The sequence below is a fragment of the Solanum lycopersicum genome, chromosome 6, assembly GCF_036512215.1.
Source record: "Solanum lycopersicum chromosome 6, SLM_r2.1".
In the NCBI taxonomy this organism is placed as follows: domain Eukaryota; kingdom Viridiplantae; phylum Streptophyta; class Magnoliopsida; order Solanales; family Solanaceae; genus Solanum; species Solanum lycopersicum.
Window position 1 is genome coordinate 45,996,218 of NC_090805.1, and position 230,767 is coordinate 46,226,984.

A 230,767-nucleotide genomic window follows, 5' to 3' on the forward strand; every position below is an offset into this window, starting at 1 on the left:
ACTTTTTTTTAAATAATTTTTTTCAAGAACACAGCAGTCTTTATTTATACATGTCAGATTTTTTTCCGATTACTTTTAGAGAGTTTTTTATATAAAAAACTTAAGATATGACTCATCATAAGAGTTATGCGTTTTTATGAATAAATAATTTTTCATAATAGTTATATTCATTCACGAACATATATATTTATTTGATAAATTACAAAATATTCCATAATTTAAACTTGAAAGCGTAAGATGAATTGAGCCCCTAAACCACCGAGTAAACCTTTAATCATTCCCTTCACAAAAAAATATTGATCCTATTTACGGTTTTTTACAAACGTACAAGTTCCCAACCATGTAAATTACAATCTCGAGACAATTACAAACGTACAACCATGTCATTTTTGAAATTGTAGACTAAGATAGTGTCATATCATTGCTGTCACATTTTCATTTTATTTTTTATAACTACATTAATAAGAAAATTCGTTTTGAATTTGTGATATTATTCATAATAATTTAATGAAGCTAAGATAAGACATACTTTTTGATTTTACTGTTTTACATTATTATATAATTAAAAGTGAAATTTCAATATAACCACTTGGAAGTGTTCTGTATATGTAGGGTTACAAATTCCCCAACTTTGTGATATTTGTGAAATAAGTCCCACAAAGCAATTGACACCAATGCCCTTCCAAAATATCAGGATGGGAACTGGGAAGCAATTATACGTAGGTGGATTCAAAGTAGACATAGTTAGGTTGAAATGTACAACATTAATTAAGACCTTTTATATGTGAATAAATGGTAAAAAGTTGGTGCAATGATGTATATCAAATGATTTCAACCAGTTAATTTTAGAGATAGACTTGTTAGGACCGAAAATAAGTAGGTGTAAACGCGAAAGCTAGCAAAGCAAATTTCAAAGATTACGAGTAAGAAGACAACGAGAAATATATATCAAAAGATACAAAGATTCAACGTGGTTCGATCAATCGACCTACGTCCACAAAGAAAATGAGCAATTCACTAAAAATATGAGAGTACAAAATACAGAGAGAAACAACCTCAAGCAATTCACTCGTAATACATGGAAGGTTCAGCTTGTGACCCATAAATTCTCCCCCTAACCAAAACTCTCAAATCCTTTAAGACTACATTGTGAATGTTGATTAAGTCAGAAGGAATATGCCTCTATGCATAGAGTCCTAAAATCTTTTCCTACCAGAAAAAGATTAGTCAATCAAAAATCTTTTCTTAAAAGAAAAATCTATTCATGGTAAGAAATTTAGGGCAAATAAAACCCAATAAGACTCATCAGTCATCACTAATGATCCTGCATATCGATACTAGAAAAAAGAGATACATGAACTAACAATCTAGGAGAAGTCATATTTGAGCCATAACTCAAATGTTGGATCAGGCTAATAGCAAAACCATACATTGGTATCGCGATCAAGGAAATTAACATAGGTTATTGTGATCAAGGAAATTAATTATTACAGCAATGAATGATGAACAAATGTAGGTAGCAGCATGCATTGTGTATGAGTTGTAGGAAGAAAAATAAAAGGTAGAAATAGTAGTTAAATTATGGTGACAGTAGATCATATAGATAATTGAGAAAAGCAAAAATGGTTTGTGGTCTGAAAAAGGGCAACACTGCCAAACAGGTCCACATTCTCATCACGTGGTGACATGGTTCTAACTACAGCTACCTGTCTCTCTCGCTCTCTATGCATTATATTTTGTGGACCTTTAAATTTACATATTCACTCCCTTAACCTTATAATAATATATTACATACCTAATTAAATTTGCATGTTGTAATGTTGTTGCATGCAAACGCACCCTTCCATGTGCTCTCTAAGATATATGTTATCGGTTAGAATACACCGTGAGAAAATAAGAAATTAGTAACAGATAAAATTTTATATCTAACAATAAAATGACATCTCCCATTTAGCTACAGATTAGAAAAAATCCAATCAGCCAATAATCCCATGTGTGACACTACTCTGGTAGGTAATGGAAAGTAAAGAATAACATTGATGAAAGATCAGATGAACATACCTATTACTCTAAAATTTGCTTTAGGAATTTACTAGTACATAGTTTTTATTTTTTTAAAAAAAATTATACGTTGGATTTTCACAATCATGACAATAAAATAAAGAGAGAAGATGATAATGATAAAATAAAATGAACCTGATCAACAAGGGTTTGTAAAAACTAATAAAAAGTCTTTCTATCCAGGTTAGTATCTTTCTAATGAAGTATTTCCTTCTTTTCATTTTATCTATATGTCATATTTTGCTACGCACAATATTTAAAAATTTTCAAAATTTTTTGAAAAACATTTTAAATCTTATAATAGAAATTAAAAATGTGTGTAGACAAACATACAAAATTTCGATGGAGATATTTGGTCAAGAATGAGTCATTTTAGCGTATATTGTTTGACTATGAGCATTTTTAATTTGATAAGGAGTATAATTTTAGTCAAAGCTTTGACTCCTTAATATTACCAATAATCAGTATTGGCTCGCTATTAATTGAAAGGTTTACCAGAGTCAAATTTTGACTTGTGACTTTGACTTTTTCATGAAATGTTCATATTAAATTTGTAGTACAAATTTTCTTTGCACCTAGACTCTTCAAAGTATTTCCATGAATCAATTTATCGAATTTATTTCAGACTTTGCATAAATAAAGTACACAGTAGATTTAATTTGTAATTAGGACTTCTTGATGATAATCTTTTCAATCAATGGATAGGGTGACTAGGCGTTAGCATAATAATTTATTAGTCTCTTGAAGACTCGAAAGTATTAATTATCATGAATTTATTTTAGGTTTGAAGATAAAATCATAACTGTCGTTTGACAAGGCACCAATTACGACCCTATTAAACTATAGTCTATATTTAGTATATATATAATTGCATGAAGTCCCATTGATGGTGATTTCAGAATTAACTTAGAATGGTGTTTCATAAATACAGGGCAAAGAAATACTCCCCATTAGTCCATATTAAGGTAATTATTGGGGTATTACATATTCCTTTAAAAAAAATTTAACGATAAAAATTGAAGGCTACTTTCTACTACTCTATAATAAAAACACCTTTTATCGAGAATAAATATACAGAATACTAAAAAAAACATTAATTAATTGTCATTGGATCGAATTGCAACTAAAAATCATTTTTGAATAGTGTTATTATCTTTTTGATTATTCCTAAACTATGTTCTATAAAATGCAAAGTAATTACTAACCTCATAAATAAAAGGATAAATATGACAAAAAGTCTCAATATTCTCTTGAACTTTGAAAAATTAACCTTTTAAAATAATTTTAATAATTCTCTTAATATGGATTAGATCGGAGTGCTTCCTATAGATTAACAAGAATAGCTGCTTGAGGCATTTTTATTATTTGATCATGAACTTTTTCCCTCCTAAAAGAAAATAAATTTAAATAACAATTACTCAATTTATCTTGTATCTTAATTGGAAAAATAATTCATATATATCAATGATATAAAAAAATTAAATATAAAAAGAAGGAAAAAAAAAAAACAGCAGTAAAACAGAAAGCAAAGAAAAGAAGAATCTTAAATAATAGCATCCAGTCTGTATCAATCAACGCTATAGTATGCCAATATTTATTTGTCATTTGATAAACATTTTCGGTAGATTTTGATATTAATATAAATTCACTTCTTTTTCCTCGTGCCCATTGCGATGCCATGACAAATATGGGGCTTATTTTTTATTTTATTCTTTTTAGTTCCTTCATGATTATAGGTAAGAAGTGACAGAATGTCAGTAGATATATTTTACTTTGTGTGTCAATCTAAGCATTTTTTAATTATGTTTTATAAAAAGAAAGGGAAAGAGTATCTCTATATTACGATTAAAATTTCAGTGATATATTTTAATTAAATTAAGATTTCATATTTTTTGAGTTCTTATTTTTTTAATTTTATGTATTTTTTTAATTTACGTGATATTCAAATATCTCGTATGCATTTTAATTGCGTGAAGTTATGAAGTGTATCACGTAAAATAAAAGATATATAAAATTATAAAAAAACAAGTTCAGAAGGATAAGAAAACTTTATTTTAGTTAAGATGTGTATCTGATATTTCGATTATAGTCTAGAGAGATACTTATACCTCCTCTGAAAAAAAATTCAATTACAATATTTAATATTCTATTGGATAAAATTTAAAATCATAAAATTTAAAGAATAACACATACGTCGTATTGAGTCAAACCAAAACATTTAAATCAAAATGAAAGGAGTATAATATTTGTGACAGAAGATGTTGATGTAAAGGGCGTTACCTGGGCACATACTTAAATAACTACTTTTAAATCCTATAGCTGCCAGTCTTGCAGTCATGCCATTTCTTATCTTATGCTCACCCCAAAAGGTGTGTACACGAAAATATAATATACTACTACTCTATTTAGTCCTTTTTTAAATGTATACGGTCGTTCGTTACAGTTAAATATTATTTACTTTTAAATATTTAGATGATAGAAATGACGATATAACAAGATGACCCTCTTATTATAATTTATTAATAAATGTGTTAAGTCAAATATGAATAAGTAAAGGTAGATAGCGGAAGCATTATATATACGTTTGATATAACAAAAAAATAATAATTAGAGTATATACATGAACTAGGGTGACAATGCTAAAGTAACTTCCATTCAAATGACCAAGATACACCCACCTTTAGTTATCATTCCTTTTCTAAATTAAATATATTTGGCAAATTAATAAAAGAGCTTCTTGTTCATTGATTTAAGTAGTTCATATTTTATCCCTGTATTACTTAAAGATAACACATCTAGCCAGAATTAGATCTGAATGACTTCTAGTTAGGCTAATTAAATTAGCTTAATAGGTACCAACTCTTAATATTACGTACTACTGTATGTTTAGGGCCAAACCTACACGATTTTTGGGTTATTATAACGACAATTAAAATGATGTAATATTGACCAATTCAAAAATAGATAATATCACACCATTCCTTTTAAGTTTTATCAATTAAGTCTTAAACATAGTGTGGTATTATTTATTTTAAATTAAACCACATGATTTTTCCAAAAGGGCCTCATAACATTAATAATGACAATGTCTCTCTATATACATTTTTATGTATACAACGTTTATTAATTCACCAACTTTCAATGTGGAACATCTTTATCCACACATCCAACTTATAAAAGGAGGAGGTTAAGGGTAGCTATATATATAAGTACACATCAAGAGAAGGGGGTAGCCTATAGTAAATATCATCATCAAATTCACCATTTTTCCACATGATAGTACAATATGGTGGACCTTGATTGTCTATTACTAGTTACTACTACATACTTCATCTCATAAAATAATATACAATTGTCATTTGACCCCCCCCCCCCCTAGCTATTTTTGGCCCACCTATTAGACTAAACCTAAGATAGAAAATTCAACGGATCCTAGCTATCAATATTGGAGAATGAAACAAATAAAACTTACTCATCTGTTCTAATTTAAGCGTCTTTATTTGACTAAACACAAAATTTTAGAAATAATGAAAGACTTTTGAACTTAACTTGACAACTTTAATGACGTTAATATATACAGAGTAAAAAGAAAAGTAAGATACATGAATTGAGACGGAGAAAATACTATATATTAGTGATGAGATTAGAGCACAATCATAAGATATGAGGAAGGAATCCCAAAGCAAGCAAAGTTGGGCAACAAAGGCAAAGGGGGTAAAGGCAAAGGGGGAAATGATTACATGAATGAAAAAGGGGACCTACTCACCATTTGATAAATCTTTCCTATCTCAGTCTCTCAATTTTTTGACTTAGAAATTATATATAGTATGACCCACTATGGCCACCATTGTCTTTATGGATTGAATGATAAAAAGAGCACCTCACGTGGAGTCTGAACCAAAGGCTCTGTCATAGCCACAATAAAAAGAATTGCACGACAAACACCCCTTCCTTCAACAATTTTATTTCATTTAAATCATATTCCAACTAATATTTGTCAAAAAGACATTAAAAAAGGACCCCCAACAAAAGCAAATATTTTCTTTTCCCCTTTGTTTCAATTTCTTTTCTTTTTTTTTGCTTTTTAAAGCTTACCCCTTATAATTCCCACTCATTATCTTTGTTGCTTTAAGTTTTCCTCTTCACACATCTCTCTCTCCCCCCATTAACCCAAACAAACACATCAATGCCCAAGCAATTCCCAATCAAACACACACACACACTAAGTTAGCAAAACAAAAAGAAACACACTATAGTTATTGATTCATTACATTCATTCTACCTAGACTATTTTTTTTAGAAATTTAGGTTAGTCAACTCAATTTCTCATAGAAAAAGTTTGTTTTTTTTTGTGAAAATTTAGTTATTAAGAGTGATCATGGAAGGAGGAGGAGGTGACGATCATCTCCACCATCACCATCACAATCACCAGCACCACCAACATCACCAGCAATATCGTCCTAACAACTTCCCTTTCCAATTACTCGAAAAAAAAGAAGACGAACCTTGCTCCAGCTCCTCCGCAGCTAATAATATTAATTATCCTTCGCTAGCCATTTCCCCATCCGATACAAATACGAATATAAACCCTAATAGTAACGACCTTCAAATTACAGTTGCCTCTACTGAGACTGCTAAAAAGCCAGCTCCCAAGAGAACTTCCACTAAAGACCGCCACACTAAGGTTGATGGCCGTGGCAGACGTATACGTATGCCGGCCCTTTGTGCTGCTAGGGTTTTTCAGCTCACTCGAGAACTCGGTCACAAATCCGATGGTGAAACCATCGAATGGCTTCTTCAACAAGCTGAACCTGCAGTTATAGCTGCTACGGGAACAGGTAATGCTGAAAAAGTCATTCAAAACTAATAGTTATTATCTCAGAAAGTCATTATTTTCCTCATTCCAACTTATTGTCTGAAATAGTAATAACTATTAGTTGAGAAACCAATCAAACTCAGAATAATTCTAAAGTTTTCCTATTTTTCACAATTTGCTTAATTATCATTTGTTACTATGGTTCAAATCTTACAGGTACAATTCCGGCGAATTTCACGTCACTCAACATTTCATTACGTAGTTCAGGATCCAGCATGTCCGTACCATCTCAACTTCGATCTTCGTATTTCAATCCGAATTTTTCACTGTCCCAAAGGCGCAGTTTGTTTCAGGGTATCGGTTTATCATCAGACAGATCTGCAACTACAACGTTGCTGAATTTTCAGACGGGTAATTCGAACCTCCATCAATTCCAAGCTAAACAAGAAATGCGAGACAATTCGTTAGATTTAACAGAAACAAGTATAGAAGAGAGTCTATCGCGAAAAAGGCGACAAGACCTCGATTTACAACAAGAACAACAACAAAATCAGCAGCAGCAAAACGAGCAACAAATGGGAAGTTATTTGTTACAATCATCAAGTAGTGGGACTATGCCAACTAGTCATTCTTCAATTCCAGCTAACTTTTGGATGTTGACGAATAATAATACCCAAGTATTGGGAGGCGATCCAGTGTGGACGTTTCCATCGGTTAACAACTCTGGTGCTGCAGCTGCTGCTTTGTATAGAAGTACAATGTCAAGTGGATTACATTTCATGAATTTTCCTACTCCTGTAGCACTATTGCCAACTCAGCAATTTGGCGCTGGTAGTAATGGCAGTACACTAGCCGGAGAAGGCCAATTAGGCATGGTCACCGGATTAAATCCGTATAGACCATGTTCCGGTGTATCGGAATCTCAGGCTAGTGGATCACATTCACATCACGGTGGTGGTGGAGGTGGTGATGATCGTCATGATTCAACAAGCCATCATAATTCCTAAAAAGAAGTTGAGTTTTTGTGTGATAAATTAAAAAGTTTGGGATGGTTAATTAAACACACAATACGTGAGGTTTGATTATATGCTTGCTCTATAATTTTGAATTTGCTTCTATTATTATTATTTTCACCTCTTCTTTTTTTGTGTGATTAATATTTGCCTGCCGGTTTTTTTAGGGTTTGAAGAGGGAAATATATTTTTTATTTTATTACAAAGGGAGTACTATTACTATATTATATTTGGTTGGTAACGGTAGAGATTGTTATTGATCATCTTCATTATTGTTTTTACCCCTTTTATTCGTTTCACCTAGAGCGAGGTACATGTCAAAAAGTTACTATATATGTATTGGCTGTGCATGGGTGTATATCCTAAAGAATAATTTTTACTGACTTGCAAAGTAAGTTTTTTTTTCCACTTTATTTATTGTGTAAATGTCTGAACATTTGGCCGTGTGTTGGACAATATTTGTCTTATGAAATAGTTTTTGAGATTGAGCTAAGATTAGAATTAGATATATTCATTAATTCCAATCCTGGTTATGTTTTGCCCCCATGTTACGTTGGTTCACACTTAAATTGGTAAATCTAAGAGTGTATGGGTGTCAAAGTTGTCCCACAGCGGCTGTTGCTTTAGATGACTCGATCTTGCTCATTCTTTACCTCACAAGTTAATTTTTGTGATCAAGTTAGATCGAGAATTCAATTTTTTAAAATCATGTATAACTACTGCCCTAGCCCCTATACCCACTCTTTTCCTTTCTCTACAGTAAAACCTGAAGATTTCACTCAAACAACAAGACATAGCACCCTATTATATATATATAATGTAGGAAATGGAACAGTTATACTAGCCCTATAAAAAAGAATTTGTGTTCTGATCATGATTGCTATGTTAACCATATTATTGATGAGGATTTTCTTTCATAAGTACAAAATAAATGGGAAATAAAGGCTGTTAACATTCACTTATAAGTTATAACCAGACCTTATAGTTAAACAAAGACCGGTTACGTTTTTATTTGTACGTCTTACTTTCTTTTTTATTCAGTTTCCTAATAGATATTTTCTTTTAATGAAATAACTCTTTAATTTCAACTTTCTACGCTACATATTTAAGATCCCAAAATTGAAGGTTTATTTGGTATATATATATATATTTTTAATCACAAAATTCATGTTATTGTAAAAATAAGACAAACAAATTGAATCGGAAGAAAATAATACGAATAAAATAGTATAACGAGAGATGGGATTGAGTAATTGGAGTTAGTGGGGGCCCATACCTTATCAGTTTTAGATGTTGGGTCAGGTGGTGAGGGCCCATTAGGGCTAAAACTCGTTTGTACAATAGGTATCACTGACAAGCAGGTGTATCATTCTTCCCCTTTATATACAAAGAGACCGCACTCTGCTCCCACTTTAAAGATCCCTGCTGGGTTTTAATGACCCTACGTACTGGGCTATGGCCCACTAACTACTAATCTGGACCGTTCATTTTCTTTTATGGGCCCTCTTTTAACGGGCTTACTGAATCATTAGTTTGACAGCAAAAATATGTGTACTAGTACAAGTAAAGTAGTTCATCACATATTCTATAAATTGACCCCCTCCCCAATATATAGCTTATTGATTTTCATACTTCTTCTACAAATTTATGTACCATAGATGAATGTGTAAGGCGAATAGTTTAATTTTAATCGTGAATTTGAATATAGAATGTCTTATTCTTTTAAAATATGTATAATATACATATATATATGAAATTTTATGGTCAAAAATAGATTTTTTTGAATCTGAAAATCTGAAAGATGCAACATAAATTAGAATGGAGAGAGTAGTATCACTTTATAATAACATTATTTACCATAAAAAAATTGCATAGTTTATTATTACCGGAGCCTGAAGGTAAGTTATAATGATTGTTATAGAGAAGTTTAACTGTACTTTATATTGATAAAAACATGTAACTTCTCAAAGAAAAATTGATATAATGAAAATGGATCAATTAAACTTGATAGTACAAAAAAGTTTAACATTCATTCTTTATGTAATATAACTCAAATCTACATGCATGCAATATTTATAGGGCAACTTTCACATATAGCAAACAAAAAAATCATATTTGTATGCTATAGTAAACTTTGCATAATTGCGCTCCATAGCAAACATAAAACTGTATAATTTGTTATACATATACAATTGTATAATTCGTTGGCCTAAATTGTATAATTCGCTGGCCTATTTCGTTGCAATTGTATAATTTGTTTTGCATACAGTTGAATCGAATTAAAATATATGTATATTGCATAATTATAAGTGTATAGCAAGAAGATATATGTTTTTCTCGCTTTATACAAAAACAGAAACACAATATATACACTTCTGTTGTATAAAGCTAGAGAAAATTGTATTTCACAGCAATTGTATAATTCGTTGGCCTTTTTCTCTGTAATATTTGAAGTAAAATGTTTGTAAATTGTATAATTAAGTGTATAACACGAAGATATACATTTTTGCATGTGTATATACAATTTTCTCTCGCTTTATACAAAACAGAAACAGAATTATACACTTCTGTGTATAAAGCGAGAGAGGCGAGCGAGAATGGAGAGAGGCGAGCGAGATTTTTGGGAGAGAGACACTGGCAAATTTTAGCTAACGTTTGTTATGGAGCACAATTAAATCAAACCCTAGCTATTCCATTTAATTTAGGTTATTAGTTTGCTATTATATACAATTTTTCCATATTTATATTCAGATAAAATGACATGAAAGAGGTCCAAGGAAAAGTGTATATTAGGTTACTCAATCCATCGAAAGAAAGTTTAGCAAGTAGTAACTTAGCTTATTAAAAAGATGTCTAGAAAAGAAAATTAGATATTTTCTCTAAGATAATTCAACATTACAATCACATTCACATCATACATGAGGGTCATCATCAATGTCTTTTTAGTATTTCTACATTAACTTAAAGGCTATAAAGCAATAGACGGTCCTCTAAAATTATTCACATTTACTTAACATCGTAACAAACCCTTTTTTTCTAGTAGACACTTCATATTTTTCCTATAGTTGAATGAATCCAAAAAGTATATGTGGTGTAACTTGGAGTTTATGTGAACTGGTAACAGTTGGCATATTCAATGCATGGGTTGTAATTTTAAAACTTTAGCTAAGATGAATATTTGTATATTGTGATTGGTTGTCACACAACATTTTTTTTTTTTTTTTTATATTCATAATATTGTAGAAAAAAAAGAAGCACATGGGTTGAAAGCATAAGGTACAAGAGAGTGGTCCCTTTGTAGAAAATCTTGTAAGATTAAAATTACTATACCATGATTTGACACTCCAAAATATTGCCATTCTTTTTGGAAGATAATCTAATAAGTCGGCATCCAATTTGGGAGCAAAATCTCATCCTAATACACATAAAATCAATATTTCCTAATTTTGACTTTATGAAACACATACCCTCCTTAATTCCCACTTCCCAATTATTAATGACATTGATAGTCACCTAATTATTTTGCTTTTTCATGATTTCATAATTTCCTTATCTACAATAATAAATAAATGTCGAATCTATAATTTAAGCTTAATAATCACTTTGATAGTATTTTTTTTTTTAAGAAATTGAACTCTTTTCTTTTAAAATCACAAGTTTATATCTACTATTGCATTATACAATTTTCAGATTACTATAACAAGTTTGACATTAAGAGTCTCTGGTCAAATTGTATAGTAACATTAACTTGACATGTGAAAAATAGTTATAGTCCCCTTCTTATGTTTTAATTTGTTTTTATCATATTTTGATTTTACAATTAACTTCAAAAAGTAGAAGAAACTTTTTGAATCTTTTAGTTTTGTATTAAATATTTGTCAAATATATCGAATTGTTTTTTTAATCTTAGTCTTAAATATTTCATGTTTCAAAAAAAAATTAAAATTAAAGAATTGTATAGTTATAAAGAAAAAGACATTCTTTATAAAATAGACTAAAGAGACAAATAGATCAAACAAATTAAAACGAAACAAACAAAGTATTGTTAGTACAGACACTTCAACAAAAATAACTTTTAGCGGCATTAAATATTGACACTAATAAAGAGTGTTAACGTCTTTATCGGTATTAATTAAGTGTCATTAGAACCAATGTCGCTAAAGGCTTCAGTGACATATATAAAGAGTGATAGCTGGCGCTAAAAATACATATTCATCGACAATTAAGAATAAAATACCGCTAATAATCATTTTTGTTTCAGTGAGAAAACATAACGGATTAATTAAGAAAAGAAATTGTCCCCTCTCTTTGATGTTAAAGAGTGTGAAAGGTAGCAATTAAGCTGGAAGTAATTAAAAGGTGTGAGAATGATTGTAAAGGCACCATCCATCCAGACAATAGAAGATGCCTTACAAGCTAACAACCAGCAATACCCACACAACTCTTCCTATTTCTGTTTCACATAAGGTCAGATACTGTACAACTCTTTTCTTTTTGTCCTAGACTACCCCTCTTCACTCTGCATTACTGTAGTATGACATCTTAATAGTAGAACTACTTTCGTACTATTAAACAAGGAAATTAACTTTTTTTTAAAATTTTTTTTACACGAATAGATATTTATACTTATATAAAGTTGAATAAGTATGCATACATGTATCATCTGAGTTTCCATATAGGAAGCCACGCATGACGTATGTGGCTATTTGCTTAATTCTATACAAGTTTAAATATCTACTCGTAGACATTTAAACTTGAAGGGTATAGATATCGATTGAAGCTAAGTTAAATGGTAGGTTTAGGTATTATGACTTAACCAATTATATCTTTCCATTATTAAAGAGACAAAAAAAAGGACAATTCTTTCCTCGTGAATTAACTTTTGAGGTTGATATTATACAGGCAAATCTATCCCCGTTTGATCCATCGGTCCACACCCTACTTGGTTCTGGCCTTCTGGGCGTGAAAGGTGGGGTTTGGGTATTAGAGTAGTTAGAGTCTCGAATTGATTAAGCTAGCGTTTGACCATAGATTTCCAAATATTCTTGGCAAATATTATTTGAGTGAAAATTTGGGTGAAATTTCACCATGTGTTTGGCCATAAAATTTGGGAAATATATTTCACCTTTTTAGAAAAATATGATTTATACACACAATTTTAAAAACTATCAAAACTAACTAAAAGTTTGTATTACAAGTCAATTGAATGTTAGTTACAACAATAACAAATATGTCCATGACACTGAAGCAATGTGGTAATTTGGACTGAGTGCAACAAGAATTATTCCATACATCGTGAAGTAGATAAAGTACATGACTTTGTTACCTAAAGCCAATTTTTAATAATTTTCTTCAACAATCATATCATTATTTAATATTCACTAAATATTTCATCACTATTTTGGTGTTCACATACAAAATGATGTAATACAGCGCAAGCAACTACTAGAAAGGATGTTTTTGTAAAAAATAAAAGATTGGGATATTTGCCAAAAATATTTGCCAAATAATGACAAATTGTATGAACAAACATTATTTGCCAAATTTTTCCCAAATATTATTTGGAAAATTTATAGCCAAACGGGCCCTAAGAAGTGGGCCAGTAGTTTGATGATAAAATTTGAATAATTTTAACCATGTAAGCTAGTATTTGAGGCTAAGCTATACTCGATCAGAATTCCAAGATACTCTAAAGTCTAAACTAAACATGCAAACTCATCAACAATATTTTGTCGCTTAGCATAATTTAGTTTCTATTAAGGACTAAAAAGATGGCATTAAATAAAAAAGCAACAAGCTGTTGGAAGTGATATAGATTGATCTCCTACACCCAAATTGAAGTGTATTATTAGCTATGCTAGAAGGATAGGTAGTGGAGTACAATAATTATTTACAAACCATAAAATCATATCAAGTCTTGTCACTTGTCATTTTCTTTTTTTCATCCTCTTAATTCTAACAGACATGCATCGAGCTATAGAGTTATTCGCCTATATATATGACATGCTAGCTTACCATGTCTAGTGGTTCAAAAGCAATCCTAGACATATTAATTTGGATAGGAAATGGCATCGATGAGAAATTCAGTGACATTTATTGTGTATTTGGTAGGAAGGAAGATACACTTTTCACGAAAACTGTTTTTTTCCTACTTTTTTTTTTATATTTATTAAGTACGAAATCATTTTTATAGGAATGAATAATTTAGAGGAACACTATGGGTGGGGGGGGGGGGGGGGGTCAAGTCGTTGAAGTTGGGGGAGGGCGGCTGAAGGTGAAGATAGATTTTTGGTAGAGTGTATTAGAGGAAATAATACTTGTAATAGCTTTGTGGTATTATTCGTATCTTATTTGATGGACTTTTTGTTAGCTAATATATAACTAATACTTATGCGTATTATTAATACCATCGATTTCCATGAATTAATTATGAAAAAGGTTTGAGCACAAGCATTAGACTGATTAATGACATAATTAACCTTCAAATCCCTGCCAAGACTATTTCCATTTCTCAAAGCTTAAGAGTGTTGGATTTTATTTTTTCTACACAAAATCAAATATTGAATAAAAAATAATCTCATCATAACTAATGCAAATATCATTAATATACTCTACTCAGTATTATTCTTATACATCTTACCAACGAATATGGAGCAAGTGAATGGAAACGAAACTTTAAAATTGGGCTCAACTACTCTTTGAAAGTTGGGAAACTTTCACATATAGCCATTAATAAATAATTAATTACTCTCCATAGATATAGTTTGATAATTACAATTTGTAGCTGAATGTGAGGAGAGAGGAGAGCGAGACTGGGAGAGAGGGGGGAAAAGTGAATGTATATGTATATTGGTTAGATAATTGTATATTATACATGTGTATTTGCATATATGGAAAGAGAGATTGGGAGAGGGAGGAGAGAGGCGAGCGAGACAGGGAGAGGGAGGAGAGAGGTGAGAGAGACTGGGAGAGGGAGGAGAGACATGAGAGAGATTGAGAGAGGGAGGAGAGATGCGAGCGAGAGAGGGTAGAGAATGGGAGAGAGGTGAATTACATATGCATATAATTGTATATTATGCATATACAATTGTATATAGGGGCAAGAGAGATTGAGATAGGGAGGAGAGAGGCGAGCGAGAGAGGGTAGAGAGTGGGAGAGAGGTGAATTGTATATGTATATAATTGTATATTATACATATACATTTGTATATAGGGAAAGCGAAATTGGGAGAGAGAGAGGAGAGAGGAGAGCAAGATTGGGATAGGGAGGAGAGAGGCGAGCAATAGAGGGTAGAGAATGGGAGAGAGGTGAATTGTATATGTATATAAGTTAAATAATTGTATATTATACGTATGTAATTGTATATTCTGGCGAATTATACATATACAAACATGACTAATTATACAAATTCGAAGTCAGCTTACGTAATTAATGTATAATGTTAGTTGTGAGTGGTAATTATAGCAAACTATAACTATGATGAAAAATTCAATAGTATAAGTTTGCTTTGTCGCGTAATTTTCCCTTGAAAGTTTTAGGAAAAATTTAAGGCCCAAACAACTAGGAGGTTGTTTATTTAAAGGGAAAGAAAAGGCCCAACCCAATCTTCTCGAGTAGAAAGTGTTACCTTGAGCAAATTTTTCTATGGTTGCTAAGTTGATTTACAGCCACATATTGAACTAATACCGCCTGCTTATATATATATATATATATATATGCATTTTGAAGACATGATTGGTAAATTAATTTAATTTGCTTGGATATGTAATTGGAGAAAAGACATAGAAAGTTAGAAACCAAATGACATGGTATTGCTAAAACATGTACAAATATATTGTTATAAGAACCTCGATTTCAGAAACAGTCTCTCTATTTCTATTAGGCATACGTTGTTCTCATCAACCTTATATCAGATCAGATTGCAAAAAGTACCCAAAAAATTGAAAAAGAAAAAACAATAAATGGGGCATTCCGAGAATTGAACTCGGGACCTCTCGCACCCTAAGCGAGAATCATACCACTAGACCAAATGCCCAGTCGATGGCCAAGTATGTCATTTTAAAAATATTTTTATTTTAAATTTTGTTTTTAGGTACATTAATTATCTCCAGTGAAGGTTATTTTAATCACTTTCAGTTATAAAAATATATCCAATATGTGCTAATTATGTCTACCGAAAAATTGTGTCATAAGAAACTTTTCAAACTTAGTGAAGTGGATATCTAGCTCCATTGGTTTGTACTATTCAAATGGTTCATTTAGATAGAGAAAGACAAGAAGAAATATCTCTTATTTACAAACTAATTAAGGAGAAAAACAAAATGAGAAAGGAAAAAATGGAATTTAAGAATTGTTTTGTTTATAATTTAAGAGAAGAGGAACTAATATTATGAAATGTTGGTGTAATCCAACTAAAAATAAAATGATAAAAAAAATGATCATAATTCATAACTTACTCTCGCAAAAAAACTTAATAGCTTAATTGATTAATACTTCAACTTTATCAAATTCAATTATCCACCTTTTAATCCCCTCTCTGCTTCTCGTCTTGTTAATTTTTTTCAAATGAGAAAAGCTCACTCTCATAAGCCCAACTTGTCCTTAAAATTTTCGAACTGATTAATATATTATTTGAACCTAGCCTTTTGAGTTCTCAAAAAAGAGGGCATAGAAGAAGCTAATTAATTAAATTATTAAGGGATGGACAGGATGCCGCTTCCCTTTTAATCTTCTCCGTACAAATTAACAAAGATTAAATTCATGTGTATATATTCCATCTCTACTTAATTTAAGTATTAATCTGAGTATAATAATAAACAACAATTAAAGTAAAAATAACTTCAGCTGATCTACTATGCAGAACTCATAATATATATACTTCTATAAATTCTCGAGAGTCAAAATTTTCAATTAGAAAAATAAAATATAATTTTTTTAAAAAAATAATATTAAAGAAATTCAACGTATAATATACACCGTGCAAATAAAAGGCATAGTAAATGTAGTATCAAGTAGCACCAAATTGTACAAATAAACTATTTTAATAATCAAGTTGTATAGCAAGTGCATAGTTACATAATTTAGAATTAGTAAGTTCTTGTCAGTTTTAATCTGTTAATTAGGTCCAACTTGACCAAATGAATTTGCTTAAAATGGCTCTGACATAATATTAACTTCATGAAAGTTCTCCATTCATCATTATATTTCTAATAAGAGTAACTTTATTCACCTTCCAAATATTATAAACTTCAGAAATCCAAGCACTTCAAAAGATGCTCTACATTTTTATTTTTTTTACCTCAACTTGCTTGTTGTTTATGCAGTAATAAAAATGGGGGGAAATAATCATAATTTGGAGATCAAGTTAAGGCAAAAGACATATATATATATATATAGTTTTTATTGTTTATTTATGTGGTGTCAATCCCTGTTAAGGATGAAGACCATGTAAGTGTCTCCATGTAGGAGGCATGAAATGCATTGACTTCTTTATCGTGTCAGTTTATGTGTATCTTAATTATAATTTTATTAACAGTTAGCTAGTATATATATTTTTAAATATTCAACATCGAGTGAGAAATAAAAAAAAACACGATCATTTTTCACAATAGTTATTTGAGGTAATAGTTTGGAGGGTTTTTATTAAAATGAAGTAAGTCTGCATTTGAGATTTGGGAGATCCAATATAAATGGCGTAGTGTCACATTGTCAGGCATAAAATCATCATCATTCAATTTGGGATTAAGGAAACTGCAACTTGCTAATTAAATTTTAGACGAGGTAATTAAGGGGTTATTTAATAAACATGAGTGTTAATCATTGTTTAGCCTTTAATTTATTACACTTAGATGCCAAATTAAACTAGAACGTGCATGTGTACCTACTCCATGAACACACTCCTAGTTTATTTTTAGATCACAAATTAGAATGTGACACCCTCTAGATCTCTTTCCCCATTTCCTATCTTTTTCAAATGACAGAATTAAAGCTTTAATCAAACTTTGGAGTAACATTTTACTAATTGAGAGATTAGTTTTTATCCCAAATGTTGAACATTGTATTCCTTCAAAAATTTGTTTAAGTGTTTGTCTAACATGCAAACGACTTTGATGCTCATCCTTTGGTAGACAAAATTATCATAGCCGAACTCAAAATTTATGTTGTATGAGATTCAATCTGAAGTTTATATAAGTTTATATCTATTAGTTATTATAGTTTTTGTAAATAAATTACACGTAAATTTATATCCCGCTTTGAAAGTGTAGAATTCAAATGAACTCAATACTTTAAAATTAGATTTATCTGTCCTTAAAAACAAACAATGAAAAATAAAATCTAGTAGAATTAATTTGTAATAGCTTAATTAGTTGATTAGATATATCTAAATCTTCACCTTGTTGATGAAAAGTTCATTCTTCACTCTATAATTTTCAATCCTGTTTATTCAAGAAAATAATATAAATAACCTTCTATGTTTGTGGATGGGTTCAAACTAGCAAGTATAACAATAATTTCAGCCAACATAAAAGTATTTTTTAGACCCTTTTCTATAAAATCTCTAAAGTTTATTGAATATTTAACATAAAGCATTAAATGCTCGCTTTGGAGTTTGGATAGGTTTGAAAGACATTAACACATTTAAGTTATCATTTTAAATCATTATCGACCATAAGATTGAACAATTTTATCATTTTTTTCTATTTATTTTTTCTCCAATATCAATCTTTTTAAATGGGAGCGGAAAAATAAAAGTGGAACTTTTTGTACCAAATTTTAAAGGTGATAAAAAATAAATCGCAATCACAGATAAAATATGAAAAAGTATAATTTTATTCATTAAGATTGTGAGTATCAATCTGTTGCTCCCTTAATTCCTCACTCATAAAATTTTTCCATGATTCGAACGTCATTAATGACGTATTTTCCAAATTAGAATAATTAATTTTCATCTGACTGAAATATTTCATGAATTTGTGTAGAGTCCTATGAATTTCAATAGAGCACTTATTTTCTCGAAGTAATTTTCTTTTCTTGTTTCAGTTTAGCTATATATTATCCATAATCTAGACCCCTAACTAGTTTGTCTCTTATTATAAATCATCATCAGTACAAGGTAGCCAAATTAATTAATTCACTCTCCTCTAATTTACCCTGTCGTTTTAACTTTTACGCAAAATATCCTTTTCCTTTCATTTTCATTTTCATTTTTACCCTTATCCTTAATTTCAAGATGACAGTATATAGAAAGGTACAAAGGCATATCTCGAAACTTGTCAAAATTATCTCTTACATAGTAAAACATTTTTGCACTTGGATTCATGAATATAATGAATATTGTCCCCCCATCGATACTTTTTTTTAATTATAATTTCTGGTTAAGTTGTGGTCCTAGACAGTTAATACAACTCTCTATAGCAATATGGTAGTATAAAAAATATGCTCTTCTGTCGATGCATGGAGTGAAGAGAAGATGCTGCAAATTAGAGACTAGAGTCAGAATTAGAAAATTGGCAATTTTACTAAGTAATCAATAAAGGAATTTACACGTTAATATATATATATATAATTAGTTATAAATCCAAGTTATTTAATATAAATATAAAATTTATAAAAATATTTTTGAATCATTTAAACATACGAATTTCATAGACTCCGTCGGTTATGCAAATTGAAATTTGAAATAGTACTACGTACACGTGCACAGCTTATTTAATTTACTACTTTTCAACTGCCAACCTAGCTACTCTCTTTGGATTCCTACTCTCTTTAATTAAAATGAAAAATAATTTTTTAAAAATTTATAATTTAAAATAAGTTAATAATATTTACGTATAAATCATCTTAATTAATACCTATTTGGGAAGGAGACAATTTTTCCAATTTTCCATGTCTTATTAATTAAAAAAATTGGAAAAGTATTCTCTAGTAAAGCAACTCTAGGAGAAAAATAAATTTTACAAATAACATTTTATATTGAATTAATTGTATATACGTCCCTTGCATCCATAAATGCATTTCATCTTCATATTATGAAATATGAAAATCGATATAAGATTTATGCACATACCAAAAAAAAGTATTATATTAAATTATAGTAATTAAGAAAAACTAGCAAAATAATATTAATAAGTAGTAACAGATTAACATCGAGTTTAGATTAACTAAATTAAACGATTTAATTCCTTTGGTCGGTATTCAAAGACGGTTCAAACTTTGTCTAAAAGTGTGTTCAATTAATTACTAAAAATTAGGAGTAAAGATAATTATTTATAGGAGGCAGATCTTACTATTCACCGACTAAAAGCGTTTATATTAATTAATAATAATTATTATTGGACATATATAGCCTCACAGGCTCAAATATCAATATCTGTAGAATTAGACAAATCATTATTGTACTATATATAAAAAATAATTAAACAAAATATGCTGAGAAGATCATGTTATATCTTTCTTGGGGTGTCAAAGATTTTTATAAAACAAATTGATTTCTTCTAACAATAAGCTCTTTATTAAATTTTTGAAAAGGAAAAAAAACCAGCCCACTGGATTTGAAAGTAAATCAACAAAAGTTTTATTTGTGTGCTATATATTTTTTAGTAGACGAAAAAGATCTATCATATAGTTTAATTAGTCTCGTTAGATAATAATAAAAATAATTTGTTACTTCGTATAACGATAGAATGAGTTTGAATTTTAATAAAAAATTAAAAATTTATATAATCAACTTTGATTTATTGTTTTATAGAGGCAATAGAGTATATAATTTTAAATTATTTTCTTAATAGGATCATACTAACAAGTGATTATCTACAATAACAAGTGATTGTTATATTCTATAACAATCTTAATTTGATAATATAAATAATAATTAAAATACATATGGTATTATAAATTAATAAAAAAATAAAGAGGCTCGTGACTTCGAGCTCAGTCCTTGCTGTCTATTGGATCAACTTCATGTGCTCCGAAAAGCTCGCTGAGCATTACTATTTCTATGAATTTAATTAAATAAATTATCCCTCACCACCACTCGCTTTAATTGTTCTTTTTGTCCCTCTCTTTTGCCTTCTCCAATTTTCACTTTTTTTTTTTATTTTTTGCTCAAAAATTAATAATTAGATATTTTTCATTTTACTAAGACCGATTCATTTGACACATTTCTTAATTAAAAAAAGTAGTTATTAGAAGTGTACTTAATTTTATTAATTACTCCCTAGAATTTTTTTAAAAAATTGACTTCTATAAGTTATCGTAGTTATTAATATAATTTCAAAAATAAAATTTTGAGAGGGTGAGATGAAAGGAACCTTACTTCTACTTTCATAGAATGAACAAATAATTTTTTTTTTTTTAACATAAATGCCAAGTTAAATGGAAGGAGGAGAATGGTAATTTGAATTGCATTAGACAAAGAGTAAATTTTAGGTGTAGGAAATATAAAAATTATACTTGTATGTTGTATTTATAGTTTGCATAATTGCACTATATAGTTATATTTATTATGGAGCATCAGATTGTATAAGTTGTAGGTAGCATCTCGATTGTATAAATCGCATGCAATATCTCGTTTTGTATAAAAGTGCAGCGATTGTATATGTAAATCAATCACATAACTACTATGTATATTTATTAATGACTGTGTTTGTATATCTACATAAAATTTGAATTTGTATAATCGAAATAAAATATTTTTATATCAAATGTCTCTCTCGCATTGTACAACACAAATTATACATTGTAATTTGTATTTGTATAAAGCGTGTGAAATTAGGTCTTAGGCCTAACTCACACCCCAAAAGCTAGCTCAAAGGATGGAGGATTGCCCAAGCCTTATAAAGAGTCCACCCATCTCATTAATCACCGATGTGGGACTTTTGTCATTCTTTAACAAAGCGAGAAAGAGAGAAGACAAAAGAGAATTAGTAGGGATTAGTAGGGGAAATCTGTATCTGTATAATTATAGTGTAAAAGACAAAATTACTAGCATATATAGTTTCCCTCGCTTTATGAAAAAAGAACGCAATTTATAAATTTGTATTTGTATAAAGTGAGAGAGGCGAGGGAGAGTGGCGAACGAAATTTTTGGGTGACAGGTGAACAAAGCTATATGTATACGTACAACTTTCTCTCGATGTATACAAAAACAAATGTGCAAAGTGAGGCGAGAGAGATGAACGAGTGAGAAATCTGAGGAGAGAGGCGAATGACAAAGCATCTGCTATGAATAAAAATTATATAAAACAATGACCATAAAATTTAATTTTAATTAATAATTTGCTTTTACAATTTCTCCGGCCCTTAAAAGAAAGAAGGGGGTGGGGGGTGGGAGAGTAGTATCAGTATTTTTTTAAAAATATTTTACTGCGTATAAGTATATTTTATAAAAAATTTATAAATTATTTATTTTAATAAAAAATTAAACACCAAACATGTACAAGGAGGTGGATAGTCTTTGCCTTCGAAATCATAAGCTGCAAAATGGAATTGAACCTAAACTTACGTTCCAACAAAGACATCCAACAGCTAGTTTTACAAGGATTTTAGACAACAAAAGTAAGCTTCACCTATTTTTAGGTCAATTTTTTTTAAGCAAGTCAAAATTCACTTACTTTTAATTTTTAACTTATGAGTCATTTTTTATAAATTCATTCAAATAAATTTGAATTTTGACTCGAAATTAGTAAAGATATATTTACTTGTAGTTCCGTTGAGAATCAGAGAGATTCCGCTTGAATATCCATGCAAATAATTAATCATTTGGCACAAAAAGTACCTAAATATAATATAATTATGAAGAAAAAAAGACAATATACATTATTTTCATGGTCCATGGAATCTCATACTGTCCAACCATTGGATGCTCTGCAACCATGTGTTCATGGAAAATCATGTCAACCATTTTTCTTAATTTTGTAATTATAAATCTCACCAGAAAAATAGGAAAAATGATACTATCAGAAAGAATTAAACGTATAATACAAAAAATAACTAGTAATACTCCTTTCATTTTAATTTCTATGACACATTTTAAACTAACTTGAGGTTTGAAAAAGTTTATCCTTGATGGTAAATATTTTAAATATTATCGTCAAATATTGTGATTTATTGTATATTTTAAGTAGTTAACAAATATATGACATATTAAAAAATTGAAAATTTCATACGAAAGTTATCCGTTAAACTAAAATTATTTGTCTCTTAAAAAGCAAAATATGTTACATAAATTAAAATAGAAAGAGTATTATTTAACATATTATAACAATTGTCTCCCTTATCTTTCTGGATTTCACTCATTCGGGCTAATTGCCTTGTAATAACCTTATTGATTTCGACATGGTAAATTTTTTTAGGCATGAAGATAAGTTATGTTGAAATTAATAATATTGAGTTCAATTATCTTGATATTATTCCTAATTGATAGTTTAGTTAATTGTATAAAAATAACATATATTTTAATAATTTCAAAGATTTTTTTATATACAAAAATGCCCACAATACAAAAAGGATTTGAAGTGAGAGGAACCCCAAGGGTAAGTTTTACCATTTTATTATTTTATCGTGATACTATTAATTAATCTGCTGATATAATTTCTCTTAGGATCAACAAGTAAATAATATCAATTTTTTTAATTTTAAACTATTTATATTTATCCCGCGTATCAAATGATCCAATGCAAGCCTAGCTAGGGAGATTGTAATAAGTTAAGCAAACACGTAGACCATATGACAATTAGTTGTCAACTTAAACTTCATTATGAATCTGTACTGAATCAAAATAGATTCCAGGTAGGCTACGTATCAAGACAACATATATTTAAAACATGAAATTAATTAAGACCTCATTTCACAAGATTCCTTTAGTCTTTCGTTGAGTAAAATCAGTTTTCTAATGATTAGAAGAAACAATTAAGGGCTTTATTCTCTTTAACACCAATGAAAATTTCATAGGTCTCCTAATACTTGTGACCTTAAACGAGTGGTCCCTTCAAATTCTCCCATAATTTCTTATTTTTTTAAAAATCTTTAGCTATTCGAAGAACATTATATGATTAATTAAAGTCTGCATGGTATATATAGGTTAATTAAACTCTGCTAATCATAAGTATTAACGTAGCCTAGAAAAAAAAAGAAACGTGTAGAATCAAATTAGTTTGAATACACTTGAACGTAGTTAATTACATACTCAATATCATCAATGCTATTAGTCAGTTTTAAAAAAAAATAACATATTTTAATCATTGCAACAGTTAACCTTATAAATGATTTATAGTCAAACGGACTATGACTTATTTTAGACTATAGATTTCAAAAGTATTTATTTAAACTTTGTGTCAGGTCATACTAACTCAGATTAATTTAGACGTAGAAAATAATAATTTTCTATATAAGTACGATTGTCAAAAATAATGAGTGGTTGAGCACCTAGTAACGTCTACATATTCTAACAACAGTGGATCACGAATCAACTCGATTAATATTCTAGTAACATTAATTGACACTAGTAAGTTCAATTCGACGTGAACATTACAAAAATAAATAGATGAACATTGAGCTACATTTATAAAGGCACAACATGACTAATCAACGAGGGTTGTGATGAAGTGATAAATAGTTCTTCATTTTTAAGTAACAGGTCTCGAGTTCAAGTCCCGTAGGATACAAGCACTTGTAGGACTTGTCAGCATACATTTAGATTTAGTCAGATTCTAATGTAGATACTGAACATCAACTAAAAAACTAAAAATAAAAATAAATAGACACAACATTACAAGTACAGTTAACAGTTGCCAAAACAATTGAAAAATGCAAGAAGATATTGAAAAAGGATTTTAATGGGGCATATGAGAATCTGTAAAGTGCATTTGGTCAGTTTATAGGAAAAATTAAAGAGCTAGCTTTTGATCATCACTGATATATATATATATATATATACTATAGTAAATTTGATCTGTCAAAGTAGATCATACATAATATACTGATATTGAAGATATATGAGATATGGATTGATTCATCTAGCTAGCTAGCCTCATGAGTGACCTCACTATGCTAATATTATAAAAAAAATAAACCATGTAAAAACAACCATAAGATAAACAAAATAAATCCTCTTAATAGGGTCGGTCATGTGTAACTCTTATTTTTGCCTTCTACGTGTCGCCTCATGTGTACTTTCTATTTGATAGAAAAAAAAACATGTTTGCATGAAATATAAATCTTGACCAGTCAACCCTGTCCTCTTCTTGTGATAAACGTATGTTTGAATTGATTTATTTATACGTAAACTTTTAGATACTTTTGTAACATTTGAAACCTTTTATCTTATGACTTAATATTTATAAGTTGTAAGTCATAAATTATACATCTAAATAAACATAGGCAGATCTATTATTTTAGATGGGATGTATTTGCATTAATTAACTTTGAAAATAAATTATGTGCGTATACATATATACATACATACACACACGCATATATATATATATATATTTGTTTTGAGAAATTGATAGAAATTAGGATACAATTAATAATGCACCATAAAAAGCAAAAAAACGTTATTGTGCTACTGATATAAGTTAGAGAAACTACTTGCGAAACCTAAATTTGAATCCAGCCACGGTGTTTATTTCTTTTAAGTTTATCTTTGAACTTATATTTAAGTTAAGATTATATTGTTACGTCCATAGTCTTCAAATCTCAAATTCGTCGGAATAAACAAATTATAATCTATAAAGCTGAGGTGAAAAATGCAGTAATTATTCACCCCCTCTCCTCACGATACTATTTCATTGTCGGTCATCCAAGAATACTATTTAGTCTTGCGAAATGGTATTTGACGATTTACACAAGATTTTATATATTCAATTATTCATAATACTCAAATCGTTCAGAGCATGTGTTATGTTTTTTTTCCACATAATATTCGATACATAAAATTAAGTCGATACTTTTACGTATATATGTATAAAATATATATTGTGTATAAATCATTATTCATTCACCTATTCGTAGGATTAATTTGGAAAACTAGAAACGGATTTGCAACACATGTAGAGTTGCATGCATATAATGTTGATTCGATTGATATAAATATCTGTGTAAAATAAGTTTTTTCTTGGAAAAGACATACCATATGTCATGAAGTTATTTTTTCAGTTCTAGAGAAGATATGATGAATTAACATCATATATGCATTTCTAAAATACTACTAGATAGTACTACGTAGATGTATAAATAAAATAACATGGTATTACGTGTATTCTCTGACACACTCACACACATTAAGAGAGAACACATGCATAGAAATTGCTAAATTTCTTAGTTCAAACCTAAAATAAAAATAATAATAATAAAAAAAATTACACAATAAGAAGGGAATATAACATAGAAAGGCAAATTAATTAATTAATTAACTTGTTTCTTCTCTATCCCAAAACCCTATTTAAAGACAAGCTAAACACATTCCTTTCTTCCATGCAATTGTCTTCTCTTCACCACTACTTGTGTTTTTGTGCACTTACTATTACTTTTCTTCTCTCTCTTTCACACTCTCCATAGCAACACATACACTTCTAGCTAGATTTGTCCATTATATATAATTTTGTCTCTAATTAGTTCATCTACAATTAATATAATAGTAAAAATATTTGAAAATATGTCTAGTAGAAGGTCAAGATCATCAAGACATTCAGGAGGATCAAGGATAAGTGAGGACCAAATCAATGATCTTGTTAACAAATTGCAACAACTTCTTCCAGAGCTAAGGAATAGATCCTCTGACAAGGTAATTCATTTCATTTCTCCTCGCCGCATCAGAGCCGGAGTCAAGATTAGAAGTTTCGGGGTTCTAACTCAATTTTGTTTGAGGGTTCGCATGTTAATAATATACATATATTTATTTAATGTTCTAATACAAATATGGGATTTACGAAGAAAAATTAGTGAATTCGTCCGGATCCATGAACCTCCATCTAGCTCCACCTCTGACCGGGTCTACTAAAATTGAATCCCATAAAATTTTCACTAAGAAAGTTCAAAAAAATCAGTTGTAGTCATCCTGAACCTCAACACAACACCTTATATAAAATCTTGAAATCTTTAAGAGACATATTAGGGTTCTTCTATAATGTGTATGTAATGTATCCATCATATTATTTCCTATTTAACCCCCTAACAATGTAGGTAAAAATTTACCTGCTTCGAATGTTTATACCCACCTCCCACCTACTTTTTTTTTTTTTTGTCATTTTTAAGGTAAAGATATGCTTTGTGGAAGAACCCTAAAATGTGTGGAAGCATCTTTTTGTAATTATTATTCTAGCAAGAAAAAAAAGAGAGAAGTAAAAATACATTTAATATAGTACTATTTGAACAATGTAATCTTAATTTCTTATTATTTCCTCTTTAAATTAGTAAAATTCACTGAACATCTAATGCATCGTTAGATTTTATTGGTCTAGTTAAGTTATTGGTATTTGAAAAATTGGAACCCAAGTACTAATAATTTAACAGAAATTCCTACATTGGATTCTTTTTAATTTGTCTCTTGATTTGTGAACTTACTAAAGTTAATTGTCTGATATGAGTAATATTTTTATTTGCTTAAAATTAAATATATTATTTCAATATGAAATCGGTTAAAAAAAGTAAACACTAAATCTGTCCAGCTATTTATGTGAAGATCCCATTAATTAATATATTAGCGTGATAACTATTGATCAAGGATGACACGTACAAATCGAGAAATGGTTCGATTATCTGAACTACTCCTAATAATTTATTTGTGTTTTATATGGAGCAGGTTTCAGCAAGTAGGGTGTTGCAAGATACATGCAATTATATAAAAAGTTTGCATAGAGAAGTTGATGATCTGAGTGACAGATTATCAGAGTTATTGGAATCATCAGACACTACTCAAGCAGCTCTAATTAGAAGCCTACTTATGCAATAGTCTTTAATTTTGTACCTTTTTTTTTGTTTCAATTTCTTTCCTACTTTATTCAGCAGTTACCATTTTGTTTTTTCCTTATAATTTAGACTTTCTATTTAATTATTGACTGCTAGAAAAGAGAGTTTTGATGTTTATGAGTTGAACGTACCTTTAATTTAAAGCCTTTTGGGCTCTATCCACATTAATGGCCTATTCAATATTTCCATCCATAGATAATATATTTTGAACTCTTTTAGCAGAATTTGTCGTCTGAATATTGGAATATTAACTAGAAAAATGCACCAACGCAAGTTGTTTTGATAGATTCTTGACTCAAGGAAAAGTGAATAAAAGTAGATCGAAATAAATAAATAATGGAAGTGAAAATTAGATCATGTCAAAATATTATAGAAAACATGACAAAACATTCTGAAAAAAAGATGTGCAATAATAGAAGTACTAGAGACACCGTAGAAATTGAAGCCTACGTAATAAGACTGCGGACTACTAGTATAGAAAGATAATTAACACAATGCTTTAGCTTTACTGCCTACTAATTTTCTATCCTAATTTGTGTTTTTCACAACCTTGTATTTAAGGTCACGTCCTCAATAAGCTGAAAATACGTCATGTCATATCTAATCGCTAGTCCAAGGCTCCCAGCTTACCAATCATGTAATAAAAAGAGAGCATTCTATCTAAGATTATGTCCTCAATTAACTGAAAATGCTTCCGCTGAAAGAGACAATGTTTACCATCTCTGACTATGCTCATGAAATTCCTTTTAAAATATACTAAAATTTAGTAGACATTGCAGAATTCTGGCCCCGTGAAGAATAAAATATAGAAACAGTTATCTGCAATTTATAAATTTTTACCCTTGATTTGCCTTGCTATGTATAGGAGATAGTTGATTTTGTTTGATTGGGGTAAAATGAGGGTTGTAGCTCAAGGAGTTTTGTACTGAATTGTTTACTTGGTAAACATTAGTTACGTTTACTGGTTATTTTGTAAAACTAAATCTCTCAACGGCAATGGAGGTTTCAATTAAATACGTTGATACAACAAACTCTTTCTATTCCACGAACAAAACGCCAGAGATTGGCATCATTGTACACAATTTACATGACAAAATAGGAGTCACATATGCTCTGTACTTGATATATCTACATGAACCTAAATATTTCCTAATTAAGGCAAAAAAAAAACATTATGCACATATGATCCTTCTTTTTTTTTTTCCCTTCTAATTTGTGGTTGAATGTTATGATCATGCTTCATTAAAGGATTGAGCACAAGAAGCAACCTTGATAAAAACATCCTCTAAAGTTGTATCAGCCATACCCCAAGCATAAATTGGAAATCTACTCTTTGCATTCTCAACTAGTTGAAATACATCTGCAATTTTCGATTCATGTTTTGGCAACTCGAACTTCTGTGTACCTGATAAATGATACACTTTGTTGGCATTTGGGCATATCTGTCGCACCATTTTCTCCACTTCCACCTCATTATCAGCTGATGTAGTTATCGCGAGCACATAAGACCCTCCATATCTTGTCTTCAACTGTGGATAATACAGAGCAGAAAATAACTCTCATAACAATCCCTGAGTTCAAAATTGGAATTATCATTGTTTGTGTAAAAGCTTGAAATTACCTCTGATGAATTCGCTATGCATTGCAAGCTTCCATCAACGAAGATTCCTAAGCGATCACATAAATAATCCGCTTCTTCCATTGAATGGGCTGAAATTAAATTAGTATCTTTGTTAGTAAGCATACAACAACAACATACCCAAATAATTATACCATTTCCTTAATTACATTCAAGATTATGCATTTCGATGAGTAAGTCGATGCAGTAGTGTTTATTCATGTCGAAATGGAAAAACAATGGAACTAGAGATGGAAAGTAGATTTACTAGTGAGAATTATCGCTCTGCCTTTCCGTGCATTCTTCACAACAGTCCATAAGGTATCTCTTGAAGCTGGATCAAGTCCAGTACTCGGCTCATCCAGGTAGACAACCTGGTAAATTTGCATATATAGTTCAATTTTTTTCGTCATTTAGGAGGAGAAAATGAAAACGACATATTAGGAAGAACGTACCTTGGGATTTCCAATGAGTGAAATAGCAACACTTAGCCTTCTCTTCATTCCACCACTATATCTCCCAGATTGCTTGTCAGCAACGCCTCCGTTAAACAAGTTGAGACTCTTAAGAGAGTCTTCAACTGCCTGTAGGTAGTAACAACTTTCGGATGTAAGTAAGATCCATTGAAAAGCAAGAGGGGGAAGCAAATTTAGGAACGGGACCATAACTTACTCGATGTAAAACTTCTCCTTTAAGATTTTTAAGCCTTCCATAGAAAAGTAGATGCTCCCTTCCTGTTAATGTATCCCAAAGCAAGCTGTATACGATTTTCATTAATTAATATTTGTAGATCATTGAGTAGGAATTATGAATTGTCAACTTGACTTTGTTTTTTCATACTCATGCTGAGGGCATACACCCATGACGGTGTATACTTTGTCCATCTCTGTATTTATATTCAGGCCGTCAACAAATGCAGAACCGGAGCTTGGCTTTGTCAGCCCAATCATCTGTTAGCAACACTTTGTTACTCGATGTAACTAAGTAAACAAAAAACTAATGTCTTAAAGGATATTGCGGAACTTACCATACTAATAAATGATGTTTTTCCAGCACCATTGGGGCCAAGCATACCAAGGCATTCTCCTTCAGGGACAGCAAGTGACAGTCCTCTAACTGCATATTTATCGGGGTTTCCATCTATCCCTGGATAAACCTTTTTCAGGTTGTCAACAACGATGGGATAACCTGATGTCGATCCAGCTAGCATCTGTTCAACCTTTTCCCTCTGTTCAATATATGGGAGGAAATGTTGAATTGAAACAACAAAAAGACTACTAGTATAAATCTATATCAGTTTTGTTCTGATGTCCACAATTTTCAGATGCAAAACATTATTTTGACTACGTATATGTTGATGTTAAAAAGAGAGGTGAAACATGTTTCAATGAATGGCAAAAGTATCAAGTGTTACCTCTTGTGCAACATCTTCTTTCTCCATTTCAAGACAAACTCCAGAATCCTTCTTTTCTAATAAGTTCATAGTGGATAGCGTCTTCTTCTTCCGCGAGTTCTCCAAGAAAAATAGGGGACTTTCCCCTGATGAATTGATCTGGTCCAAGTAAAAAGCAACAAGGAGAACTACTATCCACTCCACTAACATTATAATCATAACCTCTTTCATCCCATTACCAGGATCACTCAAATTTGCCCATTTCATACCACCACTTTCACCCGTATAAAGACCACTCTTACTGTATTCCCCAAACTCAAATAATCCGCGATAAAGAGCAAATCCAGGGTATAGCTCCATCACTATAATCCACACTTCTACAATATCATTCACAATGATGCAATGTCAGTGCAGTATGCAGAAACATAAAGCAAAACGCAAAAGGAATTACAGCTAGATCATCAACTTACCTGATACTGAAGCACCAGACAGAAAGTTTGCGAAAAAGAATGATCCTAAGAGACCACTTGCAAACACCACCAAGTAGCCCATGACTGATACAACGAAAGTGGATGCATGAATTAGTTAAATATCACATTTATTGATTGTAATTAAAACAATTCATCCTTCTCGTGATTGATATATATATACTTTTAACATAAGACTCCTAATTCTCACAATAGTTAAGATATCACACCTGTGGCTGTCTTAACATCTTTGAAAAATCCAGCCAGCAGAAATGCACATGCGATTTGCAAGTTTACGTAGATGAAGTAGAACACAAACTGGATGCCGAAAGAATTCTCTAGAAAGATACTTAATCCTGCAAATGGAGGAGAAGAAGAAAAAGGATAAATTATTGAGCCACTAAATACGAGTTTAGTGAAGGAATCAATTTAAAAGCTGTGTTACTACCTAAGATTGAGCCAAACGCCACAAAGCCAAACATGTAGAGAGATGATATGAGAAGAAAATAAGCATAAGTAATAGTCCAATAGGGACCGTCCTTAAGTCCGTGCATTTTCATCATGATTCGTAGATTCTGCTGCTTTTCATAAACCAGAGCTACAAAAGCAACCTGCAAATAGTTAACCAGAGCACGAACATGAGGAACACGAAAAGGCAGGATAGCAGTTGCCAATATAACAAATCATATATATGAAACTTATTCCATCATGCAATTATTATACGAATGACAGAGGGAAACTTATAAGACGGAAAAAACAATCCAACTTATTCACTTACTGGGAAAAGTTGTAAAATCACCCATGAAAATAAAATTGGTCCCATCTGAGAAGAAATCTCCGACATCCTAAAACTTCCGTGCTTGGGCATTTCTTTGATATTATCAAACAGAATATTGAAGGAAGGTCCAAGCAAATTTTGAAGGAAGGTATTTGATGCCTGTACAAGCACTTAGTTTCATTAAGCCTTGAATGAATTAGATTAACTTTATAAGATTCTCCGCGACAGCAATGATTACTATGATCATGTTGATAACATTTTGACAATTGTTGATAAGGAGAGGAATAACATATCGGAGAAGAGTAAATGATTTACCAGGTTCACCATAGGAGGCACCCGTACCAATTGTTCACTTTGACCGTCATACTTATAGGTTCCATTATACCAAACACTCACATTGAACTATTTGCATTTGTATTTAACCAATCATATGCTGCAAAAAGAAGAAGATCATACAACTTTGTTAAGAAAAGAGATTGATATTAATTACATGAACCACGGAGTACTAAAATAGCATAGACAACCTGCTGCTATCTCGCCTGTCTTTTTCTCCGTATTCCCCATTATGTAACCTTTAAACAGCTCATCATTGATCTCAGAGGGACTATTACGCCACAAAGATAAACCTGTACGACATTGTAACACTGCAGTAGGAAATTAAGGTCAGAGCTATGAATATGCTAAATGTAACATCAACACGATCAAGCTATTAATCCAGTTAGAAATAACAAGCATTAATCGTACTATAGCTTCCGTAATTATCATAGATGTCTAGACCCTTGAAATCCGCTGGACACCCAGCTTGAATAATATAGAGTGTAGCCTTTGGTGAGTAGAAAGCAGGGTTTTGAAAACTCGTACGCGCAGCTGGAATCTCTGTACCCTGAAAGATATTATAGCTAGTTCACAAGGTCCATGATATATAGCAATTAATCCAAGGGGAAAAATATGAAAATGGAAGGGACTTACAATGATCCGGTTGGTGATAAAAGTAGGCTCTACGGTTGTGTCGTTTTTGACCATGTTCCCACTCAGACCTATGAAGTTCCATACAATCGAAAATTCATTAGAAACCTTGTTTTTTTTTGTAGTAAAAAAAAAAAAACTAGTCGTAGTTGCATTCGGAAAAAGCATACTTTGTCCAAAAGTTTGATTAGATCCAGTAACTAGTATAATAGCTGGACAAGAATTAGAGTCTCTGCATGACTCATTAGGCAAGTCTGGATATGTAATAACATCAGATTTTACAGCACTAAATTGAGGTTCCGGTAACTGGAAAACAGGATGCCATTCATATGGTTCTTTAACTTCACAACTTGCTGCTTGTAACGGATTTGAGTATTGCAGACCACATTCTTTTACACATTTTCCTGTACCATTTTTTTCAACACATTGGCAGCCACATTTAGTGTCTTTGGCCGTCATCACAGTACTCGAGAATTCAATGGCCCTTATTAAAAGGAGGAGTGAAATAGGGACTAAGATGAGGCGAACATTTGTCTTGACATTTCGTTTCTGCATCAAAAAAATTTGACAACAAACCACTACAGTTTAGAAGCAAAAAAAATGATACTACATGTAAATTATCACAATCTGGTATTCAACACATAAAAGAAATGCATAATACATAAACATATGATCATTAACTTGGCCTTAACTAACAACTATGACTTTTAACTTTGAATGTGCACAAGTAAACACTTAAACTTGTACAAAATTGAACAAATAAACACATTCGTCCTATATGACACCCTACCTGACAATTTTATGTCCAACGTCGCATCTTATTTGTATTGTGCCATGTACAAATTTATCTACTTGTTCAATTTTCTATAAACTTAAATGTCTACTTGTGCACACTCGCTATGATGATACATGCATTGTTTTGTATAATGATCCTGAGTTCATTCACTTATTATCAAAGCTGTATCTGATTAGATTCTTTAATCCTGAGTTTCTCCTATCAAATAACAAAGAAAAGGCAAACAAAAACATGTAATGATTTTTTTACTTTTCTATTGATTCCTGCGGTTCCAATCAAAAACATTTCATAAATTTCGAGTCACACACCAGCTACCGGGATGGTTCCGGCGAAGGACGGGCCGGGTTGAACTGCGGGATCAGGGGCAGGTTGCCTGTTGAGCGAAAACAAATTTAGAAAACTCCCTCTAAAATAACGTTATTGGATTTCTATATGATTTAAAATATTACGTCTACCTCTTTAAAAAATTAATATTAAATTAATTATACTTAGAATATATATCCTTTTAAAATTTCACCATTTCTAATGTCACACATCCGAAATTGGAAGAACAAAAAACAAAAATTAGTGCGAGGCAGTGCAAATTTAAGCGAGACAAGTTTAAAAAACAACAAATTATGTAATGTTGGCTGGGGCGAATTGAAATTCTTTATTCAGATTTATGTAGTTTTATCATGCAAAATAAGAAACATTTCACGTTTAATATTTGTATAACTTTGCACATACAAAGCCAAAAAAATATTTAAAAAATGGATTAACGGCAGAAACAAAATTTTCATATATATACTATATATCCATCGAAAATATTTTTAACATATTCCAACTTAATTCATTGTTAACTTACACTCGCATATTTTAGAAATTCTAGATTCGGAAAAAGGCGTACCTGAAACGCCAGATTCTTCCTAAGCAAAGCATCAGCTTGAGTCCCGTAAGTCGCTGGAGCTGTCACGGAGTCTGCCATTGAATGACCTCCGTTTCAGCCCCAGTAACTAAAGTAGAAAAAACAATCCTCTCTTTTTAATTCTTACTTTAAAAAGTTAGTTCAAATGAGTTCGTTAATGAAAAATAAATATCTCTTAAATAAGAGTTGTTTCAGGGTAACAGTGAACTGCCCTTTCTTTCGCCTTTAAACCTGGTGGTAAATTAATGTCTTAAAATTGACTAACAAGTTAATTAACCACTAAATTATTAGCTTATTTGTTTGCACATAAATCGGTTGTCACTAGTTGAGATCAGTAGTTTTATTTATATTTAATTAAATGAGACGTTGCAAGTTTAAGAAATAAGTTTTTTTTTTTTTTTAAAAAAAAAGTAGAAGAATTTGAATTGAAGATAAAAGAAGAAGAAGATAGAAGGGCAATGGAATTGCAGGGGGGAATCCCTCTGCTAATGCAGCAATACAAAGCATTATTTAAGAAAAATTTGTTGCTTGCATTGCGTAACAAGCCCGCAACGTTCCTACAGCTCTTCTCATCTTTCTTCTTCATTTTCCTTCTATTCTGCATCAAATTATCTGATGAATCGCGCAATGCAGATAACACCTTTGCTAAAGAATTGCGCGATCCTAAGCCTCTTATGGCGCCATCTATCCCACCTTGTGAGGACAAGTTTTATATTAAGACTCCATGCTATGATTTCATTTGGAGTGGAAAACATAGTAAAACTATTGGGGATGTTGTTAAGGGAATTATGGCAAATAATCCTGGTAGGCCTATTCCTGCCAACAAGGTAACTATGCTGGATCAATTACGCATATGTTAAAATTCATATATCGTATTTTTGATTTGATGAATTGACAGTTAAAATTTTGTTGTTCCAGGTTCTAGCATTTAACACAGCACAGGATGTGGATAAATGGCTTTTCGATAATCCTGTGCGTTGTCCTGCAGCTGTGCACTTCACAATAGTGAAGGGGAATAAAATTAGTTATGGTATTCAGACAAACTCCACGGATGTAGTGAAACGAGGAGTAACTGAGGATCCAACTTTTAAGTTCCAAATCCCACTTCAAATAGCAGTAGAACGTGAAATCGCGAGGAATCTGATTGGAGGTACATATACTTTTTCTTAAGCACATCACACCTTTGTTTGTGCTGTGTTTTAATTTACTAACTTTTTATAATACATTTTCAGATCCAAAATTCCCCTGGGATGTCAGTTTTAAGGAATTTCCACATCCTCCTGGTGACGTATATAATGAAGTGACATTATCAGCAATGGTATTTTTCATGGCAGTTGCTATATTTGGTTTTGTTTTCCAAGTCAGTGCTTTGATCACTGAAAAGGAACTCAAGCTTCGACAGGTAATCCCCATTTCGATAAGAATCCAGAATGTAAACTTTAAGATTGAACTCTTGAATTTTTATTTTTTTTATAAGGTAAATAGTTTTATTAATGTTGCGGAAATAAGTAGAAAATCATGAAGATAACATCATTTTCTAAGTGTCATATTTGGCGCCCTTGCAGGCAATGACTATGATGGGCCTTTTTGATACAGCCTATTGGTTATCATGGATCACTTGGGAAGGACTCCTCATATTTATCTCTTCTACGCTTACTGTGATCTTTGGAATGATGTTTCAATTTGAATTTTTCTTGCGCAATAACGTGTTGGTTGTGTTCCTTCTGTTTTTCCTCTTCCAACTTACTATGGTACGCCTCAATCATCCCTCTGAACCTTTTTAAGTTTTACTGAATACAGAGTTTTGGTAATGCTAAACTTGTTTGATAAATGTTTATGTTCCTTTTGCAAGGTAACCTTTGGATATTGGCTGTCTACTTTCCTTACCAAAGCAGCTTCAGCGACAAATGTTGCTTTTGTCATCTTTATTGTTGGTTTCATCACTATGGTAAGTCCTTCCTTAACATGAAAAGTAGTTTTATTGTTTAGTACTGATCATCTGTGGACTAACATGTTCGTCATGTTCCATTTTTTAGATTGGTTCACAGCTGGCTAATTATCCCTACTCCGCAGCATATTCCAATAAACACAGGATTTATTGGTCATTGTTCCCACCAAATCTTCTTACTATAGGTCTTCAGTTACTTGCTAAAGCAACTGAAAGTCCTAAAGATCCAGGTATTAGCTGGAGTACTAGGGCAAAATGTTTACCTAAAGAACCAGACTGTGTAACTACCATGGTACGTCTAGCGCCACCTGTGGTCTTTGCCTCATCTGTTTTCTTCTTGCAACTAATATATTTCCCCTTATGTTAACAGCATGATGTGTATATACTACTTGTGAAAACATTTTTTTTCTGGCTCGTTCTGGCTATATACTTCGACAACATAATTCCAAATATATCTGGTGTGAGAAAGTCAAAATTATACTTCCTATATCCTGGCTACTGGACTGGAAATGGTGGAAGTAGTGTGAAAGGTAAACTCTACGTACACTCCCACTTTACTGTACTATCTATTCGTTCTGTAAGCTGTAAAAATCTGATTATTCTGTTCCTTCTAATGTTAGAGGGAGGAAACTGTAGCATCTGTTCAGGCTCATTGCCACGGCTGGATCCTATTACACCAGATGACGAAGACGTTCTTACAGAAGAAAACACTGTTAAAAAGCAAGCTATGGAAGGTGACAATTCCAACAATGCAGTTCAAATACGCGGTCTTATTAAGACATATCCTGGAAAGAAAACAGGTGGCTGCTGCTGCTGCTGCTGTAGAAAAACGAGTCCTCCTTTCCATAGTGTCAAGGTACTTTATCTATGGTCCATATGAAGATAATAGTAGTAGCAGCTATGTTGATGATGCAATTCTAATACATCATGAACCCGATAATTTTTATTTAAGAAATCTACAAAATATCTATAAATATTAATGTGAACCCAATTATTGTTTGTGAATATTTACTTGAGGTTGTTACAGAAACTCCTAAACTTAAAATTCTGGTTCCACCTCTAAATTTTCGCAAACAAGTGTTAAAACAGGAACTTGTTTACTCTTTGTTTAGCCATCCAAACTTCCAACCAATTTGCATCTGCATCTTGCTGTTTAGAGTCCTTTTCTTTCTAACGACTATTATTTCAGCACTAGCCAGCTGAGAATAATGGCCTCACATTTCTAAAATCATGACCGCAGGGCTTATGGTTGAACGTCGAAAAGGATCAACTACTTTGTATGCTTGGGCCCAATGGTGCTGGAAAAACTACTACTATAAGTTGTTTGACTGGGATTAATCCTGTTACAGCAGGAGATGGTAATAGCTTTGATCTCAACTTTTTATCATATTTTATGTTCATTAAAGTTGCTGTTGAATGCCTTGAATCGGACCCGCTACAAACAGAAAGGACGGTATACAATGTTGTTGTATTGGGCCCTTAATTTTCTATTGATTCTGTATGTTGGGCCCAAGCCTGTTAGGGCGTAGCTTAGCACTATATATAGACGCTATGGGAAACCCTATTCTGTAATTCTGTTTTTGCCTCTCCATAATAAAACTGCTCCCTCTCTTCCCGTGGACGTAGCCAATTTATTAGTGAACCACGTAAATCTATTGTCTTGTTTTTCGCGTTTATATTTTCTCGTATTATCTCAAATTCCGCACAACAGTTGCATATGTGTAACATGAAGCATTTTTCAACAGCGTTGGTATATGATCAGTCCATACGAAGCTCTATGGGCATGACAAACGTCGAAGGATGATGGGAGTTTGCCCCCAGGTAACGTATCTATTCTTTTCATTTTTTCTTCTTGTTATTTTCTGTTTTCAAGTCTTCAATGGAACCAGCTGATAGCATACTGCCTTTTATATTGTAGAAATTGATTCATTTTTTCATTTTATAGTTTGATATTCTTTGGGATGCATTATCCGGACAAGAGAACCTTCAGATTTTTGCCAACATTAAAGGTCTACCGCCTGCTTCAATAGACACGGTATTGCAAATAAGCCTAAACTATATCGATCCTTCTATATCTTTATAAAGATTCTATGAACTAGCTGTTTAACTCTTATCAAACTGAACTCTTCAATCGAAAACAGGTGGTAGCTCAACTATTATCCCAGTCGAAAATCACCAAGGTGTCAGCCAAGATGAGATCTTGTAGTTACAGTGGAGGAATGAAACGACGTCTTAGTGTTGCTATAGCCCTTATTGGAGATCCAAAGTTGGTTATTTTGGATGAACCGGTAGGTACTGGGAGTTTAAAATTCTTTTCGTATGATGTTTTATCAGCTTTTATGCTTCTGTTTTAACAGTTCCTTTCCCTGATATCTTTATAGACTACTGGTATGGATCCAATTACTCGAAGGCACGTTTGGGACATTATAGAGAAAGCCAAAAAAGGACGTGTCATTATCTTGACAACCCATTCAATGGAAGAAGCTGATGTCTTAAGTGATCGTATTGGTATCATGGCAAAGGGAAGGCTTCGTTGCATTGGAACTTCCATAAGGTTGAAAGCAAAATTTGGTACTGGTTTCATTGCTAATGTGGGCTTAGTTAGTGAATCAACATCTCCTGATGCTGTGAAACACTTCTTCAAAAGTGTATGTCAAAAGCTACTTCCTCTTACCTTTTGTTTTCTTTTCAATCTTCTCTCTTAAGTACTGTTTAAAGCTAACATATAACTCTGTTGACAGCAATTGGATGTGGTGCCTAAAGATGAAAATAAGTGCTTCCTTACCTATGTTATTCCTCATGAAAGGGAAAAGATGTTGACGGTAATATCTACAATAACTCAAGGATTTAACTTATAATACACTTCACGATGTTTAGCTTCTCACATTCCAATATTGGCTTTTACATCTATCAGGAATTCTTTGCTGAGCTTCAAGCTAGACAAAGTGAGTTCGGTGTAAAAGACATCCAGCTAGGTCTTACTACTCTTGAAGAAGTTTTCATGAACATAGCTAAACAGGCAGATGTGGAAACTGCAATAGCTGAAGGAAGATTTAAAACTCTTACATTGAACTCAGGGGACTCTGTTGAAGTAAGTCAATCTTTGTTTACATAATAAGTACTAGTCTAGTACAAGATTAACTTCAGTCTATTAATACATAACTATATATGTCAATAGGTACCTGTGGGAGCACAATTCATTGGAATTCCAGGAACAAAATCTCCACAGAATCCCGGAGGTGTTATGGTGGAAGTATATTGGGAGCCAGATGAAACAGGTAGTCCTTGCATATATGGCATCTCAGAAGAAATGCCAATACCACCTCATATTCAACTAAGAGATCCTCCAACAAACAACTCACCTACAAACCAAGGAATTGTAATCGACCCTTCACAACTCAAAATGCACTTGTCATGACAATATTATTAGGAAATATAGGGACAGAGGTATGTAAACTCAGATACAGTAAGAGATCGTAAGGTGAATAGTAGTCTGATACTATCAGTCTGAGTTTACCATAAGCCACTAGCGCTTCAAAAGGTGAAATTCTAGGGTATTAGTTAATTTGATGAAACATTTTCAATAGGAGCTTTTTAGTCCTTTTGATCGGATTCAAAAGCTTTGCATATTGATAACATTTTTTGTGTATAGAGAGTACAATGTGTAATTAGCATGTAAATGCTGAGATTGTCTTATATCACAAGTATTTCTCCTTTGTTACTTCATTTTTGTCCAAGGAATCAGTATATGCAATATCCTTATGAATATAGCACCTTGAGAACTCGTTACGAGTCTGAATTGCTTTCTGTAGCTCAGTTATGGCGCGGACCAAAGTGTATTAATATGTTCTTTTGGGAAGTCTAATCGACTTCTCTAAACTCATCTATATATGTTAGCTTGTAACCAATTCTAAGTCCAGAGAAAGGATTAGAATCAAAATTACCAGATGTCATGCAGAAGCTAACAAAATGAACCTTGGGGAGTGATATACCATAAGAGACATATAATTGAACAGTGTGTGGAGCAATTCACTGAGATAAATCAACAATCCTTCTTGTCTACAAAATGACATCTTACAAGCAAGAGAATGAAGAATTCAACAACCAGATGAAACCCAGCTACTGTAGTCTCAAGTCTGTATAACAGCATACACTCAGAGATATTTAGTGAAATTCACTGTGCTCAGTTGCAACCTTGATGAAGACGTCCTCCAGTGTTGTGTCAGCCAAACCCCAAGACTGAACTGGAAATCTCTCCTTTGCTTGTCTAACCGTTAGGAACACATCTGAAAGTTTCACCTCATATTTTGGAAGCTCAAATTTCTGAGTGCCATATAAATGGTACGTTTTCTTCGCAGTTGGAGAGAGGCGTTTCACCAAGTCTTCCACTTTACTCCCATTTTCTGGTGATGTAGTCATGGTGAACATGTAGCATCCCCCGTACCTAGCTTTTAACTGTCATTTACAGTTAACATATGATCAGAAATATGTTCCAGCATACACACTATTGCTTTACCAGTAAATAAAACTTGCCATATTCAGAGTTTCTGCTAATTATACAGTTAAGTATTAGCAAGATTAGATACCATGATTGCAGAATGAAGTATTAGTACGATAATCATACAGACCAAAGAAGTGGCATCACACTAGGACGAGAATCAACAGAATCTCATCACACAAGATAAGAATCTTTAATGAGATTGATTTAGTAACCATATACTAGTTTAGATAATGGTTTAATGGTTGACCAATAAACAAGAAATTTTAAAATCCAAGCTCCCATTGTCACTCTCCAAACCTTAAGCACGATCACTCCTTCGAGAGGTTATCCTAGCTAATTGAGTAGGAAATCACTAGAATATTAACTTTCTCAACAATTCACAGTAACAGATGCAAGCTTCAGTGTGTTAGTTAAGTTCCGAAATTTTAGTTGTAAACTAGTTGGTAAGGTCATAGAAGTTACCTCATCTGAGGTTCCCAAGCACTGGAAATTTCCGTCCACAAAGATACCTATCCTATCGCAAAGATATTCTGCCTCATCCATCGAGTGTGCTGAGAGGAAGAGAAAGAACAACATCAATGATGTCATCCCGAATGAGAGAAGCAAACATAGAGCCTATGTTTGAGATTGCATGGTAATAGCAGGATAAACTTCAAGATTACTACAAAATAACAACCCAAAACAGAAATGTTTGTACATAAAAACTAAGTGTAGAGCAGATTACTAGTGAGAATGATTGCTCTATCTTTCTTTGCATGTTTCACGACATCCCACAACATTTTCCGTGAAGCAGGATCAAGTCCAGTGCTTGGCTCATCCATATAGACAACCTTAAAAATTTTGAGTTCTGTTAGTATTAGCTCATTGGAACCCAGAACTTTAGCACAATTTCAAGTCATAATATAAGAGGAGTACGTACTTTCGGGTCCCCAATCAATGAAATGGCTACACTGAGTCTTCTCCTCATACCTCCACTATATTTTTTTGCTAATTTGTCAGCAACTCCTCCTTGGAAAAGATTGAAACTTTTTAGAGAGTTCTCCACTGCCTGTTGCAATAGAATAGGATCAAAGAGAGAAAATATATGCATTAAACAATTCTCCGTCATGATAAAGGGCTTTCTCAGAATAAAAATAGAAGTGTATGTCAATCTTAGCGATTTGCTCTAGAGCTTGTAAAGATACTTGTAGTTAACAGAATCCCAAAGGAAATTAAAGACCACAATGACTAATTATCTTCACGGAATGCGACATTGCAAGGATATAAAGGTGGCCCGTTTCCAATTTTTTGGATTCGCTAATGATCAGATGTACGAATTCTTTCACAGCAGCATTGACTTGTTAGGAACATTTTATTCACTATGCAACAGCAAGAGACTGGGCTAATTTTCTTTCAAAACATAACATGTCTAAGCAAATAAATATAAGAAAGCCGTCATAACCATTCTTTAAATTTGGCTTCATTTAAGTAGATGTTGAAATGAAGTTGATGGTTATATTTACGTACTTCGCTTAAAGCAGCACCCTTGAGATTTTTCAGTCTTCCATAAAAGAGTAAGTGTTCCCTTCCTGTTAGTGTATCCCAGAGCAAGCTAACAAATTGGAAGAAAGGAGGAAGTTTAATAAGTCAACACTTTGAAATGCAAAACGAAGAACAAAAATGATACCCGCAAGTGTTCATAGGTATGATGAAAACAGATAAACTTACTCATGTTGTGGACATACACCCATGCTACCATATATTTCGTTCATTTGAGTCCGCAAATTTAGACCATCAACATACGCACTCCCAGAGCTTGGCTTCAAGAGCCCAGTCATCTGTCATTTAGTACCATAGTTTAATAAGTTCCGACACTGTGAAAATGCTAGGGAAAAGTGCAATGTACATAACTCACGCAGATCTTCATTTAACCCAAGAAAACATGGTCTATGTGGTAACTAAAATTCATTCCCAGTTACTTTAGAAAACTTTCACTAACCATGCTAATAAAAGTAGTTTTTCCTGCACCATTTGGACCAAGCATGCCAAAGCATTCCCCACGCGGTAAGGCGAGAGTTACTCCTTTAACTGCAAGTTTATCGGGGTTCCCGTCCTTTCCGGGATACATCTTTTTGAGGTTGTAGCAAATGGCAGAATAATTAGAATGTGGCTTTTCTAGCAACTGTTCAACCTTCTCTCTCTGTAAAAGAAAGCCAAAAGACCACAATGAGATGACTCAACTATAGGCATACTGCAGGACGATTCAAGTGACTGAAACTAGAACATGGAACATCCAAATGACCATAAAAGACACTAGAATATACTTAATGAGAATTCTGAAAAGAATTTGACACTGGGTTTAACTAAACCCCAAAAGGTATCTCATGAAATTAGGATTATCCATGACCATATATGGAAGCAACAGCTGATTCCATAACCAATATGAGACACTTTAACACCCATGCACGCCTAGGACTAGACATTTGGAGCGTCGATAATATAATATGGAGTGCAATATTATAAGCAAAGAATTAGGACAGGTTTGGCTATGATACCGCGAAAGAAGCTAGATTTAACTCAACTCCAAAAGCTAGCTCATAAGGCGAGGATTGTCCAAACCATATAAGGAGATAAAAACTCATTCCCTCAACCAATGTTGGACTCCAACACCCTCTTCCCCACTCTCCCACGCTCCATACGCCCAAGGACTTGAAAATTGGACTGAACATTGCTATGAAAATAGACCTTATGTCTTACTCAACCCCATAAAGTTAGCTCTCGAGGTGAGGATCAATCAAAACCATAAAAAAAAGAGTATGGGTGTGTTAGGTATGGAGGAAAACCTTTGGAGAACTTTTTTCCATTTTTTTTTTTGAGAAATTTTCTCAAGGAAAACAAGCTCCTTAAAAATGAGGAAAATGATTTCCCCAATGGAAGTAGGGAAAACAAATTTCATAAGTAACTTCCAAGTTCATTGTCTCCTCGCCACCCACCCAACGTCCCCAAGCCCTATCTGTTGACCATTCCACCTCCTCCACCCCCAAACAAGTTTAAAATATTCTGCTTGAATTTATGGTCCATCAGTTCATGAACCTCTTCAAAGCAAGTTCATGAAAATCTAAAATTAGCAAGATTAATTACCTCTTCGGAAACATCATTGTTTTCAATCTGAACTCTCGATTCTGCGCTATGAAAAGAAGATTTCTCCAGTGACATTAAATGCTTCCTTTTAGAATTTCGCAAGAAGAACAAAAGACTCCTACGGTTTCCACTTCCAGATGATATAACTTGATCCAAGTAATAGGCAACAATCAGAAATACCACCCATTCAATTGACATGATAATCAGAACCTCTCTCATGCCATTATTGCTGTAACTAAGATACTCCCAGAACATCCCAGAAGTCCCTACCAAATATCCCCCTTGTGCGTACTGGGACAACTCATATAACCCACGATATAGAGAGAAGCCAGGGTATAATTCCATGAAAATTACCCAACCACCTATTCCAAAAAAAAAAAACATGTTAGATTTGGTGAGCACGAGAGATACATGTAGAATCCAAATAGTGTGACTTCAAAAACAATTACGCCTCAATCTTAAAAAAGGGTCGGCTCCACAGATCCTCAACCAGGTTTCCTCATTTAAGCTCAACTCATGTGATCAACATACCAAATATAATTAATCAATGAAAAAACAATTATCCTGAAAAGAAAATTGCTTGAAGTGATCCACCAGGAATATCTCATTCTACTGAAACACAATTTGGAACAGAAAAACAGCCAGAATTGTCCAAATCACCAAACCAGTTGCGGAATCAAACCACATTGGTTGTCCAAATTAAATGATGGTGACAGGCTATGACGGATCAGAATTATGCCCTTCTTTTTTAAGGTATTTGTAAGAAATGTCTTTGGAAGTGAATAGGGAACATTAAGTACATATTTTCTGATTTTCTGGGCATTTTACCCCTATAAACATAATCTATTAAAGATAGCCTGAAAAATATGAAAGGATAGCCGTGCTTCATTGGTCATAGTACAAAGAGCCAAATGATCTCAAAGAGAAGCAAACTGGTCGCATGCCTAATTTGTAGAGCTAATTTTAGGCCTTCAACGCGTGGACATGCGCTGTTTCCTTCACCTTGAGCTTTTGCTCACATGTACAGTATTCTCAGCATTTGTCATGCTGTTCTATTAGTAAAATCCTTACCTTTTCAAATAGAAAAAGTGTAAGATAAAGTAATTGACATAACATACTTACGAGGAAATGATGCATCATTAACTAGGGACTGGAACAGGAGAAAACCCAGGATACCCGTCCCAAAGACAATTGTATAGGCAAGAACTGCAATATCCAAATGTTACAAAAATTATTATTCATGAAAATCAGTTTCCTTTTGAATTCATTACTCATGTGCTATGAAGGACTTGTACAGAGTTCTACACAGACACCAACCTGCGGCAGTCTTCAGATTTGAAAATACTGCAGCTAATAGAAAGGCCATAGATATTTGCAAGTTTGTGAAGACAAAGTAAAAGATGCACTGGACACTGTATGAATTCAGCTTGAAAATTGTTAACCCTGTAATACAAGAAAAAATATGAACCAGCTCATGTAAACGTAAAAAGAAGCAGCTGAACTGTAGACTGCAGTACCTGTCAATACACCAAATCCAAAGTAACAGGACATGTAGATCAAAGAAATGACAAGAAAATACACATAAGTGATCATCCAATAAGGAAGATCCCCAAGGCCATGCATCTTCATCATGATCCTTAGCTTCCTTTGCTTTTCATAAACCAGAGATGATAATATAACCTACATCAAAATCACTTTTGTCATATATCGAAACCGAAAAAAAGATTTTAGCAGCTCTGTGGTCACGTAAGTCTTTAACTCTTAGAAAGGAAGTAACTAATATTCTTTTCTTAAATACAAAGAGTAGATTTGAAATCCTGGATTAGAACTCTGATGCCACAAATGAAAAGAATAATAGCAAAACCTAAATCTATGGACCACTAAAATGACTTCAACTGGAAAGAAAGTAAATGATTGAGACACCAGAAACTTCTAATAAATGATAAATACAAAAAAAATCCTCTAGAAAAGCATCTTTGCCACAACCATGCAACTTTTCACAAACTAAACAAATATTTACCGGAAACACTTGTAGAATGACCCATGTATAGAAGACAATGTTGAAAAAGGTAGATATATCGTCTGGCCTTTTGTAGCCGCCAGGAACTGGCATCTCAGCTACAAAATCTAGAACCATCTTTGTAGAGGAACCAAGTAAAAATTGGAGATAAGCATTTGTTACCTACATAGAAAAGCATAAAACATCATATTTCTTATATGCTGTGAACAGTATTTGAAGATTAACTTATTTTATATTACGAGATTTTTAAACAATAAAAGGTGCAATGCATTACATCAGGCAGAAGGCCTTTAAATTCTAGCACCAAGCATTAGTACTTAAATCAAGTTAGTATTGGCCAGCACTTGTTTACTTAGAGACCAAGATGTGTGCTTCATCTTTAATTTATTCGCTACAGAGTCGAGTCATCTAACAATTATTACTAGTAAATTTCAAACATTTGGGTACACATGATTCCTCATAATCCCTAATTTTCCTTGTGATTCAAATTCATATTACTACTTCCCTTTAAATATATGCTCTCTCACCATAGTGAGTGGAAGGCTTTTTACCAAAGCTAGTGGTAAGGAATAACATAACTTTGATGCTGAAGATGAAGATAAAGGTTCATTTGTAAGCAGCAAGCTACACCTGCTAAGTACAATCTAACAATGGACTAAAAAGAAATTAATAACATCTAAGCTATGTAGAACCTTTTTTTTATTATAAAGCTTCTACTCGCTGCATAAAAAAGGATACAAGGATATACCATGTTCTCAGAACGTGGTATTCTCAACAATTCAGGTTCATCATTGTAAAAATTGGACTGATAAGTAGAATTGAATTGAACGTTGACATTGAAATTCTCTCCACTTGTATCCAAGAAATCATAAGCTGTGGGAGACAAGAAAAGTATTAATAGGAGGAATATAAAGATATCAATCTATAAAGTCCAGACATCTAAGAGAATAACCTGCCAAAATTTCGTTTAGCATCCCCTGTGTATTTCCTTCTCTGTATCCTTTGAATAGCTCATCGTTAATCTCAGCAGAGCTGTTGCGCCACAAATTTAAACCTTCCACGCATATGATGTCTAAAGTTGGCATAGAAGTGAAATCAGTGCATTTTACATACTTCTGCTGTTTGAAAAATCTCACACAGAGAAAAAATACTCTACACAATAGCAAATAGAAGGCCTGGCAGACAGAGAATGAGCATATAAAACTCAAATAAAAGTTTTGCGGAGTAAGCATGAAAAAGAATTGGACTTCACTGGCTTCATATTGAAATTGTTTTTAAATGCACAAAATTTTGATGGCATTGCAAAATATGAAAATGAAACAGAGAAATTGGTAGACATCATGCTCTAAAGAAATTAGCACCAATAGATAGTACTAAAGGACATTACCAGTTTCTGATGTGGAGTTTCTGAAGGGCGAAGCAGAACATTGAGGCCGAACATGATAGAGTAAGTTGCTATCCACCCTCACACCACCGCCGTCTGTCCCCTGCAATATTTCCAAAACACATAATGCAAGGGGTAATAAGAAAACATAATAAGTAGAACAAAACTTCAAATTGCTACAAAACCAAGACCAAGATACAACGATAAGAAACAAAAAAAAACAAGAAAGAAAATGAGGCAACAATCAGAATCAAAAGGAAAGAGAACTCACGAAAATGCCATCAGCAATAGTCTGGTAATCACTTCTTGAAGTTGGTTCTGGAGAATCTACGAACATCTTCCCAGCCACACCTACCAAAATTCACAAATTAAATTCAGAAAAAGAGAAGTCCCAGTCCTATCTTCCTATACTTTTTAAACAATCGTAATGTCCTGACCAGCTTGGGCACGACTAGACTTGCACTAATTCCAGGGGGCACCTACTAACTAGTAACCTTAGATATCTTCCTTAACTCCTGTTTGGCCATAAATTTTTAAGTTCAAACTTGAAATTGAAGTTTTACTAATCGAAGTCCCAAAAAAAAACAAATTTGGAGATGAATGTTCAAAACTCAATCAAATTTAACGGCCAAACTCATATAAATGAAAGTAAAGTTACAAAATCTACCATAAAACACTAGCTAAACGTACTAAAAGTAGCAAAAAACGTATACTTTCTCCAATGGTTCTGTTGTTCCCTGTGATAAGTACAGTTGCTGGGCATGAACCAGTTCCTCTGCAAGATGCATCAGGCAGCCCAGTAAACGGCATTGAATCAGTCATCACCGCACGAAATGGAGGAGAAGGAATTTGCAATAAAGGAGGAAATTCAGTTCCAACGCGGGGCTTTACTTTATCTCCCCTATCTGCCTTGTTGGAGTAGCTTTGTAAAGCCCCTAGAAGTATAAACAGAATTGCTGGAAACAAAATCACCTTCAAGTGTGATCTCGCATGCCGTCTCTGCAAAACTCAAAAATTCAAAATCAAATCCATGAAATTTAACAAAAATAAAATCAAAATTGAAAACAGAAACAGAATTTTTTGAACTAACGTGATACACGAGATTCTTCCGGAACAGAGCATTAGTTTGGTTCCAAAAATGAGCCATTGATGAAACAACTTTTACGTTTTTTTTTTCTTCTTCAGGAAGATGAAAAATAGAAAAAAATTATCGCTACTTAAAAACAAGAAGAAACAACTGTTCATAGATGTAACTAATAAGTACATTTTTGTGTTTCGTCTTTACCGATGACTGAAGCCATTTGCAAGGTTCTTTTACAGGTTTTCTTAATACCAAAAATACCCTTGCTTGAAAGTCTAAAATGCCCCTGACCACGATTTCTTGTCTTTTGCTTTTGTTGTCTTAGCATCATCAGTTTTGGATTAAATTTTAAAAATTTGTCTTTAAAAAGTCTGTTTGACTAATTCATTAGACTTTAATCTTTTTTCCTAATAAAGTATATGTCCAAGTATAGTTTTAAAAACTTATATTTTTATATTTTAAATTTGTTTGAAGGTCTAAAATTTCTTTAGCGTAATTTCTGTCTTAGAGAAGTTTTAGGTAATTTAAGCTTTCTTTAAAAAAATCGTTAGCATCCATCAGTGATGATAGCAGCAATTACCAACTTTGAGTTGTATAATTTAGGTGTTTAATTAGTTGATATTAATGTTGATTTCAATTTTTATTTTTTTTATTATGAACAATATTATATTAATAATAATAATAATATTATTGAGGTCTACCAACATGTCTCATGATAATTTTAATACGTAAAAAATAATCACCTAACATTCTAATTTAAACTTGATTCTCCTCTTCTGTTATTTGAAAAGGAGAAGTAATTAATCAAGGAAGAACAATTTTTTGATATTTGCCTTTCAAATTCCCATTTAAAGAGCAATCTTCTTCTTGCAAGTTTCCCATAAAGAGAGCAATTCCTTCTTCTTTTTTGAAATATTGATAAGGATTACATTATACGCATTTTAGTTATTTTTATTTGTTTTATAATAAGATTTCTATAATTATAACAATTGATAGTGACATTTAATTCAATTTTCTCCTTTTCTTATACTAAATGTATGTATAATTCAATGATGCATTAATATTTCTTAAAATCCTTATAAATTCTAACTTGAAGAAAAAATAAAAGTTTCCGTCCAAATTAAGTTAGGTGGTAGAGTCAATCACTAATGGAAATTTAATTTTTGACACATTGGGTCACAACGTCAATGTCACAAGTAAAACATTATTTCGTGGAAACTAACGAATGGACAAGTGTTAAATAGTCAGAAAATTTAGTTAGAATTTGATTAGAAAATTTAAAAAATTATAATATTTTTTAATTTTAAAATAAACTATTTTTTTATTTTTTAGTAAAAGATATTAAAGCTAAAAGGGTAAAAATATTTATAAAATTAAATTATATAGAAAGAATGATCAAATTTTCTGGCCAAAAAGATTTTTCCCTAACAAATGTTCACCATCAATTACAATTTACTTTTTGTCCGAATAAATAGCTTGTTTTAGCTAAATTTTATCCTCTCGTTAAAAATTATACAATCTATCAAATTTAAAATTTGTACTAATATATTAATTTTTCTTGACTTCTTTTGTGAATTTACTTTTTCGTATTTTACACGTATCTTCATAAAAAAAATTGTACTAATATATTAATTACTTTGTCTATTTTACTTGTTCATTACACTAAAATATATAGTCACTTTTACTTATTTAATTTAAAAAATTAAATAGATAATTTATTATTTAATTTCTAAATTTACCATTATTTTTAACTATAATAATCATTTTTCAAAATATTAAACTTATTATATTTATAGGTAACACATATAAAAAAATTTATTAGTTATATTAATGATACGCCAAATGGAGAAATAAAAATGAATTAAAGGGTGACATATATAGAAAAATTTTTATCAAATTAATTACTTATTAATGCTGTGCCAAAATCAAATATGGAAGAAACAAAAAAATTGGATAGAAATGTATTTTACTAGCATTGGAGAAGGACAAACTATTATGGCTGAAAGGGCAGAATAGTCTTTCCCAATGTGAAAATGGCGGAAGTATTTAAACGGTTATGCAAGAAAGGACTTTGGCTTCCCCGTGTAAAAAACAATATGAACAAAACAATCGCCATTTGCCTTCCTTATTAGCTTCATCAACTTGCTCCATTTTTTAACCCTAAAAAAAACTGATAATTCCTTTGAAAAAGCTTGAAAAAACAGAGTGATTTATGGCAATGGAGTTGCAGCAAAGAGGATTTTCTCTGTTTTGGCAACAAACAATTGCTTTACTGAAGAAGAATTTTTTGCTATCAATGAGAAGCAAAAGAGCCACATTTCTTCAGTTGTTTTCATCGTTGTTCTTCTTGGGTCTTTTATTTGGAATCCAAAAAGGTATGGATTTTCGCTCTAAACATCCTTCCACCATCCGTGCAGTCAATGATCCTCAGCCTCTTACGAATCCTCCGATACCGCCGTGTGAACACAAGTTCTTTATTAAACATCCGTGTTATGACTTTGTGTGGAGTGGAAGTGGCAACAAAAGAATTGAATCCATTGTTTCTGGAATTTTAGCTAATAATCCAGGTCGACCTATTCCTTCTACCAAGGTATAATTTTTAATTTACTCTCTGTGTCGATGTTTTTTCCGTTTACAGCAGCTCCTGCGCCTGTTGATTTTGCACCTTCTAACATCTCGAGTTTAAAATACATGATTTTCTCTTTGAGAACACTCGCCTCTCTTAAAGACCTTTAATGATTTGTAGTCAGAAATAGAGTTAGTTGTGGCTTGAATATGGATGTAATTCCTTGCTTTTATGCTGATGATCATTTTATCCATTAATAAATTACACTCAAATTTGATATAAACGGTAAATAATTTAATTTACACTATACATGAAGTGTGTTTGAGTTTGCCTCACATCATTGTGAAATGGGAATTGAGACTCGGTATATGATCTTGGACAATCCTCACTTTACGGGCTAGTTCTTTGGGACTATGTTAGTAGGGTCAAGGTTCATTTTTTTTTATAGAAGTATCAAAGCCAGGGTTGTCCTAATTCTCAGTTGGTCGGATTTTAGTCTCCATATGTTATTGTCCCACGGTCCAGTTGGTTGGCTTAGGTATGCCGGAAGGGGCAGGTCTTGGAATGAATAAAGCCAAATCACTGTTCTTCTGCTTTATCTATTTAAGAATGAGATACAAATTGGTAGCTCTTTGATCTTCAAAGTGTTCATTAGGTATGTGGCTGCCACTAATGTTTTTATTTTTCAGGTCAAGTCATTTGGCACAAAAGATGATTTGAACAATTGGCTTCTCAGTGATCCAATGCGTACCCCGGGAGCTTTGCATTTTGTGGAACGAAATGCCACAGTTATAAGTTATGGTGTAGTAACAAATTCTTCTACGTACATTAAAGTTCCAAGGGCATCTGAAGATCCAACATTCAAATTCCAACTTCCCCTTCAACTAGCTGCATCAAGAGAAATTGCGAGGTCATTGCTTGGAGGTACTATAAGATAGCAGTTTTCCTTTACAATGATTATTAATAAATTCCGGAGACATTTTTATCAAAATAAAACATTGCATCCTGCCTTCACAGATTCAAAGTTCAGCTGGAATGTTGGTCTCAAGGAATTTGCGCGTCCTGCAATAGAAGATCCTGAAGCTGGAGACTCATTTCAAGATTCTTCATTTGGTAATATTTTCAGTCAAATATTCTTCTATGCAGTATCTATGTTCGGCTTCGTATTCCAGATTAGCACAATGGTTCTCGAGAAGGAGCTCAAACTTCGCCAGGTAATAACCCATATTTTTGAGAGACTTGGATTTTTATATTCAACCTATTCCTGATTTTCAATTTGATACACAGGCAATGACTGTGATGGGACTTTTTGATTCTGCTTATTGGTGTTCGTGGCTTCTATGGGAGGGAATTATGACATTCCTTTCATCACTCCTCATAGTTCTTTTTGGAATGATGTTTCAGCTTCACCTTTTCTTGAAAAACAGCTTTTTGATTGTTCTACTTCTGTTCTTTCTTTTCCAATTGAACATGGTGAGTTCCTTCTGATTAAAGCGATACCATATAAGACTAGTTTAGCCATCATTGCAGTATAACAGGACTGAGACCCTTTTGCATCTTGATGTGCTAGGTTGGTTTTGCCTTCTTAATATCAAACTTCATCCGTAAGTCCGCTTCAACTACCTCCGCTAGCTTTGCCATATTTGTAATTGGTTGTGGGACTCAGGCAAGTCAATTCTCAGATCTAAACTGCCAAAACTTATAAATGGATCTTATAACACATTTTTTATTCTCTTGCAGGCATTTGCAGGGATGCTCTATGGTAGCACAGATCATAAAACCAGATATAGAAGAATACTTTGGTCCTTCTTTCCGCCCAATCCCTTTTCAGGAGGTCTGGTTACTTTATTATATGGAGTGGAACATGGTGGGATCAGCTGGAGTAAGCCATCTCCGGGTGATGATTCATCCTGTTATTCTATGGTACGGTAGAGTTTTAATTTTAATTTCTCTTTTATAGTTTTTAGGAAAATAATCTTTCAAATTTTGATCTTTTTTGAAGTCTAATTCACCATGTATCCAAGATGATAAGAGATCCTAAACATTTGTTTCTGTGTTTTATCTCTTGTGTATGCATGTTAAAACTTATCACCCTCTTTCTTCTTTCTATAATCAAGTTGTTTGACCATTTCCTGAACTATTTTGTCTTGCTAGCTCCATTTCTATCGATGGCTCATCGCGACGTTCTTCCTGTGGCTTGTTTTGGCTATCTACCTTGACAATATCCTACCGAACTCAGCAGGTGTACGGAAACCCTTTTATTATTTTCTGAAACCTGGATATTGGACAGGAAGAGGTGAAGAAAAGTTTAAAGGTACTACATAATTTTTGACTTGTTAGTCTATTTTCCTCAGTATTTTTGTTGACATCCTTTGGTAACCAGGCTTCATATTCTTTTAAAATTCAGAAAATACCCTATGTTGTGGTTCTGGTTCTTCGCCTCCAAATGACAGTTTTTCGCAAGATGATGAAGATGTTCTTGATGAGGAAAACAGGGTGAAACAACAAGTGAAGGAAGGCAATGTTGATCCAAATGTTGCTGTTCAACTACAAGACCTTTATAAGATGTATTCTCGGACAATAAACTTTAGTTGCCATTCTTGTTGCCTTCTCTGTTGCTATTGTAGATGCAAGATTAAGAAACCCTTTAAGGCTGTCCAGGTGAATATTCCAACACTCCTTTGCTTGTTAGTAGTATTTGGCTGAATTGAATGAGTAACCTAGTGTTTCTTTATCCTAGCAATAAATCATCTGATATTGAACTTCCACAGTTGACTTAGTTGACTGATAGTTGATTTTTGTGCATCTCTTTCTAGTAAGATGGAGTGACCCTTGACGTGATATAAAATGATCATTTTTTCGAGTTTTATCATTTAGCATCTGCACTTGAAATAAGTGAAGGCATCATCCACATGGTTTTCATCTAGCATATCTGCAGTCTGCTTCCCTGCAGGCTACAATATTAAGACAGCAAAAACATTGGCAAATTTCTCAATTTTCATCATAGCATTCATTGAAAATTTTTGGAATATGCGTTGCAATGAAAGTGGCATTTTTTATTCAGGGACTGTGGTTAAATCTTGAGAAGGATCAATTGTTCTGTCTCCTCGGACCAAATGGAGCTGGAAAAACAACTGTAATTAGTTGCTTGACTGGTATAATTTCAGTCACTCGGGGAAATGGTAATAGCTTTTCTTTTAGAAGTTCCAAGTAAGACCATGTTCTCTTTTGATTGAGCATGAATTGCTTAACTTATATATGTTGATTTCTGACAGCACTAATCTATGGAAACTCTGTTCGAAGTTCGGTTGGTATCTCCAACATAAGAAAGCTGATTGGAGTCTGCTCACAGGTAGCGATTTGAGTCTTCTAACAAGTTCTGCACTCTTTCTTGGCTTGGTTTTTTCTTCCATTGACTTTGTGTGGCCATACTTCAGTTTGACACACTTTGGGATGCATTATCTGGACAAGAGCACCTTGAACTTTTTGCCACCATCAAAGGCTTATCCCGAACATCAAAAAGATCAGTAAGTATCCGAAACCATCCCTACTCCTTCTCGGAGTAAAAGAATGCGAAATGATTAAATATATCTAAATATTTGTGACCTCACTGGCCTATATTCATAAGTCATATATGTTTGCATCCTAAATAAATTGCCACAATTTTTCATTGACTCTTTGATTGAACAACTGGCTATTGCATATGACTTCTCACTAAAAACTTCGATCTACTTGAATGGCAGGAAGCTAAAAAATTGTTGGCTGATGTGAAGCTCGATGATGTCGCCGAAGTGAGAGCAGGAAGCTACAGTGGTGGAATGAAACGTCGCCTCAGTTTAGGAATAGCATTGATTGGAGATCCAAAAGTTCTCTTTTTAGATGAACCAGTATGCAATTTTTAGAAGCTTTGATCTAGTATAATCAATGTTCAAATTTGTTTCTTCAATCCTGAGGTAAGTTCATGCAAATTGTAGACAACAGGTATGGATCCTATAACTCGGAGGCATATCTGGAGTGTAATTGAGGCTGCAAAGCAAGGGCGTTCTATTATTCTGACGACACATTCTATGGAGGAAGCTGATATTTTATCAGATCGCATTGGAATTATGGCAAGGGGTAGACTTCGTTGCATTGGAACATCAACCTTGCTGAAGTCTCGATTTGGTGCTGGATTTATAGCTAAGATTAGCTTCAGTAAAGTTGCTAATGATGTAAATGTCATGGAAAATACAATAGACAGCAAGTATCATGAGGCTGTCAAAGAGTTCTTCAGACAGGTGCTTTCTAGTAATGAAGCTTTTAAAAATTATATTCAATATATAAACAAGTGTTCTTGACTGAATTATTTGGTTTTACAGCGTATAGATGTCACACCAAAAGATGAAGATAAATCCTTCTTGACTTTCATCATCCCTCATGAGAAAGAGAGGCTACTCGAAGTAAGTACCTCGACAAGATTGCTTCAAGAAAATGTAACATGTATTTCAATCACTCAATACTATGTGTCCTGATATTATTTGCACATTTGTATCAGAATTTCTTTGCAGAGCTAGACAACAGAAAAACGGAGCTTGGCATATTAAATATCCAAATCGGTCTCTCAACGCTTGAAGAAGTGTTCTTGAGTATTGCAAAGAAGGCAGAGCTAGAAGGGGCTGCATCAGAGGGAACTATCAAGCCATTGATTTTACCATCAGGAACTACACTTCAAGTAGGTGCACCACTTTGGAATTATATTTATGTTACGGGTTTAACTCATATACACTGACTGACCGTATAAATTTCTTTTTACACTATCTGAAGTTTTAACTTATTTAGTAAACATGAAAGATGAAAAACGAACTCTATTGATTTGCGTTACAATTGCAATATAGGTACCTGTAGGATCAAAATATGTGGAGATCCCAGGCACAATTTCCGCGGAGAATCCTCGAGGACTTATGGTTGAAGTTTATTGGGAGCAGGATGATCATGGCAATCTCTGCATTTCAGGCCATTCAGATGAAACTCCAGTTCCACCTAATCTTCAAATATCAACTTCCCGTTTAGTTACTGCCAAGCCAAGAGCATAAGATTGAGAACAGTGACCAGTTCTTAAAGCATTTATTTCTGTTTTTCTCAAGAACATATGTTGTAGATGAAAGATTTTAAATGTACTTTTAAAATCTTACATAGTAACTGCCAACTTTTTTTTTGTTTTCTTTCTATGGTCTTGTGCATTGTGTTAAATCATCGTGTCTAAAACAGTAGAAGAGTTTTGATCAGTTTATTTATAATGGTATTCATAATTCTGTGATCGATATCATAGGGAGAAATTTGTTTTTAAGTCTTACCATCAACGATTACAACGTAGAGCAAGTAAGCTTAGATACGTACTTACAACTTCGGCAAAATTCAGTCGTTTTGACTCAAATCTTTGTATTATGTACTGGTAAAATGTTATAGATCATTGTTCTAAATTCTAATCACTAGTACAAGGTGTGTTTTGAACTTCTTCTGTACTCAGGTCATGGCATGTTGGTTTACTTTTACTTCTCACATTGAGCATTTCAATGTCAAACAATATTTTCTTTCGACCATTTAATGTTTTGAAAGAAAATATTTGTGTATGACCAATTTAATTTTCATTTTTACTGTCTAAAGAAAATCTAACAACAAAATGTAAATATAGTTTGGTAATGAATGAATAGTACAATACACATTCAAATGGCAACTCCTGCTTGAAATTAAAGTTCTAGTTGTGTTTTCAGTTCCACAAACAGACCCCCGGATTAGCAAGTTGAAACACCATTATTTGCAAATCAAGTCAAACGAATATGCTCAAAATTCAAACACAAGAAGAAAGAAAAAATACACGAATAAACATCTAACAATATGTCAGGATCATGATAAGTTAATATGATAGTATACTTCAAATAATCATGGATAATGTCTCCTTCCTATCGATCGACATTTTAATTTTTTACTTAATATGTTTAAGATCATAAGACACATATTGATACATGTCACATATCTAGTTTAAAATCGCAAGATTCAAAATGATGATCAAATCAAAATCAAAATAAAGCTAAGGAAGTATTACTTTTGTGAATTTTAACCAAAAGAGCGTCGAATTTGCCAACTCAGCCCGTCAGCAATGTACATCAACGGTAAGGAATTGTTCAAAATTTGAAAACCCAAATTGAAAGCCTATTATTGGACCCACAAAATGGGCCCAACCCAAAGAGCCGTTCCAATATTCTCAGCTTTTCTTTTTTTCATTATTCCCCACTTTTTAATTTAATTTTGAAGCAATTCTTACATTTCCCGCTCAGACGCTGAATATAAAGCAACAATTTCCTCATCATCCATCTTCACTTACCAAATTCTCTCGTCAATTGAAACCCTAGAATTCACCATGGACGATTCCGCTAAAGATCAATCCTCCTCTGTTTCTGGTATTCGCTCTGTTAATTTCTCTGTGCTTTTTATGGCAAAATCTATGGTTGATTATATATATATGTGTATGTATATGTGTTTGAATGAATTTTTCATTTGCAGCAAAGGCTAAGCAATCATCATCATCAAAGCTTCTGCGGTATCCGTTGCGATCGACCTCTAAATCGAAGGAAGAGAAGTTGCCTCTGACTGATTCCTCCAACTCTTCTGCTTCTGCGAGGTTTCTAATCTCTGTAAATCTGCAATTTCTTCATTTAGATATCTGGTATATGTATGTGCTGATTAGATTATACGTAAGATGAATTTTGGATTGAAATTGCGTTGTATGCAGATATATAATTCAGTGGAATTTTTTTTCCTGGTATTTTACTGTTTTGTTCGGGTGCAACAATTAGGATATCTTGTAGTGACTGGAAATAGAAAAAACTCAATGAAGTAGCAGACAGAACCTTCTTCCATATGAAATAAGGTGAAATCTTATTGATCCAATAATCATTGTTGGATTTGTTGGCTATTTGACATATTATATTATTCAGTGAAGAGTTTCAAGCTTAATCACCTGCTTTTGTGAAGCTTTTCATATTTATGGCGCTGAAGAAATTTTTCTAACCTGTATGTGGCTTCCAGAATCAGTAGATGCTTGATGCTTCATCTCTGAGCGAAATTTGAATCACAATCCATGGTGAAACTTTTAGTTTTCTGTTTATATTGATACGTGCTACTCGCTGCTTACCTTTCATTTGGCAGGTTCTGATGTATTAACTCGCCTTTTACTTTTGGTTTGTGAAGTTTCTGCATTTCATTTTAGGGACTTGAACATAAAGAGTTTAACTTCTTGTGGCCTTTGGTACTTGAAAGTTGTAACAAGAAATAAGTCATAATTTAGCCACGACCAATAACTTCTAGGCATAGTGAACTAATGAGAGCTACTTCAGACAAAGGCTGTCAAAGATGCAACTTCCTCCAAGTCTTCTTATTTTATTTCTATTGCTAAGACTTATTAGGTGTCTCCTAATTCTGCAATAACATCAATCTCTGCTTCATTTGTCTTTCAGGGTAAGACCTGCATCAAGTGTCAGTAAGAGTGTTGCTGCCCTTCCCCTCTCTGGGAAGGAAAAATCAGCGAAGCCTCCAAGACGGCTGTCTGTTCCCTCCAAGTCAATTGTCAGCCCTGCTTCTAGACCACTTGGTATTATAACCAAGGAACCAAAAAAAATAGGCAAACCCATTTCTGAGACTAGAGCAAAGAGATCTCCTAGTAACCAAGGAAAATCGGATACACCACAATCAAATGTTTCAAAGTCCTCAAATAGAAAGAAATATGACCTTATATCCTCAGCTTCTTATTGGCTATCACAGATTAAGCTTTCTGAATCTGCTGCTAAGCATTCAATTTCCCTGGGCTTGTTCAAACTTGCTTTGGAGGCTGGCTCTGAGGTATGATACTATATCTTCTCCCACATGAATTTAAACTCTACATTGAAGAAATAGTGAGCTCATTGAAATGTAACTAGGACACCTTTAGTAGATCTGCCTGACTGCCTTTCAAAACCACAGTAAAACTCTGAAGATTTTGTAGTGACTTAGTGCTATAGATTTCAATATTCTATTATTCTCTCACTTCCTTCGTTTAGCAAAGACTATATTTTTAAAATCAAATTATTGGTTTCTAGTAAGATCATTGCTCGGCTTCCTTGCACTGCAATGCGGGTTACAAAATCTCAGTTTCAGAAACAACTTGGCTCTTGTAGCTGGTAAATCGAACCAATATGATTGAAAGTATTTGACTCTTTTTTGCTATCATTTCAGCCTCTTCAGCGTCTGAGAGATGAGCTGAAATCTTATGTGCAACGAAATGCCCTTGTTGAACTTGAGGAGCCTGTGAAACAATTGTTTGATAGCTATAACATCCTCCAAATATCTGAGCAGTTGCAAGTTTCTGAGACTTGTTCTCATGTGCCATCTGATAATGACGTTCATAGCTCTTCTTCTGTTGCAAACACTGAGAGACTGCAAACCAAAGTCTTGAACAAAGACTCTACTAAAGCTGCACAAGTGAAAGAACCAACCAAGCAGCAGCCTTCAAAGATTGGAAGCACTCCTAGGACCCGGAATTCTGTAAACAAAATTGCTGCAGCTGCGAAATCTATATCACCAAAAACTGGAGGTCGTACCACAAAAGAGAAACTTCAAAAGCCTGCTAAGCCAGAACCAAATAAGGCTAAGGTGATGAAAAGACAGGGAAAGAGATCTGCTCAAGGAGAAGGTAGTTAAAGAGTGGACCTTCCTTGGTTAAAAATCACTTGACTTTTTGAGTTTAAAGTTAGTTATTTGTATTTTTCTTTCACAGGGCCTGTCGATGCCTGTATTTCAGAGAAAGTCCTGGAAGAAGATAAGGAAAATCTGGTAAGGGGCACAAATATGGTTTCTCATTTTGATGAGTTGAATTTCTACCTTTTCATTGCATTTTGGTTGTACTGACTGCTATAAGTTACAGGATGCTCCACAAACAGAAGTGATTAGCACCTGAAGTTTTTGGCAGGAAGCTTTTGAAATCATATCAGAGGCCAAGGTGGAAGTATTTGAATCTGGAGTGTGCATTCCAATTTTGGATTTGGTTTGTTTCATTTGTTTATTCTTAATTTTTAAAAGAAAAATTACCGAACCATTATACAGTTGTGTCTAGCCTGTTCGTATTGGAATTCATGCAAGACGTACAGTGCGTTCTTTTTTACTCAACAGCTTCTATGCGCTTGCAGTTGAATATTACTTGGAAGTAATTATACCTGCAGTATATACAGTGTTATTTTTATCATTTGAATTAGCTTTTGATTTTAGATCTCAGTGACATCCTGGGCATCTTCGATTCCTTTAGTTCGAGTATTTTTCCTCCAAATTTTGTGTTTTTCATCTTTGTAACAAATAGCATGAAATCAACGGTTGTTTGAATTTGATTGGTTCTTAATCCTACTACCCAGCATCCTCAAGTGCGCTCTAGCAGTCCAGTGCGGTGCTATTGCATCTATACATGCATATATCTTTTATGCTGCTATATATGACACTATATTAGTATATTACTACTTCTCTATCTGCTAGAAAGAAATATCAACTTAATGGACAAGTGAATTGTGATTCATCTCTACTATTGTGAAATACAGACTGAAAAGGCCACTGTGACAATAATTATTTTGTTGTCATTTTTTCTTCTTGCAACTTTCTCTGAAAATTTTTTTGCGAAGGTTTCTGTAGGTGAACATGCAGTAAAATCATTGTTTGACACCTACAAAATAGAACGATCTGCACATCTATCGAAATTAGCTTGTCTACTTCATTAGTATATGTTGTTGTAGTACTATGACAAATTACGCCTATGATTTCCACAACACAAAATGGCCCAATAAAGTTCACAACAGAAGTTGACATTATTTTTTCAAAATTTAAGCCAGTTATAGTCGTTGTGTATATATACACTTAAGTATACACAAGTGATGGCTACAAAAGAATACGGCTAAGGAGAGCCTTACTTTTGTTTACACGCTGGATAAAAATGTTAAAGATCCCGATGCACCAGTGTAGCACCATTCAAATCCGCTTAGAACTACTCAAAATTTTATAGCAAAATAAGTACATGAAAAACAATTCCCATGCGTATGGGAAGTTCCTTGCATTTCTAAACCAAAACGCAATCCATATATTACAGAAGCTTGTCAATGCAATGCAGCAAATGACAATTAGGCAATAGAACCTAACCAGAATACTAGGATCAAACAAAATGAGAGTTCCATTCAAATAAAATTTCAAAGAGGAGGTTTCAATCCGTAAATATAACATAGCTGAGCCATGGTGCTCTTCATCTGAGGTCTGCAAGGACATCTTTCGTCCCTAGAATCAGTCAGCAGTCCAGCTCTGCTCAACAATTTCTCTCACTCTGCGATTGTACTCCCTTTTATTCTCACTGAACATCCGAGCTGCTTCCGAGTTTGCAGGTGAGTTGGGGTTTGGATCACACAGCAATGACTGCAATAATAAGAGTGTCAGTCATTCGCAAACAACAAACCAATAGTCTTCTTTCTTGAAATAATTTTTATTAGCGCATAAGTACGAAAAAAGCCTTTGTTTTATTCAATCCTTCAAATCCTCTGCATGTACATGTCCCCAGTAGGATAGAGTAACTCAGCTTAACTCTCCTGACTTTGCTTTACAGATAATCCATGGCCACTCTCATCCTGTCTCCTTCGCATTTACTCAGCAAGGTACAACCCAAATTAATTAACAAATTCCAAGTAGGAACTAAAAATCTTTAAGGGCAAATTAGGGTCTAGCAACAGCACCATTTTCTTGCTTAAGTACAGCAGAGTCAACATGCTTAAAACTAAGGAGCTGAAAACCTTAAGTCATACTCATCACTTAAGGTTTTAAGTAATAATTGCTCGACATAAAGCTTCCATCATCAAGAATCCGGCAAAGCATGAGGATAGTACGTCTAGCGTCTTAAGCATATCATCCATTGAGTAACAATTTCTACTTCTGCTTGGGTATCTATGTCTTGAATTGCATACATTAAGACATAAGTCTACTACCCCCTTTACTCGGCAAGTTCAACTTCAAACTAGTCAACATCTTAATCTACACAAAGATCGATCATCTCATTATTGGATGTAATTGTAATAAAGAAATGAATATTCAGGCACCAACATCATACACAATTCTATGTTATTTCTCTTCTTCTTGTATGGGTGGATGGTGGGTTGTGCAAGGAACTTATTAAGTCAAGCACCAGCAGTTAGGGGATTGAGTAAAAATCTTCATGCAGAATATAAAGTGATTGACACAAATACGAGCAGAATCTTGAGGTAAGGTTAAACAAACGTACCGTTTCTTTCCATGATCCAGCAGCTGTAGCAATCGACAAGTAAGTCGTAACTTGCACAGCTGCTAACTACCACTCTCTCTCTATACTGGGAGAATTAACACAACTGAATTGTCACACGCCTTTAACTACGTATTAAAAGAAGCAAAATATGTTTAGGTTCTTCTTACAATAGCTAAGGGAAGTTGGTCTTCTTTTTTTTTTTAACTGGTATAAGGGAAGTTGGTCTCTGTTTATAGAGAAGCTTCAGGCCAATAATTAATTGGCTCCCCCACACACAATTCAGTTAGATGATTTGGCTTTATATGAATACTTTATTTACAACTTGGGTCATGTCACTAAACTTGTCCATGTAGCGATTGGTGTTCCTCTTCAAAGTCACAGTTAGTTTTAAATGTCTATTCATAATCACCAAGTATAAAGTTAAGAGAAATCAGCAAACTCTCATACTCCATGGAGCACTTCTGACCCTCCATCTTCTCATGCCACTTGTCAACTCAATAGAGAGACTGGTACACTCCATTGTAGTCAATGAAACAAACCTCTCATTCTATCTCCGCAATGTGAATTATCAATACATGGAGAGTCCACACTCCAATTGATAACACATGAAGGGGGGAAAGTACTTGACCATGAGATAATATTTTATCTGATTGAGTCTTTGGACCATGACCAACCTTTTCTAAAATCTAGAAATAGAAACCATGCTCTGGGCAAAAGTGCTTGAGAAACAGCAGTCTTCTCGAAAATTCCCAGATCAAGGCATTCTTTTAGCATCAATCGATGTGATTCCTTAACAATTGCTTCATCATCATAAAGAAACAGAAACGCACAATACAATATGCAAATGTAACTACGTAGCCTAAAACTAAAACAACGATAAGTCAAGCTGTCACAAGGATGATATCTCCAACCCTATAGAATGAGGAACAAGAAACTACTCCTTTGCAACACATATTTTCATTTAATGATGCTTTCAACCATTAGATTTAATAGTAAAACTCAGGATTAAGACATGGATAACTTAGAGAATGTGATGTCTAAAAATCAATTACAGTTCTATACCTGAATGGATGTAAGTATTGCCGCAACATCATAAATTGGACTCCATTGATTCTGAAGAATATCCAAACATATACTTCCATCTGCATAAACTGGAAAAAAACGAAGAACAATTCCAGACATAAAATTTACTATTCCTATCCACTGTTGACAAATAAAAATCAAATCTTGAACTCCAACTTACTATTAGGATGAAACATGCGAGAAACAAACCGCACTGTTGGTGGCTTGTTGGGGTAATCCTCAGAGAATTGAAGAGTCAACTTGAACGTACCTGATGTTCTCAAATAGTATAGTTACAACCGAACTAATTAATTCATATCAAAACTAAGGCGATATGAAAAAGAAATCATATTATGTCAAAAGAAAAGGATGGCGAAGGTAACAAAAGCCACAGGACGCACTTGCTAACACCAACAACCTTAACTTTTGGCAGAGAGTAATAAACTGACAAGAGATGATAATACAAAAGTGACTTGGAAAGCCAGGACTGGAAATGCTTGGACTGGGAGATCAAAGAAAGGATTCAAGCATTTCCAAAACTAGAATATGCATCACCTCTATGAGATGATTCATAACATTCATCACTACTTATTCGTAGGCAAGGAATGTCCTGGGAGGGGACGAGGGGTGCGACTCTCCAAACTGATTATTCAGAATTTCAAATCACAGAAAAGAGAGACTGAGATGATTAAAACATAATTGAATTGTACAGACAACAATGCATAAACAGTAGATGTGCACCAACTACAACGCTTTAAGCCTTTAACATTCTTCTGCCACACTGCACTAACGACCAAATGCAAGGATAACTCACCACCATCCCAAGGAGTGTCATCAGGACTGCAGGTTACACCAAAACGAAGAGAAAGGAGAAAGTAGATTATTCAAACCATATGATAACAACTGCCCCAAACAGACATTAAACACATATTTGGCGTATTTTAATTACACAACTCACCCAAATATCACGGCATTCCAAAGCATAATGTTGTTGTCTTGAGGTGCACCACTAATACCAGCAGGAGGGTCCTGCTGCAACCTCTTGAAATCCCTCATCAGCCTCTTTCTAGCTGGAGTCGACATTGTAACCACCTGCAAATCACATGGTCAAATTAATCTATCTATACTACCTTAAAAGCATTCTCTATATTTTATAATTTATATTTATCTATATTATATTATAAATAGACACGTTTTCATATTGAAGAATTGTGACGTTACTGAAGATTCTGACTTTTCTAATAAAGCACAATTAACAACTATTCATACTACTATTTGTTGTCTCTAAATAGAGGGGTTTCCTCTCATTTTCAAACTATGAAATTTCCAAATTTTCTACTCTTCTTCTTCTTAAAAACCTCGAGTGTAATTTGCAACCATTGGTATCACACTAAGAATCAATCTTTGCCGGCTGACCCATTTACCATTTCTATGTACTTAAATTTCCAACAAAAAGGAAAAACTACCATTCAACAACTACTAAACACTCATATCAAACATAAAACACCCAAAATCTCTTTCCAACACCCATTGTTTTTCCTATAAATTGCATTAGCTCTATAAATAAGAACACACGTACCTAAAAATCTAATCATTGTTCATCTTGCGATAAAGATAGTGGCTGGTGAATTTTGAGTAAGTTTTTGGGGGTAAAAATGATTGGAGAAAGAGTAGGAGTAGGAATCCTCTCCAATGTGGTTTGCAAACTATTGCATAGAAGCAGGGGTTTTACCTGTGCGCACCCAAAGGGTAGCGGCTGCGGGTTTTCCTTGTCATCAAAAAAAAAATGGATAGGAGTGGGAGGTGGTTTGGATATTTTATTTTTTTTTTTGGGGGGGATGGGAAAAGGAGGTACAATCAGAAAAAATATTATTACTTTGTTGTATATTATTTAATTTTTAATATGTAACTTTTTCTGTCTCATTATAAAATGACTTGGAATTCGACATGCAAGCAATTGTATTATACACACACTGAGAGGATGAGAAAAGGGTCTACAAAGTAGAGTTCTGTCGAGTTTAGGAGTTCATTTGGGAAGTAGTAAGTAGGAGGGTTCAAATGACAAACGGAGCCAATTACAAGAGACTCCCAAGCCAGTCCGCCTTAATTTTATTTGTTTCTCTTCCTTATTAACTTGCTATCCTTGTAATTTTACTTTTTTTTATTCATGGATTCAACGCAAATGGTAATTTCTGCTTCATCCACTCACTATCATGGTCCAACGATATTAGAAGAAGGTACAAAAGGAAACCTTTTTCTCCCCAAAGAAACCATTTCGGCGATGGCGTTAGCGCTTTGCGATGACAATAAATATCAGTCCAATAGGCTAATCATTCATCAATCCGCACTTGTATTTTTCTCCTATGATTTCCATCACATACATACTTTAATATTTTATATCATTTTAAAACATTAATACTAATTTGCAAGAGATACACATGCTACAATACATGCTCGAGTACTAGTTAACAAACCCAACAAAAGAGAACTACTATTGAGCTTTTTCTGTTTGCCCTTTATTATATTTAATGACCCATAAAATCTGTCTAGAGCCAACCCTTACGCACTTTGAAACTTGGGGATGATGAGCCCAGCCCTCTACCCTCCTCCACTTAAATACTGCACTTTAATTCGCTTGGTGCATGGTTCAAACTTATGACCTAAGTCAAAAATTTTAGTTCTAAACACCACTTCAGGATTAAAAGTATGTAAAAGTTGTTTATATCACTTTAACACAGTCATCCAGGTATAAATCAAGTTCTCATTTGGCTTAACTCATGATCTAATTATGATCATCTCAATCAAGTAACAAAGCTCAAATTCCAGAACAATAAATAACAATAATCAACTGTAGCACACATGAATTAGGGCTCGCACATACAATTCCCCTAATATAACACTATTTACTGAAGATCAAAAACTTCTCGCTAATTGTCGCAAAAGCACAATCACATAAAATTCTTAAACACTCTCCAAACTAAATTAGAATTATCCAATTTAACCGCTTTCGCTTTTAACAAAAGATCAGTTTCCTGTCCAGTTTCCTTGAACTCCAAAGATCCATCGGAAATTGAAGATATAAAATCAAAGGACTTACCAATACGGCGGTAACAAGGCGGTGAGGTAGGGTTCCGAGCTAAGGTCCTGTGCTTTGTGTTCTCTCGTAGCTGCCCCTGGAGTTCGCAAAGCGAAGGAGAGAGAAAGATAAAGGCAGAGAGGAATAATATATAGTGTATTATTGCGTGATGAGCTTTGAGTTGGTCCCAATTTAGCCGGCCCTACGTGTACTAGTATCTCATTCGTTGTATTTGGCTTTGCATCACAACCATACATTTAGAGCCTGTTCGGCTCTCAGCTTAAAAGCTGGTCAAACTGATTTAAAAGTTGGTTTTTGACTTATTTAGCTGTTTGGCAATACTAAAACAGCTTATTTTAAGTTAAAAAAACTTATTTTAAGTCAAAAGTTAAAAGCTGGGGTAGGGGTTATTTTAAGTTGACCACATTTTTATCTTTTTGTGCTTAATATTTTTATACAATCTCCAAATTATCCATATAACCTTAACATTTCTTTCTCCCATTTTTCCCTTTTCACGTTTGAAATAACAACTTCAGCACTTTTATTCAAACCCATAACTGCTTATTTTAAAAATAAGTTTCAGTACTTTTAAAAGTACTTTTTTAAAGCTACTTTTATTAAGCCCATCCAAACGGACCCTTAATTGCGCGATTTAGAGATTCATCTTAAATTTTTAGTTTTAAATAAATTATGATAGCTAAACTTATATATAAACATAGAACATAGCTTATATGATATTATAATATTAAATTATAAATTTGTGTCTAATAAAAAAAAATTATGCATTTTGAAGGACGATAATTACAGACTAACACAAATTAAAGACAAATGATTCATCGTTTATGCTAATTTATACTCCATGATTATTTTAAGTGAAAGTGTATAATTAGATAAGAAATTATAAATATACTAAATTTAATTGTCTCCTTAGTAAGATATATTTAATTCACTACGAACAAAAGATAAATGTATATATCCTAAGCACAAAGTTAAGAACATAAAGAGAAAAAAAATTGAAATTTATTTTAAATTGTCTCGTTACAAGTAATAAGAAATTTAAAGTTATTTTTATAAAAAAAAAAGATAATTTTTGTAGACAACTTAGTAATAAAGGAAATGTGATGCATAAAATGAGAAGATATGAGAACATATATTAACTACTAGTAAAGAATTATGTATTAATGTTTGCACATCAACATGTTGCGATTTCATCTTTTTATTTTTTTAATAAAAATTATGACTCTGTCCCCAATTAGAAACGAATTATGTATGTAATGGTGACGAATGAGAATAATTTTTTCTCTTTAATGTTTTGTTTTGTTTCAGCTTTTCATTCGGAAATGCATCACTTAATGATTGCATTACCGTATAAAATGAGACAATATGAATATATACATTTGCGGACAAGTTGAATAAAGGAAACCAATGCGAGTATGTGATATATAAAATCAGATAATATGAGAATATATTTTAACTAGCTAAAAAATAAGTAATAAAAATTATTTTACGTATATCAATATGATTATTATTTTTTTCATGTTTTGTATCAAGAAGCTTAAGCTTCATAACAATGGCAATCACAAACAAAGAAGAGCCAAGGCTGAAACAGTGAAGCTGATTTTATAAAATGCAAAAGCTTAACTTGATCTTATGCATTAGTAGAGTATTTATAGATTACATAGAAGCATCTAGAATACACATTTAAAACATGTGATAACTAACTTTCATAACTAACTAACTACTTGTATAATGCAATGTTAATATTCAACATTTTGTTTCCGTCATAAAAATTGTGACTATAGCACCGATCATAAATCTATGTATGTGATACAATTAGCGAGTGGACATATTTTTTCGTGTTCTCTTTAAATTATTTTCCTTCGTTTAAGCTTTTTATAAAAATCCTAACTTAATTTCAAACGTCGATTATACATTTTCTTTAAAAAAAAAAGTAGATTTAGGACAATTAATATACATATATAAATTGCAATATAAATCCCTCAGGCATTAGTGGAGATTGATGCTTACAGCACTGACAATATTAGAAATCTTTATATGTGAAATGGGACACATATCAATCTTATTTAAGATTTGTAGTGGGTCACACAATCAATTAATACCCAACAAACAAACAAAAAATATCATAAGATTGACATCAACAATACAACAAATAGTAAATATGATTGAAGAAAATTAAAAAAAGTTCTCATGACGCGTAAGACATTCTAACCTAACAAAACAAGAAATAGAATATATTCCAACATGAAAAAGATATGATGTTAACTAGTTGAGGAACAACTGATTTTGCAATGACAAAATAGCGGTATTAAATAAGTGAGTTCGGTTGAATTTGAGCGGGTTAAAATAAGTTGAAAGTTACATAAATTTAAATGAATAGATCTAAAATAGACTAACATAATTGCAAGTTATCTATAATTTGAGCGAAATTTATGGCGTATTCGTATGTGTGTTAGTCAATGTATATTCTATAGTCCAATTTTGTATATTTTATCGGAGAAATTGAATCATAGTTGATCGATGGACAACCCACTATCTACTATTCCACTTTGCTAGAAATTAAAATTATTGTGCTAATTATTAGATTCGAAAAAAAAAACAACATAGAAAGCCACTTACACAAACATTTTTAAAATTATTTAATATTGTATCAAATTAGAGATAGTATATACCAGAAGTTTATCAATTTGTTTGATTAATATTCCGATGAAATGTTAATTGACCAACCTAAATAGTACCATTACTATTTGCTGCTATAGGTTTCATTGATTAACTGAACAACGTAATAATAACCATAACATATTCAATATAAACGAAAATTTCTACATCAATTCTTATTCTATTTTTTTTTTGCTAAATATTCAGGACTGTTTGTAATATCCCATTCTATCTTCTTTTTTATTAAACACCAAAAAAAAAAGAAGCAAATAAGCCATCTACTAAATAAATAATCTACATTTTGTACAAAAATCTTACAACCATAGTCAAGTTAATCAACAACAACAAATTACAAATGCTAATTCCAAAGTGTCAATTGTGTTAATGACACTAAAGCATATCTACAGACTATACAGATGATTAATCCTTCTAACTACAAAGTTCAATTTCAGAGGTAAAACATGAAGAAAAAAAAAATTAATCAATCAAACTTACTATCACCAGGAGAGGTAGATTTACCCTTATTAGACGTCGAAAATGGTAACGAAGAAGAAGATTGCCCGAAAAACACCATGCTATTATTCCCAGGCTGCTGTGTACTATTACTATTACTATTACTATTATTATTATTATTCGCGGAAGCAGAAGAGGTTGGTTTATTTAAAAAACTTGACGAACATTTATTCGGATTTGAGCTTGAAGGGAGACTGGATAAAATTGGAAATGGCTCAGTAACATTTAAATTATGGACGGATTTGTTTTCAATTGGAGAATTTCCAATGATCGATGTAAGAGCTGCAGCTAATGCGGAATGAAAATTTGGGTCTGATGTTATTGCTTTGGTTGCAGCTGCAATTGTGTCTGGTGGTAAAGAAGATTGTGTAGTATTTTTCTGTAAATATGATTGGAAAATGTTATCTTGACTTGATCTTGATGAAAATGTAAGTGGACCAAAATTTTGGTTATTTTTGTTATAGGTTTGATTTGGATAATTATTGGTCCAAGAAATGGGAAGGGAATTGGATTCAAGTACTGAGCTAAAATTGAGGTTTGTGGTGGAATTATTGTTATTGTAATTATATCTAGGAGGAAAATTCTGAGTCATTCTGTTTAGATGAGATAAGGAGGACGGGGACGAGGACGAGGTGGAAGTCAAATCGAGTGTAATTGTAGGGAGGGAATTAGGTGCGGATGCTGAGATGGATGAATTAGGAAAGTAATATGGCGATTTATGATGTTTTGAGGTATCAGAGAGATAGAAGTTGAGTCCGTTGATATTGGCAGAAGTAGTGGTAGTAGGGGTAGTGGTGGTGGTGGCAGTTACTTGTGGGTTTGGGTCTGATGAATTAGATGAACCGGATAACAGCATGCTAGCGGCCGCTGAGGTGGTAGAAGCCATTGCGGTGGCTGAAAGAGGAAGGGTATGGTTGTGTGTTCCTTCATATGTGGTGATCAATATTGACATGTCTTCGGCACATCTTTGAACCTACAAAACCAACAAGCAACAATTGTATCATTACCATGATAATGTAGTACTAGTACTAGTAATAAATTGATTCATTATAAAATTTAATTTATCAGATCGCCTAAAAATGAGTAATACTTTTAGTCCTTTTCACTATATTTGATACTACTTCTTTACTATTACATCTTATGCATATTTTCTTAATAAGACGCTTTTAAAAAATTTATAATCACACAAATATAAAAGTGTATTTGAGATCACAAATATTAAAAATCTTCTATTATTTTTATAAAAAAATTGTATCGAGATAAACTATGATGAATAAAACAAAACTAATTAACTTAAATTACTATAAAAAGTGGAATAAGATTTTACACTTTTAATAAATAAGTTAAATTAATCTATGAGGATTAAATAAGCTACTATAGAACATAACTTTTTATTTGGTGTTCTAGAGCTTGATTGACTTCGGATTCATGCATTGTATTCAAACTCGAGACATATCTAATTAAGAATGAAGGAATTTCAATCATCCCTCTATATATTACCTGCTTTCTAACTGGGCAATTTGGTGCTACGGTGCAACGATAGTAAGCTCTAGGGCATGGATTTCCTTTTGCTATTTTTTGACCATATTTTCTCCATTGGCATCCATCATTCATCTGATCAATAATATTACCAAAAAAAATTTGAAATTAAAGAAAAATCATTATTAACATAATTAAATACATAGATTAGATTGCATTCTTTACTTAATTATAATTAATATCACAATATGCATGCATGTATACAAAAAAATTGAAAAATCCTTACCGTAGGGGCATCACATCTGACTCTAACAGAAACCCTAGCTCTTTTAGTAGGGTTTTGTTGCGAAACATCATCTCCATCTCCATTATTTCTCATCGTCTTGAGATTTTTATTCGACGTCTCTTCATTTTCATCCTTATTAGCTTGAATATCATCTAAGCTATTCTCCGGACTATAATTCACTGGTGAACATTCAGTTGGCGTTGTTTCGAACTTGCAATCCAATCCTAAATCAAGGCTTTTATTATTATTACTAACTCCTTCATCGTCATGAACTTTATCTTTCTTTAAGATTTTAGATAAATCATCTTTCTTCATATCGCTAGTAGTTCTTCCTAAGCTGAGGGACACAAGTTGATCAGCTTCTTGATCAGATTCATGATCATGATGTGTTGTACTAGTGTTGACAGTAGTACTGCTTGATTTTTGATCAGTTTCTTTTTGAACGATATCGTGAAATTGGTTCTGGAGATTTCGATATTCCTTCATCATTCGATCTAAGTGCATTCGAAGCCTCTGATTTTCTTCCATTACTTCTCGCATTTCATCTTTGGCTGATGCTAGCTGATCGTCCTACGAATTTTAAGAAAGAAAGTGAAGACATTTAAAACTTACCGTATTAAATAGGTAACGTTTGTAATGTTTTTGAAACATGTAAATTTTGGACATGTATTACATTTTGTGTGCTAAGAATGACATTAAGTTAAATGGTTTCTAAATTAGGACAAAAATATGTTTCTTTTCAACTAATTTAAAATTTTTTATCATATATATATATATAATGAAACGAATGGATAGGGATGAAAGAATATATATTTATTCCTCAAATATGTAAGGGTATACTAGTAAAAAATCACTACTCTCCATTGAAATTTTCCAGAACTGTTCAGGGATTATCATCATAGATATTTTGATAAAATCGATGAGAGAATAAAAAGTATTTTTATACCCAAAAAATAAAAATTCTGCGAGTATTTTTTGAGAAGTGATTTCCTATCATATGTCTATCATAGATAGTGAAAAAAATCATGTCTTGTCATACAGATATCTCATTAATTCACGATAGGATAACCAATAGCGGAAATATTAGGGCACCATCATAGAAAGGGGTGAATCTTTTTGTGTTTAATTACTTAAACCATAAGAATCTGTTTGGGATCTGATCGTATGATAAATCAATTATAAAATTCATCTTGTAAAACTATATATTAAACCAAACCTGTTCTTTGTGAGTAGATGAAGAAGCCATTGAGTTGTGTTCTGGTGGGGATCTTTCTCTCTTTACCATAACATTAACAGCACCTCCCTATTGAAAGCATTAAAATTAGACACTTAATAATGTGAAAGAAAAATAATAAGACATATATACAAAAAAAAAAATCTGTATAATTTTTGCCCTAGAATATATAGTTTTGTCAAATTAAATGTCATGAAAAGTCATATGTGATGATTAAGTATGACATACATATGCAACAAGTCAACGGTCAACGGTTTAGAAAAAAGATGAAATTTATTTGACAACTATGCTCGTTATGAAGACTTTTTCTACTCAAGCAAGTTGCTTTATCGCGTCTTGGAGCCTCCAATCATGAAATTAATTAGGTTTTCGCATTTTTGTATTCGTCGATCGTCTCAAAAATAAGTGATGTCTTAATTTTATTCAGACTTTTCATTAAAGCGACACTTATTTTAAAACAGAAAAGGTGATATTAATTTACTTATCTTTAATTTATGAGCTCACTATATATAAATTCATGGAACATTATTTATATATTAGGTAAATATTTTACTCCTAAGATTTTGACAAATTCATAATTGTGACGAGATCAACCTAACCACTCCCGTACTAATTATAAGCAACTGTAATTAATTTTTCTTTTTTTCTGGGTAAAAATAATCAATTTTGTAATGTGTACAATCAAATTAACTCAAGGAAAGAGTACATGACAAAATAAGAATCCTATAAATTAAATTTCTAAAATATTTACATAATTAATTCATTGAAATTAGAATGAGTTTAATTTGTTCCTATTAACTAATTAATTACCTCTATATTGTCAATGTTCATGTAATCCTTGTGGTGAGGGGAGGATGGCTTTGATTTATCATCCTCACGCTCTTTTCTTCCCTTTCCAAACTAAATTAAACACAAAACATAATTAATCTTATGAGGAACTAAATAATATATATATAGTTTATGATGTGTATTAAATTAAAATGTGAATTATGATTTGAAATGCAAGCTTATGAGATGAATTGAGAATTATGATATAAAAAATTTCAAACTTTTAATTAAGTGTACGTTTAGTAAGAATTTTGAATAAAAATTCAAGTTTCATAAGTTTGATTCCAAAAAAAAAAAATTATACCTGATGGATAATATTTTCTTGATTATCGATATCGCGATCTTCATCATCAGGACTATAATATTCAGCTTTGTTCTTGTTCTCCATGTATAGACCTAATTATCTCCTTTTAATTTCTCTAGCTAGATAGATTTCTCCAACTTTAGCAATATAGTCTTCTTTTATAAAAGAAGAGCTACCAGTGTTGGACTTCTTTTAAAATGATTCAAACTCAGTGGCTTAATTAACAGCAAATAAATTAAACAAAAATGTCAATGCACCAATTGTTCACAACTTTAAGTAATAAATATAGTAAGATTTATGTATAATATATTGTCTTACTTGAAAAAAATGGATTATTAAAAAAACGGCTACAGAAAAAGAAATATTCAACTTCAACGTTTAAGTCCTTTTATTTTTTTTTAGATATACTCCGTAATGGTCGGTGTCTCTTCATTTCTGAGCTTTTAATTAATTAATTATATTTTTCTCTTTATTTTCTTTCTTTTTCTCCAAGTTGTCACAGCTATTGTTGAAGTTTCCTAAGTCACATGGCCACATTATTTGCCAGTCAAACGATAACGTGATAATTCTCATCTGGTTCCATTATCTGAATTTCGATTTATTGTTCTGATCATTTAGTGAGATTTTACTAATCATATGTTATTATTGGCGTAATTAATGCAGATTCATGTTATACTAAGTAGTAAAACCATTTTATTAAAAAAGGTTCTCTATTCCTTTAAGGATCGAATTTAGAACTCACTCATCAGGTTAATGTTAGGATCGAATTTAGAACTCACTCATCAGGTTAATGTTAGGATCGAATCCATACACACACTTGATGAATAAAGAACACAAGAATTTTCTAGAGAGATATGAGAGACCTAGAGAGAGAAAGGGAGAAATCAATATTTCGTGGTAACACCCCGTGAGTAAACTTTTACGGCGATGGATATATATATATTAATAATTCAGAGTACTTTAGATTACAAAGAATAAATGAAAAATAAATAGTACATCAAATGTTAATCAGACTTCACAAACAGTTAAAGATATTAGGATTAGTCCAATTATCCACTACATTCTTTTGTGGTAATTATTGTTCATATCGTCTCACTTTAGTCTTGTTGTAATAAAATACACTATTTGAAGAGTTAAAAAAGAGTTTTATCTTCTTCTGTTTTTTCCACAATTTTCTTTTATATATATATATGACCTGATGATATTTTTTATGTAGCTATTAAATATGTAAATTAATTTATTAGAAAGACTATATGTTCGAATTTATATAAACAATATCATACTTCGAATCAATCATGCACATCACATGAAATATGATAGAGGGAGTAATTTAATTTTCATGTTAACATATATATATATATATATTAGGTTGCCTGCTATGAAGTCATGTTTACACCATTTTCGTAGGTAAATTAAATATAGTGGGATATAAAAATTATACATAATGTCAACGAACAAAACTTAATGTCATCATAAGGACTAGTTAAGAGCTTAATTATCCTTCGTCTTTTAATTATAAGTCAAATGTTCTTTTTGGTTCAAACAATAATTTAAAAACTAATAATGAGTCTATAAGTCGACCTTTGAAATGTGAAATTCTTAAAGGAATAATAATGTGTTACATAAGTAATTATTGGGCTGCTGAAACGATATCTATTGATATGAAAACAAAAGGTTCACCTAATTAATATCTTTTCGTTTTAAATAGAATTTGTATTTTAGTGAAGTTAGATTCTTTACAAAATTAAATAAGAAGGGTCCATCCATCGATCAATCAAATCATCAAGTTGTATTGGCCCTTTCAAATGGACCACAAATGTCGGGATGTTAACCTATCATTTGATAATAAGAGATTCGAAGTCCATCAATATGGATTGTAGTACAGTAACGAAACTGTTTTATCTTTGATTAAAGATTTTAAATTTAAATTTTGAATATAGAGAATATCTTGTTAGAAGTGTTAATTTCGAATGGATCCAATAATACGTGATCCAAATTATATTGGAGCTCTAATATAAATTTTAAACACCAGAAAGAAAGAAAATAAAAAACAATTGAGGCCCCTCTTCACCTCTATTTTTTCTTTTTCTAGTTTCAATTTGTTTGATTTGATAGTGGTGATCATTAATTAATTGACTTTATTTGTTCCCAGTCAGTTTTTTTTTAAAAAAAATAAATAAATTGTAGTAATGCACCATTTTTTCAGTACTCTTTTCTTAATTTCTGTATGAATTTAAAAGGGTAATTTTGTGCCAAAATTGTAAAGACAAAGATATGGTTGATTCATACTTCTAATAAGTGTAAAGTTGGACTTTTTCCCCTAGTGGCTTGGACTTTTCCCCCTAGTGGCTAGTGCAAAGAAAATATAGGGTACGACGCGGAAAAAGAATATTCTTCATGAAAAATATTTTTTTGAAAGTCATTTTTTGAGAATTCAAGTTGATTTTATTTAGTTTTTTATTATTATTTAATAATTAATTAAATAAATAAATAAAATGTCATCTCAAAAATATTTATATGTAATCTAGTAAAAAAATTATAAGTGTGAAAGGGGTGGGAAGATGCAGTAAACATAAAATGTTAACTATACAACTTTGTTTTTTATATTTGTATTAAAAAAAACTATTTTTTCTCATTTTTAAGAATTTTGTTTTCTTAAAGAGAAAAAGAAATATTTTCTAAAAAATTTGTCCAACAACATATGGAAAAATAAGAAAACACCAAAAATGTTTTCTTCCAATCCAAACACACCCTTAATTTAGAGTTTTGTTCTTCTTAATAATAGTGTCAACGGTTGAAAAAGCCTCACACCGATTAATTATGAAATATTGAGTGGACTTTTTATATGAATTGAACAATTCTCACATTTTAAGCTAGTTATTAGATTGGAGTCGAAAAAAGACCCTTAAAATCTTTGATTCATGATATTGAACATGACTTATATTAAAATTGTTATACGCTCCAGACATTTAATTCTAAATATAAGAAGATGTTAAAAAAGTCTCACAAATTACACTTATACCGATATGAGATAGATAATCTCTTTATATGACCTATGTTAAAACTCAAAAAAAATTGATCTAAAATTCATTTGTTTAGCGTAATATTGATTTTTGCGTGCTTTTCATATTTGCTAATCTAACAGATATTATAAAGGATTTAACTTTTAAAAATCTAAAAATGGCTTAGAGCCTTTTTACAAAAATTAAAATTAAATCCTCCTTAAAATTTTCATATTAAATTAGATAGGCACATCTTCTCTAATTAAGTGCAACTTGCTACAGGCTCTTCGTCGATGTGGTTATTTTCCATTTAAATACATTGTATTTTATTGTTTTTCCAATTTATATACATTGTATTCAACTATTCATTTCCTCTCAAAAGTCAAAACAAAGAACTTAACTCTACTAGCACGTCAAAAAAATATGCCTCGAGGTGATGTGTGGATTGAGGAGGATGTTATTAAAAGAGACTTTATATAGTTTATTTGACTAAATTTTCAAAATCTCTTATATTATGATACTAATCGTTTGAATTTTTTGCTAGCTTGTTTGAAAAATATTTTTTTTAATATTGGAACAACAATTTATGATTGCTCAAGATATCAAAAGTGTTCCTCAAAAAATTTGTTAAACACCTCAATCCAAAGCGAATAGGAAGACCAAACAATTTAAGTTGCGGAAAGCAAAGTTAAAATAAGATTTTCTTTAAAAAGAAATAAACATTACTTTTAGTTTTCCATAAGCTTAGCTAAGCTTGCTTTTAATGAGTTATTCCTTTAATTCCTTAAATCATATAATTACATTAAGGATTCCAAATGACCCCAATTAAAAATCATTTGGAGAGGTAGCTTCAAATTAAACAAATAAATAATCATAATAATGAGAATCCTATCCAAAAAAATAAAAATAAAAAATATACATAGATTCAGTCCATCTTCACTGATCTCCCTAACACACTCTTGATATCGAAGAACCTCCCATCCACATTCATATCCTTTCTTGTAGCTTTTATATATTTTGTGGATCATAATAACCAGAAATTATATTCATCAAAAGTTTTGACTTTCATGGACTTCAACCCATAATTTATATGGTAAATTTAACCGAGATAACTATTAAGTAATACTAAACTTGATTAAATTACTAGAGATCTAATTAATTTCATTGACTCCAATTTGTTTGGGATGATATCATTTTGACGTGTAGACGAAGGACAAAATCAGCCCTTTTCATTCAAATACAAATAACATTTAGTCGGAAGGCCATTGTTGAGCTATTTTGCTAGCGATAGAATTTTTTGATTAAAAAATAATTAAATCTACAATTAAATTATTCTATTTCGAATAATTCAGCATCAAAACTGTAGTCACTAATTTTCCCTCTCTAAATTACAAATTTATCCAAGATGATTACTTATAACCTAATGATTTGATTGTGTATTAAAATTTTATTTATTATCCATATATAAAAAATTTAACTCATGAAAGACATTGTGGATCATAACTAAATGAATTTAATTTAATTTTTCTTTTTGGTGTCTGACAATTTTTTTTTATTATCTCAATTTGGATTTTGTGTGTGTGGGGGGGGGGGGGGGGGGGAGGGCAGTTGTTATACCAAACATGTAAGCAACAATACCTCAATTTTTATTAGAGTAATAATTAAAATGCTAATTAGGTCAATGAATTTTTTTTCTTTATTATTATTGTATTATTTTGACACATTGTAGCCTTCATGTCATCCGTTCCATCATGCAGATATTTTATCAATTTGCTTTTCTTAATTCTTCAAACATGATCTAAGAACTAATAATAATAAAACTAAATAAATTTATAGTACAATATAGGACTTGGTTTCTCGCCAGTCATACAAACAAATTAAGATAATAGAGAAACAAATTAATAAATTAAGTCATGAATTGTGGCAGCCATGTATAATTGATTAACAGGGAATTAATTATAATTAAAAAAAATCACAGCACCAAGACTTTTTGCTAGATTCTTGGCTATTTAAGTTGAGAGGTGGTACATATTTATAATTAAGGTCAACGGTTTTTGTTGGCATCTAATTAATTTAAACACCAACTATACTTAAGTGGGATTATTTTTAATTAATGACTGAGATTTTATTTTATAATCCATGCTTTGAAATGTTCTCTAATTACAGCTTTATTGTACTAATACTGAAAGACTATGAGCCTGTTTGGCTCAGCTTAAAAGCTGGTCAAACTGACTTAAAAACTGATTTTTGACTTATTTAACTGTTTGGTATTATTCAAAATAACTTATTTTAAGTTAAAAAAAACTTATTTTAAGTCAAAAGTTCAAAGCTGGGTAGGGGTGCTTTTTTTTTTTTAGCTTATAGGTTGTTTTAAATTGACCACATTTTTATCTTTTTGCCCATAATATTTTTATACAATCTCCAAATTGCCCATATACCCTAACATCTCTTTCTTCCATTTTTCCTTTGGCATAACAACTTCAGCACTTTTATCCAAACGCATAACTGCTTATTTTAAAAATAAGTTTCAGCACTTTCAAAAGTACTTTTTTAAAGCTGTTTTTATTAAGCTGATCCAAACGGCCCTATATTGGTCCATTTGCTTGAATGCAGATTAATTAAGATTTAAGACTCTACTAATACATTGAATCTCACAAAATAAAATAAGAGCGACATGAAAAATTTAAAATTTGTAAATATGAAGAAATAAGTTTTGTAAAATTAGTGATTATTCTATTATTTTTTAGTGTTTAGTAAATAAATAAAAATACATATTCTTAAAAATATTTATATATAATATAGAAAATACGGTGAGGTAGCAAGACCGTTGGGGCCTTGGGATCGCGGTGGCGGGTGGAGTAGACAAGGAGTGATTGATTTGGTGATAGGGGATTGATATCATGATACGCGAATTAGCGAATAAGTTTTTTCTTTTTAAAATATAATAAATTTTTATTTATTTCTTATAACTTGTTTTAATAAACTTCTAAAATTAACCTACTTTTTAAAATGTTTTTTTAAAAAAAAGATAAAATTAGTGAGAAGCCATTTGTGTTTGATCGATAATTTAAAAATACTTTTGGATAACAATCAACGTTTGAGCGGTTTGATCAAGCTTTCTAAAATTACTTGTAAACTTAAAAGTATTTTTTGTTAGAAAGAATATTTGTTTTTAGCTTTGCTACTCTACCCGACCACTTATTTTCTTTCAAAAGCTTAACCAAAAACGCTATTCTTTTTAAATAAATATTTTTAATCACTCAAAAAACTTAACCAAACAAGCTATTAGTCATTTCTTATAAATAAAAATAAAGACATTTTTATGAAAGAGTTAGCCAAGATAAAGAGATATATAGGATATTATAGAATACTACTAAGGATGAATTGAGTTCTTATTCTTTTGTTAAAAGTAGGAAAGAGTAAGAGTCTGATCAGATTAATCAAGCGATAGGTATAGAGACTTTACTTCGCTAGGACGGACTTGCTAACGAATAAGAATTGACCAAATCCAAAGTAACGCAATAGACATGTACACTTCAGATTAGTGGTCATTAAATTTATATTACAATATCAAACAATTAATTATATTGGAAAAAGCTTAAATGATTATTAATTACCATTTACTAATTACGACTTTTATTTAAACATCGTGATGAGCTGGAGGGTATACAATAATCCGAAAGCAAATTGTTAATCTTTAAAAGCAACGAAGAGCCATAAGGGTAAACACATCACATTAACAAAATTCATAGAATACGAACCAAATTTTAGATATTTAAAACGGATATACAATTCAAACTTCATATGTGTATATCGGAATTTTTAAATTTTTTTTGAAATTCATACCTCAAAAGTTATTTTTGTAAGTTATATTAACTTTAATTATAACTTAAATGTGAATTGACGATGGCAAATGTATACTTTATCTCTACCCATAGCGTTACATTTCTTTCAAAAAAAGTTAATATTTCATATGTATTAATTTATATAATATTTGTCCCATATAAAATAGTGAGTATATTATTATATTTTATATGTAAAAACACTTTTAGTTTTATTTTTAATTTGCCAATTTATAACTACGTAAATAACTATATATCTATATTACTTTCAAAATCATATTTTCAAAAGTTTTTATCACTTACAATATGTGTTTATTAGTAAGCGTTATATAAATATTACTTATACGAATTCTAACATTTAAAATACAACAATAATGTATATACCTAGTAAATCTCACTTAGTGACGTTTTGGGAGTAGGAGGATAGAGTTATAAATGCAGACTTTACTATTATTTCATAAAGATAAAAAAATTGTTTCCAAAAGATACTCGATAGATTAACATTTTAAATAATTAAAAAATAATAAATAAAGACATTATAATCAAATCACGTAGTTTTTTAAGGGTGTGTAAACAAAAATGTAACAAATAAAGTGTTTTGGCGTGTTTGAATTAATTAGGAGTTGATAGTACTTTGTTTACTTTTACTTGTCGACTATATTTAAAATAGATGTTGATTTTTACAAGTTTATTCAATTTGAAAAATAAAAGAAGAATAAAAGACATATCATTCATCACTTAATTAGTTCCTCATTATCCCTTATTAATATGAGTAAACTTTGAATTTAGCAACACATAAAAATCAAATTAGCGTTTTATAACTACAGTTTGGTGATTTGCGCTCCATAGCAAATTATGTTCACTATGGAGCATCAGATTTGTATAAAATCATAAGCAACATTTGATTGTATAAATTACAGACATCATTTGTATAAATCACAACATTTTTTATAAATTTGATGGAAGTGTGATCATATCAAATTATGAATGACAAATCATTTGTTACGGATTAGAAATTAAATGAAATTATGGCTATAGCATTTATTTTAAATCAATACATTGCTATTTTATACATTTTTCTTATTATTAAGAATAATCATTTCTCAATATATTAAATTTATTATATTTAAAAAGATGATATAATCCTATTTATTATTTTAACAAGTACACCAACTCAATATTAGACAAATACTCCTATAGGTTTCTAGCTTATCCATTAATAAACAAAAACAAAGTGAATATCATAAATATAATAAGCTTTAATATAAATATTGTATCTATCATAAATTTAATTAAGCTCTATTGTAAATATTATATTCATCATAAATTTAATTAAGCTTTAATATAAATATTGTCTCAAAATAAAAAGTTGAATGCCACGGATTTGCACATGAACACAACCAATTAATCAGTGGTATATTGGTAAGGAATATATACATTACGAGAAAGAGTCAATGCTCTTAATGATAGAAGAAAAAAAATTAAATTATTGACGCAGGCATCTTCTCAAATAGTCAATGGACTTTAAATGTATAATAATATCTACAACTTGGACTTCATAATATTACCATGTTTGGTTAAATATATGTATCTTCAAGTAATATTCATACTCTACTAGGAATTAAACTTCATTTTCAAATATTTGGCGTGGATACAACGTGTTGCTTTTTCTTTAGTATTGAATTTCAACCTCTATCTAATTGTTTTTCATAAATAAAGTTGACCACGATATCTTGATTATTGGATTGATTTATGCTAATTCACATTTCTCAAATCACTATTTAGAATTTGGCTTTATTTACAAAGTCTTTCAATAATATCCCCTGCTGAATTACCATGCATAACAGTTGACAACTTCAGATTTGTATATAATATTTGATCATATTATATTCAATCTTACAAATAAAACAAAAGGGAAAAATGTCTGAACTTTGATTGAAGTTGTTCAAACGATATCAAATTTTGGAAAATATTTTTTATCCCCTACACTATTTAATAATATATTTTAAAGTTATATATGTGTTCAGTTGAACTTCATAAATAGTGCATAATTATAAGTAGAGATTTGTCCATGTGAGCACATATATACCTTTAAAATACACTATTAAATAGCGCAAGAAGTAAGAGGTGCTCCGTAAATTTTGATATCATAACAATAATTTCGATCAAAGTTGAAATATTTTTCAGATCCTTGTCCCTAAAACAAATATTGTGATACCTTACAAAATTTTAAACATTGGCCTGAGGTTTTTCATGAAAATTTTCAGATTGTTCAAAATATTCTTTAAATTGTGATCTAAAATGTTTTTAAGTTACAAAAAAAACAATCATTTACTAAATAATTGTCCTAAAAATGGACAATTAGCCAAAAATTCTGTAATTATTGAGTAGAAGTACTACTAGTAATCCATATGCTTTGGTTTTTATGGTCCGATACTGTTCAAGCCCATAAGCCCAATAACGTATACTCGAATTTATTTATTTTTTGACCAAACTTGAATTCATTCAACCGGACGTTTGTTTTGTTTTACAAATACAAAGGTATGTAACAGTATAATTTTATGGGAAAATTACATGGGATGGCAAACATTCATATCTAATTATATTATAGGGATATAGTTTAATTTATTTACCTTATATAATTATAGTTTATTTTTGTTTGCTATATTTAATGGGGTCCACAACCTATTATATAACCAATGGTATAAAAACGTTATTTTTTAATTTTGTATATAATTATACACAAAACAATTTTCTCTCTCCTTTTCACATTCCAATTTTTTCTCCTACATTTAATACTCTAGCTATCCAGTTTGAAATTCAAATTGTTGTCCAAAATTAGATTATTCTCTCCCGAAATTGAAGTTCCCTCCCGAAGTTGAAGTCAATTTCGTAAGTACTCCTTAATTTTAGTTGTTTACCTCTTCTTCTTTTTTTTTTTACTTATTCAAAATTTGTATATGTATTCTGTTTATTTTTTTCCCATATATTTTGATGAAATAATCGATTTTTTGTTCCTGATAGATCTAAAATTGGTCACACAATGAATGAATCATCTTCATCTTTGAGGATTACCAGAGGTATTCTTTTGCATGTCAATGTTGTTGACATTTTACCATCGTTTTCAATGGGGTTAACTCAAGATTTTGGGTTTGATGTAGGGTCATTGGGAAAATCAAATCAAGTTATACAAGAACAAACAATTGAAGAGCTTAGATCAAAGGAAAAAAAGACCCTACGGCAGTTCAACAAGCTATTAACAATGTCAAAGCTAGAGGCATTAAAATAGTACAAGGAAGAAGAAAGAGGAAAGCTGTAAATATTGAATCAGAGGAAAATGTTTCTAAAGTTATCGGATCTTAAAAACATAATATTCATGAGTTACTGTATTAAAACACAAAGTTAGATACAATTTTTTGGTTAATTAGATGTCAATATACAAAAAATATTACTTAAGTATTGTATATAGTATAATTGCATGTTTAGTAATTGTATATAGTATATTGCATATTTATGTTATTTTTGTTTTTTGTATATATATACAAAAAAGTAATTGGACTTAGTTATACAGATGATTTTTTTTATATATAATTAGAGTTTGTATATTCCATTAGTTATATACAAATTATTGAAGCTAGTATATATTAAGTTTATATACATATACAAAAATTGATATGTACATGTCTGTTTTAATAGCTAGTAGTAGGTAATTGTATATGAAAGGCTCATTATTTTTTTTATATACATATGTACACAAAGTAATTGGATTTAGTTATATAGATGGGAAAATATCATATGCGATTATAATTTGTATATTGTAGTAGTTATATACAAATTATTGAAGTTAGTATATATTAACTTTGTATATTATTGGAGTATATAAAAAGTCATTTAGAAACTTGTATATAATGTCACGTTTAACTAATATATTCACGTACATATATAAATATACAAAAAAGGTAAGTTCATATATATATACAGATTTTTTTTTGAATTTGAACGTTTAGCTTAAAAAAAGGGACGTTTCCCTAAAATTATGGCATTATCTAAATTTATTGTTAGCATATTTAAAGCTTCAGTTAAAAATCATTTTTTAAAATATAATTGTATAAATAAATAAAAACATTATATACAAAATTAAAGATACCTAAAATAACTAAACTATACCCATATAAAGTAATTAGGTAAACTATACCCATATAATGTTATTTAATCTAATAAATTTGCCATATATGAAATTTTCCCTAATTTTATACCATCAACCAAACATAAGTATGATTCTAATTCTAAACTGATTTTTGAATACCTCATTGTATATCATCCCACTTGAAATTATTTTATCTCATTTTCCATGTGAGATAAATTAGTCTACAGAGTATTATCTCATGATTATAATATTACGGTAATAGTTTGCATATCAAACTATCACTAATAGCAAAACTTGTATAAACATACTTTTTAACTATCTAGTTTATCAACACGTGTATACACTTAAATTCAAAGTTGTAGTTTTAATATATATGCAATTTTATAATTAATTTGTATGCTAATCTATTTAAATATATTAACTAGTATAAATATAAAATATAAAATCAAGAAAATAAATAAAAATAATTTATATTTTTATATTTATATAGACATATCCCATGATATTATATCCTATGTATTACAAATATACCTCCAAATGGAAGATGTTAATAATACATTATATAATACCATGTAAGGTGAGTTAGTTATACATAGACCTAAATTCTTATCAAATATAATACTAAATAATATCATATATAATACATGAACTATGAGAGTAAAACTTACTCCTATCGGATGTTTATACCAAACCAATACATGAACATCATGTGTTTAAATTTACAATTCATTTTATTTTATTAAATCACATAATAATAAAAATTACATTAACTTAATATAAACACTCGATGCGGATAAATTTTTTCCGTCACCGTCAATTATTTCTCCTAGTACTTAGTACCAAGTAACCTAATGGGGTGCTTAATGTAATTCACTTTAAAATTAATTCAAATACTTTTTCCATCAAGTGAAATCTAAACACGTAATGTTTATTCATAACGAATGCTTTTTAAGAATACAAATAAATAAAAAAACTAAAGACAAATTCAACGGTTCGAAGTGACTTACGCAGCTACCTCTGACTCACTCACACGTGGTTGTTTATTATTTGGAATTTTGGAAATGAAACAGCACACACAAACAAACAAACAAAACTGAGTCAGTGACACTTCAATTTTATCGGAGTCTACTGTTTAATTTCGTTTATTTTTACTCTTACTTTTTTTCTATAAAATGAATAATATTGTTTTATGTACTATATTTAAAGAAAAAACTTTTATTTCTTTATTTAGTAATACTTAAATTTCAATTTTCCATGTATTATGTTTAAAATTATAAAATTAAAATATATTTTAATATTTTTTAAATAGTTTTAATTTAAAATTATAAAATCAAATTTTTATATATTCTTTTTAAAACTTCATATCAAATCAAATCAATTCGATTTTTTTCAAACTCAAACTTATTTTATATTTATCCCTTAAACTTTAGATTTACACAAATATTTTTAAAAATTTGCATTAATTTAAACACACATATCTACCTAAATTCCTAAATAACAATTTGTATCTGTAAGACCAAGTTAAGAAGATGAATTTGTAAATTATATTCAAAATATTTTTAATTTTTTTATTTATTTTATGTTCAATAAATACATATTCTTTAATATTAAAGTATCTAATGGGTAATAGTCTTAGTTAAGATATCTCAGTAAATTATACTAATAACTTTAAGGAATTATTCATGATTTAAATCGTTATATTTTATTGAAGATATAATAGAAAACATCAAATCAAATATATTATTTTACCTATAAATCTTAAGTAGAGAATCAGAGTATCTATAAATTAAAAAAAATCTTTTAACCTAGGTAAAGTGCTATCGAAAAGTTTGGAAGAGAATGATGTATCGACTTTCCGCATACAGGCAATTGCAGAAGAGAGCTTCTTCTAGTCATCTCAATTGGATCACTTTATTCGATTCTAGAAGGTATACTCTTTTATTCTCATCATTTTCAGTAATAAAAGCTCTGTAAATAATCTAGGTTTAATAATTCTACTTTACAAAGCGATCGCCACCTAATTTCAGTTGTTTTGTTACAATAATGTAATGGTGTTTTGAAGGAATCACTTTTAATAGGTTAAAATTGTTCTTTAGAAGCGTTTACAATTTGATTATTGTAATCTTTGATAAATTTTGTGCATAGGGTAGGATGTATAAAGAACTTTACCTTATCTTTGTGGTGACAGAGATGTTGTTTTCGATAAAATCTAAGCTTTAGTTTTTTAAAAACTACCATTTTGGAAATTATTAGTTTAAATTCTGTTCATTCCAGTCCATCCGTTGGTAGTTTTTACGAAGGTTCATTATATCGTCCTTTATCTGGGCTTGAGACTACCAATGTGTTGTGTGACTATCTTTTTTTCTTTTCTAAACCAATTGTTTTAACAGAACCTGAAGTCCCTTCCATCTTTTTTAGTTAGTGCTACTATTTTTTCGCTATTAAGATTTTATTCCCTAAGGATTCAAAACGAAAAATGTCGTCTTTTTTATGTTATGGATGGATGATTTCTTGTATTTGATTCTTCCTTATTGGGCGTCTACATTATCATGATATGGACTTCTTGTTATCAGTGTAAATGCTGCTTAACTAGTATTTCTTTTTCTACTGAATTACGGTTCTGGGTAGTCTCAACCTTCTGTTTTGAGATAATCAATTGACGTGTATGGACCAAGCGGACGGTGTTGTTTTAGAGTCATTCAGACATTGTGATTTAATCTTTCATAATGCAGATCAAACCACACTTTGTCTTTTGCTACTGTAAAAGCTGAAGAAGTATCAGGCTCTCAACCTGCTGAAGTTCACAACTTGGGTATGTACATTTACATAACGACTAGCTGCTGAAATTGGTCATTAATATGCAGTTTTCCAACGTTTGCCTAAGAATAGATGTGAGATATACTGTATAGACTTTAGATAATTTTGTAAGTTTGAATGATGTTAAACTCCCTGTATACCATATGCATGTTAGCAATTGATATTGAAGTAATACATCACTTCCGTACACCACTTTTCTTTCGATCAGATTCAAGTGTGTTTCTCCTATAAAAAAGGGAGAAGCTAGCTCTGGTCATTGCTCTAGTTTACTGCTACATCTAGTTGACTAGTGAATTTCATCCATTCAGTGCAGGGCAAGTGGACAAAATCTTCTAGTTGGAATACAATATTGGATCCCTTGAATGGGCAGCCGTTCATTAAAGTTGCAGAAGTAAATGAATCAGAACTGCAGGTATATATAATTTGGATGCATCATAATTCTTTGCACTGTATCTTTCAAGATGAGTCTTTCGACAGTAGAGTCTGTTTATTCTGTACAGTTAACTTGTTACTTTATGACCAACTCTAGTTCAGTCGCATAAAGACTTTTCCCTTCTAGTATGAATTCTTTAACACCAAAGATTGTCATGGTTCTATAAGTCCTATTGCTGGGTGTGCAGCCGTTTGTGGAGAGCTTGTCCAAGTGCCCGAAACATGGTCTACATAATCCATTCAAAGCACCAGAAAGGTATGCTTTTAATGTTTTTGGTCTTTTTCTTGTTTTTTTATGAAGTTGTCTAGATGAGCATTTACTGTCTTATGAATTTTTCTCCAAAGGAAGATATGAGGACTTAAGAAAATTTAATCCGAATGACACCGCTTCTCGCAGGTACTTAATGTTAGGAGACGTATCTACAAAAGCAGCTCATGCGCTTGGCTTGCCTGAGGTAATATATATTCAAGCAAGGATGCTGATGTTCTCGAAACCTTTTTGACTAACAGTTTATGATATGCATAATTAATTCTTATCATCTTAATGTTTTTCTTCTCTTTTTCTTTTTGGGTCTTACAGGTTTCTGATTTCTTTGCGAAGCTAATACAAAGGGTGTCTCCTAAGAGTTACCAACAAGCTCTTGTTGAAGTTCTCGTGACGCAGAAATTTCTGGAAAATTTCTGTGGTGATCAGGTAGATTCTAAAACTATTACCTTGTATGTTCAACGTTATACAGGGACTAGCTAAGAAAAAGATGTGTTTTAAATCGTGGCGCAACAATTCAGCAGCATAGCTTTCACATCCATGTGATTTTTTTGCTGCTTTATTTTATTTCAACAATTTTGTGTCTACTGATTGGTTGTTTCTTTTTTCCTTTTGCTGTTCTGTTAACTGTTAGTAGCTTTTTTGACACTGAAATATTTGAAAGCTTAATAGGTTTCAGTTTCAGGAACAAGGACTTATTTCACACGGGAATCATTTCTCCATTTTCTTTAACATGATACATGACTGTCCGATCCAATGCTGAACTCTTGATTTTATTTGGCAGGTTCGCTTTCTAGCTAGATCTTTTGCAGTACCAGGAAATCATCTGGGGCAGCAGAGCCATGGTTTCCGATGGCCTTATGGACCTGTAAGGCACCGTTCTTTCCGTTGTTGACTATATTTAATGGAACATGTTAACAAAAAAGTCCTATGATACAATCTTTCACGTTGAAACTGAGATCTGAAGGTTTAGTTATGTAACTAAAATCACTTAGCTTCGGGGGAAACAAATTCTTCACAATTTCAGAATGGTGTTAAGTTGTGTTATACATTGCTTTTGGCCATAGTGCTCAAAGTGGTAAATTAACAGAACATAATTTGTTTCTTACGTTTTCCTGTTGTGACTTCCTTATGCGATTGAATGATATTTTTTATTTCAATTATTAAAATTTCTCACACTACCCAATTTTTAACTTTATATTTCATAGGTAGCGGTTATTGCTCCCTTTAATTTTCCTTTGGAGATTCCTTTGCTTCAGCTGATGGGAGCGTTGTATATGGGAAATAAGCCAGTACTTAAAGTTGATAGCAAGGTAAGGTTGTGCAAATTTTTGTAGACTCTTTCACGTGCAAAATTACTTATCGGACAAGGTCCAGCTTAGAAACAAACTTGTCTATCATATATCAAAGAAGAAAAATTTGCTATTGATTTTTACAAACTCCTTACTTTTTTTGTCAAATTAACAAAATGTGCAGATAATTGGAAGATTTTGTTCCTAGTTTAGTTTATTTTTTCCTGTTAATAACTCTAAATATTTTTCCAGTGTGGTTTTTATAATTCGACCTGCATTGTTGGTTAGGTATGCATTGTTATGGAACAAATGCTTCGACTACTTCATGAGTGTGGGTTACCTGTGGATGATGTGGATTTCATAAACTCAGATGGAAAGACAATGAACAAGCTACTCGTGGAGGTTAATTTCTAAAACTAGACTCCTTTGGCCACTTATGAACAAGAATTGGCAACTGAAAATTACAAATTTTAGTCCAAAAACTTCCCATCCTATTAAAATTTTGTTGTCCTCATGTTATGTGCAAATAACCTTCACTTCAACCATGTTAAACTAATTCAGGAATCCCAAGAATAATTTAATCTATTTTCTTTGTTGAATTGTTGGCTTTTCGCACTAATATGGAGTAATTAACTTTCTAGAGTCTATAATAATTGTCGGATTCTTTCTAACCAACTTTTCCAACTACTAAAGATAATATTCCTATTTCCTGACATAGTTCTCTTTCGTATTGTGTCGTTAGGCAAAACCACGCATGACTCTCTTCACAGGTAGCTCAAGGGTGGCAGAGAAGTTAGCTGATGACCTAAGCGGTCGAGTCAAACTAGAAGATGCTGGATTCGACTGGAAGATCCTTGGGCCCGATGTCAATGAGGTTTACATAATCTGTTATCGACAGAGTTTGTTGCATTTTGGAAAGGCTTTTTTAAAGATTTTTTATTTACTTATTGTGATTGTTGGCTTTTGACAGGTGGATTACGTTGCATGGGTTTGTGACCAAGATGCATATGCATGTAGTGGTCAGAAGTGTTCAGCTGAATCAATATTGTTCATGCATGAGGTGTGCTTAGTCCTTCTATTTTCTTCATGGAAGTTAAATGTTTTGAGATACAAAATCTATGTGGTTTATATAAGTTTTGGAAAAAGTAATGTAATATGGTTTCATTGAATTTCGTTCAAAGAACTCTCTTTTCTAACCATTTTTATTTTGGTGCAGAATTGGAGTAAAAGTTCTCTCTTAGACAAAATGACCGAGCTTGCTGCAAGAAGAAAGTTAGATGATTTAACTATTGGTCCTGTCCTTACGGTAAGAATACCTAATGCTAATGTTAATTTGGAGATTCTGTGTCCATCATTTGATACAATTTACTAGAAGTTTGAAAGTATCGATACGTTGAATTTGAATCTATTTTGGATAGTCTTTTTGATGTTCAGAATATTATTCACTCAAACAAGTGCAGAAATCTGGGACTTTGTGTGATATAAACAGAATATTTATAATAAAGGAGGAGCTCACCTTTTGTTAACATGATTTATCCGTTATTTTCTTTCTTGAATTACGCATTCTTTGTAGTACATTGTCAAGTAATGCCAACAATCTTGTCAGAAATACCTGGCGATAATTGTTATGTCTTGCTCCTGCAGGTTACAACTGAAACAATGCTGGACCATGCGAAGAAATTACTTCAGATACCTGGATCGAGATTGCTCTTTGGTGGTGAAGCCTTACAGAACCATTCGATCCCAAAAATTTATGGAGCCATTAAGCCCACTGCTATTTTTGTACCTCTTGAAGAAATACTCAAAGATGAACATTATCCTCTCGTGACCAAAGAGATTTTTGGGCCATTCCAGGTAATTGAATATTCTGAATTAAATGTCAAGTTGGGTAATTTTCTCGCTGATTCATCAAATCTTGCTGTTTTTTTCCCCTAGGTTGTGACTGAGTACAAAGATAATCAGCTTCCACTGGTCCTCGATGCCCTTGAAAAGATGCATGCACATTTAACAGCTGCTGTGGTTTCCAATGATATATTGTTCCTGCAAGTAAGAAAATGTTCCCGTTTCTATTGAAATATCTGTTGCTCTATATACAACTTAAAATGTTTCACGTGCAACTAGCAGAAAATATCTCGAATTCTTTCTCTAGAAAGCATCCAGAATTTGTACATAAACTTATTTTTTGTACTTCATCGGATGAATCTAGAATAGAAAAGGCAATAACAGCACGAAAGATGCCAATGCCAAATCAGTTGTCGTTCCCTACCGAAGAAAATTTGTAGATCAAAACTGTTGAATTTTCTATTATGTCCCAAAAGTCAGTGTAGGAGGAGGGAAGGAAGGTGAGAAGAGAGGTGTAGTGTTCACTGTTAACTTACATGAAGCATTTGTAGTAATGCTGTTTGCTATTTTACCTTACTGTAGAATTGAAGAGCCACAGAGAAGGGAAAGAGACGAAATTTTGCTAGTCTCATATCTATAAAACCTCAGGAAGATACAAAAGTTTGGATAGTCCTAAATAGAATCAGGACACAGTACCAAAGAAAATCAAACTATATTGCTATACGTTATACTAGCCAGGGGTTCAGGGCTGAATCACCTCCATCAATTGTCTAATCTGCTGTTTAGATTAGTTTCTGTATATAACATTAAGGCACGTTGAACAAAAGAAGTTTAGATTCAGACTTGGGAACTTAAACCTTTATAATACATTTTGACTTATTGAATTGTTTGCATCATTTAGAACTTAGAATTTAGCATTGAGTGATAATGATAAAGTTGCTATGCTTTGTTGTTAAGATGGCTGGCATTTCTATCACGAAAAGAAAAAAACGAGAGAAATGAAAAGACTTGAGATTTGAAAAGCTTTATTAGCTATACCCCTATATGTACATGATTATGTAGTTATTTCAATTGTGAAATTCCCTTTTCAGAAAGTGATTGGAAATTCAGTTAATGGAACCACTTATGCTGGATTGAGAGCAAGAACAACAGGGGCTCCCCAGAATCACTGGTCAGCAACTTCTTATCATCTTCTATCTGTTATTGTAAATACACCTATTTAGCTTATTAACTCTCCTAAACAATGCCCATAATGTAGGTTTGGTCCTGCCGGGGACCCCAGAGGAGCCGGAATAGGTACTCCAGAAGCTATTAAACTTGTATGGTCTTGCCACAGAGAAATCATCTATGATGTTGGTCCCATGCCACTAGGATGGAAAGTTCCTGCATCTACTTGAGGAACCAACTGCTACCACTCAAAGCACTCGAGGATCGCGTTCAAAGAGCCTAACGTTAGAATTCCTTGGAGAGAATCCAGTTGTGGATAATGGAAGAATTAGTTTGGTTAACACAAAATCAAGTGGAATGCTATTTGAGTGCATATGTTTGTGCAGACATATGAGCAGCCAGCTTATACTACATATCTAATAAATAAGCTAGTTATTTCGGATAATTTGCTCTCACTCGAATCTCGTTGCCCCTCTCTAGTTCAAGTTCTTAAAATTCAAAATCGCCAATGGATGGATCTTTGCTTGTAGTCTGTAGATGAGCATGATACTAGTATCCCGTTTTGACTACTTCCTTTTACAATGATCGATCGAAAATAACTTTTTAGCCAAATTGATTTTTTACATATAATTATGAAAGTAACAAAAACAAAAATTGGCAATCATACATTCACTAACGAATATGATATTGTTTTCAATCGTACAATAATCAGGTTTATGTGGTAATGATGCTGAAACTTTGAAGGTTCAATTCAGTCTAAATATATTGTCCAACTCTGTATTAATAATAATTATATATATTATAATATTACATGGAAAAAGAGAAAAATATACTCTTTTTAACTTGGCAATTTAAAATGAATATATCATAGTTTTAAAAAAAAATAGTGCAGGTATATCCTCCCTCCCCCATCCGGATCGCCATTTTTAAAAAATAAATAATAAAACAATATAGACTCACAATTTTTTAAACATTGTATAAAAACTTAAGTATATAAAAAATAATAAAACAATAGACTCGCAATTTTTTAAACATTGTATAAAAACTTAAGTATATAAAATTTTTTTACTCGTACGCGATATTTATATCACACTAATTTAATTTTTATAATTATATAATTTAATAAAGCAAACTACATATTAATTAATTAAAATTAAATTTAATAAACTATACTTTTTTAAATTTAATTTCTTTAACTATACCTTCGAGTATATATTTTGTCTTTCCCAAAATACAATTCTACTTAACTATACTTTGTTATGTTGTGAAGTGCTTCGCTGCCTTACCCTAAAGCCGCCGTTGCCTCTCTCCGTTCTCCTCCGCCCTTTCTGAACAACCTCCTGTTATCCTTCTCTGCTCAGCAATTTCCTCTCTACAGTCGAAGAAAGTATCCATTTTTCTCAATGTCTTTACTGGAAGTTATCACTAAAGCTTCCATTGGAAATTCCTCAACCACCTCCGATGGTGATTTCTCTATTCTTCTCAACTCCGAACCAGTTCTGCTTCAACTGAAACCCGAAAAGGAGGATAACGATGATATTTCTCTACTCAAGCGAGGGACTGGGTGGAGCCTTTTATCGACTGATGCTGAAGTGATGGAGTCAGGACAAAAATTCTTCAAAAAATTGAAGAAGATGATGAAGAACCCCAACACGTTCAATAAAGACGAATTCTTTGAGGTGTTGGTTTCCTATATGAAGGGAATCTGGGATATATTTGGGATTTCAGTTAGTCCTGATAGGGTGGATGAGGGTAATATTGTAAAAATGATTGAAAAGCTCGGTAGTTTTATGGGTAGAGATGTCAAGGGTTTGGTCTTAGAGGCTTGTGTTGTTTTAGAGACTTGGGAGATCTTGGAGTGTATGATTGTTAATGGGATTGTTGATCATTCAGGCATATCAAGTTTGATAAATAACCTAATTGAAAAGAAGCAATCTTGGCTGGTTGTTTTGTGTGTAAAACATGTATTAGATATTCAAACTTATGATATGATGTGTGTGCTGAAGTATTTTCTCTCCCTTTCGAAAAATGGGGATGTTACTTTGATTAATGTGAGGAGGGAATGGGAGAGTCAAGCAATGTCTGCAATTGAGAAGGCAAAGGATGTGAGCCTCGGTCCGGTTAGGATGGATATAGCTAGGGATGCTTCATTATTGCTTATGCTAGCACATGATGGGTTCTCAGTTTCTGAAATGTGTTTGCATTATTTACTTGCGTCGAGGAATGTGGATGAAGTTATTATGGGTGCTTGTATTAGTAAATTAACTGGTTCAGAGATAATGGTTATGATTCGGTACTTGCAAAAGTGGTTGAATAAATATGAGAGGTTTCCTCAGGTGTGTCCTTGTCCTAAGGCACCAGTTGAATTGGGGTTGAAGGCTTGTGAATGGGTTCCTTCACTCGAGGACGTAGCCAAGTGCATTGGTTTGGTTGTTGATGAGCATTTCTCCTCTTTGGTTTTACATAAAGAGTTTCACGAGGAATTGAAATCTTTAGAAGAAGTTGTCAATTCTTTAACTGCAGAAGCAAAAATATGTGGCATCTTGTCAAATGTGACCGAGGCATTGAAAAGCAAAACACAAAGGTTTGTGATTGAACTTGAAACTTGTTGTATTATCACTTATTTTTCTTGTTCTATGTTCTTCGTGGAATTAATTCTTAAATTTGATCTGTGTTATCCCAAAGTTTATTTTTAGGAATGTCCTAAAGTAGCTTTAAGTATTAAACATATCTCTAAGTTCATTTTTCCAGGAGGATGTTCAATGGTCTGTATACCTGTTTTTACGTTCTTAAATTTGTGTAGCAAACTCACATCACATAGCGTTAATATTAGTTGTTGCTGCTAATATCCTTATAAGCATCTGTTTCACTTAGTAATCAAAAAAGAGAACATGGTATATTGGATGTGGTTTCTGGTCCATTCATAGGTATTGAATTGCTTGGAAAGGTGGTAAAATTGCTAATATTTGGATGATGTGAACTTGACCATTCATAGACATAAAATAGCTCGGAAATATGGTAAAATTGCTAATCTTTGAGAACTTGACCATTCATAGATATTGAATAGCTTAGTGGTGGAATTGCTAATCTTTGGATGATGTGAACTTAAATCTGGAACGGTCTATAGCCATATTGAATCACACAGATCAGTGAGTATGATAGAGATAGGGCATGCGTGCAATTCAAATGCAACCCAAAGTAAATAGAACCACAATGGTATTTAATGTACTTGCGCCTTAGGATTATTCATGTTTGATATCTTTATTAAGTCATTTGATGAAGCCCCAGGGTTTTGGTCTATTGGTAAGAGCAGCGCAATAAGTTATATGTGTATTTCGTGGAATAGGTGCAAGTCACATGTGTGAGACCTTTTTTGCCAGCATAAAGTATGGTATTCAAGTGGAAAAAGATAGAGGGGTGGGCCGATAGTGCTCGTGGATTTCTTGGTTATTTATTTGATGAATTATAGGTTGTCGAGAAATTATCCATCCTTCTAAAGTATATAACATACTGGAGTACCTTGAAATTCCAATTTTCTTCCTTTTTTAATTAATGGAGGGGAATTAAAGTTTACCATTTTCAAAAAAAAAAAAAATTAATGGAGGGGAAATGCCTATGCCGGAGAGCCCCATTCTGCAATGTTAGTCAACAGCCAATCACTTTATGTAATCGTACTATCAAGACAATCAAATATAATCTGGAACCACTATTGCTGGCAACTTAAATATGCCTGCTTAGCTGTTGTATTACAGCCATCGTTATGTCTGTTGACATTCCTCTTATCAAATACCACCATCTCCCTTTCCTCCCTCTGTGTTAACTCCTTTTCGCCTGTGCTGCTTGGAAGTACCACCAATGTTTATTTTAGGCCAGCACCGGGTAAAGTGTCCTTCTGTGCGTCTCCATGTGTATTAACACTTGGTCTAAACGAATAATATTGATGGAAGGTGGTGAAATGGAAGATGAAACAGACTTGTGCTTTTGCAGTTGGGTTTGGTAATTTGGCTATTGTTGGTTTAGTCTCTTTCCCCTCTGTGGGAATGAAAGCTGTCACTATTCACGTTATTATTGTATCGTAAATTTATAGGTAATAGGATATTGACTGTTAATTTTTTCATGGCTATTTTGTGAGTTATGTGTTTGGGTAGATTTCCTTTCTTTCTCCTGTTGACAAGTTTATGCATTATTTCAAATTAAATTCAGTTTTGAAGTTTCAGTGAAGCCGAACCCTATTGACTATTCTATTAGTTATACAAGTAATGTTTTGACATTATGAAGATCCCTATTTATGCAAATAGGTATCTCGTCTTTCTGGTCATGCTAAAAATTTATTCCTGTGTGACTCTCGTCAATACATGAATAGGATAATCTTCTTCGTTCATTATCTTATTTTTACCCAGTCATCCTACCAAGGGGTCGAATGATATTCACATTGTTTAAATTATGAAGCATAACTCTATTGGTCAATTCTTTTGGCTCGTTAGTAATGCAGTTATTTGATACTCATGTATGTTGCAGTGTGGCTGGCGATGCAGCATGAGGTTGATATCTCCTGGTTTTCAGTTTATGCTTAATATGCAGTTGGAGAGTCTGACAAGATCAACCGCGTCTCTTTCTATTGGACTAATGGGTGAATGAGACCTATGGTGTCGATTGCATTTGTTATGAGTAAACTGATTCAGAGCTTCCATTCTCTTGGCTTTGCAACACGATCCACAGAAAGAATGCAGACATGCCTTTTCATTTATTTAAAGTAATACGCGATAATATATTTATTGCCCATGTTTTCTGTACTCTAAGCCTAGTTAAGAGTATATCATTCGATTAGATTATGACTCTTTGGATATTGTTTTGATTAGTTTTTAAAAAATAGCATTGAAAAAACTCAATAGAACGAAAAAAAGCGTACTTCCTTTTTGTCGTTTTGGAATGCATGTTTGCAGTTGACAACTGACATGGTGACAATTTGTAAACTAGTTTTTGCAGTAGATTTTAATTAACTTGGTCATTGCTAATTCTTTTCTTAATACATGTGTAAATCCAAGCACCTTGATTTTTTTTGGGGGGTAAATGTACTTAACTCTTGCATAAAAAACAAACTTTGTTTAGTAATGAACCCAAAATAGTTTTTGAGATTTTCTTTCACTTTCATGTAATATTTTAACCTAAATTTTTGTTATCCTTAACGAATTCTTTCCAAAAAAATCTTGTAAATATTCTCTTTCGGATATAATAACGCAGATTGCGGTGAAACAGATGCACTAAAACAAGAATTTTAAATATATTTTTGTCTTTCACTTATTCATATGATATATGAAAATTACCAACATAAAAGAATCCATGAAAACTACGTAAACACCGGCCAATATCTCTGGATAAAACAGTAGACCAACAGTTGACCGTTAAGAGGGAAAACGGTTCCCCACTTTTCCCTCGTTGTTTCTCATTCTCATTTCCTCTCCCTTTTTACTTTTATTTAAACAAAAATTTCAAGTAAAGAGAGAGAAGAATGTGCTTACAAATATAGCAACCCATAATTGAAAAATGGTAACTCTCATAAATAGGTCGAGTTTCTTTGTAATTTTGTGCACACTATTTTTTAGCATTGAGGCTAATATTGGAGAGTTTGATGAGGTGTGGAGGACTCGAGCCACCCAAGCAAATAAAAATGCTAAAGAATCCTATAATCCTAATCCTGAAAAAGTTGCAGCTAATTTCAACAAACATGTTCACAGGTATTTTTGAACACCTTTTTGCTGCTAGTTACACGTCCATGAGATTCAATAATCAATATATATATATATAATATATATATACACACACACACTAGTAAAAGGATTCACCTAGGCAAGTTTTTTCATGGTACAGTCAACCATCACATTTTCATCTTATTTTGATTTGTAGGTCGGAAGAAGGTAGCAATAGCACAAGAAGGGACTTGCACAAGTACAATGGTCCATGCGTGGCTACAAACCCTATTGATCGTTGCTGGAGATGTGACCCACATTGGGCTAAAAATCGCCAGAAGCTAGCAGATTGTGTTCTAGGATTTGGCCATCATACGACTGGTGGCAAAGGTGGCAAAATCTACGAAGTAACTGACCCTGGGGACACCGATATGGTGAATCCTAAGCAAGGGACACTGCGCCATGCAGTCATTCAGCCAGGGCCACTATGGATCATATTTGCACATCACATGGTCATTAAGCTAAACCAAGAACTTATTATGACAGGCGACAAGACAATTGATGCCAGAGGACAACAAGTGCATATTACTGGTGGTGCTAGTTTGATGTTACAGTACATAAACAATGTGATTATTCATGGTCTTCATATCCATGATATAAAGGCTGGTAATGGTGGACTAATTAGAGACTCGATCAATCATTACGGTTTTCGAACAAAAAGTGATGGTGATGGTATTTCAATCTATGGATCAACAAACATTTGGATTGATCATGTTTCCATGTCTAATTGTGACGATGGACTCATTGATGCCGTGCAGGCTTCAACTGCTATTACCATTTCCAACTGCCATTTCACCCATCATAATGACGTAAATTAGCTCCAAAACTGGATTAATGCTTAAATTCTATATACTGATAACATTTTCTACCAGAGACTGCAAACAACCAGAATGTTTTAATATCTGCAATATGTTTTTGTTTAGGTTATGTTGTTTGGGGCAAGTGACAGCTTCAAACAGGACGAAATCCTACAAATAACACTTGCTTTTAATCACTTTGGCCAAGGGCTGATCCAGAGGATGCCAAGAGTGAGATGGGGATTTGTTCATGCTGTCAACAATGACTATACTCACTGGCTAATGTATGCCGTTGGTGGTAGTCAACAACCTACCATCCTCAGCCAGGGCAATCGTTTCATCGCCCCGCCTAACCCTAATGCTAAAGAGGTAAACACGATAAACGATATCTATAACCAACAAGGTCGCATCACAATCTTGTGTTTATGAAAAGAATGAACAAATCAAGAATACTACACGTGACTAACTCTTGTTGAAGATACATGCTCATTCTCATTTACCTTTTATTGTAGGTGACCAAAAGGGAATATTCACCTGAGAGTGTGTGGAAGAATTGGGTGTGGAGATCACAGGGAGATCTGATGATGAACGGAGCCTTCTTCGTGGAATCTGGAGATCCCAATCATAAATTCACGACGGGTCCTGATATGATCCACCCCAGGGCAGGATCAGACGCAGGCAGGCTAACAAGATTTTCAGGCTCTTTGAACTGCATTGAGGGGAAGCCTTGTTAGAGCTTGTCTGCACCAAGTTACGAATAGAAATAGGACTTGAAACTATAGAAAGTCAGTTTGCTCCCTTTCTCCTCTCACATGCAATGCTGGTAAGTAGAAGGGGAGAATGAGTGTGAGCTAAGATGGAAAAACTTTTAGGTTTTTGATGCTCTGTGCTTCTGTAAATTCCTGACACAATGTCCTTTTTCCTTCAATCAATGTAAAAAAGTGACAAATCAAATAAAACTGCAATGTGAAGTGATATAGCTATTTTTCATGATCACACATTAGGAACAAGAAGGTGTTCTTGTAAAAGATAGATATTACTCTTCTACAACACAAACATGAAGGTTTCTGTAATTTGTCACCAATATCCCTAGTTTTGGAATCAGATATTCCACTAACAAAAAAAAGTATATACATCTGTACAAGGTAATCATTTATACAAATTTTCTACTTCTTGTGTTATGTCAATCGAAGGGCATAATTGCTTGCTAAGGCAATTACTGATTACATAAATATTGAACAAACAATAAGAATGAAAATTTGGGTGTTGATTTCTCTTGCATTTTGGTAACGAAAGATGGAAGCTAAATCATATTATCTGATTTGCTATCAAAAGCTGAAGATAACGGTATTATATCATATGATTGACGTACGTCATCTCTCCTCCAAGAAAATGTCATCTCACTAAATTGCCAAAAATGTTAATCAATCAGTGTAAGATCTGTAAAGAGTTGCTCACACAAAAATAATTAGAGTAGCTTGTAAGTTGCAAAATCAAAGTGCTCAAGCAAATGAATTATCCAAAACAATGAGTAAAATCTTAAATATTTGGATTAGTTTTGCATCCCCAAAATTGCATATGACAGGTTGATGATATTTGCATACAAAGAATATGAAAAGATGGCAGTATAATTTTCTCTCTCTCTCTCCCCCCCTCTCCTTTTCACAAATGTCTACTAAATACGATGCGGCAGGCATGACAAACCTTTCTGATTCTGATTGATAATCCTACTTTGTCCTCTAGTCAAAAGAGGTGCCTCAAGTTTCATCAATTTGGTGAACTGCAGGAGACAATAGAAAGATGCAGCAGAAAAAATATTATGTTGTCATTGCTGTCAGAGGGTAGAGGAGTTCTTCACACTCTAGATAATAAAAGACATGTCTAATAGCATAGAAAAGAATTGTTAAGGATACCTGTGAAGTCTTTAGCTCTAGCTCTTCCCATTCTAGAGATGAATCACTTCCTTCCACTATCCCAGTTCCCGCATAAATTAGTGCGCCAAGACCCTAATTATTACATTTCATCATCAGCAATATATAAAATACGTATCACTGGAAAGGCTTATGCAGAAAGTAAACAAAATGATGCATTTTGTGCCTATATCCAATCTCAGATCTGTTGTAAGTGCCAAAGTCATGTAAGGCTGGATTCCTAAAGGAATTCTAAAAATGAAGTCAGAAGCATATAAATTGATTCCATAAATGTTACAAAAAAATTATTTGATGTTAATCTTGTAAGATTTTGATTATATTAAATATGCGTGCAATAAAATTTGGTTTAGAACATAATATTAGTTTTTTCCCTAACATATAAAATAGTAAACATGGAACTAATCTTTATCTTTTTGAGGTAAAGGTAACTAAAAATATGAAATATATCTAGTTTATCGATACTTAATAATAAAATAAATTTGGACAGAGAACTAAACTATCATACAAGTTTTTATGTGGATGAGCCTCTTTCCTTGATCAGTTAGACCTTAAGTCTTAAATAATTAGCCTCTCATAAAAATATTCATCATATGCCTTTTAATACTTATATTTTTAAAATTCCAACAGCAAATTCTTACTATACTGTGGAGCAATGCATGCAAACTAGTTTTGCAAAGTTGCAAGAGATGTACTCTATAATGAAAGGTGAAGTGCTATGAAGTATTAACCTCACCTTTTCAACCAAAGCCGACCTTATTCCAACCGCAAATTCACTCTCTTCCCCTCCAAACCAACCAACAGGACCAGCATACATTCCTCGGTCAAACATTTCTGGGAAACATCAGCTGGTTAGAACTCATATACCAGAACACAAGGTTCAAGAAGCCATTGAGTTGATTATTCTGTCTGTATGAAGACATTGCATAAAATGATAATACTCTCTTACGCATCAATTAAAGTCTTATTGTATGACTAATCACAGCATTTCCAAGTACCAGAGTCCAGGCCTCATATGGAAGCCTAGGGCCGATACCTATAAGCATTTTGTAGCAAGAGGAATCTGGCTTTCCATAAGGGGGTTTGCAATAATGAGTGGGCAAAGTGATCCTTTAGCTACAAAAGCCTACGTCCATTCTTCATTTTTTTTAATCTCTCAACCAAGATAAGTAGCTATCTATCATTATTGGTGCGCACAAAGAGCTAGCTAGTTCAAGAATAAAGTCAAACATGCAAGGGTATACCAACTAGCACGTACCAGTTTCTGAAATAAAAGCCCGTGCATCTTCTGTAGGATACCCACAAACTGCTGGAGTAGGGTGCACGGATGACAATATCTTAAACTGGAAAACTGTAGATGCTTAGTGTGGTGCTTTATAGAAGGAACAGAAAAAGCAATAAAATGATCTATACATATCATCACCACATCTTTATGGATAATAGAGATTCAGAATTATAGTTTTTGCCAACTAAAGGGAGTAATTATGAACTAATTCAAGAAGAATGTCGGTTGAAATGCTAATAGATGCTTCATTCAGTTTTGGTTCTCATAAAACATACGATAACCCTCAAGAACAATGAAAACCAACTCCACCAGTCCCAATCAGGGGGAACAACAAAAGTTTGAAGAAACCATAAACAAGGCTATCATGCAAACTTTCCCTGTCTACATTAAAGAGTCTCATAAGGCCCTGCATCAACTAAAACTCGGTAAGTAATGAATGGGATAGAAGACGTCAAGACTTACCTCATCATCTTCAGCCTGGAGTCTCCCCCTCAATCGAGCGTAAAGATGTTGAACTCTTGTAAATTTTCTTATTGCTTTCTTTGGTTCAATTATAACGCTTGAACACACAGCCTATGAAACGAAATAATGTTAAGAGAGGCCAACTAGTTTTATACAACATGAAGGGTTCCTGAGATGTCCTAAAAGTGGATTAGGAACTATAGAAATTCCAGGGCCGGAATAGTTCAAGTTTGACATCAAAATTATTAAAAAGTCAAATTAAATGTACATGTCACCAAACTAAAATGAACAAGTGCAATCCCCCAATTAGAGATCTCAAAATTTCTTTTTCCCTTATGAAATTTCTTAAGATTCTGTTCAGAAACCTCTTAACCAAGCTTACCTCCAATCTTCTTCTTATGCACTCCCGTACTATAGCAAACTCATTATGGTCCTTAGCGCTGTAAGAAAATATAAGAATATAGTAAACAATACACCAATAAAAAAATAAGTATAATAGTGACCTAGTGCTTTTTATAGAACATAAAGCAGAAAGATGAACCTGGATAGTAAATCCTGTTCTATATTAAGATCCAGAAGCTCTGATCCACCCCTAGCCCGTGTTCCAGCTAAAGCCTCACTACAAATGCTGAGGCGGTCCCGATGAAATAGCTGCTCTGGCTATTCAAAAAGAGCATAAGTAATAAATAAAATTGTTCTATGTCCTCACCGTTTCTAATAAGTGTACAAAAGATTCAGATGTTTTTGCTACCACAGCTAATAATTGGCACTAGAGAGTTTCAAAAGTGAGCTTGATGCTTCGGATCAATAGAAGGGGGTGGGTATGGGTTCTGATTACTTCAACTTATTATAGATGATTCGTCACAAGTATCCAGCTGTCACCAGTATAAATTATCAGCCAGACTTGCCATGTGTATTTACAACAGCTGTAGTCAAAGCAAATTTTAAGAAAGCTCAGTCGTCAGATATTTAGTAAGAGTCTATTCTGAAATTCTTGAGCGCATTAGGAATGGTTGTGATCAGGCTTTAAAATGATAGTGGCCACTGGTCAGGAAATTTGACTTGGAATTCTTCCAACATTAAAGACCATACCTTCAGGATTTCATACTGGAACATTTTTAAAGTTTAAGCATAATTAACATATTTCTTTTTTGACTTTTACCAGATACACCATCACAGAAATTATATTTTTGGTCAAAATAACACTTTATATATTTGATGATATAACAGAAGCTGCGATATATAACAATTCAAAAGTATTTTGCTTCATGTGATAATAATTTCATTTCACCTGGAGCAACTAGCAACTACTTTGATAGGATGCACACCAAAGAATTAATGTGATCTATCAATTGAAGAACATAAAACAGACTACACGGACTTCACCTTTTACATTGCTTCATGACACCATTTAGTTATTGAGAAAGTCTTCTGACTTACAGTGTTTCCAATGAATGCCGGCGAATGGGGAGGTTGCAAACAGAACTGATATGCATTTTCTCCTTCAACCTGCAAACTTAACCCTCTATATTTTATCAAAAGTAAGAGAAAATATGCTAGTGAAGTATTCAAAAAAATAAGGTGGGTAATGAACACCTTTAAGCAAGCCAGCCATGTTAGTGGATCAATATCTGCAGCTGTCACAACTCTGGTGCTACGAGCAAGTACCACCTGTTTTAAGAAAAGGTATGCGTGTCAAAACCACCTAAACTTACTTTTTATGAACCTATATCTTAAAGTGTGCATCAGATTATCTCATTTTACTTTGGCTACTTCTGTAGTCCTCCATAACAAGCAGGAATACTTTATTTTACAGTAAAACAACAATATTTTGGTATAATATAAGGTCAAAGGTGAAGAGCATAAGTGATTAGAAAACACAAGCGGTTGACAACCTTGATCAGTACAGGGTCATTTCTGCTTATTATTTGCAAAGCACGGTTAACCGCATGGTCCCAAGACGCTTTACCCGGCACATGTGTATTGGCAAGTATATGCGAATGGGGATTTTTCTTCTGCACTGTTATAAGAACGGAGGAAAGCTGCATTTTCATAAACATGGAGTTAAAAGGAAAAGTTAATGAGGAATGGAGAAAAATTAGAATAAAATAGCATAACCAAACCAAAATGATTAAATGAAGTGAGAAGGGGAGACCTGCCATATTGTGGCCTGAAGTGCATCTATTGCCCTCTGGTATGTCCATGAGGCAGCATTGTCCCATGCAATAGTTGCAGCAATAATTGAACTTCCTTCAAGCTCATCAAACTCAACCTATCATTTAGCATCTAGCAGTGGATGGATTATATTCAAGAGGCGATATGTCTAAAAAAAAGACTCCCAAGCAATGAAGAGATGAAAGTCGATTCATTTACCTGAGGAACCATGAAATAAAATGAGCCAAAAGCACTCCATTCAGAAGCTATATTGGCTGTTGCATCAAATCGGATTGCCCCATAAGCACGAATTAGTGGACATTTCTTGGAGAGGAACCTTTGGCAGAGATAAAACGATGCTATAGTTCAGAAAATTAACAATGAGTTCAACTAAAGTCTTCTGCTAAGCTGAAAAACAATCCTTAAGCATGCTTGGTTCTCTTTTTTTCCGAGGTTTAGCTCCCACAATCTGATCAGGACACTAAATTAAACCACATTTCAAGTCCAGTTATAATTATTTGTGAAGTTTAGCAGCTCCAACAATCTGATTATGATACTAAATTAAACTACATTGCAAGTCGAGTTTATAATTATTCGTCAAGTTTAGCAGCTCCAACAATCTGATTATGATACTAAATTAAACTACATAGCGAGTCCAGTTTATAGTTATTCGTGAAGTTTAGCAGCTCCAAATTTTCAATTGTAATTAGTAAAACTAACATAGCATGAAACATCATTAACCATGCACAGTAATGCTTATAAAAATAAAACAAGCTAAGCAAATATAAACTTAGCCCTAGCGAAATCATCAACTCACATCATATGGCAACACAAAGTAAAAATCAAAATGATATCCCATCACACCCAGACCCAACTGAAGCATGAAGCGGAACCCCAAACAAGGATGTTCCTGGCTCTGATACACATGACTTTAAAAGCTAGCCATGAGGGGAGTATTGTATTGGCCAAGTCTAAGCAAACCACCAACCCAAAGCTAGGGCACAAACAAAACAAAATTTCTGCATGCATTGGGGAGCACAATGCAAACAAAAAAAAAAGGGAATTGTGCATATTTTAGTAAGTGGAGTCAGGCATGAAGTTACCTTCTTATAGCACGCCAATCGTCTAATGAGAAGGGACGTAAATGAGTAAAGAAGACAGCTGAACCGACACCAGCTACACTGACCAATTTAGAATGAGAAGAAGCTCCATTGATGCACATTTCAGAAGCAACTCTTCGACCGGAGAAGAAGCAGCGAGGGAGGAGGAGATGGTTCTGGGCATGAAGCCACTCAAGTGATTCAATCTGCTCTTCAATTGGCACCTGAATTTTCACAAATTTGTTATCATATTTTCAGATATCAAAATCAGTATTTCAAACAAAATTGTACTTATGGCATAACAACTACTTCCTCCCGTCTCATATTACATTATTTTCGAAATTAATTTACTTTTAAGTGTTCACATTTATTCGTAAAGTTCTTAAACTTTTAAACTTTAAGTTCTTTTTTTAATTTCTTAAACACTATCAAAAATGGAAAGCATCAGCACATTATAATTTTAGATAAGTTAGAATGATTTTAAAACAAAATATCACTAGTCCCTATTTATATGATTATTGCTACTACCATAACTTTTATTAAAAACAAAATAACCTAGTAAAAGCTAAATAAAATAAATTTTTTTTTGATGATTATATGAATCATCTGGATTAAGATAAAAATGTCTATTCATTTTTATCTTATGAAAGCAACAATGAGGATTGGTTTTGAACTTCATATAAAATAAATTATAAATATTTATACTAGCAAAATAAGGTTATTTGAAAAAGTATATTTGTTAGATATATATTTTTTTTTTTTGAAAAAAACATTTTTTAAAGATTAGCCTAATCAATAAAAATTATATTCACCTATATTAGATTAGTCATTTATATTCGATCATAATTTTGAAAGTCATATTTTTTTAATTTGTTTTTCCTATGTAGGAGTTCTCACCTCTATACTTCTTTTGATAACTTGAAATCAAAGAATTACTATTGAAGTTGAAGAATACTTCCCATCTGACTATTTGAAATACCCCTTTGATTTATAGAATATTATGGAGAAAAGCTCCCTTTTAAAATTTATAAAAAAACAAGTTCTATGATTTCTTTGAAATATTTATTTGTTTTATTAAAAGCTTGGTCAAATACCAAAAAAATAATTAAAAAAAGCCTTTCCTTAAAAAGAAACATTCAAAAATAGATGGAGTTTTAGCTCAAATAAATACACCCCTTAAAGAAATTATTCATTCCAAAAAAATAAAAAAATATAATTTTAGAACTGTACTAATGTCTTCTTGATCGAAAGCAAATCTAGGTGATGGTGTTAATCCGAACCTCTCAGCAATAAAATACACTATACATATAAGGTATTCCTTCCACCCCTATGACATCTTTCGACCTTCGAATTCAAACAATTTTTTTTTATCGTAAATTTTTTATATTTATTTCAAATATTTAAAATTATCAATTATTGTAATTTGCAGTACTTTTACGTAGTTTTCAAATATATAAAAAAAATTAATTTTTTTAAAAATTCTATGCACGAATTCACAGTTAAAATTTAATTATTTAACTCTCGAAATAAAAAATATCACACAAAGTAAGATAAAAAAAAATTTCCTTTAAAATTTTAACATATAATTTTGAATCTCCTAAACATAAAATAAAAATTTACTGCACAGTCCAAGAGGTTCAAGTTCATCACCTAATTCAAATTCCAAACACTCTATTTTTATTTTTAAAATCATCTTCATAAAATTAAGGCACCTCTTATTTTTAAAAAATAAAGGAAGGAAGTAGATAAGACTTTATTAATAAAATATAGCCTAACGAGCTATTATTCGTAGTGTGTAGAAAATTAATCATTTGGACTTTGGAAGCAGTTTTTTTTGGAGGTAGATAAGACTAAGATCAGGAATTCTATAGGCCAATCTGAGCCAACCACGTGTCATATATACACTAGATAATAGGATTCCTACCGAAGGGTATTCCTAGTCGACGTGAATTTATATTCTATAGTAGGAAGTTTTTAAAAAAGTTTTAACGTGAATTTAGATTTAGTCCGACTTTGAATATCGAATATAGATAGAAAATTAAAAAAAAAAAAAGAGTATGATTAGTATTCTGTTCCGTTTCCCTCTGATGGATGCACATAAACGTGAGCGATAAAATACACAGATAAATTTGGGGGATTTACCTCAAGGCGAATAATGCCGGAATCGTAAGGCGGAGGATCGGACTTAATCATATCGGAGATGGCAGAATTGAGACGTTCCATGGCCAATGCAGGGCTAGAAACTGCAGGCAAAGTTCGAGTTTCAACGATTCCAATAGGAGCTCTTGAATCGCCTTGGCATCCATTCATCGACAATGAACAACATTGATTATATCTCTGTTACAAGTTAAAAGATAAAAGACCCCCCAAAAAAAAAAACAGAGCACACAAATTGTAGAATCGATTCGTTATATCTTACTTGAGTAGAAGAGTTGGAGAAGTGAACTGATTGCTTTCTATATAGAGGTGAAGACAAGAGCAAACATTTCATTAGTGATGATGATTCAAGTTCCATGAACCTTATGGTGCAGTGCCTTACACCTACAGCCATTAAGATGGAAGTTTGGGAATCGATATTGTTTTTAATTTGAATGTAACCAATTTGTACACCCAAAATTAAACCCAATAAACAAGTATGGTCTTTACTTTATATACGCAGAAGTTTATTATTTGCCATAGATGATGTAAGAAATGGGCCACCATTACACATCTTAGCCGCTATAAAGTTGAATTCCAAGACCACAAATAGATGGGAGGAGTGAAAACTCTATTGTCCTTGTGTGCCATCTCATCTCTTCCTCTACTTAATACGTTCTCCATCCATATTTAATGACATGAGTGAAAACTTAAAATTTTAATTAGTTACTTTCTCAAGACACGTATAGAATTTAATATATTCCAACAGTGTTATAGTAAACTTAAAATTTTAATTAGTTACTTTCTCAAGACATGTATAAAGTCAAACATAGACAAATAAAAAAAGCGCCCGTTTGAATTGACTTTAAAAAAATTGCTTTTAAGATAAAAAATAAAAAAGTTAAACTGAAATAACTTTTAGATCAAAAAAGAAGTAACAGGAGACCTACTTTGATTTCTGAATTATTTTAAGTCATTTTTTACTTTGTCAAACACTTCTTTAAATTATGTTTCATATTTACCGAACACTTCCAGAAATAAAAACAAAATTAAAAGTAACTTTGACCAACTTTTAAGCTAGTCCAAACGGGCTCTTAAACATCCCGAATCAAAATTGTTTTCATGAGCCAAGCCAATGATTACAAGATATTTGTCTTCCATACATCCATTTATTGCTTAATGAACCACTTCTATCATTGAAAACCTTCATTACCAAAATTTCCAGTAGTACAGAGGCAATGGACCCATAGCATATAGCCCTCCAGTCAAGGCCATCAACTACCTATTTTGCTACACGAATTACACTATATTACAATAGAAATGGCTAAACCCTCCCCCAGCGTAAGACACTGGGCAGTCATCCTCTATGGCAAAGGATTAGCAAAACATAAAATAGCAAATATGCAATTTTAAACCCCTATCTACAGATGCACTATTCATCTTCAGCATTAAGCCCAGATATCCGCGGCCGCCTCTTGTCAGAACCAGTTCTGAAGGACTCGAAAACAGCCCTAAACGACTCGTGCTCTGCTCGTAATCTCTCTTGAAATATGTTCTGCCTCTTTGGTTCACCACTATGTCGAGTTGATGTCAACTTCTCTTCGTCAGGTAAAGGGTTTGACTTCTGAAAATGACAATAGGCCAGCTATAATATGGGTTCCAAGTATATGCAAAATCCCATTTTAAGTAGTTTACAAAACTAAATGTTGTATTACAATAACAAAAACTCTAGAAAGGTAAGCAGCATAATTACAAGCATAATATTGCCAATAAGCATCAAGATGTAGACAATGATGAGCCGAACAAGTTAAACAATAGTTGCATGAGGAATCTCACCAAGTTGTATCCTGCACCAGGACCAATTATTAAAGATACATTGGTTGCTTTTGCTGCCCCTATAGAAAAGCCTCTTTTGGTTACCTGGGATAAGTAACATAAGTTTAGGTGTGTATGTACTGAACACAAGAGAATAAGTAATAAACCCACTTATATTCTTGGAAAACAAAAAAGTATTATTCTAAAAGCATTTATATATAATCTAGACAAATACAAAAAGTGAGGGTGGAGGTAAGGGTTGGGGCGTGGGATGGGAGCTACAAGGTTGTGGAGTGAAGATGAGGTGTGTTGGAGGGTGAGGAGAAGACACAATTAATGTGGAAAGGCACTTTGTGGAAAACAAGGGAAATCATTTTCCTCATTCTAAAGGAACTTGTTTTCCCAGAGAAAAAGTTCCCCAAATTTTTTGACTAACCGAAAATGGGAAATTTCCTTCCCTAGCAAACATACACTTGGGGCAAAGAAATTGAGCTAGTGCCTCTTTTTAGAAGAACAGTAGAACAGATGGCGAACAAACAATTATCAGATTAGTAGCTGCATGTAATTTCAACTTCCTCTCCAAGACGTATACAACATAGTTTTTGGTAGCCGGATATAGATAAGGTTAGTACACTGAAACAAGTTACATGCCAACATCTGAAAAAATCATTGAATAACCAACCTTAATAACGGATAAATAGGCATGCAAATATGATTCACGGCCAACGCCTAATGAGAACTTCCCCTTCAAACAACTTCAGCTTTTAATGAGATGGAACACTTATTTCACTCCAATGATTTTTCCCTCCCCTAGTGCCAATGTAATTTGATAATAAGTAAATCTGCCCCCATAAAACAACTTAGCCTTGCAACGAGATGGAGCCACTTAATCGAATTCTTACAAGTCTTCCCTCCCCTTGGAAAAATAAACAAGCCTTTACAACAAGGTTTTTATGCCATCCCAAAGTTACCAATATCAGCTATCTAGGAACTATACTGCATCCCGATTCACAATAATATTGTCAAGGGAAGAACTGTTGAAATACCACATGTCCAATCCAATGAATAAAAATCCGTACACTTCCAAGTTTTTTTAATCAATTTACATTTCTGATATATGAGAATATAGACACCGAAACAACCTATAGTGTTGAGAAACTCATTCTTTATTTAAAAATAAATCCGGACTCCTATTTCCATTCTAAAAGATGTAGGACTCCTGGTTTACATTCTTTAAAAAATTCACTTTTTCAAAGAAAAACATTGAGGATGGAAGGGTAGAGTCTTCCCAACAATTCATCTACCAGACCTTTGCTAATGTAAAGTGTCAGGAGATGACAGGACGAGAAAAAAGTAAAGATATGACGAATGAAAAAAGGTCAGCCTTTGCTGGTGAGCACATCAGTAAAAGCAGAAAGGGGAAAGCAGGCAGAGAACAGAGAGCGGACATAAGTTTCACCAATCATCCCTCAGTAAGAAAACACATCAATATAGAACTACGAATAGCTATCGTCCGTCGTAAAAGTTACCTGGTCACCCCAACGTACGAACTTTCCTTCCTTGCTGTAAGATTGTATCAACCCAGAGAGAGCATTTATGTTTCTAGTGGCATCTTTATTTCTTCGAGTATTATCTTCATCCAAATCAGATGACCATTTACTCTTTGCCAATTCTTTTACTTCAGTTATTCGGTGGTCCTCCTCATGGTCTAAAACCTGATCATCCTTTACATCGCCTGATATCAAATTACATAATAAGTATGATCAGATGCTTTTTGTAGCCAAGACAATGAAGAAAGGACAAATTTGTTTGTATCTACTTCAGAATGGTATGCATAAAGTTGAAGAGATCCAATAATAATGTTAGACAGAATCCAATCGATGTTGAGAAATAACCAGCATTGAAAAAGAAAATAGGTTCCACCCAATGGTCAAAGCTAAGGGTTAGCGGTTGAACTTCGAAATCAGCCAAGTTCAACCACCACAAAAGCCGGGTCCTTTGTGTTATTAAACGCTAAAATCAGCTCAGCCTTGTTTTAAGCCTCAAAACAAACACATGACCTACTGTGACTACAACAAATGTAAATTTTAAAGGAAGGGACTGATTTGGCGATATCTATTGCAAAGGTAGGAAACTATGCCATCTACACCAGAATCATCACAAATTGATTAGGGAGAACCACCATAACTGAATTCCCGCTTTGCTAATCACAACAAATGTTTACTAACTAGAACTTAGGACATACAACAAGAGAGACAATACAGGAGCAGCATGAGAAATACAAATGACCCTTTGGACAGATCCATGACATACCACATGCTGGAATATCCTCTTGGGGAGGTACTGTAAACTTCTCAATATTCTCTTCCTCTAAAGTGGAAGGCACTCCAAATGAGTCATCATCTTCCATATCCATGTCTACCTGCAGATCCAAAATAAGACTCATGATTTAGAAGTTTCTACCTCTGAGTAACACAAGCTGCACATGTTCGGTACTATCCTGAAAAAGATGTGAATGAAGACATTACAAGTTGGTGGACATCACATGATATTCCTAGTATATTATTACTTTTGTAACTTATTTATTGTTCATTTGTTAATTTTCAGAAATACGCTGTTTGGAACATTATCAGCCAACATCTCTTTTCTTTCCTTCGCTGCAATTAGAACATGCTGACCGTTCATTGTGCACTTCAAGTAGGAACAAAAACCATCCAAGCCACTTGGTCCATTCATATATTAATTTTTAGTTCTGTAAATGAAAGCCACTTTACAAAACGAATAAGCTATAAGACAACAGAGGAAAATATTTTCAAAAGCTATATGATACAAATTTACAGGACTAATTTCATTTTATTTTTTGTATAACTTAACAAGCTATGAGAATTTTTTTAAGCCAAAATTTATAAAATAAAACTAGGACTTCCCAAGTAGCATTTCCAACAGAATCATAGGACCCGTTTGGCCATAGATTTCCCAAGTAAAATTTGGGGGAAAACTTCGAAAATACTATTTGTCCATATAATTTGTCATTATTTGGCAAATAGCCCAAATTCCCAAATAGTAGAAAAAACTAGTATTTGGACTAAATTTCATTATTTGGGATCTTTTAAAAATTCAAATTCTACACCAAACTTTTATCTTTTACAATAACACCCTCTATAGTAGTTGATTGCGCTTGTATTGAGATGATATGGTTGTTGATGAAAATAATGAACAATCGGCTCAAGGTAACAAAGCTTCACAATGCCTGGAATGATGCTTGTTGCACTCAATCCAAACAACCACGTTACTCCAGTGTCATGGACACTACTTGTTTTTTTTAACTTTTTTTGACATAGGTAAATGTTTCTATTTCTGTAACACAGTATTTGGGTTGTAGTGAAACCATATTTCAAAAGAAACCAAAATCTACTGTTCTATCTTTATAATGAGTCTAAGACCATCAATGATAGAGACAATATCATTAGAGTATATGTGGTTACACCAAAAACATAAAGTCAAAATGAACTACAGTATTCTCCATATTCTCAAAGACACTAAGGTTCCTCTCCTTCCATATTTTCAAAGACACTACTTGTAATATGTTGCAACGAAGATCCAATTGACTTGTAATACAAACATATGATTAGTGTTGATAGTTTTATAACTTGTGGGTATAAATCATATTTTTTTCTAAAAAAGGTGAAATATGTACCCAAATATTATGGCCAAAGACATGGTGTAATTTCACCCCAATAATATTTGCAAAAAAAATTTGGAAATATGGACAAATACTAGCATAGGCTAGTATGTTCCTTTTATCTTTTTATATCTAAAAGCCCAAACTTTTATCTCCTTCCAGATACTCCAGAACATATCTAAAAGGTAGGCAGTGGGGGCATCCCATGCGTATTGTTGTCAAAGGCGCGCTTATGCCCGGGAAAGGGGGTCAAAATGGTCGAGCGCTTCGCCTCACTTAATGTGCGCTTTAGTGTCATCATCAAGGCGCTAAGGCATACTTCTCCATGCCAATGAGCCTCTTCTAAAGATGTGGTACTAAGCAATTGATATTTCACTTTATCATTTAAAAAATTCAATATTGTTGTTTATACATTTGACATTCATGCTTACAATTAGGAGACTTAGACTAAACATATATATTTGTACTTTTTTCTCCTTTTGCACCTTTTCCATTAAAGCTCACGCTTTATTTTCACATAAAGCCCCAACAGACCACAGAGCTTTTTTGCGCTGTTTGCTTTTGATAACATTATCCATCCCATTCTCTACCTCTTCTAATTGAGTGGACGTCTTGCACAGAGTTCTCTCTTCATTCCATACCTGCTATCCGCAACTTCAGGTGGGCCTCCAGAGAACTCTCCGGACAAATTTAGGGGACTTTTGGTATGAGGATAAGGAATAATTATCTCGAGATTAAAGCACGATCAATTTATCATGCGTAGGGGTAGGGGTACAAGTCCCGGGATTGTTTATCCCACCATTTGCATTACAATGACAGGACAAGTTATCCCATATATGTGGCGGCATAACTGATTTATGGGATAACATTGTCTATCTCATTCCCGATAAAAAGCAATTCCTTACACTCTGAACATATGCAAGTGTCTATGTGCTCACATGGTCATGAGTATGCTGAACCTAGGGTAAGGTTTTAAGAAAATATACCTCTTGGATTCCACCTTCCTCCAGAGCATCTCCATGAAGTAATGACTGTCACATTGTTGAAATAAAAGTAAACCATAAGGACAGATGACATTAGCATCCAACTCATACAAGCTGATAAAACTAACTTTTTCACACAAGGTCTAACAGGCTACACTAACAACTACTTAGCTGGAATAAGTTAAATTGCTCAGCTATACTTGAGAGTCCAGGCGAGTAGAACCTGACTGACTATGCAACAAGATAGTTTTAAGGAGAAAGTACCTTAACATCAAGTTTCAAGTACATGGATGGAGCTTCCTCCCATTGGCCAGCCATCTTTTGTACATCATCCTGCATGAAACCATGCACGTTCCTTGCTGCACAACCCTGAAACCACAAGGACATGAGTTGAAAAAGTATCTTCAGCGTATCAGATAATGCACAGACATATACAATGCTTAATGTTAGATTGTGGCTAACAAAGAAATACATGAGCTAACTTACCGCTGGGTCCTTATAAGCTGCTTCTAGCAAGTACACTTCATAGCCAGATCTCTGAAATAATAAGCAACGGAAATAAGCAAAGAAAACAACCATGGCAATCATAGAGGCAGCAATCAGCTTTTCTTAAATAGATGTGATGGTAACAATCGAAGAAGATAATCGGTCATCAAAAAAACAATCAGCAGTTCGAGAAGCCATAACACTGCAAAAGTAACAGAAGCAGCATGCATCACTGAACAAAATGCAACAAGCAATTAAATTTAGAAAGCAAGGAGCACCACTCCTATCCAAAAAGCAAGAACTCTGACATAGAGTAATTATTTATTTTTCCTTTTGATAACAGTGGTGTCCAGTCCAACTTGCATGCACCTCGACAATTTCCACCGAGTACTGCTACCTCCCACAAACCCAGGTATCTACCTTGACCGATTTCATAACTTCGAGCCACCTTGGCTAAGAATTATTAAACTAATTTATGTAATAACCAGCCAGAACAGAAACTGACTATACTATAAATACAAATAACTACAGGACAAACCTAGTGACTCGAGTCTCCTTGGCTACAAAATCTAAAACATAAACCCACCTCAATTGTATGGTTGAATTAGTTGCTTGGAATCTTCACATATTCAACCACTTCCATCAAATCAGTTCTTTTAACACCTCATTCCAAACAACCAAACCTAAACCCAAAAGAAGGAAAATTTGGTACAGTAAAATAGACAAATTTAAGCTTATATGATCTGTCAATAAGAGATCCTTCAACAAACCTTCATGATCTTAAAAGTTCTTTATGAGATACATACATACATACATGCATGCATGCATGCATACATGCAGTTGTCACACACAAATTTGTGCACTCTGAATACACAGTTGTTTAGCTGTATTTAGATAACCAACATAATACATCGACTGGAAGGCAAGTGCTGAAGCAGGTAGCTCTAGAAAAGTCTTCAAATACTTAAGCCATTTGTCATCTACAGATCCATAGTTTCTATTAAGAAGTTGTAGATTGGAACTTGGAAGAGATGCTAAATCCAACATTTATCCAAGTTTTCTGTTGCTTTAGCTGGGGATTTCAGCCCTATCCTAAATGAATATTGAGCTTGCTTACTGAAAATTTATAATTCTGCATTGTTCTTTGGTTAAATTAGTCTGAAGCTTCAAGCTTGATGATCCTGCACTTTGAAATATATGCCAGTTTTATCCTAGCAATTAGTAATAAAAAGCTAAGTTTTAGAAGTTGTCCAAGTCGATGCATTAAGCTTTATGCTCATCGATTAGCAATTATCTCAAGATTAAAAACATGATCTGCTGAAGATTTCAATATCCTACCACAAACCGAACTACTCCATATACTGTTCTTGGTAACATCATAACTAATCTTGAACGAACTTTGAACTAGTATACTCATATTTTCCAAAATCCAGGAGCCTATTCAATCAAATGGAGATGTGATAAAGATATCCTTGGCAATACCTATCACATTGTTGTGTTATACTAAACTTCAAGCTTAGTGTGAGCAAAACAAGACACGGCAATAATGTCTATGGAGAATTGCAAACAAAATCACCACCAAAATATTGATGACAATGTTCAGCCAAACATAACCAAAAATGAAAGACAGGTCGATTGCTTTTTCTTATTTAGTAAATCTACTCTACAACAATGCATGAAACTATATCAAATCATCACCAGCAGTCAAGAAAGAGCTAAAACTCACAAACAATTCATCTACAAGTCATCAAGAAATGGTCCTTTTAAGTGGACCAACAAAAAATAGAAACTGAGGTAAAATACACAATGAATTAAACAGATTGCAACTAACAAAAACTGATACTACAATACGAATATAACAATATATTAGGACTTGATGGAGTGAGTTTTCAAACTCGCAGTATCCACCCAGTCACATTGGACAACAACAGAAAAGCTGTTGCGGCCACAAGTTCTCTAGATCAACAAAGGTTATAATACTTAAAACTTGAAAGAACTGACAAACTATAAAGCAGTAACAAAATATATACACACGAAAGGTTTAAGACTTTTAGACATTCAAAGTATCCTAGAAAATAATTGAACTAGAGTATAGCACTTGAACTGGTTGCATAATAGAGAGAACTGAGAGTATACCTTCGCAAATGCCCAAAACTGAGCAAAATCAGCTACCCGCAGATTGCGGTCATCCACTAAGATGAGGCACAAATACCAGCAACAAATGGGTCAATTGCCGAACAAAACTGCATCTGTAGTTAGTAAACTGAAGGCAGTGCAAGGCACTGCATCACCACTTAATCTATAATTAAACTATGGGTGACATTTTAACTAGACAATCTATCATGACTTGAAGAACCAATGTGCTAGCTATTATCAAGAAACCTATGGGATGCTACCTACCTTCAAGTTTCCTAAATCCAACAAAATGGAGGTTTTCTATAGAAATATGCTCCAATAGAGAGCAACAGATGACACAAGAAAACAACTGACAGCAGCATGTAATCATTTCACTAGCAAATTTTGGAGAATCTCACAGACACAATAAACAAAAGAATAGACATCCAGCTGAAAGAGGAAACAGTGATGCAAACCATTTCACATGTCAGTCTGAGATTATGGACAAAAAGAAGATATGTGGAATTACAGAGTAAGAGCTATCTTGCCCCAAAAATACCATACCAATTACGAAGGAGAAAGCCCCCTCATCCAGGGTCTTTTTGAAAGCCTTCAACATGCTTGAACGATAAGCCTGAAGAAGAGAGAAAATATCAATAGAAATAATATATACAAGGCACTAAATTGCAGAAAATTGGAAAAAGCAAACTAGTAAAATCAAACCTATAAAAATCAACTGGAAATGCCATAAGATGACCTCTATACCATATTTGATTCCAGAAATTGCATACAGTATAGAAGAGACAAGCTTCTTGAAAAATGCAACTACAATATACTAATTACATCAACATTAAACTCACAGAAGAAATGCACATATGGGCGCGCAAACTGTTTCTAATGCTATGTTTCTGTTACCAAAAGATATAATAAATCACTGGAAATATCCTTCTAAAAAAGAATTGAACCACTGTACATAGCGAGTTACCTCGTAGTTTCAAGATATAGCTTCCTTAACATGCAAATATGAAAATGTTTTTTTTGTTGATATGGTGAACTCGGCCCCCTCAAAACCCCATCCCAGTAACAAAACTTTTTCTCAAATTGTTGGTGACTCGAACACTCAACCTCATGGTTAGAGGAGGAAAAACTTTTTCTACTACACAACGCCCCCCCCCCCCCCTCCACCTTTTTCACAGTGAAAAAAAAGAGGAGAAAAAGAGAAACCATAGTTGCTTGTTTACTTTATGTCCATAACACTCTAATCCAATCCTTATGCACCCCACCCACCCCCAAACAAAGGAAAGAGGAAACTTAACTAGGACTAATTACACTCTCCCTAGCATTACATTAGTAAGAACTTGTGAACCTAACAGTAGCAAACAAAGAAATTGCAACCTTAATAAACTTTTAAAAAAAATTGGACAAAGAGAACTCAATATCAATACTGCTTACCCTGAATACTGCATGATTCTACGTTGTAAATTTACAATTCTAAAGTCATCTTAGCCTTACAAATACTAGGCAAAGAGAAACTTGTGCAACCAACAAAATATCATTCCTTTAGTAAGATATTGAACTTCTGTACAAATAGCTAACACTATGAGGGTGTCTGGCTAAGCATATAAGTTGATCAAACTATCTTGTACTCCCTCCGTTTCAAAAAGAATGACCTCCTATCCTTTTTAGTTTGTTTCAAAAAGAATGATCTCTTTTCTTTTTTGGTAACATTTCACTTTCAGCTTTACACGTGGCATATTAAAGGACAATTTTGTATATTTGACACAACTTTAATTTGGACCGCAAGATTTAAAAGTCTTCATTATTTTCTTAAACTCCGTGCCAAGTCAAATTAGGCCACTCTTTTTGAACGGAGAGAGTAGTAATTTTTTGTCTTATCTAGGCCATTTGGTAAACACAAAAAGTAATTATAAGCCAAAATCAGTTAAAAGTTATAAGTTGGTCACCCTAGCTTATCATTTTACAATTTCTAAGCACTTTTGGTTTGACCAAACCTTTTAGGGTTGTATCCCCAGTATCTTTGTTCATCTCTGATATAAACTTCCTAAAACATGGATTTTACTACACTGCAGACAAATAGAATAAAGCTACCAAATAGAAAGGCAGATAAATATCTCAAAACTAAAGGCTCCAAATTCTGTGGAAGTTCGGTTATCTCGTAATTTCAGGAAGAGATGGCTTTACCTCCTCCATCTCAGGTTCATAGCAGTATTCGATAACCTTCTTTGTCACCATCTTTTTGCCCCTGACAGAACCAGAAGATCGCAAAACCTCACTCTCCTCAACCTGCATGTCTGAAAGACCTTGTTTATATTTTTAGGAGAGGACTTGAAATAACTAGTAACTGGAATTAATATGAGGCTTGAAAATGTGAAACGAAGAAAAGCGGGAGATATTGACGATCAAAAGAACTTCAAGTAAGATAGCAAGATAAGACCTTGTCAACTTCAGTCATGAAGTACTCATCCATTGAGTGAATACGAGGGGCAGTGCCACCGTTTTCAACCTCAAGGTCACGTAACATCTTTGCCAAATAGCTCTTTCCACTCCCTGAAAAAGATAACAAAAAGCTGATAATAAAAGAAGAATACTTGCAGAGATCCAAATTCTTTGGGCACAGTGAACTTTCCTTTTTAAGAAAATTTTCATATAAGAATGCAGGAAATGAAGTCACAAAAGGACAAATAACATGACTGCCTGCCATTAAGTGGCCTGGAAAGCCTAAAATACCTAACAGTAGGATTCTAATGGTCATGATCCAGTGACATGTCTCCCCTTTTGGCCATAAATTCTATTTTATTGTCTAAATCAATATCTGTTTCGCAATGCAGTATTATTTTAGTAGGAAGAAAACTAGTTTCAAGTGAAATAATGGATTCACGCCCAAAACTTCAAACCTTCTTTTCCAAATGAAATTTTATTCCAAATACTTCAAATTCTCCTCTATTTTTTTCAATTTCATCCAGACGTTCTCCAAATGCCAACTAAACATACCCACATCATACCAAATCAAACCAACCGATCTACAATATCTAACGAATAACAATATATGTGGAGGTGTGCAAGCAAGAAGTTAACGATCAAAGTGCCCCAATTTGTTTTCTAAATGATATGCGGTAAACCATCCATCTCATCTTTTTACATGGACCACTGAATCTCTAAGTCATAAATGTCACCATCTCAAAAATGAAGAACTGATATGAATGCTACTAATTAATAGAACTCTCCAATTGTTATGACATACCTTTCAACGTTAATTTTAAATACCTAATCAGAAAACTATTACCTTAAATATGTCTCCAGCAGACTTAACACAATAAAAAAATCGCCTTTCTTTTCTTAATAACAAGAAGGGCTCACTTTTTCTTTCCTTTTTTTCCCTGGGGAGGAAGAGGGGGGGAGGGGGGGGGGGGGGCTAATGGAGTCTATTGAAAGTGGGGAAGGTGTTAAGTCTCCATACCAAGTAATATAAAGGTAAATAATTTTCATTCAAAGTGGATATCAACTAAAAGCAAACGGACAACTACATAACTAAATGAGATAGCTCTTGGAAAGAAAGAAGCACCTGGAAGTCCCCGAAGAATAACAACAAGATGATCAGGCCGGGTAGCTCGGTATGGATGCTTTAGAATGTGTATAGCATCAATTGCCTTTGACTTATCTGAAGGTACCTCTAGCAGAGGATGTTCACTTCCTCTGGAGCGTATAGATGATGAAGTATAACGATGCATATGAACTTGCTGGTGAAACCATAAAAATCAGTTATATTAGGCATGTTTTACCATATTTTCCACATAAAAAGGATCTCAAATTTGTCAAGAAGGAAGAGAGCTAAAGACACACATATGTACCTCTTTAAGGTGAAAACAGACAGATATCTATTTTTTTAAAAAAAGGATACAAATGCTTGATATACCCCCAATATCACACAAACTTAGCTTAAAGAAGTGTTGGGGGTTAGTGTAAAAAAATATATATGTATTGGGGGTTATTCATTAGGAATGGAATAGGATGTGAAATTCATAGTCGTCAATTGGGAGATTATCCAAATAAACGTCATGTGAAGTGTAATCCTCATTGTGAGCCATCTTGCAAGAATTAGAACATAACTAAAAAATACATAGGAATCGCATATCAACAAGATATTCCAGAAAAGGTCAAATTACTATAGTATGACACCACAACAATTAGCCATATAAATTGGGACGGATGGGACTAAACAAATACTCACAACATAGGTATAAATGGTAAATTCCTTATCAAAGGAAATGGCAAACTAGCAAAGCAGCATTAGTGAAAATCAGAAAAAAAAGAATTAAAAAAGAATGTCAGTTCTCCATAAAAAAAAAATTAAGAACTACTTACAAGTAACTACTGAAATAAATATATTGGAATATTTTTATGGTATTTTAAACTTGTTGTATCACAAATGCTATATTTTTTTAATTTTTTGGGTGGGGTGGGGGTGGGTTTTTTTGTTTAAATCATAATTATTTTATTGAAAAAGTGAATTACTTACTTTATTGCAAATAACAAATATTTTATTGCAAAATCAAAAATGTTTCCTGTTAACAAATAATGGCATGGATGAGCCTTTTCTCAAATAGGAATTGGCATAGATAAGCCTTTTCTCGAAGTTTGATGGCATATTTGAGCATTTTCCCTTAATTGTATGATGTGATATGTAACAATCTGTTTTTATCGTTATTTTTTTTGTTTGAGAAGTATTATAATTTTCCTTTTCATTTAAATTACGTTGTGAATATGATAGTGTATAGTATTTTTAGATATGTCCTAACAACAACTAAGAAATCCTTATAAAGCTTGCATCTTCTTGATGCCTTTAAATGAATCTACTTACTTCGTAAAAAACACTTGTGGTTTTCAAAATAGTATTATGACACGGCTCAATGTAGCCACCAATCATTTATTTATTTTATTCATCTTTTGACTCCCCCTTTCTTATTTTCACCATTCATTTATTTATTTATTTTAAAATCAATGCATAGTTATTATTTGTTTAATGTCTAATAAAATTATATATTCAAATTATTCATAACTCAAATCTCATATTGTTACTTATACCTTCTGTTCTTAAACACTATTCCTAACTTTTGTGTTTCCATTACAATAGTTATTAACTATATTTAATATTAAAATAAACAAAGTAATAATAAAGAAAAAATAAAGCAGTTTAAAAGTCTTTTAAGAAATCAGAATTTGTATAGAGACTCCAGAGCTACTATAAAAGATGAGAGGAAATTAAAATACATAGTAACATTTACACGTAATACAACATATTATTCGATTAACTTCACCACTATAGATGTTTTATTCTACTATATACATATGAATAGTTTGTACTTAAAAGAATGCACATAATTTCAATTTTGTTTATTGAAACAGGATGAAAAACATATCATGAAGCAAATGAAGAGAAATATCAATGTTGTCTTATCTGATACTAACTTGAATATAAATTTTACATAATTACGTTATTAAATAAGAAATTAACAATTCATAGAGATTCATATTCATAAATATATATATAATTTATTATATTTCCACGTAGCACACGTGAAGCACGAACAATTTCACTACTTAAAAATTTAATCTTGAAAATATTTTATATCTGTAATATACATGCAAGCTTGGATGCACCTCGACTAACCCTGGGTTACTTGCTACCTCCCACCAACACGGGTATACAGGGTAACTCTATCCGTCATGGTTTAGACAAATGAAAAAAATCACCTAGTATTTTCAGCTCAACTGAGGTTTGAACCTGCGACCTCATGGTTCTCAACCCGCTTCATTGTCAACTAGGTAGTGACCTTGAAACTTTTATAGCTAGTGTTCCAATGTTTGTGTGATAATTAGATAACGTTTTCAACGTTAATTATAGGCTTAACCATCAGTGACCCCCTAAAGTTGGCACGATGCTTTACTTAGACACCATAACTATAACTGAGAGATGCTCATTTTCGACACTTTATGTAAGGTCCCATTCTGTCATTTTGACCCTTTTTCATATGAGCAAAAACATATCACGTGTGTTACACTCGCAAATAACGTGTAAAGTGACAAATTAAACAATGACATTTTTCATTTGTGTTAAAAGTAATTTTTCAAAAATAAATGTTGAGTAAAAATAAAAGTGACACATGATAGTTTCCCCCAAACAATTACAAAATAAAACAAAATTTGAACGAACTAAAAAAAGTCAATGCCACCTGCTCCAAATCCCCACCCCACCCCGATCGTCTTCTCTAAAGCCCACGTCCTCACCCTACCCCGATGTCCTTTCCAAACCCCATTGAGTTCCTTGATTAATCCTTCTAGGCTTGGCTCCAGCCTCTACACGCTCAGCAGCAGCTTCTTGGGTTGGGCCACCAGGTTGAGGTTGTTCCTAATGTTGGACTTCAGCAATGGCAGCTAGTAGCCACTGCTTCTTTAGTGTGAGAATCTACCTGTTTATCGCTTGCGGCCTGGGCGACTCGATTAAGGCCGAGCCTGTGGGCGTGTTGTTTTGTTCTTAATTTGATCAGGAAATCAATTGGCGATTTCCCTTGCTTGGCTTACTTACTTTTGGATATGATTAAGATTATCAAAACATCCAGAAAGATTCTTTTTTAAAGCTTGACTTGGCCCCCGGACAATCACCTTCTCTAAACCCCGCACCCCAACCAAACGAACCCCTTTGATAGTCCTCTCCAACCCCCCCCCCTCAAATGACTTTCTCATCCAGATACCTTTCTACAAAAAAAAAAATTGCCTTCTCCAAATACCTCTATTTTTTTTTTGCAAGCCCACAAATTATCGAAATAAGCTTTTATCGATCTTCTTAAATTCACTTCCATGCAAATATTAAATTTTTCTAAGAAAGAATTTTATGAATGGGTTTATTCTTAAATTTTAGAAGCATTTTCCGTCATTTTTGTTGAAACCTTCATTCACAATGTATTGAAATTTAACTTGGACAAAATAGTGACAAAAAATGGGGAAGAAGAAGAAAAAAATAATTCAAAAATTAACTAAACAACCTTTTCACACGCTCGATGAGTGTATCACACTCACTATTCCATGTAAGCAAAAAGAGTCAAAATGACACAGCGAGATTCTACATGATTCTACATGAGGTGTCTAAAATAAGCATGACTTAGTTAAGGTGTCTACTTTAGGGGCCACCAATGGGTTAGGCCTTTATTATATAATATTATCTTGTGAGCCACTTAATAACAGACTGCAAAGTGAAGAACATAAACAAATCCCACAAAGAATTGAAGGAGTACCTCAATAGTAGTGCAAGATGACAAATGTAAATTGGGCTGATAACGTGACATGGACTTCTCTTCCGGAAGTGGAGGATAATATGATGACAAAGGAGCTGAAGAACCAACAGAACCTGGAAACAATGAGGCCGAAGTTCTAGGAGGTGAAGATGAGACAAGACGTTCATGCAAAGGGGGTTCCAATGGAAGAGGGGGTGGAGGAGAAGCTGGAAGTGGCGGCTGGCTAGCGTATGTCTTACAACCCTGTGCCGAATATAAGCTTGTGCCACTACGGTCAGCTGAATTAATCCTCTGGTCATGTGGGGAACCATAATGATTTGATTTTGAATCCACATGATTTGACATTGCATAAGCCTGCGAATAATGATGGTTGTAACTGTGACCATCCACGGGCAAATGGCTTGTCTGTTCATTGTACAGTTTATTCATCCCTGAAACTCCATGCCTTGGAAGATAACCACCTCCAAGTTTTGAGCTGTACCTTGATCCTTCACAATTCTGTTGGTTGTGTTCTACATTGTGGTGAGTATCAGCTCGAGGACTACCATATTTGTAACCATTTCTCTCTGGCAAATTCTTGTCATATCCTAATTGTCCAAACTGTACATTCCCTTCCCTCGGTGGATATTGCTGTCTCTCAAAACGTTCTTGGTCACAAAATGTTTGATTTCTATCCATATTACCATAACCTTGATCTACATAACTGCTATTGCTATTTTTTCCACCTAAAAATCCATCAAATTTTCCATATTCTTCACCATCAAAACTTCCACGCCCTTTGTCTAATTCGTAAGCTGCCCCACCAAATTCGTTAATCAGCTGCAATCTCCTCTCATTATCAGTTGAAAACCTAGCTAAACTAGTCAACTTTTCATTCGTAAAAGTACCCGATGAATCATCAACTCTCATTCTCTTCACTCCAACATTGAAAGCACCAGGTGAATCATAAGTAGGTTTCATATTTCCATACACATCTGAGGGGCGGGGATGATGCTCGTAGCCATCAACAGTGGGACGATGAGGAGGGGGCATAGGGGGTCCACCACGATGATCGATGAAGGGGTCGTAAGCGGCCTCATGAGGAGGAAGTGGAGGGCGGGAGAGGGGTTGATTGGGATGTGGTGGTGGATATCGGAAACTAGGGTTTGAAGGGAAAGGGATTGGAGGGGGGCAAAAGGGGAAGTGTGAGATTGAACAAGATGGACAGATTCTACCTTGAATTGGTGGTGGAGGAAGATGAGGACGCCATGAATGATCCATCTACAATCTTCAACTGGACACCAGATGATCAAGAAGAGCACACACAATTTAGAGAGAGGACAAAGGGGAAAACAGTAAAGAAGGAGGAATTTTGTGAATGGGTGTATTATACAAGATCTATGGAACTACTCTTTTTAGTTGCCTTTTCTTTTTTCTTTATTTATAATCATATTGGTCATTTACTTGGGTTTTTCATTATTATTTCAAATTATATATTTCATACAATTGATGTATTTTTTAAAAATATATTATTGAATGCATTTATGATTTTACGGCTATATATCGAGGAAAATAATGTTTGAAGGCACGTGAAAGATGAGGGAAGCCTCCTGTAAGAGAAGAGCGTGTTTTTCATGTCATAATTTTTTTTAAAGGTATAGAATATTTTCGTATATAAAATATTGCATATTTAATTTCATCTATAAATTTATTTTCTTTTCTATAAGTAGAGTCAGAAATTTCTTAAAGGGTATCCAAAAATTTATTACGTATGAATAATGATATTACATTGATATAAAGCCAATTCCAATAGATTTATTGGAGGGCCTTGATGGCCATAAATCTTCGCATTTGTATAGTGTTTTGAACGTTAAAAGTTATGTTAAAATATGCATTTCACTTGAAAATCGAAACAAAAGTTAAAGCTATGTGAGTGAACAAGAAGTCCCTTCACAAATGTTAATCAACTTTTTGACTCGCTTAAACTAGCAGGTGAAATGCCCAATAGGTGTATGCCAAAACAAGCAAGAATATTGATACAACCTCCCTTTGGAATTTTTCCTGTTATTTTGAGGGATCAATCACCTTCCTTTAGCATAGCACACAACAAAAATATGACCCTGTACTACACACCAATAAGCTAAGTTGCACAGATTCTTCAGGTTCAATGTTACATCATGTCATTCTCCAAAAATACATTACTATTGACGACTTTAACACACAATCATTGACATTTTTGAAGAGTCTAGGTATCATAGCTAGTAAAACAATAAAAGATCAATCATCAAGGATGAAGAATGGGTAAAAGGAACAAATAAACAGGTACAATTAACGAGGAGAAATATCACATCCATCTATTAATAGTATATAATTCTTCAAAGGTCTGGGATATTAAATTCTTTACAATATAAGATACTAGAGGCATTCACAAATACAAAGTCAAACTCGCCAAACATATCCACACTAACAGAAAGTAAACACAAAATGAAAAAGGCTGCTTCAAGTGAAACACAATTAACATTTCTGATATAGTAGAAACATTTAATGGTTCACAGAAGCTTGAAGGAGTCCATCGCGGATCTGGCTTGCCACATCTCTTACAGCACCAGGCCCATGAGGAAGGAAGACAGCAGATGATTTACTGGAAGCGCCAATTTCTTTCATGGTGTCAAAGTACTGGGTTAAAAGGACCATGTCCATTACATCTTTTGCTGAGGTTCCAGGCACATTCACTGAGAATCCGAGCACGCTGTCTCTCAAACCATCCACAATCGCTTGACGCTGTCGTGCAATACCTAACCCTGAAAGATACTTTGATTCTGCCTCTCCTTCAGCCCTCTTAATTTGCAAAATCTTCTCCGCCTCTGCTTTCTCATTAGCAGCCACCCTCAGCCGAGCAGCTGTAGAATTGAAAACAATTAGGACATGAAAAGATACTCTTTTATAGTGTGGCTTGTAGCTCAGTTGGGGAGCTGCCCACACCTTCACACTAGTGATGGTGGGTTCGAATCCCACTGTAGCCCCCTCCATCAACTGATGTATATAGTCCTCTTGGACAAAGTACTAACTAGTCAGAGCAGTTGAGAACCAGCAGGCATCAGGCTTAACTAAAGAGATGAGATTTTAGCCATACCAGCATTGATTTCATTCATAGCTCTCTTCACATTCTCATCTGGTTCTATATCAACTATAAGTGTTTGAACAATTTCATATCCATAAGCCGACATAGCCTATAAAGGATCATAATGACATACATATGAGATCCAATGAAAAATTCAAATTGCCTGTATCAATTAAGAAAACATTGAAGAATCGGCTTACCTTCTCAAGTTCATCCTCGACAGCCTTGGCAATTTCATTTTTCTGCTCGAAAACATCATCAAGATTGAGTTTTGGAACACTTGCTCTAATGACTGACAAAATATAAACATAGATTTGTGTAAGTTAGCATTACCCATTGAAATCAATTTATTCTCAGAAATAGTATATAAACAGACAGATTAAATATCTACCATCAAAAACATAGGCCTGAATTTGACCCTTAGTGTTGCTTAGTTTGTAGAAAGCATCATTTGCTTTGTCTGCCAGGGCACGGTACTGAATTGATGCCACAACATTGACAAACACATTATCCTGCACATTTGTTGCAATATGTATTAAGTCATTAATATGCATAAATACTGAAAAATCATCACCTAGTTATGTTTGTTAAAGTGCAAATTGTGGTTGACTTTGATGATTTGGCTGCGAACCAACACAGCTTGTGTCAAAACAATGGAATTACTGTTTCGGAATAAAGAATAGACCTTTGTCTTTGTCTCGCAGCGAACATCCAATTGTTGCACCCTGAGGGAGAGATGGCCAGCTAACTGGAATCCGAAGCACCAAGGCAGGCAGTGGCAACCTGGCTGAAGCACATCTTGATACTTGCCAAACTGCTCTGTAATTGCGACGGTGGATTGATCAACTTGTACACAGCCCAATAGATTGCCCATACTCTGCAACGATTGCATGAAAAGGAAGATTATTCACAGAAGTCACCCATAAAACAAACTCAAAAAATGATATATTACACCATCAGAACCTGTCATTATAAAGGAGCAATTTAAACGAGTAACAAATTCTAAAACGAAAAGAACACAATAGTTAGTTTACACTTTACAAATTACACTTGGGACACCTCAAGTTCACAAATCCAAAAAGGGTAATATTCTCGAACTTCTCCCTGGAACTAAAGATTACAAACTGTTAAGTCACACTTTAGGGAGCAACTGCTACTCTAGTTTCTTTTACAAAGTTACTGAACATCAGCAATAAACTCTCCCAGTTAACTAAGAAAAGATTAAATGACAATATCACCAGTTCAATTGTTGTTTTCAATATTCATCTATAAAAGGCAAAGTTAAATTCTGCTGTCAAATTTCTCAACCCACTTTACCTTATCAAACCCATAATCCAACACCCAATCCAACAAGGCTATAAACTAAATTTCATGGCATTAAAGAAACTAGAACAACACTTTTCTGCTTATAACTACTGTCCCCTCCCCAATTCATGTGACATTTTTCGAAATATCAAAATTTTAATTTGAAAGTATACAGAGTTGACCTAGATCAAACTAGCAAGCAAGTCTTCCTTCACACATTAGGTCTTAACACAAAAACGATTAAACTATAAGAACAAATAGAAAAATTGAAATTGTATAAAGTATGTGCATATGTACATAAACATACCGAAGCAACAAAGCTAGCGAAGGAGTGAAGAATCGAAATGGGTATTTCGATAGTTAAGATGGGTGAGTTTATATATTTGGGGATAAGTCTATGGAGGAAAGAGACTTGATGAAGAAGAAAGTATGTGGAAATTGTAATGGAGTCGAATATTATTAGGAGAAGATACTTCGTAAATATCAAATTAATTGGATTGGCTACTCGTTCCCATCGCCATCTCATATTTTAAGCTTTCGACAAATTTATGTGATATAGTTTAATTTAAAAATATATATATTTGAATTAAAATAAATAAATAAATATTTTGTATTGTAATAAATTATTTTATAACAAAATATATATTTTAAAAGTAATTTTTTTCCTGATTAAAAAAATATATGCTATATAATTTGAGATTTAAAAACATAAAAAGCTCAGGCTTTTTCCATATATTAGATTCATAAAAATTTTAATGAATTGTTTGACAGTTGGTTAAAGTTACAAATATAATGCATTATTTGTTTTATATATATATATTCATATATAATTAGTTATTGAAATATATTATTTCCTCTAATCACTTTTAATTGTAATTGTTTTAACTATAAAAATTTTAATTGTTTTTTAATCATATTAATATTAAAGAAATTCAATTTACGGTGATTTTTGTATAATTTTTTAATATCTAAACTTTTGTTTAAAATATAGAATTAACATAATTTTAAAAATTAGTCAAAATTGATTTTTAAAAAGCACAACATGACAATTAAAAATTGAATGAGGGATTACATAGTTATTTAATATAAGGTACAAAGATTGTAATAGAGTAGTAGGTACTTCGTATTCATTTATCAGGGGTCTTGAGTTCGAATGTCTTTGTTACAGAGCAATTTTTTTTTTAAAATAATAATATATAATTAATTTAATATTTATTATTATAAAAGTCAATAAGAAAATATATAAAGTCCACACATCCTTTTAATGATTGATAGGCATAAAAATTACTAAACTCTTAATTAAAATCGAATCATGCGCTGTAAAATTATTATAAAAATAATGCTTCGAACCAAATTTTCTACTTACCCATGATTTGATATCCATACTGACTTTTAATTGATTCTTCTTATCTTGTCTAGCGGAATATTGGAGGTACACATAGTAAATATCTCCAAAATAAAATAAAAATACATTGGAAACATTAACAAGGCACATGAAAAGGACATATATTAATTAATTAAATGTCACTACCTAATTGTAATATTTATTCGGATATTGGTTCGTTTCCTTGGAAAAATGTTGTGACAATAGCCTCATAAAGTCACTGGTGGATCTAAAATATCGTTTATGAATTAGATTAAATTAGCAATTTTGTTCAGATATTAGTTTTATATTTAAAAATCTTTGACTACGTACATAAAAAATATTACTAAAATTCAGAATCGAAATTTCCTCTTGATTTTATAAAATTAGAAATCTCTTGCTTTCGTAATTAAATATCATGAATCAAATACCCTTGTTCAATTTAATTGGTCAATTCTAACAACTTGCCTTATACGTCGTCCAATAATATGACTAAAACTCTCATTTATCAACTTATTCTAGTTTTCTTCAAACCTAAATAATAGGATGTTCTTAATGTAAGATTGACCTTAAAGTATTTTAATTAGAATTTATGTTATAATTTTTTTAAAAAAAATTGAAAATGTAAAACGAAAGATTACACATCAGAAAAAAAGATAAAGAAAGGTTTCTTAGAAGTGTTTGTTACTTTGTTAAAATTAATTAAGAAACTAATGACAAATGGAGATTAATCTATCAAATTATTCAAAATCATGGAATGAGTTTAATTTAGGTTATATGTTGCACCTTGCCAACATGCCATTTTATTAAGGAAATAGCTCCGTGAGACTTGGGATGAAGAGATCATAAATTAAGTAGTGTTACATACTCAAATAATTTAAAAAACACTTAACAACTATTTACATTCGGAGTAGGTCAAATGGTAAGGTAAGATCATATATCCGTTTGACTCCTCGTGGGGTACAACTTATATTTAGTCATTTGATTAGGAATAGTGTAAAGTTTGAAATAACTGTTGATCAGGGCGGAGGAAGTGTATAATGAGAAGGGTTCATCCGAACCACTTCGACGAAAAATATTACTTCCTCTATTTCACAAAGAATGATCGAATTATTTTGATACGGAGTTTAAGAAAATAAAGAAAACTTTTGATCATGTGATTCTAAATTAAAGTTATGTCAAATGTACAAAATTGCTCTTTAATCTTGTGGGCTTAAACATACCACGTGGAAAGTAATTGTTATAAAAAAAAAAGAAGAGGTCATTCTTTTTAAAACATACCAAAAAGGAAAGGAGATCATTCTTTTGTAAACGGAGGGCGTACTATTTATACATGGTTAAAATTATTTTTTAGGTATGTATAATAAATGTCGAACTCCCTCCCACTAGTTTGTATGTTTACTTCTCAAATTTTGAACCCCTATTAAAATTTCTGACTCCGCCCCTGCGGTTGACTAAGTGACTGTTACCATTTTTGGGGTTTCTTTTTTCTTTTTCTTTAACTTCTGTATTGTGATTGACCAATTGATAAAGGGTGGAAACAAATATGAAAATTATCACGTTAATAGAATCTCAACTTAGTTAGTTATGATGGTTTTGGAAGGAGTTTTGTACATTATAGCTTTGTAAGAAAATAGCAGAATTTTTTAAAAATCAAAATATGAAATTTATAGATTCTTTTAACGTCATCAAATTAATACTTTCTTTGTCCATTATTAATTTTTATATTTTTCATTTTTAAAGTTAAATTATAAAAAAATTGATTAATAATATTACGATATATTTTTTCATCATATTGATATAAAAAAATGTGATGTATAGTACTTTTTGAATAGTTTTTAAAAATCTAAATTTTTTGTTTAAAATATCAAACTAATATAACTTTTAAAATTAGTCAAATTAACTTTCGAACGGTATAATATAACACACAAAAAGAACAGGAAAAAAAAGAAAGATGGAGATGCGGGGTATCGATCCCCGTACCTCTCGCATGCTAAGCGAGCGCTCTACCATCTGAGCTACATCCCCATGTTGTTTACTTTTTCTGCTTAAAAAAGTAAAATTCTAAAACTAAATGTCAAAATAAACATGTACAAAAACTTTTTCAATAGCTTTATTATGTACTACTGAGTTAATATTCCATTTCAACCGATTTTCAGTTATACTTGGTTCATGAATATTTCCAGATACTCTGGTACTTGATGGTTTTTTAACCGATTTTTTTTAACATTTATTTGCGTAAGCAAGTTCTTATGCCATCATCAAATACTGCTAAAAAAGACTTATAATGAAAAAAAATCATGAAAAATATCAATTTTATACTTTTATTAAAGCTCAAACACTCATTTATAAAGTGATTGGAGTCCACACACTCAACTTTCGTGAGCATTTATAAAATTTCAAACATATTATTAGCCTTTGGAGATTTATGAATTCTTAAGAACAGGCAGTTGATTTTTTATGATATTCCGTTACAAATGAGATTAAAATACATTATTCAAAAATTATGTAGCATAGTAATTCAATATTACCTTCTTCTAGCGTGACTCAAATCCTCAACCGTTCATAGCTCAGTTCTAATCACGAATTTAATATAAAAGTATTAGTAGTATATATTTAAATATGAGGAGTGAGTGGTGTTGTTCCAACTTCCAAGACATATTTTATAAAAGAAGTAAAAGAACTCTATTAATACCATACAGAGTGACTTGAGCAGTGACGTGATTTTCCTACCTGCAACGCCATGGTTTCCGTGGCAAAAACTTCATATATATTTCAGCAATTTTGCAGTGTCTTTCACAAAACTTCCATAGCAATTAGTGTGTTTTCTCTTCAGCAATGGCAGCAGAAAACGTAGCCCAATCAACCTTCCCACTCCAAGATCGTGTGGCCATTGTTACCGGTTCTTCTCGCGGAATCGGCAAAGCAATTGCACTTCATTTGGCCTCACTTGGTGCTAAACTCGTCATCAACTATTCCTCCAACTCCACTCAAGCTGACGACGTCGTATCCCAGATCAATTCCACCTCCGGTTACCCACGTGCCATTGCGGTCAAGGCCAATATCTCAGATCCAGATCAAGTGAAATCCCTCTTTGACGCTGCTGAATCGGCTTTTCAATCGCCGGTCAACATCCTGGTAAACTCCGCCGGGGTACTCGACGGAAAATACCCGTCAATCCTAAACACAACCCTAGAGGATTTCGACAGGACTTTTGATGTGAACGCTCGTGGAGCTTTCGTATGCTGCAAGGAAGGTGCTAAGAGAATCAAACACGGTGGAGGAGGGAGGATTATATGCTTATCGACGTCCTTAGCAGCGGCGTTTAGACCTGGATACGGAGCGTACATCGCTTCAAAAGCGGCCGTGGAAGCAATGGTGAAGATACTGGCGAAGGAACTGAAAGGGACAGGAATAACGGTGAATTGTGTGGCGCCGGGACCCATAGCGACGGAATTGTTCTACGAAGGGAAAACAGAGGCCATGATAAAGAGGGTGATTGATGATTGTCCACATGGAAGACTTGGCCTGCCGGAGGATATCGCGCCGGTGGTTGGGTTTTTGGCCGGCGACACTTCTGAATGGGTTAATGGACAGATCATTCGTGTCAATGGCGGCTTCATCTAATTTATTTATTTATTTATTTTGCCAAGAGTTTTGTTTTACCTGCAGTTTTCTATTGTGATATCTATTTGATTTTGTTTCATTTTCCCTTATTATATAATATAATATAAAATAATAACCAATATACATAAAAATCCCCCTAAATTCGAAATAAGAACTTCCTTTAGTATTTAAAATATACAAATATTTATATATTCCTTAATATTTTCTGTGTGAATTATTTTTAACTCTCTCAACACCCAACTCAATTGAAGGCTGGGTATTGTTACATATCACGTTTTTATTGGTCCACGTCTCTAAAAATTTAAAAAATATGTTACTCATTTTATAAAATTCATCTGTTCCAAAAATACAACCCGATCCATTTCTAAACAAAAATTCCTTATAAATCTCTAAGCCCGATTCTCATTCTCCCAAATCTACAAAAACTAACGTGAAGATTTTTCTTTCGTTAGCGTGAAGGATTTGTTGAGTTCAAAATTTTCGTGAAGAAACAAAGAATTTGCGAAATTTTTTATTGAAGAAGTAACGACAATCTTGAAAAACTGAAAAGTAAGGAAACAAAATCAAAATAATAGACGAAGAAGAATAAGTTTGAATCTTATATTTCGAAAAACAATATTTCTTTCAAAGATTTAACTTTTAGGTTTGAAGAGCATAGATTTGAGAAAAATTAAGAAAAATATGATAAATTAGGTCACCATTTTTTGGATGATTGGATTGGTGAAGGAGAAGAGATAATTAGGATTCTTATAAAAGCGAAGATTGTTCTTCAAACGGGTAATGGGATGGATATTACCGTTGGGGGGACAAATTTAATTTTTTAAAAATGTTGAAAGATGACAAATGCGTCGTTCTAAGCTGTAACAACACACGCACAAGGCTGGTGTTCGAAGAATTGAAAATAGTTCACATCAAATATGTTAAGGGGTATATAAACACTCATAGAATTTAAGTATTAAAGTAAATTTTCGTGTCAAGTTTAGAGAGATAAATCAATTTGCGAGTATTGTTTTACTTCCTAAATCCTAATTAACATAACTAAAATTCAACAATGCATTAAACATGTTTAACGTTGATAACGATTACTCATGAAAACAAATCAAGCATTCAAATTCAATCACCATTGTATTTGGGAGATCACATGGAATTGAAGTAATTTACACAATTTCAAGTTCATGCATATTGTAAATAAATAAATCATAGTAATAAGATGGATGTCTATCAATATTTTTACTCACATTATAAATAATTGATGAGAAAAATTAGCATGTCATTCCACAAAAGAGTGGTGTTCAATAATTTTAAATCATAAGCTTCCATTACAAATATTAAAATAATGTTCTTATCATATCAATTGAAATAGTACTGCAGAAAAGAAGACCAACATATCAGATTTTATTTTAAAATATAAATTTTTTAAAGACAATAGATTATCAAAATTGCAAGAACCACAATTTCATGCTAATTTTTATGATTTTGTTTTATGTTTATAAATATGTAATTTCTAAATTGTATTTAAGAGCTAATTTTGCTGTTTGGAGTTTTATCTATTTTCAAATCATCATTTTCATTTTCTTAAATATATTTGTTTACCTTATTTATCATTTTTAACTTGGTCCAAAATATAAATAAATACTATATGTTATCTGAATTTATGACTTCCTATATTACTTTTTTTTAATCATTTATTAAAAGTTTTATATTTGTGATAAGATTAACTTATGTTTTAGTTATTTCTTTAAATTTGAAGATGTTTCTTTCCCAAATATAGCAGACATATGAAGTATCTCCATTTAAAATTTTTGTCCTACAGTGTCGAGCGATTTATTTGACTATGACCAAAATTAAAACCGATTTTCAAGTTTGACTATCTCTTTCATTAGGAAAAAATCTAAAATAGTTTTAATCTTTAGGTTCAACCTCAAAGTCATTCTTAAACTTTTATATCATGATCCTTCATATATTGTAATATTCATACATATTTTATTCTCTCTCAAACTCCGGCCTATTTTTAAATATTCATTTTATCTATAATTTTATGTGTAGAACGTTAAAAATTTTTAAAAATATTTTTGATAGAAATAATACTCAATGTAAGAGAAGGTGTGAAGAAAATCTTATTTTGTTTGATAGTAATATTAATACGGCTAAACTGAAAACACTTTAACATTTGACTTTGCAAGAAAAGAAAAAATGTACAATTGCACGTGACAACGATAAATAAATCTCTTGATTTTAACTGTAAAAATGTACAATAAAATAAAATGTTCCTTTCTTTACATGAAGCTATTATTTCTACTAAATATATATAAAAAAATAAAAATTAAATTCTATACATAAATTATGAATAAAAATAATATTACAAAATAAGAAAGAATTTGGAAATTGACCTAAAATGTAAACATGAGGAACTATTATAATTTGTGTGAGAATTCAAATATGATTTTAATTCTTAATAGAAGATAAAGAGACTATTTTGAACTTTTTCTCCTCTTTTAATTATTTGTTATGAGTATTAAATATTATCACACATTTAGCACCACACCAGCACTTTTCGTTTGTTTATCCACAAAATTCCATTTTCTAGCAATTTCAGTGCTTTTCTTCAGTGATCATGGCGGAAACAAACGTAGCCCAAGGCCAAAGCCTCGGGAATCGTGTAGCCATTGTTACCGGCTCTTCTCGCGGAATCGGCAAAGCAATTGCTCTTCACTTGGCCTCTCTCGGAGCTAAACTCGTCATCAACTACACTTCCAACTCTACTCAAGCTGACGACGTCGTATCCCAAATCAATTCCACCTCCGATTCCCCACGCGCAATCGCCGTCAAAGCCAATGTCTCCGATCCAAATCAAGTCAAATCCCTCTTCGACGCTGCAGAATCAGCCTTTCAATCGCCGGTCAACATCCTCGTCAATTGCGCCGGCGTACTCGACGGGAAATACCCGTCGATCCTAAACACAACCCTAGAGGATTTCGACAGGACTTTCGATGTGAACGTGCGTGGAGCTTTCATATGCTGCAAAGAAGGCGCTAATAGAATCAAGCGCGGAGGAGGCGGAAGGATTATATGCTTAACGTCGTCGATGGCGGTGGCGTTGAGGCCCGGATTCGGGGCGTACGCGGCGTCAAAGGCGGCCGTGGAAGCAATGGTGAAAATACTGGCGAAAGAACTGAAAGGGACAGGGATAACGGTGAATTGTGCGGCGCCGGGACCCATTGCAACGGATATGTTTTACGAAGGGAAAACGGAGGAGATGATTAAGAAGGCGATTGATGAGTGTCCACATGGAAGGCTTGGACTGCCGGAGGATGTGGCGCCGGTGGTTGGGTTTTTAGCCGGCGATGCTTCTGAATGGGTTAATGGACAGATTATTCGTGTCAATGGCGGTTATATTTGATACTAGTATATGTTCGTTTTATTTCGTTTTTTATTTGGCATTTCCTTTGAAATATTGTTATAATCAATATTTTTAACCTGAAATAAGGTAAAAATTAAATAATACAGTTCAATTTGAAGTCTAAATTTTGTGAATATGCAATTTTAATTTTTTATTATTCATTAAAAAACTACTTATTTATTATAAGAATGATATATATATAAAAAAAACGAACGTACTATCATAAACTTAACTTATAGATAGTGTCTACATGAGTAAAAATTAATGTAATTTATTTTAAATACATTATATTTAAGTGGATTTTTAATCTATATGAGATACACAATAAATCTCTTTCGTATCTTTTCATCTCGCTCACCACTCTCCCATGTATTTTGTAGCCGAATACATAAGAACCTCGCTTACCACTCTCCCATGTATCTTGTATCACAATACATAAGAATCTCGCTCGCCTCCCTTCCCAATATCACTCGCCTCTTTTCCTATCTTTGTGTATCTAGTGGCAAATGTAATTTATTTTAAATACATTATTTCAAGTGGATTCATATGTATATATCTGAGATACACAACAAATCTCTTTCGCATCTCTCCCATCTTGCTCACCACTCTCCCATGTATCTTGTATTCCATATATATAAGAATCTCGCTCACATCCCTTCCCAATCTCACTCGTCTCTTTCCTATCTTTGTGTACCTAGTAGCAAAAATATATGTATTTCTTCAATATATGATAGAAACCAAAAATATATGTATTTCTTTAATATATGATAGAAACTTTTAATAAGTGATAAGATACGAAATATTTTGAAAGTTAAGTAATAGTGCTATATATCTAATTAAGTAATTCTCCCTTGCTTCTTTATTACTTTTATCGCTACTTCATGAAGTCTCTTCGAATGATTTGTGTTTGCTTAATACATGCGTATCAATTATTGTTGAAAGAAAAGAAAAAAAAGACAAGAATAATAACAAAAACTGAATAAATTATACACTTTTCATAATCTAATATTATTTCTTTTTAAATCCACTTTATTCTACTTTTGAACTATCTAAGCCATAATACTCATATTCTACTTCACATATGCATTAATATTTGGAATTTTCGATGTTATCCTTTTCATAGATGGATGGTTGTAAGCAAACAACTCATTTTCAACAGCATATTGGACTTATCTTTAGTGCATATAAGTTAAATTTCATTGGAATCAATAGAGATGCCCTTTGAATTTAAACGCAACAATTCCATAAAGCCCTATTAATTCCCCATATCAACATGTCCCAAAATCATTTTTCTAAATTCATCCACACACAGTGCATAGAAAAAATCATTATTCTTTTGTTTGTAAACAGTATCATGATCGCGAATCGAATAGGATTCTATTAATAACTGTACGTTTCCCTATTAGTACTCATATCTACTGGGGAAAAAAAAGCTAGTAGTAACAAAGAACCATAACATTACTAGCATCAATGGAGGAGATTGACAGAGAAGCAACTAAAAATGAAATAAACTACAGAGGAATCAGAGCCATGCCCTTTGTCATAGGTTTTTTTTATATATATACACTAAACTTGTATTAGTGAATAGTCTCATAATTTTTCCTTTTCTTGACACTATTTTACATATAGCCGAGTCTAACTTGTTATTGTATGCTAAAAACTGCAGGGAATGAGACATTTGAGAAGCTGGGAACAATTGGAAGCTCATCAAATCTGTTGGTTTATTTGACAAGTGTTTTCCATTTGAAGAGCATAACAGCTACTAATATTGTCAACATCTTCAATGGCACTTGCAACTTTGGCACCTTGCTTGGAGCTTTTCTTTCTGATACTTTGGTCGTTACAACATCCTTGGATTTGCCTCAGTGTCTTCCTTCTTGGTAACCAAACGCCAGAAAAATGACTTCCTCGGACAAAAATTGTCTAGAAATGATTCTAATTACCAGATCTCTTCTTTAACTTACAGGGAATGCTAGTTTTGACATTAACAGCAGCAGTCACAAAGCTTCATCCACCTGAATGTGGAAATCAAGAACCTGCACCAATATGTGTTGGTCCAACACCAGGACAAATGATATTTTTACTAGTAGGCTTTTGTTTGCTAGTAATTGGTGCTTCTGGCATAAGGCCATGTAACTTAGCATTTGGAGCTGATCAATTTGATCCCAAAACTGAATCAGGAAGAAGAGGAATCAGTAGTTTCTTCAATTGGTACTATTGTTAGGATATACTATTAACCATGCGTTTTGATATAGTATTAATATTGAACAATTGTTTATTTATTTATTCAATTCAATAAAGTGTTACATTAAATAGATCAATTGTCATATATGTGTCCTTAACTTATATAGTAGATGATTTGGTGTATAGAGTTTAAACTTATACACAGAAGATTAAATCATCAGTTCTTATAAGTTAAAATTTATAGTTCACAATCATAGATGGAAATTTGGACAAAATCATCAGAAAGATTGTAGCACGAGATTAAATGTAATTTATCTTGATTATGAGAATGGCATAGTTCTAACTTCTCGTGCTAGTGCATTTGGTATGTATTGAACGGGACCAAGCAGAGATAGTTGTTTTAGACTGACTGATAAAAACATATTCTCTAAACTATTAAATGTACTTATATTCTTAATCTTGATATAACGATTATGATCTGTATATATTATTTATCATTTAGATTTATTAAAAGATGAGATTCTGAGATGGGTCAATATGCCTGGTAAATTGGATGATAATAATATATATTGGTGAAATAATTAGTTAGTTGATGGAATCCATGTCTCAGTATAGAGATTGATGATACACCTTTTATGAGAAGCTTGTAAGTTTTCATGTGTAAACCCGGCTGGTAGATTTATGAATCTGGCACATGAAACAAGTTAAGTATTGCTCTAAAAGAATTTAATCATTGAATTAAATTCATCAGTAATTTAATTTATTGATTAGTATCAGTAATCTTAACATGGGGAATCAAATAAGTGTTTAGTGGTGAATTTCGAAATAAATAGAGGAGTTCAATTACGAATTTTTAGTGGAATGGTTTGTAATTTATTATGGTAAGAATAATTTAAATTAATTATTTAGAATTATTTCCATAATAGGAAGCCTCAGTAATAAATTCTATGGTCCCTCCCGTGCCCAATTTAACTAGAACTCAGAATCCTATTTTCTAGTAGAAGATGGAAAAGTAGCCTTCTCCTAAAAGAAAAAGAATTGGTTTTTCCTCTCCTCTTTGGACTAGGAAGACATCTCTATAAATAGGGATTTTTCTAACCTAGATTTGAAAGAGTATTCTATACAATACTTGCCCACCCAAGTATTGAGAGAGTTCAGTTGTTGATTGGGATCACTGTAGAAGACTATAGAACTGGAGTTGGATTTACTTCAAGATATCTGCACACGCTTCAAGAGGTAATCCTGAGTTAATTTTCAGCATACTTTGTATGTGATAACTATTTGTGATTGTTATTTATATTCATGCAAGATGTATGATTCTGAAATGCTTCCGCTGTATATGCTATTTTCCAACAACTATTTCACTCACACATTTGCTGTGATGGTCTCATTGACTGTCATTGTGTATGTTCAAACAAGTGTCAGTTGGTCATTGGGATTAGCAATCCTCACAATTATGAGGTTCCTTTCTTGTGCACTTTTCTTTGTGGGCACCAAAATTTATGTCAGGCTTGTGCCAAAAGGTAGCCCTTTATCAACTGTGGCACAGGTCTTAGTGGCTGCTATCAAGAAAAGGCACTTGCAGCTGCCAGAGCAACCATGTTACTCCCTATTCAACCATGTGCCTTCCAATTCCTTGACTTCTTTGCTTCCTTACACTGATCAGTTTAGGTAATTCCACTTGCCAGCATCAATGTTACAAGTTAATTTCGCGTAAACTGACCCTCAAAGTTAGATAAACTACTGACTAACTAAAAGGGCTCATGATTTCAGATTCTTGAGTAAAGCAGCAGTAAAAACACCAGAAGACCAAATAAACTCATCAGATGGATCAGCAGTCAATCCATGGAGGCTTTGTAGCATTCAACAAGTGGAAGAAGTGAAATGCTTACTAAGAGTGATCCCAATATGGGTAGCTGGAACTATCTATTATGTCTCTGTTGTTCAATCACAAAATTATGTTATCTTCCAAGCCTTACAAAGTGACAATCAACTAGGCCACAACAATTTCCAGCATCTTTCATAGGCATTTCCATGCTCAGCATAACCATCTGGTTACCAATATATGACCGTGTTTTACTTCCATGGCTTCGGAAATTCACAGGAAAAGAAGATGGAATCAGCCTTCTCCAGAAAATGGGAATTGGAATATTTCTATCGATCGTAACAATGTTCATATCAGGGATTGTTGAAGACAGGAGAAGAACCCTAACTATGACTAGGCCAATGCTACAAATGACTCAGGGGAAAGGTGCTATTTCATCTATGTCAGGACTATGGCTAATACCTCAGATGGCATTATCAGGTGAGCATTTGCAAATCAATGTTTCTTTTACAATTTTTGCTCATCTTTTCAACTTTGACTTGAAATAGAGAATTTGTCCATCAATGGTGCATGTGTCCATGTACAATCCAACACTCCATGCACCAGTGGACAGTCGGAGGCATTTATATTTCACAGAAAAGGTGAAATTCTTAGACTTATGAAAGATGAACTATGAATGCATTTGCCATAGATGTTTCATTAATCAAGTACAAAAAATAACAGTGTTTCACTCAAGCTCCACTTCTACATACTATCTTTCAACCTTAACGTACTTCAAATACTCATAACTGAAAACAGGTCTTTCCAAGGCATTTACATTAATCAGCGAGAATGAGTTCTTCTACAAACAATGCCCTGAAACCATGAGGAGCATCGCTGCATCTTTCTTCTTTGTTGGATTGGCAGGGTCAAGTTATTTGAGCAGTATCATAAAAAGTCACTCAACTATTATGTATAACAAACAACTAAACCGAATTTTCCCAAGTGTCACATAAAGATATTACATACTTTCTTTCTCAAATTAATTTTGTTCCCTTAACTCTTTATTTTTGCATCCCTACATTGATGAATCAAAATGTAAGCTTCTGGTGGGAATTTATGAAAGATCAATTGGTGGCTAAAACATCACCATATTTTGAGATATTTCTTGTAGGCATAGTTCTAATAGCATGTTAGCCCAAATATAATACAACGCTTTACCCTCAAAGTGGAACTTCCCAGCACCAATCTAATTTACTCAAGCCCTTAAATGGGTAGTGATGGGAAACCAAAAAAAATGAACTAATCCATTCAACAGCAGGTTAAAGAAATTCCCTCAAATATATTGAGAAGACACCATCACACACCAAAGCAAAAAAGCCAAACTTCTTTAATCAATGAATAGAGAGAAGCAGTACAAAAACCAGATGCTGCTAAACCATGAAATAAAAACTCTTGAGAATATAGATAATGAATGCTGTTATAGCTTAATATTCATTCTTGGTCAATTGTAATATATATAATGTAGTCAAGACATGAAAGCAGGAAAAGATGAACCAAGAATTCAAAGCAAAAAAATGTATAAAATATATAAGGCACTTTTAAACGCTGAAGATGTTACTACTATGAACTTGTCGCTCCAGAGGTAACTCACACACTCATTATGTCTTCATTCTATCACCCACTCACCAGTTAAGTAGCACTAGTCATACTTGCTCCCACATCAAACAGTGTATGACTGCTGAATTGTCTCTATGTCAAGACCCTTCAACTTCACCACTGATTCCACGTGACCTTTAAGTGTGTGCAGCTCACGTTGCCTGCAATGAAAAATGTAGTGTTCAATTTCCAAGAAGTCACGAAAAATCAACATGTGTTTAGCTGAAGAAAGCTTAGTAAAGATAAAGTGAAGCAAGCAATGGATATGGGATGTTGTAGCATGGCCATATGAGTAAAGGGAGAAGAATGAAATGCCCACAAATACAAGTTCAACTTCACACCCAACTAGAAACATAAGCAGAAACTACTGTACTTCTGTTGTCAAAAAAAATAAAAAAAATTCAAAATGACAATCTTTACCTAGCGATTTCAGCTCTCCTCTTTGCTTCCTCAGCTAACTGATTAAGCTCATTGAAATTGGTAGCTTCACTAAACAATTTGGTGTCAGGAACTTGCAGCCCATGAAGGGTCCTCTGTGCGTGGGCCCATTGAAGCTCACGTTGTTCTTTTCCGAAATCCTTCTTCCTGGTGAAAGCAATCTGTAATACAAAGAAACCCGTCACATACCGTTAGCATGAGAATGAATATATATCATATATGTATATCTCTACTGTATCACATACCCTTTGCTCAAGAACAAGATCCCAGGCCCTTCCACTGAGAGCATATCTGATTAAGAACTTGATGATATCAAGCGGGAAGTAGAATACTAAATTGTAGAGCCAGATCACTCCTGCCCAACCCCAGCCAATTCCTTCGATTGCAGCAAAGCTCCAACTTGCATAAACAGCAATCAAGGTGGCAACCTGTTTAAAATTAGCAACCAAACATTATAGATTGATCAAGTTGTGGAAAGTTTGCCAGAATGAATGAGCAAATGGCTTACCAGTTGAGCAATCAGAAAAGCAACCACAAGCAACAAACCAGGACGCTCAACAAACGACCAACTTCGAGATCTTGTGACAAATATCAGGGCCTGACTGATAGTGCTCACTTGAAGGTAAATTGCTGATGCAAGTTTCCTGAAGTCATCAGTTGCTGTCCTCTGAAGTGTTGATACCCCAAATACACGCTGGACAATCACCAAACTGAGTGAGATTACAAACTAAGAACAGTTCATAATTAACGCCAGTTCAACTTTCAACAATCCAAGCAGCAAAGTCAACAGATCATTTAGTTTAATATACAGTTAGTTATCATAACAACACTATTAACAAAGTTCTGCTGCACAGGTAAGATGAAAGTCCTCCATAGTTTTTCACAGATAAAAGATGACCAGTCTGTGCGGCCAAACACTCTTTCATTAGTTCTTATTATATAATACATAACCAGTCTGTGCGGCCAAACATTCTTTCATTAGTTCTTATTATATAATACATAACCAGTCTGTGCGGCTAAACATTCCTTCATTAGTTCTTATTACATAATACATAACAGCTACATCTCAAACTACCTGCATCTTTTTTGTGAATATTGTGTCTGTTCATTGTCATGTCAAAACTGAACAAATTTATTGATATTATACAGGAAACTCATATGCTCACCGGGAAGAAATCTGTCTCATATGCTGCCCAAAAGAAAATGACTGTCATCATTGCCAAGTAGCCACCAAGAACAACCCCAGTAGTGAAAATCTCAGCCAGCTTCCAACTATCAGGCAGAGGAGATGGTTTGACCCTATCCTTTGATATTGTCATAATGGTACCTGAGATCATAACATTAGAAGTGAGACGTAGAAAAGACACTAGAACGGCAAGAGAACTAACTAAACACTGCAGTGGCAGATCATACTAAACTTTATAGAAGAGCTTTTGATGAAATGAAAAATGATTTTGTACATGTGAGGAGTAGCCTCTTATTTCTATTTCTCTTTGGTGCATCCATGGGGTTCCGATTTGAATTAAAGATTGGATGTCTTTTGTAGAATATCATTTTTTCTTTAATAGGTTTTTTACTTTTCTTATACCACATGAGTAGGTGTTATTCCCAACATAATAAATTACTATGAACCGGATGGGGGAATAATTAATTGGAAAAATATCACATGTTAGTATGTTTACTTTAGGTCCTATACTCTCTATGATCTTTTATTCATGTCAGAGATTTATAAGCCATCAGAAAATATAGAGAACTTCTAGCCCTTTTTAATTTTAATTTTGTATAATACAAGCATGTTTCATTTCAATACCCTCAAATTTCATCTTACAGAAAAATTAGTGGTTTATTAAAATGACGGAATGTTGAAACTAAACATCGTCTATGTTACTATTGGTGAAAAGGACCAACCGTCATTGAGGATTGCAATGATAAGCACCATGAAAGGTGGAAAGTCAAACTTCCAGATAAGGGCCAGAAGCATAAAACCAAGCTGTAACAAAAATAGAAGAAGAATGTCAAAATATCATTTAAGAATCATAAAATTAAAGAGAAAAGAAGAAGCAGCAGCCAAAAAACATACCACAATACGGATTGTGATGGAAACAGCATATATCTGCCGATGAAAAAAAAAAGACAGATAAATTATCAATATTGTGCATCAGAGACAGATTGTAAGTGCATTAAGCTCATTCAGGAATACACTACCCTCAAAATAACAGCTGCTATGATATACCAAAAATGTAGGATGTATAAGGATTTAAATATACGCCTCTAGTAACCCAACAAGAAAAATATATACCGTATAGTTTTTCATCCTTTGAAAGATTGCTCGACTAGTCAGAACAGCACTAATGATGACACTGAGACCAGGTTCAGTAAGAACAATGTCAGAAGCACTACGAGCAGCATCAGTGGCATCATCAACAGCTATCCCAATATCAGCCTTCTTTAAAGCAGGAGCGTCATTGACTCCATCTCCAGTCATTCCACAGATATGCTTCCTAGCTTGCAAGCGTTTTACAATCTCATATTTGTGCTCTAAGGCAATGAGCAAGACAAGGTATCAGTAAAGACGAACATTCCGATAAACAAATACCCTATTGAATACCCAAAAGTAGAGAAGTAAAAGAATTTTCTGAGAGGGATATACCAGGGAATACTCCAGCAAAACCATCAGCCTTTTCTATCAGTTCATCAATTGGTAAAGAAGCAATTGATTCATCCTTAGTCTGCCCCAACAGAGCAGATGAAGGATACATGTTGGTTCCCATTCCCAGACGACGCCCTGTTTCTTTTCCTATAGCCAGTTGATCCCCTGCCAAAAGAACAGACATCAAGAAATTTAAGCAGGCACATAAACATGTCGAACTTTGATGTAGCAAAAGACGCAGTACCAGTAAGATGATACATGTCCAAATTACATCTGAGCTTTTTACATCAAAAAGCAATATCTTGGTAAAACACAAGTTGACAAACACAAAGTAATAGTATTTAAAATTCAATTGTGAAAGCCTGAAATCCTTATCAACACAATAAATGAAAATGCCAAGCGACGGGCAGAGACATCACTTTAAGTCAATAAGACCAGGCGGTGCCTCTAAAATGAGACATAACCCAGTACCACTATAATATTGTCCTCACCAAAAATCAAAAACAAAAAGGCACAGTCCCAATATCGGAACGAATCAAAAGTAGTCTTTGATGCAACAGCCAACAAGCTCAGTGTACAAAGAATTACTAGCAGACTGCATTACCATCTCAAGTTGGTGATAATTTTGGAAACCTCTACTCACTGGATACATTTTTCCTTTCTCTCTTCCTTTTATTAAGGGGTTGGGTAGCCATTACTACCAAGTTGCCAATATAGCATGCAGTCTATTTGCCAACAATTTTTCAATATATTGATCATAAAAAATGAAAAAATTAGAAATACCTGTGATCATTTTAACATTCACTCCAAGATTCAAAGCCCTCCTTATAGTCTCAGCACTGTCGTGTCTTGGAGGATCAAACAAAGGCAGGAGACCAATGAATTGCCATGGTCCTCCGGAACTCTCCTTCCTTCCCTCTGGAACTTCCTGCATGGGAAGTTAGGGTATATGTGATTAAGCGAAATAAAGCTCTATTTTTTCGACACAATGATAGAACTTGGAGACAGAGATAATTAATCCCTCCTCTCCACTATAATAGTATAGGTTATATGCTTAAGCTGCAAGATAATTGATTCTTTCAATTTATATATGACATGATGAGTTCCACAGATGATAAAAGGAAAGCAAAATACCTGGTAGGCCACACCAAGTGAGCGCAAACCCCTCTCAGCAAACTTATCAATCACCGCATGAACTCTACGTTCTATGTCTGACTTGTTGTGTGCAAGATTTAGGATCTAATCCAAATTGCAGTGATTGGTTAGAAAATGCAATCACGGAAAGTAAAAGCAAGCAAAGAAGGACTACTTAGATGATCACAGTCATACCTGCTCTGGTGCCCCTTTGCTGACCCTGTGCATTTTTCCTTCACCATCAAGATAAGTAAGCGCTGTACGCTTGTCAGTTGGATTGAAAGGAAGAAAGTGTATTTCACGAATGCCAGCACGAGCCTGCATTAATGGCAGCATTAGAACAGTTCTCTAGCTAAAATGGATACACCAATCACACAGTCATGCAATTCTAAAGTTACCTCCTTCGGGTCAGACAACATCCCAACAATAGCAGTGTCAATGGCATCCTGGTTCTCTGTACGAGACGCTCGAGCTGCCATCAGAACGACAGTATCTGCGTCAACACCTTTGGCAAAAACCTGATAATTTAGCAGGAACAAACAAGAAAATCAGAATCGGTGTGGAATAAGGAATAAACACAAGACTGAACTCTTATTCTCACCTCAACAAGGTTTTTGTCAACAGTAAGCTTGTTTAGTGTAAGGGTCCCTGTCTTGTCACTACAAAGCACGTCCATACCAGCCATCTCCTCAATAGCTGTCATTCTTTTCGTAATAGCACCCTGAATAGTTAAAATGATGAAATATGCAATCGCTTATCAGAACTGTTGAACTACAATAACTCACGATTGAAGACATGCTGAAACACCACATCCTAAGATCAAGATGCTAACTAACAAACCTGTTGAGCGAGCCGATGAGATCCAATTGCCATCGTGACTGAAAGAACCGTTGGCATGGCAATTGGAATTCCACCAATGAGAAGGACAAGAAGATTGTCAATCCCAGGGCGATATTTGCGGTGTTGGATAGGGTACATCACAATGATCTCTATTATCATCCCCACTGCAATAGAACAGATGCAGAAGTTTCCAATAGCAGTCAAAACCTGATAGAGACATCAACAACATTGAATGTGAGATTTAAAAGAATGAGATTATCAACTAATATTCAAAACAAATAAGACAATACAAGTTCAACTTGCCTTTTGGAAGTGTCCCACTTGATTTGTACTGTCAACAAGGTGTGCAGCCTTCCCAAAAAAGGTATGAACCCCAGTGGCGATGACGACAGCTTCTATCTCTCCCTGCTTACAGGTAGAACCAGAGTAGACACCATCTCCAGGACCTTTAGTTACAGGAAGAGATTCACCAGTCAAAGCAGACTGCAAGTAATAGATAATATCAGTGCCACAGTTAAACAAAATATTGAATGCAGTGAGCAACCACTTATTAAATCGTAAAAACTTAATCACCTGGTCAATTTTCAGGGGATCACCTTCAAGAAGACGAGCATCTGCAGGAATAATATCTCCCAGTTTAATACTGATAATGTCCCCAGGAACAAGAACAGCAGCATCTTCTTCATTCCATTTTCCATCTCGAAGAACCTGCATATATCACAAGAGCAAACAATTAAGACAACTTTCCATTAGTTTCTCAACCTCATACTTCCCATCAAAATTATGAAAGTTAACAACTTTCACATGCTGTCTAATAGCAATTGAATAACAATGATGGTTGGTGAATCTAGAACCTTGGCTTTAGGAGCGAGACGAGCCATGAGAGCAGCTGCTGCATTGCCAGCATTATTCTCCTCAATAAAACTAATTGTTGAGTTAATCACTAGCAAGGTAATAATACCCACAAAATCTTGCCAATCCGGAGGCTTTCCCTACAAAATTCGACATATATTCAATTTAAGTCAAAAGAACCAGCATATTGTCCAATATAAAGGTAAATCAGCTTGTTAGCACTTACTCCTCCATTTGCAAGAGCAATTGCCATAATAGCAGCAGCTTCCATAACCCATGAGAGGGGGTTCCACATAAACCCCAGAAATTTCAAGAATTTGCTCTCCTATAACACAGCAAACAATAACACTCAACAATGATAACAGTTCACTTTTAACTTTCACGTCAAAAACTTAAGCATCAAATTCTCCATCAATTCAGCTTAGTTCAACTAAAGACATCTAATTTTCAGCTAAAAAGAGTCCATTCAAAGTCCAAACAAGACAGACAAGATATCCAAAGAAAACAAAAGGAGAAAAGAGGAAACATTTCAGCAACAAAAAAAAAAGAAAACTAACCCATCAAAGTACCAAATCAAAAAAGGAAGAGAATATACAGAGATTCAGTTCAAAGTGGACCAGCAAGGGAATCAAAAAAACAAGAAAAGGAACAATTCTACAAAAAGGAAAAAAAAAAAGAGTAATCATCACCACACCTTCTTCTCCTCTAGTTTGTTGTACCCAAAAATTGCCAACCTTTCTTGGGCAGCTGTACCAGTAAGACCCTCTTTGGTACATCTCAAATTTTCAAAAACTTCTTCAATGGGTATATTCTCCTGCAATTACAACACCAACAAAAAAAGGAAACAAACCCATTAAAACCAACGAAATATAAGTTCAAAAATTTGATCTTTTTAGTCAGATCCATTACCAAATCCACAGTCTCCTTTAATACAGCATCTAACACCTCAGGTTTCTCCCCCATCTTGCTCAATTTCCTCTCTTCCTATTTCAAGATTCAACACAATTTTATTATATTATATCAATAAGTTACTAAAAAATCACCCATTAAAGAAAAAAACAAGATAACTGAGCTGAGTTAAAAGAGTATGAAGAGAAGCAACAACTGCCCACCAAAGAAAGATAGGATTTTTCTCGGGTCCAGAAATAAGATTGGTAAATCGCCCACCAAATCCAAAACAGAGTGTGGAAGACTACTATATAACAGGCTGCTACCCTGTTATGTTATTACTCTTACTCTCCCCGTTTCAAAATATTTGTCATAATTTTTTCTTCAAAAAAACTAAATAATTCTACTTATAACCAATATTATTACAGTTTATTTTTTCCGAAAGTCAAATTATATAATCTTGACCAATGCTATCATAATTTTCACTTTAACTATTTTTGACCGATGTTATTATTATTTTCGAGAGTCAAATCATGACGAGTACTATCACAATTTCCATTTTAAGTTTGAAAGTTAAATCATACAAATTTGACCGGTATTCTTAAGATATGATTTTTGGTGATTATTGTCCTAATTTTATATTTTGAATTCGAAAGTTAAATGATATATTGATCAATATATAATTTTTTTCATTATATTGATATGATAAAATTGTAACTATAATATTTTTGTATAAATTTTTGTTAAAAAACATTTTCCTTTCTTTTTAAAATTTATTTGTATTTAGTTTTAACTTTAATTGCATTATTTTCTTTCACTAAAATAAACTTCGCTTTGTTTTACTTTTTCTACTAAAAGAAGTAACACAGTTTTTTTTGTCTATATAAAGAGATTCTGTTGTCTCAGTTAGTGAGTGACCATTAGGAGTAACATAAAATAATTAAGTCACAAATTTCGTTTAAAACATTTATAATTAATTATATAATATAATATTTCGATAAAAAATATTTTAACCGATGACAATTGGTGTAATAATAACAAGGGGTGTGCCTGCACATGCTCATGTCCCCCCCACCCACACAAACAAGTACCATACTTCTTTTAGTAGTCTTTTTTTTTTTAATTTGATTTAATTAAAATTTTGTGATTTTATTTGTGAATAAGAAGAAAGACAAATAAATATCTTCTTGTTTACAAAAATAAAATATTTTCTTTTTTAAAAAATAAAAAGACAGTCAACTTTCCTAATGCACGTTACTTAGTTGTACTACACAAACTTCTTTGACGTATAGCTGGTCACAGTCTATTTTGATCCAGATTATAATATTTTTTTTAAAAAAAATAATCAAAAAAGGTAATTAAAATAATAATACTAATAGTATTATTTATTGGATTTTTTCAACATTATGTTATTTTTTTATTATTTTGTTGTGGACTGATATATTTGCATATAATAAAATAAATACTTTAAGCCTGCAAGTTGACACATTCCTTCAACCAGTAAGACCACCTAGCCAGTTTACTTTCACCTCTCTAAGCAATTTATATTTATTTATTTTATTCGGTATTTAAAATTCATCCGAATTAGATTTACATTTATATTAGAAAAGTTTCATATTAAAAATAAAATGTTTTATGACAAAACTGACTATGTACTCGAGACCTTCAAACTCGAGATCTTTAATCAAAGATAAAGGGAAAATGCATAACTATCTCCTCATTCTATGTCGAAAATTCTAGAGACACACTTATACGATACTAATGTCCTATTATCCCTCTGAACTTAATTTATAAATAATTTTCTAGTCCTTTTGGGTCTACATGACACTAGCTTGAAAAAAATGTCAACACACGTTGGGCTTACAAAATAGTGTCATATAGGTCAAAAAGGGTTAGAAAATTATTTATAAAATAAATTCAGGGGTAATAAGACCTTAATATGGTATAAGTGTGTCTCCGAGATTTCGGACATAGATTTAGGAGGTATTTATGCATTTTTCCCAAATATAAAAGAAGTACTTATGATCACTCTATGACAACTATTTAAGAAATTTTATTGTTGTTAGACGGCCAAAGAATTATATATTATTCTTAATTATTATTTTTTGCAAAGAAATAATAGTTTATTTCATCAATTGAATTAATGATGTAATCATTTTTTATACTGACAAATTCAGGTAAATAATAACAATATAATCCAATTTCAACTATGCTCTAATTCTTATGCATACAAACTTTGTGTTTGTTAAGCCGGACAAAGAATTAATTACGAATCCTATTTTAGACTATGCTTTTAAATGTTTTTGTTTTTTCGTAAAATTTATACATAATTAAACGTAATTCGTAATTTCTTGAAATATACATGAACATAAAGTTGGTATATAGCTAATTTTTTGGAAAAAAAAATTGCTTGTTTAGTCATGTTCATGTACCCACGTTTGAGATCAATAATTGAAATACAAATCCAATGATCTTGGCCACTAAACATAATTATAATTTTGACAAAGTCACATGGGATTGAATAATCCTAAATTAATAAAATTGAAGGCATCAAAATATAAGCTAATAATAATTAGGACGTGATTATCACTTCAAAATTACTTTTTTAGAAATCTAGCCATTTGGCAATCAATAATTCATCACTTATAACCAAATTTTTTAAATATGAAAATAATATCTCTATATGTAATAATTAGCGAATCATTGAACAATTCAATTAATTTATTTTTCTTTCAATTGAAAAAGAATACAATTATTGTTTTTAGTGGAACTTTTCACATAAGAAAAATCAAATAAATGGACAGCTTTTTGTGGTGTCCACCGAATAATCAACAAATATTTATATTTTTTTTGAAAGAATAGTAGTTAACTTGAAATTAGTTTTAACTTTTTATATGTTTCTATCAACAAAAAATAAAAAAACTTTTTATATGTCAATTTCCAAAGATTATTTTCAAACCGTTATTATTTTTTTGTCATTTCATGACTTTTCTTCTTTTCCTTTTGTCCCTTGATGATGCTATTGCTACGTTTTATTTTTTGAAAATTAACTTGATAACTTTTATAAATTAAATTAATTCGTATCAAAATTTAATTAGATATTCATATATCAGAAGTACTATAAGATGAATTGTTTTTAAATGAGAAATAAAATACATTTTAAAACATTGATCAATGAAAATTGTAACAAGCATTTTGAAACAAAAAGTACAAATTTTTTGAATAATTTATTATTTCTACGTTTCAAATTATTTGTCGTCTTTACTGAAAATATTTATATTCTAAAAATATCTTGTTATTTTAAACGTTGAAGACAAAATTAATTTATCTTTTATACTAATTGTTCTTGAATATTACAAATATTTCAATAAAGTAAATATTTAATATTACATATAAATTATCTTATGACACACACACAAAAAAAAGGTTAAATGGTCAAAATCATTTCTAGTTAATGTTTTTTTTTTAAAGAAATGTAGGAAAGAAATACATAAAGATAATTTAAGATGAATGAAATAATTAACAAAAATCTAATTATTTATAACAAGTTCCCTTAAGAGTAAATGTCATTAATTAAGCCATTAAGTAAATTCATAGGAAAACGTAAGTACATCCGTACACAAGTAAGATTTTTAATCTGGTTAATATAATAGCACAGGATTAATATTAATGCACTCAATATTTATCGAGGCTATTAATGGAAATTTAACATAGATAAATATACTTCTATTTTTAACTAGTTTTTCACTTTGTCTGACCATAAATAGATTTGAAATTAAAATTAATGACACGACTTGTGTTTCTCCAATTAGTATATCAATTTTTTATATGCTTAAATACCTATCAATTAACTTATATGTAAATTAGATAAAATATTAAACGAAATCCAATCTCGTGAAGTTTTTTCAGTTATTTTTGTCCCAAAAAAAAAAACTTCTTCTCTTCATTTATACTTATTCACTTTATTAAAAATAATTATTCAATAATATTTATTTAATTAAAAAAACTAAGCCATAATTTATTTTTTTTGTGTCTATTTTTACTCTTATATTAAATACTACATTCAATATCGTATACATTTCCAAAAAGATCAAAATTTATACATTTAAGGGAAACAAAATAATATTATCCTTATTATTTATGTTAGTTAAGACGTGTGTCTAATGAATAGTGGATAATTATCATTGAACAAAGAGATTATCAATTTTTTCTTTTTCCTACTAGATACTCCCTCCGTCCGGAATTGTTTGTCATGGTTTGTATTTTTAGAATCAAACTATAAAAACTTTGACTAACGTTTTAAGATGTAGTTTTTCATCATATTAATATGCAAAAAAAATGTAATTTATAGTACTTTTCATGTAGTTTTAAAATATTTATTTATTTTATTTAAAATATCGAATTAATGTGATCTAATTTATCTTTAAAAATTAATCAAATTAACTTTCGATAAGTGTAACATGACAAACAATTTCAATCGGAGGGAGTAAATTATTTTCTCAAATAGGCGTATCATGGATCACATACTTAATTAGTGAGGTGCAATATTTACAACTTTTTAACGCCATGAAATTTTAGTTTAAAATAAGAGGAAGTGCTATATGATCGGAAAGTTTGATTAGAAAATTAAAAAAAATAAAAATATTTTTTTCAATAAAATAAACTGATTTTTTTTAATTTTTAATTAAAAGATATTAAAGTTTAAAAGGTAAAAATATTTTAAAAGGTAAAATAGTATAAATAAAACATCGTAAGAGTCAAATTCTGACAAAATTTTCTGGCCAAAATTTTTTTTTCCTAAAAAAATTCAAAACTTAAAAATTGATAATTATACTTTTAACATTAAAGATACACTTCTTTATTATAATTATAAGGTTAATTTTCAAAATAAAATTACAGTAACAAATAAGAATAAAAATTAGATTTTATATACTTTTTCATAAAAAAACGTATAAATAAATAAAATTGATTAAACATGGTGCATGCAAAAAGCTTCTTAATGCCTTTACTTTTCCTCCCTATTTAGCTTTCTTTTCTTCAAACTTTCTAAATTACTTTTCCCTTTTCCTCTTTTCTACTTTCTCTACTGTCCCTACATTATGTAAAACTTACTTTTTGGCTCCTTTTACAGTCATATATTACTTCTAAATTTTTGAATTTTTTTTTTTCAATGTTCAATATTTGTATTCAATTATTTCAAAATACCTTTATAAAAAAGTTTAATTTGAAAAGATAAATAATAATTAAATAAGGTTTGCAGTAAAAAGCTTTTAATTAAAATAACTTATTGTTTCAAGATAATCTTGTGTCGTATACATATATTATTATTGTTTGTTCCATAGATTACTGATGTTCAGCCAATTTTCTTTTTACTTTTTTTTAGTTTATTTTTATTTATTCATTATATTAAAAATATAAAATATCTATTTTTATTTTTTCAAAATATCATAAGATAAATTACTACTTTATACTTTTGTATTTTATTACTATACTCTTCCTTTTTCAACATTTAGATGATTTATAATGATCTAAGGGTGATATATTAGGATTATTATTTATATTAGTATTATTTTTTAAGGGATGTGACTAATAAGTGAAGTTAAGTCAAGTGATTAAGCATCTTTTCTATCAAGTATCAATCAACAAAAGTTGGTGATTCGAGTCACGTTGAACGATAGGCGATGGTGCATAATACTAGTGAAAAGTTATATGTTTTACTGGGGCTCTGTATCGGTCGGTATGGTTTGATTTTTAAAGTTTATCGGGTTGTCTTATTGGTTATCGGTTTGTAGAGATGCTAAATCGTTATAGAACCATTAAGATATTATCTTATAGGTTATTAGTTTATCGATTTTTCATCGTTATCAGTTCGGTTATCGGTTTAGCCGCTAAGATTTGACACAAAAGAAAAAATATTGAAAATCACGTTAAAACAAGGTGACAAACCAAATAAACGATGCACTTGAGTTCACAAGTTACATCTTGGTCAAAAGCAAACACTTTTACATTGTTGAATAACCAAGTGTTTGAGACAACCAAATATAAAAGTAGGAAATCAAACTCTAAGTCGAGGACTTTATATACAAAATGGTACAAAATATAATTATTTAATTTACTGTCGGGTTATCGGTTAACCCGTTAAAAGAAAACTTCAAACCGTTAAGTAACGATAACCCGATAACAAAAAAAATTAAAACCGTTATCAAAACTACTAAATCAATAACCCAATACTATAAACTAATAACTTTTTTTATCGATTCGGCTTATCGATTTTGGTTTGATTTTGAACAGACCTATGTTTTACATGATGGTCCGTAATATCCATGAGAGGTTACATGTATGTATTTTATTCAATTAATTAAAATACGCATAAACTAATTTGAACACCCAATGATCAACAATAAAAGAAAAGTATTCAAACTTTCCTATTCAAAGTAGGCCATCAATATTTTTGGTGTATCTTAGATTGGTAGTGACGAGATATATTTTTATTTATTTAAGGTCTAGATCAAACTTTTAATATTCAAATTTGATTTTTTAGTATAATTTTTTAAAAAGCAAATTTAAATAATGTGACAACAAATCCTTGAATAAGTCTTCAAGGTTGAGAACCATATATGTATGGAAAGGACAAAATATACATTGGCCTAATTTAACGGTTATGAAGCCAAATTAATGTTTGAAAAACTTTTCCCATCAAATTAATTAAACACCATATGTTATTGTGAAAATTATTTTAAAAAATAAAAAAAATGGAACATTTTGCCCTTTCATTGAACTTAAAATAACATTGCTTCTTGTATTTGCCTTCGATTTTAAGGGAACTATACAAATAGAACAGTTTGTTAACCTAACTTCGATTTTATATGATCATAAAACACAAACTATCAAATATTATTTTGATATTTCATGAGTGATATTTAAATATTATATCATATGAAAATGGAACTTTCCATGACGTCAATTGGGCCCTCTATAATATTAATAATAATTATATAATTAAAGATTATAACAAAATAGTAAATACCTTTTTATTTTTAGTTAGAGATTTATATTTCAAACATCTGTGTATATGATTATTTTTAATAAAAAGTATTTTTCTTTTTAAAATGTAATTTTTTCACACGAATCTGAATTGATCGGCTCCAAAACAAGTTCCTTACCTATGATTCATTTCTCTTTTTACTGTTTGTTTACCTAACTATCAAATATTACTTTCGACATTTCATATGCAAATGCAATTATTAAATATTGTTATTTTACAAACGTGGTTAAAATTTTAAATTTGATTACTGAGTGTCCATCTCATCAAAGCGAAAAAATTGATTGAAAGTAAAGAGTTTAGGCACACTAGAAATAGTCTTTATTTAATTTAAGTGTATTTATATGGTACCAAGTGGGACAAAAAAATTATTATTTTGAATTTTCAAAAGAACTAAAAACTAATTAAATTAAAGATGCGTGGGTGTGGGGATAGTTTCATCCACAAGAATTAAAACTTCCAAAAAGAAAAAAAAAACTAATATATGGTGTACTTTCTATGATGGTAAAGTTAGGTCTTTTATGTCCATGTATTATGGGCTAATAAGTATTAGGTATTTAAGGATTTCTTATTTTTTTTCTTAACAAGAAAAGTCTTTTTTTTTTTTGGGTACGTGTTATTATAATTATTATATAAGAAAAGTCTTTTTTGTGGGCTTACATGAAATATACATTTAATTGGAGTTTCAAAAAAGAGTCAAAAGATGAAAAATACAATAATGTAATCAATGAGATAATGACAAGAGGATTAATAAGTGGTAAGATGGTTAAGATTTCTTTATTTTAAGGGTCAGAATTACGATATTATCAGAATATTTATATAGAGAGATTAAATTTTATTTTATATTTGTATATATCAATAAAGACTCATCGTGTAATGACAAGAATAGATATAAAATCACTTAAAATATGTAGAATTTAAAAACGCACACAATTTTAATAAGTGAGCAGTAACTCGATAATTATTGGGTGCAGAAGCATGCATAACATGCAAGATCGAATTTCTATAATAAAAAAAATTAAATTTACTATCTGAAATTTAAACACCCTTCATAATATTTTTTTCCTATACGACTATTCCTTAATTAATGAAATTTCGAATTGGAGTCCTTACGAGATAAAAGTCCTAGACTGATTATGTATTGTTATTATTGGATATATGTCTTTACCCTAGCATTAACACAAAAAAAAAAATATTAGCATTAATAATTACAGATCAAAGATTCTAATTTAATTACATTAGATTTGGATTTTCTCTTTGATTCTCATTCACTTGGCCTTGCCTTTGTCTTTATTTCTCACACCATATATACAGTAGAGATAACAATAAATTTAAATGTTATTACATCTATAAATCTTAGTAAAAAAGGGATAATGGGACGACGATCCTATTTGGCCATGACATTTTTTAATTTTTTTAATTTCGAAATTGAATTTCAGACAATTTTTAAATATTATTTCACTTGTATAGTAGTAACTCTTTAAACTTTAATTATTCACTTGACATTTTTAAAATTATTATACCTAATGACATATATTTTATACATATTTCTTTTGATTTACAAAGATCAAAATATTATATTTTAAATTTAATGTTCAATCAAATTAAAATGACATAAAGGGTCAAAATGTGAGCTTAGTAGTATTTGAGTCAATATGTTGGCAAACACTATCAAATAACTACCTCCATTCCACCGAATAAGGTAATTTGCGTGAAAAATAATAATATTAGGTCTAGATAATTCAACGTTAAAGATAATTCATAAGATACGAATTATTCAAAGTCATATAATTAATGAGACAACAACCTCCATTGACTAACAAAATGAGATACTTAACACCTCCGGCCTCTTCCCCACAAAATAAGCTAAGCTTCGAATTCGACTCAAGTTTAAAAACTACCACATAAGATGAGAGTATTATCTAAACATATATAATAAACAATTCTCAAACAATATGTAACACACACTCAACATATTACTTGTAGATCATATAGTATTTCTTCTGTCTCAATTTATATAATTTATTTTTTTAGTCCGTTTAAAAAAGACAACTTAATTTTATATAATACATATTTTATTCTCAATAAAATGATTTATAATTACACAAATATCTGTTACTTATTTTAGATCACAAGTTTAAAAATCTTAAATTTAATATTAAATTCAAATTAATTAAGCATAAAATGTGACGAATGAAATATTAATTATATGGAGATCACGTCAACCCTCCCCAACTACTTTTTTCATATACTTTTTGTTCTTTGTGTAATTAGGTGAGCAAGAAGTATTGAAAACGAATGCAAATATTAAATAGAATATTTCAAAAAAACTAAAAGGCACAAACTTTAAATTACTTAAAAAGAAAATAAACAAGTTCTTGACCAAGTTGTTATTATGGGGTTTAAAAGACAATAAAGAAGACATAGGACATGTTATGTGGCACATGTACCTAATCAATTCACAAACCTATATGCTATTTGGCTGACTTTTTCTCATAACCAAAGGCCATAATTCAATAAATACAATTTCGTAGTAGCAGAGCGTTAAGTAATCTTTCATTTATAAATTAAAATTTTAGCTTTAATTTTAATGCTTAAAATTATTTTTATTAGAAATCATAATTTACTCTTTAAATTTTCTATTCAGATCTAAATTTAATCAAATTTTAATAATATTGATATCAAACTAGGTATGTAATAATTCAAACACCAAACCTTCATATAAGAAAAAAAAAACATATCACATGATGACATGTCCCATTTCCCAAGAAATGGTACCATCCGTACTATACCGTAACACCTCATATATACTTTAATAATTACTTATAAATTAAGAATCATATATATGGCCAAAAACATTTTATTATAAGAGTTTTTGTAATCTTTAAATGTTTTATTGATTGAACTTTTCAAACAGTATATTTTACAACTAGCAATAGACTTGTTCTTATTCTTTGATGTTCATTTTCAGCAAGTATATAGTTGAGACAGAAGTGATGGCTAGGGTGTTAAAAGAAATATAAAAAATCAAATCGAATCGAAATTAAATAAAAGTTAATATAAAAGGCTGACGACGTATTCTTTGACTTACTGATTTGCTTAGGGGATGTTAAATTAATAAAAATTGATAGTATTTGATTTTGGTTTAGTATTTTCTAGGTGCACACATATACATATTTTTATCCATAATACTTGGTTGTTTTTTATATTGTTTTTTATTGAAGTAATTTACGGATGAATCTAAGGTGATTGTATGTAGGTGTGACAAAAAGGATTAAAAAATGAGCTAACTTTTATATATATCAAATAAAAATTTATATTTGTATGCTCTAACAAAGTTTGCATAGCAAATATATAACTGTATAATTTGATATACATATACAACTGTATAATTCGCTGGCCTAAATTTTATAATTCACTGACCTCGCTATACATATACAATTGTATGATTTGCTGGCCTATTTCACTGCAATTGTACAATGCGCAATTGTATAATTATAAATGTATAGGAAGAAAATATATGTTTTTCTCTCGTTTTATACAAAAACAGAAACACGATTTATAAACTTCTGTTGTATAAAGCGAGAGAAAATTGTATTTCACTGTAACTGTATAATTCACAATTGTATAATTCACTGGCCTTTTTCGCTGCAGTATTTGTATAAAATTTGCATTTGTATACAATTGAATCGAAGTAAAATGTTTGTAAATTGTATAATTAAGTGTATAGCACGAAGATATATATTTTTGCATGTGTATATACAATTTTCTCTCGCTTTATACAAAACGGAAACACAATTTATACACTTCTGTTGTATAAAGCGAGAGAGGCGAGCAGAGGGAGAGTGGCGAGCGAGAATGAGAGAGTGGCGAGCGAGAGTTTTGGGAGAGAGGTGACCGACAAACTTTGGCAAACATTTGCTATGGGGCACAATTAAATCAAACAGTAGCTACTCCATTTATTTTAGATTATTAATTTGCTATTATTTACATTATCCCTTAAAAGTTTACGATTATTCATCCGTTACAAAGTCAATTATATAATTAAAGAAATTGCTATGTAAATTCCACTAATCGCATGTCAATAATAGTGATTCATTATTAATTCAATTATTTTTTATTTTTTTTTAAAAAAAAGAGTAAATGATAAAAGTAATTTTATCAAATCATTTTTATTAAATATAAGACATTCAAACATTAAAAAAAAAATACTAGTATTTAATATAAAATAGACATAACATGATAACTTATTCAGTTGTTGTATAAATAATGGCAGAGCCACTTTACTATGAGGGGATTATCCCCTTCGATAGAAAATTATATGATTTATATATGGTTAAAATAATTTTTTAGATATAAATAGTAGATGTTGAGCTCCTTTCAATTATATTTCTTGTGTCTATTTTTTTAGATTTTGAATCATTTTATTGAAAATTTAACCCCGTCACTATATATAAATCGAAAAATTATTGTTATTGAACATTCAAAAATAGTATAGTAAATAAATAAAAATGTGCGAAGTGTGACCAAAATATTATAATTTCCGGAAAGATAAAAGATCACAGGTTTTATCTATCAAATACTCCTTCATTAAAGTATGTAAATATAAAAGATTAACACATTATTTTTTTAAATACATCCTATCAAACCACCTCTAAAGGTGTAATTCTTAAAAAGTACACTTATTATTAAAATTAAAAGGGGTAATAAAAAAGAAGAAATATTTGTAATCCGAGAGTACTCATTTCTTTTTTCTTTATTTGATAAAACTAAGAGTTATAAGTTTGCTACATTTGTTATATTTTGAATAAATTTATTTATTCCATCCTCCTAGCAAGTTGAATCTTACAAAAGAAAAAATACTCCCTTCGTCTATTTTTATTTGTCATTTTTACTTTACGAAAATTAATTTAATTAATTTTAAAAGTTAAATTAGATTACATTAATTTGATATTTTTTAACAAGAAATTTAGATATTAAAAAATGAAAAATATTATAAATTACAATTTTTTCCATATCAAAATATAATAAAAAATACATTTTAAAATATTAATTAAAGTTTTTATAATTTTAATAAAAAAGAAACGATGACCATTAATCATGGACGAAGAGAGTACGTGCATATATGCGATTTTGATTTATTTGGAAATATATGTTTTTCCATAAGTACTAGAAACAATTATTCATCATCGAGAATCTCAACGAGAAGTCCTAAAATTAAATAAAAACAAAAGCTAAAAACCATACAACTTGTATATGAAATATAGAATTTTCGTAAATATATACATTATATTATATTTTTTTTATTTTCATTTGTTTAATTTCATCCATTTCAATCATGCAAGTGGACTATGCTTTGTCATTTATTTGTTTTATTCAGTGGACAAAGAGCTGTATGGCCAGCAACACCATCTTTTTATTCACTTGCTACTTAGTGATATCCAGTCGGCTATATATCATTCATCACATGCACAACTTACAAAAATATATTAAAATGTATTTTTTTTGGTCGGAAAAATTATAACTTATAGTATTTTTCATATAATTTTTAATACATAAGTTTTACTTGTAAAAAAATTGAAACATTGAGTTCGTCCTCTAAAAAAGCGAAACATGACATTTAAATATGATACAAGAAGTTAGTTACAATTTCAAATGTACAGTTATACCAGCATGGGTTGTTGAGTACTTGTGGTGCAGCAGTGAGACTGTTTCACTCTTAATTAAAGGTTTCGAGTTCGAGCTCAGGGCGTGAAAAAAATTTCATTGGGAGCGCCACCTCGAATAAGCCTTGCAATGCGTGATCCAGATTTGATCAATGCTCTAATGTGGACTCTGGACACCCGCTAAAAAAAGAACAACTTTCACATGTAGCAAACATAAAAGTCATATTTGTATGCTATAGTTATAGTTTGCATAATTGCGCTCCATAGGAAACATAAATATGTATACTTCGCTATATATATATACACACACAAAGAAAACAGTTGCATAATTCGCTACACATATACAAAAGAAAACAGTTGTATAATTTATTTCGTTATACATATACAAAAGATCAAGTGTATAATATGTGTTTATATAAAGAGAGAAATACAAAAGAAAACTGGGCAGATGAAGCTTGTATTTGTATAATCATAAAATGTATAGTGCAGAAATATAGGCACTTGTATTCGTGTATAGAATTTCCTATCGCTTTATACAAACAAAAAGCATATGTATTCATTTGTGTTTGTATAAAGTGAGAGCGGCGAGCGAGATCTGGGAGAAGGGAACAAAAATATATGTATATATATAATTTTCTCTTGCTTTACACAAACACAAACATATTTTGTACATTTGTGTTTGTATAAAAACAAGAGAGACAAGCGAGACTGCCACAAAAAACGAGAGTGGCAAGCGAGATTCCACCACAAAGGGAGACGAAAATAACAGTATATTACTATATGGTACAGTTAAATCAAACTATATTTAACACATTTAATTTGAAATTAATAATTTGCTATAATATACAATTTTATTTTATTTTTTTTAAAAAAGAGTTTATAAGTTAGTGTGGATATACATCATATATTACTAAATATATGTAGCAGGTTGGTTATTACTTCCAACGTGTCCTCTGGCTATTAATTATTCTATAAAAATTTATTTGTAAATTATCTAATTGTGAAAATATTATTATGATATCATACCTAAAATAAAACTTATAGAATATTTATTTTTTATTTTATTTTTTTAAAAAAAGAGTAGATTGGGGGATGTATATATCCACATGGAGAGGGGGTCAGCCATGCTATGAAACATGGAGATAGAAATAATTGGTTGGAATCAGAAACACATGCTATTGCTTTTAATTTCTCAACAGTATGTCTATTCTATTTATTGTAGCTCACTACCATTCATTCATTTATTGTCATTTTCACAACTCAATGAGTGGTTCTACTTCCCAAACCTACGTTTCATCTTGATGTCGATTACGAGTTTTGAGTATAAAAATATCTTTTATAGAAAGAGGATTTTTTAAATTATCAATTCGATGCAAGTATGATTTTAATATAGATATTATACACTGAGCAAAAAACAAGCGAAAAAATAATCAACATAAGAAGTCTATCATATATAGAATCGTTTGAGGTCATTATCTGCAAGTTGAAGTCGAAAAAAATCATTTAAAGAGTATTTCAAGTGAAATTGTATTTTTTTTATTCATGAAACTTCATTTTTTTCGAGTAAATTAAAATTCATGATCGACACAACCTTTTCAAATATTTTTTTTCAACTTCAACCAAATTATTATTACTATCAGTGGCAGACTCGAAATTTTTGTTCAAGGTGTGAAGCTAAATTGCTGGGGAACTTGCCACTGCGACATCATCTTCTCTTTATCATTAAGGGGTTCAAAATTTTGCATATCTACAGATATACGTAAAATTTACCTTATATATACCGGATAATTTTTTATTGAGGAAATTCAGGTGAACCGCTGAATCCCACGCGGGTCCACCCTTGACTACTATCCATGGAATGACAAGTGAGATCCATACTTTTTTTCTTAGATTAGTTTTTATGGACCTTAGAAATATACACCAAATGATATTTGAAAATTTTTAGATAAGAAGTTGGGTACGTTGTTACTATTCAATATTCACGTAAACACGGTTTGGGACCAATATTTACAATTAGTTAGTGGAATGTCATAAAGAGATTTGATGGTCTACTTTTCACATCTCTAAGATTTGATTGCACCTTTGGAACTATTCAATATTCATTTGGAGGGGTATTAATGAAGTTCGTTTTATGTAAGGACAGATTTAAAAATTAATTTAAGTCGATAGATGTAAGATCAAGTATACAATCACTAAATAACTAAGCAAATACTAAACAACACGTTAGACATGAAACTTGCAATCTTAATTAGCCATTAGCATCAGCACATCACATTTACACCATTCTTCAACTTGTATAAAGAGTGACACATCGTCATTGAGATTCACATAATATCATAGATTCATATTGAATTTGAACATTATTCATCTCGCTTTTATTTTAGAACGATAAGACTATCTCGCATTTGAGACTAGACCAATCTAAATAGATTTATTACATGTTAAGTTATTTTGACCCGTCCAATGAACAATTCACGAAAAGCACAGATTAAGTCATTTCAACCCACTAATGTTACCACAACTGCTAATTGTAGCATAGAACTGATGAAGACTACCAAACAACTAGAATCACAAGTGAAAATCAATAGTTACTGCAACGAATAATTTGGAGGGTAGTGATCCGAAGGTGGTAGAGGGGTATTAGATTATTAAAAAATTTAGAAAAAAGATGACAGTAATAATCATTTAAAACTGGTAAGGTATAATTACAGTATTAGGTTGCTTTCAAGTTTTTTTTAAAAATATAATCAGGTAAAACTCTATCGAGTGTTTTGATGTAGCAAAATCATTTTGTAAAACCATTACAACTAATTAAGCAACAATCTCATTTATTTAAATTTAAATTTTGAGATAAATGTAAGTATCAATATGCATAGTACTTTTGTTTGAAAAGAATTACTATTTATACAAAATATTATTAAAAAGCATTTAAATTCTTATATTAAAAGATTTTTATGGCTGGCAGATTCCTTTATCATTGTCTATTTAATAATAATATGTATACCGTTTTAACATTTTAATCAATTTTTTTGAACTTTTATTTTGATGGCTTAAATATTCGATGATCTTCATATTTCATTACGAGGTCTCTTCAGAACATTAAGCACTCAACTGTAGCTCACAACACATGTAATCATGGACATAATCCGTCACAGTCAATGCATCAAACTTACGAAGAACACCAATTTCATATTCTTAATCATTTTCAAGCAACACAAGCGGATTTGAAACTATTTCCAAAATACAACGTGGACACATATCTCATCATCTTTATTTCATATTTCATTTATGGAGGAACTATCTTCTCCAACTTTAGACATACTCATCATACCATTTCAAAGCTCAATACGTAAGAACCTTCAAATCACACATTGACACATAAACATAATAACTTTGAAGCAATTAAGCAATATCATTAACTACACATTGACAATTAATTCATCATCATTTTCTATTTCATTATGATCTTGCACATTCCATCAAAAATTTTATTTTAAATTTAAGGCAGCGGTGTAACTTCACCTAATAACAATTACTAATAATTATACTAATAAGAATTAATTCAAGTTAATAGATATTGTCCATTTGTTTGCAATTTAATCTGTCTAGATCATGCTATATAAAATTTCACTTACTAATATAAAGATGTAAATAGTTTGATTTAAAATTAAAAAATATTATATCCAATATAAAGAGTGGACAATTTTATTATAATTTTTTTTATATATAAAAAAAAATCTAAATTTACTTATTTAAGTAAAAGTAAAAATAACTCATTAATTAAAAACTTTGGAAGCACAAATTTCCAGGAGCGTAAAGCAAAGGCCTTATTAGCCTCCCTTAAACCTTCCCTACCAAATATCGTATACTACTTGTAAAAAATATATTAAGTATAAAATAAAAAAATCCTAAAATACTTTTGGTTATCATCACGCACATAGTAAATTTTAAATACGAATGTCTAAAAGAAAAATTATACTTAAATAATGTCCATTAGTTATGATCATAACATCACGAAGAAAGGCTATTGATGCTTGTCTTTTTCACACACTAATCTTTCTAATTTCGCATATAGCTAAATGAGATCTAAATATCAAATGTCGATATACATTATAACAGCGCTTCACTATGACAGTCCTAAACCTTGTAGAGGTTTAAGTGCAGTACCCAAATGATAGGAAAACAACCACAAAATTGTGCTGCTTAAGAACAATGGATTTTGTAACAACTTAAGAATGTCTGATCTGCTGTCATTTTTCAGTACATGATGCAGGAAAAAGAAGAAAAGAGACCAAGAAAAGAGCAGGGGGTTTTCTCAAGGGAGAAAAACATAAATCTTGCTCTATGTCAACATATAATGGACATAATTCAACATTGAACCAACTCAAATGCAAGATCCTAGTGCATTTTTGTCTTGATCAGACCCCTAAAATCACAAGCAACAGAAGAGAAGAGCTTGCATTAACATCATCTATATTTTATCGATCAAATAATGTGGAGGGATATGTCCCCGACCAATGAAAAAATTAATCCCACCACTATCCGAACTCCCCCAAAAATCCTTTGTCCCCAAAACATTGAGGCTACTAGACCTTCCTAGTATTCACAGTTCCAGTTGCAAGCAATAAGCATATCCTATATTTACATCCAACGTCTGCATTCTGCTCTATCTACCTGTGTTCATATAGTCACCCCTTGTAATCTGAATACCTATGTTCATATGGTCACCCCTGGCCGAGAACTCTCCTGAGGTCAGATTTCTGTGCTTCTGTGAGCCTTGTTGGATACTTAACATCTATCTTGATTCTCAGATTTCCTTTTTTCCGAGGCTCTTTTGAGATTGGCATCCCTTCATTTGGTACTATTATCTCATGCCCTGGTTTGACAATGTCGGTCAATGGAATAATGAGGTTTCTCCCATCCAGTGTTGTCAGTTCCAGTGTTTTCCCCGTGAGAGCTTCAAGAAGTGAAATCTCTTGATTGACAGTAAGGTCATTACCATCTCTCACATAGACATGATGAGGTTTTTCCTCTATTACAAACACCAGATCTGCTGGAATGACACCAGGTTCCTCATTTCCTTTTTCAGGAAAAGTTACCTTGGTTCCTTTCTTCCAACCAGGTTTAATATCAATGGTCAATATCTCCTCCAGAGTTCGAAGCTTCCTGCGAAAAGAAGTATATACATATTATAACAAAGTAAAACATGATCTGGATAATATATTATTATCAATTATATTGATGAACATCCTAAAGGAAACGAAATTACAGAATGTATGGTCAAATTGTCATCACATAGCACATAGTAGTCAAGTTGTCAACAAACTTTTCTATAGGTCGAAAGATATACAAAATAAATTAAAGTATACATGACAAACAAAAATAACATACAAACAGCTCATGTCAAAAACAGGGTTTGGTGAATTACAAAAATTATGTTCCAACAAGGGAAGTTCATTTCTTGATGGACCGTCATCATTAATCTACACACCAAAAATGTTGGCTAATAATTAAAGATTAGAAGCCCAACCGAGACTTTAGTACTTAACGAATAATTTATATTCATACTGATCACATAGCCAAATTCAAAGCAACATAAACCATTTCATACAGTCACATATTTCTTATCTCATAATCTCAATTTCCTCTGCTGACTTCAGGTAAAAGACCTCCGAGAACAACAGATTACCCAATACTTGGCCCCCATATCATATTGTCCATGCTCCAGATGTCTAAGTGTGGGAGAGGGTGTTAAGTGTCCCACATCAATGGAAGAAATGGGTCGTCTTCTTTTATGGTTTCGGATAATACTCACTACCTCTTAAGCTAGCTTTAGGTTTTTGGTAGGCCCGAGTTCTATTTCTTATAAAGAACCATTTCACTCTTAAGGGTCGTTTGGTAGGATGTATTAGAGAAAATAATACATGTATTAGTCATGCTATTATTTCATACTTTGTTTTGAAAGATTTTCAGCCTATGTATAAATAATACATGTATTAGACGTGGTATTATTTAATCCTTGGGTTGGTAGGATTTACAATGTATAAATAATACATGTATTAGTTGTACACCTTACTTAATATTATAGGGTGTTACTTATACAGAAAATCATAACATTAGCAATACAAGGTAATACATGGATGGGAAAAGTTAAAAATAGAATTGTCTTTGATACACCAAACCAGACAGAGGATAAGAAATAATCTCAGCATATTGTAGGGATTAGTAATGCAAAGATTAGTAATGAGTGAATCTATGAATTATTTATGCATGTACAAGTTATGCAGGGATTGGGATTAGTTTATACATGAATTAGTTATTCCATATTTTATCCTGCATAATGTAATAGATAGATTCCCTCTTAACTTATACATGTATTAATTATGCGGGTTTCCAAATTGTCAACTAAACGCCGCATCAATGTTATACATGAATAACCTATTTCATATCTACCTACCTAACATCATATAAGTTATATGAAAATAAATACATGGATAACTTGTTTATAATTCAGCAACCAAACGACCCCTTAGTGTATGAGGGAAGAGTGCATAATATAAAGTTATAGAGAATAAACGAATAATTATACAAGGTTCTAAAAGAAGTTACTTAATTAAATAAGGTGTATTTTAAGAGTCTAAAGGATTTCTGTGACTAAAAATTGCAAATATTAAGTATTTGGAAAGAACAATAATACATCCAAGCAGAAAGTCGAGACTTGTTAGAAATTATGGTTGCAAACAAAGATGTATATCACAGCTAAGGAAGGAAAAAGGGAGCAGTATATCAAAGTTGCCCGTTCACATCACAAAATTAAACCAAGAAATTCCAAAATTCACCTAGAGATGTGAACAAATTGAAGGTACAAAAGACGAGTTTAGAATAGTCAGTTCTGTAAACAATACCCATAGATTGTAAGAGGATTTCAAATGTTTTTTATGTGATTTTATTAATACAGCAGTGAAGAATGACAATTGCAGCTATTTTGTTATAGAGTGTTCTTGTTAAAATAGTACCTATTTTGTTATTGACACACTTATGTGTGGTTAAGAATCGGCACCACATTTGGGCTGCATATATGTAACAATGCTTGAAAAGGCAGAAAAGCTATGCATATCTTTAGCCACGAGATTTACCACAGTAGTTTACTGGAGGATCTATCATGTTTATTTATTATTTTTTGATAAGATAGGATCTATCAAATTTATTTTTGATACATCAAACAGGAGTCCGGAGCCAAAAGGGCAAAAAAATTGAGCAAAATTTCCAAAAGGGCAACAAAAAGTAAGGTTCAAACCAAAAAGGCAACATTTAGACCGAAGGGGGATGCCGTGAAATTTACGGAGTAAGCTTGAAGGGGAACTACACTTTTACCTGTGGATATATAGAGTAATGTTACCTGTTTCAAAAAAAATTGATGGAGTAAGGCGCAAACTAACATGATACTTGTAAGTTGCTTGTCGGCTTGCGCATGTCAGGCTGCGCCTTACTCCTTAAAATAAAATTAAAAAAACATTTAGTAGAGTTGTGTAACTTTTTACTTCACTCAAACAACTTAATCAGAACATCAACTTTTGCTTAAAGAGCAGTCACCATCGTTTAATTCTCTATTAATTCCCACTTTTACGTTAAACTATTTTCCATATTCATTTTTATGGAAAAGTAGAGTTGGCATCTGGCCATTATGAGGAGGTGGGGGTAGTTGAGGTGGGGTGGGGTTACACTTTCTTTTCCTAATGTTCTGCAAGGACTAAGAAATAGATTTAAAAGAATATTTTCATTCTTTAGTGTATAGTTAGATTATTTCCAAATAAATACACATATACAATCCAAATGGAAAACAATAAATCCTTTGATTTCACCAAAAAGCGATTACAAATTCCCCATTTATTCAATTGATATCTCAAAACTATTATAAGTAAATTCATACATTATAACATTACTTCCCATTTCTTAATTATTTCTACTCTTTAAACTTAAAATTGTTGATAATAGTAGTAATAATATTAATTAATAAGCTCCAAAGTCTCTTAATGAATAATTTTCGCACCACTATAGACTACAGTGACTAAACATTTTTTTATTATATTTAAGGAGTAAGGCGCAGCCTGAAATGCCCCTTATAAGGCGCAAGCCGGCATGCGACTTACAAGTATCATGTTGGTTGCGTCCTGTAAGGCGCATGTCAGGCTGCGCCTTACTCCATAAATTTCACGGCATCCCACTTTCCATCTAAATATTGCCCTTCTGGTTTGAACCTTATTTTTTGTTGCCTTTTCGGAAATTTCTCTCAATTTTTTTGCCCTTTTGGCTCCGGACTCCATCAAATAGTCGTGCTCAAATTATTAATGATCTTCCCTCCTATTAGAACTTGGGCATTGGACTAGTTAGGAACCGAAACCTCAATCGGATCAATCAACTACAGCTCAACCAAATCAGACCGAGTCAACCACATGAAACCTCTGAATCTGTTCCATTCTATTCAAACTTATTTTGTTCTAATACTAAATAATTTGTAATTCAAAAGTAGGAGTTACCTAAACCTTAAACTCTATGTGGATTACATTATTATCAACTAGTTGGTCACGTCTATACAAGCTCTTTGTTTCAATCATACAAGTTCCATAACAAATTTCAATCGGTCATAAAGTTATAAATAGCATCTGTACAATATTACAAAATGATTGACGTAATGTTAGCTTCAATATTTGCTAAAGAACAAGGATATTTTTTGATAAGGTTTACTTTGGTTTATTTAGAAGTTTCAACTAATAAGGGCTATTCCACACATATTTAAAAAGTCCTTAAACCTTTGTTTGGTTAGTAATTGATGGTATATGGACTCGCAATGCTGATCCATGATACAGTCAAGGACATCGGAATGACAACAAGACAAGCACCAGGCATGAAGAGGTCAGGAGTTATCACTTCAGGCATCTCTACAAGACAATTGTGATACCAGGAAAGCTCAAGGAAGATGATTACATAGGAACAAATTTAGCAAATCCAAGGGACACCAGACTCGACATTAGCATCTAGGCATTCATTTGGAAGAACAGATGCATCAGTTACTTTGGTTGAAATACATTGAGAAATTTTCCACAGGTTTGCCAATCACCTTTCAACCCTTCAGTAAGCAGCTTTGAGAGGATTAGAATAGAAACATAACACTGCACTAACACTAATAAGCAATGTAACTCCTTTGAAGTTGCTCATGCATATGGAAGTGATTTATAGCCAGAAATAGGTCAAATACCACAGACCAAGATTTCTAATATAAGCCCACAGAATAACCATCAAGATCAAGATCTTTGTCGGCAACAGTGCATCACTCTCAGAACCTTTTCTTCCTTAAAGAGTTACTGGAGCAAGTCACTTTCCTCTACTGTCGGTGAAGCAACGTTACCAGGATTCTAAACAGGTCTTCAATCCTTTAGGTTCAGCCTAGAGGAAAGATAATGATTGATATTTTCTGAATTATTTTGTTGACTTGAAATAAAACTTCCCGGAGTGGATTTGGACTTACGTTATTTCCTATTTATAGGATGCTTGTTATTTCTCATTTGTTGGGACTTTGCTACTGCAGCCCTCTATTTAAGAGAGTTGACGTTTACTGATAAAAAACAGGTTGATTATTCATCAAGTTACAGAGATCTGAAACTTTCTAAAACAAGTTCCCAGGTCTGCATTTCCCCAAATCAATTGCAAATTCAGCAATCATCAGCAAGTCAAGGAACAAGAACAAAGGCTTAAACTTGCCTGATGAGACTGACTTTCCCGTTAATCCTCCAGTGACTCAATCCAAATTAAAGACCTCAACAGATTAGTGGATATTCATATGATATTGTTGATGATCTCCTCATCGGTGATTAGCTCTCTGCTTAGATCAAGCTTGCAACTACAACTAAATCTCTTATGTGCATTTCTGTTTTCAAGACAATTGAGTTTTTTTCTTTGAGAAAGGTAACATTTACTTCTATATATCCACAGCTATACTACATCAAAGTGTAGCCCCCCTCCAACAAATTGTGTATTTTAATCACTCTATTTAAGCCATTGGTATGTCAATCAAGTATCTGTGTTCAAACTTAGCAATTTCTTTCAACTACAACTATAATTTGCAACTAAGCTTTATGGAGCAGTACTTTCTCCAAAAGAATCACTCTTAGAAGTGAAACTCCTAATAATACACATTCTTTTGCAATTCATACACTTTGTCCTAAATGAAACAATTTTCAACTAACAACTTCACAGCATTCATTCCTTTGCAAGTTACACACTTGGTGCTAAATGCACAAATTTCCAACTACAAATTCACAGCATCCAACCAATCTAGCCATCTTCTAAACTCCAAAAGGGTGGTTATGTTCCCTAAGCAAGTACTACTCCATCATGTAAAGATAACACTGCACTATAAATCTAATGTTTTATATGCATTCAGCAAAGTATCTCAATCTCACCAATGCAAGTCAACCACACCAGATATTAACCAACAAACTAGGCATGAAAAGAAATTTCATTGTGATGCGCACCCAAACCTCATTCAACTTTGAAAATGCTCTCGTGAAGTTATAACAGCAGATAAAGTAGCCTAAAAACATACACATCCCCATGCACTGCTCTTATGAAATTCTCAAAATGCACATATACTTACTCGATAAATGAAAAATCCAATCTTTAACAAAATGCACAAAGAATTTCTCAATAAAAATATAATCAGCAAGAGTAACCTGATTCATCAGCAACATACAGCATTACAAATACCAAGAAATTTGCAACAATTAGTGCAGACAAATTGAACATACCCGGAAGAATCCAAGACAGTCCTAGAAATTTTCATCTTTTTCTTGGCCCCTTTATACAAATCCTCCAAACGGCACAACAATGCATTCTCCACTGGCGCAGCCTTTCTTAACCCTCCGGTACTGGAGTTCCCAGCACCGGAAAACTCAGCCCCTCCATTCGTGGTACTCCTAAAAAACCCATCTCGAGTCTTCCTCGCCCTCCCATTATTCTCCGATGACGATGCCCCAAACAATTCCGCATAAATATCATCAGCATCTCTAGGATTAAACCGGAACGAAGGATTAGGATGAGGATTCCGCATGTTGTGGGGTCCACCTCTTGGAGGAGGTGGCACCTGACCCGTTTTCAACGCCTCCTCACCGTATAGATCGTAGATCTGACGCTTCTGTGGATCGCTAAGAACATCATAAGCTTCAGAAATTTGCTTGAATTTTGCCTCCGCCTCATACTTATTGGTGCCAAGGTTCTTATCAGGATGCCAAATCATCGCTAACCGCCGATAAGCTTTACGCAAATCTTCTTCACTGGCGTTACGATTAACCTTAAGTATGTTATAGTAATCGACCCCCATTTTTCCGGTAGCAATTGCTGTTTCTTCAGTTGAAATGATGAAATTTGGAAGGGTAAAAGGGCGTGTGGAATTTCAGGCACTGTGGTGTAGGCTCGTCTTCGCTAGGGACTATTTGAGCTTTTTTATTTTTTTGGCGCAAGTGAATAGTATAGCCAATTTTGGGACATTATTTTATGATTCATATTATTTATATGATATACAATCAAATTGATGTATTTTACATTTTAATCACACTATTATATAGTAACAAATTAAGAAGGAAGAGAAAAAAAATGAAGTTCATGTATATATGTATTACATAGAATCAATCAAATAGTTTGCGGATGAAATGCTCATTTTTTTAAGAAAAATGGATTTTATTAGTCTGGTTTTGTATAAAATTTTATTTTGTATTATGAAATTTATAACTTATATGGACTTTGTATTACAAAGTTTCTAGTCACAATATTTAGATTTCGTTTGAAGTGATTTATTTGGTTTATTTTAAGTAATTCTAAGCTAAATTAATTTTTAAATATTTTTTGAGTGTTCGAATAAGTTAAGAAAATTGTTCTAAACACTTAGTTTAAGTTAAAAATGTTAAAAATAAGTCATTTATTTTCTAACTTGTAAATTTTAGCTTATTAAAAAAAATGAGAAGTCAATTTGAACAAACTCTAGATTGATATTCCGCCGAAAACTTATATTTCCTAGTTAATCACTTCATTACATGTCAAAAAAATGTGTTGGTACTTCTGTGATTGCTTCTACAAAATCCACAAATAATGCGTCAACTAACATATTTTTAAAGATTAAAAATCTAAATTGATATAAATTTTACATTATTTTTCTCTTAAAATATATATAATTCTTTTTTAAAGAGCTCACAATAGTAATATCTAATATCTTTTCATATATGTCATATATAAAAAAATACTTCATTTTTCCTACCTTATGAGAATAGAGAAATTACTTCTGAAAAAATAATAATTCAAAATAAAAATATAACAAATTAGGTATGAAAATAAATACAATCATATAGAAGTCGTTGAAAATGACTTCATACAAGAAAAAGTTTTAAAATATAATCTCATACCACTAAGTATTTATATCAAATTAATGAAGTATTGCATATATGACGTATGACGTGTATCTTTGATATACACTTACAAGTTCTATTACTTGATTATATTTGATTAATATGCATTTCAACTTAAATTTATTATTTAACTGTGATAGACTTATATCATTGTTAAGATATTAAATGTTAATTGCTAATAATTTTTTATTGTTTAGATGATTAGATCAAGCTTTTCTTTTTAGTTGATGACCTTCTTACACATATATAAATTTGTTTATATGTGGGTTAGAATTTATGTAAATCAATATTGAAATTTTGATTCTCATATGCTATGGAATTCAATAAGCATGTTTTTGCTCCGCTAGCAAAACTCTTTACTAAAGAAAATAAGATCTCCGATCAAAGTGCTGGAAAGTCAGGACTGTAAAGAGGGATGAATCAAAGACGACTTCTCTCGTGAGGTATGATATGGAGATAATCCTGATGCTCCGCTAGTCATTCCTCATGTTGAACAAACTATAGATGATCTACATCTAGCCTTTCGATTTAGGTCGTCGCCCAACAACCCTCTTCTATTGTTCCCACTCTTGATGAAAGAAAAATTTCTGTTTTAAAAAATTAATTGTCTTCACTAATAAAGAATAAAAAAAAAGATATTAATCCACACATACAAAACATTATTATACTATGAAAATCTCTAAAAACAATTATATGTTTGTATTATTCATCACATCTTTTATTTGATAGGTGTTAAATACCAATTGATTTAATATATTTATTCTTCCATAATGGTCTCAACTCCATACGATTTTATACTAGGCCTATTGAGAAATGCATTTTGTAACTCTCCCATTTTGAGGTAAACTTATACTAGTCATGTCACTTTTGTTTTTGTAGTCTTTGCAATATCAACTCTTTATGAATTTATTTACTTTTGGATTATCGACACATTATTATGTTTTTATTATTTTCAGTTTCTTGTACAAATGAAAATTAAAAAGACTATTTTGTTTCAACTATATTAAAATATTAAATAATTGAAAAAGGGCCTAAAACATTTTTAAAGTATTAAAAATGGTACATAACAATCCCTCACCCATCTATTAGCTTTGAAATATCCTCACCATTCACCTATTGTCTCACAAATACCCTCTCCGTTCACTTTTGGGTCCTATTTTAGCCACTTCATTAACGGAGCACCATTCAAAATAATTAAATAATACTTTTAAGTATGTGACGCTCAACCATTGATTACAATTTAGTTATTTAATATAACTTTTAACCTACTCATTACCCACCTATTTTTTACTGAATCCACCTCAATGTTTTTTATATGCGCCCTAAAATATTGAGCATCAAATTATAAATGAGCATGAAAATATATTTTTGATGTCATGACATTAGAAACAACTTCCTAATGTCATGAATGAGCATCAAGAAATCTTTTAGAAGAACAAATTCAATAAATAAGCTTGAGTTTATTGATTAATACAAATTTTTAAATACATGCATTATATACGTGACAAAATATGTTTTTTGGTTCTTGTGAAGTCAAATATGAATTGCTAACATTATGTCTATGTAGTTCATATTTCTTGATTATCTGGAAAAAAAATATAATGGTGATAGAATTATAGTTATATAAATCAAACAGGCAATTATTAATGACATATAAAGAATTTAACGATAATAATAAAATTTTAGTTATATTATATTTTTACGGCAATAATATATATATATAAATATATTCCTAGCCAACATTTTATATAAATAATGTTAAAGACTTTAGCAACTTTTTAAATGCAATAACTTTAACTCAATTTTCTCGAAAAAAAATATATTATCATTAAATATCTTTATTTTTTTGGTAGTGAACGAAGTCAAAGGTTAATTCAGCAAAACTTAATAGCTTTAGATTTACATTTTGAATTTTTTATATAAATTTCTAACTCAGTATGTATATAATTTGTCTCTCTAAAAGAATTTTAGATTTTCTTTGTGACCTGATTAATTTAGATTAATATAATGGTCACACTATAGTACATTTTAATACTTATTTAACCCGTCCTATTCAATACCAAAAGAACCCATTGGTTCGATCGAGCGGGTAATGGATGAGTTTAAAATTATATTTTAGGATGGGATTAACAAGTATTGGGCGGATTCAGTTAAAAATGGGTAGGTTTAAAATTATATTAAATAATTAAATTACAACCAATGATTGAGCGCCACGTAATTAAAAGAATTATTTGATTATTTTATATGTTACTCCACTAATGAAGTAGCTAAAATTGGACCCAAAGGTGGGTGAGGAGTGTATTTGTGAGCCAATAGGTAGACGAGGAGGGTATTTTGAAACCAATAGATGAATGAGGTTAATTGTGTACCATTTTCAATAGTTTAAGGATATTTTAGACTCTTTTCCGTTAAATAATTAATTTCATACATTTTGATGATGTGAACATACAATTTTAAACTTGAAGATAAACAATTTCTTAATTTATTATCATATCATTTGGATAATTTATCATGATTAACATTAATTTATTATTTTTTCTAAACAAGATTTGAGACTCAAGATCCGTTTTATTTTCAAACTAACTTATAAGGTACACAAGCCAGTCCAATAAAAAAGTTTGATCTTTTAAAAAATGGAAAAAGGGATGAATTTACCCTCAAACTTTGATAAATGGTACGTATATGTTATCCTTATACTTTGGGTTCACCTAAGCCCCTGCCCGTCTAATTATAGGTATACACATGTCCCTCTTACTAATGGTCCCCTGACATTGTACACGTGTCTTAATCCTAATGAGCTGCCAGTTTGATATTTTTTTTAACCCATAGACCAACAACCCGCCCCATAAATTCAATACCCACCCGAATCCCTCTCTAATATATTTTAATTAAAAGACCCAAATCTAACACGCTGATGGCAATGATCATGGGAAATGAAGGTTTTTTTTGGTATCTTGATTGTCCGATGAGGAGGGCAACAATGATGGTTGGGTGTGGCCGGAGGAAATGAAAAACGAAGTTGATTGCACATTGTTTCCTGACTGATTTTCCGATTGTTGTTTTCGAGAAAAACAAGTGGGTTTTAGTGGTTGTGTGTGAACTGGTGGTCGGAGCTTATTAGAGCAGCGATGATAAACTTATTTGTCTGAAATTTTTTTTGGGTGTTTAGAGGTTGTTTGGCTGTTGTTACCGATGGAGATTTGGTGATGAAGTGGTCGGTTCTTGATTGTTTATTCAAAGGGATGGTTGGTTCATGGCTGCTGGAAAAAAAAAGAAAAATAAGTGAGATTTTAGGTGGTGGACTCGCCGAATTTCGACGAAACTCCAGCGACTTTATGGAAACAATAAACAATAAAAAGTACTTTTTGAACAGTAAAAAACTGAAAATTACCCCTAATCAACGAGCAAGACGCAACGGAATCGACGGACTTCATGGAGGCTAGGGTTTTGTGTGATAGGAACGGACCTGTTGGATTTGGTTCTTTCAATTAGAATATATCTCAGAGGGATTTGGGTGGTTATTGGGTTTATAGGGGCGGGTTGTCTGTTTATGGGTTAAAAAGAAAAGTCAAACGGTTTGTTCATTAAGATTAAGACATGTGTACAAATTAGTGAGAGGGGCATGTGTGTACATATAATTGGACAATAGGGGCTTAGGTGAATGCAAAGTGTAACGGCAGGGATATACGTACCATTTATCAAAGTTCAGGAGTAAATTCATCCTTTTTCCCTTAAAAATATATAGAGAGAGAAGTGTACAGTTGTTAAGCAACAATCTTATCTAAAAATATCATCAGAAAAATAAGAAGAGGCGTCAGTGGTCATTGCTATCTTCAATTGATGTGACTATTCCTCAAAGCTCTTTTACCTCATATATATAAACAAAGAATCTTACATTGTAGATAGTCCACGAAATGACACGATTTCAACTAGATCTTCAAGTTAAGTATTTTATTAATTAACGTTAATTGGTAAGTAAAAGATATATTAATTTACGGTGACGATCAAGCTACATCCTTACTATAAAATCTACTCACCTTGATACAAATAGCTTCATATGTTCTCAAATCATTTTTGTGCTTTCTTTTTAATCAGTTGAATACTGTGCTCATATATTCTCAATTCATTTTTGTACTTTCTTTTTAATCTGTTGAATAATGTGCTATGTGAATATGAAATGTAAGTGTTACTGATCATCTTGTTGTTTTGATAGCTCCCACGAAAAAGGCTAATTTCATTTTGCGTGTTGATAAAGACGGAATAGTATCTAATCTTAATCTACTTGTACTAAACTAGCAACCTTGGGCAACCTTAGTGTGATGGGTAATAATGATATAATTAGCATCATCAATTGGGATGCCTATTGGAGAAACACACATAACAAACCCTTCAATAACATCATCAAATTAAAGACGCTTATACCTTTCTGCCTTTGGAACATATGGATTACAAGAAACAACAACATTTTCAACAATATAAAGGAAGTCATTAATGGGGTTGCTGCTATCAACCATGGAATACAAGTAGACCAAAGGAAACTAACAGGCACCTCGAGTTACCATCGCAGTTAATTGGGAACCCCCTGGAAACTTATAAACTGAACATCGACGGGGCAACAGTGAGCGATCCGAGCATGGGAAGGATTGGAGGAGTGTTCGGAGACCACACTAGGGAATGAATCGTAGGCTTTAGCGAAAGTACTCCACGAACTAACTCTGTAATAGCAGAGCTTTAAGCGTTGCGAAGAGGGCTGCAACTTGGGATATTGCAGAACTTAATCTGAAACCTTTGATTATCAATACCGACTCTTCAAATATCATAAAATGGGTTAAGCATGATTACATGTCTTACTCTAACCTACTGATTGAGTGCAAATCATTGATGCTGAAGCTGGACACGCCTATGTTAATGCACACCTACCGGAAGCAAAATAGGGTGGTGGATAAAGTAAAGAATGAGGGACTATGAAGACAAGTTTTTGACGCCCCCAACACTTTCACTAGCCAACCAACATATGTATAGCAAGATAAGGAGGTGGATACTCAAGGAACATCCTTCGCTATAATAATTTCTTTTCCTAGTATTATAATCTAGGGCTGGGATATGGCCCAAAACTTAATAGCACTGGACCTTACAACAAGGAGGCCCACGAACAAAACTTAACTTGTCACTGTTTGTTTAAACATATGTCATAATATAACTATCTTTTCAACCAAAAAACAATGATATAATTAGAGATGTTAGCAGTCTAGTTACCTCACTGATGCTTTTAACAACATTGCTATTAGAGATGCTAATGTAGTACTATTTCAGTTCCCCTTGTAATATTCTAAAGTTATCTAATAATACTATTCCAGACCATAAAAAAATAATTAAAAAATTGAACATGTCAAAATAATCGAAAGTTGATGACTAGAAGAGTCATCAATAACGGTCATAAACTACTTGGATGAAACAAATTAAATTGAACTGGATTAAAAATTACGACATAATTCAATTACCGATTTTCTTATAAATTTTAAAATTATTTCCTTTTTATATGGTAACCTAAACATAAAAGGTAACAAAATCTTAAAACAAATGATTACTAATTACTATTCAAAAAAAATAAAAAAAAATTAAAAAATCCTAAAAATTGCCACCCCAGCATTTTGTCCCACTAAAATCGATTTTCTCCCCCAACAGTACATATCTTCCCAAACATCGCCTTCCCACCTACCTATATCTTCAACCTTATACATATACCCCTACCCCCTTCACGAGAGTGACACTATCCATACGTAGTTCCCTATACATATTTATAATTATTACACTCTATTCCTCTCCGATCGATTGTTTTTCCGATTCCGACGTTGCTTTCTTCGCCGGTAAGTTTCTCTATCTGCTGTGTATCGATACGAGTATATAGTTAGATATTTAATCTGAGCAATTGCTAGATTCTGTATATGGATATGAAATAGGTTTTGTATATGCCTTCGATTAAATCGACGTAGGGGAAATTATTGATGGGGCATAAGAAGCGAACCGTCGCTCCTCGCTCCAAACCCTTAAGTTCACCGGCGGCGGTCTCAGAAGATGGGTCACCGCCGTCGATTGATGCTGACCTAAAGCTAGTTTCAACGATTCCTTCAATTACGAATGGATCTTTGAGTAGAAACGATGCCCTAGCTGTAAATGATTATGAGAACAGTACTTCATCGTCTTCGGCTTCTTATGCTTCAATTAAGCTTGAATGTGAGCGTGCCCTAACGTCCTTGCGACGTGGGAACCATACTAAAGCACTAAGGTTGATGAAGGACTTGTCTACTAAGCATGAAAATTCGCCTCATTCGGCGCTGATTCATCGCGTCCAGGGCACAGTTTGTGTGAAGGTGGCTTCTATTATTGATGATCCTAATACGAAGCAGAGGCATTTGAGGAATGCAATTGAGAGTGCTAGGAAAGCAGTGTCACTGTCTCCGTACTCAGTTGAGTTTTCACATTTCTATGCTAATTTGTTGTACGAAGCAGCAAATGACGGGAAGGAGTACGAGGAAGTTGTGCAGGAGTGTGAAAGAGCATTGGCAATTGAAAACCCCATTGATCCTGCAAAAGAGAGCTTACAAGAGGAGAGTCAACAGAAGATCTCCTCGCCTGAAGCTCGAATATCTCATATACATGGTGAGCTTCATAACTTGATTCAGAAGTCGAATTTTGCTTCCATTTCTACTTGGATGAAGAATATAGGTACTGGGGAGGAGAAATTCAGGTTAATTCCAATTAGGAGGGTGTCTGAGGACCCAATGGAATTGAGATTGGTTCAGGGAAGAAGACCAAACGAAATTAAGAAGGCGACTAAGACACCTGAAGAGAGAAGAAAAGAGATTGAGGTTCGGGTAGCTGCTGCTAGGCTGTTGCAGCAGAAGTCAGAAACTGTCAAATCACAGAATGATGTAGACAAAGGTTTGGATTCAACTGCAGGATCGGGTCAGAGAGCACGAGATAGGAGGTCCAGCGGAAATGCAAAGAAGAATACTTCTTCCACTGAGAGAAGAAAGTGGGTGCAGTCATATTGGAATTCCATAAGTTTGGATGTGAAGAAAGAATTGCTTAGAATTAGAATTTCAGATCTTAAGACACATTTTACTGCTTCTAAGGATCATTTGGCTATAGAAGTACTCTCTGATGCTCTTCCATTTGCCGAGACCCATAAAACATGGGAGTTCTGGAGATGTTGCCGGTGCAATGAAAATTTTGCTGATTCTCAATCACACGTTCATCATGTTGTGCATGATCACATGGGAGCTTTGCTGCCTAAAATGCAGTCAGTTTTGCCTCAAAATGTTGAGAATGAGTGGGCTGAGATGCTTCTGAACTGTTCTTGGAAACCATTAGATATTAATGCGGCAGTGAAAATGCTAGATAAGCAATCAAGATATCAAGGCCATGGTTTTCTAGATGAGACCTATGGAAGAGATGATGGGGAGGGGCCTAAGGATGACTATTTGGAGGCTTTCTGCCATGTAGATGAATGGGACTCGTCCCCTAGAAGGAAGAAAGTAGGGGATCGACTCAATGTAAATATGGTTGAGAGCAGAAAAAATGATAAGATCTCAGATATTGACTATATGGATTGTGATGAAGATGGTGGTTCAAAGATTTGTTTACTTCCTGAAGACATGCCACTGTCTGATGACCCTGAGCGAGCAAAGCTTCTTGAAAGAATCCGTGCTGTGTTTGAGGCTCTTATTAAAAATAAATATCTTGCATCAACTCACCTCAGCAAGGTTATGCATTATGTGGTGGAAGAACTTCAGAGTCTTTCTTTTGGCTCTCAACTTCTTAACTACAATATTGATCAAAGCCCTCTGTGCATATGCTTTTTGGGTCCCGAAGAACTGAAAAAGGTATTAAAATACTTGCAAGAACTTTCTCATTCTTGTGGCTTAGGGAGGTACCCTGAGAAAGTTGGTGCTGTGGATGAAACAAGCAATGGATGTCATGGAATTGACAATCTAGAGAAAATAGTTTTCAGTGATGACAGCTCGTGTTTGCTGTTTGATCAGTATTTCCTGGAGCGCAATCTTTCTCCCAGTTCATATCCTGATGCAGTTTCTAATGACAGAAATACAGCAATTTTGTCTGGTAATCAGTATCAAGATGGAGTTTTAGTTGACCCAGATGCATTACTGTCCTGGTTATTCACCGGTCCATCAAGTGTTGCAGCTTTGGCATCATGGACACGTGCAAGAGAAGAAAAAGGTCAACAAGGTATGGAAATTCTCCGATTGCTTGAGAAGGAGTATTACGACCTCCAAGGTTTGTGTGAGAGAAAATGTGAGCACCTAAGTTATGAGGAAGCACTGCAGGTAGTTGAAGATCTTTGCTTAGAAGAGGGTAAAAAAAGAGAACATGAAACAGAATTTGTCCGACAAAGCTACGATTCTATCTTGAGAAAGCGACGAGAACAACTCATAGATAGTGACAATGATACTACAATTATCAGCAATAGGCCTGAGTTGGATGCTATATCAAATGTTCTTAAAGAAGCAGAATCTCTCAATGTAAATCAATTTGGATTTGACGAAACTTACGGTGGTGGAACGTCTCAATTTTGTGACTTGGAGTCTGGCGAAGAGGATGATTGGAGACTGAAGGACTACCTTCATCAGGTGGACTCTAGTGTGGAAGTTGCAATACAGAGACAGAAGGAACATATCTCCATTGAGGTTGGTGGATCAGTTACAGTACAACGTTCTTTTTCTTTTTGTTTTTTCGGGCATTGTTTGATTGTTGTTTGATCTTACAATTTCATGGATGCAGCTTAGCAAAATTGATGCACGAATTATGAGGGTGGTTACCGGGATGCAGCAGTTGGAGTCGAAGCTTGAGCCGGCTTCTTCCCAGGATTACCGGCGAATTTTAGTGCCTCTATTGAAATCATTTCTGCGGGTATCTGCTGTTGTGATGTACCTATGTTGCTCTTGAAATCTTCTACTGCTGTTTTGTACTCCTGACTTCTTGTCGTTTCGCCTTTCTCATTCTTTGTTTGATTAGGATGATTGTTTTTTTTTAAATTCTTAGGCACACTTGGAGGACCTGGCCGAGAAGGATGCTACCGAGAAATCTGATGCCACAAGGGAAGCTTTTCTGGCTGAACTTGCACGTGATTCCGAAAAGAGTTCAAGTTGGGGAAATGAGAAGTCTAAACATGCCCATGAAAAGACAAAGGACAAGAAAAAGAAACAAGAGTATCGAAAAGCAAAAGATTCAAAGGTTTGAGCTGTGGGCCAGATTATTGTTTCTGCAGCAGTTGTTTGGTGTATTGCTGGGGGAAGAATAACTTGTTTCCTCTTACCTGTGCAGCCTAACAGTGGTAATGAATTGCATGTGCTTCACCATGAGACTGTGGATCATGTGTATGTCTCTTCCTAGTTCCTAACGACATATTTCTCCATTTACGTACCCTCTAATTTGGCATCTTAGCAAACCATTTACGCCTTTAATATTTCCAAGTGTATGTTTTGGTGCAGCTCATCTCCACTTGCTCATGATGGAGATGATCAAGAGAGTGAAATTCCTCAAACTGGTAATTCCTTAGATCTACAGGAAGAGGAGTACAAACGTATGATTGAGCTTGAAGCCGAGGAAAGGAAGCTAGAAGAAACTTTAGAGTATCAAAGAAGAATTGAGAATGAGGCTAAGCTGAAACATTTGGCTGAGCAACATAAGAGAACTGTAAGAGCAGTTCAAGAGAATATGGATGCAGTTACAAATCCTGAGTCCTACCCGTATCAAAAGTCGAGTCCTGACACTTACTTGAAGAGTTGTGATATTGATCAGAAAGTCAACGAGCAATGGAAGAGAAGTGAGAAGGTTACATTCTGATTGGCTTTTTACTGTTAGAGAATTTTACATTCTGGATTTCTCATATCATTTAAAGTTATAACTAAGGCCTCGAAATGCCTTGATGTTATTTTCAAGGATGTTGCTAAAATTTGGTTGGCCCTATGAAGTGATTGTAATATTTGACTTTCCTTGATGCAGAACAATGTACTATTGAACAGTGTAGAAGGTCTTTCAAAGAACTTTCCAGAAAGAATGTCACAAAGAGATGGTATCATCTTGATTTGTGAATGGAATAATTTATGCTTCCCAAATAATCTGTACCAACTGTTCCAGGGTTAGGATTATGTCATCTGAACATGCTATCATTTTTTCTCTGATTCAGGATTGTCAAACAAAGGAACTCCAGAGGATGGTATATTGATGTCTGATAAGCGATCTGGAAGAAAAGGCAGGCGCCCGAAAGATTCGTCTAAATTTAGTGAGGGGAATTATCAATCTGGTTCTTCTGAAAGGGAAAATACACAAGTTAGTGAATCAAAAGCTCTGGATTCTTCACACGGTGAGCTGCAGTTGTTTGCTTAACTATTATATATTTGGCTGCTTCTGCTTTTCTGAATGACGACTTCTTTTTGCTTCTCCAACTTGATTGGGTGGTGGATGCTTTTTCATTTTATGCTAGTTGGTCTTATTTTTACTTTAAAGGGAAGTGGGTAGTGTCAGAAATCACAGGGCATTTCCTGGTTTTAGAAAACAAGGAACAACTTCATGGTGGATGACTGTAATATACCCATGATTAACTATTCTTAGAAAGTGTTTGTTTTAGAGTTCAAATTCATTCTTGCTCCTTTATCATTTGGTGTACAGTAGTTCGTTAAATATGCAAGGTGTACATGGGATCAATGTCAGTGCCTAACGTTGGAAAAGCTTCGGGATTGTATAGGAATGACATTCATGTGATAACTCCGCCTGTGTGGTAGTTAATGTCTTCTCTATAACACAGCCGGTCCCAAGCCCGGAGAAAGGAGGAGGGTTGTTTTGTTAACCCAATGACTAATACACAATTTCTTTTAGATATTGAAACAAAGAGTTCATTTATTCAATTGATCAAAGATAGATTACAAGGTTTAATATTATGACGGCTTTTAGCTTTTAGTGTTGGTACTTTTTGGGTCGATCTTGCTCTTATAATCCGTCACTTTTTTTTTTGAATTAGCAATGTTGTATTCCTCAGCATTAAGTATATGCTGGTGACCTCCAAAAATTAGAACATAGAGGGACTAGGAAGGCTAATTACAAAGATCCTATCATACCTACTAGTTTCTCTACCTTTTCTATACATTCCTGTTTACACCAAAAATCGAAATATGCATTTTCTTTTCCTGTATGAGTTTGATTTGTTCTGATAGCATCTTTCGTTTCTTTCCTTCCATGTTGACCACCATATGCAAGCTGGAATAGTTCTCCACCAATTTTTTGGCTTTTACTTCCTCTACTCCTGATCCAACGACTCAACAGGTTAGCAGTATGCTCCGGCATTGTCCAGCTGTTACCAGTGAGCTTCAAAAACAGAGACCATAGTTGATCTGTGACTCGACTGTGTAGAAAAAGATGGTTGTCGGTCAGTTATTAAAAAAAGGATGGTTGTTGGTGTCATTTGTCTCATTGCATAGAAAACGCCTTGGTACTATTTTTGCACCTTTCCTCTGCAGTCCTTACATATTTCCATCTAGCCAATCTGAGGCCCTGCTGAGTTTCCAGTTTCTTCTTATAGAGCTTGTTAACTATTAACTTTTCATCCTCAGAGTTTACCCACGGACTGTATCTGGCCTCGCAGCAAAACCATTAAACTCATTGATTAAATGTAACAATTGTGCCACCCTATCTATTTCCCAATCATTCAAATGTCTCCTATATATCCCAACCATTTGCCCAACTCTCAACTAGAGTGAAATCTGGATGAGATAAGTATTGAAAACACCCCTAAACTTAGCGTGAATTATTACTTTAGTCCTCCAACTATTGATAGCCTCAGAAACACCCCCCCTACTTGATTAAGTGAATTTTAAAACACCCCTCTTATGCCACATGTGCATATATGTAAAATTTTCTGTTGATGTGGCGTACACATAGATATATATATAATAGAAATTTTTACATTTAAAATAATCAAACGTCAAGAATTTAGCAGTTTAAGAAGATAAAAGAACTTTTCTTCTTTTTGAAGATTTATTTTTTCTTATCACCCCACCCATCCAATCCCCAGTACCCCTAGCCTCACACCTCACTACTCACCCACCCCAAAAAAAAGTTCTTTTGAACTTTTTTTTTTTGAGGGGATGAGTGGATAAGAAACAAGAAACATTTTATTTTAGAAGTAACTTAAAAAATTTTTAGGGGTGAGGTGGTGGGGTACCTGGTAGGGGATGGGGTGAGGTAAGAAAAAAGAGTTCTTCTTTAGTAAATTTTAGCATTAATTATTTGAATGTTTATTTCTTTTTTTACTATATATATCTATGTGTACGCTACTTCAACAGAAAATTCCACATACAAGCATAGGTGGATCATATGTGGCATAAGAGGGGAGTTTTTAAATTACTCAATCAAGTAGAGGGGTGTTTTAAAGGCCGTTAATTCTTGGGGGACTAAAGTAATTATCCACGCCAAGTTAAGGGGTGTTTTCAATACTTATTTCTTTGCTACAAAAAGAAAAATAAGTCAGGGAAAGATTGCATTAATGCTTCCTGTCTTACCATAACATCTTTCCAGAATAGTATTTTAGCTCCATTTCCTCTTCTGAGTTTGTTGTTTCCTACTAGTTTGGTCCAGAAGGATCTCCTATTGTTTCCATGTTGAAACTCTATATGGCATAGTGACCTCATTGGTACACCACTGGGAGTCCTGGCCATACTTGTGATGTCTAACTTCTCTCCAAAGAGCCTGTTCTTCTTTCACATATCTCCACAACCATTTTATCAAGAGGCACTCGTTATGGATCCTAAGATCCCTAACTCCAAGATCATCTGAGAGCTTAGGTAGCTGCACTGTTTCCCAGTTAATTAGATAGCACCCTTCCTTTTTTTGTTTCCAAACCATAGAAAGTCTCTTCTAAGCTATAAAATTAGAGCACATCCTGTATTTGAATCTTTGAAACAAAGAAATGTGTTTGAATCAATCAAATCTATTTCCAAGCTAATTTCTGTTTCTGTTAGTAACAGTGATTGGTGAGCTCAATCATCTCTTTCCATTTCTTCATTGGTTAAACTTTAAAGGAGCAAGTCATCTTGGTTCAGATAAGTGATATAGTAATTGTGGCATTACTTCGTCATACTCAAGTTGACCTGCAATCCTCTGTAGATTTTTTTTTTTAAATAACAAGCTGGTGGGTGTAAATAGGTGCTCTTCCAATATTTTTCCTTGAAATTTAAACTACAAACTGTTCTATGATCTGCTTCTGTTGAAGTGAACTAAATTCATTACCGTTTGATTTCAACCCCAGAAAATAATGGTACCAGAGATAGTGGAACGAAGACATTGAGACAGCTACATGTGGAGGAGGATGATGAAGAAAGGTTCCAAGCTGACCTTAAGAGAGCTGTACGCCAAAGTCTCGGTATGTCTATTTATCTTTCATTTCTGGGAACAAGTTCCCAATATAGTTTTAATGTTTGTTAACCTAGGGTGTTCTTTATTTTTTCGGGAATTAGTAGTCTAGGCTGTTCTCTATCTGTATATAGTTTACTGCTCAAGCTTGATTCAGAAGACAACTTATCTAACCTCTGTTTTTCTCATCTTCTGTCAAATTTAAGACCCTTTCTACTAATTGTTTCTGAAGGAAAGTGACGTGCTATAGCTTGAAAACTGGTCTTTGTTCTTCCATTTAGCTTGAAGAATTAACTGCTATAATATTTCCCATGTCCTGATTGTTCAAGTGCCTTCTGTGTGCATTCTCTCCTTTTTATGTCAGATGCATTCCACGCACATCAGAAATTTCCCTTGATGGCAAGTTCAGGGAGACAGCGGATGATATCTGAAACAGGCGATTTGAGTAATGAAATTAGTTTTGGAAATGTCAAAGAAATGGATGATGTATATGGCACTGGGCTAAAGAATGAAGTTGGAGAATACAATTGCTTTCTAAATGTCATTATACAGGTTAGCTGTGTTTACAAGTGCTAATCCATTGTTTTATTTTATAATAGACAAATTATCTTTGTTTCTCGCGCTCCCAGTTTTCTTCTATTTCAAGAGCGTTCTCTGATTTTTCTTGTTTTCTCTTCACATTTTAGTCATTGTGGCATCTAAGACAATTTCGAGACGATTTTTTGCGAAGATCATCATCAGAACATGATCATGTGGGTGATCCATGTGTGGTATGTGCTTTATATGACATATTCACTGCTTTGAACACGGCTTCAACTGAGATGCAGAGAGAGGCTATTGCTCCTACTTCTCTGAGAATTGCTCTCAGCAACCTTTATCCCAATAGTAATTTCTTTCAGGAGGTAAATGTGAAACTCTATCAAGCGCTTCATAATTTACTAAGCATCAACTTCTTTGAATCCAGTTAACGAGATATAGACTTACAGGCTCAAATGAATGATTCTTCTGAAGTACTGGGTGTAATATTCGATTGCCTGCATCGATCATTTACATCAACTTTAGGTGGTTCAGATGCTGAATCTGCTGATAGCAGCTGTACGGGCTCTTGGGATTGCACAAGTAGTGCTTGTACTGTGCATTCTCTTTTCGGGATGGATATTTTTGAACGGATGAACTGCTATAATTGTGGATTGGAGTCTAGACATCTGAAGTACACATCATTTTTTCATAATATTAATGCCAGTGCTCTCCGAACTATGAAGGCATGTTCTGTTGTTTTTTGAGTCAATTTTGAACATAAGTTTCCGTTAGTAAATTTATCTTTTTAAGTTCAATAAGTGACATTGTTTGTACAATGAGCAATTTTCTTTATTGTTATCATGAGGAGTGGGCTAATTTGCACATTTTACAGAGTATTTTGTTTTTTCCTTTCAGGTTATGTGTCCAGAAAGCTCATTTGACGAGCTTCTGAATCTTGTTGAGATGAACCATCAGTTGGCTTGCGATCCTGAGGTTGGTGGATGTGAGAAACTTAACTATATTCATCACATTCTCTCTGCTCCACCACATATTTTCACAACGGGTAACTAGTTTTGATGTTTTCCCCCTTCCCTCCTTTCTCTAATATGTTTTGGTTGCCAAATGGGTAATGTAATTTTATTTAGAGAATCTATTTGTTTCTAATGTGACTTGTTTCTTCCTCCCCACAGTTTTGGGTTGGCAAAATACTTGTGAGGATGTAGATGACATAAAAGCCACATTATCAGCTTTATCTACTGAAGTGGACATCGGCGTCCTTTATCGGGGTCTTGATCCGAAAAACAAACATTGCTTAACTTCTGTGGTAATGTTTCTTTTTCTTTTGTCTGCTGACTTTTTCGTTTATGTATTGTTAGGAAATTAGTATTTGGAATCCCTTAACTAGCTCGAGACAAAATATAATCAAGTCACTGGCACTGAATATACAAATCCATTCATATTTCAGATAGTTCCTGCTGTGGAAAATCTCACACGTTCCTCATCAATGTTATATATTTTCATAAAATCATGCCAATTGGTTTTTGTTCTGCAAATAGTACCTGCCAGCTGGTTAATTTTTATTTTTTTGCGGTTTCAACTAATTGAGGATTACTTTCTGTCATTTCTCATGAAAGAAGTACTCGTGATATTATTGTGCCCTTTTTATTAACTGTATTTTCATGATGTTAAAGAATGACAAAAGTCCCACATCGGTGGTAATGAGATGGGTAGAATCTTTATAAGGCTTAGGTAATTCTCCTTCCTTTGAGCTAGCTTTTGGGTGTGAGTTAGGCCTAAGACCTAATTAACATGGTATCAGAGCAGGGCCCGTCTCACCCGTTGTCGGGGCCCCCAAAATTAAAATTGCCCATGCACCAGATGCTAAAGCATTGGGCGTGAGGTGGGGTGTTAAAGAATGACAAAAGTCCCACATCGGTGGTTAATGAGATGAGTTGACTCCTTATGAGGCTTGGATAATTTTCCTCCCTTTGAGCTAGCTTTTGGGGTTGAGTTATGTCTAAGAACTAATTCAACGCATGATTGATGCATGAATGCGACTATTTGGTCACCACAGGTTTATTTTATTTTTTTGGTATTTCCTTGTTTGTGTCAACAACATATACTGTTTTGCACCCAGAGTTTGGGTCAAAACATATCTGAAATGACATAGCTTTCTTTTTTTGTTCCCATGTGCAGGTTTTTCTCTATTAAGCCTAAATATCTTTGAGATTGTTTTTATTTTTAAAAAAAGAATTTATCTGCATCTGCATTTGCTTAAGCTAAAGGTATCTTTCATGTTGCTAGGTTGAATATAAGAATCACTTTGTAGTACTTTTGGATGTTGAACCATGTTTAGTTTGTAGTTAAACAAGTGTTTATTTAATTCTGATGTTGTTGATACGTCTCTAAAGATGGGATGCTTTTATGACAACATTTGTTTCAGGTTTGCTACTATGGACAGCATTATCACTGTTTTGCCTACAGTCATGATCGTGGACAGTGGATCATGTATGATGACAAAACCGTAAAGGTAATATTCTGTTTCTTCCTATTTTTCTTTGTCATCTTTTACATAAGATTTTTTAATTATGGATATTTTATATTCAGGTAATTGGTGGCTGGGATGATGTTCTCGTCATGTGTGAGAGAGGGCATTTGCAACCGCAGGTCCTTTTCTTCGAAGCTGTAAACTAGTCCAGTCAGCAAATGGTACCTCTCTAATAGTGAAAAGATGATCTGGATCAGCGTTGGTTTCTTTGAAGCTGTAATCTATTTCAGCTTAGAAAATATACCTCCCTAAGCTGCAACGAAGATATGCTACTGTGCTTTCCATTCAATCGCTAAGGGGAACAACGATATTATGCATTGTTGATCTGCAAAGTTACAAAATTGTGTAAGAAACTGTACTATACCATCAGAAAACTTGTTGACGAGATGAAGAGAAAATAGGAGTAGTTGGCCTGATAGCGAGAAAAACTTCTTCAAATTTGTGTATCATGGCGGAAGTTATCAGAGGATTGGAAAGAAAAATGTAAGTTCTGGTGCTGTTGATACTTGGTAAGCATTGGTAAAATCAAAGATTTGCGTCATCTGAAAATTTTGGAATCCTTACAATAAGGTGGCGTGGTTAAAGAAACTAGTAGTTGCCACCAGTTTCGTAGTCACAAGGAATGTGTAGATGTTTGATTTTCGAGATATTGCTTCTGTACACAGGTAATGAATCATATTATCTTTCACTTCCAATGTAAGCAAGTCTGTATAGATTGGCAATTGGTCTGTAGTCTCTTAGTGATGCAGTCAAAGTCTTCTAAACTCTATATTCATTTTGTTGTTTCTTCTCTGAGGGAAAAGAATTTTGAGTGCCCAGAAGTTATGGGAACTTTGTATTACGCTTGTCTACGATATTTAATGAAAGAGGAGACACCATATTTGCTCGTCAAGCAGAAAACCAGTTCGACTTTTAACTTCTGGGTTTTACCAGGGTACGTGTATTTGTTTTTTTTCTTCTTCTGAATGTATTGCTCTGTATTTTAAGTGTATTTTCTTTAATGCTTTTACAACTGTTTCTGACAAGTATCTTTGTCACTTTTGAATTCTCAAAAGAAAAAAAGTATCTTTGTTACTTTTGTAAACCATGTTATGTTTTTTGGGGTGGATTGGCTTTTGGGTCACTTACGGTTTCTTTTTTAAGTTTTATGGCTCTTTTGCAAGAGATTTTCTTCTATCATTTTGTAGGTGGCCAAATGATCTTTAATTCCTCTAAATTTGTCAATTCTCCATATCCCTATTCAAGTGTATCGTTATTTTTCTGATTTTCTTCTTTCTCAATTTTTAATAATATATATTCCGTCTTAATGAGGTGAAATCAGAATACGCACAAAAAAAAAATCTTTGGAATTTAACATATTATGTATAGACTACGAAAGATGCATCCCAAATTCCCAATCATTCAACAACACTTCCTCTCTAGACCTCTGCAGTCTGAGGCGCGCAAATCTACTGTTGAAGTTTGGGCTTCTACATATGCCAGTAGTTTTGGGTCAGATCTTATATTCATGTTAATACACTTGGTAAGCATAAAAAGCTCATCCCAAATCCACTTGTTATACTATCTTAGAATTCAGAAATCATAAACTTAAAATCTTGAATTCATCATTGGTCCTTCGAGCCGTGGATTTAGATCATATAAGCCTTGTATTGTATGAACCACAATATGGGCACTTATGATAGTGCCAGTGGAAGGAAGCAGTTCCTCTCTTTTGACAATCATTGCATAATATAACCTGTACGTATAACCTTCTCAGTGTGAAGAGGATTGATATCATATTAACCCCAATTCAAAAGATAATCATACATGGAAACAAAATAATCCTTTTGTTTCAATTTGTTTGTGGTTTTGACTTGGCACGCAGTTTAAGAAAATAAAGAGGACTTTTTAATATTGTGGTTTTAACTAAAGATATGTTAAACGTACTAAGATGCCCTTTAATCTTGTGGTCATGTAGAAAGTTGAAATCAAAGAGTAGCCAAAAATGGAAAGAAACATTCTTTTTGAAATTGAGTGAGCGATATCTAAATGAACCTGAATCTGGCCAGCATACTCCTCGGGAATTTTCTCCTCAGACAGAAATGCATCTAACAACTCAAAGAGCACCTGAAATTAAGCACCAAATGTGCTGCACAATCAATATATTTTCTAACCATAGACCAGTTTAATGAGCTTTTGCGCTAAATAGTTTTCTGACCTTCATGTCCCCAATTGTCTTGCTACAGATTGGGCATGTGTAATGCGTAAAAGTGTAGTCCTAAGATGTGCATTTAGAGAAAAAGAGAAAGGAAGACAAGATCAGCAGTACAATCTGAAAGATCCTGTAAGTTTGGTTAAGTAGGGAACTTTGTATGAGTTTAGTACCTGAAAACATGTTGAGTGCATCAAATGACCACAAGGAAGTTGTTTAACTGGAGTAGCTGAAGTGAAAATGTCCTCACGACAGATTGGACAGTTATCCTCCAAGCAGTTCTCTCGACATGTATGAATAGAGAGAGACTTTGATAACATGCAAGCGTTGCAGGTCATACAATGAAAGACTCCAACGCCTAATCCCTCCCCCACTCGGCACAAATTGCAGAAAGGGCAGTGGTATATCTGTCTGTTTCAAAAAGTTGTATGTCTGAATTAGTGAATGAAGCACTTTGCTGGAACAAAAGTAATTCTAGTCTATGAAGTTCGAAATAACTGTCTTTTGTACTCATTACAAACAAAAAGAGCTCCATCTTTTCCTTTATTTTTTTCATGAAGAGAAGCGGAAAAGGGATTATGAACCCTCACCAACAAGGTGAAAATTTAGGTAGCCAACTTACTGAGCTACTAAGATTTCACCAAAAAGAGCTCGTTTTTTGTATGACCATAGTTCATGCCTATAGCTTTCTTGCTTAGTTATTCTAAGAAAGTCCCACTTTTTTGCTTACTCATTTTGTGTCTTGTACTCTTTTATCACTGCACAAGGAAACAAAATAGGACTTATTTGAATAAACACTATGATTCTCTTAGGTGTGCTACTTGGTATACTATTTCTCGCTTTAAGCCTGTGAAGATGTGACCCTCGGGATTAACCCCAAAAGCTAGCTCTTGAACGGAGGATAGGCCAAGAATATACAATTATTCGATGAGGGGACATAATCCCCACAAGATCAATAATGTAAACCTGATTTTCTCACCTGTCGTCATCAAACACTATGCATATTCTGCAATAATATTTAGCCATGGAGAAATTGTTGCAAGTAAGAGTTAAGCAACTGGGACAGATAGGTTGTATCTTCAAGCATTTCATGCACATCATCTGGGTGATAGATTTTCTGCAAGCATTGTCATAACCAGGGTTGGGATATGTTAAGCAACAGAAAAAAAAAGTAAGTCTTTACCAATAGGCATGAAGACCAAGTGCATCCCACTCACACCTGTCCAGAAAATGATCAGAAATTTCATCATGACACCGTATACATGGAAAAAGCTCATTACAACATGGAGCAAGTAGCTTGCAGTTCCTCTTGTAATGCTTGCAACCAAAAACTGATTCTGTTTTATCACGAAATGATGGACATTGACCAGTGATTTTCTCCTTATCCTTTGCAGTAGCAACTTCTGAATGAAACTTCTCCTGTGTCAATATCCATTGACTGAAAGAAATCCATGTCTAGTCAAGTCGAATAAAAGAGGCAGAAGAGAAAATTGAAATCTAGAGAAAAGAAAAAAAAGTAGATGTGTTTAAGTGTTCCAATAATCCAGAGGAAAACTGACTTAGTTTTCTTAAATTCACTGGTAAAAGTTCAATTCTTCGTCACCCTGGAAATCTCCATTGTATTATCACTAAACATTCTAAGTTCTAACATACATTATTTAAGTGCTGTCGAACAGTTTTAGGAGCTACTAAACCAAAAAACTAGATAATGCAGAGCAGAAAACTAGATTATGCAGGAACCAGGTTTCTGATTCTCTCTGATTGGTACAACAATTGCCAATCTTGATCCAATAGCAACCACTACATGGAAATCATGGTGAAACCTAGACTAGAGACTGAACAGATGATGTACATGTATTATGAACTTATTCAGTTATCTATAATACTATTATGCATTATCATACTTATGATACTGGTTATTATGTAACCATATCTGGCTTCTTCCGAAGAAACAAATCAAAGAATAGAAGTTGAAAATGTATTTGCCTCATTAGCAAGCTCTGCATGAGATGTGATTTCTTTTCAGAATCCAAAGAGAAGTCGCGTGATACTCTTCTTATTGCGTCAACCAGCTTGTCTTGAGTCAGGATTAGATGGTGCTCCTTGTGATTCTTTTGCCTTGACTGCTCATATAATTTTATATCCTGACAAGTTATTTCTTTTTTATCAGCAATGTCTATTGTGTCATTGCATATTTTCTTGTCAACCTCAGTAGAATGCTGTGTTATATCTGTGGATCGATCAACATTTTTGTTGCCCTTGGCTTTCTGGGATTTATCTGCAGCAAAAGATCCAGATTGATCTAAATCACAATCAGCAGACTCAGTCGATAAAAAGTTCTCCCCTTTCTCGTGGCAGACACTTGAACTCCAGAAATCATCTCTTGGCAAATATGTAGACACAACTTCTAAAGGATCAACAGCCAATGCAAGAGAAAGCTTTGATCCCTTTTCTGCGTTTACACTCTCATCTCTTTTTATACCTTCCCACCACTCTCCCAGCCACTCAAAAAACTTTGTATTCTTTGTGACTTTACGCCAGATTGACATAATTCCATGTTCTTCTTCTGGTGTTAGAGATGCCATCAACCAGGGAATCATTTCTCGTAGAATCTCCGCTTTGGTTCGTCCAAGCATGTCTCCAATAATCTTTTCTTGTTCCTCTACAGAAAAATGTTCTTTGAATAGTGGCCAAAGTTCAACTTCTTCACGGTAGATGTGGTCAGTGAGTGTTTTATGCATAGATATGCATGTATCATGTAGATTTAAGCACAACTTTTTGTATTTCAGCTTATTACTGTCAATCATGTCCACACATCCTTGCAAACTGGTGATCTCATTTAAGACGATAGAAATTCTATCGAACTGCTCAACCTCCAACTTATGGTCAATGCCATACGAATGGCTGACATTTCGGAGTTGTCCCTTAGATTCCAAGGCAGGAAAGGCAATTTCATCCTCGGACTTACTATGCAGCTGATATAGAAATCGTACGTGATGGAAATGTCTTTCAAATTCAGCAAGGAGTCCCACATCTTCAGCCAACTTAACTGACAGAGAAAGAGCATACTGCAAATCTTTTTTCAGGGCTTTGTGGAAGAAATGGAAAAAGTCAATTGGTTTTACATCAAGCCTGGATAACCTCATACCATCAACAGCAGTTTCAGGATGGCAGAATAAGCCATTCAGTGAATCTGAGAAAAATATTCGAAGATTGATCCCATTAGAATAAGGTGTATCATGCTTCCCAATGTTGTCAAGCGTTGAAGGGTGATAAGGTCTATCAGGGGAATGAATTTCCGAGTGCGAGGAAGAACTACCAGAGTTCTTACACCACTTTTCAAACAAATAGGTTCCGCTGCTGAACATTTCTTCTAGATCCTTTCTAAACTTCTCAACCGAGATTTTTCCAGAATAACCCATCCGAACCCACTCATACAAGAGAGTGGAAAAGGACTTGCTAACAACAGAAGATCCCAACTTTATATTGTTCAACATCATTTTGGACTCATTCTCAGATAAATGAGCAGAGAACCAAATAATCATGCACTTTAGTAACCCAAGTGGCAACATATGCAGGCTAATGTACAATAACCAGAGCTGCAATTCATAACTGCAGGTCTTTCTAATGAACACAAACACCTAAAAGAAGACAGAGGAACAAAAGTCAATAAAAATATCATTTCTAAAGGCATTCCATTTGCCTGCTATGTTTGATCTTCATTATGTGGTGGTAAAACTACAGCTGGAAAGACAGCATACCTCGGTTTCTAGAAACTGCAGCTTTTTGTTCATCCTCCCAACAAATAGTTCCACTTCCTGGCAAAGCATATCTACAAAAACCTTTATTTGTATCTCCTCATGCAGCTTATAGTATAACAATTTCTGCAGTTCTTCAATTTGACTTCTTTCAATAAATTGTTCATAAAAAGGAGAAGGGGAATCCTTGTTCAATTGATTTACCAAGGGATAGTAGATTTGATCCAGTGCATTGCTGTAAATTAAAGCAACACTCAGAAAAAATATATCACATTGAGTTTTTATCAATTACAAGAATTTAGTTGAGAAGTTAGTACCTGTAGAATGTGAAAACATCTGCAAAAAACTTCAATTGTGTGATCACTGACAACAAGGTTGAAACACAAAGCGTGTTTCGTATTTGATATAGTTCATCCATAATTACTCGTAGATCTTGTGTAATAGCAGCATGCCAGATATGAAACCCATCAATTGGATTATGTTCTTCTGAAGCCTTCTGGTGCTGCATTTCCTTGCACTGAACCATCAGCACATCCATTTCAAATATGTACTTCATATTGGCTTTTCCATAATGAAATTTAGCGCCTTTTCCATCTTCTATGCAGGACCGAGAAGATGCTTCCTTGTTTTCATCTATCCATGATATGAACACCTTCAAAATTTGAAGAAGAATATGGTTAGATCGATGATTTAGGACTTCACACTTAACAATATCGATGGAAAATTACTATAAATCTACCTCTTGAATAAGTTTCTCTTCAGGTAAGACTATATGTATGAACTTCAGAAAGTATGCCCTTTCATGTGAAGAAAGACTAGCTGTTAACCATCGCATAAAATCCTCCAGTATCATTAGAGGAACACTACATAGGTATTGCCAAATGAGCCTAGCCTGCTCTTCGGAAGAGAATTTCTCCATCATCAACGGAAAAATCTGCATGGAAATTTTATTTGTAAGCAATTTCAGAAGAAAGGACTATGATGAAAAATTGTTATTGAAGATCTGCCATTACCTGCTCCTCTTCTTTTAGCATATGCTGAGAAATGGTTGTCTGGATGGTACCTATGCTACATGTTAGTTCATTAAACAACACGGAAATCTCATCTTTCTCCTCTTGTAAGCGATCCAAGCAATCGAAGATGGAACTGAACAGAACATCTATACTATTGTGTTCAAGTGAATATGTGAAGACCACATTCTTCACTTGTGCATCTAGTGCTTGAAAAAGGACCTGTCAATGTTAATATTCAGAACTATCAATGAGCTGAGTGTACAACAACAACAACATACCCAGTGTAAATCCACAAGTGGGGTCTGGGTAGGTTGGGGGTACGCAACCTTTCCCCTGCCTTGTGAAGGCACATATGATGTTTTCGATAGACTCTTGACTCAAGTAAAGCATATAAAAATTTAGGCTTCTAAATGGAAGCAACAAAATAATACAATAACTAAAGCAATAGAAGCAACACATAGCACTAAATTGAAGATTAAGATATCCGGAGAGTAATAATCACAATACTGAAAAGGGAGACTAGACAAGGCTCGACCTACTAACCTTCTACCCTAATCCTCATCCTCTATATCTTCCTATATAGGATCATATCCCAGGTGAGCTCCAGGTGTGTCAGGTCTTGTCTATTCACCTCTCCCGATACTTCTTCGGCCTACCTCCCCTTTCGCGAATTACTACGTTTATCCTAGTGATCCAAAAACGACGAAAATCTCTCTTTTCCTATCCCCCTCCCCATTCTTTGGATTTTATCAATCAGATGAAAACAAAAAAAGACTTATCTTTTTTCCTAAGATGATCAAAAGTTATTTTTGACTATCAAATTTTCTTGCAATAATGATGTCGAGAGGGGATACCACTTCTAATACCCATTATAGCCAACTTCTCTGCCTTCAGTGAAGTGAGTATACTGTTAAATGACATTTGGTGCAACTGGTGCACAGGTGCAGTTTGTTTGTGGCGTTTTGTCGAACACTACTAACTTAAGCCAGAAAGTCACAATTTGATACAAAAGAAAGTTAAGAGTGGATATCAGCAAGTATATCATGAGTCAAATCACTAAAATTACAAGTTTGTGCAGTAATTAGAGACCTCACATTCTTCAGTAACTTATTTCCAAACAAATGATAATGAACTCTAGTAATAATTCAAGTAGCATGGTCGTAACTGTGCCCTTAACATAAAGGGGTCTTATCTCTCTCCAAATGTTTCACTCAATTCAACTTGATATCAAAGTTAAGGACGTGTCTTCCACCTTTTCAATGAAAAATATGTTTTTTAGTGTTTACAATAACATATCCAGTGTAATTTCACAAGTAGAATCTAGAGAGTAATTACGTAGACCTTAACCCACCTTTGTGGGAAAGAGAGATGATTTCGGATAGTCCCTCGGCTTAAAAAGTGCAATCAAAGCAGGATATAGAGGAAAATAACAACAACAACAACAACAAGAAGATAAACAACGCAATTGAAGTAACAATAAGTAATAAAAATGAAGAAATAACATATGATCAATTGACAGTGTTAAAATAAAATGCACGAAAGTTCTAAAAAAAAAAGCTCCGATCTCTGCAGAATTCAATATTTTACCTCATCTTCAGCAACACAATGATACTTATAAACAATCTTCAAAAAGTGTAACCTCTTACAAAGTTCATCAACTACTTCACCACCACTATCCAACGCTTCAACCGCAACACAACGAATTTGATGAAGCTCAATTTCAACAGCTTTATGAGAAAGAACGAAAAACAGAATCGGCGAATCAACTAATTGTTTCACAAATTCATCATCAACAACAACAACAGAATCAGAACAAGATGGCAATGGCAAGGCCAGAGTGTCGTCATCATCTTCCTTCCCACCCATTTACTATCGCCTGTCATGAATGTCAACAAAGACCAAATTGATAGTAGTGATTTCAGCATTGAAAATGATTCAATTATAGATTAATTGGTTTGTTTTTTGGCTCTTTGTTTCTTTCTTTTTTTTTGGTGTAGAGAGGCCTATTTGGTGCCTCTTCAAAGTTCAAATATTTATTTGTTTATTTGACTTGCTTTGTACTATTAGTATTTTATTTGTTACGAATATATATATGTTTGTTAATAAAAAATTTATGTTGTTCATTTGGTATTTTGTTTTGACGTGAACATTTTTTTTTTGGCATAATACATATATCAAATTCTAAATTTTGCTTCAAATTTAACTTTGACATTCAACTTTCATAATGCACAAATACACACTTTAACTATCAAATTTTTAAATAAATAAACACATGAGTCATACATGACACAATAAACGTAGGATACCACGTAGGACAAAAAATGACATGTAGGACATGTGTGTGTATTTGTTCAAATTTATACAAGTTTAAGTGTCTACTTGTGCACACCCAAAGTTGAAGGGCAAAAATGTGATTCGAAGACAACTAAAGGGCATATTAATGTATTATGCCTTTTTTTAACCCCGGGATAATTCGCATCCGCCTTCGGGTGAACATTTTTTGTTGGGTAAACCTTCCATTGTGTAATAGCTTGCAAATCTTTTATATAATTTGAATTGTCAATCATTGTGACTTAATGGTATCTTTTTTACGTAGTTTATAGATATTATAAAATTATTTTTAAAAATTAAAGATTTCATAAGCTATTTTTTATCAAACTTAAACTCTCAAAAATGAAATGTGTCACATAAATTGGAACAGAGACAATATTATTTTTATTTTAATTTATGTAATACAAATAGAACTTGAGAAATTATTCAAATTTTAAGTTATTAACTAACGTAATTTATAATATTTTTTACTCAATTTTGTTGAAACAATATATATTATTTCATTTCTCAATTTATGCGGCACATATTTAAATATTTTAAGTCAATATTATTGTAATTTGTAGTACCTCTTAGATAATTTTAAATAATATATATTACTTTTCATGTCTCGATTTCATAAAATATTAATATAACAAAATCTTTATGTCTTTTGAATATCATAAGTTTATTAATTATTTATAATATTTTTTACGTTAATTTAATCGAACGCGAAATATCTTAAATTTTATTAGTTAATTTTCTTTTACATGAAATAATATTTTTTTTCTTCAAAGATAACAAAAATTATATACCACGTATCAAATAGTTCACCACAGTACAAAATCTATTTATTTATTTTTTAATTTAAAAATATTTAAAGAATTGGATTAAAATTTTATTTTAAATTTATTTTTATGGCAATGCTACTAACAATTTTCTTTTTCTTCAAAAGCTTAAATTAAAGTTCTAATTACGAGTAAAGATCGCATTCCTTTCATCACCATTTTAATAGGTCAAAATTGTTTTATTATTACTCTTTCTTTCCACTTTTATTTGTCATATTGCGTTTTTCATAAATTAATTTAACTAATTTTCAAAGTTAAATTAGATTATATTAGTTTGATATTGAAACAAAAAATTTATATATTAAAAAACTATACAAAGAGTACTATAAATCGCAATTTTTTGCATATCAATATGATAAAAAAATACATTATAAAATGTTAATCAAAGTTTTTATAGTTTGACTCTATAAAAAGAAGGCATAATACATGTATTGGACCCTAAACTTGACTTCAAATTTTAACTTTGACATCAAATTTTCATAATGCACAAATAAGCACTTTAACTATCCTATCTTTCAATAAATAAACACGAGATTTTTGAAGCCAAAGTGCGTGAAAAGCAAACGCTCCCACGTGTTTAGTGAGCCAATCAGTGGTTTTCAACTAATTAAACATTTTATATGTCTTTTTTAAAAAAAAATATGTTACACGTCATTTTGAAACTAAAAAAATATATAAAAGAGATTCATTAAGGGTAGAATTGTTATTTTAGCATTTTTTAACCGTTGTGGGCCTCGAAAATTACCCCTCACTCGCTCAAAATGCGTGTATTTCACGCATTTTGTCAGGTAGGAATTGCGTGTTTATTTATTAAAAGATAGGATAGTTAAAGTGCCTATTTGTGCACTATAAAAGTTTAAGGTCAAAGTTAAAATTTAAAACTAAGTTTAGAGTGCAATATATATATTATGCTTAAAAAAAAACTATGACAAATAAAAATGGACGGAGAAAAGTATCAAATTGTCGACGAAAGTGCAAATGTCAACACTATTTTTGCTAAATTTCTGGATGGGCATGAAATCATACAAGTTTGTGTCACATAAGATTTAGAAGATTTGAAGTGCGGAAAATTAGTAGGCTGTTGAAAAGATTTGGTAAATTAATACAAATTTAATTGGCTGGCACTTTTCTATTTAGCTAAATAAATTTTGAAATTAATACTTAAAAATCTGAGTTTTCTAAGTTGTTTTTGAAACCTAAAATTTTATTCGGACAAAAAAAAGGTTTGAATTTTCATGAGTGAGTGAAATTCTTTCCAAAACTAATTCGAATCATTTTCATAATTTTAAAATATTTTTTAAAGAAATTTTTAGAATATAGTCTAAAATTTATAATTGAATAAATATTTTATTTATAAAAGAAATTATAATTAAACGCTAACTTAATGTCTTTTCGAAATGTGGAGCTTTTAATTGCACCAAGAGCCACTTTTAGGATTTGCTATTTTGGACATCTTTAGCATTTGCAAAGTAGGAAGAAAAAAATAATGATATTTTTTATTTTCTTTTATATTTAATTGATTATATTTCTTGTAAAAATAATTATTTTGTTTTTAAAAAAAATCAACTTACTCTGATGAAATTTTTTAAAAAAAATATATTTTATTAATGATATTTTATATTGATTTTATCGACCTAGTCTTCGCTCATCTCTACGATTTGCGTGCCTACCTCCCCATCCCCGCCTTCCTTAGTACTTTTGTCCAAATATTATTTTTACATTAACAATGACTAATTGTCGAATAGCTTTGAAATTAGAAATTATTTTTGAATAATGACCATATATATCAAAAAAGTACTTAACAAACATGTTATTTTCGACTTTGTTAGCATAAATTTAGATTCTCGCTAAGAAACTGTTTCATCTTCCTAATTCTTCTTCATTACAATGATCAAAATATTTCAGCAAAAGATACTAAAAAATATGTTTAGCGATATATGATAAAATTTCAACGATTGTCATAACTTATTGTTAACAAAAAAACAGGAATATTGTGATTCCTCCCTCACCCACCCATCCACCCGAACAGAAGCCCGGTCCAGATTCTTTCCGTTTTTCAAAAGCCCAATAGATTGGGCCGGTCAAAACCCGATTTCGACCCATCTGATCTTCCCCAAATTAAAGCAAACTGAAATGTTAAAATTACAATTTTTTTCTTTTGAGCTACAATCACCAAAACCTCTCTTTTCTGCTCCAAAATTCTTCATTCTCTGTATCACGAGTCTCAGTTTAGCCTGTTTAATCGGCCTAAGTTGTTGAATCGAAGGAGAAAACAGCAGAGGATAGAAAGAATCAGTCACCAGAAAGATGAAGACAACCAAAGGAGGCAAAGTTATGAACCCTACCGATGCTTATCGCAAGGAGATTCGCAAGCGCGAATTGAAAAGGGTAATTTTTTTCTTAATGTACTTCTTATGAGTTATCAATCAACCAGAGCTTCAGCTACACTTCGATTAAATAGTTGGAATTTGCTAAAATTTTCTATATCCATTCAATACGGGCTTTTGAACTTCATAATTATAGAAAATTCCCATCGTGTTCCGTCTTTTTTTTGTGTGTGTGTTGTATAAACATAGTTTTATGGTTAATTGCAAGTCCGACATCCGTACTACAAAGTGCTATTTGGGCAGCTTGGTGCCATGGTCCATCAATTTGACAAATGTGAAGAAATTTACATACATTTCATTTCTTTTGTCATCTGCTGGGATTAAGTGGCACTGTGCTCCTTGTGGTCATATGTTGTCTTTTACTGCGGATTTACATCCTTTCTTGCTTTCTGGATGTATGACTTAATTAGTTTTTAAAAAAAAGTCTGTTTATTTAGATTTGGTTTTGATAGCTGTTAATAATGCTTGATTCTTTGTGTTTTTTATGCTTCCACAGAACAAGAAAGAAAGGAAGAAGGTTAGAGAAGTGGGCATCTTAAAGAAGGACCCGGAGCAACTAAAAGATCAGATTGATAAATTAGAAGTAATGAGTAAGTTGCTGCACATTTTACAAGTTATAGTATTGCACTTGTTTATCAATCTATGTAAGTCGGGTGTTGGACATATTATGAGATCGATAAAGATTTTGAAAGAGAGGAAGGACCATCACGTGATATTCGGTGACATAGAGAAAACATAGATCAATGCCAATGAAAGTTATTTGGTGGATGTTTGAGAAGAAAGGAATTTATATTAAATGTATAAATTAAATGATAATATGTATCAAAGAAGTTGCGTGAGAATTGTGAGAAGATATATACCAGGAGTTTCCCTTAGTCAGAGTTTACATCAAGGATTTTCCATGAGCCTCGAACTTTTTTGCCCTAATTATATAGGCACACTGTAATACTCACAGTAACAACCTATCAACGACCTTACCGATACCAGTAAAGTTTATCTTCATCTCAAAAATACCAATGTCACTTTAACCTCATCTTTGCTGTCATCAACCACTGAGGTACCAACCTAACACCACCTTTGTACCACCTGTGGCGAATCTCCTCCACCTAAAATTTCCAACCTTCAAATCACATCTTTGTAACTAAGAGAAAATCAATTGGTACTTCACCTCCAAAAAAATCCTCCAGTGAATAAGAAACCAACACAGAAACCTTTCCTTCTCCACTACCCTCTTTCATTACTTCACCTCCAAAAAAATCCCCCAGTGAATAAGAAACCAACACAGAAACCTTTCCTTCTCCACTACCCTCTTTCATTAATTCCTTTCATGCTCTCCAATTTCCCCGGTCCATTATGCCTCGACCCCAGGTTTTCTCGCGTCAATAGCTCTTGGAGATTTCTCCATAATCAAAAAAATTATACATCAAAATTCAAATTGCGATTAAAATTATTGTTAGCAACAATTGTATGATAGTGACAGTTCTTAAAGCAAAACTTACGTAAGCCTATCAAAACAAAATTTTAGATAGGCCAACTAAAATCAGAGGTCATTTGAGATTGTTTTGCAATGTTATACTCTGATCTTCATGTGCACCCTTTCTAGATGCGACAATTTGACCACTGGAGGTGATTAAGAGGGATGAGGTAGGTCTAAAATTATATTGGAAAAATATCGAAGATGTATGACCTCCCAAAATCAATGCAAGCTTAAAGGATTCATATAGAGAATGCCAACTTCAACTAATTGGGATCAAGACTTAGTTGCTTTGTGGCAGTTAGATTAGGTCCTGTGCTCATCAAAATTCCTTGATTTTTAGTAGATATTTCATTATGAATAGTGTATGATTTTGAAACTCTAGTTTCAGATAATTCCTAATTTGTTTTTCAGGTTGTTTTTTCTAGTATTTGAATGAAATGTACTAGAATAGAGTGGGATGCCAAGTCCAATTTATTAGGATTGAGACTGATTGATGGGATTGTGGTGCATATTATCTGAGTGCTAATGTTTCATAAAGTCCTAGGTTATACAGAACGACTTACAAGCAACAAGAAGTAGTACTCTTATTTAATGTTACTTCAATTGCAGAGCTTATATTTAATACTCCTAGGTTGACAACCTTTTTGATAAACGGTAATTGTTGCTTTACCTGAAACTTTTAAGTTTTCTGGCTGGAGCTCATCTCTGATAACCATGGAAGAGGTGTGACTTGTGGTATTTTGGTAGTTCTTATGAAGGGTTCAAGGACATGCATCATTCTCATGGAATAAAATGGCATTAGAATTAAATATAGGGCTGGCTATCAAGTAAAAAAGGATATGTACTTAGAGCTTGTATTGTAATCCAGAATTTCATTGAACTTTTTGTGCTTGTCTTATTCTTATTTTAATATGAAGACATCAACATATGCAGAGGCTGAGGGTGCACTAGATAAAGCAAGGAAACATAAAAAGAGACAACTTGAGGATACACTTAATCTTGTTCTCAAGAAAAGAAAGGTAATGTTTACTATTTAAAAATTTCAGATACATCTATGCAATATCTTATGTATCTCCATGTTTAGCAAGTACTTCCATTTGAGTTATCTGAGATTTGATGTAATCCAGAAGAGAAAAATAGAGTTCATCTCTAGTTTCTTACATCTGGGTTGGTCATGTCTGAGTCTTTTTCTTTTGCAATTCATTATTGATCTAAATTTAATAGGTGCAACTCATTTCTGCATGGCTAGGTTCTTATTTTCTGACAGAAATGTAAATGTTGGAATACTACTTGGGCGAATTTTCAGGTGATTTTGGAGAGAGAATTAGAGATCTTTAGATGAGAAAGAGGCTGTTAACTAGCTAAGATGCATTAGGTCATATTCTTCTACAAGTCTCAAAATTTGCAGGGGGCTGAAGATGTGTGGCAATTTATTAGACTAATGCTGTATCCTCCATCACCACCATTTTGACAGTGTTGGTTTTTCCTTACCTTCTCCCTTTATTCTGTACAGGTTAATGATAAAATTCAGTTCAACGTTTTTAAAAACCAAAAAGGAAAATATGTACAATAATAATCATGGTCTGGAGTAGGTTTAGACGTCAAATGTGCCATTTAGCTTGTAAGGACTATACTGGTCTCACTGAATCTCTTGTTTTAACCAATGAATGAAGGTATCTGTCATTAATGTATTCCTCTTCGAATCTCTTCACTTTCCAGAACAAGTTTTTAGAAGAGTAAGCAGGTCTTTTTTATTTCAATTCTCCAAATATACCCCAATGGTACGGTGTACTAACTAGTAAAATTTACCATTTCAAGGTTGTAGATACAATCTGTGTCATTCTAATGTAGAAAGGACTTCTAACTTGCGATGAAAAGAGTTAATTATTTTCACTAGGCTTGAGTCTTCGAATAATTGGTAGCTGAAAATATTATCATGAAAGGCCTGCTGCAAGTTTGGTGATGATATCTCTCATAGTTTAGCTGGTAGACTTCATAGTTGACTTGGACTGTACAGGAATTAAATGTACTCTCACGTTAAATGTATTTTGCTGCTATATCTGTTTCTCATGTTGTGATGTTTATGTTTTCTTTATCATCGTTGCGACTGATGAATGCATCTAGTGAAATTCTATCAGCTTCTTTTCCTTTTGATTTTATATTTTGGTTGGGATGTTTTGTCGCTCACTGGCATTGTTTTTTTTAGGAATATGAAGTGAAAATGAAAGAAAAAGGTGAAGAGCCAGTAATGTTTAGGTAACAGACAGCCTCTTGTTTGTCATTAATGCTGTGAGAAATGGCCCTTTCTCCTTGATTCTTTTACATGCCTTTTTCTTGCTTTCTCTGCAGTCACCTGGGCCCCCCTCGAAGGCGGACGGCTGCAGAAGAGGAAGAAAGGATCAAAGACCCTAAACCTGAAGTAAGATCTTACTTCACTCTTCTTTTTTAACCCCCTTCCCCCTGGAGCTCCCACCTTTTTGCTTTCTAGGTGACTCGAACTCACAACCTTAAAGTTGGAAGCGAGGGGTGCTTACCATCTGAGTAACTCTCTTTTGTCTATCTTACTTCACTCTTAATTGTTTATGGAAGTTGCTTTTGCTGATCTATGAACAACATGGCCTATGTTGATGCAGGACTCCGTTTATTATCACCCTACACTGAATCCTACTGGAGCTCCTCCTCCTGGAAAACCTCCCATGTTTAAATCATTAATAGGTATCTATAGTTCTTTTTGTCATCTCAATGTCATATTGTTCTCTCTCTCTCTCTCTCTCTCAACTCCCTCTCCCCAGCTCTGATAGTTCCTGCTTCAAACTACAGGACCTAGAATACCATCATCAGCTGCATCATCGTCAAAGTCAGATGCAGAAGATGACACTTTATCAGCTCTTCCGCCACCGCCACCACCACCTCCATTGCCCCCAACTGGTGATGCAGATTCTGTAGATGGGTCTGTGATTCCTGCATCTTTACCTTTACCTCCTCCACCACCTATGCCCCCAAAGCCTGCAATGACAGACATGGGTGCTTCATTGCCATTACCTCCTTTGCCCCCACCACCCCCTGGCCCCCCACCAAAGGAACATATCTCTGGCCATCTTCCACTTCCTCCACCTCCTCCCCGACCTCTTCATCAATCTGCTCAACCTCCTCATTCTGGCATTGTTGGAAATGAAAGGGATAAAAATCTTTCTGAACTGGATGAAATGTCTTCAACAGAGCAAAATCAGGTATACTTCTTATTAATAAGATATTTTGGTCATTTTGGATAAATGATTTATTTACTGTTTCTAGTCCTTTGCCCTAAAGTTATTCAGTCTTCTTAACTTTTCAGGCCTCGTCCATGCTTCCCCCACCACCTCCTCCACCAGGGTTGCCATTAAAGTCAGATGGCATGCCTGCTGACTCTGATGCTAAAGTTTTGGAAACAAAAGATCATCTTAAATTACCTCCACCACCTCCACGGCACCCTTCAGGTCTTGGACCTGCCATGGTCCCAACTTATCAGCCTGATGTATTACCTCCTGGAATATCTCGGTTCCCTCCACCCCCTCCTCCAATTGATATGCGGCCACCACCTGGAATTGCCATCCAGCCTGCTCCTCCTGGAATGATGGTCCCTCTCTTGCCAAGACCACCTTTTGGACCTCCTCCACTAATGATGAGACCACCACTTCCACCTGGTCCCCCTCCTTTTCAACAGGATGGTGCTAGACTGCTTGCTCCTCAAAAGCCATCATATGTCAAATCAGCTGCTTCAACAGTTATTAAGAGGCCTCTAGCTCAGCATACACCAGAACTTACATCTATGGTGAGTGATCTTTAATTTTACTACCTAATTGTTGTCCTCCTGCACTTATTTACATCAACTGTTACGTATTTTGTAGCATCATTTCAACGCAAACCTAATATATTAGATTGGAGTGTTATCCCCATCCAAATTGTGGATGAAATCAAGGGGATTATGGGCAAGTTCAAATCCTTGTCCAATGTTTGCTAGGAGGGTTAAGCACTGTATAGCATGCTAGTTATATACTTTAATTGTTTGGCCTAATATTTTTTAGAAGTTCGCGCCGAAATATCCTTGGTCAAGTTCAAATTTCGCAGGTGCAAATTTCTGTAACACTAGGCTCTTATTAATTTTGTCACCCTACAACGCCTTGAAGTTTTTTTTTTAAACCATCAAAAGTCAAAACAAAAACATCAGAAAATAGAAAACGATAAATCAAAAGATGGAACTATGAAGTAGAAAATAATACAATTTAAAAAAAAAGAATCATACAACCACAGTACAGAAAGTGACAAAAGCGGAAAAGGAAAAGAAAGCAGCCAAAAAATGAAAATAAAGAACTCAAGAAAGAAAAAGATGTGAAGATTGGATGGAGGTTGTGTGTTGTCATCAGGAGGCTAAAGAGGACATATCAGGGTTCGGGGTAAGGATGTATCCACTTAATTCATTTAAATTAAAAAATTTGTTGAAGAAACTACAGATGCTTTGAGGAAAGGCTAAGAGTCTGAAACTGTATTTAAGCCAGAGTAGTGGTGTTTGCATCAATTAGCTATGTGGTATAACCTCGTGAATGCATGCAAAGTAAATGATATTTTGCTAGACCTCTTAGTTGCAACTCTTCAGTAACAGACATGGAGAGATCTCTATACACTTCTTTTACCTTCCTAGCGTTATCTTAGTGCTGTTGTTGGTTGATGAATAAAACTTTTTGAGGGATATGCACCTTAATAATCTACTGTGTACCTAAAAGATCATTGTCTTGTTGAACTTATTTTTCTATCCAAAACAATAAGTAAAGATGAGAATTTATACTGGGATCTGGACTTGTTCACGTTTGATTCAACACATCACTTATGCTTTCCTATAGGTCCCTGCATCTGTGCGTGTGAGGAGAGAATCTGCGCTCCCAAAACCCAAGCCAAAGTCATCTACTGCGGTTACAATCAACCAGCCTGCAGTAACTCCGCCTGTTGTCAAGCATGAATCTACAAGCACACCTGCACCAAAACCTCAAAGCATTGATGACTCGTATACAGCATTCTTGGAGGACATGAAAGCTCTTGGTGCTCTCGAAGGATGAAGTGACATCAAATAGGAGAGAGGAAGAGGAAACAAGTGGCTGTTGACAATCTGATGAGTTTGATATCTCTGTGACCATGTCTTGTGCTACTCGAGTGTCCACAACTTTATGGTGCTTTGATGTATCGACCATCTCATTCTTTCTTCGTGTGTATGATCTATGATTCATCTGTGTTCTGATTTTATCTTCCTCAGCATTTTGTCGCCTCTAATGAGCAGTTGATATGCGTTAGTCCAGAGGAAGTTGGAAAACATATTGTAAGATGGATTATTTCAAGGATCTTTCTTTTGGCTCTGCTTCCATTGTTTTATTTTTCTAACCATCATAGAACAAATTGACATTGATTTTGAAAAAACAAAACATTTTTTTTATAATAAACATCTGTAGAGTGGGAAATAATTTTAGCAGCTACGTTTGGTTGATTACTTAACTTTCACCTTGTTGGTGAGAGTTAGATTAACATCTTGTAATTCAATATGTTTTCTAACTTGAAATTCTTGGATCCTATCTGGGGTTTAATATCTGCTAGAGGTGGCAAATGGGCGGGTTGGGTCAAATGTGAGCTAGTTGAAAATGGGTAAACATAAAATGGATAATCATTCAATCTGCTTATATTTGATATCTTTAAAAATGGGTTGGATAGAATATTGATTTTATCCATATTTCATGAATAAATAGTTCTTTTTTAGATGAAATCTGTTGAAAATGTTTCATTTAGTTTTATTTTATTATAAAAGTAAAAAAAAATTTAAAAAGTTTCGGGGTGGGGTGGTTGATAGGGGGCTAGCGGGGGGAGGGGTCCAGGGTAGGGTAAAAAAAATTTGAAGTTAAAAATATTGTTTAAACAAACTTAATATTTTTGAAGGGTAAGGATTGGTTAGGGGTAAGGGTGGGGGTGGGAGACGATGGTTGGGGTGGGGTGGGTCCAGGGTGGGGTGAAAAAACATATATTTGAAGTTGAAATTTTTAAAACAAACTTAATTTTATTTTGGGTTGGGGTTGGGGTGGGGGTGAGGGGTGATGGGGGAAGGATGGTAGAGATGAAAAAATGAAATTTGAAAATGAAAACATTTTTTAAAAAAAATAAACTTTAATTTTTTATTTTTTTTTGGGTGGGGTGAGGGGCTGGTGTGGGGTGGGTTAGGGGGGATCGAGGGTGGGGTGAAAAAATGAAATTTTGAAGTTCAAAATTTTTTTTATAAATAAACTTTAATTTTTTTTGAAGCGTGGGTGGAGGTCGAGAATTGAAATATTAATATGGACCAATATATGAAAGTTTTGGTAACAAAAGTTTTTTTGAAAATTTGAAAAAAAAACTTGCAATATTCATATTTGACCCGTAGTTTACCCACAGTATACACATATTTTAATGGGTAAAATATGTGTATAATCCCAAATATTACCTGTATTTAAAATCACTCTTTCAACCCATATTTGAAGGGCTATTTGGGCAGATAATTAATAAATGAGCTTAAATTGCCAACACTAATATTCGCATTAGAACTCGACTACTTCAGATTTCCGCTGCCTAGGGCCCTATTTGGAAAACGCTCCCTAGCAAAGATTTTTTTTCCATATTTAAAGTTCAAACTTGATATCCGTGCTACAATGTCATTTGAATTTTATTGGCGATTCTATTAATTTTACGAGAACCATATTTTTGTGACCTTGGTAGTCAAATTAATTTGTATGAGTACTCGATAAATAAATTTAAATAAAAAAACGAATCTGCACAAAAATTAATATATTTCTTTTTGACTTTCTTATCATGGCATGGTCTCAGTGCAGAAATGAAACAAATTTGGACAAGATCTTTTACGTCAATTCTACTCCAAGATCACTATTGTTGCAATATTTGTCTCGAATCCTAATTAGATCGAGTAATCAACCAACTTATCTACTTCGATTTCCAAATTGTGTTTATTTTGACTCCTAATAAAAACTCTTACTCCGTTCAATTACCCTCATAATTATATATAGTTATGAACTATAGCTAGACTATAGAGCCAATTTTGTGCAATCAGTGGGGACAAGAAACCAACCAAGATCCATCCAGCCTGTCTTTTGTCAAACAAATTCAGTGTTTTCAGGTCTACCATCCAATATTTAATTCTGGTTCTATTTTTAACAAACGCTATAGCATGTAAAGTCAACTACTTGGTAATGGGCCTCTCATCTCTATGTGCACATTTTGTCAAATGACCCTTGTGGTTAAGAGAAAATGACAGATTGATATGGAAGAGAAATAAATATTTTAAAATTTGCAGATGGATTGATGGTAAGATATGGACCAATAACACACAAGTTGGTAGGTGTGTTCAAAAGTTTGAAGCACAAAAAGTTAAAAACATTTTATAGATAAATCTTACTTTTTGTCTCTTCAGTCAGTCTGCTTCCTATTAGGAACTCTGATGTAACTGCAATATTAATTCTTCTTTTAGCAATGGGAAGGAGTCATTTTGTCATATTCATCATTCTTTTGAACTTACTGCAGATTCTTGATCCTTCTTTTTCACTTCCCTTGTGTACTGATTCAAGTAAGTTACATTCAGTCCATTAGAAGTTCTATCTTGAAAAAAAACTTCTTATTTGCAGTTAATCTATTGAGGGAGTGTATCCGGTTTTTCGAATTTTATATCTGAACTATCACTAAGTGTTTATCGACACACACCTCAACTATCCGTTGTTCCCTTTTCCTACCTGAATGATGGTGATATTCTAGGTTGGGAAAGGGAACAACTGATAGTTGAGGTATGTTTCGATAAACATTTGGTGATAGTTCAGGTTGGGAACTCGGAAAAAGGAATACTTGATCTGTGTTTTTGACCATTAACTCTTGTCTGTTCTGTTTTTTTAAAATTTGATTGGTGCTACTTCATGTGTTACAGGGGCTCCTTTTCAGCAAAAGACTCCTCTAGCATTCTGTTCTTACAATGGAACCTCATGCTGCAACTCCACTGATGATAAACAACTTCAAACTCAGTTCAATGCTATGAACATTTCTGATCCTGGATGTGCTTCTCTTGTAAAATCTGTCATCTGTGCGGTAAGAAGATACTCTTATAGTTTCTTGCTCTTTCGGTTTCTGTTACTCCTATTTATTGATACTTGTACTTTGATTATCGTATTAGTATTTTGTTGTAGTTACTGTTTCTTTTTCAGAATGTTTTTTAATGCCATATTGAGTATAATGCCTTGATTTTTTTTACTCCTATTATTTTCTTGAGCCGCGGGTCTATTGGAAACAGTCTCTCTGTCTCCCAAGGAAGGAGTAAGTTCTACGTACGCACTACCCTCCTTAGATCCACCTGTAGAATCACACTGAGCATGTTGTTCTATGCAGTAAAAGGATAATCTTTGTGATTCCTTATAATTATCTTACCAAAATGAGAACACTTGAGTTTTGAACAAATGAATTTTCTGTTTTTGTTTTCTTGCTATATGAAGATGTAACTATGAGGTTTAACTCTAATCATTTTTGTATAAAGAACCTATATTATCTCAACAATTAGTCCACTTCTAAGTATTTCAGCAACCTTTATTGGATTAAACCAAAACTCTGTCATGCCCCTTTTAACTCTTTCTTGTTTGTGAAGCTCAAAATGATCTATTTACTTTTAATAATCTGCTTCATGGTAGGTCTTTTAGGTATCTTTACTAACTACTAGTATCCAGATAGTACAAGTTTTAAGGATTTAACTTTTGATATCCATTTTTCTCACCTTTTGCAGATGTGTGATAAATTTTCAGCAGAGCTGTTCAGAACTGATTCTGTTCCTCGAGAACTTCCTATCTTGTGCAACTCCACAACTTCAGAAAATTCAAACAAAAGTAGCCAAACTAAGAATGACTTTTGCTCTAAAGTATGGACTACATGTCAAAATGTGTCTATCATAAGTTCTCCTTTTGCTGCTTCTGTCAAGTCCAATTCCACAAAGTTGACAGATCTATGGAAATCACAAATTGATTTCTGTAATGAGTTTGGTGGAGCTTCTGGGGTTGGATCAGTATGCTTCGCTGGAGAACCTGTCAGCTTAAATAGCACCACACCTATAAGTCCTCCAGGAGGTTTGTGTCTTGAGAAAATTGGAAATGGTAGTTACATCAATATGGTTGCTCATCCTGATGGCTCTAGTCGTGCTTTCTTCTCGAATCAGCAAGGGAAAATATGGCTGGCTACTATTCCAGCAGTCGATTCAGGAAAGCTGTTAGATCTTGATGAATCTAGTCCTTTCTTGGACCTAATAGATGAAGTTCATTTCGACACTGAACTGGGAATGATGGGGATTGCATTTCATCCAAAGTTCTCACAAAATGGACGATTCTTTGTTTCATTTAACTGTGATAAGCAAGCTTGGCCTGGATGTGGAGGAAGATGTTCCTGTAACTCAGATATAGACTGTGATCCATCAAAACTACCTAGTGATAGCGGCTCCCAACCATGCCAATATCAAGCTGTGATAGCAGAATTTACTGCTAGTGGATCCCAGCCAACACAGGTACTTTTGAGAGTCTAATGGATGTTTTGTTCTCACTTTGTTTAGCTCTGAATGCTAATAAATGAATCTCAACTTTCCAGGCAAAAACTGCCAGCCCAAAAGAAGTCAGAAGGATATTCACCATGGGCCTTCCATTTACAGGTCATCACGGAGGTCAGATACTCTTTGGACCGAGAGATGGATATTTGTACTTCATGATGGGCGATGGCGGAGGTATAGGTGATCCTTACAATTTTTCCCAAAACAAGAAGTCATTGCTGGGAAAGATTATTAGGCTTGATATTGATAGCACATCCAGTAAGTCACTACTCAGTTTTATATGTGCTATTATCGATGATCTTGCTACTACTAAGCTACCTCAAAAGGATGTTTAGGGAAAAAAAGATGCTAAAAAGCAATCTGAATCTTCATAACCCCTGCTATATATCAACCAGAAAGTGAAATTGTCTTAATTATCTCGGCTAAGCTAGAAGTTTATCAAACTCACGACCAACAAATCCATTATCCTTTTCTTACTTTGGCAAGTAGATTGGCTGCTTAATTGTCTACTGGAAAGACCAGTAGAACTTAGTAGAAGGTAACAATGTGCTTTCTGAGGATGAGGAAATTTCTTCCTATTATTTGTCTACACACTTTTTACTGTGCCTCATTTTCAGTTGCTCTGCATTGGCCATTTTTTCCAGGCTTCTCATCTAAACCTTAGTCCTTTTCATCATTGATCTCAAAAATAGAGAAGTGTTCAACTTTCTTGTATGTTTAAAAGTTCACTACTTTATTCTACTGGTGTATCAGTTCTTGCCCCTTACTTTGTATCTGGTGCCTGTTCCCTTAGGTGTAGAAGAGATCACAAAGCTCGGTTTATGGGGAAACTACTCTATACCAAAGGATAATCCTTACGCTGAAGATAAAGAGTTGCAGCCTGAAATATGGGCTCTAGGAATGCGAAATCCTTGGCGCTGCAGCTTTGATTCTGCTAGACCATCTTACTTCATGTGTGCTGATGTAGGACAGGTAAAGTACATGTCTTTTACTCTACAAGAATGTGATCTTTTAAATCTTGTTTCAAACAGATGTATCTTGACATTGTACTCACAAGCATTTTATGATTGTTTCATAGGATAAATTCGAAGAGGTGAATATAATCAGCAAGGGAGGTAACTATGGCTGGAACGAGTACGAGGGTCCTTACCTTTACACTCCTTCGAAATCTCCCGGAGGAAATAAATCTATGAGCTCCATAAACCCCATTTTCCCAGTCATGGGATATAATCATTCTGATGTGAACAAGAATGGAGGGTCAGCATCAATTACTGGTGGATACTTCTATAGGTCCATGACTGATCCCTGCATGCATGGAAGGTGAGCCCTTTTGAATATATCCTTTTGTGGTATTAGAACGTCTCACATTGGTTGACGGAGTAGTTTCTCCTTATATGGACTTGAACAATCCTCATCTCATAAGCTAGCTCTTGAGATTGAGTTAGACTCAAGGTACATACTGTTTACATGATATCAACACTAGACTCATCCCTATTCTTGATTTATTCAATTTGGGCTCACATGCTATATTGTCCACGCTTCAAATATCAAGTCTCGCGTGTGCGGGTATCAGAATGTCCCACACTGGTTGTTACCTTTTTATTTGTTTTAGGCACTCCTCATCTCTGACCTAGATTTGGAGATAAGTTAAAATTCTATATACTGTTGGTCGAAGGAAACTAAGGAATTTTTATACCAGCATGTCACATGTATATGTTATAGTAGGGAATCTATCACATTTTACGGAGACTTAACTACGGATATCATGTGAATGACATGATAATGTAAAGAAATCTTCATACCACAGTGTATGTAACTTAAACTCTTTCGAGATTGAGTTAGGCCAAAGTTCATTTTCTTAAACTATTGTAATGACAGGTGAAATTTTGCAGGTATCTTTTTGCTGATCTGTATGCAGGTTTCATGTGGGCAGGCACTGAAAATCCAGAGGACAGTGGAACTTTTAACACTAGTCAAATTTCTTTCAACTGTGCTCAGAAATCACCAATAGATTGTACTTCTGTTCCTGGAAGCTCAGTTCCAGCTTTAGGCTACATATTTTCATATGGTGAAGATAACAATAAGGACATGTATATTCTTGCAAGTAGTGGAGTTTACAGAGTTGTTCGTCCCAGTCGATGTAAATACACTTGTGCAAAGGAAAATTCTTCTGCTGTTGATGATGATATCCCATCTAGTCCTCCTCCTGCTTCCCCTCCTTCAGCAGCAATCATGTTAACAGGTTCATACAGTAACTTTGTAGTCATTTTAATGTCACTTATATTGATGCTGACTAGTTGGCTTTAATGTATAGAGAGATACAGAGGCTTCTCAATTGACAAGTCTTGTACAATAAAGCTATTCTTTTCTCTTTATGGAGTTGTATCAGATGTAACATATCAATTTTCTTTTTATGGTAAAGTGTTCAAACATCATCAGTAGCGTAGAATCCCCCCCGCTTTATGAGATAATAACTATTAGTCTTGTAAATTCGTTGGCTGGAAAAACGTATCGTAACGATAGAGCAACACCGCTTGTGAAAAATCCTGCTAAGCCAACTGTTTGGAACTACCAAGAAACCATTAGGACAACTTGACTATTATACAGCTGATACCACTTCGATGGTCAACCTTTATATGCTATTTAGGAAAAGGAAAATTGTCAATAGAGAATTGAACTGTCATTTTCCCTTAATATCTTTGGCATGCCCAACAATCTGCTTTTTCTATTCATTTTGCTGCTGCTAAGATCTAACAGTATGTTCATATTCAAAAATCAACATAGCATTTCAAGTGTCAACTTCCCCACACAGCCACCTTTTATGTTTGACCATAGTACTTCATGTTGAATACTTATATTGAATCAGTCAACCTCATTCCTTAAAATACATACCACAAGACATTTAAACCAGATGAAACTTCATGGAATCTTAAATTTGTTACTTTCTGCTGCTGTTAATGTATGATAAGTTACATACAAACGTATGTGGGAATATTCTGAAATGCACATTTATGTACTTACTTCAAAAAGTTATGTTATGAAGACAGGGAAGGTAGAGAACGCAATAAAAAAAATTTTCAAGGCGCCTAAGTAGCCCTATCATATAAAGAAGTCTTCCAGAGAATATACAGATCATGGTAATATTAAACTGCAAAACTTGTCTATCCTAGTTCGTGGGATTGTTTTCAGATTCCATTCGGTCTTCAAATCCGAATTGTCATCTCATGTTACAGCATTGAGGCCGGCCTAGCTGTTGTAATTTGTTCCACATACAAATCATCTGTCTAGGGGACTGGTAATGAGCGGTATAATAGTCGTCTACACATCCAGATTGGGAGAACTTCAAGCTGTGTACATACTGCACAGGTCTTGATGAACTATTAAATTTTTCGACCCACATTCCCATACTGACATCCTCCATCTTGAACAACTGCACATTTGGGGAGCTAGTTAGCCATTTCATGAGTAATAACTTGTGGAAAGAGATGACATGGAATTTGTCTAACCTTTAGCTTATGGTTATCGAACTCTGAGACGACGAAGTTTGCGATGGCTGATGAAATAATGTAACCCGGTCCATTAGCATAAGGTGGATAATCTTCTTCTGGCCATTCCTGAGGAACCACCCGGGGACGAATATTAGATGAGAAACTCGGATTTCGTGGGGTTCTAGGAGGACGGAATACTGAGTGACTAAGAGATTGAAAAGACAAAAATCTAGACAACATCCAGAGATAATCCATGCAGATAACTAGCAATAGTTACAATAGCCTCACTATATTCCCCTAGAAAAGCAGATTCGCCTATTCTAAGCATGTTCCTCAGACACTATTAACGGGTACATGTAAAGCCTCTTCTTTGACAGTGAAGCATATGAAAATACTTTGCCAAAAGAAAATAGCACTATTAGGCCTTCTAGCCACATAGAGATTGGAGAAAGAAAAATTTAAAAAGGAACTCCAAACTATTACCTCATATGTCACTGCCCATTTACCATTACGCAGGGGCTTATGATAGTAATTGATATTTCCAACATATAAGCTCCTATTCTCGGGTATCTTATTTATTTCCTTGATAACCGCATCCACTCTAACAAATGTATCATCATCACACTTCATGATATTTTTTGCAAATGCTACATGGACCTGCAACAAGAAAATATCAATATTGGGATGACGTTAAGCTGGGGACAACCAACAACAATGTTTATAGGTAATCCACAACGCACCCCATATTCGCAGATGGCAACTGTTTTCAAGACAACAAGATCATAATTGTCCATGAAAGGAACAATGACAATGTCACCAAAGAATTGTGCTTCTTTCTTCAACTCCACGTTTATATCCTTCCTAGCGTGCTATTAAAAAACCAATCCAGTTAAACTCAAATTATCAAGCTGCAACACCAATGTTAATAGTAAACTATATTCGCAAAAATGATGCATATGCTACCATCTATCAACCTACCAACGCGACAAAAAATCGAGCCACAACATTCGAAGATTTGATGAGCTGGTGCTGCAGCCAAGACCTCCTTATAGCCATTCGCTCAGCAAAGTGATTGCCTGCCGACAGAATGCCAATGAACAGATCCACAGGCTGATCAAGAAGGGGTGGTGTCTTCCATCTATTTGACATATCAAGATGCCTTTGAGGAGCAAAACTAGGATGTGATGTGGGCAAGGAGGCAGCAAAGACTGAATCGACATCAATATCACCATTCAAAGACAAACCAGTGGCATCCTCGAGCGCAAATCCCTAAAAAGCATCACTGGTAAACTTCTATAGTTCAATTCAATAATTCAGCATGAAACTGGAGAGGTGGTAGTATATTACTCACAATTCGATATGGAAATGAGGTCACATGCCTCCCATCAACGTTCACGTGATAACCCTCAAAACCGGCACTGAGAGTTAGAACAAATAACCTATCCTCTGAAAATGGGAATGGCCAATCAAAATCGACCTTCTTTTTTCGCCCTACAAGCCGGTTTAACCACCAAGATGCCTTTGATTGCTCCGAATGGTTGGTGTCATTATCTCGGATCCACTTCTCACACTTTACCTGGCCATCAACTGCAAAAGAGTCCAGAAGTTACCAAAAATGCCGTACCACATACAAATGATAGATTACTGTGCCACAGACAACAAGAGATGCAGATGCAAATGTAACTGATGGGGCAATTTGCTTATTTTTTATTCCATCCAATTGCCAAGAATCCCATGTAGAAAAGGTATATAAAATAATTATAATCCCCAACTCATGAAAATCCTAGGAATGTACCCATCACGAAATAGAACTTTCTCAAGCAATAAGCTCTATACTCAAACTTATTCAGCTGCTTGGTTATGCACTATAAAAACTTCTGCAGCATCCCCACCCACTACCAACCTCCCAACAAAAAAAGTACTACCTATATTTCAATTTGTTTGTCCGGTTTGACTTTACGAAGACTTTTCAATGTCGTGGTCTTAAACTAAAAATATGTAATGTACCAAAAATATGCTTTGATCTTGTGATCTTAAACATGTTCACGTGGAAAGTTAGAATTAAGAAGTTGCCAAAAAAAGGAAAGAGACATCCTTTTTTAAACAAACTAAAAAGGAAAGTAAGACGAACAAATCAAAAACGGATGAAGTAAAAAGGAACCACCTTTTAACCTCAACTAGTAAATCAAACGGTTTCTCCAGCTAACAAATCTTTTTAAGTTCAACTAATATTAAACATTTGACTTTTCTTAGCAACTCTGCCTATGTAAGTTTCACATTACCGGTCACAAGTACAGATAAAGGAGGAGGATTGCAGTAAGTTAACAGGTACATGAATCTTCTAAGCACTAAAATATTAAGGATCATAAAGGGACAGTCCAACTAGTTTGGGAATGAGCATAGTTGACCCATAAAACTAGTTCATTAGAAACAGAATAATGTGTTAACGACCAATAAAGTAACAAAAAGAACCAAAATTGATATTCTCACCAGTCTCCTCATCATCCCTGGACCTCCACCCATCACACCTTTGAGCCGTTCCCCACTGCATCCTATAACAAGTGTTCTGCTCAATCATCGGCTTCCCGCTCCAATCACCACTCAACCGTGGGTTGAAGTGAAGAATCCTAGGTGGGTCCTCCCCATCAACAGTCTTTAGACCTTGCAACTCCATCATAAACTGTGAAACCATCAAGAATTGACCTTCCCTCAGCAGTGATATCTTTGGATCACGCTCCTGATGAGCCCTTCTCGGTTTACCCACAACAGTTATATGTGAACCAAGAGTAAGCCCACATGGCAACACCATCATTCTCCCTTTCCCCAAAAACTCAGACCCTGATATTGAAATGGAATGAGGACATTCTTCTGTCTTGTTACTTTCTACAATACTACCCACTTCTTTTTTATACAATTCAAGCTCTTTCCAGAACTTTTTACCTACCTCAAATGCCTCTTTTGCTGACTTCAAAATCCCAGAAAACCCATCATTACTAGTCATATTCACATAACTACCGTCAAAAACCAAACTTGACAAAGGACTCTTGATTCCTCTAATCTTCCTTTCAGTCTTTGATTGATTTGGAACCATAAGTGGAACATCAAGAGGTCTATTTGGGGCTTCTTTTTCTTCTAACTCCTCTTCACTATCAAGCACAAAAGACTTCGAAAACTGCCCTGTACCAAAACCGTCTTGAGAAACTAAACTAAACCCATTTCTGAAAACAAAAGGAACTTCAAGACCCACCAAAAATAAATACAAAAAACCAAACAAAATCAAAACTTGCAACGATCTTTGCCTACTCAGTGACATGAACAAGTCAAATTTTGCTCTTTTCATGTTTAAAAAAAAAAACTTCCTTTTTGAGCTTAAACCCTCTTTCAATTTCTAATGATCATGAAGAACTGCTAAAAACACAACAATATGAAAAGAAAAAGAAAATGGGGTTTCTCTAAAATTTCCAAAACCGACAATTTTATACAGAAACAAAAAACTTTGTTTGTATGAAAGAGGGAAAAGTATAGTTTAGAAAAAGATAGAAAGAGTTAGGTCATCAAAGTATGATCACAACTCACAAAGCAAGTTGAGAGAGAGATATACATATATAAAAAAAAATGTATAGATATAGAGAGAGAAAGAGGAGAGAGAGGGGTTGAGGGTCGGTGGAGAAGAGAAATGTGGGTATCTTTTTCAATTTGAATTGGGAAAAGCTTTACACTTTAAAAAGTTAATGGAAGAATCTTGATGGAATGTGTTCCACTTTTTGTTTTTATTATATTTTATTCCTGAAAACTTATTGGAAATTATTAAACTAAAAACTTTTATATTTGAAATTAATTTTTTTGTAAAAATATTATTTTTTTAATAAAAAGTGCTCTGTGTTTGGTTAATTTTAATGAAAAAACATTTGGTTGATAGACCAATTAAGTCATTAATTTTTTTGTAAAAATATTATTTTTTTAATAAAAAGTGCTCTGTGTTTGGTTAATTTTAATGAAAAAATATTTGGTTCATAGACCAATTAAGTTATTCGAAATGTACTTTTAATTAGTAACTAATATTTCCCTATGCTTTGAAAAAATATTTTTCAACTATATTATCTTTAGAGTGTTTTGGAAAAAAAAGATACCTTTTTATTTTCGAAAAACAGAGTTTTTTACTTCTTCAAAAACACTTGTTTTTTTCTTAAAAAATTGATTGAATACCTTCTTCTTTTTAAAGTAAATTTGGCCTTAAAAAAAGACTTTGATCAAATTGTCTTATATATCTTAACTTCACTTGAAATATAATAGTAGCTAGATTTTTATAATCGTGATATCCAGGCCAATTAAATTTGATTATATGAAAAGATTATTTTATATTTTTATTTTTATCAAATTAATTTGAGATACTATGATTTTCCGCCTATTTTATTGAGTCTTATGTATATATTGAATATTATTTAGTAGGCGTTTGTCCATGTGATACCGTATCAAGATATGGTATCGTGAGATGGAATCAGCGTTTGGACATGCGATTTTATGCTGATTTCATCTTATGATATGGTATCATAAGATGTGATACCATATTCTGCAAAAACCATGATATGAAATCATACGAGAATACCATATCATGATTTGAGTTATTTTAATACAAAAATTGATTCACATTTATATCTACCAACCATTTATTTTGCATGTAAATAAAATTTATAATCACATTATTACTTTTTAAAATTTATTATTCTCGCCGACATAAAATTTATTATTCTCACCAACATATAATCACTTTAACTCACACTTCACGATTGTTGAGTAATAAAATCTTGAAGAGCCCGTGAAAGGTGTTACATTTTTACTCAAATATATTGATGAAATAATTACTTAAGTGGAGAACAAATAACTTTATAATAAGAGAAAAGACATACAGACACCATCAAAGTTGTTCCGTATTTGCATAAAGACACCTTAACTTTTAAAGTGTCTTATTACCCCACAGAACTAATTAATTTCTTTGTAAATAGACCATTTTGACCCATTTTCTCGTCTATGTAGTGGCGCGTGTTGCTCAAATCCCTGTTCAACCCGACCCGACCCTATTCTTTAAAGAGAAGTCATCTTCTCCATTTCTTTTCTTCTCTATTTTGCTTGCACCTTCAAGAAATTTTCATTAATTTTTCTTCATTCGGATTTTTTTTTTATTCAGCTATGGAGTTAGGTGACAACAAAATTTTGAATGTAGGATTGCTATTAGTTGCAACCCTTTTGGTAGCAAAATTCGGACCTAAATAACTCATATGCTAACTTAGAACAAAACCCATGGATAACACTTTCTTGCACATTGCAAGAAAAGTTAATGCAGATTCAATTGACAACAGTTCCTCCATTAACCATTTTCTTTTTCATCATGTTCCATTGACCAACTTGTGGCAGACAAGAGCTTCCATAGTTTGGAAGTGTTTACTTTGAATTTATTGAACAAGAAAATCACATTCTTCATTGATCCAGAAGTTTCTCGCCAATAGTGGTGTCTTATTTTCTTAGAGAAGATGATGAAGTGGTCAAACAAAGAGTATCAACATTGATTTTGCTATGGAAAAAACTATGAAATTGAAAAATTAGGGCTAACAATAATTATTTTGGGTTTAAATTTGGGGAAGATGACAAAAATTGATAAAATAATTAATAATAAAGAATAATAATGACACATGGCACCTTTAAACTGGTCCATGACAGTAAAAATAATGGATGACGCGCCTCAAGTGCGTGGTAACAACTCACACTACGAAATGGGTCAAAATGGTCCATTTACAAGAAATTAAATAGTTCTGTAGGGTAATAGGACACTTTAAAAGTTAAGGTGTCTTTATGCAAATACGGAACAACTTTGATGGTGTCTGTATGTCTTTTCTCTTATAATAATTTATCATACCATCTTATTATTTTTTGTTTATTTGATAATATTGAATAAACAATGGGGGTTATTTTAATAGTTTTAGAACTTATGAAATTTTTATGTTTATGGAAAAAAATATACAACACCAAAATTCCATATTACATATCTAAATAAAACTTCAATTTTATCTCATAATCTCATGTCATGAAACTATATCATAATTTCGTAAAATATTATATTGCATGACTAAACAGGCCCTTAAAATAGAGATGTTTTATAGTGAATTTTATTAAAATAGTATATTCACCAATTTGGCAAGACAAAAGAGTTAATTAGTTGTACTTAGCTTATTTTATATGGCTATGTCGTCTTATATGGTTGGGAAGTCATATGTTTGTTATTTATTATTATTATCGTGACGGCGGAATAGAAATTACTTTCTCTGATTCAAATTAATTAAATTATTAAAATATTTTTTATTGTTAAATTAGTTTAATCGTTTAATTTTTTAAACTTTCAATTTTAAGAATACTTTTAGAATATTTTTTCAATTTTACTCTTCATTAGTTAATATTAGAATTGGTTATTAATTAATGTTTAATTATTTCAATTATGAATTTGATAATAATTAATAAAGATCAAAATGTAAAGTTATGTCTAATCTTATATCTTTATCCTTTTTTTTAAAGTGTGTGAAATTCAATACTTAAAATAAAGGGAGTAATAAATTATTCATTTATTTTTAATGTTAGTAGAAACTAGCAAAGTGGAGGATAAACTAAGTTAAAGAACTAAATAAGTCAATAATTGAAATTTATTACTCTTAAAACTTAATTTCTTAAAGTATATTAATCAATTCACATGTTCTGATTCTCCTATTGAAGAAATACGACAGGGTAATTTTTTTTTTTTTTTTTATATTTAATATAACTTTTTAGTATCATATTCATCTGAATATAATATTTTTTTAAATATAATAAAATTAATGATGAAAAAATTTTAAACGTATAAAACTATAACATTTTTATAAATATAATAAAATTAATGATGAAAAAATTTTAAACGTATGAAACATAAATTATGTACTCACCATTGATAATGACAATAGATTTTTTATACTATTAATTTAAATTATTTTTGTGATACATATGTATATGCAATTTGATTTTTGATAATGACATGTTTCAAGTTGTGGCTTATCGTATAAACCAGTTTAATAAAGGTGAGTAAATAAAAAATGTGAATAAGAAAAATAAGTCAAAAATTGTCACTGAAAATCTATATTATTGAAGAAAAAAAACTATCAGAGTTGTACGATTATTTTAATATATAATACATATATATGATATAAATCTAAATTTATATTCAAAATGAATATTATTTACCTAATTAGGAGAGAAAGTCACACTAATTGTCATAATTGTTATATTTTATCAAAAGGTACCATTTAGGCTAAAAGAGTTCAATTAGATCCTCTGATCTATTTTTAGCTTCGCCAAATTCTAAATCAAGTTATTTTCAGTCAAATGATATAATTTAATTTAAAAAAGTCAAATTAATCTATGTTATACTTTTGATGAAATAAAATTTCTATCATTTTTCTTGAATACATGAATTACAAATTATCATATCAAGAAAATAATATTTTACCATTGAATTTCCATTGAATTAACATTTCTTTTATGACAATATAGTTGAAATTGAATCTCACAATATTCTTTATTTTTAACCATCTATTGAATTGATTTTTTTTAAAAAATAAAAATAAATTTATAACACATAATTTTTGTGGAATAAGTGTATTATTTTTCTAATAAAAAGGACATTACAAATAACTATTATAATTTACAAATATAAGACGATTAGATAAAGCCACGTTGTTTGAGAGGTTAAAACTTTTTATTAAAACGGTTAATTAATCATTAATCTCCGGTAATCACTGGTTTTATTTGTTAATTAATTGGATGTAATCCCAAAAAAAAATTATTTGTTAATTAATTGGATGTAATCCCAAAATTTTATGTGCCTTACAATAAATAACAAGACAAGAAAGACAGCCATGCTTACAACTACCACATTATTGAACAATCGAACCCCAAAAAGTTTATTTGCAGTTATTTCCCCACTAAACTATTTATCGATAAAAAAGTTACTTGCATCTGATATTTATATTTATGTTAATTTATGAATAAACTATAAATATTTCAACTTATGCTTGAATATTTTTATTGCTAATATTGATTATGATTCATTAATATGTGTTTTAATTTTAATATTAATTTAATTATGATAAAATAATATACTTTGATAAGATACATTCACATTTTGACCGATTAAATCTCGTATTGGAGCTTAGAGGATGAGGAAATTATATATAGAAAGCGTTTAATTTTCACCCTTAATATGTTATATGAGAACAAATTTAAATTAGTTGAATGATGCGCAATTTACACTTACCATATGATTAAAAAAAAATTGAATAAGATTTCAGAAATTTATAATATAAATTAACACAATTAAACAAAAACCCTATCTATCAATAATCCCCTTAATAAAAATAAATTTCTGGTAGTGGAAGGCTTTAGTATTAAGACTTAATTAAAGATTTTTTTGTATAATTAAGATTTAGCCATGCAGTACATTTTTTTTTATAGCATTCCACTTGGATTTGTTGATCTACCTAATAATAATATTATTTTTTTGGGGCTGAACACCTAATAATAATACTATTTGTACTTTCCTTTATTAATTATTAGTATATAATTTAAAAAGTGGTTTTCCCAACCCCTTCACAACATCTCCACCAAATGGTTGGTAAGTAATAATCTATTTTAAATTTACAAAATTGTGTTTGAATTTTAAGAATAGAGTTGTCATGATATAAGATTTTCTTAAGCAAATCTAAATTTATTAGATTTCAAATGTGATACTAAATATGAGACAAAGAAATTTAAAAAAAAAGAGTAGCACAAGTGAAATTTATAGTCTTAATTTTATATTTCTAGTCTTAATTTTATATTTCTAATCAATTTTTACATTTTCTCACTTTGTAGTTTTAATATTCTTAGAATACTATTTGAGTAACTTTTCATGCTAGTTGAAATTTTTGTATTTTTGGATAATTTTAGATACAATCGTGATTTATTAAAGTTTCAATCGTTTTATCGGATCATCTTCTTGACTTGCTTCTTCATCATTATTTATTTACGGTACGTAAAAGAAATTGGCCATTAATTTATTTTTAAAATAACTTGTATTTAATATTTTTTTTACCAACCTTTTAATTTGCTATCTATAAATTTATTGTGGAAAACTCATTACTTTTCACACGTCACTAATCTGATTTTAAATTTATATATGAACTAAATTCTGCCAAGAAGGAAATCAACGATAAATAGATTAAGCAAAACATATAAAAATAATATAAAATATTGAGTTTGACTAAACCGTAAAAATATCATAAGTCTATTTCTTATATGTTAATCTACCAGCCATAAATAGTGGTCCACAAATTCATCAAATTCTTTATTTTTGGCATCACTTAAATTTTAGTATCCCCGGCACAAATTATATTTTTATACTAATATTTCTCTTTTTTTTGGAATTTCATAGAAAATATTAAATTTAAATGAATTTATCTTACAATTAATTATATTTATTAACATATATATAAAATAAACAACTCTTTCATTAAACCATCATCATAATTAATATCATGCTTTTAATTTGAGGAAATGATTTCTTTTAACTATTTACTACTTAGAATAAAAGAATTGTGTAAAAATAAAAATTAAAGTGAAATTTATATTAACTTACAAAATCAAATCTCACTCTTCAATTCCAATTAATGAACTGTAGAATGTATTCATTAAAATGTGGTATGTTTCTTGCACTAAATGTTAATATAGGCGAAGCGAGGATTAACAGTGTTCTAATTTATTTTTTTTGAAAGATTATAATTTGTTGATAATAGGATTGGTTAGAATTTATAATTTTAATGTGTAAAATATCTCAACGATTTCTTTCTTATTCCTATGCTATTAATCAATTTTATTAAAATTTACAAATTGATAAAAATTTATAATTTTATATTATAACTGATAAAAATTTATAAAAATATTAGATAATTCATTTGATTCTACGAACTTCACTTAACTCCGCCTCAAACTTTATTATGTTGGAGTCATCAATTGTGGTCGTGGTGTTATTGTGGATACAATGGCCTACATCATGTACAGTACATATCCACTAGGAAACTTGTTGCTTTTTTATTGCGGTTATGGATGACATATTATTTTTTTTGTTTTAATTATTTTATTATTTTGATTCGATTCAAAGTTTAAAAAAAAAAGAAAGAAAGAAGAATTATATATATAATAAATATATATTAGTTAATTAGTTAACATAGTTATAATTTGCGGTTTATTTTTAGTTATAATTACTTTTTCAACTTTTTAGTTTTGTATAATTCGCATGTTTATATAATTTGATATTTGTATAACTTGCTTATACTTTTGATGTTTGTAATTATATAAATTTAGTATTTCGAGTTTATGCAAAAATGAACTAATTATACAAGTGTATCCATGAATTACAAAAATGAGATTGTTTAAACTATAGTTACAACTCATAAATATGCAAACTATAATCATGGAGCATAATTAAATTTATTATTGTGGCTATTTTGCAAAGTTGTCCAAAATAAATAATAATAAGAAATGTTTTGAATTTTATGATTTTAAACTAAAATATGTCAAAATATAATGTAATACTTTTTAATGTTCTCATATTAAACATGTCAAGTGAAAAATTGATATTATGATTTCAAAGAAAAAGTACATATTATATTATGATTTGGCCTACTTTAGGATTAAACCGAATAACCAAAACAAATAAAATCGAACTTTTATTTGAATTTTTTGATTTTTCAAATTGATTTGGATCAATAAACCACTTTGTCTGGTTTCGAATTTTAAAAAATAAAAATCGAAAAAAACAAAATAAAATTGAAATATATCTATATAATGTCTAGGTTTATAATAAAGTTCGAGTTAACCACTTTTGTTCCTTTTTGGTTATTGTCTTTCATGATGAATACGTTTATATTTTATGTTTGATTACATCTATAATAGATATACTTATAAGTGTTGTGTTTTAAGTTTTACTTGTGATTATATTAGAAAGTATATTAAATAGATTAAATATTATTACTTTGATTATGTTATTTATTATTGACATTGCCGAATATCAAATCGAATAGAGGAATATCAAACCATATCAATTTTATTTTGGATCAAATTGAATTATATTTTTACTAAATTAAGAATTAAAAAATTCATATCAAATAATATAAATCCGAATCGAAAAATTAAATGCGCGCCCCACCCCGCGGCATGATCTGATAATGTCATACTCCAATGCTAAAACCTTCAAGTTTTATATATGCTATATTTTAAAGAAAAGGTTATCCATTTTATAAGCCACGTTAATTAACTAACCATTGGTATATTGAAACTCAAAGCATTTAATATAGAGAAAAGATGTCCATCGTTATATCGTACGATGACTATTTGATTATTATTAATTCGTTAATTAAATAATATTTTATAATTGGTTAGCGAATTGGTTAATTTAAAAATTGATAATTCATAAACTAAATCATTAAGTATAATTATCTATCTGACCACCCAATCAGCAGTCATAGGAAGGAGAGTGTGAGTCTATTATTCATAAATTTAGGAGGAAATCCTATTTTTAAATCGAGGGGATTTTCACTTATAATATTAATAATATGTACATTGATTAATTAACATATTATATAAATGATATAAATAGTCTCTTAACTATACGAGTAGATCTAAAATGGTTTCTTAACTATACAATTAATGAATTTAATTAGTTCTTTAACGATTCAAAA

At 32.7% G+C, this 230,767-nt stretch overlaps 24 protein-coding genes, 1 long non-coding RNA gene, 3 other non-coding genes and 1 pseudogene across 39 annotated transcripts; 16 read left to right on the forward strand and 13 right to left on the reverse strand.

The window, feature by feature from the left end:
- Nucleotides 1–6,396: 6,396 nt before the first annotated feature.
- On the forward strand, nucleotides 6,397–8,092 carry TCP17 (TCP transcription factor 17). Its single transcript, NM_001246886.1, has 2 exons — nucleotides 6,397–6,899; nucleotides 7,094–8,092. Exons 1-2 carry the CDS (start codon nucleotides 6,440–6,442, stop codon nucleotides 7,882–7,884), a joined length of 1,251 nt encoding a protein of 416 aa, NP_001233815.1. The 5' UTR covers nucleotides 6,397–6,439; the 3' UTR covers nucleotides 7,885–8,092.
- Nucleotides 8,093–15,854: 7,762 nt separating this feature from the next.
- Nucleotides 15,855–15,926, reverse strand: TRNAP-AGG (transfer RNA proline (anticodon AGG)). Its single transcript has one exon. It is a non-coding gene; the product is annotated as a tRNA-Pro (tRNA).
- Nucleotides 15,927–26,347: 10,421 nt separating this feature from the next.
- Nucleotides 26,348–28,027, forward strand: LOC101252193 (transcription factor PRE3). Its single transcript, XM_004241526.5, has 2 exons — nucleotides 26,348–26,675; nucleotides 27,693–28,027. The coding sequence occupies exons 1-2, from the start codon at nucleotides 26,547–26,549 to the stop codon at nucleotides 27,840–27,842; spliced, it is 279 nt and encodes a 92-aa protein (XP_004241574.1). The 5' UTR covers nucleotides 26,348–26,546; the 3' UTR covers nucleotides 27,843–28,027.
- Nucleotides 28,028–28,868: 841 nt separating this feature from the next.
- On the reverse strand, nucleotides 28,869–34,927 carry ABCA4 (ABC transporter A family member 4). Its single transcript, XM_004241525.5, is given in 19 exon segments — nucleotides 28,869–29,388; nucleotides 29,481–29,569; nucleotides 29,746–29,851; nucleotides 29,933–30,061; nucleotides 30,150–30,234; nucleotides 30,318–30,427; nucleotides 30,505–30,705; nucleotides 30,892–31,247; nucleotides 31,341–31,424; nucleotides 31,568–31,693; nucleotides 31,786–31,948; nucleotides 32,116–32,274; nucleotides 32,431–32,519; nucleotides 32,522–32,548; nucleotides 32,640–32,759; nucleotides 32,860–32,998; nucleotides 33,085–33,152; nucleotides 33,252–33,630; nucleotides 34,764–34,927. Coding segments are annotated over 19 exon segments (2,805 nt in total). The 5' UTR covers nucleotides 34,842–34,927; the 3' UTR covers nucleotides 28,869–29,091.
- A 235-nt stretch (nucleotides 34,928–35,162) lies between these two features.
- On the forward strand, nucleotides 35,163–40,450 carry ABCA5 (ABC transporter A family member 5). The gene is given in 17 exon segments (XM_019214168.3): nucleotides 35,163–35,608; nucleotides 35,700–35,931; nucleotides 36,014–36,183; nucleotides 36,347–36,532; nucleotides 36,634–36,729; nucleotides 36,818–37,021; nucleotides 37,100–37,259; nucleotides 37,350–37,585; nucleotides 37,970–38,087; nucleotides 38,475–38,519; nucleotides 38,522–38,550; nucleotides 38,675–38,764; nucleotides 38,871–39,017; nucleotides 39,111–39,377; nucleotides 39,471–39,551; nucleotides 39,644–39,820; nucleotides 39,908–40,450. Coding segments are annotated over 17 exon segments (2,847 nt in total). The 5' UTR covers nucleotides 35,163–35,239; the 3' UTR covers nucleotides 40,148–40,450.
- Nucleotides 40,451–40,718: 268 nt separating this feature from the next.
- Nucleotides 40,719–49,015, reverse strand: ABCA6 (ABC transporter A family member 6). Of its 2 annotated transcripts, XM_004242120.5 has the most exons (18): nucleotides 48,845–49,015; nucleotides 48,468–48,753; nucleotides 48,026–48,105; nucleotides 47,758–47,857; nucleotides 47,323–47,442; nucleotides 47,119–47,243; nucleotides 46,371–46,532; nucleotides 45,868–46,030; nucleotides 45,668–45,793; nucleotides 45,473–45,556; nucleotides 44,351–44,712; nucleotides 43,209–43,409; nucleotides 42,938–43,047; nucleotides 42,737–42,821; nucleotides 42,150–42,278; nucleotides 41,955–42,060; nucleotides 41,693–41,781; nucleotides 40,719–41,184 (listed from the first exon to the last, which is right to left on the reverse strand). In XM_004242120.5, the coding sequence occupies exons 1-18, from the start codon at nucleotides 48,899–48,901 to the stop codon at nucleotides 40,894–40,896; spliced, it is 2,676 nt and encodes an 891-aa protein (XP_004242168.1). In that variant the 5' UTR covers nucleotides 48,902–49,015; the 3' UTR covers nucleotides 40,719–40,893. The 2 variants fall into 2 exon arrangements, with proteins under 2 accessions (XP_004242168.1, XP_069155507.1); XM_069299406.1 differs by lacking the exon at nucleotides 48,845–49,015 and having other exon boundaries at nucleotides 48,445–48,660.
- A 1,893-nt stretch (nucleotides 49,016–50,908) lies between these two features.
- Nucleotides 50,909–56,689, forward strand: ABCA7 (ABC transporter A family member 7). Its single transcript, XM_010324260.4, has 16 exons — nucleotides 50,909–51,425; nucleotides 52,091–52,325; nucleotides 52,419–52,615; nucleotides 52,689–52,874; nucleotides 52,972–53,067; nucleotides 53,142–53,324; nucleotides 53,556–53,715; nucleotides 53,809–54,062; nucleotides 54,466–54,583; nucleotides 54,677–54,753; nucleotides 54,839–54,928; nucleotides 55,145–55,288; nucleotides 55,376–55,678; nucleotides 55,760–55,840; nucleotides 55,936–56,112; nucleotides 56,276–56,689. The coding sequence occupies exons 1-16, from the start codon at nucleotides 51,048–51,050 to the stop codon at nucleotides 56,471–56,473; spliced, it is 2,877 nt and encodes a 958-aa protein (XP_010322562.1). The 5' UTR covers nucleotides 50,909–51,047; the 3' UTR covers nucleotides 56,474–56,689.
- A 986-nt stretch (nucleotides 56,690–57,675) lies between these two features.
- On the forward strand, nucleotides 57,676–60,809 carry LOC101251297 (uncharacterized). The gene is made up of 6 exons (XM_004241524.5): nucleotides 57,676–57,838; nucleotides 57,942–58,059; nucleotides 58,895–59,276; nucleotides 59,649–60,105; nucleotides 60,190–60,245; nucleotides 60,337–60,809. The coding sequence occupies exons 1-6, from the start codon at nucleotides 57,799–57,801 to the stop codon at nucleotides 60,367–60,369; spliced, it is 1,086 nt and encodes a 361-aa protein (XP_004241572.1). The 5' UTR covers nucleotides 57,676–57,798; the 3' UTR covers nucleotides 60,370–60,809.
- Nucleotides 60,810–61,426: 617 nt separating this feature from the next.
- Nucleotides 61,427–69,768, reverse strand: UBC1 (E2 ubiquitin-conjugating enzyme). 2 transcript variants are annotated; one of them, XM_069298674.1, is made up of 7 exons: nucleotides 69,737–69,768; nucleotides 66,872–67,052; nucleotides 64,733–64,866; nucleotides 64,589–64,614; nucleotides 63,956–64,045; nucleotides 63,775–63,863; nucleotides 61,465–61,856 (listed from the first exon to the last, which is right to left on the reverse strand). In XM_069298674.1, the coding sequence occupies exons 3-7, from the start codon at nucleotides 64,855–64,857 to the stop codon at nucleotides 61,728–61,730; spliced, it is 459 nt and encodes a 152-aa protein (XP_069154775.1). In that variant the 5' UTR covers nucleotides 64,858–64,866; nucleotides 66,872–67,052; nucleotides 69,737–69,768; the 3' UTR covers nucleotides 61,465–61,727. The 2 variants fall into 2 exon arrangements, with proteins under 2 accessions (NP_001353296.1, XP_069154775.1); NM_001366367.1 differs by lacking the exon at nucleotides 69,737–69,768 and having other exon boundaries at nucleotides 61,427–61,856; nucleotides 66,872–66,978.
- Nucleotides 69,769–69,803: 35 nt separating this feature from the next.
- Nucleotides 69,804–74,540, reverse strand: WRKY72B (WRKY transcription factor 72b). Of its 2 annotated transcripts, NM_001247844.3 has the most exons (6): nucleotides 74,171–74,308; nucleotides 73,849–73,938; nucleotides 73,021–73,107; nucleotides 71,805–72,374; nucleotides 71,540–71,653; nucleotides 69,864–71,012 (listed from the first exon to the last, which is right to left on the reverse strand). In NM_001247844.3, the coding sequence occupies exons 1-6, from the start codon at nucleotides 74,252–74,254 to the stop codon at nucleotides 70,008–70,010; spliced, it is 1,950 nt and encodes a 649-aa protein (NP_001234773.2). In that variant the 5' UTR covers nucleotides 74,255–74,308; the 3' UTR covers nucleotides 69,864–70,007. The 2 variants fall into 2 exon arrangements, with proteins under 2 accessions (XP_025887074.1, NP_001234773.2); XM_026031289.2 differs by lacking the exon at nucleotides 73,849–73,938 and having other exon boundaries at nucleotides 69,804–71,012; nucleotides 74,171–74,540.
- Nucleotides 74,541–83,177: 8,637 nt separating this feature from the next.
- On the forward strand, nucleotides 83,178–84,433 carry LOC138349175 (uncharacterized). The gene is made up of 3 exons (XR_011221818.1): nucleotides 83,178–83,906; nucleotides 84,039–84,094; nucleotides 84,176–84,433. It is a non-coding gene; the product is annotated as an uncharacterized lncRNA (long non-coding RNA).
- Nucleotides 84,434–86,975: 2,542 nt separating this feature from the next.
- On the forward strand, nucleotides 86,976–93,421 carry ADH12A1 (probable aldehyde dehydrogenase). The gene is made up of 16 exons (NM_001346685.1): nucleotides 86,976–87,089; nucleotides 87,894–87,973; nucleotides 88,287–88,390; nucleotides 88,599–88,666; nucleotides 88,808–88,865; nucleotides 88,991–89,104; nucleotides 89,460–89,543; nucleotides 89,884–89,988; nucleotides 90,256–90,369; nucleotides 90,710–90,841; nucleotides 90,938–91,027; nucleotides 91,184–91,273; nucleotides 91,612–91,821; nucleotides 91,903–92,013; nucleotides 92,901–92,980; nucleotides 93,068–93,421. Exons 1-16 carry the CDS (start codon nucleotides 87,001–87,003, stop codon nucleotides 93,204–93,206), a joined length of 1,668 nt encoding a protein of 555 aa, NP_001333614.1. The 5' UTR covers nucleotides 86,976–87,000; the 3' UTR covers nucleotides 93,207–93,421.
- A 225-nt stretch (nucleotides 93,422–93,646) lies between these two features.
- On the forward strand, nucleotides 93,647–97,906 carry LOC101250023 (uncharacterized). Its single transcript, XM_004241519.5, has 2 exons — nucleotides 93,647–95,560; nucleotides 97,495–97,906. The coding sequence occupies exons 1-2, from the start codon at nucleotides 94,380–94,382 to the stop codon at nucleotides 97,514–97,516; spliced, it is 1,203 nt and encodes a 400-aa protein (XP_004241567.1). The 5' UTR covers nucleotides 93,647–94,379; the 3' UTR covers nucleotides 97,517–97,906.
- A 525-nt stretch (nucleotides 97,907–98,431) lies between these two features.
- LOC101249735 (pectate lyase-like) lies at nucleotides 98,432–100,495 on the forward strand. Its single transcript, XM_019214544.3, has 4 exons — nucleotides 98,432–98,711; nucleotides 98,881–99,532; nucleotides 99,647–99,889; nucleotides 100,033–100,495. Exons 1-4 carry the CDS (start codon nucleotides 98,521–98,523, stop codon nucleotides 100,252–100,254), a joined length of 1,308 nt encoding a protein of 435 aa, XP_019070089.1. The 5' UTR covers nucleotides 98,432–98,520; the 3' UTR covers nucleotides 100,255–100,495.
- Nucleotides 99,891–109,138, reverse strand: LOC778225 (isochorismate synthase). 4 transcript variants are annotated; one of them, XM_019214147.3, is made up of 16 exons: nucleotides 108,869–109,138; nucleotides 108,592–108,786; nucleotides 106,453–106,673; nucleotides 105,569–105,686; nucleotides 105,351–105,467; nucleotides 105,091–105,237; nucleotides 104,792–104,866; nucleotides 104,636–104,704; nucleotides 103,737–103,855; nucleotides 103,578–103,635; nucleotides 103,196–103,306; nucleotides 102,707–102,791; nucleotides 102,185–102,282; nucleotides 101,434–101,526; nucleotides 101,225–101,300; nucleotides 99,891–100,229 (listed from the first exon to the last, which is right to left on the reverse strand). In XM_019214147.3, exons 1-16 carry the CDS (start codon nucleotides 108,998–109,000, stop codon nucleotides 100,216–100,218), a joined length of 1,728 nt encoding a protein of 575 aa, XP_019069692.1. In that variant the 5' UTR covers nucleotides 109,001–109,138; the 3' UTR covers nucleotides 99,891–100,215. The 4 variants fall into 4 exon arrangements, with proteins under 4 accessions (XP_019069692.1, XP_019069690.1, XP_019069693.1 ...); XM_019214145.3 differs by lacking the exon at nucleotides 99,891–100,229 and adding an exon at nucleotides 100,306–100,442; XM_019214148.3 differs by lacking the exon at nucleotides 99,891–100,229 and adding an exon at nucleotides 100,521–100,923.
- A 615-nt stretch (nucleotides 109,139–109,753) lies between these two features.
- LOC101256497 (uncharacterized) lies at nucleotides 109,754–126,400 on the reverse strand. The gene is made up of 13 exons (XM_004242118.5): nucleotides 124,977–126,400; nucleotides 121,250–121,424; nucleotides 120,122–120,234; nucleotides 119,869–119,970; nucleotides 118,231–118,300; nucleotides 117,688–117,743; nucleotides 115,552–115,602; nucleotides 115,330–115,434; nucleotides 115,069–115,113; nucleotides 112,714–112,822; nucleotides 111,930–112,135; nucleotides 110,422–110,505; nucleotides 109,754–110,209 (listed from the first exon to the last, which is right to left on the reverse strand). The coding sequence occupies exons 1-13, from the start codon at nucleotides 126,234–126,236 to the stop codon at nucleotides 110,018–110,020; spliced, it is 2,568 nt and encodes an 855-aa protein (XP_004242166.1). The 5' UTR covers nucleotides 126,237–126,400; the 3' UTR covers nucleotides 109,754–110,017.
- Nucleotides 126,401–127,283: 883 nt separating this feature from the next.
- On the reverse strand, nucleotides 127,284–129,898 carry LOC101248885 (hypersensitive-induced reaction 1 protein). Its single transcript, XM_004241515.5, has 6 exons — nucleotides 129,689–129,898; nucleotides 128,762–128,953; nucleotides 128,468–128,588; nucleotides 128,277–128,368; nucleotides 128,089–128,185; nucleotides 127,284–127,855 (listed from the first exon to the last, which is right to left on the reverse strand). Exons 2-6 carry the CDS (start codon nucleotides 128,948–128,950, stop codon nucleotides 127,497–127,499), a joined length of 858 nt encoding a protein of 285 aa, XP_004241563.3. The 5' UTR covers nucleotides 128,951–128,953; nucleotides 129,689–129,898; the 3' UTR covers nucleotides 127,284–127,496.
- A 2,801-nt stretch (nucleotides 129,899–132,699) lies between these two features.
- Nucleotides 132,700–132,772, reverse strand: TRNAA-AGC (transfer RNA alanine (anticodon AGC)). Its single transcript has one exon. It is a non-coding gene; the product is annotated as a tRNA-Ala (tRNA).
- A 276-nt stretch (nucleotides 132,773–133,048) lies between these two features.
- Nucleotides 133,049–134,450, forward strand: LOC101249464 (NADPH-dependent aldehyde reductase-like protein, chloroplastic). Its single transcript, XM_004241517.5, has one exon. It carries the CDS (start codon nucleotides 133,583–133,585, stop codon nucleotides 134,369–134,371), a length of 789 nt encoding a protein of 262 aa, XP_004241565.1. The 5' UTR covers nucleotides 133,049–133,582; the 3' UTR covers nucleotides 134,372–134,450.
- Nucleotides 134,451–136,351: 1,901 nt separating this feature from the next.
- LOC101249180 (NADPH-dependent aldehyde reductase-like protein, chloroplastic) lies at nucleotides 136,352–137,896 on the forward strand. The gene has a single exon (XM_004241516.5). The coding sequence runs from the start codon at nucleotides 136,986–136,988 to the stop codon at nucleotides 137,769–137,771; it is 786 nt and encodes a 261-aa protein (XP_004241564.1). The 5' UTR covers nucleotides 136,352–136,985; the 3' UTR covers nucleotides 137,772–137,896.
- Nucleotides 137,897–138,894: 998 nt separating this feature from the next.
- On the forward strand, nucleotides 138,895–142,775 carry LOC101256191 (protein NRT1/ PTR FAMILY 2.10-like; annotated as a pseudogene).
- Nucleotides 142,776–143,202: 427 nt separating this feature from the next.
- LHA2 (plasma membrane H+-ATPase) lies at nucleotides 143,203–150,516 on the reverse strand. Its single transcript, NM_001247548.1, has 22 exons — nucleotides 150,445–150,516; nucleotides 150,242–150,316; nucleotides 150,027–150,146; nucleotides 149,559–149,657; nucleotides 149,335–149,472; nucleotides 149,054–149,188; nucleotides 148,784–148,963; nucleotides 148,481–148,687; nucleotides 148,242–148,361; nucleotides 148,039–148,158; nucleotides 147,836–147,958; nucleotides 147,641–147,745; nucleotides 147,290–147,434; nucleotides 146,507–146,671; nucleotides 146,156–146,394; nucleotides 145,937–145,969; nucleotides 145,765–145,846; nucleotides 145,023–145,183; nucleotides 144,365–144,550; nucleotides 144,102–144,284; nucleotides 143,839–144,017; nucleotides 143,203–143,579 (listed from the first exon to the last, which is right to left on the reverse strand). The coding sequence occupies exons 2-22, from the start codon at nucleotides 150,293–150,295 to the stop codon at nucleotides 143,483–143,485; spliced, it is 2,871 nt and encodes a 956-aa protein (NP_001234477.1). The 5' UTR covers nucleotides 150,296–150,316; nucleotides 150,445–150,516; the 3' UTR covers nucleotides 143,203–143,482.
- A 16,587-nt stretch (nucleotides 150,517–167,103) lies between these two features.
- Nucleotides 167,104–174,465, reverse strand: LOC101248585 (uncharacterized). The gene is made up of 2 exons (XM_004241514.5): nucleotides 173,734–174,465; nucleotides 167,104–168,094 (listed from the first exon to the last, which is right to left on the reverse strand). Exons 1-2 carry the CDS (start codon nucleotides 174,303–174,305, stop codon nucleotides 167,653–167,655), a joined length of 1,014 nt encoding a protein of 337 aa, XP_004241562.1. The 5' UTR covers nucleotides 174,306–174,465; the 3' UTR covers nucleotides 167,104–167,652.
- Nucleotides 174,466–180,971: 6,506 nt separating this feature from the next.
- LOC101248307 (uncharacterized) lies at nucleotides 180,972–192,778 on the forward strand. Its single transcript, XM_004241513.5, has 15 exons — nucleotides 180,972–184,091; nucleotides 184,186–184,314; nucleotides 184,447–184,638; nucleotides 184,729–184,781; nucleotides 184,896–185,238; nucleotides 185,410–185,479; nucleotides 185,594–185,770; nucleotides 188,708–188,821; nucleotides 189,176–189,363; nucleotides 189,498–189,713; nucleotides 189,798–190,073; nucleotides 190,246–190,393; nucleotides 190,521–190,654; nucleotides 191,774–191,860; nucleotides 191,938–192,778. The coding sequence occupies exons 1-15, from the start codon at nucleotides 181,389–181,391 to the stop codon at nucleotides 192,022–192,024; spliced, it is 4,917 nt and encodes a 1,638-aa protein (XP_004241561.1). The 5' UTR covers nucleotides 180,972–181,388; the 3' UTR covers nucleotides 192,025–192,778.
- A 442-nt stretch (nucleotides 192,779–193,220) lies between these two features.
- On the reverse strand, nucleotides 193,221–200,901 carry LOC101255897 (zinc finger protein BRUTUS-like At1g74770). Of its 3 annotated transcripts, none has more exons than XR_011221819.1 (12): nucleotides 200,428–200,901; nucleotides 198,841–199,059; nucleotides 198,567–198,761; nucleotides 198,145–198,479; nucleotides 197,831–198,062; nucleotides 196,056–197,710; nucleotides 195,253–195,507; nucleotides 195,049–195,170; nucleotides 194,243–194,480; nucleotides 194,076–194,135; nucleotides 193,913–193,984; nucleotides 193,221–193,613 (listed from the first exon to the last, which is right to left on the reverse strand). XR_011221819.1 is itself a non-coding variant. In XM_004242117.5 (12 exons), exons 1-12 carry the CDS (start codon nucleotides 200,704–200,706, stop codon nucleotides 193,512–193,514), a joined length of 3,744 nt encoding a protein of 1,247 aa, XP_004242165.1. In that variant the 5' UTR covers nucleotides 200,707–200,901; the 3' UTR covers nucleotides 193,221–193,511. The 3 variants fall into 3 exon arrangements, 2 of the variants coding, with proteins under 2 accessions (XP_004242165.1, XP_025887441.1); XM_004242117.5 differs by having other exon boundaries at nucleotides 195,049–195,186; nucleotides 195,289–195,507; XM_026031656.2 differs by lacking the exons at nucleotides 193,221–193,613; nucleotides 193,913–193,984; nucleotides 194,076–194,135; nucleotides 194,243–194,480 and having other exon boundaries at nucleotides 195,049–195,186.
- Nucleotides 200,902–203,857: 2,956 nt separating this feature from the next.
- On the forward strand, nucleotides 203,858–211,245 carry LOC101248017 (protein EARLY FLOWERING 5). Of its 2 annotated transcripts, XM_004241512.5 has the most exons (9): nucleotides 203,858–204,383; nucleotides 204,879–204,972; nucleotides 206,793–206,878; nucleotides 208,066–208,115; nucleotides 208,209–208,278; nucleotides 208,493–208,574; nucleotides 208,680–209,089; nucleotides 209,194–209,670; nucleotides 210,737–211,245. In XM_004241512.5, the coding sequence occupies exons 1-9, from the start codon at nucleotides 204,303–204,305 to the stop codon at nucleotides 210,947–210,949; spliced, it is 1,563 nt and encodes a 520-aa protein (XP_004241560.1). In that variant the 5' UTR covers nucleotides 203,858–204,302; the 3' UTR covers nucleotides 210,950–211,245. The 2 variants fall into 2 exon arrangements, with proteins under 2 accessions (XP_004241560.1, XP_025887442.1); XM_026031657.2 differs by lacking the exons at nucleotides 203,858–204,383; nucleotides 204,879–204,972; nucleotides 206,793–206,878 and adding an exon at nucleotides 207,225–207,334.
- A 1,479-nt stretch (nucleotides 211,246–212,724) lies between these two features.
- Nucleotides 212,725–217,919, forward strand: LOC101255603 (HIPL1 protein). Of its 3 annotated transcripts, none has more exons than XM_069299408.1 (8): nucleotides 212,725–213,039; nucleotides 213,444–213,486; nucleotides 213,838–213,995; nucleotides 214,681–215,448; nucleotides 215,529–215,745; nucleotides 216,281–216,459; nucleotides 216,566–216,807; nucleotides 217,380–217,919. In XM_069299408.1, exons 3-8 carry the CDS (start codon nucleotides 213,942–213,944, stop codon nucleotides 217,792–217,794), a joined length of 1,875 nt encoding a protein of 624 aa, XP_069155509.1. In that variant the 5' UTR covers nucleotides 212,725–213,039; nucleotides 213,444–213,486; nucleotides 213,838–213,941; the 3' UTR covers nucleotides 217,795–217,919. The 3 variants fall into 3 exon arrangements, with proteins under 3 accessions (XP_069155509.1, XP_069155508.1, XP_004242164.1); XM_069299407.1 differs by lacking the exon at nucleotides 212,725–213,039 and adding an exon at nucleotides 213,209–213,227; XM_004242116.5 differs by lacking the exon at nucleotides 212,725–213,039 and having other exon boundaries at nucleotides 213,269–213,486.
- MIR9477 (microRNA MIR9477) lies at nucleotides 213,544–213,776 on the forward strand. The gene has a single exon (NR_130098.1). It is a non-coding gene; the product is annotated as a microRNA MIR9477 (primary transcript).
- A 469-nt stretch (nucleotides 217,920–218,388) lies between the features above and the next one.
- Nucleotides 218,389–222,719, reverse strand: LOC101247727 (hydroxyproline O-galactosyltransferase GALT6). The gene is made up of 7 exons (XM_004241511.5): nucleotides 221,466–222,719; nucleotides 220,327–220,562; nucleotides 219,954–220,244; nucleotides 219,716–219,844; nucleotides 219,459–219,632; nucleotides 218,994–219,101; nucleotides 218,389–218,917 (listed from the first exon to the last, which is right to left on the reverse strand). Exons 1-7 carry the CDS (start codon nucleotides 222,313–222,315, stop codon nucleotides 218,705–218,707), a joined length of 2,001 nt encoding a protein of 666 aa, XP_004241559.1. The 5' UTR covers nucleotides 222,316–222,719; the 3' UTR covers nucleotides 218,389–218,704.
- Between the last annotated feature and the right edge of the window lie 8,048 nt (nucleotides 222,720–230,767).

Excerpts from the sequence above, each read along its gene's own strand:
- TCP17 (NM_001246886.1), top strand. The coding sequence starts at position 6,440 with ATGGAAGGAGGAGGAGGTGACGATCATCTCCACCATCACCATCACAAT. Across the intron at positions 6,900-7,093 it reads TATAGCTGCTACGGGAACAG|GTACAATTCCGGCGAATTTC; the intron begins GTAATGCTGAAA and ends CAAATCTTACAG.
- LOC101252193 (XM_004241526.5), top strand. The coding sequence starts at position 26,547 with ATGTCTAGTAGAAGGTCAAGATCATCAAGACATTCAGGAGGATCAAGG. Across the intron at positions 26,676-27,692 it reads GGAATAGATCCTCTGACAAG|GTTTCAGCAAGTAGGGTGTT; the intron begins GTAATTCATTTC and ends TATATGGAGCAG.
- ABCA6 (XM_004242120.5), bottom strand. The coding sequence starts at position 48,901 with ATGGCTCATTTTTGGAACCAAACTAATGCTCTGTTCCGGAAGAATCTC. Across the intron at positions 46,031-46,370 it reads TCATTCTACAAGTGTTTCCG|GTTATATTATCATCTCTGGT; the intron begins GTAAATATTTGT and ends ATTTTGATGTAG. Across the intron at positions 42,061-42,149 it reads CATTGATTGGGGACCCGAAA|GTTGTCTATATGGATGAGCC; the intron begins GTACGTACTCCT and ends AAAATTTTTAAG.
- ABCA7 (XM_010324260.4), top strand. The coding sequence starts at position 51,048 with ATGGCAATGGAGTTGCAGCAAAGAGGATTTTCTCTGTTTTGGCAACAA. Across the intron at positions 53,068-53,141 it reads TAATTGGTTGTGGGACTCAG|GCATTTGCAGGGATGCTCTA; the intron begins GCAAGTCAATTC and ends ATTCTCTTGCAG. Across the intron at positions 54,929-55,144 it reads CCCGAACATCAAAAAGATCA|GAAGCTAAAAAATTGTTGGC; the intron begins GTAAGTATCCGA and ends CTTGAATGGCAG.
- LOC101251297 (XM_004241524.5), top strand. The coding sequence starts at position 57,799 with ATGGACGATTCCGCTAAAGATCAATCCTCCTCTGTTTCTG. Across the intron at positions 59,277-59,648 it reads CTTTGGAGGCTGGCTCTGAG|CCTCTTCAGCGTCTGAGAGA; the intron begins GTATGATACTAT and ends CTATCATTTCAG. Across the intron at positions 60,246-60,336 it reads AAGAAGATAAGGAAAATCTG|GATGCTCCACAAACAGAAGT; the intron begins GTAAGGGGCACA and ends TATAAGTTACAG.
- UBC1 (NM_001366367.1), bottom strand. The coding sequence starts at position 64,857 with ATGTCGACTCCAGCTAGAAAGAGGCTGATGAGGGATTTCAAGAGGTTG. Across the intron at positions 64,615-64,732 it reads TGGAATGCCGTGATATTTGG|TCCTGATGACACTCCTTGGG; the intron begins GTGAGTTGTGTA and ends TGTAACCTGCAG. Across the intron at positions 64,046-64,588 it reads TGACACTCCTTGGGATGGTG|GTACGTTCAAGTTGACTCTT; the intron begins GTGAGTTATCCT and ends TGAGAACATCAG.
- WRKY72B (NM_001247844.3), bottom strand. The coding sequence starts at position 74,254 with ATGGAGAACAAGAACAAAGCTGAATATTATAGTCCTGATGATGAAGAT. Across the intron at positions 73,108-73,848 it reads TGAACATTGACAATATAGAG|GGAGGTGCTGTTAATGTTAT; the intron begins GTAATTAATTAG and ends TGCTTTCAATAG. Across the intron at positions 71,654-71,804 it reads TCAGATGTGATGCCCCTACG|ATGAATGATGGATGCCAATG; the intron begins GTAAGGATTTTT and ends ATTATTGATCAG.
- ADH12A1 (NM_001346685.1), top strand. The coding sequence starts at position 87,001 with ATGATGTATCGACTTTCCGCATACAGGCAATTGCAGAAGAGAGCTTCT. Across the intron at positions 91,274-91,611 it reads CTATTGGTCCTGTCCTTACG|GTTACAACTGAAACAATGCT; the intron begins GTAAGAATACCT and ends TTGCTCCTGCAG. Across the intron at positions 92,014-92,900 it reads ATGATATATTGTTCCTGCAA|AAAGTGATTGGAAATTCAGT; the intron begins GTAAGAAAATGT and ends TTCCCTTTTCAG.
- LOC101250023 (XM_004241519.5), top strand. The coding sequence starts at position 94,380 with ATGTCTTTACTGGAAGTTATCACTAAAGCTTCCATTGGAAATTCCTCA. Across the intron at positions 95,561-97,494 it reads TTGAAAAGCAAAACACAAAG|TGTGGCTGGCGATGCAGCAT; the intron begins GTTTGTGATTGA and ends TGTATGTTGCAG.
- LOC101249735 (XM_019214544.3), top strand. The coding sequence starts at position 98,521 with ATGGTAACTCTCATAAATAGGTCGAGTTTCTTTGTAATTTTGTGCACA. Across the intron at positions 98,712-98,880 it reads TTCAACAAACATGTTCACAG|GTCGGAAGAAGGTAGCAATA; the intron begins GTATTTTTGAAC and ends TTTGATTTGTAG. Across the intron at positions 99,533-99,646 it reads ATTTCACCCATCATAATGAC|GTTATGTTGTTTGGGGCAAG; the intron begins GTAAATTAGCTC and ends GTTTTTGTTTAG.
- LOC778225 (XM_019214145.3), bottom strand. The coding sequence starts at position 109,000 with ATGGCTGTAGGTGTAAGGCACTGCACCATAAGGTTCATGGAACTTGAA. Across the intron at positions 103,856-104,635 it reads CGGCATTCATTGGAAACACT|CCAGAGCAGCTATTTCATCG; the intron begins GTAAGTCAGAAG and ends CTTTTTGAATAG. Across the intron at positions 102,283-102,706 it reads GGCTTTTATTTCAGAAACTG|AAATGTTTGACCGAGGAATG; the intron begins GTACGTGCTAGT and ends GATGTTTCCCAG.
- LOC101256497 (XM_004242118.5), bottom strand. The coding sequence starts at position 126,236 with ATGGATCATTCATGGCGTCCTCATCTTCCTCCACCACCAATTCAAGGT. Across the intron at positions 119,971-120,121 it reads TCATGACTGAAGTTGACAAG|GTTGAGGAGAGTGAGGTTTT; the intron begins GTCTTATCTTGC and ends TCAGACATGCAG. Across the intron at positions 110,506-111,929 it reads TCGTACGTTGGGGTGACCAG|GTAACCAAAAGAGGCTTTTC; the intron begins GTAACTTTTACG and ends TACTTATCCCAG.
- LOC101248885 (XM_004241515.5), bottom strand. The coding sequence starts at position 128,950 with ATGGGCAATCTATTGGGCTGTGTACAAGTTGATCAATCCACCGTCGCA. Across the intron at positions 128,589-128,761 it reads GCTGCGAGACAAAGACAAAG|GATAATGTGTTTGTCAATGT; the intron begins GTCTATTCTTTA and ends ACAAATGTGCAG. Across the intron at positions 128,369-128,467 it reads TCAGGCCTATGTTTTTGATG|TCATTAGAGCAAGTGTTCCA; the intron begins GTAGATATTTAA and ends ATATTTTGTCAG.
- LOC101249464 (XM_004241517.5), top strand. The coding sequence starts at position 133,583 with ATGGCAGCAGAAAACGTAGCCCAATCAACCTTCCCACTCCAAGATCGT.
- LOC101249180 (XM_004241516.5), top strand. The coding sequence starts at position 136,986 with ATGGCGGAAACAAACGTAGCCCAAGGCCAAAGCCTCGGGAATCGTGTA.
- LHA2 (NM_001247548.1), bottom strand. The coding sequence starts at position 150,295 with ATGGGGGAGAAACCTGAGGTGTTAGATGCTGTATTAAAGGAGACTGTG. Across the intron at positions 148,159-148,241 it reads TTGACAAAAACCTTGTTGAG|GTTTTTGCCAAAGGTGTTGA; the intron begins GTGAGAATAAGA and ends CTAAATTATCAG. Across the intron at positions 143,580-143,838 it reads AGGAGAGCTGAAATCGCTAG|GCAACGTGAGCTGCACACAC; the intron begins GTAAAGATTGTC and ends TTTTCATTGCAG.
- LOC101248585 (XM_004241514.5), bottom strand. The coding sequence starts at position 174,305 with ATGGGGGTCGATTACTATAACATACTTAAGGTTAATCGTAACGCCAGT. Across the intron at positions 168,095-173,733 it reads ACTGTCTTGGATTCTTCCGG|GAAGCTTCGAACTCTGGAGG; the intron begins GTATGTTCAATT and ends TTCTTTTCGCAG.
- LOC101248307 (XM_004241513.5), top strand. The coding sequence starts at position 181,389 with ATGGGGCATAAGAAGCGAACCGTCGCTCCTCGCTCCAAACCCTTAAGT. Across the intron at positions 189,714-189,797 it reads ATAGTAATTTCTTTCAGGAG|GCTCAAATGAATGATTCTTC; the intron begins GTAAATGTGAAA and ends ATAGACTTACAG. Across the intron at positions 190,655-191,773 it reads AACATTGCTTAACTTCTGTG|GTTTGCTACTATGGACAGCA; the intron begins GTAATGTTTCTT and ends CATTTGTTTCAG.
- LOC101255897 (XM_004242117.5), bottom strand. The coding sequence starts at position 200,706 with ATGGGTGGGAAGGAAGATGATGACGACACTCTGGCCTTGCCATTGCCA. Across the intron at positions 197,711-197,830 it reads TGCAGTTTCTAGAAACCGAG|GTGTTTGTGTTCATTAGAAA; the intron begins GTATGCTGTCTT and ends GTCTTCTTTTAG. Across the intron at positions 194,481-195,048 it reads ATAGTGTTTGATGACGACAG|ACAGATATACCACTGCCCTT; the intron begins GTGAGAAAATCA and ends TTTTTGAAACAG.
- LOC101248017 (XM_004241512.5), top strand. The coding sequence starts at position 204,303 with ATGAAGACAACCAAAGGAGGCAAAGTTATGAACCCTACCGATGCTTAT. Across the intron at positions 204,973-206,792 it reads TGATAAATTAGAAGTAATGA|AGGCTGAGGGTGCACTAGAT; the intron begins GTAAGTTGCTGC and ends CAACATATGCAG. Across the intron at positions 206,879-208,065 it reads TTGTTCTCAAGAAAAGAAAG|GAATATGAAGTGAAAATGAA; the intron begins GTAATGTTTACT and ends TGTTTTTTTTAG.
- LOC101255603 (XM_004242116.5), top strand. The coding sequence starts at position 213,393 with ATGGGAAGGAGTCATTTTGTCATATTCATCATTCTTTTGAACTTACTG. Across the intron at positions 215,449-215,528 it reads GTGGATCCCAGCCAACACAG|GCAAAAACTGCCAGCCCAAA; the intron begins GTACTTTTGAGA and ends TCAACTTTCCAG. Across the intron at positions 216,808-217,379 it reads GATCCCTGCATGCATGGAAG|GTATCTTTTTGCTGATCTGT; the intron begins GTGAGCCCTTTT and ends GAAATTTTGCAG.
- LOC101247727 (XM_004241511.5), bottom strand. The coding sequence starts at position 222,315 with ATGAAAAGAGCAAAATTTGACTTGTTCATGTCACTGAGTAGGCAAAGA. Across the intron at positions 220,563-221,465 it reads CAGGGATGATGAGGAGACTG|TTGATGGCCAGGTAAAGTGT; the intron begins GTGAGAATATCA and ends ACTCTTTTGCAG. Across the intron at positions 219,633-219,715 it reads TTGCCATCTGCGAATATGGG|GTCCATGTAGCATTTGCAAA; the intron begins GTGCGTTGTGGA and ends TTCTTGTTGCAG.